Raw genomic sequence first — 222,046 nt, forward strand, 5'->3', positions numbered from 1 at the left:
AAAAGAAACACTCTGAAATAACAAACACATGTAATAGTTTTATTTAGGGATGCACTGATACCGATACTGGTATCGGGTATCGGGGCCGATACTGTAAAATGTGTGTGTACTCATACTCATAAAAGTTAACCGATACCATGAACCGATACTAACTTATTTCATTAATCAGAGGGTGGCTTGTCATTTCTGTTGTAGTTTTTTAGATTGGCCACTAGGGGGACATCCCGCTCTAAACAGGCACAGGGTTAGGCGAGTGAGACTGGCGGCTCCAGATAAAAAAGAGAAACTGGAGGCTGCTGTAGCTAGGCTAAACAAAATGTCAGCAGTGTGGACCGGAACAGCCAACTTTAACTCAGGTTTTGGAAAAGCGATGAAAAATGTCAAGAGAAAATCCACGGGCAGTTAAAATAACAGAGGCTCTGACTCATTTTATCACTCTGGATGACCAGCCAATGCCGGTCTTGGAAAACATAGGATTGCACCGTCTTCTCAGCATACTCGAGCCGCGATATGAAATTCCCAACCGCCCATACATCAGGGAGATAATGGTGCCAAAACTTTCTGAAGAGGTAAAGACAAGCACTGTGTGCGCGATGTCAGTCCTTGGTTTAAAGGCACAGTGGACTGATGACCCACGGGCAGATGAGGAGTTTGTTCGTCAATGCCAAATACTTTCGTTATTTTGTTTGTTTGTTTACAATATAGACACTCTGCAATAATTTAAAAGTTTATTTTATTCTCAAACCTAATTTGTATTTATTTTATTCCAAACAGAAGTGTTTATTTATTATTCTGAAAGCTCGAGACAGTGATATTTTGTTAAATTACAATGTGGAGACTCCGCAATAATTTAACAGAAGTGCTTATTTTTCACTTGAAATTTTTTTTGTGGTCATTTTTATTAAGATTTTATTTTTTATCGGCAGAGAATAAAATAAAACCTGTCTTCCAATTCGTTGCGTGTGTGTGTGTGTGTGTGTGTGTGTGTGTTAGAAGTATTGGTTTTTGTACTCTGTATCGGCAAGTACTCAGATCCAAGTATCGGTATTGTATCGGTTTGAAAAAATTGGTATCGTTGCATCCCTAGTTTTATTTAAACCGAACCTCTGCGCAGAGGGAGATCATGCTCTGCTTACATTTATACTTGGTGACCACGCCCCTAATGGTCATCTACAGTATTCAACACTACTTTCCTAAATGACCATATATGGATATACGTAGCAGTGTGAGTGCGTCTGTGTGTGACACCAATGCTCAGGCCCCTATAAAACAGGATGTGTGGGGGTATGCCCTACCCTCTGCACCTCAGGGGGAAGGGTAACAAACTTCTTCCCTCTTTCCTATCTGCCTATACATTTCTTTTATGACAGGCAGACCCCCACTGTTAATAAATTCCTCTCTCTCTAGACAATTACACACACACTCAGGCCTATAACTAAACCAACCTAAAACACAGACACATATTCACAAATCATTTCCTATTCCTCTGATCTACAGCTGATCTACACTATCATCTAAACAAACACATTTTATTCTAATCATTGTTTTCTTGTACTGACAAGCATCTTCACAATTGTAGAACCACATGGCTGCTAGCATATCATTGTTGATGGCTTAACTTCGTATAACTTCGTATTCTTGTTCACAACAAGTTAACTCACCTATAAGAATGGAGCAATAACAGAACTCTTCTCCAATTAAGAACAACTGCCAGACAGTTTGTCTCCTCCGTACAATTCGACTAAAGAAAAGTAATCACATTTCCCACTTGGAAGACCAGACTTTTTCCTCTCCCTTTTTTCCTGAGCTCTGCAGCTGCTGCACAGTGAACACAAAGAGGTTGTGCTTCCCCCGTCTATACTTCAAAGGCCATCCGGACATCATAAATACCTGCTATTCAATTACCTGTCAACAAAATAATTTTACTCAATAAAATTTAACAGTGAAAGCAACATATTAACATCACTCATAACACACTGAAGCCCTTAATATTTTAAATTCTTTAAAGAACTGATAACCGCTGTGATAAGATATTCAATCAGTGTGAGTCAAGATGGCGCCAGTATGTTCGGCTCGCCGTCACTCCACCTGTTTTTTGGTTTTCTCTTTGCTGTTCATTGCCTTAACTGTGGAAATTAATTCACTCCGGACCTATGACCGAAAAACTCTTCTTACTATCCGAGACTCAGCAGTGACAGCACCTTTGTCCTTTGTTTTTGATGGGCAAACAAGCAGTGCCCCTCCACCGCTCGATGGCATTCCGCCTTATCTACGTCGCACCTGGTTCCTCCTTCCCAAGCTATACCGGAGAAAACGCTGGAGAAGACGAGGGAAGCGAAGTGGTCTCTTGGCTCGTACAAAGGCATTCCTGTCACTTTCTTGCCTGGCTGATCCTCTCCTTGTACAAATGGGTTTTTGCTACTCTGCTACCGTGAGAGGCTCACTCCAACCCAGAGGACCCTGGGTCCGCACTGTCTCGCCAACTCCGCCTGGTGTTCCTCCTGTTTCACCGGTGGGCCCGCTTTTCGGCCCGCGCTTCCTTCAGTCGTCTGGTTCGCTCCTCGCCATTCCAGCGGTGGCGTTCTGCCCAGGTGAGCGACTCTCTTCCACCTCTGGCCCGCGCCTGATGCCTGCTCCTCTCCTGCGTGATTCTCCTAGTATGTCGCTGGTTGCTCCTGCTCCGGGTGTTGGGTCATCGGCTCCTCTTCAGCCACGGATCCGCAGATTTGGTACCATTATTTCAAACCTCCGCCCACTCAGCCGCACATCAATCCCGATGACAGCTACTGATCTCATTTGATCTATGGCTTTGATCAACACTCGTTCCCTCTCCAATAAGACGTTTCTGCTTAAGGATTTTTTCTCTTCTCATGAACTGGATTTTATGTTCCTGACTGAGACCTGGCTTCATGCTGGTAGACTGTGGCTTTTTCTGAGCTTCTTCCGCCAGGCTGTTGTTTTTTCAACTCTCCCAGGTCTTCTGGTAAAGGTGGAGGCCTTGCCTGTGTTTTTAAATCAGTTTATGACTGTCATCAGATTTCATCTTTCTCCTTTTCCAGCTTTGAACTACAGCTTTTTAAACTGAAATCATCTATTCCTTTACTGTGTGCAGTGGTGTATCGTCCTCCCAAATTCAATAAGGACTTTATTAGTGAGTTTGGGGAATTCTTATCAGGACTTTCAGTAGATTTTGATCATTTTCTTATTGTTGGCGATCTGAATATCCATGTGTGTTGTCCATCTAAACCTCTGGTTAGAGACTTTGTATCATTGCTGGACTCCTTTAACCTGACTCAGTGTGTGTCTGGCTCCACACACGAGAAAGGTCACACACTGGACCTTGTCATGTCCCATGGCCTGAGTATCCACGTCTCTGAAATCTGTGAGAGTGCGTGTATCTCTGATCACCATCCTGTTCTGTTTTCTGCCACTGTACATTGTTCTGTTGCTGCAGTTAAAGCTCCTTCACGTCGCCACCGGATCATCAATACCCATGTACCATCCCAGTTTTCTGCTGCTTTTAACAACTCTGAGCTCTCCACGGTGAACTGGATTGACTCCCTGTGTGCAGAAGATTTAACTGTTCTTTTTAATTCAACATGCACTTCTATTCTGGACTCCATCGCTCCCCTAAAATCACTCCGTCCTAAAGCTCACGCTGAACCCTGGATTACAGACTCTGTTCGCGCTCTCAGGCGCTCCTGCAGGTGTGCTGAGAGAAAGCTGCAAGTCTCTTTCAATATTCTGAGAGACTCTCTTTTAACTTATCAGAAAGCTGCTAAAGAGGCTAAGTCCTCCTACATATCTAACCTGGTTAGCAGTAATGTTCATAAACCTCAGACTTTGTTTCGTGTTCTAAATTCCATTGTTGATCCTCATACGTCCACTCGCCTCACACCTTCTGCTACCCTTTGTAATGACTTTTTATGTTTCTTTGTTAATAAGATTTCCTCCCTGCAGTCTGCCATTCCACCTTCTCTTTTCAATCCCTGTGTTTCTCTCCCGTGCCAATCTGCCTTTAATCAGTTTGAGCTAATTTCTCTTTCTCAGCTGCATGAAATAGTCTGCAAGGTCAAGTCTACCAACTGTTCCACTGACGCTATCCTCTCTCGTCTTCTGAAGCAGGTCCTGGATTCAGTTGGACCTGTCCTTCTGGTTCTGATCAATGCCTGTCTCAGCTCTGGTTGTTTCCCAACACTTTTTAAGTATGCTGTTGTTCAACCTCTTCTCAAAAAGCCTAACCTGGATCCATCTATACTCTCTAATTATAGGCCCATTTCCAATCTGCCCTTTCTGTCCAAAGTATTGGAACGAGTTGTCTTCAGGCAGCTCCAGTCATTTTTAGACAACAACAGTCTCTATGAGAAGTTTCAGTCCGGTTTTAGAGCTCGTCACAGCACTGAAACCGCTTTACTGAGAGTTTTCAATGATTTGCTTTTAACTGTTGACTCTGGCCGTGCTGCTGTCCTAGTAACCTTAGATCTGACAGCAGCTTTCGACACTGTCGATCACAACATACTGTTATCCCGCTTAGAACACTGTGTCGGTTTGAAAGATACTGTTTTAAAGTTTTTCCAGTCTTACCTGGATAACAGGAGTTTCTCTGTTCACCTCGGTGAACTGTCATCTCCCAGAGCTCCTTTAACTTGTGGTGTACCTCAGGGGTCCATTCTAGGCCCCCTGCTGTTTATTCTGTATTTGCTCCCTCTGGGCGATGTGCTGCGTAAACATAATGTGTCCTTCCACTCTTTTGCTGATGACATTCAGATCTACCTCCCTCTGAGGTTAGACTGTAAGGACTCTCTGCAGCCGTTATTCTCCTGTTTGTCTGACGTTAAGACTTGGATGGCTCTTAACTTTCTACATCTAAATGAAAGTAAAACTGAAGTCATTGTGTTTGGGCTTCCTGAAGACTCCAACCCTTCCTTTGATTTTATGGGACCCCTAACTTCTGAATGTACGTCCTCCATTAAGAGCCTCGGTGTTACTTTTGACAGTGCTTTTAAATTTGATAAACAAATCAGCTCCGTAGTCAAGGGATCTTTTTATCACCTACGGATTTTAGCTAAAGTCAAGTCCTACCTGTGCAGGAATGATCTAGAAAGGGTGGTCCATGCTTTTATTACTTCACGGCTGGACTACTGTAACTCCCTTTATGTCGGTTTAGATCGTTCCTGTCTGCATCGCCTCCAACTGGTGCAGAACGCTGCTGCTCGCATGCTGACCGGTTCCAAAAAGAGAGACCACATCACTCCGGTCCTCTTCTCTCTTCACTGGCTCCCAGTTGCTTTTAGGATTGATTTTAAAATTTTACTGCTGGTTTTTAAGGTTCTTAATGGTACTGCACCTCCTTACTTGGCAGAGCTTCTTAGCATTTACTGCCCCAGGAGATCCTAAAAGGTCAGCAGACTTGATGCTTTTAGATGTTCCCAGGTATAGATTAAAGACTAGGGGAGAGAGGGCTTTTGCTGTGGCTGCACCCAGACTGTGGAGCAGTTTACCCCCTCATATCAGATTCTCCACAAGCCTAGGAACTTTTAAAACTGCTCTTAAAACTCACCTCTTTTCATTGGCTTTTAGCAAGGTTTAACCTATCGTTTTAGTTTATTGTTTTATCAGTGAGGTATTTTATGTTCCTGTGTTTTATACTATTTTATATTTGTATTTTATTGTACAGCACCTTGGTCAGCCTTGGTTGTTTTTAAATGTGCTTTATAAATAGACTTGACTTGACTTAGTAACTCTCCAGGGGTTACATATTGCCCTTGCAATATTTGTTTGTTTTTTTATTTAAAAGAAGTTGCACTATTTGAAATGTTTCAATGTGTAAAACAAACTGACACAGTTCACACTCTGTTAAAAATCCTTACATCATGTTTCGTTCTTTTATTTCAGTGTCGTTTCTGACTTCTCAGAATCTTCAGAAGAAATCAGGTTCATTGGCAATCTGATCTATGCAGCTGCAGAGAGAAAACAGTGGACAGGAGAGAAGATACTGGAACTGTTATCAACAGTGTGCACATACAAAGGATTTCCTCTTAGAGAAATACTGTGTGATTTCCTACTTGACCTTTACTCCAGTGAATCTGAAATGGCCCTGAGGGTTCTTTTTTCATTACAGTCAGTATTTTCAGCTCCTGCAGTCTGGTCCATAAACCTCTCAGAGAGAAAGATCTCCATCCTCCTGGAAGTGCTGAAACTCCAACCAGAGAAGAAACAAGTGGAACTGACAGGCTGCTCACATGAAGAGAGTGAAGTACTGATTTTACTTCAGTGTCTGCCTTATATCTCACAGCTCAGGTAAATGAATGCTATTTTTGTCATTTATGTCAGAAGTGTCAAATTAATTTTACAATGCGGGCCACATACTGGCCACTTTGGTCTTAAGTGGGCTGGACCAATGAAACTCCCCTTTGTGTAAGTATAAAGAAGTTACTCATTCAATACAACTTTAGATATACAATAGAAATCAAAACAACAGTTGTATCAAGGCCCTTTATATTTTAAGGTAGACCCTACAATAATACATACAGAGAAAAACCCAACAATCACATTCAACCCTATGAGCAAGCACTTTGGGGAAAGTGGGAAGGAAAAACTCCCTTTTAACTAGAAGAAATCTCCAGCACAACCAGGCTAAGGAAGGGGTGGCCATCTGCTATGACCAGTTGGGGTGAGAGAAGGAAGACATGCTGTGGAAGAGAGTCAGAGATTAATAACATGTAATGATTCAATGTGTTAATAGACACTATGTGTCATCATGGGAATTCCCCAGCAGCCTATACCTATTGCAGCATAACTAAGGGGGCATTCAGGGTCACCTGATGCAGCCCTAACTATACGCTTTAGCAAAAAGGAAAGTTTTAGTTTAAGCCTAATCTTAAAAGTAGAGATAGTGTCATGTCTGCTGTGGCAGATCATGTGGAGTGGAGAGAGATTGGACACAAATCCACACACTTGCAAAGGACTTAAACTGAAATGGAGCCTTTATTAGTGGCGGAACAGAACACAAACAAAACATTAAAAGAGACAACGACTAAACTACAAAACCTAAACTGGGAAGAAACTAAAACATAGCTCATAGAAGAAAACCCACCTGGAACATGGGAAACTTGAGACGTGGACGTGCAAGGGGAGATACACAGACGATACTGCAACAAGCAGAGGAACACAAAGGGCTTAAATACACAGAGAGGTAGTGAGAGGATAGGAAACAGGAGGGAAACAGAGCTAGAGACAATCAGACAAACGAGACAGAAAGGAAGCAAAATTGAATGCATTAATGTGATGGACCGAGTTGAAAAACAGGAGGAGTCCCAGGAATTATTAGAAAAATATAGTTTCCATTTATTTAACCCCAAAGATTATATTTACAAAAGTAATAAATGTTGAGCTCATAAAAGAGGTCAAAGAAACAAAACTAAACTCAGGCAAAGACTGCAAACTTAACAAACCAAATGACTGCTCAAACAAACATAATTGACCTAACATGAAATGACATACAAGGGTATATATATATATAATGGCTGATCAGACCATTGTGACACATAAGGGGTGACAAACAAACACAATCATAAATCACAAAACAATGCAGTACAATCTAGTTTGTTAATAAACTAAACACCAAAGAAGAAACCCAAAAACCCCATTAAACCCTAAACTCAAATATTTAATTAAATACAAATACTTTGTTTTTTAAATAAAAAAAAAAACAAAAAACAAACAAACAAAAAAAAAAACACATTCTCCCCTTTAGCAGGAAGTGGTGGTGTGGTCCAATTAGCCCTCTTTGTATTTAATGGTTTCAAACCCTGGCTACCGTCTTTTGTCCAGCAACTCCCAGGGATGATGGCAGGTAAGAAATAAAAAGACAAAGGTTAGTCAAAAAATCAAAGTAATGAAGTGGTATGAATACATAAGTAAACTAAATGTGCGCGCTTACAAATAGAACAAATGTATCCAAACCAATCAATAAAGTTATTGGAAACTAAAGAGTGTTACTATGTTCAAATGAAGAAATGAAAATACAAAAGTTACCGACTTTAGAGTGTGGCCCCGGGTTTGGCCATCACACACACCCCCACTTCTGGATCTTCCATCAGGCAGCGAGAGAGGTATCAGCAGTGGTGTTGTCTTTACCAGGGATGTAGTGAACCTTAAACCGGTATGGCTGCATAGCCAGATACCACCTGGTGATTCTCCCATTAGTGTCTTTCATTCGTTCCAGCCACTGCAGGGCTTTGTGGTCAGTTTGAAGGATGAATTCTCTTCCCAACAAATAATATTTGAAAGAGTCAAGTGCCCATTTAATGGCCAAGGCTTCCTTCTCAACCGTAGCGGCTCTCCCTTGGTAGCAGCTTACGGCTGATGTAGGCGACAGGATGTCGATCCTCTGGTGGTCCCTGCAGAAGCACTGCTCCCAGACCCCTTTCAGAAGCATCAGTCTGCAACGTAAAGTCTTTTGTAAAATCTGGTGAGTGCAGAACGGGGTCCTTACTCAGGGACTGGCGAATGTCTTTGAAAGCTGCAACGGCTTCAGCTGTCCACCGAATCTTATTGGGACATCTTGAGCTAGTCCTGTCCGTCAGTGGGGCTGCCCTCGCAGAGAAGTTGGGAATGAATCTGTTGTAGAACGCAGCCATGCCGAGGAAGGATCGCAGCTGTTTCCTGGTTTGTGGAAGAGGACATGATGCAATTGCATTAATTTTGTCAACCTGTGGTTTAATTGTCCCACCTCCAACAGTAAACCCGAGGTACTGGACTTCAGTCCTAGCAAGAGCACACTTTGCTGGATTAATGGTAAGGCCTGCGGAACGCAGCCGATCCAGCACGACCCTTAGGTGATCCACATGCTCTTCCCAAGTTCCACTGAAAACAACATCATCAAGGTACGCACAGGTGAATGCTGAGAGCCCACAGAGTACTTTATGGAAATACCTAAACATGCAACAGGCCTACAACGAGCTATCAGGACCTGCAGTAAATACAAATTATGGCTTAAAAACCAGACCATGGAATGTCACTGGGTGATCTAAACGTTGGACCAAGATTGTTGGCGATATGGCAGCCTCGCTTCTGTCAGTCTGCCCCAGGGCAGCTGTGGCTACAACCGTAGCTTGCCTCCACCAGTGTGTGAATGTGAGCGTGAATGAATAATGTCATTGTAAAGCGCTTTGGGTGCCTTGAAAAGCGCTATATAAATCCAATGCATTATTATTATTATTATCCATTAGTCTTTGAAATGTTGCTGGGGCCCCATGCAGACCAAATGGCAGGACTGTGAACTCGAACAATCCCCACGGAGTACGGAATGCTGTCAACTCTTGAGACTGTTTAGTGAGAGGTACTTGCCAGTATCCCTTGGAGAGATCAATGGTTGTTAGATATTTTGCCTTCCCCAAACGCTCAATGAGATCAATGCGTGGCATTGGGTAAGAGTCAAATTTTGATATGGAATTGAGGTACCTGAAGTCGATGCAAAAACGTATTGTGCTATCCTTTTTCGGAGCCAACACAACAGGGTTGCACCACTCACTTGTTGAAGGTTGGATGATTCCAAGAGACAGCATGAGGTCCACCTCCTCCTTTAGCTCCACCAGGAAACGTTCTGGTATCCTGTAACTCATACGCTTCACAGCTGCATCAGGTTTTAAAACAATGTCATGCTCCACCAGACTGGTGCGACCTGGGTACTTTTGAAATATGTCTGAATTAATCAGAGGTGTTACCTGAGATTGTTGCTCACTGGTGAGATGGCTCAGGTCCAGGACAGAGGCTGTTACTGAAGGCAAGTAGTCATTAACTTCTTCCTCATCCACGCTGTGAATAAGCAACCCCTCTGTTTTATTCTCAGTGCGTGGAATCCATTCCTTAAGAAGGTTAACATGGAGCACTCTACTCCCTCGCTGGAGACCTGGTGTGGAAACTTTGTAGGTAGTAGGTCCAAGTTTCGTCTGTACTTCAAAGGGTCCCTGCCACTTTGCGAGCAACTTGCTGTCAGAAGTTGGCAACATTACCAAAACCTTCTGGCCAGGGACAAAACTCCTGTGGCGAGCTTTCCTATCAAACAAAGTCTTTTGTTGCTTCTGAGTAGCTGCCATATGGCTCTGTGCCAGTTCACTCATCTGCTGAAGCTTTTCCCTCATATGAATGACATATGAAATAACACTGACCGATTCCTCTTTACCTTGCTCTCCCTCCCATGAGTCCTTCAGCAGGGTTAATGGGCCTCTCACCTCATGGTGATAAAGAAGCTCAAATGGGGAGAAGCCAGTGGAGGCTTGAGGAACTTCCCTGTAGGCAAAAAGGAGGTATGGCAGCCACTGGTCCCAATCAGACCCTGTATCATTGACAAACTTTCGGAGCATTTGTTTGAGAGTTTGGTTGAAGCGCTCCGTCAGTCCATCTGTCTGTGGGTGATAAGGGGTTGTCCGCACACTCCTGATGCCTAACAGCTTATAGACCTGTTTCAATAGTGTGGACATAAAATTAGTGCCTTGGTCAGTCAAAATCTCCTGTGGGAATCCAACCCTTGAGAACAGTTGAATCAATGAGAAAGCTACAGTTTTGGCTTTAACAGTTTTTAATGGAAAGACTTCAGGATACCTCATAGCATAGTCTGTAATGACTAACAAAGCGATTTCCAGTTTTACTCTTTTCCACAGGACCAACTACGTCCATGCCAAGACGCTGAAATGGTATACCAATGATTGGGAGAGGTTGGAGTGGTGCTTTGGTGGGGACCCTAATTGAAGTCTTCTGACATTGAGGACAACTCCTGCAAAACATGGCAACATCTGAGCGCAAGCCAGGCCAGAAAAAGTATCGCTTAATGCGAGCGGTGGTTTTATGCTTCCCCAGGTGGCCAGCCCAGGGAATGGAGTGCCCCAAAGTAAGCACTGTTTCACGAGCCGCTTTAGGGACCACTAACTGCTTAACCTGGCCATGCTGGTGGTATAAAATGCCATCTTGCAGAATGAACTGCTCTTTATTTGTGTCAGATTCAACAGAGTCCTTTTCCTTAGCCCTCAGCAACATGGCAGACAAAGTTAGATCAGCCTGCTGCATTTGTCTGATGTTTGTAGGTACTGAAAAACCTAAAGGCATATCTGGAGCAGTCTGAACTGATGTCTTTCCAACAGTGTGTTGAAATTTTTCACGTCTTCTTTGACTGCGTGGCTTCCGAGACTTCCCGGGTTCTGTCTCTAGTTCAGCCTCAAAGAAGGGTAAAGTACTGAGGGTTGCATAATGCTCATCCTGATTTTTAGTTTGAGCCCTTGTTATAGCCACATTACACTCCTGCACTTCTCTCAACAAATCATAGATGACTGGCAGATCCTCCCCAAGAACTACAGGATAGGGCAGACTATCAGCTACACCAACCTTTAACAGATAGGATGTCCCCTGCACTTCAATAAACAGATCAGTAGTAGGGTATGGTCTTTCATCACCATGTATACAGCAAACTGATATGGTTTCAGAAGGGCATGTGTAGTCATTTGACACATATTTCCTGTGTACCAGAGTCTGTGTGCTGCCAGTATCTATTAAAGCATTCATTTCTTGTCCATTAATCTTAACTGTGGTGATTTTATTTGACTGCTTTCTCTCAGATTTAATATCCACATTCTGATGAGGCACAAAACACATCTGAGATAATTTGCTTTGATTATTAGGACACATGGGCTTAGTGTAACCTTCCTGTCCACAAAGGTAGCACACTGGTGGCCTTTTACCTGGCTTCAAGGTATTTGGAAGCTGGTTTTCCCTTGTAAATGGCTTACCCACACCCGTCGCTGACCTCTGAGGATGCTGAGGGGGTTGCGACCGACACGAATCTCGGGCAGCCTTCCATGCACTGTTGCTCCATGGCTGACTCTTACTTCGAGCAGTTACAAACACATCAGCCAGGGTGGCGGCCTCTGCAGCAGACTTTGGATTATGCTCCTTAATCCAGACCTGAAGCTCAGGACACAGCATTCTCAAAAACTGCTCCAAGATAATAATTTCACCAACTTCTTTTATAGTTCTGTTTTTAGGCTGAATCCATTTCTCATAAAGTTCTTTCAGTCTTGCATACAGTTCCTTGGGACTCTCATCAAAAACTTGAAGACAGCGAAATCTTTGCCTGTATGTTTCTGGGTTTATGTCATATTTTTGCAAAATGGCAGCTTTTACCTTCTCATATTGCAGTGAATCGTCCACATCCATATTAACATAGGCACTTCGAGCCTTACCAGTCAGAAGAGGAATGAGGTGGAAAATCCAGTCTGACTCTGGCCAGCGACAAGCAGCTGCAGTTCTCTCAAAAGTGGTCAGAAAATGTTCAACATCATCTTCAACAGCTAGTTTCTCCAGTTTAGGATGATGAATATGCACAGACTGACCTGTTAATATGGAGGCTGAGCCAGAACCCTCATGCTGAGATGTTGCTTGTGTCTGATAATCAGCTGGAGTTTCAACAGGCTCTGGATCAGTTGATGTGGGCTCTGGAAGTGGGGTGGTTCTGGCCTGCACTTCCATTTGCAAAAGCCAAAACTGGTGTTGCAAACTCTTAAAACGCTGTTCTTGCAGTATAGCATCCTCTCTCTGCTTTTTATCTCGAACTTCCTATTGTCCCATGAAAGCCTGAAGAATCCCAGCAATATCAAGCAGAGTTGGCTCCCTGGTATCCTCTCCTTCAGCGTCTCCAGCCACAACTGAAATTCCTTCTTCCATCTCCTTCTCCCTCCCTGGCTGCTGCAAGTCCTCTTTGGCCTCCATTTTATTTCCTCTCTTTGGGCGCACAGCATTCTGCATGGCTCAAAAAGTTTGTCAGGGGAGAAAAAAGGTCAGAAAAATGCAAAAAAAATCCTGTCTCCTCAACTGAAGGATCCCACTCCTGACACCACATGTGATGGACAGAGTTGAAAAACAGGAGGAGTCCCAGGAATTATTAGAAAAATATAGTTTCCATTTATTTAACCCCCAAAGATTATATTTACAAAAGTAATAAATGTTGAGCTCATAAAAGAGGTCAAAGAAACAAAACTAAACTCAGGCAAAGACTGCAAACTTAACAAACCAAATGACTGCTCAAACATAATTGACCTAACATGAAATGACATACAAGGGTATATATAATGGCTGATCAGACCATTGTGACACATGAGGGGTAACAAACAAACACAATCATAAATCACAAAACAATGCAGTACAATCTAGTTTGTTAATAAACTAAACACCAAAGAAGAAACCCAAAAACCCCATTAAACCCTAAACTCAAATATTTAATTAAATACAAATACTTTGTTTTTTAAATAAAAAAAAAAACACATATTCTCCCCTTTAGCAGGAAGTGGTGGTGTGGTCCAATTAGCCCTCTTTGTATTTAATGGTTTCAAACCCTGGCTACCATCTTTTGTCCAGCAACTCCCAGGGATGATGGCAGGTAAGAAATAAAAAGACAAAGGTTAGTCAAAAATCAAAGTAATGAAGTGGTATGAATACATAAGTAAACTAAATGTGCGCGCTTACAAATAGAACAAATGTATCCAAACCAATCAATAAAGTTATTGGAAACTAAAGAGTGTTACTATGTTCAAATGAAGAAATGAAAATACAAAAGTTACCGACTTTAGAGTGTGGCCCCGGGTTTGGACATCACAATTAACATGCATTCAAACTCCAGTCTTCAAGGGCCAGTATTCTGAAACTTAAATGTATTCCTGCTGCAACACACCTGAATAAAATTAGTACCATATTTTACGCACTATAAGGCACACTTAAAATCCTTTAATTTTCTCAAAAATCGACAGTGGGCCTTATAATCTGGTGTGCCTTATGTATGAACTCTGGTTGTGCTCACTGACCTCGAACCGATTTTATGTCGTACACGGCGCTCAAAAATCTGTCAAAAAATGCTTTAGTACGACTTTGGCAAGCTACAAAGCCACACTGCTTGATGGATTGTCGGAGCATAATCTGGGTCCAGCACTCCGGTCGTGTCCAAATTCATGGGCTGCATCCTCCTAAGGACACATTTGTAGACCGATTACGTCACAGCGACGCGCCGAAGGCTATCCAAATTCGTAGACTCCTCCGAATGCAGCCGACAAATGCGTGCTCCTTTTCCCCGAATTTGAAGGATGGGTCGGGTGTGTCCTTCGTGGCCCACCATATCCCAGAATTCATAGCGCGGCCCAGCCAAACTCCGGTTTCCGGCAATGGCGGCCGCTACTAAGTTTTAAAATTACTGTTATTAATCTTTCTGGGTCACAAAATAAACTTTTAACATATTTTCAGGCGAGAATGTAGCTGTGTAAACTTCAAATATCTGCTCGGTTTATCAAGATATCGCATATTTGCAAAAGTGCTTCGACGTTTTCGGAGACGTCTGTTACCCACCAGCTCGATAGCTAACCGAGAGCTCGAGGGTCACTGAAGCCGCCGAGAACGGCACAACTCCCGGCACATCATTTTCAGATCACCGCGGACTTTTGCTACTCAGGTTAAACGTAATATATAAGTCACTTAGACAACCTAAAAATGATATTGTTTGGCTTTTTTCAGTGTTTTATTTGTTCATGAGTAAATCAGTTTGGCTGAGATTAAAGTTATTAGATTAGATTAGATAAAATAAAACTTTATTAATCCCCCGGGTGGGTTCCTCCTTGGTTTTCACACAGCTGAATAAACGTGAAACAGAAAACCGATTAAACAGAAGTGTGAGATGGTCGAGAATTTACGCCAGTGTCCTGTGATATTTTAGATAGCAAGGAGCAGACGGCCGAGTTTATTAAATTCCACCGAGACAGCGGTGACGCTAATCAGAAGGCTAGACCGTCCAATTCCACGGCTGTTTACTTCCGGCCTACCCGACCTTCTGAGGACCCAGCCCACATAGACCGCGAAGGCTGGGTCCTCAGGAGGATGCAGCCCATGAATTTGGACACGACCTCCGTCCAATTCAGGTCCCAAAGTCAAACGATCACTGCAGCATCACTGAGAGTTAAAAACTATCTGAATTCTTTCATCTTTAGTAAGTAAGTAAGTAAACTTTATTTATTAAGCGCTTTTCACAGATAGACAATCACAAAGCGCTGTACATAAATATTAAAATAAACAATAAAATCGATAGACAATGTACACAATATAAAAGATCAAATGTAAATAATGTAAAAAATATAAAATATGAAGAGATCAACAAAAGGCTTGTTTAAACAGAAAAGTTTTTAACTGTTTTTTAAAACAATCCACAGAGTCAAGCAAACGTAACTGTAGTGGTAAACTGTTCCACAGCCTTGGTGCAACAGACTGAAAGGCTCTGTCCCCTTTTGTCTTCAGTCGTGTACGGGGAACAACTAAGAGACTTTGAGTCTGTGAGCGGAGATGACGAGCAGCAGTGTATTTTATAAGAAGCTTGGATAAATAATCTGGGGCCTGGCCATTTAGTGCTCTATATGTTAAAACAAGAATTTTAAAGCGAATTCTAAACTCTATTGGGAGCCACTGTAAAGAATATAAGATGGGAGTGATGTGAACACGTTTGGTAGAACGAGTTAATAGTCTGGCTGCTGCATTTTGTATTGCCTGAAGGCGAGAGAGAGATGATTTATCCAAGCTAGTAAACAGGGAATTACAATAATCTAGGCGTGATGACACAAATGCATGAATTAGTTTTTGCAGATCAGCTGAGGAAACCATATGTCGCAGTTTAGATATGTTTCTTAAATGATAGAAACAGGAACGAGACAAAGATTTTACATGAGAGTCGAGGCCCAGAGAAGAGTCAAATATTACTCCGAGATTTCGAATATTTGACTTGACAGATGGACAGAAGGAGGCAAGAACCTGACTGATTTTAGAATGTAGCTCAGGAGGAGCTATGATCATGGTCTCGGTTTTGTTAGTATTTAGAACAAGGTAGTTGCTTGAAAGCCAATCAGAAACCTGGGTTAAGCACTGGACTAGGGTGGACAGCCTATCCAGCTGATGAGGCTTAAAGGACATATGGAGCTGAATGTCATCAGCATAAAAATGATAAGACAGGTCGCTAAAAGATTGAATGATACCAGCTAAAGGAAGCATATAAAAAGAAAATAGTAATGGACCTAAAACTGAACCCTGTGGGACACCACAGGTCAGGGCAGCAATGTCAGAGGTGAACCTATCAGTCCTAACAGAAAAGGTCCTGTCTGATAAGTAGGAAGAAAACCAGTCTAGGGCAGAGCCAGATATACCAGCCAAAACCTTGAGCCTGTTAAGTAGGATTTTGTGATCGATGGTGTCAAAGGCTGCACTAAGATCAAGCAAGATGATCACAGAACAATTCCCTGCATCAGATGCCATTAATAGGTCATTATAGACTCTTAGGAGAGCGGTCTCTGTAGAGTGCTGCTTTTGAAAGCCAGACTGAAAAGGGTCAAGGATGTGTAATTTACATAATAGAGACCTGAACTGATTTTCAACAACTTTTTCAAGTAATTTACTTAAAAATGGCAATTTTGAAATAGGTCTGTAATTACTAGCAGAGCTAGGATCAAGGTTCTGTTTTTTTAACAGAGGAGTTACCACAGCATGTTTAAAATAAGATGGAACACAGCCTTGCCTCAGTGAACTGTTGATGATGGATAGTAAAGTGGGACCAATGCTGGTTATAGACCCAGACAGGACAGAGTGAGGTAATATATCCACAGAGCATGAAGAGGATTTCATTTTACCTAAAACTATAATTAAGTCAGTTAGTGTGATTGGAGAAAAGGAGGTAAATGATCCAAGACAGCAAGGGATGTCTTCATAAGGGGAGGCACTTGAGGAAATTTTGGATTTCAAGTCCATCACCTTATTTACAAAGTAATTAAGGAAAGTATTACAATCTTCATCAGAAAGCAGCAGAGCATGCTGGGTTGGAGGAGAAACAATACTGTTGATGGTATCAAATAGAATTCTTGAATTATTTTTATGACGATTTATAAGATTATTGAAGTAAGAGGATCTGGCCTCTTTGACTGACTCATTATATAGGTAAAGTAGTTCTTTAAAGTGCTCACGATGGACAGTCAGACCAGTGGACTTCCACAGACGCTCTGCTTTTCGATAGGAGCGTCGAAGACCACGAGTCTGATTATTTAACCACGGTGTGCGGGAATTAAGACAGCAATAACTGCTTTTGAAAGGAGCAACCTGATTTAAAATGGCAAGACAGTGTCCATTAAAAGAATTAGTTAAAAGCTCAACCTCATTAGAAGAACCTTTAAAGTAATAAAGAGAGGAAAACTCAGAAATTGTAGAGTCGTCAATAAAGCGCCTGCGCCTAATAGAACCTTGAGGATGGGACTCTGAATTAACAGATACAGTAAAAGAGACTGACTTATGGTCGCTAAAAACAACTTCATTTAAGTTCATGTGGTCAAGGGAAACACCACAGGTGAAGACCAAGTCCAAAGTGTGCCCAGCCCTATGAGTAGGCCCTGCTACATGCTGAACAAAGTTGAAAGAGTCCATAATGCTCAGGAACTCCTTAGTGGTACTGTTTGTTGAGTCATCCACATGAATGTTGAAATCGCCAACAATGATAACCTTGCCCATTTTAATGGTGGAAGTTAAAAGGTCTTGTAGGTCTGACAAAAAAGACGCAGCAGACCCAGGTGGACGATAAATTAAAATGCCGTATATGGGCTGTTCTCTTCCAATTTTTATCATAAGCATCTCAAAAGAGTTGTAGCAGCTTGAAGAAATCATCTGGCATAAAAAAGTCTTTTTAAAAATTACAGCTGTTCTACCTCCTCGTCCAGATATCCGAGGTGCACAGAGAAATGAGCAGTCAGCGGGACAAAGCTCTAAAAGATGTGAGACTTCTTTCTCACGTTGCCACATCTCAGAGATAAACATGAAGTCAAGCTTCTCAGAGCAGAACAAGTCATTTAAAATATAAGACTTATTGGCGATTGAGCGGGCATTAATTAACATCCATTTAAGGCTGCGACTCACCAGGACAGGGGTAGAGTTTCCAAGGAAAGAGTCCGCGCTATGCGCTAAACCGCGCAGCAAAACAAGGTTCCTGCCGCGATGAGGCTTGGGTTTCCATGCTTTCAGATGACAGCCTGGGTGGTACACATAGTGGGTTGTGGGGATTGATCCGGTTCCGACAAGTTTCAGCCGAATCTCACCGGTAGCAACCCAGGAATAGAGCCCCCGAAGGTCCATCTCTTTCCGGAGACGACGGAGCAGGACGTGAAGGCCGGCTCGCTTCCCCCGCTTTCTCCGACGAGGCCTCTGAAGCAAAAATGAGCTAACCGGCAAGAGTGGAGGTAGACCGGGTGCTGCGTCGTGTTCTAACGGCGGTAGGAAAACAGCCTCGTTTCGTTGACTCTGAAAGTTATTCATTGCAGATTTGATCGCTAGTAACGCATGACGATCATAAATCCGAAGGGAGGTGACACCAGAAAGAACTGTAACAAAAACACTTGCATAGCATATAAAATAAACAAACACTCGGACGAAGGCAGCGGCACAGCCAAACACAGGCGCCATCTTGACCTGTCTTTAATAAAATTATCAGCATTGCTGCTTTAACAGGTGTAACAATTAAGTTTAACATCCAGGCATCCATGTAAACAGAATGTATTAAATTTAATAGAGTGAGAAGTTAGCAGGAAGTTAGCTCGCTAGTTTCCACCTAAACGTGATATAGCATGTTCTGACTGAGCGATTTATGAAAAAATATAAATGGTAAATGGCCTGTATTTGTATAGCGCTTTACTAGTCCCAAAGGACCCCAAAGCGCTTTACACATCCAGTCATCCACCCATTCACACACTGTTGATGGCAAGCTACATTGTAGCCACAGCCACCCTGGGGCGCACTGACAGAGGTGAGGCTGCTGGACACTGGCGCCACCGGGCCCTCTGACCCTAGGCTAGTCCTCTGAAGTTGGACTAGCTGGTATATAATGATGTGCTATGTGATCGCTATCGACACAGCCTAAGAAGGCTGAGCTACTTGACATGAACCAACGAAAGATGTCCGGTGAGTATTGCCAAAGGTGATGAGAAGAATTTGGCCGAGCAGCTATTGTTACGACCCCCTCTGCTAGGCAACAGGAGGGGGTTAACATACACAAGCCCCCACACGAAAACTGAGTAAAATAAAAGGTTTTATTGCAAACTTTAAACACAAAACCGACAAGGCTGTTCAACAAACCACTCAGCAACCAATTAATACATAAAGAAAAAAAAAGTCAGGAGTAAAAGCTAAGGGTTAACTAAGGCAAGCTAGCATCACAAAACTCTAATAATACTAAGTTCAGCTGTATACCAGGTTTAACAAACAAAGTGCAACACTGTGAACAGGTTTAGCAAACAAAGTTCAAAAGAGAGGCAGACGACAGGAACACTGCATGTTCACTTCTGAGCAGTAGTCCCCGTAATGTGAAGGCTCTTCAGCCTTTTATACCCGCAGGTGCACACAATCAGCCAGTCATTTCCTCTTGGAGTGTCATGGGATCCCCAGGCAGCCAATCGTCTGCGTGGACTGGCACACTTCAATCTGCATAAAAGAGGGCTGGCACAGGTCTCCCAGTAACCATCCACGAGTGCTAGCACACTTGGATTTGCATAAATATAAAAAGGCATTCTCAATCCCAAGACGGGAGTGTGGCATAAGAGGGTTTTTGCAGTTTCAAAGGCGTCTTGACACTCATCAGACCATAGGAACTCAAGCTTAGGGCTCAACAGGTTGGTCAATGGCTAGACTACGGAGGAGAAGTTTTTGCAGAAGTTCCTGTGATAACCCACCATTCCCAGTAATTTGTGCAACTCCCGCTGGGTGGTAGGCATGGGATACTCCATAATCACTGCAACCTTGGCGTTTAGAGGTCGCACCTGCCCGCGTCCCACCTCTCTGCCCAAGTACGTCACTGTGGCCTTAGCAAATTCACATTTAGCTAGATTAAGGGTTAAAGAGGCCTGAGCTAAACGGTGGAATACTTGGCGCAGAGTGTACAAATGGTCCAACCATGTTTTAGTGTAGATTACCATATAATCTAGGTAAGCACTATAGTTGGAGAGGCCATAGAGGACCTTATTCACCAATCTCTGGAACGTCACAGGTGCATTACACATCCCAAATGCCATGACAGTGTACTGCACAAAGTTGTCGGGCGTTACAAAAGCTGAAATGGTAGGTTTGGTTAAGGGGACTTGCCAGTTACCTTTGAGGAGATGTAATTTAGTCACATACATATTGAGCTGTACCAATACTGTCCACATAATCCTCAATTCTAGGGAGTGGGTATGAGTCAGCAACAGTAACGGAGTTTACTTTATGGACGTCCGTGATAAAACGAGGTGAACCATCTGACTTCGCTTCTCGCAAGCATGGCGAGCTCCAGGGGTTCTGACTGGGCTCTGCCAAACCGTGTTGTAGGAGGTACTCAGTTTCCTGTTTCATCAACAAGCGTTTGGTGGGATTTACGCGATAAGGGTGTTGCTTGATGGGCTTTGCGTTTTGGGCATCTATGTCATGTTTAAGCACTGTAGTGCGTGTCAGCACATCACCAAATAAACAGGGGTACTCGTGAACCAAACTAGCTACGTCGTCTTGTTGCTCGGGAGACAGGTGATCAAGCTGACTCCGGAATGATTTTAACACTTCAGAGTTAGGTAAGTGGGGCCTAGAACAACTGGAGTAGTTCAGTTTTAAACCATCAGCCTTGTCTGTGCTTTCTACCTCTGAGTGACTGAAGACAGCTACAGGAGCACAGCTCCCAGTGGGTTCGGATTGGCGTCGGGAGTGGTATAACTTAAATATGTTTATATGGCAAACACGGGTTTTACGTCTTCGATTCGAGCATGGCTTTTAAGGTTTGATGCCACCGTTCTAAAGCTCCTTGGGATTCTGGGTGACAGGCAGAGGACACAACCTGCTTGATATTTAGGCTTTTAGCCACTTGCTTGAATAATTTCGACTGGAAGTCAGAACCTTGATCTTGTTAGGGTGCCTGGGTCGTCGACCCAGTGTTTTGTGTTTTTGGTTCTTTGATTTTGTTATTTCATTATATTCTAGTTTTGCTTTATGGGTTATAGGATTATTCTTAGTTTAGGTTCTCTGGGTGGGTTTTGTTAGAGTTTTAGTGTTCTGGTTTTCTGTCTGTGATCCATAGTTGCTGTCTCCCCTGTCTGCTGTATCCCCGTGTCCAGTCAGTGTCTGTGTCTGCCCTGGTCCCACGTCTCTGTTCCCTTTGTTGTAGTGCCTGCCTGTGAGTGTGTCCGTAAGTTCAGTCTGTGTTATGTTTCCTGTTTTACTTTGAAAGTCTGTGTCTCATGTAAATGCATCTGGTTTTGCTTCCTTTTTCTCGTTAGGCCTGATTTGCCCCAGCTGTGTTTCCCTCCTGTTACCTATTCCCTGATTGCTCCCTCTGTGTATTTAAGCCCTGTGTTCCTCTGTGTCCGTGGTGCGATCTACCCTAATTTTGCTGTGTGTTCTGTCTGCGTAACCTTATTTTGTATTCCTAGTTTTGTTACCCTTCTGAGTAGTAATGGCCAAATGAAGCTTGTATTGAAAAACGGTTCATTACTTGAAGCTTTTCAACACAGTCCTCTCTGGTGACATCTGGTGGCGAAAATTATGAAGCATGAAGCATGATTTTAGCAGGGTGGAAGCAAAACAGAAAAGATGAGAGGGAATTCATGACAATGTTTATATGAAGCGAAATGTGAAGTGTGGTTTGGATCTTCTTTTGCTGGAGGTTCGGTCAATTTTGTTTGGAGAGTGATGAAACCTGCAGCTGCAGAATCTAGCGAAAAAAAAGAGTTAAACACAGAGCGCGGACCCGCCGATGCATCAAAATCTGATTCTGATGCGTCGGGTCCGCGCTCTGTGTGTACGTTTTTATGCAGAATCCGTAAACCTGCTCTCATTTGCTGTTTTAGCTGTTTTGTGTTTGACAAAATTTTGTGAGGTTTAACCTGAGATTCTGCGTTTCAGGCAAAATAAATTTATATTTCAAAATCAATTCAGGATTTTAATGAATCAATATGACTTTATTCAATTTAGAATCGATTGTAATCAGAAAATCGATAATCAAAACCCACCCCTACTCATGAACTTGCAAAGTAAAAACATGATCCATTTAAGGTAGCCCTTTTTTCATTTTATATTATTTAATAAGAGAATTTGTTTTACTGTGCGATGGCTGAGTCTGTTTCTTTTCTTGGAGATAATTTCTCCTGCCTGAGAAGCAGTTACGTGCGAAATGAAGCTTCGGACGTCACTGGTCACGTGACTTTAGCCAAACGAATCAAGCTTCGACACAGTGCTTCTGAACCAGTGTGTTGTTTTTTTCGACACACGCTCCGGAGCGTCAGCTTCAAGCGGGCCATCACTACTTTGGAGTTTAGCATTAAATCTGAGTTTGAGTTCACGTTTTGCCTCCGAGTGTCTGCACTTTGGGTCCTCCTACTACCACTCCTGCCTGCACACAGCCTTCACATGACAGATCTGTTTAAATGACTTTGGGCAGGCCGAATACAGGAAAAAACTTAGTTAGAGCTCTCACAACCGACTTTGCTGTAATTTTGTGTGGTGGAATAGCCTCAGGGAAACGTGTAGCTGCACACATAATAGTGAGTAAATATTGGTTTCCTGACTTTGTTCTCATTAGTGGTCCTACGCAGTGTACTATGACGTGATCGATTGGTTGATCCACTACTGGGATGGGACATAATGGTGTAGGGCAGGGGTCTCAAACTCAAATGAGCCGCGGGCCACTTCTGGCACCATCATCTCCTTGGAGGGCCACTTTAGTGTCCAAGTAGTACAAAAAACCAAACACAAAAACACCCACTAATATTTCCTAAAATGTGGTGTTTTTTTTTTTTTTATTTAATTCCAAATATTGTGTAACAAGACAAAATCGCAAACATGAACTCAATTTTTTTTTCACTGTTAACTATCTGAAGCCTTTCAGTTTCATTTGTCATACGCAAGTTAGCACTGGGTCAACATTGCAATGAAATGTATTTGACGAGCAGCAGACAGTCACTCTGCAGTATAGTACAGTATAGTGCAGTAGTTTCATTGAACTACCAAATAAACAGCTCTTTCTGGCCAGACACGTGGCAGCACTTTTGCTACAATTTTGTTTGTATTTAACAAAATAAAAATGCAGGCATAAGCGTACACATTAGTTTTCGACTGCAAATGAAAATTGTTTTCTTTCCAAATAAATCTCTCACTGAACTAACACAGCCCTCAACATGTTTGAATTCTCTTGTTACCTCGGCCAGGTCCACGGCTCCGAACCGTGGTAAGGAGACCTCTGGCTAATACTTTGGGTTCCGTATCGGGCTCGTAGCCGGGAACTAGCTTTACTGTCTGGGTCAACTTTGCTAGCGAGACACAGAAAGAATGAAAGGCTGCTCCAGCAGAACTTATTGTTTTGGAGGAAAACACGAACACAGTGTAAAGTCAAGTCTTAATAGCTTACTGGGCTCGTCAGGCACTCTTTTTGGCTGCAGTGGTTATTTTTATATTTACATGGTAAATGGCCTGTATTTATATAGCGCTTTACTAGTCCCTAAGGATCCCAAAGCGCTTTACACACCCAGTCATCCACCCATTCACACACTGGTGATGGCAAGCTACATTGTAGCCACAGCCGCCCTGGGGCGCACTGACAGAGGCGAGGCTGCCGAACACTGGCGCCACCGGGCCCTCTGACCACCACCAGTAGGCAACAGGTGAAGTGTCTTGCCCAAGAACACAACGACCGAGACTGTCCAAGCCGGGGCTTGAACCGGCAACCTTCCGTTCCGATGCTTCCATCTCCCTTTTCTGCTCGGTAGCACCTCGTACTTTTCACTTTCCTTTTTCTCCCTCCCTCACGCTCACACACACACAGCGGGAGGGGCGGTCCCACACGTTATCCCTGCAGCATGGACTATGAGGCTACAGTCTTAAAGGACCATGCGTGTAACATTATGCCGTCGTATTAAATAATTTTTCGTATAATAATTTTTAAAAAATATTTCTTCACATCAATATGCGGGCCGCAAGTAGAGGTGACGTGGGCCGCAAATGGCCCGCGGGCCGCAAGTAGAGGTGACGTGGGCCGCAAATGGCCCGCGGGCTGCGAGTTTGAGACCCCTGGTGTAGGGGGTATAACCTGATTTGGTTTACCCGCAAGTTGACACACATGGCAACTACAGCAGAAGGCTGCCACATCACGTTTCATACCAGGCCAAAAGAAGTGTTTTAATAGTAGCTGATATGTTTTTGTGATGCCCAAATGTCCCGACCACTGGCTTTCATGAGCAAGCGCCAGGATCTTGGGTCGATACATAGTGGGTATGACAATCCGCTTGACCATACTCCAGTCCACACTCCCTGCAGCCAATGGAGACCACTGACGTATTAGCAAATTTTGTTCTATGAAATAGGCTTGTTGCTCATGGTTGGCTTGCTCAGCACTTACCACACGCTTAAAACATTGCTGCAATGATTCATCAGCCAACTGGGCCGCCGACAGATTTTCTCTGGTTAAAGGCAGTGGAATGTCTTTTACAGATGGACCAGGCTCCTCAGGGTTCACCAAGTCTGGGGGAGACAAAATATTGTTTTCTTTAGGTAACACAGCACCATCTTCAGAAAATGAGGTCATCGGGACAAAATCAGAGAGTGTAATGTCGCCATCATTACGGGCTTGTGCACGAGTAAACACACAGGCTGGGTACAGCTTTGGGGTCACAGAAACATCTGGGGCATCACAACTGAGGGGCTTATCTAGAACCTCCAGACTAGGACGCACTAATCCGCCCACAATATCATTTCCCAACAACATGCACGCATAGAAACAGCTGCGTTTTAAAAAATACCAGTGTAGGTGTGGACATAGCGTACAGCGTTAGTAGTGTATTTTATTACTACCTGTAATTTATTGCAGTTTACTTGCTTAATTGTTTACTAAATGTTTGAGGTGTGAAATAAACCGCAATGGCGAAAATTTTTCTTATAAATCAAAGGGGGGAACCACTGCTTTAAAGCGCGGCCACCACCTCCTGGGCTTTGCCAGTCAGTTTACACTGCAATAAAAGAGGCCAGATCTCACTAGGCTACTGCAAAGCACCAGCAATGCGCTCAAATACTGCAAAATAAGAATCCACCTCAGCCTCTTTAAAAGCGGTCACTAAAGAAATGCAGTTACTAATGTCATAAGGAGTAGCAGACATGGGGGCAGAACCTGGACGATCCGCGGAGACAGATGAGGCTTGTGGCTGAGACTCCAGCTCTAGCTCACGCACCCTCACTGCTTCTGCCTCTATCTCTAGCGTAGAGCAGGGTGATATGACCAAAATTATTTATCATGATATACATTTGAAAATTTGCGATAATGATATAACTGACGATATAACTGACACTAGAAAAAACACTTTACAACTCCACAACTTTATCTGTGCAAAAAAAACCCAAAAACATCAATGTATTTTCACTTAAACAAGCAGCTGTGTTTTATTTGCATTATTCAATTCAATTCAATTTTATTTATATAGCGCCAAATCACAACAAAAGTCGCCTCAAGGCGCTTCATAGGTATAGAGAAAAACCCAAAAATCATATGACCCCCTATGAGCAAGCACTTTGCTGACAGTGGGAAGGAAAAACTCCCTTTTAACAGGAAGAAACCTCCGGCAGAACCAGGCTCAGGCAGGGGCGGCCATCTGCTGCGACCGGTTGGGGTGAGAGAAGGAAGACAGGATGAAAGACATGCTGTGGAAGAGAGACAGAGATTAATAACAGATATGATTCGATGCAGAGAGGTCTATTAACACATAGTGAGTGAGAAAGGTGACCGGAAAGGAAAAACTCAATGCATCATGGGAATCCCCGGCAGCCTACGTCTATTGCAGCATAACTAAGGGAGGATTCAGGGTCACCTGGTCCAGACCTAACTATATGCTTTAGCAAAAACGAATGTTTTAAGCCTAATCTTGAAAGTAGAGTGTCTGTCTCCCGAATCCAAACTGGAAGCTGGTTCCACAGAAGAGGGGCCTGAAAACTGAAGGCTCTGCCTCCCATTCTACTTTTAAATACTCTAGGAACAACAAGTAGGCGTGCAGTGCGAGAGCGAAGTGCTCTAATAGGGTGATATGGTACTACAAGGTCATTAAGATAAGATGGGGCCTGATTATTTAAGACCTTGTATGTGAGGAGCAGGATTTTGAATTCAATTCTGGATTTAACAGGAAGCCAATGAAGGGAAGCCAAAACAGGAGAAATATGCTCTCTCTTTCTAGTCCATGTCAGTACTCTTGCTGCAGCATTTTGGATTAGCTGAAGGCTTTTCAGCGAGTTTTTAGGACATCCTGATAATAATGAATTACAGTAGTCCAGCCTGGAAGTAATAAATGCATGAACTAGTTTTTCAGCGTCACTAAGAGACAGGATATTTCTAATTTTAGAGATGTTGCGCAAATGGAAGAAAGCGGTCTTACATATTTGTTTAATATGTGCGCTGAAGGACATGTCCTGGTCAAAAATGACTCCAAGGTTCCTCACAGCGTTACTGGAGGCCAAGGTAATGCCATCCAGAGTAAGAATCTGGTTAGATACCATATTTCTAAGATTTTCAGGGCCGAGTACAATAACCTCAGTTTTATCTGAATTAAGAAGCAGAAAGTTAGCGGCCATCCAGGTCTTTGTCTTTAAGACATTCCTGCAGTTTAACTAATTGGTGTGTGTTACCTGGCTTCATGGATAGATAGAGCTGGGTGGCATCTGCATAGCAGTGAAAATGTATGCTATGTCTTCTAATGATGCTGCCTAGGGGAAGCATGTATAATGTAAACAGAATTGGTCCTGGCACCGAACCCTGTGGAACACCATAATTGACCTTAGTGTGTGAAGAGGACTCTCCATTTACATGAACAAATTGGAGTCTATTCAATTCAATTCAATTCAATTCAATTTTATTTATATAGCGCCAAATCACAACAAAAGTGGCCTCAAGGCGCTTTATATTGTACAGTAGATAGCACAATAATAAATACAGAGAAAAACCCAACAATCATATGACCCCCTATGAGCAAGCACTTTGGCGACAGTGGGAAGGAAAAACTCCCTTTTAATAGGAAGAAACCTCCGGCAGAACCAGGCTCAGGGAGGGGCGGGGCCATCTGCTGCGACCGGTTGGGGTGAAAGAAGGAAAACAGGATAAAGACATGCTGTGGAAGAGAGACAGAGATTAATAACAGATATGATTTGATGCAGAGAGGTCTATTAACACATAGTGAGTGAGAAAGGTGACTGGAAAGGAAAAACTCAATGCATCATGGGAATCCCCGGCAGCCTACGTCTATTGCAGCATAACTAAGGGAGGATTCAGGGTCACCTGGTCCAGCCCTAACTATATGCTTTAGCAAAAAGGAAAGTTTTAAGCCTAATCTTGAAAGTAGAGATAGTGTCTGTCTCCCGAATCCAAACTGGAAGCTGGTTCCACAGAAGAGGGGCCTGAAAACTGAAGGCTCTCCCTCCCATTCTACTTTTAAATACTCTAGGAACAACAAGTAGGCCTGCAGAGCGAGAGCGAAGTGCTCTAATAGGGTGATATGGCACTACAAGGTCATTAAGATAAGATGGGGCCTGATTATTTAAGACCTTGTATGTGAGGAGCAGGATTTTGAATTCAATTCTGGATTTAACAGGAAGCCAATGAAGGGAAGCCAAAACAGGAGAAATATGCTCTCTCTTTCTAGTCCATGTCAGTACTCTTGCTGCAGCATTTTGGATTAGCTGAAGACTTTTCAGCGAGTTTTTAGGACATCCTGATAATAAAGAATTACAGTAGTCCAGCCTGGAAGTAATAAATGCATGAACTAGTTTTTCAGCGTCACTCTGAGACAGGATATTTCTAATTTTAGAGATGTTGTGCAAATGGAAGAAAGCAGTCTTACATATTTGTTTAATATGTGCGTTGAAGGACATGTCCTGGTCAAAAATTACTCCAAGGTTCCTCACAGCATTACTGGAGGCCAAGGTAATGCCATCCAGAGTAAGAATCTGGTTAGATACCATATTTCTAAGATTTTCAGGGCCGAGTACAATAACCTCAGTTTTATCTGAATTAAGAAGCAGAAAGTTAGCGGCCATCCAGGTCTTTATGTCTTTAAGACATTCCTGCAGTTTAACTAATTGGTGTGTGTTACCTGGCTTCATGGATAGATAGAGCTGGGTGGCATCTGCATAGCAGTGAAAATGTATGCTATGTCTTCTAATGATGCTGCCTAGGGGAAGCATGTATAATGTAAATAGAATTGGTCCTAGCACTGAACCCTGTGGAACACCATAATTGACCTTAGTGTGTGAAGAGGACTCTCCATTTACTTGAACAAATTGGAGTCTATTAGATAGATATGATACAAACCACTGCAGCACAGTACCTGTAATACCTACAGCATGTTCTAATCGCTCTAATAGGATATTATGATCAACAGTATCAAACGCAGCACTAAGGTCTAGCAGGACAAGCACAGAGATGAGTCCACTGTCAGAGGCCATAAGAAGATCATTTGTAACCTTCACTAAAGCTGTTTCTGTGCTGTGATGAGCTCTGAAACTTGACTGAAACTCTTCAAATAAGCCATTCCTCTGCAGATGATCTGTTAGCTGTTTGACAACTACTCTTTCAAGGATTTTTGATATGAAAGGAAGGTTGGAGATTGGCCTATAATTAGCTAAGACAGCTGGGTCTAGAGATGGCTTTTTAAGGTTTAACTACAGCCACCTTGAAGGCCTGTGGTACATAGCCGATTATTAGAGATAGGTTGATCATATTTAAGATTGAAGAATTAATTAATGGCAGGACTTCTTTGAGCAGTTTTGTAGGAATGGGGTCTAAAAGACACGTTGATGGTTTCGAGGAAGTAATTATTGAAGTTAACTCAGAAAGATCAATTGGAGAAAAAGAGTCTAACTTAACATTGATGGTACTAAAAGTGGCTGTAGATAATATTACATCTGTGGGATGATTATTGGTAATTTTTTCTCTAATGATAAAAATTTTATTTGTGAAGAAGTTCATGAAATCATTACTAGTTAACGTTAAAGGGATGGTTGGCTCAGTAGAGCTCTGACTTTTTGTCAGCCTGGCTACAGTGCTGAAGAGAAACCTGGGGTTGTTCTTATTTTCTTCAATCAGTGACGAATAGTAAGATGTTCTGGCTTTGCGGAGGGCTTTCTTATAAAGCAGCAAACTATTTCTCCAGGCTAAATGATGATCCTCTAAATTTGTGACACGCCATTTCCTCTCCAGCTTACGAGTCATCTGCTTTAGGCTACGTGTTTGAGAATTATACCACGGAGTCAGGTACTTCTGATTTGAGACCTTAGTTTTCAGAGGAGCTACAGTATCCAGAGTCGTACGTAGTGAGGAGGTAAAATTATTAACAAGATAATCGACCTCTGTTGGAGTAGCGTTCAGATAGCTGCTCTGCTCTGTGTTGGTACAGGGCATTGAAGATGATAACAGTGGGTGGATTATATTCTTAAACTTAGTTACAGCACTTTCAGAAAGACATCTACTTTGATAAAGTCTACTCTCCACTGCTGTGTAATCAATTATTGTAAATGTAAATGTTATCAGGAAATGATCAGACAGCAGAGGGTTTTCAGGAAACACTGTTAAATGTTCAGTTTCTATGCCATATGTTAAAACAAGATCTAGAGTGTGATTAAAGTGGTGGGTGGGTTCTTTTACATTTTGAGAGAAGCCAATTGAGTCTAATAACAGATTAAATGCGATGTTGAGGCTGTCATTTTTAGCATCTACATGGATGTTAAAATCACCCACAATAATTATTTTATCTGAGCTGAGCACTAAATCAGATAAAAAGTCTGAGAAATCAGAGAGAAACTCTGTGTAAGGCCCAGGTGGACGATAGATAATAACAAGTAAGACTGGTTTCTGAGTTTTACAGCTGGGGTGGACGAGGCTAAGCATCAGGCTTTCAAATGAATTAAAAGTCTGTTTTGGTCTTTGGTTGATTAATAGGCTGGTGTGAAAAATTGCTGCCACACCGCCCCCTCGGCCTGTGCTTCGAGATTTCTGGTAGTTAGAATGACTCGGGGGTGTTGATTCGTTTAAACTAACATAATCATCCTGCTGCAACCAGGTTTCTGTAAGTCGATTTGTTGATCAATTATTAAGTCATGTACTAACAGAGACTTGGAGGAGAGAGACCTAATATTTAATAATCCACATTTCACTGTTTTACTCTTTGGTTCAGATGTGGATACTGTATTGTTCTTTCTTTGTGATTTTTCATGTTTAAGTTGTTTATTGCTGGTTTTTAGTTTGTTTTTTGTCTGTTTGGGAGCTGACACAGTCTCAATGGAAATTGGGGGGGTGTAACAAGAGGAGAGAAGCTGCAGAGAGGCGTGCAAGACTGAAACTCTGCTTCCTGGTCCCAACTCTGGATAGTCATATTTTGGGGGGTTTAATGAATTTGGCCAGGTTTCTAGAAATGAGAGCTGCTCCATCCAAAGTGGGATGGATACCGTTTCTCCTAACAAGACCAGGTTTCCTCCAGAAGGTTTGCCAATTATCTATGAAGCCCACATCGTTTCTGGGACACCACTCAGACAGCCAGCAATTTAAGGAGAACATGCGGCTAAACATGTCACTCCTGGTCTGATTGGGGAGGGGAGCAGAGAAAACTACAGAGTCCGACATTGTTTTGGCAAAGTTACACACCGATTCAATATTGATTTTAGTGACCTCCGATTGGCGTACCCAGGTGTCATTACTGCCGACGTGAATTATGATCTTACTGAATTTACGTTTACCCTTAGCCAGCAGTTTTAAATTTCCTTCAATGTCGCCTGCTCTGGCCCCTGGAAGACAATTGACTATGGTTGCCAGTGTCTCTAGCTTCACATGTCTGAGAACAGAATCACCAATTACCAGAGTTTGACCCCCGGCGGGTGTGTCGCCGAGTGGGGAAAAACGGTTAGACACATGAACAGGTTGGTGGTGTACCTGGGGCTTCTGTTTAAGACTATGCTTCCTCCTCACCGTCACCCAGCCGCCCTCTTTCCCCAGCTGCTTGGGGTCTGAGTCTATTAGATAGATATGATACAAAATATGATACATTAAAGTTATAGAAAAAAACGTAACAGTGCAAATGCAAATTCCTTGCTCACAGTTTAACCAAAAGGCATTTCCAGTGGAAATTGACCGACATATCCTCAGCATAACCATGTATGATATCCACAAAACTTAAAAAGAGGTTATACACCGACAATACGGTAATATTATGTTGAAGAACAGTACATATCACTCCGCGAGGCTCCTGCCTACGATAGCCGTAATGATCCGACAATCCATCAAGCGGTGCGGGTCCGTAGCTTGGCAAAGTTGTACTAAAACATTTGACAGATTTTCGAGCGCCATGTGCCACATAAAATCATTTCGAGGTCAGTAAACACAACCAGAATTCATACATAAGGCACACAGGATTATAAGGGGCACTGTCGATTTTCAGAAAAATCAAAGGATTGATTTTAAGTGTGCCGTATTTTCCAAAAAATACGTTAATAACGACGCCCGCTAGCATGCTCTACCAAAAAATAAATAAATAAATAAATAAAATAAAATTTTTATTTATATAGCACCTTTCAAGACAGAATCACAAAGTGCTGCACATAAGATTGCAAGTCATAAAAATATTTAAAAAAGACAAAATAAAACGGGCAACAAATTAACCAAAGCAGTTTTAAAAAGGTGAGTTTTGAGTTGTTTTTTAAAAACAGCTACTGAGTCCACAGTTCTTAATGTTTTGGGGGAGAGAGATCCACAGTCTAGGGGCCACAGTGGCAAAAGCTCTATCACCCTTAGTTCTCCTCTTAGTATTTTTTTTATAGCAAGTAAGCCCTGATCAGATGACCTCAGGGACCTGCTAGGGACATAGGGCTGTAGCAGATCAAAGATGTAGGCTGGTGCCAGTCCGTGCACAGCTCTGTAAGTCAAGACCAGGATCTTAAAATGGACTCTAAATTCAACAGGGACTGAGATAACAATGGTGTCACATGGGAGTACTTGCAGGATTTTGTCAAAAGCCTAGCTGCAGCATTTCTCACAACCTGCAGACAATCCAGAGAACCTTAGCCGAGTCACATAAACAGCGAGTTACAATAATCCAAGCGTGAGGAAATAAATGCATGTATAGCAATCTCCAGTTCAGATCGAGATAAAAATCGGGCTTAGCTTAGCCACATTTCTTAAATGATAAAAACAAGACCGAACCAGAGATTTCACATGCCCATCCAATGTGAGAGTCGAGTCAAAAGTGACTTAATTTATTTAGTGACCTAAATTCCTGATAGAGGATTTAACATAGAGTGAGAGAGGACCAAGGGCTTTCACTATCTGCGATAAAAATCTATCAGGGGCGCATACGAGGACTTCAGTTTTCCCCTCGTTGAGTTGGAGAAAATTTGCAGCCATCCAACATTTGAAACGTACAACTGAATATCATCAGCATAACAGTGATAAGAAATGTCCTCAAAAGAGCCCATTATATGCTGGAGAGGGAGAAGATATATTAAAAACAATAAAGGCCCCAAAACTGAACCTTGAGGGACACCATAAGTAAGGGAGGTAGAGGATGACCTAAAATCAGAGACTGCCACAGAAAAGGATCGGTGATGGAGATATGAGGAGAACCACTCTAAGGCAGTACCAGATACACCAACCCAATTTTTTAGCGTTTCAAAGAGGGTGTGGTGGTCAACTGTGTCAAAAGCTGATGCGAGGTCCAACATAAGTAGAACAGAGCATTTTCCTGCATCATTATTCATCAAAATATCACTAGAGACCCTAAGAAGGGCTGTCTCCATGGAGTAAAATCTACGAAAACCGAACTGAAACTTATCGCAAATGCCAAAACTTATTGCAAATGCCAGTGCTTTCTTGTGTATCTGACAGACGAAAGCTAAACCAGTTCCACACCACTGAAGTTGCAGCATTTTTACAAACCAATTCTGGTTCATCCATTTCATTCAACGATCCGCTTTCACCCTTCTCATTCTCCATCGCCGCCATGCTTTTTCTGCCATGTGCGTATGAAAATACAGGCACTGCTCACGCGCGTTTTACCCACATTCTATTGCGATATTTGATTTTCTTATCGTTGCCCAACATTATACCGGTATTACCGTAAACGGTATGATATGCCCCAGCCCTACTCCAGCCTTCCTATCTCTAGCTCTAATTGAGCTCGCCTGACCTGAGCCTTCTCCTCCGCCTCCAAATGGAGCCGTACCAGACGCACATTTAGCCAGGCCCCGTCCCGTGCTTCTGAACTTCCAGAGGAGAAGGGATCATAGCGAGGGAGCGTGCTCTAATAATACTAAGTTCAGCTGTATACCAGGTTTAACAAACAAAGTGCAACACTGTGAACAGGTTAAGCAAACAAAGTTCAAAAGAGAGGCAGACGAGGGGGACACTGCATGTTCACTTCTGAGCAGTAGCCCCCATAGTGTGAAGGCTCATCAGCCTTTTATATCCACAGTGCACACAATCAGCCAGTCATTTCCTGTTGGAGTGTCATGGGATCCCCAGGCAGCCAATCGTCTGCGTGGACTGGCACACTTCAATCTGCATAAAAGAGGGCTGGCACAGGTCTCCCAGTAACCAATCATCCACGAGTCCTAGCACACTTGGATTTGCATAAATATAAAAAGGCATTCTCATTCCCAAGGCTCAGGGCCGTAACACTCCTCCCCTTAAAATACAAAACTTGGTTTTGTATACACAGACTTCACAGTTCATAACAGGAAATAAAACAAGTCATACTCACAACTGGGAGAGGCCATCAGCCAGTACATCTTCTGATCCCTTTATGTGCCGAATCTCTAAGTTGTACTCTTACAGCAGCAGGGCCCATCGCATGAGGCGTTCGTTGTGGTTAAACATTCGGGAAAGGAATACAAGCAGATTATGATCTGTGTACACTACAATGGGTAATGTGCCAGACCCCAAGTACACATGGAAGTCCTGAAGAGCTAGCAACAGAGCCAATGTCTCCTTCTCAATGGTGGAGTAATTTACCTGATGCTTGTTAAACTTGTGGGAGAAGTAACAAATGGGGTGGTCCAATCCCTGCAAGTCTTCTTGCAACAGTACTGCCCCAGCCCCAACAGCACTGGCATCAACCTCTAACTTGAACGGGCGCGTCAAGTTGGGTGCAGCTAACACAGGAGTGTGGCATAAGAGGGTTTTTACACTTTCAAAGGCGCCTTGACACTCATCAGACCATGGGAACTCAACCTTAGGGCTCAGCCGTAACAGCTATAAAGAAAAACACACAGTGAAGATTATTGGCAAGATTATCCTTTAACGATAACTACAAGAACCAACACTGACTGCAGTTAGCAGAACTCTTGGAGAGTAGTAAGTGAGTGGTGGTGTATAAATGCTGACCTCTCAATTGGCCGCAGGTGAGGAGACACGCCAGTGTACGGTGACTCCGGCCCAAGGTGGAGACAGGGGCTCAGAGGCAAAACACCTGTACTGACCCAGACAGGATACTCACATTTTGGGGGGTTTAATAAATTTGGTCAGATTTCTGGAAATAAGAGCAGCTCCATCCAAAGTGGGATCGATGCCGTCTCTGCTAACAAGACCGGGTCTCCTCCAGAAAGTTTCCCAATTATCCATAAAGCCCACATTCAAGTGTTTCTCTACATGATAAAGAAAAAGCTGTTGTGACAAAGAAGGAATCCGTTCGCATGACTGTTTGGAGTTAAATTATAACAGATAAGACAAAGTTCTGATAGCTCATTGTCCAGCCTGTTCGTTTTTTGTTATTCAGTTGTTTATTGCATTGCTCATTAGTTAAAAACTATGTCCCATTTTCTTGCTCACGATTTCAGTGTCATACCTCAGTTGACCGAGCCTTCAGAAGAAACCAGGTTCTTTGGGAATCTGTTCTGTGCAGCAGCAGAGAGAGAACAGCAGACAGGAGAGAAGATACTGGAGCTGTTATCATCAGTATGCAGATATAAAAGATTCCCTTTAAAAGAGACGTGGTGTGATTTCCTCATGGACCTGTACTATTATACATCGAAAACAGGCTTGAGTGTCCTTCCATCATTACAGTCAGTTTTCCAGTCAGCTCCTGCAGTCTGGTCCATAAACCTCTCAAAGAGAAAGACCTCCATCCTCCTGGAAGTGCTGAAACTCCAACCAGAGAAGAAACAAGTGGAGCTGACAGGCTGCTCACATGAAGAGAGTGAAGTACTGAGTTTACTTCAGTGTCTGCCTTATATCTCACAGCTCAGGTAAATGAAATGTTCTTCACATGATTAAATCTGTATGAAGAAATGTGCAATTTTACATGACTGACTTTACATATGGATTGTTGTGGGGACAACCTGTTCACAGAGATGAGGGTTGCTCCAAAGTAATCAATATTCCAGGGATGAGTCAGGGAAGCCTTATCAAAAACATTCCGAAACTGAGACAAAAAATTGTCATAGGTTATTTCAGGATTAGCGCACAGCACCACCTGTGCCCATGCCAGAGCGCAATCCCGTAGAAGCTGGCCAAAATACGAGATCTTAAGCCCATTATTAGAGAAAGCATGCGGCTGCTAAGCGTGTCTTTCCCAGGATTAAAGGTGTTAACTACCTTGTCTGTAGATTTGTTAATTAAATTTCCATAACAGCAGGTAACAGTGTAATCGTTCCTTGGAATTAGTGAAATGGCCAAAGCAAAAAAAAAAAACAACCCAAAAACCTAATTAATTCATTGGCCCTAGCTGAGGTTAGAAACTTCCGATTTGAAAAATTACATTAGCTTAAAATACACTATACTGAATCGGTATTACTCTTTTATGACACGCTGTTCTTAGAAGAAAATCCCAAATGTTTATAGTTTTAAAATTTTTTAATAAACTATAATACAAAGAACTGAGATTTCTTTTCTATATAAATCTGTTTCAGCTGCTTTCGTTTGATAAGGTAAAATATGTTAGTATATTTTTTCAGTTAAATATTTTTGTACCTCTTTCCAGTTACTGAATGCTTTTTTTCAATTTTCCTTCCAGTTTCTCTCCTTTATTTTTACTCTCAAGCCAAACTAAGTTAATGTGGGAAGAAGCAGATGGAGAACAGCAACCAGGAGAGAAGATACTGGAGCTGTTATCATCAGTGTGCAAACGTGGAACTTTCCCTTTTACTTACAGACAGATAGCTGTTGAATATCAGTGTGACTTCCTGCTGGATCTGTACTCCTACGTAAAGGACTGTGAGACTAAAGCAGGCTTGAGTGTCCTTCCATCATTACAGTCAGTTTTCCAGTCAGCTCCTGCAGTCTGGTCCATAAACCTCTCAGAGAGAAAGACCTCCATCCTCCTGGAAGTGCTGAAACTCCAACCAGAGAAGAAACACGTGGAGCTGACAGGCTGCTCACATGAAGAGAGTGAAGTGAGGAGTTTCCTGCAGTGTCTGCCTTATATCTCACAGCTCAGGTAAATGAAATTTTCTTCACACGAGTCAAATATCTGTAAGAAAAGATGTGCTGTGACAAGAAGTGATGGAAATATTTGAAGCTCCATAAATTGTAAAGTGGTGATTTTGTCTTGTGCTATTTGTTTGTCATCAGCATCATATTTGTGACTTTATCTACATGGATCATATTGTAAATGTATTCAGACTCTGTCATATTTCAAAGGGAAACGTGCTCAGTACACCACTGTGTTTCACTGACTTGTTCAGCAGTTTGTTGCTATGAAGTTTCATATTTTCTATAAATCTCAGATGAAACAGGATCTAAAATAAAGAAGTTCTCATCAGAAAGGTTGAATTTGATTTAGATGTGATAGATGTAGAAATGAATTGATTTCATGTTAAATCCAATAAGTTGATGTAAGTTGTGTGAAAGAAGGTGAGCATGTGACTGAGCTCATGCAGCAGAGAGGAGAGTGTTGGAGTGCACACATGTGTTTGATGGAAACTTGCATGTTTGACCTGCAGCAGAATCATGAAATGATGTGAATAAGAAGAAGAATGTAGCTCAGTGCTGACAAGTCAGTCCTGTTTAAAGCTGCTCTTAAAACAACAACAACGTGACATCAAATGTTTAAAGTCAAAGTTCAAACTGTTTGTGGCTTTTTGAAAATGAGAGCAGCTTCAAAATCAAAGCAGCTGTGAACCATCTCTATGCTGCAGTGATATAGCCAGAAACATCCTTTACACCTGAATCCATCATCGTCATGGAAACAACATAAAGCCAAACTCAATGAGTCCTTCAGTGAGTAACTCAGTAAATGAATGAGTTACATGAAGCTGCGCTTTATCTCCTGACTTTGTTGAACTTTACTGAGCATGATGATGATGATGATGATGGTAGCAGCTCTATAGTGAGCAGCAGATGAAGATTTCAGACAGCAGAGAGTCTTCATCACTTTGTGTGTCCACCTGCAGATGTAGCAGATGTGTTAGAGCAGGATGAGTGTTTGTGTTGTAAGAGTGTGAAACAGTGTTCAGCTGCTCTGATGGAAGATGTGTTTAACATGGAGCTTCATTATGTACAGGAAGGACAAGATGGAGTCCATCAGTAGTGTGTGGTTGTTTTTATGCAGCTCACATCTAATCATCACTAAATGTTTCCTTCTTATTGTTCCAGTGTTGAGTTTTGGGATCGAGGTGAAGCAGTCAGGTTCTTTGTGAATCTGTTCTGTGCAGCAGCAGAGAGAGAACAGCAGACAGGAGAGAAGATACTGGAGCTGTTATCATCAGTGTGCAGATTTGATACATTCCCTTTTGATGGCTATGATGATGATGATCATGATTTGGAGAAATATCGGTGCCATCTCCTCCTAAATTTGTGCTCTGACGTGAAGGACTGTGAGACTAAAACAGGCTTGAGTGTCCTTCCATCATTACAGTCAGTTTTCCAGTCAGCTCCTGCAGTCTGGTCCATAAACCTCTCAAAGAGAAAGACCTCCATCCTCCTGGAAGTGCTGAAACTCCAACCAGAGAAGAAACAAGTGGAGCTGACAGGCTGCTCACATGAAGAGAGTGAAATGAGGAGTTTCCTGCAGTGTCTGCCTTATATCTCACAGCTCAGGTAAATGAAATGTTCTTCACATGATTAACTCTACATAAAATGAAGTGCTCCCTGAAACAACACTGGAAATATTTTACGTTCTATCAATTATAACTTAATTGTAACTTGTGCCTTGTATGCATTTGTAATTGCTCTGTTATCAGTTTTATTTTTATTAGTTTTTATCTATGTAGGCTACTAAAGGATAGGGTAGGGGAAGTTAAAGTAAAAGGAAAAATGTGCCACTAGCTAGAGTCATAGGAGGACTAAGGTGCAGAAGAATGACTGGAGTCACAGGTAAAACTGTTTTGACTCGTATTAAACGTCAGTTTCATAAACAGGAATGACAATATGAAAATAGAATACAATAATAGCAATAACAGTAATACCCCAGAATCCTATCTGAGCTCAGATATGTCTGTCATGCCGGCTTAATAGTCAGTGTTTAGTTAAGTGAAATCCTGAAGGTCAGATGTCTGTGATTGGTGCGATTTCGTCCGACCGCACTGTTGCAATTGTTCTTGAGGGAAGAGCAACCTGCCCTTCTGGGCCAACCTGGAATGACTATGGTTCTTTCAAAGGGAAAAGCTAACTGTCTCCCTTGTCAAGGAAGAAATCCAGGTCTCACGATCTCACAAAAAACCAAGCATGTAAACAACAGTGCTATCACTGATTAAAATCACATTCCATGGTTATGTATATGGCCATATGTAAATAATGCAAGTGCTTTAACCAGAACAAGTACAAACCATTAATTCTAATTTCTAATAATATTCTTTACAGTGCTGCTTAATCATGGAATGTAATTTATTGAATCACAATCAGCTTATTGGTTCATAAAAGCTGATTACACAGCAGTGGAGAGTAGACTTTATCACAGTAGATGTCTTTCTGAAAGTGCTGTAACTAAGTTTAAGAATATAATCCACCCACTGTTATCATCTTCAATGGCCTGTACCAACATAGAGCAGAGCAGCTATCTGAACGCTACCCCAACAGAGGTCGATTATCTTGTTAATAATTTTACCTCCTCACTACGTATGACTCTGGATACTGTAGCTCCTGTGAAAACTAAGGTCTCAAATCAGAAGTACCTGACTCCGTGGTATAATTCTCAAACACGTAGCCTAAAGCAGACAACTCGTAAGCTGGAGAGGAAATGGCGTGTCACAAATTTAGAAGATCATCATTTAGCCTGGAGAAATAGTTTGCTGCTTTATAAGAAAGCCCTCCGCAAAGCCAGAACATCTTACTATTCGTCACTGATTGAAGAAAATAAGAACAACCCCAGGTTTCTCTTCAGCACTGTAGCCAGGCTGACAAAATGTCAGAGCTCTATTGAGCCAACAATCCCTTTAACGTTAACTAGTAATGACTTCATGAACTTCTTCACAAATAAAATTTTTATCATTAGAGAAAAAATTACCAATAATCATCCCACAGATGTAATATTATCTACAGCCACTTTTAGTACCATCAATGTTAAGTTAGACTCTTTTTCTCCAATTGATCTTTCTGAGTTAACTTCAATAATTAATTTCTCCAAACCATCAACGTGTCTTTTACACCCCATTCCTACAAAACTGCTCAAAGAAGTCCTGCCATTAATTAATTCTTCGATCTTAAATATGATCAACCTATCTCTAATAATCGGCTATGTACCACAGGCCTTCAAGGTGGCTGTAGTTAAACCTTTACTTAAAAAGCCATCTCTAGACCCAACTGTCTTAGCTAATTATAGGCCAATCTCCAACCTTCCTTTCATATCAAAAATCCTTGAAAGAGTAGTTGTCAAACAGCTAACAGATCATCTGCAGAGGAATGGCTTATTTGAAGAGTTTCAGTCAGGTTTCAGAGCTCATCACAGCACAGAAACAGCTTTAGTGAAGGTTACAAATGATCTTCTTATGGCCTCTGACAGTGGACTCATCTCTGTGCTTGTCCTGCTAGACCTCAGTGCAGCGTTCGACACTATCGATCATAATATCCTATTAGAGCGATTAGAACATGCTGTAGGTATTACAGGTACTGCACTGCAGTGGTTTGTATCATATCTATCTAATAGACTCCAATTTGTGCATGTAAATGGAGAGTCCTCTTCACCCACTGAGGTCAATTATGGTGTTCCACAGGGTTCAGTGCTAGGACCAATTCTATTTACACTATACATGCTACCCCTAGGCAGCATCATTAGAAGACATAGCATACATTTTCACTGCTATGCAGATGCCACCCAGCTCTATCTATCCATGAAGCCAGGTATCACACACCAATTAGTTAAACTGCAGGAATGTCTTAAAGACATAAAGACCTGGATGGCCGCTAACTTTCTGCTTCTTAATTCAGATAAAACTGAGGTTATTGTACTCGGCCCTGAAAATCTTAGAAATATGGTATCTAACCAGAGTCTTACTCTGGATGGCATTACCTTGGCCTCCAGTAATGCTGTGAGGAACCTTGGAGACATTTTTGACCAGGACATGTCCTTCAACGCACATATTAAATAAATATGTAAGACTGCTTTCTTCCATTTGCGCAACATCTCTAAAATTAGAAATATCCTGTCTCAGAGTGACGCTGAAAAACTAGTTCATGCATTCATCACTTCCAGGCTGGACTACTGTAATTCATTATTATCAGGATGTCCTAAAAACTCCCTGAAAAGTCTTCAGCTAATCCAAAATGCTGCAGCAAGAGTACTGACAGGGACTAGAAAGAGAGAGCATATTTCTCCTGTTTTGGCTTCCCTTCATTGGCTTCCTGTTAAATCCAGAATTGAATTCAAAATCCTGCTCCTCACATACAAGGTCTTAAATAATCAGGCCCCATCTTATCTTTTTTTTCTTTTGCCTGTCCCATTTGGTTCTTTAGCCGTCAGAATTGTTGTCTGAAGACCAACAAGGATACCCAATGGATTTACTTTACCATCACGGCCTTGCCGTATTGGTCCATTTGATCAACCTTTGTTGTTATTATTTATTTTATTTTATTTTCAGTTGTTACAGACGGGACAGACATGACTGAGGGATAGGAAAGGGAGAAAGAAAGATGAAAAAGATGAAGGAAAAGAAAAACAGAAGGGAAGAGGGGCAGTGAGAAAGGGCACTTAAAAAGAGAAAAAACATCTCCTGGATCACCTGTTGAGAGAAAAAGAAGAGAAAACAAGCAAAAAAAAAAAACCCAAAACAGAGCAACATACTAAACACAACACCATCACGTTAATCTAGCTAAGTGTAAACAGCAGTAAATATTAAATATTGAATGTTGTTGTGTAGCAAGCAGGACCGACAGCGCACATTGTGCTTGGAAATAGCAGCCAATAAAGGTGTAGTTTATGTCTATGAACAGTGAACACCCGTGTGCACACCTGTGTGGATCAGCGCGCTTGTATTCAAAGGTTTCCCCATGTAACGATCTGCTAGAGGATGTAGAGAGCCATAGCCCTGTCCCCAGGGCATGAAGCAGGCATGGAGGAGATCCAGGCTCCAGACATCCAGATGCCCCAGAGTGCGAGAGCCCAAGGAGGACCACCGGAGGGGCATCCGTGTCACCCTCCTGGGAAGAGCTGAGGAGAGCTCCAGATGATGGGTCACCCAGTAGCCACGGAGCAGAAGCCAGAGGGGGCTGCACTGGCGTGCCCGCTGGCTCTGCCGGCAGCCAGCTGCGCCAGAGTGAACCGAGCCACAGGCCCAGAGACCGGAGGCCCGAGGGCCCCCTTTGACCCGGAAGAGGCCTGACCGAGCAACAGGCACCAGGCCCCGCCAAGTAGTCACCGGGTGTGAGCTGGTACATACCTGAGCGCCCAGCCCCGGACACCAAGAACCACCAACGCACCGACCTCTGAGGGCATCAGTTACCGGCAGGGAGTGTGGTGAGGGGAGATAGGCCTTTGGAGGGCCTGGGAGTTCCCAGAGAGGTGGAGTCTAAGACCCGACCTGACATATAGACACAGACAAACAGGCACACACAGACACAAACATGCATTCCCACCCTCATTCACACATATACAAATACTCAGCACTCACCCAACGTAGGGATAGACATACATGGACACTGTACACACAATCACAGTCCCCAAACAAACTCTATACCCCAGGTCCAGGTACCCTCGCCCCTGGAGGGGGAAACGGCACCTAGACCCAGGAGATGTTACCCTTTCCCCCGGGGTGGAGGCAAGCAGACCACCCCAGGCTCCGCAGCAGCAGGGAGGCCCCGCATCCCAGATCCCAATCGGACGGCCAACACTTCCTCCCAGCCCCCCCGCCCCGATGGCCAGCAGAGAACAGGGGTGTGTGAAGACCCCAAATCTCCCTCCTCTCGCTCATGTGTAGTGTTGCTGTGTGTTGTTCTAAGGTGCATTTAAAACACGGGAGAGCATGGTGCTGCTGCCGGAGAGCAGCAGGTGTTAGCACGGCCCCTCCCGAGAATCCTCAATGCCTACATGGGTTTAAAATTGAGAGGTGGGCACCGGCGCCAGAGGTGGGGTTGAATACACAGACCGTCCACTGGATGCCGTTAACGTGCCCACCCTCAAGGCCCTATATGTATGTGTTATGAGACTGTGAGTAATGTGGATGTCTAAGTTGTGGAATAAAATTGAGGCACAGGTGGCCAGAAGGGGACGGGGGGGGAATGCCTCCCCTGCACCCTGGTGACACACCCGCACCCCAAGGCCCCACTTGTGTGGGTGGGTGTGTTGGAGCATCAAGATGGACGCAGCCGGGGATGGGGAGGAAAACAAGGGAGGAGCAAGATGCCCCTCCCTGGGGCCAGCTCCCCCGCTGACCCCAGTAGGCACCCCTGTCCTTCGGCACCCACCAAGCCAAGGGAGCCCAGGCCCATCCAGATCGGGCCCACGGCAGCAGGACCACCCAGCCCCACAGGACCCGGGGCAGTCCACCCGACCCCACCGCAGAGGAAACTGTACCCACCCTAACATTCAATCATCTCCCAGACTGCAAAAGACAGTAGACACCCAGGTTAAGTTTATTCTCCACCTCTCTTATGACTCTCCCCCACCTGCAGAGTGGACTCCTGCAGGTATGGAACAAACTCCCTGTCAGTTGAAGAGCCCCCTAGTTAGGCCGATGCGCCAGAGGCCCCCTGCGCCAGGGCTGAGCCCCCGTGCACCCACCCGCCCACAACCTCGGCGACACACCAACAAGGACCTTAGCCCCCAAGGCCCAGCCAGAGCCCTAGCACGGAGGTGAAGCACCCCCGAACCCCAAGCCCCCACGCCTGCCCTGGATCCACTCAGGGGCAGCCAGGCTACCAGGCCAGTAACCTACGTCCGCCAGCACAGACCCTCCCCCAGCCCTGCTGCACGTAGCCACAAGGAGAGCACCCTCTAAGAGCAACCAGAGCCACTAACCAGGTTATGACCACACCCCCTGGGTTAAGCCCTCCAGGGATAACGTCCCTAGGGATTCTCCAGACAGCCTAAGCCTGTCCCTACCTCCACATCAACCACAATGGCAAAGGTGGGACCAAACCACGACCCCCCACGCCCGCTAGGTGATGGAGCCGATCAAAGGAGCCCAGAGGGACTGATCTAATGTGGTGGCAGAGGCTGTCTCGAGACTAATGTGATCTATTAGATGGTTTCTAAATTGGCTAGAATTAAGATTATTTTTATTTTTCCAGTTCATGAGGACCGTTTTCTTGGCGATGCATAGGGCAGTAAAAACCATCTGGACTGTATTAGTTTCTGTAGTGACATCATCCAATTTGCCCAACAAGCACACTAAAGGGGAGGTTGGAATTTTACATTTCAGACACTTTGATAAGTCTTCACATATCCTGCGGCAAAACTTCTGCACTGGTGGACAGAACCAAAGAGTGTGGATGTAATTGTCTGGTGTATTGCCTTGACAGTGTGAGCAGTTGTTAGAAGATGTAAAGCCCATCTGGAACATCCGATGACCTGTATAGTGCACTCTATGTAGTATTTTGTATTGTATTAATTGCAGACTGGGATTTCTAATCAATTTAAAGGTTTTTAAGCATGTCTGAGACCAGAGGTTTTGGTCTAAGCCGACTGACAAATCTGCTTCCCACTTTGCAATAGGAAGGGATATTGATTCATCTATTTCAGAAAGTGTTCTATATATTTTAGACAATAATTTGGGGGATTTAAGAGTAAGAAAATGTACCACGCTTGGTGGTGTTTGCAATTCAACTTGACTGAGGTTAAATTTCTTTTTTACTATGGATTTAATTTGTTGATATTCTAAAAATCTTTTCTCTTCTGTGGAACCAGCTTCCAGTTTGGATTCGGGAGACAGACACTATCTCTACTTTCAAGATTAGGCTTAAAACTTTCCTTTTTGCTAAAGCATATAGTTAGGGCTGGACCAGGTGACCCTGAATCCTCCCTTAGTTATGCTGCAATAGACGTAGGCTGCCGGGGATTCCCATGATGCATTGAGTTTTTCCTTTCCAGTCACCTTTCTCACTCACTATGTGTTAATAGACCTCTCTGCATCAAATCATATCTGTTATTAATCTCTGGCTCTCTTCCACAGCATGTTTTTATCCTGTTTTTCTTCTCTCAATCCAACCGTTCGCAGCAGATGGCCCCGCCCCTCCCTGAGCCTGGTTCTGCCGGAGGTTTCTTCCTGTTAAAAGGGAGTTTTTCCTTCCCACTGTCGCCAAAGTGCTTGCTCATAGGGGGTCATATGATTGTTGGGTTTTTCTCTGTATCTATTATTGTGCGATCTACTGTATAAAGCGCCTTGAGGCGACTTTTGTTGTGATCTGGCGCTATATAAATAAAATTGAATTGAATTGAATTGAATTGAATTGAATTAAAAGGTTCACAATTTTTTATCAGATATCATGAATAAACCATAAACTATGGTAGATTATTTTCATACAGTATTGCACCTTCAGATGAATTGCAGGACTATTGCTTTGCATGGTAAACCAATGAAGCAATATGTTAATTACAGTGTTCCCTCATTTATTGCGGGAGTTACGTTCTAAAACTCGTCACTACACACTTTATACACTTTTCTCAGACAGGCATGAACATTTTCACACTGTTCTCTTTTGTTTAAATGCTCTTAAAGACTTATCTGACTGTTTTGTTTCACTTAATGCGCCTTATAATCCAGTGTGCCTTACGGTCCGAAAAATATGGAAACTTCTACCTTCCTTTTGCATGTCCAGAAATCCAACTTTTTGTGCGATGGTTAGCGTCGTCCTCTGCCTTTTGGGTGTTACCGCAGGTGCCTTTGACGGTGCAAAACGTTTTGTCGACATTGTCTGCCTTATATCTCACAGCTCAGGTAAATAAAATGTTCTTCACATGATTAAATCGACACAAGATGAGATGCTTACTGAAATCAACATTGAAAATATTTTCCGTTCTATGATTTTTAATGTAATATTTCTCTGCTATCAGTTTTATAGTGCCACATTAGTTTTATCCACATTGATCCTTCATTTCTCACAAATGTTGTAAATTCACTAAAGATCAGGGTTCAATGTTTTCTTCTTCTTACTGACTTCTTGTTAACACTTACTTGAGTTTTTAGTCCCGTGAACATTAAAATGAAAGAGCTGAGCTGTTGTTGAAGCTTCACTGTCTGACTTACTAAATCAATCAGTTTCTACTTTGAAACATGTAACAGTTTCTGTCTGTATGACAATAATGAAATGATGTTTAATAAGAATCAAACAGTAACAATAACACAGCCATGTTAAAGAATAAAAACATGTCACATCAACTTTAAGATAAAACAGGATCAAGTGTCTGTTGCTGCACAGAGGGCTGAACAATGAAGCAGGTTCATCATGAGCAGACTTTCTTTGTGTTTGCTGGCTTGATGAAACCTAAAGCTGCAGTCAGAGATAACAGCTGTAACAATGTGGAGTCAAAACTTTGTGTTCACTCAGCTTCAGTCTCTGTCCACGCTCACATAGTAGGAGGAGTTTGAGTTGTCTCTTCTTCCACACCAAATGGACCAATCGAATGCAGCCTTCATCAGTCAGAAACATGATCACATGAATGGATGATAAACATCTATGAAGAAGTGAATGAATGAATGGATATATGTGTTTGAGCGCTCTGTGCTGCAGTTTATTTGTAAGCTGACAGCTGCACATTAGAGCTGTGAGACTTTAACCTTGATCCATTTAAACATTAAAGGTTACTCGCTGCATTCAGGTCTGACACACAATCTGATGAAGGAGACGAGGAAACCTCTTTAGTTTGTCACCACATCAAAGTGAAGTTCATGTTATAGGTGGGATCTTCTCTGTGATAAATGGACTAAACAGCAGATTAGGCTCCACATGTGTTTCACACTGCATCAGCAGCTGAATACATGTAAACTTGTGTGACCATGTGACACACAGACTGTGCTGCTTTAACTTACAGCTGGGCTTCATTCAGTGCTGTTAGTCAGACTGATACAGATCAACAGGTTGTATATATAACATGCACTGATTCAGCAGAGACTCTACATCACACTCAGAGCAGACTGGAAATAACAGAATCAGAGAAAATGTGGCACTTACAGCTGATTTTAATCTGAAACTCTGAACATAACCTGATCTAAACCAGGCTGTGTGTTCAGCATCTGTTACCATGGTGATATAGCCAGGTAAAAAGAGAGCTAGTTTGGTGAAACTAAAAACTCTGACAGGAGGCTCAACATGATCCACTCTGTGTTTAAGACTCTTCTTCGGCAGCAGAAAATATTAATGTAATATAATTTTGCAAACTTTCAAAAGTGAATGAATCAAAATTTAAATTCATTAATGTCTCAGCAAATGTTAGTAAATATGTGATTTCCACATGTATGATGTGAGCAGCAGGTGAAGCTGCTGTTGTACAAGATATGAAGTGTAGATGATTTTTTTCCACTCTGTGTTTCTATATTGTTGATATTTAATGTTTTGCTGTCTAAAGTCAGACAGCAAATTAAATGTCAGTCACATTTCAGAATCCAGTGATTTCACACACAGGATTAATGTTTGTGTTGTGAGTCAGAAAGATGAAGTCCATCAGTCGTGTTTGGTTGTGCAGCTCACATCAAATCATGACTAAATATTTCCTTCTTGTTGTTCCAGTGTTGATCCTGAATGGTTAAATCCAGATGAAGCAGTCAGGTTCTTTGTGAATCTGTTCTGTGCAGCAGCAGAGAGAGAACAGCAGACAGGAGAGAAGATACTGGAGCTGTTATCATCAGTGTGCACATATCAAACATTCCCGTATAGTGACAGAGACCTGGATTATGAATATCCGTGTGATTTCCTGCTGGATCTGTACTCCCATCTGAAGGAATATGAGACTAAAGCAGGCTTGAGTGTCCTTCCATCATTACAGTCAGTTTTCCAGTCAGCTCCTGCAGTCTGGTCCATAAACCTCTCAGAGAGAAAGACCTCCATCCTCCTGGAAGTGCTGAAACTCCAACCAGAGAAGAAACATGTGGAGCTGACAGGCTGCTCACATGAAGAGAGTGAAGTACTGATTTTACTTCAGTGTCTGCCTTATATCTCACAGCTCAGGTAAATGAAATCTTCTTCACATGATTAAATCTGTATGAAGAAATATGTAATTTTACATGATTGACTTTACATATGGATTGTTGTGATGTAAACCAGGTTAAATTAATCATAGCATAGTATATTACAGAATTATACTGGGGGGGGGGGACCTATTCACAGAGATGAGGGTTGCTCCAAAGCAATCAGTATTCCAGCGATGAGTCAGGGAAGCCTTATCAAAAACATTCTGAAACTGACACAAAAACTTGTCATAGGTTATTTCAGGATTAGCGCACAGCACCACCTGTGCCCATGCCAGAGCGCGATCCCGTAGTAGCTGGCCAAAATACGAGATCTTAAGCCCATTATTAGAGAAAGCATGCAGCTGCTGAGCGTGTCTTTCCCAGGATTAAAGGTGTTAACTACCTTGTCTGTAGATTTGTTAATTAAATTTCCAATTTCCGTAACAGCGGGAAACGGTGTAATCGTTCCTTGGAATTAGTGAAATGGCCAAAGCAAAAAAAACAAAAAAACAACCCAAAAACCTAATTAATTCATTGGCCCTAGCTGAGGTTAGAAACTTCCGATTTGAAAAATTACATTAGCTTAAAATACACTATACTGAGTAGCTATTACTCTTTTATGACACGCTGTTGGCAAGCCAATCTGAGCCAAGAGCTTCCCAAATACAAGCAGTATATTAAATGCCCGACCAGAGAGGAGAGGACATTGGACCACTGCTACAGCACGATCAGCGGGGCCTATCGCGCGGTGCCCCGCGCTTCACTCGGACTTTCTGACCACGTCATGATCCACCTGATCCCCACGTACAGACAGAGGCTGAAGCTCTCCAAACCTGTTGTGAGGACTAAAAAACTGTGGAGCAACGAGGCTGTGGAGGAGCTTTGCACGTGTTTGGAGTCTACAGACTGGGACACAATGAAGGCTGCTTCTAACAGCTTGGACGAGTTTACGGACACTGTCACCTCCTATATCCACTTCTGTGAGGACAGCATTGTGCCATCACGCACCAGGGTGAGTTATAACAATGACAAACCCTGGTTTACTCCTAAACTCAAAAAACTGTGGCTGGAAAAGAGAAAGGCGTTCAGAAGCGGAGACAGGGACTGCTACAGAGAGGTCAAGTACAGGTTCACTAAAGAAGTGGACATTGCTAAACATCAGCACTCTGAGAAGATGCAGCAGCAGATCTCAGAAAATGACTCGGCCTCTGTGTGGAAAAGTTTTAGGAATATCACCAACTACAAGCCTAAAACCCCCCACTCCACTGATGACTTGCTCTTGGCCAACACCCTCAACGACTTTTACTGCCGTTTTGACGAGCCATCAAGCAGCCTTCACACCTCCAACGGCCCCAACAATAGAGACACTTTGGACACTCATTCCCCCACCTCTCCCCCCTCCATAGAGCCATCACCACCATCAAACATTTCACCTACAACACCTCCCTCCACACCCCTCACCAAGGAGGATTTCACACCACCTTCTCCCACCACTACTCTTCATATTCATGAAGCAGATGTGAGGAAGCAGTTTAAGACTCTGAATGCTCGAAAAGCTCCTGGCCCAGACGGTGTGTCTCCTGCCACCCTCAGACACTGTGCAAACGAGCTGGCCCCAGCGTTTTCTGGCATTTTCAACTCCTCACTGCAGGCATGTCATGTGCCTGCCTGCTTCAAGTCCTCTACCATAATCCCTGTCCCCAAGAAACCTAGGATCACTGGACTAAATGACTACAGACCTGTGGCTCTGAGATCTGTGGTCATGAAGTCATTTGAGCGCCTGGTTCTCTCCTACCTCAAGACCCTCACGGCCCCCCTCCTGGACCCCCTGCAGTTTGCATACAGAGCCAACAGGTCTGTAGACGATGCTATCAACATGGCTCTACACTTCATCCTGCAGCATCTGGACTCCCCAGGAACCTACGCCAGGATCCTGTTTGTGGACTTCAGCTCTGCCTTTAACACCATCCTTCCAGACCATCTCCAAGGCAAGCTTTCCCAGATGAATGTGCCTGATCCCATCTGCCGGTGGATCACTGACTTCCTGACGGACAGGAAGCAGCATGTGAGGCTGGGAAAGAATGTCTCGGACTCCCGGACCATCAGCACCGGCTCCCCTCAGGGCTGTGTTCTTTCTCCTCTGCTCTTCTCCCTGTACACTAACTGCTGCACCTCCACCCACCAGTCTGTCAAGCTAATCAAGTTTGCAGATGACACCACCGTTATTGGACTCATCTCGGATGGGGATGAGTCTGCCTACAGGAAGGAGGTTGAACGTCTGGTATCCTGGTGCAGCCACAACAACCTGGTGCTGAATGCCCAGAAGACAGTGGAGATTATTGTGGACTTCAGGAAGCACACAGCCCCACTCCCCCCATCATCCTGACTGACACCCTCATCACCTCTGTGGACTCATTCCGCTTCCTGGGTACCACCATCACCCAGGACCTGAAGTGGGAGCCCACCATCACCTCCGTCATAAAGAAAGCCCAGCAGAGGATGTACTTCCTGAGGCAGCTGAAGAAATTCAACCTGCCAACATGGACGATGATGCAATTCTACACTGCAATCATCGAGTCCATCCTCACCTCCTCCATCACCGTGTGGTACGCTGGAGCCACTATCAGGGACAAGCAGAGACTGCAGCGTGTTGTGCGCTCTGCTGAGAAGGTGATTGGCTGCAGACTCCCATCTCTGCAGGACCTGTACACCTCCAGGACACTGGGGCGTGCAGCTCGGATCAAAGCTGACCCTTCTCACCCTGGACACAGACTGTTTGACCTGCTCCCCTCAGGCAGGAGGCTCCGGTCCATTCGCACCAGAACCTCTCGCCATAAGAACAGTTTCTTCCCCTCTGCTGTTGGACTCATGAACAATAACCATATGACTGTTCCCACCACTAACACATGACCCTACACTGTGTTCACTGCGTCATTCCATGTTTGGACCTGATGATCACCTGCACCCATGTATATATCTATCTACTTAGCACTTTTAATTCTTTAATTGTTATTTTTATGTCTATTTAAGTGTTATATGACAGTATGTTTGCACTAAGTACCGTAGCAATTTCCTAATGTTGTAAACCTGCTCAACATTTGGCAATAGAACCCTTTCTGATTCTGATTCTTAGAAGAAAATCCCAAATGTTTATATTTTTTAAATTTTTTTAATAAACTATAATACAAAGAACTGAGATTTCTTTTCTATATAAATCTGTTTCAGCTGCTTTCGTTTGATAAGGTAAAATATGTTAGTATATTTTTTCAGTTAAATATTTTTGTACCTCTTTCCAGTTACTGAATGCTTTTTTTCAATTTTCCTTCCAGTTTCTCTCCTTCATTTTTACTCTCAAGCCAAACTAAGTTAATGTGGGAAGAAGCAGACGGAGAACAGCAACCAGGAGAGAAGATACTGGAGCTGTTATCATCAGTGTGCAAACGTGGAACTTTCCCTTTTACTTACAGACAGAAAGCTGTTGAATATCAGTCTGACTTCCTGCTGGATGTGTACTCCCACGTAAAGGACTGTGAGACTAAAACAGGCTTGAGTGTCCTTCCATCATTACAGTCAGTTTTCCAGTCAGCTCCTGCAGTCTGGTCCATAAACCTCTCAGAGAGAAAGACCTCCATCCTCCTTGAAGTGCTGAAACTCCAACCAGAGAAGAAACATGTGGAGCTGACACAGTACACTCATAAAAAGAGTAAAATTAGGAGTTTCCTGCAGTGTCTGCCTTATATCTCACAGCTCAGGTAAATGAAATCTTCTTCACACGAGTCAAATGTCTGTAAGAAAAGATGTGCTGTGAAAAGAAGTGATGGAAATATTTGAAACTCCATAAATTGTAAAGTGATGATTTTGTCTTGTGCTGTTTGTTTGTCATCAGCATCATATTTGTGACTTTATCTACATGGATCATATTGTAAATGTATTCAGACTCTGTCATATTTCAGAGGGAAACGTGCTCAGTACACCACTGTGTTTCACTGACTTGTTCAGCTGTTTGTTGCTATGAAGTTTCATATTTTCTATGAATCTCAGATGAAACAGGATCTAAAATAAAGAAGTTTCTCATCAGAAAGGTTAGATTTGATTTAGATTTGATAGATGTAGAAATTAATTGATTTCATGTTAAATCCAATAAGTTGATGTAAGTTGTGTGAATGAAGGTGAGCATGTGACTGAGCTCATGCAGCAGAGAGGAGAGTGTTGGAGTGCACACATGTGTTTGATGGAAACTTGCATGTTTGACCTGCAGCAGAATCATGAAATGATGTGAAGAAGAAGAAGACCTCACTTTCAGTTTATTTTATCAGAACTTCCAGAAGTACAATACAGGGAAATCAAGTGAATAATCTCCTTGCTGAGCATGATGATGATGATGATGATGGTAGCAGCTCTATAGTGAGCAGCAGATGAAGATTTCATACAGCAGAGAGTCTTCATCACTTTGTGTGTCCACCTGCAGATGTAGCAGATGTGTTAGAGCAGGATGAGTGTTTGTGTTGTAAGAGTGTAAAACAGTGTTCAGCTGCTCTGATGGAAGATGTGTTTAACATGGAGCTTCATTATGTAGAGGAAGGACAAGATGGAGTCCATCAGTAGTGTGTGGTTGTTTTTATGCAGCTGAGATCAAATCATCACTAAATGTTTCCTTCTTATTTTTACAGTGTTTATTTTGAGGATTCAGATGAAGAAATCAGGTTCTTTGTGAATCTGTTCTGTGCAGCAGCAGAGAGAGAACAGCAGACAGGAGAGAAGATACTGGAGCTGTTATCATCAGTGTGCAGCTTTGATACATTCCCTTTTGATGACAGATACATGGATGACGATGATAGGAAATATCGGTGTGATCACCTCCTGGATATGTGCTCTGATGTGAAGGACTGTGAGACTAAAACAGGCTTGAGTGTCCTTCCATCATTACAGTCAGTTTTCCAGTCAGCTCCTGCAGTCTGGTCCATAAACCTCTCAGAGAGAAAGACCTCCATCCTCCTGGAAGTGCTGAAACTCCAACCAGAGAAGAAACATGTGGAGCTGACACAGTACACTCATAAAAAGAGTAAAATTAGGAGTTTCCTGCAGTGTCTGCCTTATATCTCACAGCTCAGGTAAATGAAATCTTCTTCACATGAGTCAAATGTCTGTAAGAAAAGATGTTCTGTGAAAAGAAGTGATGGAAATATTTGAAGGTCCATAAATTGTAAAGTGATGATTTTGTCTTGTGCTATTTGTTTGTCACCAGCATCATATTTGTGACTTTATCTACATGGATCATATTGTAAATGTATTCAGACTCTGTCATATTTCAGAGGGAAACGTGCTCAGTACACCACTGTGTTTCACTGACTTGTTCAGCTGTTTGTTGCTGTGAAGTTTCATGTTTTCTATAAATCTCAGATGAAACAGGATCTAAAATAAAGAAGTTCTCATCAGAAAGGTTAGATTTGATTTAGATGTGATAGATGTAGAAATGAATTGATTTCATGTTAAATTCAATAAGCTGATGTAAGTTGTGTGAATGAAGGTGAGCATGTGACTGAGCTCATGCAGCAGAGAGGAGAGTGTTGGAGTGCACACACGTGTTTGATGGAAACTTGCATGTTTGACCTGCAGCAGAATCATGAAATGATGTGAAGAAGAAGAAGAACGTAGCTCAGTGCTGACAAGTCAGTCCTGTTTAAAGCTGCTCTTAAAACAACAACAACGTGACATCAAATGTTTAAAGTCAAAGTTCAAACTGTTTGTGGCTGTTAAATATCACAATGCCTTTATAATATGATTATTTAACTTGTAAACCATCTGCTGTACTAATACAAAAGAGACCTATTTTATCAGAACTTCCAGAAGTACAATACAGAGAAATCAAGTGAATAATCTCTTTACTGTGCATGATGATGATGATGGTAGCAGCTCTATAGTGAGCAGCAGATGAAGATTTCATACAGCAGAGAGTCTTCATCACTTTGTGTGTCCACCTGCAGATGTAGCAGATGTGTTAGAGCAGGATGAGTGTTTGTGTTGTAAGAGTGTAAAACAGTGTTCAGCTGCTCTGATGGAAGATGTGTTTAACATGGAGCTTCATTATGTACAGGAAGGACAAGATGGAGTCCATCAGTAGTGTGTGGTTGTTTTTATGCAGCTGAGATCAAATCATCACTAAATGTTTCCTTTTTATTGTTCCAGTGTTGATTTTGAGGATCCAGATAAAGAAATCAGGTTCTTTGTGAATCTGTTCTGTGCAGCAGCAGAGAGAGAACAGCAGACAGGAGAGAAGATACTGGAGCTGTTATCATCAGTGTGCACATATCAAAATTTCCCCTTTGTGCACATACACTTGAATGATTATGGAAAGAAATGTCAGTCTGCCTTCCTGCTTGATCTGTGTTCTCATGTGAAGGACTATGAGACTAAAACAGGCTTGAGTGTCCTTCCATCATTACAGTCAGTTTTCCAGTCAGCTCCTGCAGTCTGGTCCATAAACCTCTCAGAGAGAAAGACCTCCATCCTCCTGGAAGTGCTGAAACTCCAACCAGAGAAGAAACAAGTGGAGCTGACAGGCTGCTCACATGAAGAGAGTGAAGTGAGGAGTTTCCTGCAGTGTCTGCCTTATATCTCACAGCTCAGGTAAATGAAATCTTCTTCACTTGATCAAATCTGTATAAGGAAATATATAATGTTAAACAAAGAAAATATTTTAGTTTTTTTCATATTTGCAATATTCTGATAATATTTCTTTTTCATTTGTTTCATATTTAAACTGTGGGGATTCAATATGATGGAATCATGCTTCAGTTTTATTGTTGCTGCTGTTATATTTGATCGACTCTTTCAGTTTCTTGTTGTCAGTTGTCAGCGACCGAGCAGTAAGACATAGAGGACACAGGGGTTTTAATTCAAAAATGGGGTTTAATTGTCCCTGTTGCGAAATCAGTTTCCCCCGGTTCGTAGATTCCTCGGGCATCCAGAGACGGCACCGGAAGTCAGTAGTCATTTCACAAAACCTTTATTCATCTTTATTCATGTTCATTTAAGCATGCATCTTCTAGAAGGGGGGACGTGCAAGGCCGGTGTCCCTCTGCAAAATCTTCACTCCTTTGTCTGTGTACCACAGTTTTGTAGAAGTGACCCTATCATAAAACCCCCATGGTGTGCTGCAAACTCTGTGTCTGTGTGTATGCACGAGCACGGGAGTGCCTGTGTGTGCGCATACACTGGAAAAAAATAATCAGTGGGATAAACATAAAAAAATTATTATAATCGGTTGCACGAAATTAAGTTATGTTTGGTTAACCTTAGTTTTTTATGTTATACCTGAACACATTTTTCTGGTAACATGAACATGACTTTTTTATGTTGTTGTTATGTTTTTCATTCCGGTCAAATATTTATAGAAACCACTTGTTTATCAGACATGAACTTTTTGTGTTAATTGTATTGGACTACTATGTGTTATATTGACAAGATTATTTTATGGTAAGCTTATTTTATTTTATAACAAATTTCTAATATATAATTGAGTGTTCAATAAATAAAAGTAAATTAAGGCTGATCTTACTGTATGTACTGTACACTTTCTCTTCAATCAAAGAAATAAGCAAAACATTTTTGAACAATGACCTGTATTTTTGAAAATACTACACAGTTGTAACAATGGACTTTCAATTCAGGCTTCCAAAATATACATGAGTCATATTTGTACAATGCATCTCTTGAAAAACATTCCACAACATTCCTCAAAGTTATCTGCTGTAACCTGAATTCAACATTGTGGGGCCTTATGACATCACGCTTATATAAAAAATTGTTTTTTAAATGTAAGAGCCACAAGGTAATATGGCAACAGGGGTGTAATTATTAAAATGACACAAAGAAGAGACTTAAAATAACATTATAACCCACAGGCACAAAACCAAGAGACCTAAACTGATTAGTATTGGCTTGCTTCTATCACTAAACATCACAATCACTAATACTAGACCATGCAATCTGTTTGTAGTGGTGCACCTTGGGAAAGAAATTGCAAACTGGTGAAATTGGTGCAAGGCACCATTTCCATTGAGAAAAATGGACATTCAAAGTTTGAATTTTTTTTCAAAAGAGCCATGGCTTGAAAAGTGAACACTGAACACTGCAGTAATAAAGGCCCCAAGTTGAAAAGTGCCAGAAAAATAAGTTTCACTATGTACTGCAACTTTACCAGTGCTGGCTTAAAAGAAAGGATGGTACATATTCGAAGAGGTAAACATGATGTTCCCACATCATAACTGGAAAACTGTTCAATCGTACAGTCTGGTCCTGAAAACCTGGGCCTTCTTTGAAAGGCTGTTCCTTTTGAGCTCCATAACCAGTTTCTATAATACCTCGAAGGTATACTTTTCCAGTGGGTAGGTGAGGTTCAAAGTGTACATTAGTCCAAACAGCATTGCAGCTGCTAGTTATCCAAATCCTGCCAGACTCTCTGGCCTTCAAGGACTATCCCGATGTCCTCAGGGCTGCCATTGGCATCTCTTGACTTTATGATGTAAATTCTGTAGAAATGTTTAGCTTATTTTAGAGTTTAGACATGTAGGAATGTTTAGTTTGTTTTAGAGTTTAGAAATGTGTTAAGACAGAATGTAGAATTATGGTAGAGACACTGACACTGCCCTGGATATAAACAAAGGCCTGATTGTGTCATGAGCTTAGAAGTAGATTTGTAACTGGATAACTGTGGTCTGGAGGGGAGATGGTATTTATGGCCCCTAGGAAGAGACACACACCCACAGTGTTTTAACTGATATACTCCCACATCTATATGCACACTCACTCACGTGCACGCACATACCAGGTATGCACACACAGTCACTCACGAGCACTCACACATACACACGGGAACGCGCACAGACACAGAGTTTCCAGCACACCATGGGGATTTATGATGGGGTCGCTCCTATAAAGCTGCCTGGAGCTAACAAAGGGGTGAAGATTGTTTCAGAGGGACACCGGCCTCGTCTTCCCTTCTAGAAGTGCATGCTTAAATGAAGATGAATAAAGATGAATAAAGATTTTGTAAAAATAACTACCGAGTTCCGATGCCATTTCTGGATCCCTCGACGAATAAAAGAACCGGGGTAAAACTGATTTCGCAACAATTCCCATGGTTGTTTCCTTATTAGATCGTTGGATAATGGCTTCATCTGTGGCCTAGAAAATGCAGAATTCCAAAATTTAATTAACAGAACACTGGTCAAATACCATTATACCAAATCTTATTTTAATCTGTGTCACTATTCCAAAAAATGTTAACATTAACACATTAGGTGAACAAAAATGGATTCATTACAGCATGTGATTTGAGTCCTCACAATGCTTAAAAAGGTAATCCATTTCTGAAGTGAAATCTCCATGCAAAGAAGCAGAATACTGTCAGAGCATAGAGAGGTGTTCAACTATGAACTCCACACATAGTTCTAATGCAGGTAAAAGAAAAAAAAAAAACACACCCATGGTAAATTGTGAAAATCCCAGGTGATTTTCAACATACTCCTGGCATAGAGTGACAAGCAGCATTTTGTTAAAATTATTATTTTCCCTAAAGCACAAATTATTTTTTTTCTTACCTGGGCTGTGGGCTCCAGAATGTTCTGAAGTCTTCTTCCTATTTGTCCTCCTCGCCTTTTGAAGACCTTTATTAGTTTGTCAGATAGCACATCTATCTGTGAGAGTAATCTGGACTGCAGTGGCATGGTGGTAATGCGCTTAAACTCTGCATTTATCTAAAAAGAGAAGTTGTCACATAAAAATGCTGTCAAAATCCCAATTTAAAAACTGGTATAAAGTCCACACTTTTTCCATCAATTGTTCCGTCTGTCCTGCTCACATCTCCAATGGTTGTACACGTTGTCATTAACGTGGCTTCACTCCACATCAGCCACGCCGCTTTGCTAGCTAAAACACCGGTGTCGGCACATAAGGACGCTGTCATAGCCTGTCAATGACGTTGATTAGCTGCGTATATACAAATGTGAATCACATCATTGGCTGGACTATGGGATAAGGTGGCATCGTTCTAATCCCATACTGGAGCAGCCAGTCACTTACTGACTAACACTGCAAAACAGAATTTTTAAAGTTTTAATTTTAATTTCAATTCAGGTTAGATTTTTTTGTGTGTGTGCAACACAGATTTTGTGTGCTCAGAGACCGTGCCAGCAGTCCGCAATTGCGCACGCGCGCAGTTTAGAGGGAACATTGGCTGGGAGGTCAGTTCCTTCATCATAATTATGCAAATTCTTATGACCATTGATCAACAACCACTGATCAATGGCCGTGAGTACCACTCACAGAGAGTTGGGGAATGCCTGCAATCACAGCATTGTAAGATGGCGAAAGATGTACCCTTAGGCCCCCTCCTCGATTCAGAGATGGTCTTTATTAAATAATTTTTTTTCCATCACACTTTCCATTGTTTATATGGAGTGCAAACATGCAAGGTCAAAGTTCTGTTTTATGTTATATTAATACATCTTTCTTTGTTTGAGTTGCCTGATGTTTTGGCTTCTCCTTTCTGGTTGGCAAAGTGCTGTGGGATCAGAAGTACTGATGGAAGCCTAATTGGACTAAACCACATGTTTCATTGTGTGGGGGGTGTTTCAAGTTTATTTAATTGTTTTGTGTTACTTGGTTATGTTATAGTATAACAGAATAGCTTTAGTGTTTTGTTTTTTTAAACTTGAGAATGAACATATATAAAATGCAGCAAGATATTTAAAAAAAAACGTTATATTGATTGTAAAATACGCTATATCGGATTTATATCAGTATCGGCAGATATCCAAATTTATGATATCGGTATCAGACATAAAAAAGTGGTATTGTGCCGTCTCCAATTAATACAACACTATATCACAGCTGTTCTCACACAGAGTATTCTACCTTTTTACAGTGCAGGAAATAATTATTTGATCCTCTGCTCAATTTATAAATTTGCTGACTTACAAAGAAATAAACAGTCTCTGATTTTTATCAGAGTTTCATTTTACTGAAGAGAGAAAATCAACAACGATTAAATACACAAACATTACAAAGTGATTTTTGTGTCACTGAGTGAAATAAGTGTTTGATCCATCAGTAGTGTGTGGTTGTTTTTATGCAGCTCACATCAAATCATCACTAAATGTTTCCTTCTTATTGTTCCAGTGTTGATGATGAGACATCAGACAAAGACAGAACGAAGTTCTTTGTGAATCTGTTCTGTGCAGCAGCAGAGAGAGAACAGCAGACAGGAGAGAAGATTCTGGAGCTGTTATCATCAGTGTGCAGATACAAAAACAGACCTCTGAAACATAAATGCTGTGACTTCCTCATGGACCTGTACTCTTATGAGACTAAAACAGGCTTGAGTGTCCTTCCATCATTACAGTCAGTTTTCCAGTCAGCTCCTGCAGACTGGTCCATAAACCTCTCAGAGAGAAAGACCTCCATCCTCCTGGAAGTGCTGAAACTCCAACCAGAGAAGAAACAAGTGGCGCTGACAGGCTGCTCACATGAAGAAAGTGAAGTGAGGAGTTTCCTACAGTGTCTGCCTTATATCTCACAGCTCAGGTAAATGAAATCTTCTTCACATGAGTCAAATATCTGTAAGAAAAGATGTGCTGTGAAATGAAGTGATGGAAATATTTGAAGGTCCATAAATGGTAAAGTGATGATTTTGTCTTGTGCTATTTGTTTGTCACCAGCATCATATTTGTGACTTTATCTACATGGATCATATTGTAAATGTATTCAGACTCTGTCATATTTCAGAGGGAAATGTGCTCAGTACACCACTGTGTTTCACTGACTTGTTCAGCTGTTTGTTGCTGTGAAGTTTCATGTTTTCTATAAATCTCAGATGAAACAGGACAACAGGATCTAAAATAAGAAGTTCTCATCAGAAAGGTTGAATTTGATTTAGATTTGATAGATGTAGAAATGAATTGATTTCATGTTAAATCCAATAAGTTGATGTAAGTTGTGTGAATGAAGGTGAGCATGTGACTGAGCTCATGCAGCAGAGAGGAGAGTGTTGGAGTGCACACATGTGTTTGATGGAAACTTGCATGTTTGACCTGCAGCAGAATCATGAAATGATGTGAAGAAGAAGAAGAACGTAGCTCAGTGCTGACAAGTCAGTCCTGTTTAAAGCTGCTCTTAAAACAACAACAACGTGACATCAAATGTTTAAAGTCAAAGTTCAAACTGTTTGTGGCTTTTTGAAAATGAGAGCAGCTTCAAAATCAAAGCAGCTGTGAACCATCTCTATGCTGCAGTGATACAGCCAGAAACATCCTTTACACCTGAATCCATCATCGCCATGGAAACAACATGAAAGCAAACTCAATGAGTCCTTCAGTGAGTAACTCAGTAAATGAATGAGTTACATGAAGCTGCACTTTATCTCCTGACTTTGTTGAACTTTACTGAGCATGATGATGATGATTTTGGTAGCAGCTCTATAATGATAATAATAATAATAATACATTTTATTTGAGGGCGCCTTTCAGAAACCCAAGGTCACCTTACAAAAAACACAATTAATAAAAGGAACAGTAGTCATAAAATAAGTTATAATTACAAAACAGAGCTTGACAACAGATAAAATCAGCATTAAAGCGAATAAGCCAGTTTAAACAGATGTGTTTTGAGCTGTGTCTTAAATACGGAAAGGGAGTCAGTATTTCTTAGTGCAGGAGGAAGAGAGTTCCAGAGCCGAACAGCCAGCTCTGTTCCCCATAGTAATAAGGTGTGAGGACGGAACAGTAAGATGAATAGCAGATGATGATCTGAGAGGGCGGGAAACAGTGGTGATATGGAGCAGGTCACACAAATATGAAGGAGCAGATTTATGGATACAATTGTATGTAAGAAGTAAGATTTTAAAATTTATCCTGGCTTCTATGGGCAACCAGTGAAGCTGCTGAAGAACTGGGGTAATATGAGCTCTTAACCGAGTATGGGTTATGATCCGAGCTGCAGAATTTTGAAGAAGTTGGAGTTTATGAAGGGACCTTTTAGGGAGACCAAATAGGAGGGAATTACAGTAATCAATACGGGACGTAATAAGACTATGGACAAGGATGGAAGCAGCATGGGGGGTAAGGAAGGGACGGAGTCGGTTAATATTATGTAAATGGAAGTATGCAGACCGGGTTATGTAATTAATGTGAGACTGGAATGAAAGAGTATTATCAAGTATGACACCCAAACTCTTAACCTGACGGGAACGACGGGTAGGAGAATTTTCAATGTTAATGGAAAAGCTGTGGGATTTGGTTAAGATAGATGGTGTACCAACAAATAAAACTTCAGTTTTATTACTGTTAAGTTTGAGAAAATTGGAGGAGAACCAGGATCTAATCTCAATAAGACAGTTTGAGAGGGAGGTAGGTGGGAGGGATGAATTGGGTTTAGAAGAAAGGTAGAGCTGGGTGTCATCGGCATAACAGTGAAAATTTATATTATATTTTCGGAATATAGAACCAAGAGGAAGCATATAAATAATGAATAAAAGAGGCCCCAATACTGAACCCTGGGGCACACCAGCAGAAACAGGAAAGAGAGTAGAAGAATGGGATTTAAATTGGATAAACTGAGTGCGGTCTGAGAGATAGGAGGTAAACCAGGCAAGGGGGGTATGACTAATGCCAATGGAAGCTAACCGGTTCAGGAGAATATTGTGAGAAATGGTATCAAACGCCGCACTAAGATCAAGAAGGATGAGAATGGATAGGAGACCAGAATCAGCTGCCATCAGAAGGTCATTGGTAATTCTTAACAAAACAGTTTCTGTGCTATGATTGGGGCGGAAACCAGATTGAAATTGTTCATAGAGATTATGGTCATTGAGATGTAAATGAAGCTGGGCAGCGGCAACTTTTTCAAGAATTTTTGAAATAAAGGGGAGATTTGATATAGGGCAAGGTTATCAAAGTTATTGGGGTCTGCACCAGGCTTTTTGAGAATTGGGATAACAGAAACCTTTTTCAGTGCTTCAGGAACAATTCCAGTGTTCAGGGAGGAATGAATAATATTGGTTATGAGAGGTGCTAACGAGGGAAGACAGGCTTTAACTAACACTAGGGAGAGGGTCAAGTTGACAGGTGGATGACTTAGATTTTTTAATGAGATTAGATACGTCAGTTATGGAGGGAAGAGTAAAGCTTGAAAATAACTGACAGGAAGACAGTGGGAGAACCAGGAAGTCTACTTCAGAGTCAGGAGCTCCTAAAGAGTTAAGTTGACGGTGAATGTCTGAGATTTTACAAGTGAAAAAAGAGATAAGAGAGTTGCAAAAATCAACAGAATACATGTGGGAGGGGAATGTGTCTGGAGGTTTTGTAATTTTACTGAACAATGAATAGAGGGACCTGGAGTTACCTTCATTAGAACTAATTAAACCAGAGTAGTAAGCAGATTTGGCTGAGGCAATGCAGTCCTTATAGAACAAAACATGATCATTGTGCATTTCTTTATGTACAGTAAGTCCGGTTTTCTTGAATAGACGTTCGAGTTGGCGTCCTTTAGCTTTAAGGTGACGCAGGTCGGAGGTAAACCATGGAGCTGAATGGGAAAATGAGACAGTTCGATATTTAAGGGGAGCAAATATGTTAAGAAGGTTATGAAGGTTGACATTATAATGACAAATGAGTTCATGAGGGGTTGAGGAGCTGTGGATAGATGGAAGGTCATGGACGGCAGATGAAAAAACAGCTGGGTTGATATTACTAATTTTCCTAAAAGTGATATTACGAGAGATACAGGTTTTGGAAGCGGTTATGTTTGCATCAAAAGAAATAAACATATGATCAGACTGGGGAAACAATGTGGCTTTACAATGGGTGGGGGTAATGCCAGAACAACAGACCAAATCCAGGATATGACCTTTAGAATGGGTAGGAAATTTTATGTACTGTAGAAGCCCAAAACTTTCCAGGCAGGAGGTAAAATCTCTGGAAAGAGGGATTTTATCATTGTCCATATGAATATTGAAGTCACCAGCAATGATCAGATTTGGAGAAAGTACAGAGAAATGAGTGAGAAGAGCAGAAAATTCATTTAAAAACTCCTTGTTTGGCTTAGGTGGCCGATAAACAGTACATATGATGGTGGGGGTAGATCCAGGGAGCTGTAGTGCAGTATATTCAAATGAATGGGAGGGAGGGGCAGAGACAGGGAGAACTTTCCAGTGCTTCCGGTGAATTATCGCGAGACCTCCGCCCCTCCCCGAGATGCGAGGTTGACAGGTGTAAACAAACTCAGTCATTAGGCTCTTGCCATGTTTCAGTCAAGCAAAGAAAGTCCAACTTACGATCACAGATGAGATCATGTACGAGATGTCCCTTACCAGTGAGAGAGCAGATGTCTAATAGACCAAACTTGATGCTGGAGTTACCATGCCTGACAGTAGGCTTAGTTGATCTAGCCAGGTGGGCCAGCACACTGTGGTCAACAGCCCGGTCAGTCTTGCAGGGAGGACGACGAGTTTTTGACCAGATGGAAAATATTGAGTTAGTGTCACTGATGTTGAACTTCCGCCGAAGCCCTCAGTGGATATACCTGCGGCGGGGCTGGAAGGCGATGTCCGGGTAGAAGTATAGAGCCACAGGTGGAGAGACAGCCAGGCAAAAATGGAGCCGCAAAAGATCCGTAGCAGAGTACTGGAGAAGAGCTGTCGTCGGGTGATGAATGATGGATAAAAAAAAACCCCAGGTGAGCACGAGCCACACCAACACCCTGTGGATCTGCATCTTAATCAGGGCCAAGCACTGAACACAAACGGACGGACCGAACAACCAGCTGAGAGCTGCAGGGCAAGCAATAGAAGCCCGCAAATATTGCGAAAACAAGTCAAAACAGGGTTGCGCCTTAGATACTTGATTCAAATTGTCGTCAGCAACTGAAAAAAAAAAAAAATAAAAATAGTAATAGTAATAATAATAACCGGTGAGCAGCGGCAGCCAAGCGCGCCAGCGTTCACTCGACCGGAATCCAACCTTCTTGAGCGTTCACTCTATAGTGAGCAGCAGATGAAGATTTCAGACAGCAGAGAGTCTTCATCACTTTGTGTGTCCACCTGCAGATGTAGCAGATGTGTTAGAGCAGGATGAGTGTTTGTGTTGTAAGAGTGTGAAACAGTGTTCAGCTGCTCTGATGGAAGATGTGTTTAACATGGAGCTTCATTATGTACAGGAAGGACAAGATGGAGTCCACCAGTAGTGTGTGGTTGTTTTTATGCAGCTGAGATCAAATCATCACTAAATGTTTCCTTCTGATTGTTCCAGTGTTTATTTTGAGGATCCAGATGAAGAAATCAGGTTCTTTGTGAATCTGTTCTGTGCAGCAGCAGAGAGAGAACAGCAGACAGGAGAGAAGATACTGGAGCTGTTATCATCAGTGTGCAGATACAAAAACAGTCCTCTCAAAGAGAAATCGTGTGACTTCCTCATGGACCTGTACTCTTATGAGACTAAAACAGGCTTGAGTGTCCTTCCATCATTACAGTCAGTTTTCCAGTCAGCTCCTGCAGTCTGGTTCATAAACCTCTCAGAGAGAAAGACCTCCATCCTCCTGGAAGTGCTGAAACTCCAACCAGAGAAGAAACAAGTGAAGCTGACAGGCTGCTCACATGAAGAGAGTGAAGTGAGGAGTTTCCTGCAGTGTCTGCCTTATATCTCACAGCTCAGGTAAATAAAATGTTCTTCACATTATTAAATTGGCATACGATGAGATGCTTACTGAAATCAACAGTGAAAATATTTTCTGTTCTATGATTTTTAATGTAATATTTCTGTGTGATCAGTTTTATAGTGCCACATTAGTTTTATCCACATTGATCCTTCATTAGTGTGAATGCTTGTAAAAGCATTCACAGTATTGTTCTTCTAATCTTTATTAGTGTGAATGCTTGTAAAAGCATTCACAGTATTGTTCTTCTAATCTTTATTATTAGTGTGAATGCTTGTAAAAGCATTCACAGTATTGTTGTTGTAATCTTTATTATTCTATTTTATTATAGATTCCGTACGTTTTTTGTACTCTATCTCCTTCAAAACCGTTCAACTTAGAAAAACCATTCAAACACCATTAGATTCCTCTTCTTTAGGACATGACTGCTTCTATTTTTCTCATTTATAACATTTATATTTTTAATTTTATTCAACTTTTTTCAACAAAAATTTCCCATGTATTTCAATGGAGAGACCCTTCAAATTCTCATTCAACTCACTCCTCTTTAAACTGTATCTACTTCAACATACGTTGACATAGAGCTACCATTCAAACTTTAAAACGAAGACAAGACATTCAACTATTCAACTTGTATTTATCTTTGCAATATCTGTTATACTTTTTCTTCAGTTCCAGTTTAAGTTTCATGATGTTTTTTCAGCCGTTTCAGAGTTTATAATGGGTGTGTATGGGACGGAATGTTGGGGCTAGAGTGAGACAGCTGAACTGCTAGAGTGAGAGGAGCGAAAAAATTAATCTTAAAATCTTTTTTAAAACTGCTGCTGTGTCCACAGCGTTTGATCTACAGGTATGATTTTACCCTCAAAACGTAGCCATCGCTGTCCTCTTTCATCCAATGTGTTTACTATTGTACTAGGTGTTATGGTTCTTTCATAAATGTCACCAAAGCACAGCCTCCTCCCTCCAACTCCTCCATAGACTCCAATGTTAAAGTGGCTGAGAAAGTTCCTTTGAAAATCAGAAGAGCAGGCTGTCTTTCCACTGTCACCACGTCCATATAATAAACTCCACAGGCATGAAAACTGAGAATTAGGTAGACTAGACATTGCTGCCGCTCACGGTGAAAGAATTTTGTCAATACGACATGTACTTTTCATTTGGGAAGGATTTGTTTGGGGCTGACTTTTCTGTTCATTTTAAGCAGCAAAAGTGAGGTGCATGTCTGTGTGCGTGTGTATGGAGCCCCTGGCTCAGTCACTATAGCAACCAGGCTCACACCTGCCTGCCTAACGAGCTCTCTCTCACTCTGCCAAGATTCATCTTGAACACTTCTCTTTCAACAGCTGCTGTGTCCACAGTGTTTGCTCTACAGCCATCATTTTACCCTCAAAATGAAGCCACCGTTCTTCTCTTTCCAACAGCGTGTCTTTCAAAGCTCAGAGATGTAAACCTTTAAAACTGTGTGGATCCAAGTGAAGGGACCGTATTTTAGTCATTCAGTGATTCAAAGAATATGAACTTTTAATATTCATTCAGATGTTTTCTGACTCTAAATAGTCTTTTCTCATTTTTTAGGTTTTTCTAATTTACATTTAAAACATTTTCAGCTGTTTTCTAACTTCTTCTCTGTGGATGGCAGCTTTTAGCAGTTCAGCTTTTTTGTTTTCAGGTGAAAATTTCTGTATTTTTCATCTCATTCAACATTTTTAACTTAAAATTCAGCAATTAATTCATTTCAGCGCATATATTCAGATTCAAGCATTCACACTGCAGTTTCTTCAGAAAATGCACTTTCTAGTTATTATTATTATTATATTTTATTATATATTCCGTACGTTTTTTGTAGTCTATCTCCTTCAAAACCGTTCAACTTAGAAAAACCATTCAAACACCGTTAGATTCCACTTCTTTAGGACATGACTGCTTCTATTTTTCTCATTTATAACATTTATATTTTTAATTTTATTCAACTTTTTTCAACAAAAATTTCCCATGTATTTCAATGGGGAGACCCTTCAAATCCTCATTCAACTCACTCCTCTTTAAACTGTATCTACTTCAACATACGTTGACATAGAGCCACCATTCAAACTTTAAAACGAAGACAAGACATTCAACTATTCAACTTGTATTTATCTTTTCAATATCTGTTATACTTTTTCTTCAGTTCCAGTTTAAGTTTCATGATGTTTTTTCAGCCGTTTCAGAGTTTATAATGGGTGTGTATGGGACGGAATGTTGGGGCTAGAGTGAGAAAGCTGAACTGCTAGAGTGAGAGGAGCGAAAAAATTAATCTTAAAATCTTTTTTAAAACTGCTGCTGTGTCCACAGCGTTTGATCTACAGGTATGATTTTACCCTCAAAACGTAGCCATCGCTGTCCTCTTTCATCCAATGTGTTTACTATTGTACTAGGTGTTATGGTTCTTTCATAAATGTCACCAAAGCACAGCCTCCTCCCTCCAACTCCTCCATAGACTCCAATGTTAAAGTGGCTCAGAAAGTTCCTTTGAAAATCAGAAGAGCAGGCTGTCTTTACACTGTCACCACATCCATATAATAAACTCCACAGGCATGAAAACTGAGAATTAGGTAGACTAGACATTGCTGCCGCTCACGGTGAAAGAATTTTGTCAATACGACATGTACTTTTCATTTGGGAAGGATTTGTTTCGGCCTGACTTTTCTGTTCATTTTAAGCAGCAAAAGTGAGGTGCATGTCTGTGTGCGTGTGTATGGAGCCCCTGGCTCAGTCACTATAGCAACCAGGCTCACACCTGCCTGCCTAACGAGCTCTTTCTCACTCTGCCAAGATTCATCTTGAACACTTCTCTTTCAACAGCTGCTGTGTCCACAGTGTTTGCTCTACAGCCATCATTTTACCCTCAAAACGAAGCCATCGTTCTTCTCTTTCCAACAGCGTGTCTTTCAAAGCTCAGATATGTAAAGTTTTTAAACTGTGTGGATCCAAGTGGAGGGATCACATTTTAGTCATTCAGTGATTCAAAGAATATGAACTTTTAATATTCATTCAGATGTTTTCTGACTCTAAATAGTCTTTTGTCATTTCTTATGTTTTTCTAATTTACATTTAAAACATTTTCAGCTCTTTTCCAACTTCTTCTCTGTGGTTGTCAGCTTTTAGCAGTTTAGCTTTTTTGTTTTCAGGTACAAATTTCTGTATTTTTCATCTCATTCAACATTTTTAACTTAAAATTCAGCAATTAATTCATTTCAGTGCATACATTCAGATTCAAGCATTCACACTGCAGTTTCTTCAGAAAATGCATTTTCTAGTTATTAGTGTGAATGCTTGTAAAAGCATTCACAGTATTGTTCTTCTAATCTTTATTATTAGTGTGAATGCTTGTAAAAGCATTCACAGTATTGTTCTTCTAATCTTTATTATTCTATTTTATTATTATCTATTCCGTACGTTTTTTGTACTCCTAATCCTTCAAAACCGTTCAACTTAGAAAAACCATTCAAACACCGTTAGATTCCTCTTCTTTTGGACATGACTGCTTGTATTTTTCTCATTTTTAAAATTTATATTTTTAAAATTATTCAACTTTTTTCAACAAAAATTTCCCATGTATTTCAATGGGGAGACCCTTCAAATCCTCATTCAACTTACTCATTTTTAAACTCCTACTACTTCAACATACGTTGACATAGAGCCACCATTCAAACTTTAAAACGAAGACAAGACATTCAACTATTCAACTTGTATTTATCTTTGCAATATCTGTTATACTTTTCTTCAGTTCCAGTTTAAGTTTCATGATGTTTTTTCAGCCGTTTCAGAGTTTATAATGGGTGTGTATGGGACGGAATGTTGGCGCTAGAGTGAGACAGCTGAACTGCTAGAGTGAGAGGAGCGAAAAAATTAATCTTAAAATCTTTTTTAAAACTGCTGCTGTGTCCGCAGCGTTTGCTCTACAGGTATGATTTTACCCTCAAAACGTAGCCATCGCTGTCCTCTTTCATCCAATGTGTTTACTATTGTACTAGGTGTTATGGTTCTTTCATAAATGTCACCAAAGCACAGACTCCTCCCTCCAACTCCTCCATAGACTCTAATGTTAAAATGGCTCAGAAAGTTCCTTTGAAAATCAGAAGAGCAGGCTGTCTTTACACTGTCACCACGTCCATATAATAAACTCCACAGGCATGAAAACTGAGAATTAGGTAGACTAGACATTGCTGCCGCTCACGGTGAAAGAATTTTGTCAATACGACATGTACTTTTCATTTGGGAAGGATTTGTTTGGGGCTGACTTTTCTGTTCATTTTAAGCAGCAAAAGTGAGGTGCATGTCTGTGTGCGTGTGTATGGAGCCCCTGGCTCAGTCACTATAGCAACCAGGCTCACACCTGCCTGCCTAACGAGCTCTCTCTCACTCTGCCAAGATTCATCTTGAACACTTCTCTTTCAACAGCTGCTGTGTCCACAGTGTTTGCTCTACAGCCATCATTTTACCCTCAAAATGAAGCCATCGTTCTTCTCTTTCCAACAGCGTGTCTTTCAAAGCTCAGAGATGTAAACCTTTAAAACTGTGTGGATCCAAGTGGAGGGATCATATTTTAGTCATTCAGTGATTCAAAGAATATGAACTTTTAATATTCATTCAGATGTTTTCTGACTCTAAATAGTCTTTTCTCATTTTTTAGGTTTTTCTAATTTACAATTAAAACATTTTCAGCTGTTTTCTAACTTCTTCTCTGTGGATGTCAGCTTTTAGCAGTTCAGCTTTTTTGTTTTCAGGTGCAAATTTCTGTATTTTTCATCTCATTCAACATTTTTAACTTAAAATTCAGCAATTAATTCATTTCAGCGCATATATTCAGAGTCAAGCATTCACACTGCAGTTTCTTCAGAAAATGCACTTTCTAGTTATTATATTTTATTATATATTCCGTACGTTTTTTGTACTGTATCTCCTTCAAAACCGTTCAACTTAGAAAAACCATTCAAACACCGTTAGATTCCTCTTCTTTTGGACATGACTGCTTCTATTTTTCTCATTTTTAACATTTATATTTTTAATTTTATTCAACTTTTTTCAACAAAAATTTCCCATGTATTTCAATGGGGAGACCCTTCAAATCCTCATTCAACTTACTCATTTTCAAACTGTATCTACTTCAACATAGGTTGACATAGAGCCACCATTCAAACTTTAAAACGAAGCCAAGACATTCAACTATTCAACTTGTATTTATCTTTTCAATATCTGTTATACTTTTTCTTCAGTTCCAGTTTAAGTTTCATGATGTTTTTTCAGCCGTTTCAGAGTTTATAATGGGTGTGTATGGGACGGAATGTTGGGGCTAGAGTGAGAAGGCTCAACTGCTAGAGTGAGAGGAGCAAAAAAATTAATCTGAAAATATTTTTTAAAACTGCTGCTGTGTCCACGGTGTTTGGTCTACAGGTATGATTTTACCCTCAAAACGTAGCCATCGCTGTCCTCTTTCATCCAATGTGTTTACTATTGTACTAGGTGTTATGGTTCTTTCATAAATGTCACCAAAGCACAGCCTCCTCCCTCCAACTCCTCCATAGACTCTAATGTTAAAATGGCTCAGAAGGTTCGTTTGAAAATCAGAAGAGCATGGTGTTTTTACACTGTCACCACGTCCATATAATAAACTCCACAGGCATGAAAACTGAGAATTAGGTAGACTGGACATTGCTGCCGCTCACGGTGAAGGAATTTCGTCAATAGGACCTGTACTTTTCATTTGGGAGCGATTTGTTTCGGCCTGACTTTTCTGTTCATTTTAAGCAGCAAAAGTGAGGTGCATGTCTGTGTGCGTGTGTATGGAGCCCCTGGCTCAGTCACTATAGCAACCAGGCTCACACCTGCCTGCCTAACGAGCTCTCTCTCACTCTGCCAAGATTCATCTTGAACACTTCTCTTTCAACAGCTGCTGTGTCCACAGTATTTGCCCTACAGCCATCATTTTACCCTCAAAATGAAGCCATCGTTCTTCTCTTTCCAACAGCGTGTCTTTCAAAGCTCAGAGATGTAAACCTTTAAAACTGTGTGGATCCAAGTGGAGTGATCATATTTTAGTCATTCAGTGATTCAAAGAATATGAACTTTTAATATTCATTCAGATGTTTTCTGACTCTAAATAGTCTTTTCTCATTACTTAGGTTTTTCTAATTTACATTTAAAACATTTTCAGCTCTTTTCCAACTTCTTCTGTGTGGATTTCAGCTTTTAGCAGTTCAGCACTTTTGTTTTCAGGTGAAAATTTCTGTATTTTTCATCTCATTCAACATTTTTAACTTAAAATTCAGCAATTAATTCTTTTCAGTGCATATATTCAGATTCAAGCATTCACACTGCAGTTTCTTCAGAAAATGCACTTTCTAGTTATTATTATTATTATATTTTATTATATATTCCGTACGTTTTTTGTACTGTATCTCCTTCAAAACCGTTCAACTTAGAAAAACCATTCAAACACCGTTAGATTCCTCTTCTTTTGGACATGACTGCTTCTATTTTTCTCATTTTTAACATTTATATTTTTAATTTTATTCAACTTTTTTCAACAAAAATTTCCCATGTATTTCAATGGGGAGACCCTTCAAATCCTCATTCAACTTACTCATTTTCAAACTGTATCTACTTCAACATAGGTTGACATAGAGCCACCATTCAAACTTTAAAACGAAGCCAAGACATTCAACTATTCAACTTGTATTTATCTTTTCAATATCTGTTATACTTTTTCTTCAGTTCCAGTTTAAGTTTCATGATGTTTTTTCAGCCGTTTCAGAGTTTATAATGGGTGTGTATGGGACGGAATGTTGGGGCTAGAGTGAGAAGGCTCAACTGCTAGAGTGAGAGGAGCAAAAAAATTAATCTGAAAATATTTTTTAAAACTGCTGCTGTGTCCACGGTGTTTGGTCTACAGGTATGATTTTACCCTCAAAACGTAGCCATCGCTGTCCTCTTTCATCCAATGTGTTTACTATTGTACTAGGTGTTATGGTTCTTTCATAAATGTCACCAAAGCACAGCCTCCTCCCTCCAACTCCTCCATAGACTCTAATGTTAAAATGGCTCAGAAGGTTCGTTTGAAAATCAGAAGAGCATGGTGTTTTTACACTGTCACCACGTCCATATAATAAACTCCACAGGCATGAAAACTGAGAATTAGGTAGACTGGACATTGCTGCCGCTCACGGTGAAGGAATTTCGTCAATAGGACCTGTACTTTTCATTTGGGAGCGATTTGTTTCGGCCTGACTTTTCTGTTCATTTTAAGCAGCAAAAGTGAGGTGCATGTCTGTGTGCGTGTGTATGGAGCCCCTGGCTCAGTCACTATAGCAACCAGGCTCACACCTGCCTGCCTAACGAGCTCTCTCTCACTCTGCCAAGATTCATCTTGAACACTTCTCTTTCAACAGCTGCTGTGTCCACAGTATTTGCCCTACAGCCATCATTTTACCCTCAAAATGAAGCCATCGTTCTTCTCTTTCCAACAGCGTGTCTTTCAAAGCTCAGAGATGTAAACCTTTAAAACTGTGTGGATCCAAGTGGAGTGATCATATTTTAGTCATTCAGTGATTCAAAGAATATGAACTTTTAATATTCATTCAGATGTTTTCTGACTCTAAATAGTCTTTTCTCATTACTTAGGTTTTTCTAATTTACATTTAAAACATTTTCAGCTCTTTTCCAACTTCTTCTGTGTGGATTTCAGCTTTTAGCAGTTCAGCACTTTTGTTTTCAGGTGAAAATTTCTGTATTTTTCATCTCATTCAACATTTTTAACTTAAAATTCAGCAATTAATTCTTTTCAGTGCATATATTCAGATTCAAGCATTCACACTGCAGTTTCTTCAGAAAATGCACTTTCTAGTTATTAGTGTGAATGCTTGTAAAAGCATTCACAGTATTGTTCTTCTAATCTTTATTATTCTATTTTATTATTATCTATTCCGTACGTTTTTTGTACTCCTACTCCTTCAAAACCGTTCAACTTAGAAAAACCATTCAAACACCGTTAGATTCCTCTTCTTTTGGACATGACTGCTTCTATTTTTCTCATTTATAACATTTATATTTTTAAAATTATTCAACTTTTTCCAACAAAAATTTCCCATGTATTTCAATGGGGAGACCCTTCAAATCCTCATTCAACTTACTCATTTTTAAACTCCTACTACTTCGACATACATTGACATAGAGCCACCATTCAAACTTTAAATCGAAGACAAGACATTCAACTATTCAACTTGTATTTATCTTTTCAATATCTCTTATACTTTTTCTTCAGTTCCAGTTTAAGTTTCATGATGTTTTTTCACCCGTTTCAGAGTTTATAATGGGTGTGTATGGGACGGAATGTTGGAGCTAGAGTGAGACAGCTCAACTGCTAGAGTGAGAGGAGCGAAAAAATTAATCTTAAAATATTTTTTAAAACTGCTGCTGTGTCCGCAGTGTTTGGTCTACAGGTATGATTTTACCCTCAAAACGTAGCCATCGCTGTCCTCTTTCATCCAATGTGTTTACTATTGTACTAGGTGTTATGGTTCTTTCATAAATGTCACCAAAGCACAGCCTCCTCCCTCCAACTCCTCCATAGACTCTAATGTTAAAATGGCTCAGAAGGTTCGTTTGAAAATCAGAAGAGCATGGTGTCTTTCCACTGTCACCACGTCCATATAATAAACTCCACAGGCATGAAAACTGAGAATTAGGTAGACTGGACATTGCTGCCACTCACGGTGAAAGAATTTCGTCAATAGGACCTGTACTTTTCATTTGGGAGCGATTTGTTTCGGCCTGACTTTTCTGTTCATTTTAAGCAGCAAAAGTGAGGTGCATGTCTGTGTGCGTGTGTACTGAGCCATTGGGTGCAGTCACTATAGCAACCAGGCTCACACCTGCCTGCCTAACGAGCTCTCTCTCACTCTGCCAAGATTCATTTTAAACACTTCTCTTTCAACTGCTGCTGTGTCCACAGTGTTTGCTCTACAGCCATCATTTTACCCTCAAAACGAAGCCATCGTTGTTCTCTTTCCAACAGCATGTCTTTCAAAGCTCAGAGATGTAAACCTTTAAAAGTGTGTGGATCCAAGTGGAGGGATTACACTTTAGTCATTCAGTGATTAAAAGAATATGAACTTTTAATATTCATTCAGATATTTTCTGACTCTAAATTTTCTTTTCTCATTACTTAGGTTTTTCTAATTTACATTTAAAACATTTTCAGCTCTTTTCCAACTTCTTCTTTGTGCTTGTCAGCTTTTAGCAGTTCAGCACTTGTTTTCAGGTCCAAATTTCTGTATTTTTTATCTCATTCAACATTTTTAACTTAAAATTCAGCAATTAATTCATTTCAGTGCATACATTCAGATTCAAGCATTCACACTGCAGTTTCTTCAGAAAATGCACTTTCTAGTTATTCTATTTTATTATTATCTATTCCGTACGTTTTTTGTACTCCTAATCCTTCAAAACCGTTCAACTTAGAAAAACCATTCAAACACCGTTAGATTCCTCTTCTTTTGGACATGACTGCTTGTATTTTTCTCATTTTTAAAATTTATATTTTTAAAATTATTCAACTTTTTTCAACAAAAATTTCCCATGTATTTCAATGGGGAGACCCTTCAAATCCTCATTCAACTTACTCATTTTTAAACTCCTACTACTTCAACATACGTTGACATAGAGCCACCATTCAAACTTTAAAACGAAGACAAGACATTCAACTATTCAACTTGTATTTATCTTTTCAATATCTGTTATACTTTTTCTTCAGTTCCAGTTTAAGTTTCATGATGTTTTTTCAGCCGTTTCAGAGTTTATAATGGGTGTGTATGGGACGGAATGTTGGGGCTAGAGTGAGACAGCTGAACTGCTAGAGTGAGAGGAGCGAAAAAATTAATCTTAAAATATTTTTTAAAACTGCTGCTGTGTCCGCAGCGTTTGCTCTACAGGTATGATTTTACCCTCAAAACGTAGCCATCGCTGTCCTCTTTCATCCAATGTGTTTACTATTGTCCTAGGTGTTATGGTTCTTTCATAAATGTCACCAAAGCACAGACTCCTCCCTCCAACTCCTCCATAGACTCCAATGTTAAAATGGCTCAGAAAGTTCCTTTGAAAATCAGAAGAGCATGGTGTCTTTACACTGTCACCACGTCCATATAATAAACTCCACAGGCATGAAAACTGAGAATTAGGTAGACTGGACATTGCTGCCGCTCACGGTGAAAGAATTTTGTCAATACGACTTGTACTTTTCATTTGGGAAGGATTTGTTTGGGGCTGACTTTTCTGTTCATTTTAAGCAGCAAAAGTGAGGTGCATGTCTGTGTGCGTGTGTATGGAGCCCCTGGCTCAGTCACTATAGCAACCAGGCTCACACCTGCCTGCCTAATGAGCTCTCTCTCACTCTGCCAAGATTCATCTTGAACACTTCTCTTTCAACAGCTGCTGTGTCAACAGTGTTTGCTCTACAGCCATCATTTTACCCTCAAAACGAAGCCATCGTTCTTCTCTTTCCAACAGCGTGTCTTTCAAAGCTCAGAGATGTAAACCTTTAAAACTGTGTGGATCCAAGTGGAGGGATCATATTTTAGTCATTCAGTGATTCAAAGAATATGAACTTTTAATATTCATTCAGATGTTTTCTGCCTCTAAATAGTCTTTTCTCATTACTCAGGTTTTTCTAATTTACATTTAAAACATTTTCAGCTATTTTCCAACTTCTTCTCTGTGCTTGTCAGCTTTTAGCAGTTCAGCACTTTTGTTTTCAGGTGCAAATTTCTGTATTTTTCATCTCATTCAAAATTTTTAACTAAAAATTCAGCAATTAATACATTTCAGTGCATACATTGAGATTCAAGCATTCACACTGCAGTTTCTTCAGAAAATGCACTTTCTAGTTATTATTGTGTGGATGCCCTAAAAGGGCTTCCACACTATTGAGTTCCTGTTTCTCTTTATTCTTTATTTTTCTTTTTCAAGTTGCTTCCGTACGTTTTTTGGACTTTATCTACTCCCTCAGTTTTCAGCCGATTTTCTCCGTTCAAACTCTATACTGTTCTGCTCTTTCTGGAGATGGGTGCTATGACTTTTGGTGTTTATTACTGTTATACTTTTTAAAATATTACACTTTTTTCCTTTAATTTGTCCCATTGAAATGAATGGAAAACTTCCACAATTCTGCTAAAACTTGCTTGTTTTTGAAACTTAACTACTTTGTCATACTTTCACCTAGAAACTCCATTCAAACTTTAAAATGTTCTCAGATTATTGGGCTATTCCTGTGTGATTCAGCTGTTTCAGATCTTCTACCGTTTTAATTTTATGCAACTTTAAGTTTTCAGTTGCAAAATTGTGATTTTTCAGAAAATACATGCGTTGCTATGGTTGCTATGCAATTAACTCAGAGTGAGGGCTGGTCTGTTCGGAATTTTCTCTTCATGTCTGAACAACTTCTTGCTACTCGCTCAATTTCCACTCAACCCCCACAAATTATACATCAAAACGTAGGTATTTTTGCTGGCTTTCAGAAAACGTCACTATCATTCTTGTGGGATTTACAGATTTTTTGCAAATCTCCTCAGAGCAACACAAGGTCTGAAAACTCTCCATAGAAAGTCAATGGAGAGCTTGTTCAAAATCACCGCTGAATTTTTCTAATGAGAGGCATTTTCAAATCGTCATATCTCCTTAACGAAACAAAGCTGAGACATGACGCTTGTGCCAATATATCTTCAGACTCTCCTGATGCTCACAATTCAAGAGTATTTTCCTCACCTATTACCGTTTGGCCATGAATTACATTTGTTTGAGGATAGGAAATTTGTCTCTCGCTCAGATCTCTTCAGATTTCAAACTGTGGAAATGAGGCACTTTTTTCTCTCGTCATATCTTTTTCATTGATTTCAACAGAGCCCTGAAAATTTCCATGACTGTTCACCAAAGCCTGCTGTTTCTTACGGTGAAAGAATGATTTTGAGGCTCCATAGAGATCTAGAGTTACACAACGTTGTTTGAGGGCAAGTCAAGGCAGTTTTGCTTCGCTTCTTCTCAGTTGCAGTGTGTTACAAGTCATATAGCTTTAATAATTTATATTTTATCTCTGAATTATGCAGACCTGGAGATTTCCCCATCTCTTCTGAACAAAACGGTGTCAGAATGAGCGTTCTAGCCCCTACGGTTAGGAAATTATGGCCATTTGTTCGAGGGGAATCCTGAATGTGAGAAATACACTGCAGAAAACTCATACCTCTCTCTGTGTCTGTGTGTGTAAGTGCTGATTACAGCAGGTGCAGCTAATTTAGCTGACCTAGATATACCAAGCCCAGACTCTAAACAGCCACTGCTCGCTTTAGGCTCTGTGTATGTGTATGTTTGTGTGTCTGTATCAATATTTCTCCCATGTTACATATTACTCCTCCATAATAGTATTTGTGCTAAATCAAAGTACTTCTACTACATCTTAGTACTTCTGCTCAATCATAGTATTTCTGCTAAATCATAGTATTTTTGAAAAATCATGGTATTTGTGCCAAATCATGGTTTTAGGGCAGAACCATAATATTTATTTTATGTTATGAGATTACTACTAAGTGGAGGAATGTCTGTTATGTTATAGTTTATGTGCTGAATATAGTATATCTGCCAAATCATAGTATTTATCCCAAATCATAGTATTTATGCCAAATTACAGTATTTCTGCTAAAAAGCAGAAATAGTACCTTTTAGCAGAAATTTCTGTGAAAAGATATTATTTATGTTAAAACATAGTATTTCTGCTAAATCATAGTATTTCTGCCAAATCATAGTATTTGTACTTATTCATAGTACTTGTGCCAAATCATAGTATTTGTACCCAATCATAGTATTTCTGCAATATGATCGTATTTGTGGCAAATCATGGTATCTTTTTGCCAAATCATGGTATTTGTGCCCAGTTAAAATTTCTGTTATATTATAGTGTTACTACTAAGTCGTAGAATTTCTGTTATGTTATAGTATATCTGCTGATTATAGTATATGTGCCAAATAATAGTATTTATAGCAAATAATAGTATTACTGCCCAAACATAGTATTTCTTGTAGTATTTGTAGTAGTAGTTGTTGTAGTATTTGTGCAAAAACATAGAATTTCTGCAAAATCATAGTATACCAAATCATAGTATTCCAAATCATAGTATTACTGCAATTCCATAGTATTTGAGCGAAATCATAGTATTTGTGCAAAAACATACTATGTCTGCAAAATCACATTATATCTGCTATGTTATAGTATTACTACTAAGGCATAGTATTTCTACCAAATCATAGTATTCCTTCAAAATCATAGTATCACTGCAATTTCATAGTATTTGAGCGAAATTGTAGTATTTGTACTAAATCATGGTACTTGTACCAAATCATAGTATTTTTTGCAAATCATATTATTTGAACCAAAACATTGTATTTGTACAAAGTCATAGTATTTCTTCTAAATCATAGTATTTCACCCAAATCTCAGTAGTTGTGCTAAAACCCAGTATTATTGCCAAATCGTAGTATTTGTATTGAAACATAGTATTTGTGCCAATAAGAGTATTTGTACTAAATCATAGTACTTGTGCCAAATCATAGTATTTCTGCCATATTGTGCTAGTTGTGCAAAAACATAGACTGTCTGCAAAATCATAGTATATCTGTTATGTTATAGTATTACTACTGAGTCACAGTATTTCTGCCAATTCGTAGTATTTGTACTAAATCATACTACTCGTGCCAAATCATAGTTTTTACAGTATTTTACAGTATTTCTGCTAAAAAGCAGAACTAGTACCTTTTAGCAGAAATTTCTGTCAAAAGATATTAGTTATGTTAAAACATAGTATTTCTGCTAAATCATAGTATTTGTGCCTATTCATAGTATTTGTACCCAATCATAGTATTTCTGCCATATCATTGTATTTGTGCCAAATCATGGTATATTTTTGCCAAATCATGGTATTTGTGCCAAATTAGAGTATTTGTGTCCAATTAAAATTTCTGTTATGTTATAGTATTACTACTACGCCATAGCATTTCTACCAAATCATAGCATTTCTTCAAAATCATAGTATTACTGCAATTTCATAGTATTTGAGCGAAATCGTAGTATTTGTGAAAAAATATACTATGTCTGCAAAATCACAGTATATCTGTTATGTTATAGTATTACTACTAAGGCATAGTATTTCTGCCAATAAGAGTATTTGTATTAAATCATAGTAGTTGTGCCAAATCACAGTATTTCAGCCACATTGTGCTAGTTGTGCAAAAACATAGACTGTCTGCAAAATCATAGTATATCTATTATGTCATAGTATTACTACTAAGTCGTAGACTTTCTGTTTTGTTATAGTATCTCTGCTGAATATAGTATATGTGCCAAATCATAGTATTTATAGCAAATCATATTATTTGTGCTAACACATAGTATACTGCCACATTATAGTATTTGTGTAAAACCAGAATGTCTGCAAAATCATCATATATCTGTTATGTTATAGTATTACTACTAATGCATAGTATTTCTAACAAATCATAGAATTCCTTCAAAATCATAGTATTACTGCAATTTCATAGTATTTGAGCGAAATCGTAGAATTTTTTGCAAATCATATTATTTCAACCAAAACATTGTATTTGTACGAAGTCATAGTATTTCTTCTAAATCATTGTATTTCACCCAAATCTCAGTAGTTGTGCTAAAACCCAGTATTATTGCCAAATCATCGTATTTGTACTAAATCATAGTACTTGTGCCAAATCATAGTATTTCTGCCATATTGTGCTAGTTGTGCAAAAAAATAGACTGTCTGCAAAATCATAGTATATCTATTATGTTATAGCATTACTACTAAGTCATAGACTTTCTGTTATGTTATAGTATATCTGCTGAATATAGTACATGTGCCAAATCATAGTATTTATAGCAAATCATAGTATTTGTGCTAAAACATAGTATACTGCCACATTATAGTATTTGTGTAAAACCAGAATGTCTGCAAAATCATCATATATCTGTGATGTTATAGTATTACTACTAATGCATAGTATTTCTGCAAAATCATAGTATTTTTGCAGAAACCTTGTACTTCTGGTAAATAATAGTATTTGTGCCAAATCATAGTATTTGTGCCAAAACATTGTATTTGTACAAAGTCATAATATTTCTTCTAAATCATAGTATTTCAATCAAATCTCAGGAGTTGTGCTAAAACGCAGTATTATTGCCAAATCATAGTATTTGTACTCAAACATATCAGTTCAACTTATTTAACTCTTCTCAACAGCCCAACACCTCTTCTTCACCCCGTTTCAGCAGAATTGTGAGTGTTTTCACCCCTTTTCAGCACAAATCCCAGCTTTTTCAGGTGTTTTCAACAGAAATCTCTTTTTTAGCAGACATTCTGCTGATTCACCTGTTTTCAGTGCAACGTTCTACTTCTTTACCTCTTTTCAGTAGAAATTCTGCTGATTCACCTATTTTAAGCAGAATTATCAGCCTTTCACCTCTTATCAATACAAATCTCAGTATCTTCTGCTCATTTCAGAGGAAACCATTTCACCTCTTTTCAGTAGAAATTTGAACTTCTGTACCTCTTTGAAGAAGAATCTTTGCCTTTTCACCTCTTTTCAGCAAAAGTTTCTGTTTTTTCACTTGTTTTCAGCATAATTTTTCAGTTTCTTTACCGCCATACAATTTTTGCAGCTTTTCATCTTTTTCAGTCATTTTCAGCAGGCAACTTCAGCGTTAAGGCATCCACACAGCATTTTCGCAGGAAATGCAAATTTTTCTAGTTAGTGTGAATGCTTGTAAAAGCATTCACAGTATTGTTCTTCTAATCTTTATTATTATTATTATTATTATATTTTATTATATATTCCGTACGTTTTTTGTACTGTATCTCCTTCAAAACCGTTCAACTTAGAAAAACCATTCAAACACCGTTAGATTCCTCTTCTTTTGGACATGACTGCTTCTACTTTTCTCATTTATAACATTTATATTTTTAAAATTATTCAACTTTTTTCAACAAAAATTTCCCATGTATTTCAATGGAGAGACCCTTCAAATCCTCATTGAACTTACTCATTTTCAAACTGTATCTACTTCAACATACGTTGACATAGAGCCACCATTCAAACTTTAAAACGAAGACAAGACATTCAACTATTCAACTTGTATTTATCTTTTCAATATCTATTATACTTTTTCTTCAGTTCCAGTTTAAGTTTCATGATGTTTTTTCAGCCGTTTCAGAGTTTATAATGGGTGTGTATGGGACGGAATGTTGGGGCTAGAGTGAGACAGCTCAACTGCTAGAGTGAGAGGAGCGAAAAAATTAATCTTAAAATCTTTTTTAAAACTGCTGCTGTGTCCGCAGCGTTTGCTCTACAGGTATGATTTTACCCTCAAAACGTAGCCATCGCTGTCCTCTTTGATCCAATGTGTTTACTATTGTCCTAGGTGTTATGGTTCTTTCATAAATGTCACCAAAGCACAGACTCCTCCCTCCAACTCCTCCATAGACTCCAATGTTAAAATGGCTCAGAAAGTTCCTTTGAAAATCAGAAGAGCAGGCTGTCTTTACACTGTCACCACGTCCATATAATAAACTCCACAGGCATGAAAACTGAGAATTAGGTAGACTAGACATTGCTGCCGCTCACGGTGAAAGAATTTTGTCAATACGACATGTACTTTTCATTTGGGAAGGATTTGTTTTGGGCTGACTTTTCTGTTCATTTTAAGCAGCAAAAGTGAGGTGCATGTCTGTGTGCGTGTGTATGGAGCCCCTGGCTCAGTCACTATAGCAACCAGGCTCACACCTGCCTGCCTAATGAGCTCTCTCTCACTCTGCCAAGATTCATCTTGAACACTTCTCTTTCAACAGCTGCTGTGTCCACAGTGTTTGCTCTACAGCCATCATTTTACCCTCAAAACGAAGCCATCGTTCTTCTCTTTCCAACAGCGTGTCTTTCCAAGCTCAGAGATGTAAACCTTTAAAACTGTGTGGATGCAAGTGGAGGGATCATATTTTAGTCATTCAGTGATTCAAAGAATATGAACTTTTAATATTTATTCAGATGTTTTCTGACTCTAAATGTTTTTTTCTCATTTCTTATGTCTTTCTAATTTACATTTAAAACATTTTCAGCTCTTTTCCAACTTCTTCTCTGTGGATGTCAGCTTTTAGCAGTTCAGCACTTTTGTTTTTAGGTGCAAATTTTTGTATTTTCCATCTCATTCAACATTTTTAACTTAAAATTCAGCAATTAATTCATTTCAGTGCATACATTCAGATTCAAGCATTCACACTGCAGTTTCTTCAGAAAATGCACTTTCTAGTTATATTTTATTATATATTCCGTACGTTTTTTGTACTGTATCTCCTTCAAAACCGTTCAACTTAGAAAAACCATTCAAACACCGTTAGATTCCTCTTCTTTTGGACATGACTGCTTCTATTTTTCTCATTTTTAACATTTATATTTTTAATTTTATTCAACTTTTTTCAACAAAAATTTCCCATGTATTTCAATGGGGAGACCCTTCAAATCCTCATTCAACTTACTCATTTTCAAACTGTATCTACTTCAACATAGGTTGACATAGAGCCACCATTCAAACTTTAAAACGAAGCCAAGACATTCAACTATTCAACTTGTATTTATCTTTTCAATATCTGTTATACTTTTTCTTCAGTTCCAGTTTAAGTTTCATGATGTTTTTTCAGCCGTTTCAGAGTTTATAATGGGTGTGTATGGGACGGAATGTTGGGGCTAGAGTGAGAAGGCTCAACTGCTAGAGTGAGAGGAGCAAAAAAATTAATCTGAAAATATTTTTTAAAACTGCTGCTGTGTCCACGGTGTTTGGTCTACAGGTATGATTTTACCCTCAAAACGTAGCCATCGCTGTCCTCTTTCATCCAATGTGTTTACTATTGTACTAGGTGTTATGGTTCTTTCATAAATGTCACCAAAGCACAGCCTCCTCCCTCCAACTCCTCCATAGACTCTAATGTTAAAATGGCTCAGAAGGTTCGTTTGAAAATCAGAAGAGCATGGTGTTTTTACACTGTCACCACGTCCATATAATAAACTCCACAGGCATGAAAACTGAGAATTAGGTAGACTGGACATTGCTGCCGCTCACGGTGAAGGAATTTCGTCAATAGGACCTGTACTTTTCATTTGGGAGCGATTTGTTTCGGCCTGACTTTTCTGTTCATTTTAAGCAGCAAAAGTGAGGTGCATGTCTGTGTGCGTGTGTATGGAGCCCCTGGCTCAGTCACTATAGCAACCAGGCTCACACCTGCCTGCCTAACGAGCTCTCTCTCACTCTGCCAAGATTCATCTTGAACACTTCTCTTTCAACAGCTGCTGTGTCCACAGTATTTGCCCTACAGCCATCATTTTACCCTCAAAATGAAGCCATCGTTCTTCTCTTTCCAACAGCGTGTCTTTCAAAGCTCAGAGATGTAAACCTTTAAAACTGTGTGGATCCAAGTGGAGTGATCATATTTTAGTCATTCAGTGATTCAAAGAATATGAACTTTTAATATTCATTCAGATGTTTTCTGACTCTAAATAGTCTTTTCTCATTACTTAGGTTTTTCTAATTTACATTTAAAACATTTTCAGCTCTTTTCCAACTTCTTCTGTGTGGATTTCAGCTTTTAGCAGTTCAGCACTTTTGTTTTCAGGTGAAAATTTCTGTATTTTTCATCTCATTCAACATTTTTAACTTAAAATTCAGCAATTAATTCTTTTCAGTGCATATATTCAGATTCAAGCATTCACACTGCAGTTTCTTCAGAAAATGCACTTTCTAGTTATTATTATATATTCCGTACGTTTTTTGGCATCTAACTCCTTCAAAACCGTTCAACTTAGAAAAACCATTCAAACACCGTTAGATTCCTCTTCTTTTGGACATGACTGCTTCTATTTTTTTCATTTATAACATTTATCTTTTTAAAATTATTCAACTTTTTTCAACAAAAATTTCCCATGCATTTCAATGGGGAGACCCTTCAAATTCTCATTCAACTTACTCCTCTTCAAACTGTATCTACTTCCACATACATTGACGTAGAGCCATCATTCAAACTTTAAAACGAAGACAAGACATTCAACTATTCAACTTGTATTTATCTTTTCAATATCTATTATACTTTTTCTTCAGTTCCAGTTTAAGTTTCATGCTGTTTTTTCAGTCGTTTCAGAGTTTATAATGGGTGTGTATGGGACGGAATGTTGGGGCTAGAGTGAGACAGCTCAACTGCCAGAGTGAGAGGAGCAAAAAAATTAATCTTAAAATATTTTTTAAAACTGCTGCTGTGTGAGCAGCTTTTGCTCTACAGGTATGATTTTACCCTCAAAACGTAGCCATCGCTGTCCTCTTTCATCCAATGTGTTTACTATTGTACTAGGTGTTATGGTTCTTTCATAAATGTCACCAAAGCACAGCCTCCTCCCTCCAACTCCTCCATAGACTCTAATGTTAAAATGGCTCAGAAGGTTCCTTTGAAAATCAGAAGAGCATGGTGTTTTTACACTCTCACCACGTCCATATAATAAACTCCACAGGCATGAAAACTGAGAATTAGGTAGACTGGACATTGCTGCCGCTCACGGTGAAAGAATTTCGTCAATAGAACCTGTATTTTTCATTTGGGAGCGATTTGTTTCGGCCTGACTTTTCTGTTCATTTTAAGCAGCAAAAGTGAGGTGCATGTCTGTGAGCGTGTGTATGGAGCCATTGGGTGCAGTCACTATAGCAACCAGGCTCACACCTGCCTAACGAGCTCTGTCTCTCACTGTGCCAAGATTCATCTTAAACACTTCTCTTTCAACTGCTGCTGTGTCCACAGTGTTTGGTCTATAGCCATCATTTTACCCTCAAAACGTCGCCATCGTTGTTCTCTTTTCAACAGTGTGTCTTTCAGAGCTCAGAGATGTAAAGTTTTTAAACTGTGTGGATCCAAGTGGAAGGATGAGATTTTAGTCATTCAGTGATTCAAAGAATATGAACTTTTAATATTCATTCAGATGTTTTCTGACTCTAAATAGTCTTTTCTCATTTTTTAGGTTTTTCTAATTTACATTTAAAACATTTTCAGCTCTTTTCTAACTTCTTCTCTGTGGATGTCAGCTTTTAGCAGTTCAGCTTTAGGTGCAAATTTCTGTATTTTTCATCCCATTCAACATTTTTAACTTAAAATTCAGCAATTAATTCATTTCAGCGCATATATTCAGATTCAAGCATTCACACTGCAGTTTCTTCAGAAAATGCACTTTCTAGTTTCACATAAATGTTGTACATTCACTAATGATGAAGGTTCAGTGTTTCCTTCTTATTATTCAGTTGTTGTCAACACTCACTTGAGTTTTTAGTCCCGTGAACATTCAAATGAAAGAGCTGAGCTGTTTGTGAAGCTTCACTGTCTGACTTACTAAATCAATCAGTTTCCACTTTGAAACATGTGACAGTCTTCTGTCTGTATGACAATAATGAAATGATGTTTAATAAGAATCAAACAGTAACAATAACACAGCCATGTTAAAAGAATAAAAACATGTCACATCAACTTTAAGATAAAACAGGATCAATTGATCCATTTAAACATTAAAGGTTACTCGCTGCATTCAGGTCTGACACACAATCTGATGAAGGAGACGAGGAAACCTCTCTAGTTTGTCACCACATCAAAGTGAAGTTCATGTTATAGGTGGGATCTTCTCTGTGATAAATGGACTAAACAGCAGATTAGGCTCCACATCTGTTTCACACTGCATCAGCAGCTGAATACATGTAAACTTGTGTGACCATGTGACACACAGACTGTGCTGCTTTAACTTACAGCTGGGCTTCATTCAGTGCTGTTAGTCAGACTGATACAGATCAACAGGTTGTATATATAACACGTACTGATTCAGCAGAGACTCTACATCACACTCAGAGCAGACTGGAAATAACAGAATCAGAGAAAATGTGGCACTTACAGCTGATTTTACTCTGAAACTCTGAACATAACCTGATCTAAACCAGGCTGTGTGTTCAGCATCTGTTACCATGGTGATATAGCCAGGTACAAAGAGAGCTGGGGTCCGTTCTTCGTACCTCGCTTACTACATCCAAGATCAAATGACACATCCAAGATCAAATCATCGCGCTAACCTTGAGCTCGCTAATCCAGTTCTCCGAACACACCTGTTGTTGACGATTAGTACAGCTGGATGAAGTAATGCGAGATCACTGGGTGGCTTAAAAGGGGCTACGCATCGATAGTAGAAACATTGATCGGCAACCCTTTGATTGGTCGGCGAAGATGTCGAAGGCGCGCGCTCAGTATTTTACGGCAGCAGAGCAAGAACTCTTGATTGAGGGATATCAGGAGTTTCAGAGTTTAATTAAAACGCAAGGGAACACTGCAAAGGCTGCAAAAGCAAGGAGAGAGGGCTGGCAGAAAGTTGCTGACAAATTAAACTCGTAAGTAATTTATTATATTATATTACATTATATCCTCTTTCACATTAGAGCCACAACAGGACCCACTAGAACATGGGAACAAGTAAAAGTGAAATATAAGAATATTCCACAGAATGGTAATATTTATCACTGATATTGCTTTTTAGTCTCTTGAAAAGAGACCCTGAAATAATCAGTTTGTTTGTTTATAACAGCAACCAAGAAAAGGGCAGAGCAAATAAAGACAGGTGGTGGTCCTGCACCCCCTCGTGTGTGTGTGTGTGTATGTATATATATATATATATATATATATATATATATATATATATATATACATACATATATATATACATATATATACATATATATATATATATATAAGGAGGAGGAAGGACAGGAAGGATCCTGTCTATCCCATCTATCCCGCAATATACGCTGAATTCTGTAAACTCTCCTTATCAATCTTGCACCTTCCTTGCTCGCGTACAAACGGACAGGACATGGCTGCGACAGACTTCCCAAATCCACCTTCGCTTTTATAGTCGTGGTCTCTCATCTTGATTACACGAAGTAATTTACTATTACTACTCTAAAATATGAATTACATCTGAAATAATCAAATACATGTAATAGAATGATTACTAGTACATTTCCCTTTTTTTAGGAAATGACCTGTATGTATCTGTATGAAATCAATAAAAGAATCAAATACTGCATTATCTTTAGTTACATTGATAATATTTATTTATGGAGAAACAGTGGCGAAATATCGCTGTTGCTTTCGTATAAATGAAGCGGACATACCTGAGTGGCCGCGATCTAATCCTGTTTACATAAAGTAAACCTGCTCCCGAGCAGGTTTACGCTTACGGATCTGTTGCTATGACAGCAAGTCCCGGATGAGCTTCGGAGAACCGAATGATCCAAAATCACGCGAAATCGTCAACATTCAAATCCGGCTAACTTACTTAGCGAGGTACGAAGAACGGACCCCTGGTTTGGTGAAACTAAACACTCTGACAGGAGGCTCAACATGGTGCACTTTGTGTTTAAGACTCTTCTTCGGCAGCAGAAAATATTAATGTAATATAATTTTGCAAACTTCCAAAAGTGAATGAATCAAAATTTAAATTAATTAATTTCTTAGCACATGTTAGTAAATATGTGATTTCCACATGTGTGATGTGAGCAGCAGGTGAAACTGATGTTGAACAAGATATGAAGTGTAGATGTTGTTGTTCCACTCTGTGTGTTTTTATATTGTTGATATTTAATGTTTTACTGTCAGACAGAAAATAAAATGACAGTTACAGTTCAGTATGCAGTGATTTCACAGACAGGATTAATGTTTTTGTTGTGAGTCAGTAAGATGGAGTCCATCAGTAGTGTGTGGTTCTATTTATGCAGCTCAGATCAAATCATCACTAAATGTTTCCTTGTTGTTCCAGTGTTGATTTATGGGATCAAGATGAAGAAATCAGGTTCTTTGTGAATCTGTTCTGTGCAGCAGCAGAGAGAGAACAGCGGACAGGAGAGAAGATACTGGAGCTGTTATCATCAGTGTGCCGACATCAAAATTTCCCCTATGATAACACGAACTTGACTGATTATGGAAAGAAATGTCAGTGTGATCTCCTGCTGGATCTGTACTCCCATGTGAAGGGCTATGAGTCTAAAACAGGCTTGAGTGTCCTTCCATCATTACAGTCAGTTTTTTCAGCTCCTGTAGTCTGGTCCATAAACCTCTCAGAGAGAAAGACCTCCATCCTCCTGGAAGTGCTGAAACTCCAACCAGAGAAGAAACAAGTGAAGCTGACAGGCTGCTCACATGAAGAAAGTGAAGTGAGGAGTTTCCTGCAGTGTCTGCCTTATATCTCACAGCTCAGGTAAATTAAATGTTCTTCACATGATTAAATCTATATAAAGAAATAATTAATTTTCAAAAGGAAAATTTTTTAGACTATTTAATCCTCAGGGTTTTTTTTCATATTTGCAATATTCTGGTAATATTCCTTTTTCATTTGTTTCATATTTAAACTTTGGGGATTCAACATGATGGAATCATGTTTCAGTTTTATTGTTGCTGCTGTTATATTTGATCGACTCTTTCAGTTTCTTGTCAGTTGTCAGGGACCAAGCAGTAAGGCATAGAGGACACAGGGGCTTTAATTCAAAAATGGGGTTTAATTGACCACAAAATATGAAAAATAATTGACATCAGAATCAGAATACTTTATTGATCCCTAGGGGAAATTATTTTTCGTTACAGTGCTCCATTATAAACAAACATTAACAGAGACAGACAATACACTAACTAAGAATAGCACAATATATACAGGCATATATATACATAAAAGTCACTATATATACATAAAAGTCACTTATTAATAAATAGCTGAAAAGAACATGTGCAAGAAGGGTGTAGCTGTTGCAGTAAACAGTGTGTTAAGTGGATGAGTTGTACAGGGAGATGGCCACAGGCAGGAATGATTTCCTGTGTCGTTCAGTGGTGCTTTTCGGTAATCTCAGTCTCTCACTGAACGCGCTCCTGTGACTGACCAGCATGTCATGGAGTGGGTGGGAAGTGTTATCCAACATTGTCTTTATCTTGGACAACATCCGCCTCTCCGACACCACCTTGAGGGAGTCCAGCTTCATCCCCACAACATTACTGGCCTTACGGATCAGTTTATCGAGTCTGTTGGCATCTGCGACCCTCAGCCTGCTCCCCCAGCATGCAACAGCATAGAGGATCGCACTGGCCACAACAGACTCATAGAAAATCCTGAGCATTTTCTGGCAGATGTTGAAGGACCTCAGTCGCCTCAAAAAATAGAGACGACTCTGGCCCTTCCTGTAAAGTGCTGTGGTGTTTTTAGCCCAGTTCAGTTTATTGTCAATGTGTACTCCAAGGTATTTATAGTCCTCCACAATGTCAACATTGACCCCCTGAATTGAAACAGGGGTCAAGTGTTTCCTGGTCTTCCTGAAGTCCACTATCAATTCCTTGGTCTTTGCCACGTTGAGCTGCAGATGATTCTGCTCACACCACGTGACAAAGGAGTCGACCACAGCCCGGTACTCTGTCTCATCATCCCTGCTGATACATCCAACCACCGCGGAGTCATCAGAAAACTTCTGAAGATGGCAGGTCTCTGTGCAGTGGCTGAAGTCTGTGGTGTAGAGGGTGAAGAGGAAGGGGGAGAGGACAGCTCTCCTACTGTTGGTTGGCCTGAATCCAGTGATGGTCTTCATGCCCCTCCACACCTCTCTCATGCTGTTCTGCTGGAGTTTCCACTCCAGCTTCCTCCTGTAATTGTCCTTAGCCTCTCTGATCTTGTCCTTTAGTAACACCTGGACCTTCCTCACCTCCTCTTTATTGCCCCCTCTGAAAGCCCTCTTCTTGTCATTGAGGAGGGCTTTGATGTCCTTAGTCACCCACGGCTTGTTATTTGGGTAACAATGAACAGTCTGAGTTGGAACAATGGAGTCGGTGCAGAAAGTTATGTAGTCTGTGATACACTCAGTAAGCCCGTTGATGTCCTCGGCGTGAGGCTCACAGAGTGTTTCCTAGTCGGTCACCTCGAAACAGTCCTGTAGTTCCGTTAAGGCCTCCTCTGACCACCTCCTAACGCTCCTCGTGGTCACAGGTTCCCTCCTCACAATTGGCACATAGCGTGGGGTGAGGTGAATCAGGTTATGATCTGACCTACCAAGTGGGGGGAGGGAGGAGGAGCTGTATGCATCCTTGACATTAGCATACAGTAGGTCGAAAATTTTCTCTCCCCTGGTGGGACAGTCCACATATTGTCTGAACGTTGGTAGTGTATTGTCCACTGATACATGGTTGAAGTCACCCGAGATCACAATAAAGGCACTCGGGTGCTGAGTCTGTAACCGGGCTATGGCAGAGTGGATAGTGTCACATGCAGCTGTGGGGTTAGCAGAGGGAGGAACATAAACAGCCACCAAGATGACATAAGAGACATACCAACACTTAAACAGTCAGATCAACAAAAGAGGGCAACTCAATAAACTGAACTCAAAATAACATCTAACAAAATGCAAACAAACACAAGACAAACTGACTTCCTGAAATGACACATGTGGGAACTTAAATACTAGTTTCGCTAAACCAAATGACAGACAAGGGGGGAAACAAAATGCCTGCAATATAACCAAGTAACACAAAACTATTAAATAAACTTGAAACACCCACCACACAATGTAGCATGTGGTTTAGTCCAGTTAGGCCGTCAGTAGTACTTCAGATCCCACAGCACTTTGCCAACCAGAAAGGAGAAGCCAAAACATCAGGTAACTCAAACAAAGAAAGATGTATTAATATAACATAAAACAGAACTTTAACCTTGCATGTTTGCACTCCATGTAAACAATGGAAAGTGTGATTGGAAAAAAATTTATTTAATAACGAAGCAATATATTGGGCAATAATTAATATATATTTAAAGTAGTGACTGCAAATGAAACTAAAGTGGAGCAACTAGTGGTGAGGTGTGGAGCTTACCATGTATGGCCATCACATCAGTAAACTGAAAAGCATTTCTAAATGAAAGGAAACTGATTTTCACAGTTAGCTGTGTTTGACTGCAGTGAACTTCACTGAGCATGATGATCATGTTAGCAGCTCTACAGTGAGCAACAAGTGAAGACTTCAGACAGCAGAGAGTCTTCATCACTTTGTGTCTCCACCTGCAGATGTAGAATAAGTGTGATTTCCACGTGTATGATGTGAGCAGCAGGTGAAGCTGCTGTTGTACAAGATATGAAGTGTAGATGTTGTTCCACTCTGTGTCTTTCTATATTGTTGATATTTACTGTTTTACTGCTAACACTTTATAATAGCTACACACTCTTAAGCATTAGTTCATACTTATTTCATCATTTATAAAACATTACTCCTCCTTAGTATCTCATTCATAAACATGGATATGAATGTTAAGTGTTGCTTAATAAGCTCATATAAAACATGTTTAATGACAGCAGTTTGATACTTTTTCAATGATGGATTAACAATTTAAAGTTTTACATGTATCACAGATCTTCCTGGTTAATTCAGGCAGTTACTGGTTGTTAGTGAAGTATCTTGTGTGAGCTGGTCTAAAGTGAGGCCCATCCATGCCTCACAAAGCATTTATCAAATAAAGTGAAAGGTCAGCAGGACCTGGAGACTCCAACCAGTCTCAGCTGTCTTCATGACAGAAAAAGGAAAAAGCACAAAGTGACTTTGTGAATATTTCACAGAGCATCACAGACAAGTGTAAACAGCACAAACACAATGTTGATGTTGAAGTGATCAAAGCTACTTTAGGCTGCTCCCTCATCACAAGGAGTCACCTGATAATGCAGGAAAGTGTCTCTGGGATGTTGAAGAGTTTGGAAGTTCTTTAGTTGGTTCCTCAGGTTCAACTTTCCTCTGGTTTGTAGTCAGTTAGTTTTAGTAAACAGGTCAGCGTCCAGTCAGGTTCACTTCCGAAGAGCTCCTGAATGAAACGCATCAGTTCAGCTGTTTGGTGCTGTGCTTTCACACAGGTGAACTCAGGTGGATGATGAAAGAAAAGGGCGTGGCCTCCTCGTGTGTCACAGTGAAAACGTAGAGCAGCTGCTCAGGCTAAGGAGGTGATCAGGTTCAGAGGTGGCTCGCCATCTCCTTCATCATGGAGAATCCAAAGCAAACAGCATTTCCTGTAACATCAAACATTAGCCTGTATAACACAAAGTTGATTCTGTTCATCTGGACGTAGTTTTTTCGGTTGGAAGAAACATGTCGTCACTCATCCAAGTGACTTCTTCAGTCTCAGCTGACTGCAGGTTTCCCCAATCTTATAAACAGCACATTTGCATAATGACTGAAACCAGCCCACTGAAGGAACAATGGGCTGGGAGGTCAGTTCCTTCATCATAATTATGCAAATTCTCATGACCACTGATCAATGGCCATGAGTACCATTCACAGAGAGTTGGGGAATGGCTACAATCGCAGCATTGTAAGATGGTGAAAGATGTACCCTTAGGCCCCCTCCTCGATTCAGAGATGGTCTTTCCCTTTTGACGTAAATGGCCTCCTTGACTCCGCACTCAAACCAGCGTTCCTCCCTTTCCAGAATGTGTACATCCTCATCATTTAAAGAGTGTCCACTGGCCTGTAGGTGTAAATAGACTGCTTGTTCCTTCAGTGGTGCTGGTTTCAGTCATTATGCAAATGTACTGTTTATAAAATTGGGGAAACCTGCAGTCAGCTGAGACTGAAGAAGTCACTTGGATGAGTGACGAAAAGTTTCTCCCACTGAAAACGTTATGTCCAGATGAACAGAATCAACTTTTGGAGATTTACTTACCTGGATGATTGAGAATGCATCAAGACTGCAATAAATCAATAAATACTAGTTTTCAGTGACCATAACCAATATAGAATAGAACAGAATAGAATAGAATAATCCTTAAATGTTCCCACAAGGAGAAATTTGGATGTAACAGCAGCAAGAAAGACACATATACAGACAAACAGTACACAGGATACAGAAAAGACACATACACAATTTCTACATATTTACATCAAGGACAATGGTTACCAAAAACAGAGTACTGTACCGTTATTAAATTAAATAAAGATAAGAGGCAAATCCAGGTTGAAGTGTGAATCGGTTGATAAGATAGTGCAAGTTACAGCGCTCATATAAACATCTCTGTTTGTTGGGAGCAGTTTTGATTGTACAGTCTAACAGCTGCAGGGAGGAAGGACCTGCAGAAACGTTCCTTCATGCATCTAGGATGCAGCAGTCTGTCACTGAAGGAGCTCTGCAGTTCAGCAACATTTACATGCATGGGGTGGGAGACTCTGTCCATCAGAGATGTTATTTTGGCCAGAGTCCTTCTGTCTCCCACCACCTGCACTGGGTCCATGGTGCATCCCAGAACAGAGCTGGCCTTCCTGATGAGTTTATCCAACCTCTTCCTCTCAGCTGCCGATAAACTGCTGCTCCAACATACCACACTGTAAAAAATGACAGATGCCACCACAGAGTCATAGAAGGTCTTTAAAAGCGCTCCCTGCCGCCTCAGCAGGTAGAGTCTGCTCTGACCCTTCCTGTAAAGAGCATCAGTGTTGTGGCTCCAGTCCAGTTTATTATTCAGGTGAACACCCAGGTACCTATAAGAGTCCACTATCTCAATGTCCACTCCCTGGATGTTCACTGGTGTCAGTGTGGTGGGTCTGCGTCTCCGGAAGTCCACCACCAACTCCTTGGTTTTCCCGGCATTGATCAGCAGGTGGTTCTGCTGACACCAGTCCACAAAGTCCAGAGTCCACTGTCTGTACTCTGAGTCGTCCTCACCTGTGATGAGGCCGACTATGGCAGAGTCGTCAGAGAACTTCTGTAGGTGGCAGCGTGGGGAGTTGATGGAGAAGTCAGCAGTGAAGAGGAACGGTGCCAGCACAGTTCCCTGTAGGGCCGCCGTACTGCAGACCAGCGTATCAGAGACACAGCCCTGTGTCCTCACATACTGTGGGCGTCCTGTGAGGTAGTCCAGTATCCACTGGGACATGTGGTGGTCCACTCCTGATAGCTCCTGCTTGTCCCTCAGAAGTCGTGGCTGGATGGTGTTGAAAGCACTGGAGAAATCAAAGAACATGATCCTCATGGTGCTTCCAGGCTTCTCCAGGTGAGTCAGAGCTCGGTGCAGGAGGTAGATGATGGCATCCTCCACCCCAATGCCAGGCTGGTAAGCAAACTGCAGCGGATCCAATGAAGACCTCACCAGGGGGCGCTGATGGTTTAAAACCAATCTCTCGAGTGTCTTCATCAGATGTGATGTCAGGGCTACCGGCCTGTAGCTGCTGAAGTCCTTGGGATGGGAGGTCTTTGGTACCGGTACCACACAGGAGGTCTTCCACAGCTGTGGGACTTTCCCCAGCGACAGGCTCAGCTTGAACAGATAACCTAGGATGCCACACAGTTCATCTGCGCAGCACCTCAGGAGCCTGGAGCTGCTGCCATGTGGACCTGCAGCCTTCTGCACCTTGATCTTCCGAAGCTCGTTCCTCACAGGAAGTGCTGAGATAGAGAACAATGTTCCCTCTAACCTGCGCGTGTGTGCATTTGCGCACTGCTGGCACGGTCTCTGTGCATAGAAAATCTGTGTTGCGCACAAAAAAAATCTAACCTGAATTGAAATTGGAGTGAAGCCACGTTAATGACAACATGTACAACCATTGGAGATGTGAGCAGGTCAGATGGAACAATTGACAGAAAAAGTGTGGACTTTATACCAGTTTTTAAATTGTGTTGATAGGCCACGTAAAACCAGAGTTATGATAAAAATATATGCAATGTTTGGTTTTCTTCCTCAATACTATCGTTATTTATATTTACTGCGGGAAGAAACGGTACCAACGGCGTTTTATAAGGAAAACGCTTGAAAGCGCTCGCTGCCTGTCAGCAAAAACAAATCCAAAAAACCCCACCCTTTCCTATTGGTGCAAAAATGTACCATGTCGACCAATCAAAAAATGATATGGCAACATGGCATTTAGTTGTTTAAGAAGGGGGGAAGGTTTAGGAGTGACGGCGGTGTTTTGAGATGTGAGAGATTTGCGACGTTAGTGCAAATCTTGTGTAGTTAGTGTGTAGTTAGTGTGTAGTGTAGTCAATAGTTTTGTTGTGTGTGTCAGAACAATGAGGCGACTGCTGAGTGTTACAGGTGTTACAGGAGTGATACATCTCCTGTTGTCAGGCCTGCAGGTATCAGGCTGTTGTTCTCCTTTATCTCATAGTGGACAGAAATTATTTTTTGGAGTGGCACAAATAATTTGTGTGGCATCAGATTTGATGCAGAACAGCTGATTGTTCTGTAAATATTTTGAAATGTTTATTTTAAAAAACGCCTTGGCTGCATTTTTAGGTAAACAGCTGCAAAAACTTTGTTTGCATAATAGTTACTTTTTTTGAAGAAGTAACTATATAATTAATTGCCCAACATTGGTCATTATATACTGTATTTTGCAGACAGAGAGTTACAGGACTCTCTCCCAGACCACAGACTCATACTCATAATACAAGTCAGAATTTATAAATTAAAAAAAAAAAAGAAGAAGAAAGTTTTGTTTTCAAAATTGGAGTTCAAGTTATTTTTACTTCCAATAGTGTTAACATACTACACAGGTCATGAACAAGATTTTTTTTTTAAATTTTCATTGTAAGTGGGCTAAAGCAGTTAATTAAAAGTAGTCTAACATAAATGTAAATGCTGTAATTTGATTATTTTAATAAACCATGTAACTTGGATGGATTTGATGCTGGCGTGACCACAGTGCACACGTCTAATGTCGCTCACAGTGGTCCAAGGGACCGCTCAGGGAGTTTGTGTGTTCACTCAGACACATGGAAAATTAGAGGGAACATTGATAGAGAGAGGGGATTTCGGGGGAGGGGGGTTTATGTTGGAGTCCACAGAAGCCGGGGGTGGGTGTGATGGCTGGGAGCTGAGAGGTGTGAAGTCCTGAGGTGAAAGACAGGCAGTCTCTTAAAATGAGGGAGATTGCAGCAGGGGGGATGATGCCGGGGGAGGGGTGGGTGTTTAGGTCATTCACCCACCCCAAGTCTCCTGCAGCCTGGGGGGTTGGTTTTTGTCCTGGGATTGTCTACAGGCTGTTCCAAACCCCTCTGTTGTCCTGTTGCTGCTGCTCTTTCATCTTCCTCCTGTAGTTTTCCTTCCCTTGCCTTATCCATATAATATCTAAAGTCTCAAAATACTCTGAAATACATGAATTAATACAACACTATATCACAGCTGTTCTCACACTATTCTACCTTTTTACAGCGCAGGAAATAATTATTTGATCCTCTGCTCAATTTATAAGTTTGCTGACTTGTAAGTCAGCAAACTTATAAATAAACAGTCTCTGATTATTTTTTTTTTTATCATAGTTTCATTTTCCTGAAGAGAGAAAATAAACCAAAGATCCAGATTAAACACACAAACATTACAAAGTGATTTGTGTGTCACTAAGTGAAATTAGTATTTGATCCATCAGTAGTGTGTGGTTGTTTTTATGCAGCTGAGATCAAATCATCACTAAATGTTTCCTTCTTATTGTTCCAGTGTTGATCCTCAGAAGTCATATCTTCATGAAGCAGTCAGGTTCTTTGTGAATCTGTTCTGTGCAGCAGCAGAGAGAGAACAGCAGACAGGAGAGAAGATACTGGAGCTGTTATCATCAGTGTGCAGATACAAAAACAGTCCTCTCAAAGAGAAATGGTGTGATTTCCTGATGGACCTGTACGCTTATGAGACTAAAACAGGCTTGAGTGTCCTTCCATCATTACAGTCAGTTTTCCAGTCAGCTCCTGTAGTCTGGTCCATAAACCTCTCAGAGAGAAAGACCTCCATCCTCCTGGAAGTGCTGAAACTCCAACCAGAGAAGATACAAGTGAAGCTGACAGGCTGCTCACATGAAGAGAGTGAAGTGAGGAGTTTCCTGCAGTGTCTGCCTTATATCTCACAGCTCAGGTAAATGAACTTAACTTTGCTTGATATTACGTTCCCAGAAATAAGGTCTAGGGGTAGGTGTGGGGAAGCAGTATCAAATAGGATGGAGAGGTAGAAAAGGAAGCCAAACACAGCAGTATGGTAAATAATAAGTGTTTATTATAAACGGTTTTAACACAGAAAGACGTCAACGCCGGTTTATCAATGAGCACTAAAAAAAGAAACAAGGCCTTGCTTGCCTAAGGAGGCAGAAGGAAGAACAAACAACATATTTTCTACAAATCTCAGATGACTTTTCATGCTGAAACAGGACAACAGGATCTAAAATAAAGAAGTTCTCATCAGAAAGGTTAGATTTTATTCAGATTTGATAGGTGTAGAAACAATTTGATTTAATGTTAAATTAAATAAGCTTCCGGCAATGGAGTAACACGTGTCCCTGAAGGCTCCCACTAATTGAGTTTCAAAAATAGTTTTTTCTCAACCTAAAAAGTCTTCTTTTGTGCTACAGCGGAAGTTAACAGTCTTATAAATTATATTATAACTTTATTTGAGATGAAATGGCATCCAACCTACGAAAATACAAGCACACAGGAGGAGCGGCGACTAGGCCCGGTGTGACCTCGGGCGAGAGTATCGATGATGGCCCAAGGGCAGCCTCCAGCTCTACGGCCGCTGAAGAGCAGACTCAACAGAGCGAGCGGCCATGTGATGTGGATATTGCTGCTCTAAAATTGGAGCTTTTTCAATCCATTAAAAAGGATATTAGTACGGTGTTAAAAGAAGAACTCAGGAATGCATTGAAAGATTTTGACAATATTGACAATAGGTCTGACTAGAGTTGGATGACCGGTCTCGAGACCACTTTTACGTGGTCTTGGTCTCGACGGACTTTTGTCTTGGTCTCGACTGACTTTGCTCTCCATCTTGGTCTCGCTGTTTCGGTCTTGCGTTCTCAAATCGACATAGTGTTCGGGAGATTTTGGAGATTCTCCCCCCTTGCATGTGAGTGAGGGGGGAGAAGCTGCTGCCTGCGAGTTTGCTGCAGACAGAGGAGAGCTTAAGTTTGACCAAGTACCGAAGCAAATCATTCGTACTGAACTAATAATGTAAATATGATGGTGTATCACAAAAGATTGATATCAAACTGATCACTTGGTTGCGTTACTTGCTCTTCGAGTGAATCAACAAATGGATAAATAAAAAGCCAAACAACAATGCTGATTTTTTAGAGAGTCTTAGCTTACATTTCATATTTTCAGTTGTTACCCTCCACGGCTAAACAAACTCTCTAAATCGGTTTCAATCGTGTACTGATGAACACAACAATGGACATAAGGAGCTTCTTTCAAAGAAAAAACTCAGGTAGATGTTATTTTATATATTATGCTTTGTATGTTGTTCAGTATATATATGCAAAACAAGAGGAATTTCAATACACAGCAGTGTATTCACAGATGAAACCAGATATTTACATACACTTTAGGAAGAAAACATAAAAACTTTTTTTTTACTGTTAAACATCAATTTAGAGTAAACTTTTGTTTTAGATAAATAAATGTTGAAATATCTTTTGAATTAGTTAAATGTCAAAATAAGATGAGGGAGCTGTCTATTTTAATAACTTTCATCAAATTTAGGAGTACATATACACTAAGTTTATTGTTAATTAATAAGAAAACTCCAGACGATTCTGTCACGACTGCGCAGCAGTCGTGTGGTGAATTGAGAAAAGGATCCAAAATGCAGGCACTGGCTGGGGTGCGAGTGAATGTTTATTTACAGAGGTGATAAGGTGACAAAAACAGGAGGAGCAGAGCGGGGAGTAAACAAACCTAAACTGGGGAAAACTAAAGAACTCAACTTAAACCAAACACGCACGGGAGGAGGAACAAAAAGCACAAAGAAAGATGGCGGACAGACGCAGACCGACTACCGGGTTACACAGAATTCCGCAGACGGACATGGAGTAAAACAGACGACGCGACAGAGAGCACAGGAAAACACAGGGCTTAAATACACGGGGAGTAATCAGGGAATGGGCCACAGGAGGGAGATACAGCTGGGAGAAATTAGGCTAACGAGACAGGGGAGAGGTAAAACTGAACACACTGACATGAGACATGAACTTTCAGAATAAAACAGGAAACTAACAGACACAGAGAACCAGACAGGACACTGAACTTGACAGGCAGACTCACGAGCAGACACAGTGACACCATAGACAGACGGAGGGAACACAGAGAAGTGGGAGCAGGCAGGCAAAGAAATGGCAAAATCACAACAGAATACATACTCGGAATGAACAAAAGCATAAGGAAACACAAAACACTGAGTCCTCAGACTCAGGACCATGACGGATTCCATTCTGAGCTGAAGAAGCTTCTGATAGGTTAGTAGAGTCCATGTGAGTAAATTGGTGGCACACCTGTGGATGCATATAAGGCAAAACACAGAGCCTGTTTCTTTGAAATGGGAAAATCAAGAGATATCAACCAAAACACCAGGAAAACAATTGTGGAGCTCCATAAGTGTGGCTCAATTTTGAATACAATTTGGTGCCATTTGCAATTAAGAAATACAGATAGTTTCTCTCTTTACTCTTAAAGTTAACAAATATGTTTTTTATATTTATCAATCTAAAAAAAATAAACATTTAGTCTGATTTGATGTTACAATTAAAAAGTGTTTGTGTTTTTATCTGAAGAGTATGTAAATATCTGGTTTCAACTGTATATTTGATGATGTTAGTGTTTGGTTTGATTGTCAGCACAGAGAGGGAGAGAGAGGAACAGAGAGGGAGAGAGAGGAGAATGAGGACAGAACAGAGATGGAACAAGAGCAGGTGAGACACACATGTTAGTCAAATGGTTGTTTGCCAAAACTCATCAGAACATGTATCTAGTGCCTAGTGTAACTTTTTAGATCCCATTTGTTACTTTTCAAATTCTGTATTTATTAAGTTTTGCAGGCTTGTTTGCACAACAAGGCTAAATAATTATATAAACTTTTCTGAATCTAAATAGTGCACTTTGGTAGAATTAAAAAATAAGTGTAGTGCAGGTCTATGATGATTTTCAGTGCTACTATCATCTAGTTTTGATTCTGGTTCTGTCTTGGTTAAGTCCTAAGTAGTCCTGATTTTGAACTGTTGTAGTCCTGTTTTAATTCTGGATCAGTTCTGGGTCTGGTTGAATTGGGGTTTAGTCCTTGTGTCTTGATCCAGCCCTGATTTTGTTCTGCCTTGCTGCTTAATCAAAAAACTAGTTTAAGGTGTGTCCTGCATATGTAATTTTTTTCCCCTATATGAAGTCATTCTTTTTTGAACAAAACTCAAAACAGAGCCTAATAATCTTTCAGTCATTTCAACCCTCACTTAATTTCCTTTCGCTGCTCAGCTCTCACACAGTGGCTCAGCTGGGATCCCAAATCCCTCCATATTGTGGCCAATCACATGCGAGGATATAGGATAATATCATTATGTGAAAAACAGAGAGGGTGAGAGACGCGACAGTCAAGTGGAGCATCCGTCTGTCCTCTCAGTAAGTGAATGAGACAGTAGACAGCGGTGAGGAGGGCTGTGTGAAAGCAAAAACACATAAATATGCCTGACACCCATAAACGAAGCAGCATCTGGCTGCAGTTTAAAGACTTTTTTTGTCTCGGTCTTGGTCTTGGTCTCGATACCCTCTGGTCTTGGTCTTGTCTTGGTCTCGATACCCTCTGGTCTTGGTCTTGTCTTGGTCTCGGATTAGGCGGTCTTGACTACAAGTCTAGGTCTGACGTGCAAAGAATGAGAAATGAGATTGCTAACAGCATGGCAGCGACACGCGTTGAATTTGATGGCATAAAGGTCACGGTGAAAGAAACTGAGGATGGGCTGTCAATGTGGACCAGTGAGGTGACCACCCTGCAATCTACAGTAGAGAGTATATAGAAGGAGCTGTCTGACTTGAAGGATAGATGTGATGACATGGAAGGCAGGATGCGGAGAGCTAACATCCGCATCATAGGGATCCCAGAGGGCCCAGACACAAGCTCCATCAATATTGCATATTGTACCCCCCTCCACCATTAACAAATGGTTCAGCCCATAGTGTGAAAGGTTTTTTTTTCTTGTTTTCAGTAGCAAGCCATGCCATGATTCAGCCAGAGCACATATCGAACAACACCATGAGACTTTCAGATTTCAGGTTTTTTGTGTGATTTCAGATCAGTTGTGTTAATACAGTATGTCAATGAAAAAAACAACTAAATTCAGACGTGTGAGGTTGAGCTGAAAAGAATGATACCAAACAAGGCAGGAAAAAAAAATAAATTGAAAAAATGTAAAGGTGAAATACAAATGTAAAATCAAAAGGAGTCAAAAATGGCCAGTTATATTTTGGGCCTCAGAGGGTCTAGGGAGCTTGGAAAGAAAAGCATCTGGACTTCTTTAAGATGCTTGAACACGTTTCCTGTGGAGACAAGACTCAGCAGTCCATCTGCATCTAAAGGATAAAGGTCACTCTTTCGAGGATGCCAATGTTCACATTTTGGACAGAAAAGACAGATGGTTTGAAAGAGGAGTAAAAGAGGCCATCTATGTCCACTGTGAGCGGCCATCTTTGAACAGAGGTGGTGGTTTACGATACCAACTTTCTGCCATCTATAATCCAGTTTTGAGATCCCTTCCCAGACGCCTAAAACGCCCACTCACATCCTGGGCCATCTGACCTCAGGAAATCACATGATAGGGGAGCTCACCCGAAACCTTGGCCGTTTTCACACCTTGGCTCATGTGATTAGGTAGAGGATCATTTTGTCCTGGGACTCTCCACCATTTGACCCTAGAACTGAAGAAGCTTCTCGGATGAGAGGTGAAATGAGAGGTGCAACTTAAAGAAGTCCAGACGCTTTTCTTTCCAAGCTCCTTAGACTACGATGACCTGGATGACTGATAATCTTCACAGACATATGGACCTCAGAGGGTTAACTCAGCAAATCGTGAAAAATTTTGTTTAAATATTTGTTCATGAAAGTGCAGATTTCTGACATTTTGTATAAATTAAGCATATAGCAGTGTGATTTTTTTTTTTTCTAACAAAAAACAGTGAAACTTCAGTTAGACTCAGAGTGGTCAAGCTCAAAAAGTGATATTTATTTTATATTTCCGGAAATGGAGACCCGCCACATGAGCACACAAGCTCAGGTCTGAAAGCCTTAGAAGCCAGCATAGTTATACATAGTTCTGCTATACGTCACACACACAGTTTACTTAGTTCCACTTTTTCTGTCTGGTTTCCTGTGTTTTATTAATATGCCTCTGCAGCTCTGCACTATACTTCCTGTTTTCTGCACAAGACGTGCAGTCTACTCTGACTTTTGGCATACATTCTAACTCACAAGGGCGTTTTCCTACACTGGGCTCTATAAAACAATATAAACAGAAAATAAGCAATAAGAATATATATTTATTTCGTAACAGTAGCTTTCTGGATTTTATACGTATTGGGTACATATTTATTTGTTATACAGGCTACCCAGATAGCAAGGAAACATTGAAACAATGTTTAGTCAATATCAGGCGACGTCATTGAATCAATGTTGAGGTGTGACGTTGACCTAACGTCACTCTTGCACCCTTTGTTATTGAAACAATGTCAGGTTTTGATATTGAATCAATGTTGAAAGCTGACATTGATTGGACGCTATATTTTCTAATACTGTTGACATTGAAACAATGTCAGATTCTGATATTGAAACACTGTTGAACTGTGATGTTGATTTTCCACCTCTTTCGCACAGTTGCTTTTTATTGAAACAAAAGTTAAAGTAAGTTAGTTTTAACCAATGCTAAACTACTGCATGTTTCCATCAATACTTAAACCACCTAAACACATAATTGTACTTATTCCTCAAATTGGACACCCTTTATATGTTAAAAAATGTCTCACAATGTATCATGTCAATAGTAACATTCTAAAAACAGAAAGCATCACACATGTAACAGAGAAAAAAAACTAAACAAAAAAAAGGTCAATAGACATGTATCGTTTACAAAATACTTTATTAAAAGACAAAGTTTCCTATTAAGATTTCTATGTTTCACGTCACTTTTAAATTTTTACTCCGGGATGGGGATGGATGATGTGCGTCCTGCGCCACCCATACGATCCAGAGCGTATCTGAGCCATTTCTGGACTGCTTGAGCAAAGACAAACTCAGACATAGAGTTCGCCCCTACCTGCTGCGTCAGGCCATCTAGGACAAAAATAGACACACACACACACAAAAAGACAAAAAGTGAATCAGAGCACATGAATAAGCTCTTGTTAATTGTCTCCAGCAGGGAGAAGGTATGTAAACTCCTAGGCTGATAAACATGAAAGTCACCAGGGGGAAATCGGCAAACTGCCACATTTGATTCCCAAAGAGCTATGAGCTGAAAATGTGATATGTCTTAGCATGGTGTATCCTTTAAAAAAAACAGACAACATGGGGTCCTTGTGTACAGCCCGAGGACAAAACAAGCCAAAGACCAAAGACTCCATCTCCAGATTAACCGGACATGAAAATCTTGTTATTAAGAAAGACAAAGTAATATAGCAAAAACTGGACATAGGAAATGTGAAACGCACCCAGCACATCAATTGATCCCTTTGTTTGTGCTGGAGTGGCGAAACGTGCCGCAAGCTGGGTGGGGCATTATGATGGTTGTAGAGCTGGGCGATAAAACGATAACGATATGTATTGCGAAATAACTTTTTCTCGATAGAAAAATTAAACTATTGCGATAGGCCTCATCTCTCTTGTCCTCTTAAAAAAAAAAAAAAAAGAACAGCCAATCCAAATTAAGTAGCGCAGAGCCGAACCAATCACAGCCGCAGCGTCACGTCACGTGACTTGTTATGTACAGCACAAGCGCCAAGGTGCACATGTGTATTTGTTTTTGCAGCCGTGCAGCCCGGGTAATGAAGGAAAGGAGTTTGCCGACTAGAGAAAAATCAACCGAGAGCGTGAGCGAAGGTTACCGAAGAAAAAACAGATGATGGTTCCAATGCTGGAGAGCTTGTCGAACGGAAGGGCCACAGAAGTTCCGTAGTGTGAAGGTATTTCGGCTATTTCAAGTCTGACAAAAAACAGAGTAGCGCGCACTGTAAATTGTGCCGAAAGCAAGTCTGGAAATACAATAAAGCGGTGCATGCTCAATCTCTGACTGAAAGCGCTAATTCGTCATTCGGCTTTTGTCAGACTAAAGTAACTGTTAAAACTGTTTGAAAAGCTAAGCTATACAACAAGGAGAGATTGAGAATTTCCTTTTAGTTCTCAGTTTATTTGATATTGACAAAAGTTAGTCAATTTTGTCTGTTCTTCTGTAAAACAAACTAAGATTTATTTTTAGAAGTAATATTTTGTTTCTAAGTGGAATTGACAATTTAGTTTTGTTTGTTTTGTTTGTTCTATTTTGAAACTTAAACGCTTTAGCGGCTACCTTTTGTGTAGTTTGCAATATTTGCCTTTATTTATCTGAAACTGAAGTCTCATGTTCCTTAAGTACATCTGCCCTGTTGAACTTATTATGGGAAATAAATATTTTAATTAAAACAAGCTGCTAATTATTTCACATTTTACTTGTGAGCAACGGCACATTTAAATCTTACAAATATAGTTATTTGGCTTATATCGTGATATATATCGTTATCGCCTGAAATGAAAAAAACATATCGTGATATGAAAAAATCTTATATCGCCCAGCTCTAGATGATTGTCATCAGTGGGCTGGGGGGCAGACTGCGGAGTGGTGAGGGCTGTTTAGAAAAAGATAATTTTTTAAGTATTTAAGAATACAGACAACTTGTCAAAAAAGTTTCCTTGTGTCAGACACAGATATGTACACAGACACTAGACAGTATTTTATTACCTGGTATTTTCACTCATGGGGCCTGGGGAAACCGTTTTTTTGTAGGCTGCTCATCCTCTGAGTCAGTATATGTGTACAGGGGATTTGGTCTGAAGAAAAGAAGTTAAAAACGGTCATAAGTAATTAGAGCTGGGCGATATATCGAGTTTTTTAAAAATATCGATATATTTTTATACGAAATATAAGATGTGACAATATCCTTTATATCGATATAGTCTATGTTACGTTATAATTATAGTTGCGGAGCCGCAAGTTTGCCTCTCGTTCGTCCACTTTTGTCTTTACGCAACGTTACTCGACCTCGCCTCTCCTTCACTGAACACAACTCCCCCTCCTCCCCCATCGCTTCACCTGCAGGCAGCGACAAGATGGACACGGCAAATCTCCGTTAATGAGTTACTGCGCATCGCCCCGTGCGTGGGGCTGGACGGCGTCAACGTGTTAACGAGCTAGCCATGCTAACGCCATGCACGGCCTGAAATCCTTTCATTTTCTCAAAAGTTGACTGCGCGCCTTTTGTATGAATTCTGGTTGTGCTTGATGACCGCGAACCGATTTTATGTGATACACAGCGCTCAGCAATCTGTCAAAAAATGTTTTAATACGACTTTGGTAAGCTACGGAGCTGCACCGCTTGATGGATTGTCGGAGCATTACGGCTACCGAGGTATGTGCCTGAGCCTCGCGGAGTAATACGTACTGTGCTTCAACGTAATATTACCGTATTGTGTGTGTATAAGGACCATAAATGGCACCTGTTCAGAGACATGGTTACGAAGCGGATTTTAAACTCCAGGCTGTCAGTCACGCAGTAGAAGCTGGGAACAGAGCAGCTGTGAAATCTGTCTTTGTTATTATGCTCAGCGTCTGTTAGTTTACATTTTGACTGCACAATTGTGAGCTCTTTGTTATGCACAAAACAACATAGTTTTCTTTTATTTATAGAGCATCATTATTTAATAAATGCTCATAATTTATTTTTGAGTAGTTTTTTTCATGTACATCTATGCTGTATGTTAATAAAAGTGCCTGTGTGACATCTGGGACACAGCTTTGACTAAGAACTCTCTTTTTGTTCTTACTTTATGGCTTTAAAAAAATATCGAGATATATATCTTATATCGCCATCCAGCTAAAAAATATCGAGATATGAATTATGGGTCATATCGCCCAGCTCTATAAGTAATTGTAAATGTGCTTTTGGCATTTTTATTCCTAAAGTTAGTTTGATTTGTAACAACACACACAGGAAACAGAGACGTGCAAGAAGGTACAGTATACAAGGAATTTTTGAAGTGCACAAGTGTACACGGCTTTGCATTTTTAAAAAGTTTACAAACTTCCACTTTTTGGACTATATTATGTGGTGATATTGCAGTATGCAATGGTAAATGGCCTGTATTTATATAGTGCTTTTGTAGTCCCTAAGGACCCCAAAGCGCTTTACATATCCAGTCATTCACCCATTCACACACACATTCACACACTGGTGATGGCAAGCTACGTTGTAGCCACAGCCACCCTGGGGCGCACTGACAGAGGCGAGGCTGCCGGACACTGGCGCCACCGGGCCTTCTGACCACCACCAGTAGGCAACGGGTGAAGTGTCTTGCCCAAGGACACAACGACCGAGACTGTCCGAGCCGGGGCTCGAACCTGCAACCTTCCGATTACAAGGCGAACTCCCAACTCTTAAGCCACGATCGCCCCCTATGCAAGCACCACAGATATGTATAAAAGACAAGATCATAGATTCTTAACAATCAAAGATATGTTTGTGAATAAAAAAGTTTTACTTGTGCTTTCTTTTAAGACTGGTCTGGGTGTCTGCTTCGGACTGAAGCAGACACCCAGTGTTCACGTAGAGATCTCTGAAGACTGCGTTCTGCTTCGTGAAATGTGGAAATACAAACACAATGTAAGGCCAGACATACATTGCGTGTGGACAAAAGGTGCAAATGCATAGAAAAATCAGCGTTTTCAAAAATACGCTGGTACGTGTGGACGTAGCCTTATTCATTATTCAAGGCACAAACGGAAAGTCATGTACGCGTGCAACGTAAAGTTAGGTTAGGTGAGCGTGCAACATACAGTCACGTGGGCATGCCGCGTGAGCATTTGAACTGAGTCTAAAGTTTTCGTTTGCGAATTGATGCGGGTGCTCTCCAATCATCAAAAGTAACAAAGTCATTGAACATGTTTATACAGTTAACTTTACGTTTACCAATCATATATAACAGATGTACAATTTTTTGTAGTACTATGCTAAAAAGCAACTACAGAGCGAAAGTCTGGGTCAATGGTCGCCGATGCGACGGCAAGGCTAACAAAGGAACCCTCGAAGTTTTAGGCTAGCTTTGTAAGGGAATATAACGGAAAAGTATGAAACGAAAATGTTTTCTTTGTTGATAGACTTTGTTGATAGACAATTTATTTATTGCCGGACTGTAAGATGAAAGTAGACACAATTTCGGGCTCCCACATTTTGTCCGAAACTGTACGTCTGTGAAGGTTCTCAGTCATCCAGGTCATCGTAGTCAAAGGAGTTTGCAAAGAAAAGCGTCTGGACTTCTTTAAGTTGCTTGAAGACATTTCACCTCTCATCCGAGAAGCTTCTTCAGTTCTAAGGTCAAATGGCAGAGAGTCCCAGATTTAAACCCAGTGGGAGTATCCCCCCAAAGAGGGACAAAGGACCCCCTGATGATCCTCTAATCACCTGAGCCAAGGTGTGAAAGCGGGTGTGGGTTGTGCCCACTGGGTTGTGCCCCCCCTCCCACCCCCCGCACAAACGCATCCTCCAAACACACACACCCATATTTTGTTTACAAACTCCATTGCGGTTTATTTCACACCTCAAACATTTAGTAAACAATTAAGCCAATACAAGTAAACGGCAATAAATTACAGGTAGTAATAAAACACACTACTAACTCTTTTACGCTACGTCCACACCTACACGGGTATTTTTGAAAACGCAGCTGTTTCTATGCGTTTGGGCCTTTCGTCCACACGTAAACGGTGTTGCGATTCACCGAAAACGGAGATTAAACTCCATTTTTAAGTTTGTGTGGATGAGGCATACAGAGTTCGTCACGCAACGACAAAGGTATGTGCCTCTTTTCACGTCACGCTGTGCGCCACGTTATTGTTTACATGAGATGAATTGCAGAATGGCAGATTGAGACAAAATACTGATACTGTTAATCTATCTGCAGTTTTTACACGCTTACATACACACGCAGTTACTGTCCCTCCGTTTAGAAAGGCAGAGGCGTCATGGTGTAATTATTTTACGTGTAGTTGTTTTTTTTCCTGTGTAATAATATTCAACATTGCTATCAATACATTTTTCAAAAAATGCCTCTCTGTGCAAAATGGGTTCAAAAACAAAAACAGCTGTGGGATACTGTTTGTCCGTGATTTGAACCGGGGGGAACAAATTACGGAAGGATCAGCCTGATATTATTTGTATCCCACTGTAACTTTACTGCATAATGAGTTAACATGTCCAGAATTTCAGGAGTAGTTATTACTAGGGCTGTGATATAACGATATATATCGGATGACAATATAAAAAAGTCTATCGTTTCATTTTACACTATCGTTTGTTTCGTGGTGTCGCAAAATAAACTGTTTACGGCAATATTTTTTCATTATTTTGATGGTCACTGTAGTGGCTATATTAATTTCCTAAAGTTCTCTCTTTCTCTTATATTTAATATAACCACACTACAGACGGACAAGCGCTTGTTTTTATGCGTTGTCGTTAGCAACAACGACGGTAAAACCACCCCGTGTCCGCTTGTTTATTTTCCACATAAACCTTTCACAATAAAGCTCAAGATCCTGTTGAGACCTTTCAAAATAAACTGAATAACGTGAAAGATGCAGAGTATTTACGGATGAGAAGCAAAAAAGAGCCGTCAGGTGCTAAAAAATAAACCTTAGACTCAAACGTTAAAACAGGGTTTTCCCCGCAGCACGCTGTGTAATAAATACTCACAAAGAAAACGGCGGCCGTTACAACCTATGTCTAAAAATGTATCGTTTCATGCATTAGTTAAAACACTCGACTCCAGGTACCCGACGCCCAGCTGGAAACACTTCACGCAAGTCGAGCTGCCCGACATTCACAGAATTTACAGAAAATGTTACATTTTTGTGATTTATATCGTTATTGGGACGATAGATGTCTTAATATCGGGATATGAGATTTTGGTCATATCGCACAGCCCTAGTTATTACAAGAAGTGTTTGTCAACTAAAAATCAACATTGTTGGATACTGTTTGGCCGTGATTTGGAGAGCCCAGCGCGTGCTCCCGACGCAGGGAAAACTATTTGCAGGGGAGACCTACCTTGGCACTTGTGCAGGTGAAGCCAAAGGGAAGACATGCTTCACCATATCTTTGGCTTGGAAGGAAGTTGGTTTGGAAACATATTTGGCGATGCTTCATCTCCTGCTTTGCGTTTGTGTGGGAGCCCCGTCAAAAACTTGTCCTTTATGCTAGCAGTGTCCAAGCGTTCTTTTTTTTTTTTTTTTTCATACCGCGCCCCCCTGCAATGGCTCTGCGCCCCCCCTAGGGGGCGGGCCCCACACTTTGGGAACCTCTGCCTTATACTAACCATGGTGCAGGCCAGAGCAGTGACTTCTCTACTCAATTCTGCTGAGAGTAAACGGAATGTCCCGCTCTACTGTACAAGACAATGGTTACCTGGAGGGATGTACCACTGTGAGAAGGGTGCTGCGGAATAGTCCAAGTGATCGGTGCTTTAATTTCCCGGTCAACTATATAAATCTGCACGTCGACACGATTTTTTAAAGCTGGTGAACTAGACCAGAAATTATTGATAACAAAAGAACCATAAATCTACTTTCTCCGGTACTTTATACCCGCTCAGTTGCAATGCAATTTAACGCTCAACTACAAATCAATGGCTTTTTGATGGTGACTGGCGCGGATGGTCAACTATAAATAGACGTTTTCTTGACGTTGTTGTTGTCACCTGGTCGACTACAAATAGATCAAATATAAATGACAAAAAACAACCGTAAATCAACATTATTACAACGTCCCTATAGTAAGACCGTCGGTTTACCACAGTACAGGGAGTGCAGAATTATTAGGCAAATGAGTATTTTGTCCACATCATCCTCTTCATGCATGTTGTCTTACTCCAAGCTGTATAGGCTCGAAAGCCTACTACCAATTAAGCATATTAGGTGATGTGCATCTCTGTAATGAGAAGGGGTGTGGTCTAATGACATCAACACCCTATATCAGGTGTGCATAATTATTAGGCAACTTCCTTTCCTTTGGCAAAATGGGTCAAAAGAAGGACTTGACAGGCTCAGAAAAGTCAAAAATAGTGAGACATCTTGCAGAGGGATGCAGCAGTCTTAAAATTGCAAAGCTTCTGAAGCGTGATCATCGAACAATCAAGCGTTTCATTCAAAATAGTCAACAGGGTCGCAAGAAGCGTGTGGAAAAACCAAGGCGCAAAATAACTGCCCATGAACTGAGAAAAGTCAAGCGTGCAGCTGCCAAGATGCCACTTGCCACCAGTTTGGCCATATTTCAGAGCTGCAACATCACTGGAGTGCCCAAAAGCACAAGGTGTGCAGTACTCAGAGACATGGCCAAGGTAAGAAAGGCTGAAAGACGACCACCACTGAACAAGACACACAAGCTGAAACGTCAAGACTGGGCCAAGAAATATCCCAAGACTGATTTTTCTAAGGTTTTATGGACTGATGAAATGAGAGTGAGTCTTGATGGGCCAGATGGATGGGCCCGTGGCTGGATTGGTAAAGGGCAAAGAGCTCCAGTCCGACTCAGACGCCAGCAAGGTGGAGGTGGAGTACTGGTTTGGGCTGGTATCATCAAAGATGAGCTTGTGGGGCCTTTTCGGGTTGAGGATGGAGTCAAGCTCAACTCCCAGTCCTACTGCCAGTTTCTGGAAGACACCTTCTTCAAGCAGTGGTACAGGAAGAAGTCTGCATCCTTCAAGAAAAACATGATTTTCATGCAGGACAATGCTCCATCACACGCGTCCAAGTACTCCACAGCGTGGCTGGCAAGAAAGGGTATAAAAGAAGAAAAACTAATGACATGGCCTCCTTGTTCACCTGATCTGAACCCCATTGAGAACCTGTGGTCCATCATCAAATGTGAGATTTACAAGGAGGGAAAACAGTACACCTCTCTGAACAGTGTCTGGGAGGCTGTGGTTACTGCTGCACGCAATGTTGATGGTGAACAGATCAAAACACTGACAGAATCCATGGATGGCAGGCTTTTGAGTGTCCTTGCAAAGAAAGGTGGCTATATTGGTCGCTGATTTGTTTTTGTTTTGTTTCTGAATGTCAGAAATGTATATTTGTGAATGTGGAGATGTTATATTGGTTTCACTGGTAAAAATAAATAATTGAAATGGGTATATATTTGTTTTTTGTTAAGTTGCCTAATAATTATGCACAGTAATAGTCACCTGCACACACAGATATCCCCCTAAAATAGCTAAAACTAAAAGCAAACTAAAAACTACTTCCAAAAACATTCAGCTTTGATATTAATGAGTTTTTTGGGTTCATTGAGAACATGGTTGTTGTTCAATAATAAAATTATTCCTCAAAAATACAACTTGCCTAATAATTCTGCACTCCCTGTATTTCAATGTTGTTACAACATTGGCATTTCAACCGTGAGACAGATCGGATGAAAAATCAAGATCAATTCAATGTAGTCTTGCTATCTGGGTATACATCTCCAAAAGTTGATTCTGTTAATCTGGACGTAGCGTTTTGTGGGAGAAATGTTTCGTCACTCATCCAAGTGACTTCTTCGGTCTCAGCTGACTGCAGGTTTCCCCAATCTTATAAACAGTACATTTGCATAATGACTGAAACCAGCACACTGAAGGAACAATGGGCTGGGAGGTCAGTTCCTTAATCTTAATTCTGCAAATTCTCATGACCATTGATCAACAACCACTGACCAAAACCCACTGATCAATGGCCATGAGTACCATTCACAGAGAGTTGGGGAATGGCTGCAATCACAGCATTGTAAGATGGCGAAAGATGTACCCTTAGGCCCCCTCCTCGATTCAGAGATGGTCTTTCCCTCCTGCTCTGGCTCGCCACGCTCCGGCTCACAGAGCTCCTCCGGCGGCGGCACGGGCTTCCCCTGCTCGCTGAGCTCCTCCCCTGGCGGTGATGACGGCGACACGGCAGCAGCAGGCGGTGGATGTGGTGGCAGAGTAGTGGACGTGGAAGGTGGAACAGATGACAGCTGAAGTACTAGCTGGGCAGCGGACTGAGTGACTAGCTGGGCAGCAGACTGAGTTGAGGGTGATATGGCTATCATGAAGGGTGGAGAGGATGAAAATGTTACAGCTGGCTCAACAAATTCCAGGGGTCCAGAGCCAACTGAGACCTCCAGTTCGGCCTCTGGGGAAGTCCTGGGGAGAACCTCCGTCTCCATGTGGCCAGAAAAGTCATCTGGGTCTGCATGCTCTGAGCTCCCTAGCTCCTAGCTCACAGTCTCAAAGAGAACATTTTCTGAGCTTTTGGAGGTAAAGCAAACAGTGTCTGACCCCACTGACTCTGAGCTAACTACTTCAGGCCTGACTATGTAAAATTCTGCCCCAGAATTAGCACTCAGACCACAGTCGTCTGTCGGTGGTCCAATAATCTCCACTGGGGGTTCAGTTACCCCTTTTACAGTTTCTCCATTGTTAATTGCCGTAGCGGCTATAGTCTCTATTTCCATGTTCACAGGGAGGGAATTTACAACCCCGGCAGAGTCTATTTTACTCACGGTGGCGTCCAGAGCCGCTGGTCCTGAGTCTTCAACAAGCACAGGAGTGAGTGTAGATGTGGCTGAACGCTGCTTGCAAGGACGCCTTCTCCATGAAGGCGAGGCCGTGTGTATGGAAACCGTCCTCTGCTGTTCATCTGTGTTTTGACTTTCAATGACAGGATTTATTGAAACAAAGGAGTCTGATTTACTCACTGCGGTAATGAGTGAGTAAATCTGGGTAGCTTTTGGAAGAGTATATTTGACACTATGTCTAAAATATGCGGCATTCCAATTACACCCTGTCCATTTATGGCTGTTTTCGGGGTGACGCTTTGTGTTGCCAGTCTTTCTAAATCCACCTTTCATGGGCAATGGGTTAAGGATGTTATGTATTATGTTCAGCTGGAAAAGATCCGCTACACTTCAAAAAGCTCAACTCAGGAATTCTATGACGTGTAGCGATCGTTTTTTTACTTAATTTGAAAGTATAAACGCGGATGTTATTGCTTAGTGGGGTTTTGTGTGTGTGTGTGTGTGTGTGTGTGTGTGTGTTTAATTTTTGTTCAATAAAAATAAAACCTTGATTAAAAAAAAGAAGAAATAAACGGATGTAAGTTATGTAAATAAAGGTGAGCATGTGACTGAGCTCGTGCAGCAGAGAGGAGAGTGTTGGAGTGCACACATGTGTTTGATGGAAACTTGCATGTTTGACCTGCAGCAGAATCATGAAATGATGTGAAGAAGAAGAAGAACGTAGCTCAGTGCTGACAAGTCAGTCCTGTTTAAAGCTGCTCTTAAAACAACAACAACGTGACATCAAATGTTTAAAGTCAAAGTTCAAACTGTTTGTGGCTTTTTGAAAATGAGAGCAGCTTCAAAATCAAAGCAGCTGTGAACCATCTCTATGCTGCAGTGATACAGCCAGAAACATCCTTTACACCTGAATCCATCATCGCCATGGAAACAACATAAAGCCAAACTCAATGAGTCCTTCAGTGAGTAACTCAGTAAATGAATGAGTTACATGAAGCTGCACTTTATCTCCTGACTTTGTTGAACTTTACTGAGCATGATGATGATGATGATGGTAGCAGCTCTATAGTGAGCAGCAGATGAAGAGTTCAGGCAGCAGAGTCTTCATCACTTTGCGTGTCCACCTGCAGATGTAGCAGATGTGTTAGAGCAGGATGAGTGTTTGTGTTGTAAGAGTGTAAAACAGTGTTCAGCTGCTCTGATGGAAGATGTGTTTAACATGGAGCTTCATTATGTACAGGAAGGACAAGATGGAGTCCATCAGTAGTGTGTGTTTGTTTTTATGCAGCTCACATCAAATCATCACTAAATGTTTCCTTCTTATTTTTACAGTGTTTATCCTCAGTGGTCATGTCTTCATGAAGCAATCAGGTTCTTTGTGAATCTGTTCTGTGCAGCAGCAGAGAGAGAACAGCAGACAGGAGAGAAGATACTGGAGCTGTTATTATCAGTGTGCAGATACAAAAACAGTTCTTTTGAAGAGAAATGGTGTGACTTCCTCATGGACCTGTACTGTTATGAGACTAAAACAGGCTTGAGTGTCCTTCCATCACTACACTCAGTTTTCCAGTCAGCTCCTGCAGTCTGGTCCATAAACCTCTCAGAGAGAAAGACCTCCATCCTCCTGGAAGTGCTGAAACTCCAACCAGAAAAAAAGGAAGTGATGCTGACAGGCTGCTCACATGAAGAGAGTGAAGTGAGGAGTTTCCTGCAGTGTCTGCCTTATATCTCACAGCTCAGGTAAATGAAATCTTCTTCACATGAGTCAAATATCTGTAAGAAAAGATGTGCTGTGAAAAGAAGTGATGGAAATATTTGAAACTCCATAAACTATAAAGTGATGATTTTGTCTTGTGCTGTTTGTTTGTCATCAGCATCATATTTGTGACTTTATCTACATGGATCATATTGTAAATGTATTCAGACTCTGTCATATTTCAGAGGGAAACGTGCTCAGTACACCACTGTGTTTCACTGACTTGTTCAGCTGTTTGTTGCTATGAAGTTTCATATTTTTTATAAATCTCAGATGAAACAGGATCTAAAATAAGAAGTTCTCATCAGAAAGGTTAGATTTTATTTAGATTTGATGAATTGAATTGATTGCATGTTAAATTCAATAAGCTGATGTAAGTTGTGTGAATGAAGGTGAGCATGTGACTGAGCTCATGCAGCAGAGAGGAGAGTGTTGGAGTGCACACATGTGTTTGATGGAAACTTGCATGTTTGACCTGCAGCAGAATCATGAAATGATGTGAAGAAGAAGAAGAACGTAGCTCAGTGCTGACAAGTCAGTCCTGTTTAAAGCGGCTCTTAAAACAACAACAACGTGACATCAAATGTTTAAAATCAAAGTTCAAACTGTTTGTGGCTTTTTGAAAATGAGAGCAGCTTCAAAATCAGAGCAGCTGTGAACCATCTCTATGCTGCAGTGATACAGCCAGAAACATCCTTTACACCTGAATCCATCATCGCCATGGAAACAACATGAAAGCAAACTCAATGAGTCCTTCAGTGAGTAACTCAGTAAATGAATGAGTTACATGAAGCTGCACTTTATCTCCTGACTTTGTTGAACTTTACTGAGCATGATGATGATGATGGTAGCAGCTCTATAGTGAGCAGCAGATTAGTACTAAGATAGGTCTGGAGGAGCTGCGCAGCCTGATAAGTAGACAGATGAACGCTAATCCTGGGGTGGTTGTGATTGTGGCTCGAGAATTTAGTCATGCAGAGACTGTGTTACCCAAATTCCATAAATTCATATAAAGTCCAACAAGGGACAAAAAAATTCTGGATCAGGTCTACTGCAAAGGGTCATATAAGGCTGCTGCAGCCATCCCCTCTTAATTTCACTGTGGTTAATATTTTCAATGGAAACTACACATGACATACAAAAATTACACATGATGTAGTAGAGTTCTTTAGAATTTTTTTTTTTTTTTTTTTAAAGTATGTTAAGCACTTTGGCAAAATTCGCTTTTACGTATCATCTGTCTCATAATGTCTAATAAGCTTCATACAGTTAAGCACAATCAGTACATGACAGAAACACAAACTTTATATCTCTTAACAAAAATATAGTGGTGGGCGGATCGATCCAAATATCGATAGTATCGATCCCAAGTCGGGATCGGTATCGGATCGATACTGGCCTGGTTAGATCGATTCTTTACTTTGAGTTCTGCTTGCTTGCTACGCTGTGCTTTCGGCAAAAACGAAACAGCCAGGTCGCTGGACTCGCCGCTCCTGTGACAGCGGAGAGCAGGCACACTTTGCTCCCCCCCCCCCCCCCCCCCTTCTTATGTTTCGGTGTTGCGCTGACACGTCACGTGACTTAGACACTTTGGGGTTGTTAAGTTGTTTACATATTAATAATATATATTGTTTTTGTTGTTGAGAATTTTAATTGTCATTTTTGTATTATAGTTTATCAACAGTATTTGTTTTAATTTGTTTACTGGTTTGCGTGCACTTAAGATTTACAAAAAGAAAAAAAAGATCGCCACCACAGCAGACCCGATGGCATTTTCATGCTTCGCGCATCATTTATTCTTACAATAATCCCACGGTTGCTGTAATAGTACATTCAACGGCTGCAGCTCTCCCACTGGCAGCCGTACACATCACCACCACCAAACCTGCAGCGGCATCGCAGAACACGCCCTGCCACATACCCCCTTGCCAGCTTCACCCCACCCCACGAGCAGGCGAGGGAATCGGCCCGGACCGTCGGCGCCCCATTCCCCGGCCCAGCGACGGGGAAGTGTCCACTCTGGCGGTCGCCCGCGCCTCCAGTGGAAGCCCGGGAGCTGGCCTGATGGCCACCCATATGGCAAGCAGAGGCGGCGGAGCAGGAGTGGAAGTGAGCCGGGGCTCAGAGGCAGCTGGGCAGACGGCCGAAGCGGACAGCATGCCGCCCTCAGGCAGGACCCCCGCGCACCTCGACCTCCATCTCCAGCTTGGCAGGTCCCGCTGGCGCGCCAGCCTCCGGCTCACCCCGAGCCGCGCGCTGTCCACCCTTACAGTGATCACACGGTTGCTGTAACAGTAGCCTACATTAAACGGCTGCAGCCTTCCTGCTGCCAGCTATACACATCAACACCAAAAACAACAACAGCACAAGCAGCGCACAGGTTTTAAGCCGGTGAGGCATGATTGTAGATGCAATGAAGGTGAGTCCATCTCACCTGCAGCAGCATCGCAGACGGCTGCCACAATAATAAAGCATTTTTTATTTAATTATAAATTAATTATTTCTCCTAATTATGTCCCGGATTTTAAGTAATTAATAATACAAAAGGAAAAATCACAAAAAACACTTAAGGTCATGAAAATTAATTGCGATTTAGCAATTCAATGAGGCATCCACCTTGTTTATTGAAAAGTATTGGTATCGGTATTGGTATCGGCGATACTGGCCCGTATTTACTTGGTATTGGATCGATACCAAAATATGCAGTATCGCACACCACTACAAAAATAGTTCACATGTATGCCTGAATAAAAACAATCAATCAGAATCAGAATACTTTATTGATCCCTAGGGGAAATTATTTTTCATTACAGTGCTCCATTATAAACAAACATTAACAAAGACGGACAATACACTAACTAAGAATAGCACAATATATACATGCATATATTTATACATAAAAGTCACTTATTAATAAATAGCTGAAAAAGGAAGAACGTGTTGCAGTAAACAGTGTGTTAAGTGGATGAGTTGTACAGGGAGATGGCCACAGGCAGGAATGATTTCCTGTGTCGTTCAGTGGTGCTTTTCGGTAATCTCAGTCTTTCACTGAACGCGCTCCTGTGACTGACCAGCATTTCATGGAGTGGGTGGGAGGTGTTATCCAACATTGTCTTTATCTTTGACAACATCCGCCTCTCCGACACCACCTTGAGGGAGTCCAGCTCCATCCCCACAACACTACTGGCCTTACGGATCAGTTTATCGAGTCTGTTGGCATCAGCGACCCTCAGCCTGCTCCCCCAGCATGCAACAGCATAGAGGATCGCACTGGCCACAACAGACTCATAGAAAATCCTGAGCATTTTCTGGCAGATGTTGAAAGACCTCAGTCGCCTCAAAAAATAGAGACGACTCTGGCCCTTCCTGTAAAGTGCTGTGGTGTTTTTAGCCAAGTCCAGTTTATTGTCAATGTAGACTCCAAGGTATTTATAGTCCTCCACAATGTCAACACTGACCCCCTGAATTGAAACAGGGGTCAAGTGTTTCCTGGTCTTCCTGAAGTCCACTATCAATTCCTTGGTCTTTGCCACGTTGAGCTGCAGATGATTCTGCTCACACCACGTGACAAAGGAGTCGACTACAGCCCGGTACTCTGTCTCATCATCCCTGCTGATACATCCAACCACCGCGGAGTCATCAGAAAACTTCTGAAGATGGCAGGTCTCTGTGCAGTGGCTGAAGTCTGTGGTGTAGAGGGTGAAGAGGAAAGGGGAGAGGACAGTCCCCTGTGGTGCCCCTGTGTTGCTGATTATACTGATTATCACACTTTGGGAGACGTACATATTGTGGTCTTCCTGTCAGGTAATCAACAATCCAGGACACCAGAGAAGCATTCACCTGCATCGCTGTTAATTTACCACCCAGGAGGGTCGGCCTGATGGTGTTGAAAGCACTGGAAAAGTCAAAAAAACATGACCCTCACAGTGCTCGCCGGCTGGTCCAGATGGGTGTAGACACGATTGAGCAGATAGATGATGGCATCCTCTGTTCCAAGACGAGGCTGATAAGCAAATTGAAGGGGATCCAGATGTGGTCTGACAATGGGTCGCAGCTGGTCCAGGATGAGCCTTTCCAGGGTCTTCATGATGTGGGAGGTCAGTGCCATGGGCCTGTAATCCTGGAGGCCACTGGGACGTGACGTCTTTGGTATGGGGACGAGGCGTGATGTCTTCCACAGCACTGGGACCCTCTGCAGACTCAAACTCAGCATAAACAGTTTACGAAAGACTCCACACAGCTGGGGGGCACAGGCCTTGAGGACGCGGAGACTCCGTCTGGTCCAGCAGACTTGCCTGAGTGGAGTCTCCTCATTTGCATCTCAACCTGGTATTGAGTGAAGGTGATGGGTGGGGGAGGGGTGACAAGACTATCACAGGAGGCAACAGTGCTATGTGAAGAGAGAGGTTGGCACAGTGGTGTGGCTCTGGATTCCAGGCTGACCACAGGTGAGGTTGTGGGGGTTTGAGCAGACACTGTAGTGTCGAATCTATTGAAAAACAAATTCAACTCGTTAGCTCTATTCTCACCTCCCTCAGCTCCCCTACTGTTGGTTGGCCTGAATCCAGTGATGGTCTTCATGCCCCTCCACACCTCTCTCATGCTGTTCTGCTGGAGTTTCCACTCCAGCTTCCTCCTGTAATTGTCCTTAGCCTCTCTGATCTTGTCCTTTAGTAACACCTGGACCTTCCTCACCTCCTCTTTATTGCCCCCTCTGAAAGCCCTCTTCTTGTTGTTGAGGAGGGCTTTGATGTCCTTAGTCACCCACGGCTTGTTATTTGGGTAACAATGTACAGTCTGAGCTGGAACAATGGAGTCGGTGCAGAAAGTTATGTAGTCTGTGATACACTCAGTAAGCCCGTTGATTTCCAGCCCTGTAGTTCCACCATGGCCTCCTCTGACCACCTCCTAATGCTCCTCGTGGTCACAGGTTCCCTCCTCACTAGGGCTGGGTATCGTCACTGATTTCTAGAATCGATTCGTTTCCGATTCACAAGGTCCCGAATCGATTCGATCCACGATTCGATTCGATTCAATTCGATTTGAATCTGGGAAATTTTGACAGTCAGAAATATTATAATTCAGATCAGTACATTTACATATTTTTGTATCTATAAAAAGGAAGCTGACACAAGCAAAACTTTATTAAAGGTGTGAGCATCACAGCAGATGCCTTTGTGTCAAAGTAGCTGAAGATAAAACACAGAAAAACATGAAGGTGGTTTTCCTGGCCTGGGATTTTATAAAAATATTCTGCAGTACATCAAAAATGAAAGACACCATTAATCAACATGTGAACGTTACCTCTGACGTTACAGCGGTTTTATTAGAGACACGGCTGAGCATTTTGCATAATTTTAAAAAGTTTAAATTTGTTCAGTATTGAACGGCAGAAATTAGGTTTTCTTTTCGGAAGTATGTAAAACGTAAAAAAAAAAACAGCGGCCGACAGCGCTGTAAACAACGGTAGACTTGTGCGTAACAAGCAAGCGAATAATGCAGAAAACAGATATTTAGATGGGAAACTGTTCTTGAAGTACAGAGGGAGAGAGAGAGAGAGAGAGCTGTGCATGAAGTGTGATTTTATCGTGGTGGAAGCAAAACAGCAAAAGTCAGAGGGAATTCATGACGATGTTTATGTGAAGCGTAGTTTAGATCTTCTTTTGCTGCTAGTTCGGTCAATATTGTTTGGAGAGAGATCAAACTAACAGCTTTAGAATCAGCACAAAAAGGGCGTGAACACAAAGTGCGGACCCGCCGACAGATCAGAATCAGCGAGCTGTCGGGTTTCAGCCCTGTCCGTGCGGTCAGGTGAGAAAGGCGACATCTCACTGATTCTGATCCGCAGGTCCGCGCTTTGTGTTTACATCCTTGTGCAGAATCCGTGTTCCTGCTCTCATTTACTGTCTTAGCTGTTTGGTGGTTGTTGAAATTTTGTGAGGTTTCACCTGAGATTCTGGCGTTTCGGGCAAAATAAATTTATATTAAAAAAATCGATTCAGGATTTTAATGAATCAATTTCACGTTATCCAAGCCAGAATCGATTTTAATCGATGAATCGATTATTAAAACCCACCCCTACTCCTCACAATTGGCACAGCGGGGGTTGAGGTGAATCAGGTTATGATCTGATCTTCCAAGTGGGGGGAGGGAGGAGGAGCTGTATGCATCCTTGACATTAGCATACAGTAGGTCGAAAATTTTCTCTCCCCTGGTGGGACAGTCCACATATTGTCTGAATGTTGGTAGTGTATTGTCCAGTGATTTTTTTTTTTTTTCAAACAAGTGACATGTTACAACGCTTTTAGTTTTATTTTAGTAAAAACTCAAAACTTACAATTGACAGCTACTGGGGTTTGGAAGAGAACTGAACAAATATTTAAAATATAATCTGATCATTTTTGTAGCAGCCTTCAGGATCTCCACGTATTAACATGCTGTTTTTAGACTTGATGGATAGCATTAACAACCTGTTAGCTGCAAATAACCATTTGCAGTTCCACATGATTATTAACAGAAAAAAAGAAAACATATTACGTAGCCTTCAGCAATAGTAATAAATCACATGGCAATAGTACATTCATGTAGTTGTAAAAAACATGACAGTATGTTAAGCAGTGTTGGGTAAGTTACTTTAAATTAGTAACTTAGTTACATTACTAGTTACTTCTCTAAAAAAGTAACTGAGTTACTTCAAGTTACTCGTTACTTTCAAAGTAACTAGTTACTAGGGAAAGTAACTTTGGTTTTACTCAGAATTCTCTTGTTAATGTGTTGCTTCCGTAACTGGATACCCAGCCACACTGCCAGTCTTCTAGCTTGCTTACTTGCCACAAGTGCACTGTGCCACCTACCAATAGAAAGGAAAAAATAATGTGCACATTTCCACAAGAGAAATCCCACGCCTGGACCGTCGTTGACCGCCGCCATGATTCTAGCCTGCTTTTTACATCCAACACAAAAACTGCAGTCGTGGTGCTTTTGATTGTACTCAGAACTTGGAAATTCTGCCTTCTGAATAGGAAGATGTAGGTAACACCAGACTGCAGATGAGCTGCATACAGGGCTGGACTGGGACAAAAAAATCGTCCCGGGCATTTTGACTAGAGACCGGCCCACCATTATAGGAAAAATCATAAAGCCTTTGAATGAAAATAAACACTGTTGTGACAGTGATGTACACTGTTCTGATGGTATATATGTATCAATCTATCAATTGTTTGTTGTAAGACTCAGATAATTATTTTTTTTTAAAGCGAGACATTTTAAATGAGAATAATAAAGAAAAGTATTTCTTTGTGCCCCCCTTTCCCTGTTAATGCCCTACCTGGCCCCCTGGCAACACTTTGCTAGATCCACCCCTGCACAGTTACCAGTTGTCAGCTACATAGAAAAGGATCCTGGTGTTATTTGTCTCTCAGAAACAGCTCATAACTTCCCTTCAACTCATTCATGTCATCTAAAAGGTAAACCTGTTTCTCCATCACCTGTTCAGCTCTGATGATTCAGTAAGGACATCTCCTGGTTTCATCTTCATGTTTCACTCTCACCAGATAACCAAACCGATATCATGACCAGCAGCTTTACAGCTGTGGCTCCAGCAAACATCAGCTGATACTAGCAATTAATATTAAATAAATTCTAACAACAGCTGATCAAGCTTAAACGTGCTGCTGTTGTTTAACGCGACATCCGCTGGTTTCCTCTTTCTGGCGCAAAGTGGGCGATAAATAAACAAGAGAGAAAAGCCGATCAGCTGATCATTGATCAGTTTCGTGATTGAAGTAGAAATGGGAGAGAATGACAGAAGAAGAGGCAGCTGTGCAGCTTCAGCTTTGTGTCTTTTTCATTGTAGCTGAAGTCCGGGACAAACTGTGTTCCTTTTCACCTCAGTACGAAACGCGTAATATTTTCTCTGAATACCAGACGATTCTGTTTTTTACGGGACGGTTGGCAACTCTAATAATTAACCGTATGAACAAAATCAGTAACATAGCACCCACACAGCTGTATAGAAACTCCGTCATGCTAGCTAGCACACAGTACGAAAATGTCAGCATACCGAAAATAAACTCCACCTAAACTTGGTTTATATCTGACTCCGATAGACTGCAGGTCATAACTTCTTACCTGAAGTTCAGTTCACCTGACACGCGGACCGGCGGCCGCTTCGGGTCTCTCCTCTTGCCTCCCACCTGCTGGCTTCCACCACTTGCTAATGTTATTGAATCTGTGGAAGCTCCGCGATATCCACCACACGAAGTAACGAGTAACGAGCCTATCTAAATCCCACTAACGAGTAACGCGTTCCTGGTTTTGTCATAATAACTAGTTACCGTGCTCGTTACCACAATAATAACGTAGTTACTGTAACGCGTTACTTAATAACGCGTTAGTCCCAACACTGATATTAAGTAATCCAAAGTATTCAGAATACGTTACTCTCATTGAGTAACGTAACGGAATATGTTACAAAATACATTTAGGGGCATGTATTCTGTAATCTCTAGTGGAATACATTATAAAAGTAACTTTGCTAACTCTGACGGTCTGATGGTTTCATAAGAAAACATATATTTCTGTTTAACCCAGGCAAACAATCTCTTTGGCCATTTTTACATTTCACTTTTCTAATAAGTTGATGTATAGTTCTCTGAAGTACAATCATGAAAGCACCACAGTTATTACCCAAACTTTTCTGTAAAAAGAGCTCAGTTTATTTCAATTATTCAATTTTCTAGATTACTTAAGTCACTTATTCAAATCCTATACTGTTCCAATTTATATAGTTTTTAACATAGAAAAGCACACCCCCACCTTGACCATAAGTTATGTCTTTTTGGAACAAATTATACCCAACATTTAATATGTCAGCTAGAGAATTGTTCACAATTGCAGGATTATGCTTGTTGTTGTTACATGGTGTTGGATCTTTCCTTGGTGTGGAGTTTGGAGGTGACACATTATTGCTTTTCCATTGTTAACCCTATGGAGTCCAGTGTATAATTGGCCGTTTTGACTACTTTTGATTTTACCTCTATAATTCACCTTTAAAAACTGTTTACTCACATTGAGTAACTTAACAGAATACGTTACAAAATCTCTTTCGGCTCTTTCGGCTCCGAACCGGCTCTTCAGGTTGTTTTGTTGCTTTAATTAATTTGTTATTAACAACAATATAAAATTATGCAAAAAAAGGAATTAATAATGTAAAAAACCCCGTGGTTTTATATATATATGTTTATATATAAATATATACGGTGGCCTCTAGAGACAAAGCACGTACAAACTCCAAAACGCATTTCTAGCGTTAACTGAACTTCCAAAACAGAGCTACCTAGATCACTTAAATTACAGTATTGAAAGCATATGTGTATTGTTTGTGTATTTATACACAGGCACTCATATATATTCAAATAATTTAAAAAAAATGTTCATTTACCTGTTACTACCACACCAAATCCAGTCGTTGGTACTTACTTCCTGGCTTGTGTAGTCACTGGTAACAAAAGCTCAACACTGCGCCTAGCATCCTGGAGCACTTCTGTCGTCTTTTGTACGTGTTTTGGAGTTTGTACGTGCTTCGGAGTTTGTACGTGCTTCGGGGTTTGTACGTGTTTTGGAGTTTGTACGTGCTTCGGGGTTTGTACGTGTTTTGGAGTTTGTACGCGCTTCGGGGTTTGTACGTGTTTCGGAGTTTGTACGTGCTTCGGAGTTTTTACGTGTTTTGGAGTTTGTACGTGCTTCGGAGTTTTTACGTGTTTTGGAGTTTGTACGTGTTTTGTCTCTAGGGGCCACCGTAAATATACTTTTATTTATTCACTCCACATAAAATGTAATAAATAAATCATATAATACAAAAACCAACTATTTACATTTCACCTTTAAACTATTTAATTTTTCAGCTTTTTCCTTTTAAACAAATTTAAAGTGAAACAACACAAAACACTGCAAACCACAACACAGTTAAATTTAAATAAAAATATGAAAACAAAAAGAAGATGCACATTCTCTGTCATATGGATCTGCATGAATAAACTTTCTGAATCCTTTATCATCCGCAACTGAAAATAGTTGTGGATGATTACTATACCTTTCTAATGTGACGTTGTTGGCCCCGGCTCTCTTTCTCTCTCTCTCCCTCCCGCTCTGTTCCTGTGCTACTGCGAGTGTAACTACCGCCCCTCCCCCCTTTTCCCAGCAAAGCACAAGGCTCTCGTGCGGAGTGAAGCGGGAAAAAAGTGCGAGAGAGAGGGTGAGAGAAAGGAAAAAAAAAAAAACGTCTCGCGTCGTTCACTTCAAAGAGGCGGCTCTAAGAGCCGTTTCGTTCGCGACGGACACATCACTAGAGGGAAAGCTTTTTGCAAGAGCTGTCAAAGCCATCCGCCCACGTGCCCTCCCTCCCCTGCAGACACAGTCGGTACTGTAAAGAGTTCTGCATTTATCTTTAAAAAAAAGATGTTTGAAGATGTTAGAAGAGGATGAGTGTGTTGTAAAAATGTAAAACAGTGTTCAGCTGCTCTGATGGAAGATGTGTTTAACATGGAGCTTGATTATGTACAGGAAGGACAAGATGGAGTCCATCAGTAGTGTGTGGTTGTATTTATGCAGCTGAGACCAAATCATCACTAAATGTTTTCTTATTGTTCCAGTGTTGATTTATGGGATCAAGATGAAGAAACCAGTTTCTTTGTGAATCTGTTCTGTGCAGCAGCAGAGAGAGAACAGCAGACAGGAGAGAAGATACTGGAGCTGTTATCATCAGTGTGCACATATCAAACATTCCATTTAATTGACACTGATATGGATGATGATTATTTGCAGAAATATCAGTCTGGCTTTCTGTTGGATCTGTGCTCCTATTTGAAGGACTATGAGACTAAAACAGGCTTGAGTGTCCTTCCATCATTACAGTCAGTTTTCCAGTCAGCTCCTGCAGTCTGGTCCATAAACCTCTCAGAGAGAAAGACCTCCATCCTCCTGGAAGTGCTGAAACTCCAACCAGAGAAGAAACAAGTGAAGCTGACAGGCTGCTCACATGAAGAGAGTGAAGTGAGGAGTTTCCTGCAGTGTCTGCCTTATATCTCACAGCTCAGGTAAATAAGACATATTTTGAATTAATATTTTCATTTGCAGAATTTTTCCAGCATGTTTTCTGATTTCATCCTTACTGTGTTTCAGCTGTGATCCAGACTTCTTCCAGAGAGTGTGTACATCGTGTACATCGATGTCTGTAAGATCCAGAGAGGAGGCCCAGCAGCTGGAGTCTCTGCTGCAGCTCCTGGGGTTCCAGCTGCTGTTAACAGGAGAGTTACACAGGAAAAGCTGCTGGTCTGTGGGGAGAGTTCTCAAACTGTGTGGCTCTAAAGTGGATCTCATCCTCACACCCAGCAAGATGTCTGCCAGAGGAGCCGCTCTCCTCTTTAGACACACAACACAACTACACAGTCTGAGGCAGGAAGTGAAATCATGACTCCCTCTTGTTCTTCTAACACCATTTATCTGCTGTCCACTTTGAATCTTTAGTTCTTGGTGTTCATCATTTCTGCTCTTTTGTCTCTGTGATCTTCAGGCTTTCCATCGACATGTCCTTGCTCCTGTTTCAGTGGGTAAGAAGAGGCAGAGTGGTCTGTCCACTGGCTGTTGAAGAGCTTTCTCTTGTGCCTAAGAAAGCCCGACCATCACAGAGAGTAATGTTGAGGGCTGTCAGTAGTTTGGCTTCCCTGCTGAGATACTGGACAGTCGGACGGTTAGACCTGACTGAGACCTGCATCCCTGCTCAGGGTCTCATTACACTGCTGCTCCATGATGCTCCTCTAACAGTCAAGTAAATGTCTTTCCTGAACATCACAGGCCAAATAACATGTAGATTTTTACTTCAAAGCTTATTTTATATTTATGATCTCTGCAGACTGAGTGAAGAGAGCTTCCAGCAGCTTCTGTGTCTCCTCCATGAAATCCAGGACAAGGACTTGACGTTGTCCTTCTTGAGTAAGGTTGGTGGAGACCTGACCTCCTGCTGTCTGAACTGGGAGCTTCTTCACTATCTGCTGCAGCAGTCGTCAGCTCAGACCATCACTGTGGACCTGAGGAAGAACCTCTTCTTACAGGAGGAAACCACACGTCTGCTTCCCTTTCTGGACAGGATTGTGTTTAAAAGGTGCTGAATGTAGTTTGATCTTTTACCAAACACAGTTTCTGCTGTTTAATCAGGAGGATTTGAAATGCTGTCTCATCTTTAATCAGCAGTTTATGGATCCTTTAAACAAAGTTGGAAATAAACTGTTTGTTTTCAGGCCCAGTCCCAGCTTTGTGATGAGCTCCATCAGAGAGCTCTACAGAGCTCATGACAGTCACGCTGTACCCAGTTTACTGAGGTCATTTGGTCATGTGATCAACCTGAGCTGCAGAGAGCTGGACTCAGTGGACTGTGCTGCTCTGATCTTCATCCTCAAACACGGAGACGGAGTCAAACTGAACCTCCTGTGGACCTCCATACCAGCAGAGGGAGTAGAGTCCATCCTCTTCATGCTGGACAAAGTTTCTCATCTCAGGTCAGATATTAGAGCTCGTTCCTCTGTGCTGCACCTGTGTGAGTGCTGAACAACACACTGGACTTTATTCAGTCACTGTCATGGAGGACTGCATTTCTTTACCAATTTTTTAAAATAAATTGTATCATTATAACATACTTACAGTGCACTGTTTTATAAACTAACATTTTACTTTTACTGCGTGGAAAAGATTTTCTGAACAGCTGAACAAGAAACTAGAAGGAAACTTTTAAAGTCTTTAAAATAAAATAAAAAAACATGTCATGTTAACTACAGATAATAAAAGTTACACAGTAAAACTTTACTGTATCCACAAGTGGCAAATTGATCATTAATTAACTTTGCCTTCAAATAATAATGAATGATATTTACTAATCATTAGTAATTTTATAATTAAAACTATTACATAAATGTGTTGTTGGCCACTTTTGACAGTTGCTCAAACAACAAGCTGAAAGCTGGAATTCATAAACCTCCAGACACATTTTAATTGGACCCATTAAAATAATCTGCAACACGCTCTGTTTCTGTGGTTTCCTGGACACAAAGGAGATTTTTACTCTTCATCACTGCTGACAAATGATGCCTTTAATCTGATTATATTGCAGTAAATTATTTAAACACAGTTATCGGATAAACTGAGTCCTTTTTCATTTAAAGCTGTTATCTGTTAACATCCACATGCACAATCAGCTCAAACAGTAAAACTGGGCTCAGTGTGACTTTGTCACTAGTTTAGTAACATGAGAGTGCATAAATCCAGCATCTAATTACAATATTGTATTTGCTGCTAGTTCATAGATGCTGTTCTCAAAATCCTTTAGTTTCAAAGATCAACACATTTTATTCAAACTAGCAGTTTGTTCACAGCATCTATAATTATAGTTTTTCTGTCTCCGTGTGTTTTCCTTGCAGTGTTGACAGGAATCAGCTGCTGAGGTTCATCCACTGCTGTGCTGCCTGTGACGTCCAGCAGGAGGCAGCGTCAGGCCTGCTGAGGACTCTGCAGCACAGCTTGGATCTGTCCTGCTCCTCCTGTGTGGAGCTACCAGAGGAGGATCAGCCTGAGCCTCTGAGTCTGACTGCTGATGACTGCAGGGCCGTCTCCACCATCCTGACACACAGCAGCCGGGACACACAGCTCGACCTGCGAGACTGTGAGGTGGAGGACAGCGTGCTGGACCTGCTGTTTCCTGTCCTCCACAGGGTCCGCCTCAGGTGGGAAAGACCACAGAAGAGTCTAAACCAGAGAGAAGCTCGTTCACACTGTTGTTGATGCATCCTGACAGTTTCTCTTTGCTCTGTTTGTCCTGTTTAGAGTCAGTAAAACTGTCCTCCTCCAGCTGCTGTCTCTGGTTCCTGTGAACAGTGAGAGGGACACAGTGAGGCGGGCGGTGTCCCTGTGTAGAGCCCTGGGTGGAGAGCTGGATCTCAGTCACAGCACACTGGATCAGAGGGCCTGTGGGGCTTTGGTCCAGATGCTGGACTCGTGTGAAGGGCTGACAGAGCTGGACCTCAGTCACTGTCAGCTCACTGACCAGCTGCTGCTCCCTCTCATCACACATCTGCACAAAGTCCAAGTCCTGGAGTGAGTGTCACACACTGATCCTTCTCTGGGAGGCACCAATAACCATCAGCCTGTTCACACACACTACAATAATATAATGTGCAGCGATCACTTAGAGCCACTTGTTGTGTTTGTGTTACAGTCTGAGTCACAATCAGATCACTGATGCTTCGACTGATGTGTTACTGCAGCTGCTCTCCATCAACCCCTCCATCGACTGTGTGCGGTGAGCCAACATGAATCAGTCTCCATCAGTGAAGGAGTTTCTCCTCAGACTCTCAGAGGAATCATTCACAGTCTGAGCTCACATGGATTCATGTTGTTCTGAGTGAATGAGTGACGTCTGCTCTCTCTGCTTTGGTCTCTTTCTAGACTCTACAGCAACAACATCGTGCACAGAGCAGCCTTCAAGGAACACAAGCAGTTTGAGATCTGGTGAAGCACTCAACAGCTGGGATAGGCTCCTGCCCCCTCGCGACCCTGAAAAAGAATACGCAGAAGCGAGTGGATGGATAGTGAAAAAACAAAGCAAGACTGTAATCGTTACTTTAAAGTTGTGAGTCAACTTTGTTTACATGTGGTACTTTTGCAATAACTGTACTGATTTTGGACTTCATGTGTCAGTCTAAACATAAAGATTTTGTAATGATTTTCACAGTAGTCATGTAATAACATTACAGTCAGGTGGCATGACAATAAAGATACCAGTGAGTGTCATTTCTTTATTTTAAATGAACTAATGCAAGAAATAAAGGTGTGGTGTAAAACATGGTGCATATTTGGATTTTATGAAATACATGTGAAAATCAAATCAGTTTACAGACATCATTTTTAATCATGTAAATGTACAAAATGTGATTTTGACTGAAAACAGTTTACAAACATGTAAAACTTGAAGTCTGTGTTTCAAAATAAAACTGCACTAAATTTCACATTTCTTCTGATATGGGAATTATAGTTGTATAACAACACTGCGAGTGGTTTTATTATCATATACATATTAAGAGAGAGTATGTCATCACACAACACTGAGTGGGTTTAGTGAGATTAGTATTGTTTAGCACTCGAGATACAGAGTGGGTTGTCTGTTAATATTTAGATTTGAGCATGCCTCAAATCATCTTTAGTTCAGTCTATGCACACACATCTGGACACCGGCTCAGTTTTTGTAGTTTTGACTCTTTCAGTTTTAATTCAGCCAATTAATATGTTATATATTAAAGTGTAGTCTTTTAGCTTGAATTCCAGGGGAAATGTTGTACTAATTATTCAGGATTTAAAGCCATTTTTATGCATAGTGCCCCATTTTCAGAGGCTCAAAAGTCACTGGACAAAATGATTGAGAGCTGATGTGTTTTCAGTTTTTCATTATTTCCTGAACAGTGTATAAAGGGAGTTTTTAATACCAGATTTCTCCCTTGAGATGCTTACATGCTCTCTTGGGTGAGATCAGGTGACTGATTTGCTCACTGAAGAATATATCTCATTTCTTGTCTTGAGAAAGTCTTGGGTTACATGTGAGCAGGGGTCGGCAACCTTTCTGATGATGAGTGCCATCTAGAATTTCCTCAGAAGTCAATGTGCCATATGACTGCATTAGCAATAAATTTAATAATGCTCTATATCAAAAGTTACACAATATATACAACAACTTTATACAATTATATTTGTTTGCAGATGTTGGCAGCTATCAGCGAATAGTTATCAGCTATTTTGAAACAAAAAAGATGCTTTTTATCCATAACAACAAATGAACTGTACAATTCTGTGAATTCTGTCTCGAGTCTACGGATGTATCCGTGTATTTCCGTGGTGCTGATGCTGCGCTGAGTGGACAGCTCCTGAAGCTCTTGAAGTGTCGAAATGCAGAAATTTCAATATCACTTGAAAAAACTGCCAGCTAGCAACGTCCCTCTCACCAGTAGGCTAAGTTATTTTTAACCAATTACAAGTTGAATCTGGTAGTTGGGTTGTTAGCTAAGATGGATGATCTGATATCGTGCTAGCTAAGATACCGTCATTAAGAAGCGGCATAACGAATGTGTCTGTGTGAGCTAATTTGCGATGTGCATCGCTGGCCCAGCCATTTATTTTTTTATGCACCTTCTCAGATTAATTCACTGCGTCTTGTGCCATCAGTTAACCGTTCGCGTGCCAGCTGTGGCACGAGTGCCCCTGCTTTAGAGGTATGCTTTCAGACATTATCTATTTGCACTGTGGAGCACTGTACGACCAGTTTTGCAGCATTTGTCTGTATCTGAGCAGAGAGTATAACCCTGTATGCTTCAGAATTATTCCTGTTTCTATCAACAGTCACATCATCAATAAATATTAGTGACCTGGTTCTACTGGCAGCCATACATGGCTATGCCATAACATAGCCTCCAGCATTCTTGGCAGATGATATGATATACTTCAGATCATGATCTGTTTCTCTCCTTTATCATTTTCAGTTTAATCTTGGCTTCTGAAGCTTTTGCTTTCTCGCTAAAAGAATTTTTAGAGCTAACTATAGTAATAAGTATGGCTTATTCACATCCTCATTAAATTGCTTTTCAGTCAATTGTTCAAATAATTTTGAGCCTTTTAAAACAGGGGACTATGCATAAAAATGGCCATGTGTTGTGTGACTGTTCACTTTAATGACAGCTAAAGAAGGATTTCAGGAAGTAGTCAGATCCCATCACTTTCTGCTTAATTTTTAGTTTTTATATTTTGATGATGCCACTGTGACCGCCATCATTTGTCAACATGTTTCTTATTTAATACAAGTTTTTTTAAAATTATTATTTATTAAATTATTTTATCTGGCAATATAAAGAAAGCATGATGTCTCCCGTGTACAACTAATGCATCAGGCATTACATATATCTTGTTCCATGGATTTAGCTCAGGAGGTAGCGCATGCATCTACTAATCTGAAAGTTGGTGACTGCTCCAGTCTGCATGCCAATTATTTTGGGGGCAACCTCTGATGCATCTATTGGAGTTTGAATATGTGTGAATGTTAGATAGAAAGCACTTAAGCATAGAAAGAAAAGTGATTATCTGAACAATTTATTGAGGCATGTTGTATAAAGCGTTTTGAGTACTGGACTTGTAGTCAAGACTGCCTAAACCAAGACCAAGACAATACCAAGACCAGAGGGTATCGAAACCAAGACAAGACCAAGACAGACCGAGTCAAGACCAAGACAAAGTCGGGATGAGACTAAGACAGAGACCGAGACAAAACAGTCTTTAAACTGCAGCCATATGCTGCTTCGTTTACAGGTGTCAGGCATTTTTATGTGTTTTTGCGATGCACTCGCATCTATATATATATATACATATATACATTATAACAATGTAACAATCAATATATATAACAAATATAATGTGGGTGGCAGGGAGTGACACATCAGTGTCCAATGTAGTGGTTTATGTGCAAGTATACCATCAACACTGACACAAATACAAGAAAACAGTCTTTGAATAGCTGTCCACTGCATGGCCACTATGCATGAAAGGGTTAAACAAATACAATTTTACACAATCTTATAGTATAACCCCATTTCCACAAAACTTTGGACGCTGTGGAAAATGTAAATAAAAACAGAATCCAATCATTTGCAAATCTGCTAAATCCATATTTTATTCACAACAGAACGTCACATGTTTCTACTGAGATATTTTACTATTTCATGAAAAATATGAACCTAATACAACCAAATGAAGCTCAGCTGTAAAGTTGGAGCAGCACAAACTGTGTTTGGTATTGTCATAAGAATTTGCATGTGTTCGGTTGATGGTGTTAGATTATAGAAATATCTGTGAATAAATAACATTAAACTTACACTGAAGTGATTTTCACACTCTTTTATTAAGCTATGTGAGAATGCCAGAGCTGAACACACTGAGTAACCTTTAATGTTTAGGTGTGTGCAATTGAAAGTTTCAGATCTTTAATGTGCAGCTGCCATGTCAGAAATAAACAGCAGTATTGACATCGCACTGAGCAACAATATAGTGTTAAGCTGAGCTGATAGATTTCTTGTCCTGCTCTTATTCATATGTGATGATTCTCTCACTCTCCTTCTCACTCTTGCCTACTCTCTCTCTGTCTCTCTATCTGTAGACGTGTGTCTTCCTCCAGTCTCAGCCTATCTGCACCTGAGAGATTTGGTCATCAGCCAGTTCCCATTTAAGCCGAGGAAGATATTTATTCAATGCTGGATTGTTGACTAGTTAGTAAAGTTGGTTTGCCAACACATGATCAGTTTTCTCCATTGCCTGTGTGCTCCCTGATACTTACTTTCTGCTTGTGTCTGTGCAGGAATCCCAGGCTGAGTAAATGTTCTCACTGGGTTGTGGACTTGTTTCTGGTGTTTCTTTTGACCAGGCCCGTGGCGAGGATTGGAGCCTTCAGGACACCCAGCTGTCTCAGAACCCAGTCGCAAAGATTGTTGCTTTTCTGTGTGATCATGTGTCACTGTAAATAAACACACTGTACTGAAGATTTAAGATTCTGCTTTTTGAGTCCTTCCCTGATCACTAACCATGACAAAAATCATCTGGATTTAACAGAAGAACGAAAGAAAAAACGTAATGAAGTCATTCACATGGATCTCACCTGTCTGTCCAGCAGCTCACGTGTATTTCATGTAACTTTATATATTCTATTTCTATATCCCTCCCAATAAAACAAACAACCTCTTCATTAGTTAATCCCTCTCCTGTCACAGTCCTATTTGTTTAAACACTGTGCACACTTCTCTCTAATTTGAAACGATACCACAAAACAAAAGTCAGAGGTCAAAGTTCAGTCACTGCTAATGCATTTTATTTACCTCTATGGATCCTCCTTATACTCTCAGGGGCTGCCCCACCTTCAGTGATCCCCTAATCACCTTCTCACTATTTCTTCCCCCTGTTCCCCGCTGTCCAAATTATGGACAAACATGGTTTAGTTTGTTAAAGTCTCTATGACTCGAGTTCACACAGACGTGATTATCCTCTTATTCAGCAAAACGTCCTCTGTCGAAATAGTCTGACTCCACTTGAGAACAGTAAATGTATCACTTTCTGTTGTAACCCACAACCTGAAGGGTGATGAAAGACTCATGTTTCACTGTTTTACTAAAGTAAAACGTCCAGTTGGTTGGATTGTAAAGATTGTAAAGAGTCAACTGGATCCGTTCACGTTGCCCTGTGAGCACGGGCAGTTGCATCGTGGTGGGGGGCGGCATCACAGGCATCGGCAAAAAAAAAAAATGCCCATTTGCCCATTTGATGGGAGTAAGGGCGCACTCCGTTTGCGAGGTGCGCCTGCTGCTTGCGGCACAGAGAGGAGCGGGCGGGGCGACGGGGGATTCTCTGGCTGGCTGGAGCAGCATCTAATAACCAACTCGCAAAATAAAACAAAATAAAAACAAAACAACAAACACGAAAACACCGGACATCATGATACAGACTTATAATTTGCCCCTATGTTTTTTCGAAATTCTATACGCGAAAAGTGAGCGCGAGAGCCCTCGGTGCGCCTGCTCGCTGCTGAAGTCAAAGTAAACTTTATTGTCATCTCCGCTACATACAGTCCAGTATATAGAGAGACGAGACCACGAGGCTCCAGTTACAGCAGTGCAAGTAAACAAACAATAAATATAAGAAGAATAAGAAAATAAATACACACTTTAGGATTAGGGATAAAGGGATCAATAACAATTTAAAATTTATAATTTACAGTTTGATGATTTAAAGTCTCACACACAACCTGTCGAAAGGGGAGGGGGGCCGGCTGCTTCCAAACAGAGCACATTTCAATCATGTTGTAAATCCAAGCCCATTATGTATTCATGATTTTAATCCCGGGTTGTGCGAAATCCCAGAAATAAACTTTAGACAAAGTGAATCTGTGAACTAAGGTGTAGGTCTGTTAGGTTATGTTGTGGCGATCGTCGATATGGGGGATTTGTGTTCATAGTGGAGTGCAAAATTAAAACCAATGGAAGTTGGACAAGAAAAGTTCAAAGCCATCAGGTGCTCAGTTTAGAAAAAGATAGAAAAGAAGAGGAGGAGAAACAAGCAAAAGATACAGGTAAGCAGATGTGTCATTGGATAATGGTGAGTTATCCTGAAACAATCAGAATACTTTATTAACCCCTAAGGAAATAATGTGGATTACAGTTGCTCCAAAAAGAAATGGTAAAAATAATAACAGTAACAGACTAAACTCCAAACAATACATTATGTTACAGATTTTAATATCAGTTAGTTCCGACAACAGTTTTATGTTAATGTACAATCCTTAATATGTTTTATTTGCGAATGTGTGTGTGTGTGTGTGTGTGTGGGGGGGGTACGCTAGAGGGAATGTTCGCCCGGGGCACCAAACAGGCTAGGACCGCCACTGCACATCAGAATCAGAACCTTTAAACTGCATATATTTAAACATGAAAGGTTACTGTCCCACAGTGTGATAAAGAATCTCTTTAGCATGTGAAAGTGAAATTAATTTGATTGATTGAAGAACTATTCCTGCAGCTAAAAGACTTTACTGAGTTTTACAGCGTCCTGATTATTAAACAGCGACTTTTACATCATTTCTTAGCCAGACGGGTTGGAAAAGTGGCGTTTTATGACCTAGTTTGCCTGCAGCGGTGGCATCTGGTGAATCATATAAGTACTTCCTAATTCCTGATCAAGAAAAGTGAAAGGAAAACGTCCAGCCGGCGTTTGTTTTTTTGTTTTTTTTGTTTTTTTGTTCTTTTTACTATCCTATGGATTAACACAGAGAGAAACGATCCCAAAAGAAGCGGACACAATGAACTAGTACCATACAGGTAAGATTCATGACGAAGAGGCGGACTGGTTTTAAGCTGTAGAAACTTTACTTTTCGACTGTTTCTGTGATCCACGAGGAAGGACAGCACAGGCCGCTTTGGTTCGCATCAAACCCGCCGTCTGTGGAGGGTACAGTGGATATCTGAAGGAAGGGACGTTTTTACACTTAGTTTTGAGTTGAGTCCATTTTATGTCTCTGAGTGTATTTGTATTTTCTGGTTTATGTTCTCTTTTTTATTAGGTTCCCTTTGCGCTTGTGTGTGTGTGTGTGTGTGTGGTTGGGGGGGGGGGGGGGGGGTCTATTACTATGTCCTTGGACGATATAAGAGGTGAAGGCGGCTTTTCTCTCTCTTTTGAAGACCAAAAGAAAGAAAAAGGGGGAAAATGACTTTTATGTAGCTCACGCATTCCTAAACAACTGTCCTAATATACATAAAAATGTAAAGGTGTTGTTTTTAACTTGGTGGTGTGTTGTAGTTAATAGCACATGAAGCGAATGTCCTGCAAGACAGAAAAGTTTGACTTTTGTTATCGTTCGGCTCGGATCGCTTCTTGTCTCCATTCTGATAGTTCGAAAGTTACTCATCACTTATGAGGCGCTGATCCCGGAAGTTGGAATATCTTTGTACCTTTATCATGCTCTGTGCAGATTGCTCCTTTAATCCAAACTTGACTTCTTATTTTCGGCATCTTTTCAAGAGAGAACTTAAAGATTTTACGGACAGTTTGAATTGTTTTAAACAGAAGAAGTAGGCTGCCTATTTTTGTAGTTTTTCTTGTGATAACTGTTTGTGTGTGTGACTAAATGTACATGTTCACAGCCTTTTTTTCTTTCTTTTTAGCTCTTTAAATTCGGATTAAACTGCAGTAGAGCAAAGACACATTGATAATAAACAAATGGGACAAGTTTGACCCATAATGAGGTTTTAATTACTGATAAGATTAACCCAGAACATGATTTTAATTGCATAGATTTATGATTTATGTAGATGTGTACTGAGTTTTCTTGTCTGGCATTTTTATCTTCATTGGAATAACTGGGTTTTATATTTTTAAACAATAAACAAGGTGCCCCCCCCCCTTGAAGCTGCTCACACTCAGCATGATGTGATGTGGTGGAGAGAGGAACAGGTGAGATTCTGTGTGAGGATTAAAGCCACTGTAATAATAGACAATAACAGTCTTTGCGCTCACAGTAACACCACAGTCTTACAGTTTGTGATTTTTGTTTCTTGTGTTAAGGAAAATAACAGCACAAAGATGCTGAACAGCTGATGGAGTTTCTCATCAGTGGAGACTTTGAGGCTGATGTGTAAGTGTGTCTCTGATACTCTGAAGTCTACAGGTATCTGATAACTGATGTTTCTCTTCAATGCTCTATTACATATGTTTATTAATGAAATATAAATGTAGTTTATTCTGCCCTTTAAATCTTTTAGCTAAACAAACACTGAACACTTTCCTTTAAAAACTCTGTTGTGAACCTAACAGTATGTACAAATAAAGGAAACACTCAGGACAAGTTAAGATTCTAAAAGCACATTTTTTAATGTTATAAAAAGTTAAAGTATTTACAGCCACCACCTCCACCCAGGATTAACTGAAGAATTAAGTCTTCAGTTAAAGTTCTGCCTGAGTGTAGAAGGCAGCATATTAGGAAACAAACAAACAAAGAAAAAAACAGACACTGAAGAGCATTAATCTGACACTCAGCAGCTCTGTGTGATGACAGCAACTAGGGGGAACCAAGGGACCACAGATGTTTCCTCCTCCAACAAATCAAATTTAATCAGGTGGAATTCAAAGTTTTTTATATAACTACAAAACACTGTTAGTTGGCTAAATGTAAACATATAAACAGTATGAACATCTTTCAAAATCCATATACATGACTTCCAATGATCTGGTACTGGTTAGCGTAACACTTTGACTATCTGGTCTACAATATTAAAATGTGCATAAAGTATTGTTCAAAAAGTCTTGAACTGACTCTTTTCTTTATATTTTTCTAAGTAAATCAGAAATAGGAGCAGCAATTTACCGAAATGTAAAAATGTACTTGGAAACACTGTATATAGGACAACAAGAGTTTGTACAATTCTAACGAGCTTGAAAGTGAATATTAGGTGTGACCACGGGTGTAGGTCACAATCAGCACAGTCTGAACTCTCTTAGGCAGCTTTCTTGTCATGTCAAGTAGTTTTCAGGAATAGATCTCCAGGCTTCTTGAAGGACATTCAAAGCTGTTCTTTGGATGTTTCTGCCTTTTGTTCTGTTCTCTGTCAACATGAACCCACACTGCTTCAATAATGTTGAGGTCTGGGCTCTGGGGAGGCCAATCCATGACTGTGTGGTTTTCTATCCAAGTATGATTTTACTGCATTGGCATTGTGTTTGGGATCACAGTTGTGCTGAAAATTTTAATCACTGGCAATCAGACTCTTTTGGATGGTGGATCAAAGTCTGATGATACTTTTCTATGCTGACACTTGCAAGACTTTATCAAAGGTGTGAGCGTCACAGCAGATGCTTTTGTGTCAAAGTAGCTGAAGCTGTTTACGTCTTTGTGCAGAATCCGTGTACCTGCTCTCGTTTACTGTTTTAGCTGTTTGGTGGTTGTTGAAATTTTGTGAGGTTTAACCTGAGATTCTGGCGTTTCGGGCAAAAATAAATTAATATTAAAAAATCGATTCAGGATTTTAATGAATCGATATCACGTTATCCAAGCTAGAATCGATTTTAATCGATAAATCGATTATCAAAACCCACCCCTAGTTTGGACTTCTTTAAGTTGCTTGAAATCGTTTCACCTCTTTACTTAAAGCCATCTCTAGACCCAGTTGTCTTAGCCAATTATAGGCCAATCTCCAACCTTCCTTTCATTTAAAAATGCTGAAAAACTAGTTCATGCATTTATTACTTCCAGGCCGGACTAATGTCATTCATTATTATCAGGATGTCCTAAAAACTCCCTAAAAAGCCTTCAGCTAATCCAAAATGCTGCAGCAAGAGTACTGACAGGGACTAGAAAGAGAGACAGTGTGGGAGTTCAGATAAATGAGAGGAGACTGAAGGAGAATAATATGCTGATATAAGCCTTATCCATCCAACTGTTAATCAAGATACTCTTGCTGTTTTTGCACCAGAGCTGCTGTTTCACATCTCTCAGTTAGAATAATAATAAGAAAAGTTAGATGCACAGTTTGTTCGCTTTGCAATTGACAGTGCAGCTTAACTTAAGTGGGACTCAATGCTGGACACTCAGAGTGGGGACCAGAGATGGGCAGTAACGCAGTAATCCGATTACTTTTTTCAAGTAACGAGTAAAGGAAAGAATTACTATTGCGAGTGCGACGCTCGTGGTAATAGACGTGTGCAGATCAACAATGGATAATATATAGAATACGGGAGAGAGTATGACTGTGCAGCGTTTAAAGCGTGGAAGTACTGACCTTATTTTGAGTTTCATTCCATAAAAAGTCACAAAAACATTAGTGTCCGCTGTACACTGCTTGGGAAGAAAACTTCTTTCTAAAGCAAAAAACCGTCCATAAACCTCTGAGCAAGTACCTAGCACACTGCCACAGGAATGTGAAATCCACAGAGAAATCCCTGGATCCTGGACACTGACATGAATGCTGCGGCTCCAGGCAAACCTCCGCCTGCTCCACTCCTGCTAAGCAGGTGAAAATAGATTTAAGCGCGACAGGACTTAGTGCCGCTGAGTCTTCGATTTTATTTATTTTCTGCTGGGTTTTACTTGCATCTATTGTAAGAGTGAGTATAAACACAAAATATTATTTTATTTTATATGCTGGAATATGCAGAAAATAGGTTTAAATGTTAAACAAATTTCTTCAAGTCAAACACTGTTGCATCTAATTAATTTTTTCTTGATGCAATGTGTATAAAGTTAAAAGATTAAAATAAGTTTTAAATAGAGACTTTTTCATTTGATTAAATTTTATATGATGGATTATGCAGAAAAAATAGAATTGGGCTGAAAAGTCTGTTGCTTTATTAAGTATTCAGGTTGTGTATCATGTTTTTAAAAAGTAACCAAGTAACTAATTACTTTAAAAAAGTAATCAGTAAAGTAACAGAATTATGTTTTGGAGATGTAATCAGTAATTAGTTGCTAATTACTTTTTTCAAGTAACTTGACCAACACGGTGGGGACTGAGTAAAGAATAACAGCTTTGCCACAGACTTCACAGCCTTGAGCCAGCCAGCTCTCCCAATTATGCATTTGTTCTGATTGAGTGCAGAATAAGACATGCTCTTCAATGTGAAATGTAACACTTTTTACACTAAGAAACCTGAGTAACTCACTGTGTGTGATTTATTACATTTCATCTATTAATCTGGATTTCACCCAGGACTGTATAGCATTGGTTGGATAGCAGTGGTGTTCACCTTGGGGTGTCTGTCAGAACACACAGGATGCTCAAGTAACGTTATTCCTTCTTTAACCCAACAGGACATTAATGCAACCACAGGCTTACAGGTGTGGTGTACAAAAACCTGTAGGTGTGGGTGTGATCTGTAAACAAAACATTAACAGGGATGTCCTTTCTGTTCACAAAGGAAGATGCTGGAGACGGTGGAGCACTTAGTGGTCTGTTGTCCACAGCTAGTGGGTTTATTTTCTTTGTTGCAGGAGTGGGTGGAATCTCCGGGGGAGAAGTTATCTGTACCCTTGTTTGTTTTTGGTCCTAAGTATCAAGTGAAGAGGGGACGGACTCTGGTTCTGATTAATTTTTTGGTTGGTACAGCCAAGCTGGCAATATGGAAGACTGGGAAGAACCAGATGTTAGGCCAGAGTTGGACTGATGCTGTGCAGAGTTTAAAGGGACTGTTGGCATCCCGTCTGAGAGTAGAGCATGCTTTTTACTCTCGACTAAAAATCTGGACTCCTTTACAACTATGTGGGGGATTGTACAGGTTTTGTGTTCCATAGGAGCAGATGGGACACTTGTCCTTAATTTTAAGTGTGTGTGTGTGTGTGTGTGTTGGTTGGAGTTAGTAAATGGTTAGTTCATATTGATGTTGCTGATGATGTAGCAGCAACTTTGTGTTAGGTTTGTTTTTTTGTGTGTGTTTTTTCTTCTTAATGTGGTGTAAATAAAGTTGTGTAAAAAGCCGTCATGCTGTCAAACTCAAAGTTAATGATTTTGTGGATGGTCTCTTTGGGGTGCAAACTGTGCTCCTTAAACATGTTGTGTGTCACAGAAGGCAGGTTTTTATGATCCTCAAAGACAGCGCTAATGAGCCAAACCGGTCTTTCAGTTTTAAAATAGAGGGTTTCAACACCAGAATCTGTACTCTCCTGCTGACATCAGGAGGTTCTTACAGAAAACCAAAGGCCTCAGGATGGTGAAAGTGGAGGACTACCTTCCAGACCTGAAGCTTTTTGTTGAATCGGCTCGGGTCTTGACAAAAAAATCTGGAAATTTTGTTGATGATGTGTTGACAGATCAAGAGATTTATCATTTAAAGAAACTGATTTTTAAAGTGAGAGCTCAAGCACTTACTGCTGATGACAATGATGATGTTTAGGAAAATACTCTATATGTCCCTTCTCCTTTTTTATGTGCAAATTCAAAATGGGCACATTAAATTTGAATGGTGCTAGAGATGAGGTGAAAAGTGCTGCTTTTTTCAAGCTTACGGATTTAAAGAACTTAGATATGATGCTGGTTTAAGAAACTCACAGCACTGTTGACAATGAGAGTGACTGGAGGAAGGTCTCTGTGTGTGTGTGTGGTGTGGGGGGTATTTTTTAGTCATAAGTCCAGCTGCGGTGGAGGTGTGGAGATTGTGTTCTCTAAGAATTTTTTGTTTTATTGAATTTTTTTTTTTTAATTGTTTCTTGCTAAGCAGAGGAAATAATCAAGGGCTGTTTACTGAAAGTTAAAGTCAAATATGAAAATGTGAATTTTGTTTTTCTCAATGTATATGCTCCAATTAAAGGAGTGGACAGAATGGGTTTTTTAAATGTCCTGTGTGATACTGTTAAGGATTCTAGTGATGATGAGTATTTGTTTTTTATGGGGATTTCAATTGTACTGAAAACCCACTATTGGATAGGAAACACAGAACCTCATCCTGTGTCCTCTCACAGGCTCAGGCAGCTGGCTGCAGCTGTGGACCTGTCAGATGTGTGGAGGGTTTTCAATGGACATCAGAGACAGTACACATGGAGTCACTCTAAGGACAATCGTTTGTCTTTGGCAAGACTGGATCGTATATACTCATTTAAACACTATTTGAGTATTTGAGACTGTCAGATAACCCCTGTTGGTTTCTCTGATCAATCTGATTTATTGTTCTGTTTTCATTAAAAATGTTTATGTACGGAGTGCCTACTGGCATTTCAGTACAGCCCCGTTGAATGAGAAAGCTTTTAGAACAACCTTTGAGTATTTTTGCTTCAGTAACCAAAAATCAATATCAAATTTTGTATGTCGTGGGATTTTGCGAAGTGTCAGGTAAAACAAACAAACAATTGTGTCAACATTTTACTCGTAATGCTATGTAATGTTACGAGAGACTAGAGATGGGTATTGATAAGATTTTCACGATTCCGATTCCATTTTCGATTCTGTTTAACGATTCGATTCTTTATCGATTCTTTTTAAAAAAGGAGAACACTAGAACTTTGTTTTATATCTTCTCTTTGAACAAGATAGAAATTTAGGAGTAACATGGCCTTACAAACCCAACAGTGAGATCTTATAAGATCCACAGCCTACAGCTTTTAATGGGGTGTCACAGGGTCCCCAGGAAAAAAAACTGTAAATGTAAAATAATAAAATAAATATTCTTCTGTAGCAATAACAAAGTATAACATAAATTATTCTGTAGCAATTACACAAGTATATTAAGTAATGCCCCTGCCTACAATTAAACACATTCACTTATTGAAAATCGGGAGCATCTGCTGTGGCAAATGGGTGCAAGCCTTTGACCACAAACTTAGTCACTGCTCGGTGACATTCGTCTATCCTGGTCTGAAAGGAGATGCTACCGGTAGACTGCAGCGAGAACTGCCAGCATCTGAGCCAGCCAGACTCTGTCTGTCTCTCTCATCATGGTCACCTAAATGCACAGTAATGGCAGGTTTTGTAATAAGGCAGATCGCGCTAACATAATATGCACTGTTAGTTGATTATTTACCTGCCGCATTAACGGGAGAGGATGTGCAAACGTTACCGCTGCTGCTGCTGCTGGGTTGAGATTCACGAATCCGGAGCGGCATTAAAAACACGACGTTCATTTAAGGTTATCGCGTGTTTTGTGAGCAAATGCTTTTGCATATTCGTAGTGTTTCCTCTCTTAAATGAAATAGCTACTTTGCAAGTATTGCAAGTTGCCTTGTTGTCATCCGTTCTCGTAAAGTATAATCAAACTTTTGAGCGTTTGAGCCACCATGTTTCCTGCCAGGTAAATGATGCTCCGCAACGTGGTGACGTCATTCGGGGCGACTGGAATCGATAACGGAATCGTTCGCAAAAATGGCAAACAATTCCAAGGAATTGAAACAGTGGGAACCGGTTCTCAACAAGAACCGGGTTTCGATACCTATCCCTACGAGAGACATGACCAGATCTATGAGAGACCTATTGCGACTCAGATGGTAGAACTGCAGGGTTTAGCAGCGTCTACAGGAAACCGGGAACTTTTAGATTCCCTCAAATCTAAAAAGCCTTTTTTAGCCGACCTGTTGGGCACGACAGCCAAAGGGGCTTTGGTCAGGTCACATTTCCTCAGATGTCACGTTTCCTCACTTCTTCTTTGGACTGGAAAAGAAGATTGGGCAAAGAAAGACTGTTCACTCTCTAATGTCTGACAGTGGCTCAAAAATCTCAGATCCTTCTGAGATCAGGAGGTTTGCTGTCAACTATTATAAGGACCTTTGTAAGAGTGATTTCTCAGAAAATCCCAGTTTGTGCAATAGTTTCTTCAAGGGACTCCCTCAGGTGGCGGCTGAAGCCAATTGAAAATTGGAGGCTCAGCCAACTTTGCATGAACTTTATACTGCTCTGAAGAGTTTTCAGACTGTAGAATTCCTGGCATGGATGGAGTAACTGTGAGAGGTCCTGTTGAATTTTACAAAGCCTTTTGGTCTTTGATGGGTGAGGATTTTCTGGAGGTTGTCACGGATAGTCTGCAGAGAGGCTTGCTACCTCTGAGCTGTAGAAGGGAGGTTATCGCTCTGCTATGCAATTTGAAGAACTGGAGATCAGTCTCATTGCTCTGTATAGACTATAAGATGTTTTCCAAGTCCTGGCCACCAGACTTCGAGATGTGATGGCTTCTGTCATTCATGGAGACCAAACATAGTGCGGGCCCGGCAGGCTGATAAGTGATAACATCACTTTGATTAGAGATATTTTGGACCTCTCTAGCTCTTTGGGCATAGATATTGGTCTCATTTCTATAAACCAAGAAAAAGCTTCTGACCAGGTTGAACACCAATATTTGTGCCAAACTTTAACTGCTTTTGGCTTCAGCCAAGGCTTTGTAGCAACGATTCAGGTTCTGTACTGTGACATTACAAGTGTGCTGAAAATAAATCAGAATCAGAAGACTTTATTTATCCCCAAGCGGCAATTAACAAACAACAGAGCAGCATAACATTGAAGATAAGGACAATAAGAACAGGCAATGAGAGTAAAATAATAAATACACTGAATATACAGTATATACAGTTTTAAAATTACACAGTTTTAAAATTAAAGTGACTGAAAGGTGAATAAATAACTGTAAGTGACTAAAAGTGAATAAAGTGGGTGAGGCAGGGCTGTTCTTTGTGAGGGATGCTGTATTCCCTGGCAATTGAGCCTTTGCTTCACAAATTAAGACGGGACTTGTGTGGTGTTTATATCCCTGGGTGCAATGTATCTTTAAAGTTGTCAGCTTATGCCGATGATTTAATTGTTCTGGTCAACACGCAGAAAGATATTGAGATTTTAGGAACACATTTTCTCTTTTTGGTTGTATTTCTTCTGCCAAAATAAACTGGGGAAAGAGTGAGGCTATAACGGTGAGAGGTCAGCTGGGAGATCAGCTCAGCCTGCCTGGAGGCTCTGTGGCACCGGTGGACTTGTGTTGATCCCCCAGTTATATTCAAAGGATCCTGGTGGACTTTTTTTGGGATAAGCTGCACTGGATTCCTCAAAGTGTCCTTTTTCTCCCTAGGGAGTGTAGAATTATAGGAATTATTTTAGGGTTACTGTTCATAACCATCATCTTTATCATTGCATTAATTATCATTTCATCCTAGCATTTATTGAAGTTGTTGGCATTATGTTATAATTTGTATTACAGGGGTTATCATAATCTAATATTAACATGTTTATTACAGGTGCAGTTACAACCACTTAAATCGTTGAGTTAAATCTATAATCTTAAAAGCTTATAGGCTGAGTATATTGTTACAGTAAAATAGTAGCTGAGTAAAGGCCTGAATGTATTCAGCTTCTTGTTGCATTTGAGTTTGCTTAGTTACAGGTGACGGAAGGATGTCCAGTCCATGGTGACCTCAAAGGCCTTAGGTCATCACCATATTTGGAAGAGTATGCCACAAGGAGGAACCTCTATGTTGCATTTAATTCTTAAAATACATGAATGTTCTGTACATGCAAATTATGTGCTTGTAAACGCAAGAAGGGGCGTTACAATACCCTGATGTTATAAAAGCAATCTAGAGTGTATTTTGGGTAGAGATGTACAACTGTTTTGCAGTTTGCACCTCTCCACGCTGCGTGTATTCATTAAAATCAATTGTTTGATTGACCTCTTCTGGACCATCATTGTTTTACTCTCGTCCTCAATTTCGAACCCATAACATTTGGTGCATTGGCCGAGGGTTGAGTAGAGAGAGTTGGAGGTTGAGACCGAGAGGGTCCGAGGCGCTCGAACGAACAGACACGAGTCAGTGGTCGAAGTGAGTGGACATAAGCCGGCTTATTCAAAGGTAAGGCACTACCTGTTGAATTATTTCCAAACAGTGCTGAATTGGTTCTGACAAAATTGAAAGTCTACTCACTGAAAATTACTGGTAAAGGTCTGTTTTGATTTTGGTGAAAATCTCATGAGAATTGAAGTTGAAGTAATGATAATGTAAGGTTAAGTGACAGTACTGATTAAAGGAAAAGCAGTTGGACTGCTATGAGGATTTAAATGCAGTTGGACTGCTAAGGAAAGAGAATTTAAAGTAGTTGGACTACTGAATTTAGGATTATAGGTAATTTGGAAACTGTGTATGGTAATACAGTCATAATTGAATATAAAGCTGGGCTTGGACATCAATAAAGTCGGTTTGGTGGTTTCATAGGATGTCTTTAAAATACAAGTAAATTTCTGTAGAACGGAACTGTGGGATGTTCTAGGAAGTGCATTGTCGGAAGGTGACGCTTCCAATTTGTCGGTGACGATCGACATCTTCCTCTGGGAGGGATAGTTCACTTGGCAAGTGTGGAGAACAACGACGCTCCTAAATAGCTACTGATTGGATCAGTTTACCGTTTGGAACGGTTTATGCACTTTTTTGGGTAGTAAAGGTTGGACCTTGGGCGTTGGATGCTTTTAAATTGACTTAGGAACTTTAGCAATTAGACCAGACACAGGTTGGACCTGATACTGGGTCATTGATTATCAAAAACTTGGAGTTTGTCCCTTGGAGGGTTAATTCAAATTTTGTCTAAATTATGTAGGTTGTGCAATTTAAGGCCTTGTAAATATTATTTAATTTATCAGACGTCTCTGTGTTATAATTTTTAGGTTTGTATATAGGCTCTGTCTGCCACGGGCACTGCAGCAGGCTGGTTATTTTGAGAGTGTGTCTGTGTCTATGTAAATGAGATGCCTGTGACTTATTTAGAGTGACATTTCCTGTTTACTAATGAGTGGCTAATGACTGACTGCAGAGCCTGGGTTAAGGACGACTTCAATCTGTGTTTTAAGGGAAGAAATGCAGTTTATGTTTATTATATTTGTGTGACTGTTGTTGATTATGATAAGTATTTCATGATAACTGTAGAATATGAGTATGGGGTTTGCTTGACACGTGTCTGTACTAGGTAAAACTGTGTAAGACTGATAGGAAGTTTATAGAGACTGCTACACATGGCTGATGCATGTATTTAAGACGCTGGTTTTGTTTATTACAAGACTGTAAGTAAAGTTTTATTTCTTGCCATGACTGTATGAATTTTTGCTGGGTTTTGAGATAGGATACATAAACTGTTGATACTTAAGACCGTTATCTGGGTTCTAAGAACTGAAATTGAATTTGAGATAATTTAATTAAAAAGATGTCTGTAAGCGAGGTGTGTTTTGGGGTGTCGAAGTAAGATGTTTTAGGATTTTTAGATGGGTTCTGTTTCAGTTTGAGATAATATATACAGTTACATTTTCTGTGTGTGTGTTGTTGAGTGACAACATGCGCAGTTTAAATTGGGCGCTGTTCCTTCCTCTTTTTAGTTTCAAAACACAAAGGCTGTTAGATTAAAAATTACTGTGAGTAACGGTTTGACTTTTGACTAGGGAAATAATATGCTTACTTTTGGGTCTATGAAGATATTTGACCTTGAGTGATGGTATGAGAGGTTGAGTTTATTTTATGTTTGAAAGAGCTCTATTTAAAAGTGTGTATGAAAGGAAGGTGTATTGTTTTTAGACCAAGACTTAGTAAAACTAAAGAGGGTTTGTAGACTGTAAATATGAAAAAACAAGTGTTTGATTAATCTGTAGAAACAGGAAAGAGAAATAGGAAATACTGTGCTGCTGTGTGTGTGACAGGAAGGTGTGTGTGTGACTGATGATGTCAGGGGAGCACCCAGAGAAATGGACAGAGTTAAATTCTAAGAAGATGAAGCAAATCGAGGTTTTAAGATAAAAAATGAATATAATACTAATTGTATGCTTTAGTGTGCCAATACAGGTGGAATTCTCTCAACATTGAACCTTGAGTAACCGGCAGAAAGTATAGAGGAATAATTGGGAAAAACAGGCCACTTTTTGGCTGAAATTCTACAGCTTCACCTGTCACTTTGTCCCTAAACTGAGAAGAAGTTCAAAGGACAGTCAATCGCCTGATGAAGACCGACAGAACATCGCGGACTCGAATACAGCAGGCAAACGACAGTGCCACTGATCCATTAACACTGATGACGACTGACGACCAGCAGCAGCATGTAAGAGTAATGCAACATGTACTGTGAAAATACAGGCTGGGCAGTTGAACAGTGGGATAAAGAATTGTGGAAGAGCACTGGACATTGAGTGTCATATTTGTCATGTTTGAAGTAATCTTGGAAGAGAAGACTGAAAAGCCGGACGGGAACTTAACGTCGAAGAAGAATACGGAAAGACCAAAACAGAGAAGAAACAGACTGTGTTTGCTGGAGCTTTGAAGCCCGAACAGGGCACTGTGAGAAAGGGATAGGGTCCAGTCTCAGGTGAAGCTGGACGAGTTTGACTGCGAGAATATAGGATATAATTGGAATAAAAATTGAAGCGGGAACTCATGATTGTTTAGTGATGTCCACCAAATCATGTTTAAAAGAGGTAAACACGAATTGAAAACACACATACACAAATTGTTCCATGTGAGATTATTTTTGAAATGAATTAGAAGTGAGATAGTTTGAATCTAAAGCTCAGTGGTGAAATGCATAAATTAAATATGAATATATAGGATGCAATGAAGAAGCAGTTTACACTCAATTAACATAAAATGCAAGGAAGAACACGCTTACATGCATGGCATAATTGGTGTTTCTGATCAGAGATAGAGAAATGGGTTATTTAGGCACTTGTGATAATAATGAAAATGTCTTAGTTTTGTTATTTTCAGGAGTAAAGCAGAACCGGACAAATTCTCCACAGCAGCAGTCGGAAGAAAATTATAGGTTAACATCAATGGATATGTTAAGGCAAGTTTCTGGTTGAATTGTTCACAGAATGATGTGTCCAGGAACCTGAAAAGTAAGCCCTAACTCCTGGCTGAAGACCAGGAGTGCTTTTATTTAAGGTGGGAAATTAAAGTTTGGGCTAGTAATTCGGGGAAAGAAAAAACTGACTGCTTAACTGGAGAATTGGGAAGGAGTCTGGGAGACTGCGAAGCCATAGATGCAAAATACCACACACAAACAGAAAATGCATTAACCTTACAAAGACAAGCTCATGAAGCTTGTCTAATCAAAGCTTGATGCATAGAGACATTGATTGAAAACCCGGCTAAGAACACAAGCGTATGCAATGAAGATCAGCTTGCTGGTTGTATGAGTGAGAGAATGGTGTGAATGTTTAATAAATAAATGGAAATTAACAGAAGAAAAGTGATTAAAGCAGTTTTATAAGAGTGAGTTAGGAGTGCTTTTGCACTGATTGATAAGAGTAAGTGATTAGTATAGAAAGAAAATGAAAATAATTCAATAAGGTGTTAAGGTTTCAACATGCATTTCTGTTGAAGGTGCAGATTTGGACAAGAAATTTATAATTTAGTGTTGACACATTGTTATAACGTGTTTATATTTTAGGCTGAATCTAAGTATGGTGAAGTGTCTAAGGGGACATGGTTGTGTGTAAAACGGTGCAGTTTGGACAAGGTTTTCAGTGCGTTGAATGGGTGAAATTTAAGATGGTTTAAGATTTTTTGGGGCTGTTGTTTTTCATTTTAATAGAGGGAGTTTTGATAAACATGGACATGTCTAAAAGGGCCCATAGTTTTTATAACAGTGCACTTAGAAAAACCTGTCAGGTGATTTTGTTTTGTACTTTGATGAGCTAACAATCAGCTCTCTTTTTTCTCATTTTTGCTCTAAGCAGGCCTGGAAGAGAGTGAACTGACGGCGCGGACAAATTACCAAGTAAGGATTGCAGCGAGTCAATCCAGTCAAAAGTATAGAGAACTATTTTCCTAAAAAGGAAAACGAAATAAAACAAATGATTGAGCTCATTTTGCTGATGTGGAGCATCTGATGACGTGCGCAGAAGGCTGCAGTATCAGCAAAAAATATCATGTGTGAATGCATGTGAGTGAATGCGAGTGATTGGACCAAGAGGGGAAATAAATAAAAGGTTGACAAACAGGAGGAGTGGAAGACTTAATTCTGGGGATGTTGATGTTTGTTTTGAGAAAATTATTTACTGGGGTTGGATTATGTTATTACATTATAGGATGCCAAATGCTAAAAGGGAAACATTGTTTGAGGTAACTCAAGTTACCATTAACTGAGGTAACACATGATTAATAACTGTTCTGTTTAAGTTTATTTTGTGTTATAACACAGGTTGGATCATAAGTGGGGAAATTGAGTATGAAATGTGAAGTTCTGGTTAACACACAGGTTTTTGTTTCTAGGACGTTCCAAGGATGCAGGCTGTGGATGGAGCCAAGAAAAGATTGACATGATGATTAATTTGATTTCATTCCTTAAAAACAGGTTTGAAGGTCCGGAGCATGTAGACTTTATATGATATGACTAACCTTTTCTTTTAATGCCCTAACCTGAGTGAAGGATTTTGAGTTTGTAACACATGAGATGTGTCACAAAAAGGGGGGAGTTACAGGATTTAAGGTTTAATTTGAAAGGGGTTTTAGGATTACTTGATGATGTTTAGGTTTTTGATAATTTGGGTATGGTAAAACTGAGGCAGAAAGTGTTATTTTCAGGTTATTTTTGATTTCTAGAATAAGAGGTTATAATTTAGGCGTGCACATACAGATATGTCAAAGGAAAATTGTATATATGTTATTAGCTACATGAAATGTGTCTACGTGACTTTTACCTAATAACTTATGTGATGATAAAGTTGTTTACCGACTAGCAGCTTGCTCTCTTCTTGAACATACAGACTTAGAAAAGGGGAACTTCAGCTCTGAGTTCTGAGAATAACTCTGGTATTTTTGTAAGTAGACAGGAAACACGTCGAGACCGCCGTATAGGGCAAATGTGTTAGAGCTTGTAATTAAATGTGGGCTTGAAAAGAGGAAGCAAATTTGGTACAGGACGTGCTTGAGATGATCAGATGAGAGAAGGGGAAGGTCAGGAATAGTTTAAACTAAGATTGAGAAATTAAATTGGGTGAAAGGGGGTGTAGCAAGTAGATTCAGGGCAGCTCACAGCCTGGCGTAAACGCAAGGTGCCGTCACACAGCTTAAGTTATTTGTTTGATTTATTTTATGACAAAATAATAAGGAAACATTGAAAACATACAACCCGTTGAGGAGACAGATAGGGTTGGGGAATTGAAAGGGTTGGTTTGCTTAGCATAATGCACTACAAAGTATACAAAGTTTATATAACATGATGCAAACACACGAATCAGAGACACGTAATGAGAAAACTGATTAGAATGTTCCTTACAACTACATGTTTATTGTATGCAATGATATTAACTATGGCTGTGTTGTTTATTGTCTATATTTTGCAGGGCACTCCGAACCACTTGTCTGAACACGGAGGCCAGTCCAGCCCAGCACTTCCTGAGACTGTAGTTGCTAAAACAGGATCGGTAAAAAAGACAAAAGCGCGAGGGGTCAGGTAAAGGTGATGAGTGTCTCAGCAGGAATAAGGGCATAGGGTTGAATTATGGTAAAGGGTCTACCAGCTCATTCACATTTGATTTGTGTGACGTCATTAAGTGTACAGGAGCTAGTAGTAGCTGGAGAGCGTATGATGTATGGGTCTGCAATCACCCCATGATATGCTTAGGGTAAATTTAGTTGATGCAAAGTCTAAGCCGCTCGCAGAAAGCTTAATCACCATTCTGACTGATCAGATGGTAACTTCGGGAACAGTAGCTCAAAAGGAACAGGAACCAAAAGGGAGAGTACTTCTGACAACAGATTACTTTAGACTGAAGCTTAAAGAGTTGATAAAGCGCGCCACGGGTTTCAAGGACAGTAACCTCTGGCTTGATTGGGTGGCTCAAGATGCTAGAGAACAACATGTATCTGACTGTGTTGCCTGTGCTTCAGCTAGGTCACGGTTGTTTACAGAGCCCGAACCATTGCATTAGAGGATGAGTGGGGCTATGATTGTATGTTACAGTTAACTAGAAGTGCAGTGACTACTGGCAACTGTACTTTGTTGTCCAGACTTTTCCCTGCCATTTCAAAGCAGACAGCAGTGGGACCATTTATGCTAAAATAAGATAATTACATGTTTCAAGTTTTCTACAGATAATGAAAAGTACAAGGTGGGAGAGATCGACCCAACTAGGTGTGCTGTCACACTCACAGGACGAACCACCAACAATGTAAGCGACCCTACCACGGTAATTGGAACATGGGCAAGAAGTGGGCTCTACTAATACTGTGGGGAAGATATTCGTGTTCCTATGGGAAGCGTAGGGACATGTGCGATGGTGCGATTGGGAGCTCCGATCATGCTTATTGGAAACCAGGTAAAGGCTATTCCACAACATAACACGTGAACTTTAGCTGCCATACGTAAGAGATACATTTTGGCCAAAAGAGGGACCCAGACTACCCATGCATATGATCCTCGTTTGAACTCGCCGACCTGGATAGACTCCATAGGAGTGCCCAGGGGAGTTCCTAATGAGTGCAAGCTGGTAAGTCAGGTAGTTGCAGGATTGGAGAGTATATTTCTTTGGGTAACGCCTAAGAAAAATGTTGGCCGCATTATGTTCATTACAACCTGCTGAGACTCTCTAACCAAACCAGGGACGCCATGATGGGGTTCGCAGAACAATTAGGTCCGGGTTCACTGACGGGAGAGCAAAATCGAATTATCTAAAACCATGCATGAGCACTCAGGTATCGAAAATCTGCTGGCGTCCTGGATGACATCTGTGTTTGGACAATGGAAAGGTGTGGCTAAGTAAACTTGGCAAGTGTCAGTGATGTTTTCTTTGACTGTACTTTTGGGAATATTGGTCATCGCTAGTTGTGGTATCATTCCTTGTGTCAGAGGATGGTTGGTAAAGATAATGGCGAGGGTTGCGAACCCTGCCTGGGTTGAGGGAAATTCTTTATTCCTATTATATAATCTGCATTATTATGATTGCATTAAGAACATGTTTTACAGCATTGTTTACCAGTAATATTGTTTACAGGGTTCATATTGCATTGAATAGGTTTGTCATCACATTCATTCTATTCACAGGTTTAGTTCATTTTATACACATTGCATAACTGTGCTAGTTTAGAGTTGATGTTCTATCCAAGAGGGTTTTAAGCTTCACTGGTGAGAGTGTCCAGGTGATACATGTTGAGGGAAGATGAGAACATAGCAGGTTAATTGCATGCATGCTTACAATACACATAAATCTAGTAGCAGGCCTGAGCGAAGGCCCAAGTGTCTTCTACTTCTTATTTGAGACCTGCGCCAATTCAGTTTACTTAGTGATTGGTGACGAGGGTCCATTCCACTAGATTTCCACTAGAGAGGGACCCAGGAAAGGAGCAGAGACCACTTAAGCATGAAGTGTTTTCAAGTGGGAGCTGGCGTTTTATTACTGGACCACCTAGATGACGTGAGGTTATTGTCTGGTTTGCTGAGTCAGGGGACGGCTAGAGAGGGTCAGAGCGAAGGCAGTAGACCTGGGAATGGTGGTTTCGGGGCCCATGATGCCATTAATGGATCTAGAGGTGACAGAGTGGGTCAAGGAGTGACGTCTCTGGAAGAGACGTCAAGAGAGGGAATTGTAGAATTATAGGAATTATTTTAGGGTTACTGTTCATAACCATCATCTTTATCATTGCATTAATTATCATTTCATCCTAGCATTTATTGAAGTTGTTGGCATTATGTTATAATTTGTATTACAGGGGTTATCATAATCTAATATTAACATGTTTATTACAGGTGCAGTTACAACCACTTAAATCGTTGAGTTAAATCTATAATCTTAAAAGCTTATATGCTGAGTATATTGTTACAGTAAAATAGTAGCTGAGTAAAGGCCTGAATGTATTCAGCTTCTTGTTGCATTTGAGTTTGCTTAGTTACAGGTGACGGAAGGATGTCCAGTCCATGGTGACCTCAAAGGCCTTAGGTCATCACCATATTCGGAAGAGTATGCCACAAGGAGGAACCTCTATGTTGCATTTAATTCTTAAAATACATGAATGTTCTGTACATGCAAATTATGTGCTTGTAAACGCAAGAAGGGGCGTTACAATACCCTGATGTTATAAAAGCAATCTAGAGTGTATTTTGGGTAGAGATGTACAACTGTTTTGCAGTTTGCACCTCTCCACGCTGCGTGTATTCATTAAAATCAATTGTTTGATTGACCTCTTCTGGACCATCATTGTTTTACTCTCGTCCTCAATTTCGAACCCATAACAGGAGGAAGGTGGACAAGGTCTGGTCCATTTGGGCAGTAGAGGTGCTGATTTTTGCTTTCAGTTTATTCAGAGGCTACTTACAGGACCCCCAGATCTAGTGTGGAGGAGGGTATCGTGCAGTATTCTTCAGCAGCTTGGTGGCATGGGTTTGGATTTATCTCTGTTTCTGATGGACTCGAGCAAGCTGTGTGGGCTCTGCTGAGAAAAAGGAGGCAACAGCAGGCTGATTCTCTGTACTGGTTGCTGGAAGAACCTGTACAGTTTAGCAGCTTGCTGGATTGCCCTGTCTGGGGGAAGACTACTTTATCCAGACAGCTCCACACTGCATGGGTTTTTTCTCTGAAGTGGGTGTTAGAGCTGGCTGGACCTCGGCTGGATAATCCCGATGGACTCGCTGCCCAGGTTGGAATAAGTTCTACTCGAGTTGTTGTTCAGCTTTTGGATCATTGGAAACACAAGTTAGGTGGAGCTGAATGTTCACTTTTGGCAGGTTATTGTGAAGGCACTCTGTTTCCAAATCATTTAGACCCTTATCCTTCCATCAGACTGTTCCTGGGTTTAAGAACTGCTCTGGTCCTTTACTGGAAGTGGCCTCTGCAAAAACTTTGTATAGGCAGCTTGTAAAAACTCTCAAAGGAAGTTGAATGAACGCAATGACACAGTTTGGAGGACCCATCTCTCCTTAGCACCTGACACGAAACCAGCATGGAGTTCCCTTTATAAGCCTCCCCTCATGAAAAAACATGCAGACTTACAGTGGAGAATTCTCCATGACATTGTTGCCGTAAATTCTTTTGTTTCTGTTATTAACCCTGCTGTGGAAGACAAATGTCCAATCTGTCAGCAGAGAGAGAAGTTGTTTCATTGTTTTCTGAATGTGTTCCCCTCTCAGCTCTGTTTGTACTTCTGAGCACTATCTTCAGTAGATGTAGGGGAAGGTTTTACACTGAATGTCTTTATTTGTGGTTTCAAATTTACTCATCATAGGAAGAGCAAATGCCAGCTGCTTAATATTTTGTTAGAACAGGCAAAAAATTATATGAGTAGGAAGAGGAAGGTGACACAAGGGCTGAATTGTTGGGGTAGTCCCTGTGTTTGTGAAGTCTAGGCTGTTGCTAGAATTTAATTTCTATAAGGCAGCCTCAGACCTACATACTTTTCCTCAGGTCTGGGGTTGCAGAGAAGCAATCTGTAGTGTGGTTGAGGGGCACCTAGTTTTTGGGCAGGTGTTGATGTAACGTTTTGATATTGTAACAAGGCAGCCCTTAGCGGCTGGAAACACAGTGAGATGGACTAAGGCAAGTGCAGTGGAACAAAAGTATTTATTTGCCATACAGCTCTCCTTACAACAATTAACTCATCGAGCTTCTTCACAGCACAGAATCCCTCTCTAATGACAACCGGCAGCCTTAAATATGTTCAGCTGTCACCGACTTAACCATTATTCCACTCTCAGATAAATTCTTAAATCCCAACATTCCACCACAGTATACAATATATCAACTATAATAAATAAATACATAAATACATTTCACATTTTCATATTAATAAATATTTCACACTTTAATGTTACACCAAACCCAATATTATAAAAACCCAGAAACCCAAGCACAAAAAGATTCACCACACTCTCTTTACCAATGGTCTCTCCCGGAACCTTTAAATGGTGTCTGGACCCCCGGGGAAACATTTGCCCAAACATGCTGAAGAGGACACAGGCAAGAAAGGTGAGTAATCATTATCTTACAAACACTTATTTGCACCACTTTTATTCCTAGATTTCACACACACATTTGCATTAGTTTTCCTTACCGGTAAACCTTAATCACAATCTCAATCACCATTCTTCTTTCCTGACAGACAACCACCACACTCCTTGATGAGGAGCAGCTGTGCAGGATCTGAAACAAGGCTACCAACTGATTTTAAAATTCCCAATAAATATTCAATAAATATTTAAACTTCTTGTGTGCAAATGTTTTACTGCGCAAATCCATGCTTAAAGTGCAATGCTAAATAAAGTGCTTGATAAGGTGCTTTTAATAAAGTGAAAGGTGTGCTCTAAAGTGCTATACAAATAATATAATATAAATAAATGTAGTAAGGGAGTCCTCTTCCTTACAGATATATTGTGGGATTTTTTGTTTGTTTTTTTTGATTGATTTTGTGTTACACTTTCAATATAACGGGTGTTGTAATATGTCGATTATTTCATGAGTAATAAACATATATTTCAAAAATCTAATCTCTCTCACTCTGTCTTAGGTTCTGTTTCTTTTCTGAATGCGTTTTGTTACAGACACAGCAGTGGGTGACCTGTTGCGCTTTACTAGTGCTTTGTCCTTTTTTGCCTGTTCTCCATTTCTTCCCCTTTTTTGTCTTTAATTTGTTTTTATGTTGAGCATGTTAACTCACACTACACATATAAAATAAAATAAAAAGGACAGGGAGTTTACAACATGATTCTTCTTGCTAAAGCTGCCAGACAGGACAGGTTGATTTAAAAAAGCAAAAACAAAAACTGTTTCCCCATTATTTCCCCATTTATTTATTGTTTATATTGCTTTATTTAGATCTTATGCATGTGTTTATTAATTTATTTTACATTCCCATATACAGTATTTAGTTCAGTTTTATTCTGTCTTGGTTATCTCAAATACATCAGAGGCATGTTAATTATTTCCAACATTTCTAACCTGGTATCTTGTTCTCTAGATGAGTGAAGCTGGTTCAGTCTGCAGGACACACACAAGCCGTGAAACATGGCCTCTGCATCACAGTCTGCTGAAGGTTATATCGGAAGTGCAAGACGCCACCTTGTGGGCGAATTAAAGAATCTATCTGTGATTTTAGAGAACTTATATCAGCGAGGAGTTCTCTGTGATGAAGAGGTCAGTAAAATACAGGCAGAGAAGGACGACTACGACAAAACCAGAAAAATACTGGACTCAGTCACAAAAAAAGGGGAAAAAGCCTGCTATGAGTTCCTCAAAATTATTGACATGACAAGGAAGAGGACTTTGGAGAGACCACCTCTTCATCCTGGCACCAAGACGTTTGACCTGCATCACTGGATCAGCTGCTTTTCCTTCAAGGAAGACACACAAATGAATGCAAACTATTTACAAGGTATTCTGAAGCAAAATCCAGATTAAATATTTGTTACATTTCATTTTCTTTGTTATCTTTTATGTACTGTTTCTATAAAATGTGCTTAAATGTGCTGGTATAAATATGTATCCATTATTTTGTAAGAAAACTACATTTGATTAAAAGTCACTTTGTTTTCTCACTGTTTTCAGGACCACGGCCGTGCCACAGATATCAGGAAAAGTTAAAGTCAAATGCAAAAGAGATGTCAAAAAAGTTTTGGGGAGAAAGTAAAAAGCTGTTTGGAGGAAAGAAGAAGCCTGATCTGTCGTACGCAACACTTGTATTAGACACAGACGAAAGTGTTTCTCCGTCTAAAATAAAGAAAGTGAAGAAAAAGAAAAGCAAGCTGAGTCGCCCTAAAAAGATGAGAAAATACATCCCTGAGGAGAAACCAGACATTTCCCCCAGTGAGCTGCTGGAAACCGATAAAAACATTCTCTTGGTTGGAAAACCTGGAATTGGAAAGACAGCACTGACTCATGAAATGTTGAGACTCTGGGCAGAAAGAGAAAGCAAAGAGCTCGATTACATGTTTTACTTTTGCATGAGGGAAACATCTGACATCATAAGGGCCAAAAACTTAGAGGAACTTCTTTTTGGTGTGTTCTGTGAACCTGATGAAGGCAAAGATGAGGTCTTACAGGATATAAAGAGACACTCTGACAATGTCATAATAATTTTTGATGGGATCACAGATCTCTCCTCACAGGTGGTCAAGAAAGTTTTAACAAAGAAACTACTTCCTCTTGCAAAGATCATCATAACATGCAGACCAGATGATGAGGATGAAGACTTCCTTTCTGGGGACTTTGACAGAATGGAAGTGAAAGGCTTTAGTGAGCAGACTATAAAAACATACTTATCTGCAACACTCGGTGAAGATCAGAAGAAAGTTTTGAGTAACTTGGAGTTGGTAACACTTTGTCATGTCCCCATGTATGCACTGATGATAGCTGCTTGCTTTAAATCAGATGACTCTCCACAGCCGTGTACAGTAACTGAGATCTACATCAATATTGTTCGATTCTGCCTTCAGATAAACAGCAAAACAAAGAACAAAGATCTAAATTCGTTCATCAGCACCAAGAAAGAAGAAATTCTGTCTCTGGCTGAAGTTGCTTTTCTTGCAACTCAACAAAAATCTGTGAACCTGACAAACCTGCCCTGTAAAGACAGCTGTGTCCTGTCCTTCCTGAAACCACTTCTCATTAAGGAGGCCGTGACTGAAACAATAACCACACATGCATTTCTCCATTACACAGTGCAGGAGTTTTTTGCAGCACTGTGGATCCTGAAGAATCCTGATAAAATCAGAGATGTTTTTCAGCAGTGCCTCACAGAGGAGAAGAAACACATGAAACATCTGATCCCCTTCATGTGTCGACTGTTGAATGAGAAGAGCCCAAGTTTGATGAAGCATCTGATTCCAGATCAGGACCTGAAGAATACATCTAACTGGTTCTTCAAGGAGCTGATAAACACATTTCTTCCTCATCTGTGTGAGCAAGAAGAGGCTGATACTGAGGACAGTGGGCTCCATGTTGACATACTGTTCTTATGCCAGTGCTTGTATGAGTCCCAGAGTCCTGAAGCATGCGTCTACTTTCTAAACAAGCTAAAATACCGCCTTGACCTCAGTGGAGAGAGTCTGGATACTTACCCTTGCTGTGCTGTGGCCTATGTGGTCACTCAGTCAGAGAAAAAGAAAATATGTCTGAACCTCGAGGATGTTGTGATATCAGAACAAGGAATGAGACAGCTGTTTGAATGCTTTAAAAATGTTCAGTGGTAAGAATGAACCTGCGCTTTTTGGCTTATATTACTGCTTAGGTTACATCCTTTAATGAGACGCGTATTCTTGGTTAGTTTTACTCTGAGGTAATGATCTCTTTTTAATTGTAGGTCTGACCCTCTGCCTCAACAGCTTTGGGAGATTTTTCTTATCAATGAAGAGCAGATGAACTTTGTAAGCTTACTCAGCCTAGATGGAAACCTTCACCTTCTAGTTGATGGTGAAAAGAAGCTTTTTGAAAGAGCTGTGGAAATCATGCAGAGGATGCCTACAAAGGTTAATGTGTGCCTCCACTGGGACAAGGAAACTCCTGCCTGTCACAGTCAGTGTGAGTCTCTGTTAAAGGCTTTGCCGTTCATCAGCTCACTCAGGTATGTAGCTTTTGCTTGCAAATAATTATGACTGTTAAAATGGAAAAAATAGGTTTTGACTTGTTTTCAACTATTTTAATACTTTTTACAGAACTAAATAATTTATATCAATATCTAATGTACTGACAATGTAACTTCCATTTTTTAATTACTGTTTTACTTCTTTAAGAAATAATGGTGTAACCCTAAAGACCAGGAGGTAATAATGACGGGAGTCTACCGCCCACTGAATTGCCAGGCAGTCCTTTTCCATGGTGCTGTATCTGGCCTCCCACTCTCAAAGTTTCCGGCTGATGTACATGATGGGGTGGTTGACTCTTCTTACTTCCTGGGTTAAAACACTCCCAAGCCCTCTGTTCAAGGTGCTGGTTTGCAGAATAAAAAGAAGGGAGAAGTTAGGTGTGTGGAGCAGGGCTTTCCCACAGAAAGCTTCTTTCACCCACACAAATGCCGCCCGGCACTGCTTCCTCCACTGGACCAGGTCCGAAGCACCCTTTCGGGTGAGATCGGTCAAGGTGTCAATTGCCATTGTTTTATCCATCTGAGGATGCACCTGCCCAACTCCCACGTGGTACCCCAAATACTGTACCTCCCTCTGTCCAACAGTGCACTTCTTCTGGTTCCCCGTGAACTCCGCCTGCCTCTGGGACTCCAGCACCATGGCCACCCGCTGCACGTGCTCTGCCCAATTGTTGCTATGGATGATGACATCATCCATGTAAGCGGCAGCATATGCAGCTTTTAAACACAGTACCCGGTCCATAAGGTGCTGGAAAGTGGTCAGGGCTTCAAATAAGCAGAATGGAAGTGTGATTAATGGGTGCAAACTGTAAAGAGTGGATAAGGCCGTTTTTTCCCCCCTTAGACTCTGCAGATAAGGTAATGTGCAAGTAGCCCTTGGTTAAATCCAGTTAAGTAAAAAAGCGAAAAAAGCGAGCACTGCCTAACCGGTCCAGGAGCTCATCGACCCGGGGCATGGGATAAGCATCAATCTCTGACACCTGATTCACCTTGAAATAGTCCACACAGAACTGTATAGACCTACCTTTCTTCTGTTGATGCCATCTTTAGCATTTCTGCCAATTCCTTTTGAACAGTCTGTCTTTTGTGCTCAGATAACCTGTAGGACTGTGAATGCACCGTGACGCCAGGCTGCATTTCTAAGTGATGCTCCATGAGATTCATATGGCCAGGCAGAGGAGAGAACACATCCACAAACCGCTGTTGAAATGGGTGTTAACTGCTGCTCTCTGGGCCTGTGTGAGATGGTTACAACAATGGAGGGAGGCGGGAATGGTAGAATTTGGCACCTCCCAATTCATCTCTTTCCTTAACCAGGCTCACAAGAGCAGCGGTTTCAGCCCCTATCTATGCTTTAAGGAGATTGAGGTGATAGATCTGTGTGGTTCCGCCCCTGTCTGACCATGTCACCTTGTAGTCCACGTCCCACACTTGCGATGTGACCACGAAGGGCCCTTGCCACTTGGCAAGTAGCTTTGAGCTAGATGACGGGAGTAATACAGCACTTTATCTCCCAGTAGAAATTGCCTGGGTTTAGCCCCGCTGTTGTACAGGTGCTGGTGTTGTTCCTTGGCCTGAACTAAATCCTCCCGTGATAACCTATCCAACGCTTGAAGCTTTGCTCTCAGGTCCAGGGCGTATTGAATCTCGTTTTTAGGCGGGCTTGGAACCCCAGTTGAGCGCCAACCACAGTTTCCTGCCGAACAATAACTGAAAGGGAGAAAATCCCAGCACCGCTTCAGGGCTGACCATCGTGAATACACTGACCATCGTTTCTTATAACTTGGTCGAAGGCTGAGCGTAGGTTGTCATCTCGAGACTGCTCCAATAGAAAAGTCATCCGTAGAGCACGCTGCCGTATGCTCCTCCCTGGAGCCGGTGTTGGATGACCCCGCATTACCGCTCAGCATATTTACTAACTATGCTATGCGTCCTCTTATGTCCGGAGGTAACAGCATTTTAATACCTGAAACTACCATAATCCGACAAGAATGTTTGAATGACAGATTAGGGTTTAAAGATTTAGGGTTTAAAGCAGGGGTGGGCAACTCCAGGGTCAACAATTACAACCATAAACACACAAAAAAAAACCTTAGGGGTGGCTATTTTCCGCTGTTTATTTTCAATACCATGTTTTGACAGGTAGCTAATTTTAACTTTTAACTTTAACATTTGTATTTATATGTAACACAGTATCGTAGCTGTCTCAGAATTGGGTTTGTACAAGCATGGGCATTCTACATTTATAATAAGTTTTTCCCCTTTTGTATTACAGCATGACACAGACCCTGTGTCTACTCCCTGCTATACATTGGGTGCTTAAAGTTTGATCAAATCAAGTTTAACAGAAATCTGAAATTTTGTTTTTCAGCTTCAGAGGTCCAGTTTCATGGAGGCAGGAGAAATACCATGGGACACTGGAGAGGGAGCAGAAGAGGCTATTCATGGATTTATGCCTGAAAGCAGCACTTCAATATAAAGAAAAAAACAAACATATACTGAAGAGGCTCCTCCTATTGTTTCCAGTTAAAACAGACATAGACAACATCTTTCTTGATTTGTTTGAACATGTGAAAGAGTTTTCAAGTAACTTTAAAATGGCTTTGAAGCCATTTTTCCAGTCAGCTCCTGCAGTCTGGTCCATAAACCTCTCAGAGAGAAAGACCTCCATCCTCCTGGAAGTGCTGAAACTCCAACCAGAGAAGAAACAAGTGGAGCTGACAGGCTGCTCACATGAAGAGAGTGAAGTGAGGAGTTTCCTGCAGTGTCTGCCTTATATCTCACAGCTCAGGTACATGTATTAGATATCTATTTTTATTAGCAACTGTTCAATCTAATTATTGTGTGCCTTCATAAATATTGTGTATATTTATATTCCATATGATTTCAGTGTCATTCCTCAGTTATCAGAACATTCAGAGGAAATCAGGTTCTTTGTGAATCTGTTCTGTGCAGCAGCAGAGAGAGAACAGCAGACAGGAGAGAAGATACTGGAGCTGTTATCATCAGTGTACAAATACAAAGGATTCCTTCTTAAAGAGCTATGGTGTGATTTCCTGCTGGATGTGTACTCTTATCAAACTAAAACAGGCTTGAGTGTCCTTCCATCATTACAGTCAGTTTTCCAGTCAGCTCCTGCAGTCTGGTCCATAAACCTCTCAGAGAGAAAGACCTCCATCCTCCTGGAAGTGCTGAAACTCCAACCAGAGAAGAAACATGTGGAGCTGACAGGCTGCTCATATGAAGAGAGTGAAGTGAGGAGCTTCCTGCAGTGTCTGCCTTATATCACAGAACTCAGGTAAATGGTCAGCACTTTTGTGATTTTGGTTGTCTTTGGGTTTTTATTACGCATGCAAATTAAAATATTCTAAGACCCATGACATAATTTAGAGAAGTAATCAAGTTCATTCTTATATTTAAGAAAATATTATCTTGATTTTAGTTTCAAGCCTCAGGCATCAGAACCCTCAGAAGAAACCAGGTTCTTTGTGAATCTGTTCTGTGCAGCAGCAGAGAGAGAACAGCAGACAGGAGAGAAGATACTGGAGCTGTTATCATCAGTGTGCAGCTATCAAACATTCACTCTTAAACAGAAGTGGTGCGATTTTCTACTTGACTTGTACCCCAGTGTGTTTGAAATGGGTTTGAGTGCCCCATCATCATTACAGTCAGTTTTCCAGTCAGCTCCTGCAGTCTGGTTCATAAACCTCTCAGAGAGAAAGACCTCCATCCTCCTGAAAGTGCTGAAACTCCAACCAGAGAAGAAACAGCTAAATATCACAGGCTGGTCACATGAGGAAAATGAAGAGAGGCATTTCCTTCAGTGTCTGCCTTATATCTCACAGCTCAGGTGAATTTTTTTTCACATTTCTGTTTTCATAACAGGTTCTTTGATCTAATTTAGTGTTTCTGTTTGCAATTATCATATTAGAAGCACTAAAACATTTTAATCAATGTCCATACTAGAGTTTTCATAAAATGTCCTGATGAAAAACGTTTTTAAATCTTCTTGATTTCAGTTTTGTTACTACATCATCAGAATCATCAGAAGCAGTCAGGTTCTTTGGGAATCTGTTCTGTGCAGCAGCAGAGAGAAAACAGCAGACAGGAGAGAAGATACTGGAGCTGTTATCATCAGTGTGCAGCTATAAAGGATTCCCTCTGAAGGAGATATGGTGCGATTTTCTCATGGACCTGTACTATTATACAACAAAAACAGGCTTGAGTGTCCTTCCATCATTACAGTCAGTTTTCCAGTCAGCTCCTGCAGTCTGGTTCATAAACCTCTCAGAGAGAAAGACCTCCATCCTCCTGGAAGTGCTGAAACTCCAACCAGAGAAGAAACAAGTGGCGCTGACAGGCTGCTCACATGAAGAGAGTGAAGTGAGGAGTTTCCTGCAGTGTCTGCCTTATATCTCACAGCTCAGGTAAACTATTTCTAACACCCCTTTCAATAATTGGGATACAAATTTTAATGTTTACCTGTGTGCTAAGATAATAGCTAAGGTTCGACTACTAGAGCAAAGTGGATGACTAATGAAATGCTCAGAGAATTTGGTCTGATGAACTTGTATTCTCAAATGAATAATCTCACATACATACAATGAAAACAACAGCATTACATGAAAGGAAAAATTGGGGCGACGTCATGAAAAATAATAAATCTCTCTCATGTCAGCCGACACCCTTAAGTGTGAGTCCATCAATGAGGCTTCTCCTTGCAGGAGGTGCAAAGGAGAAATGAGGTGCAATTCTGTCCTACCACTTAAGTACAATTTGTACAGTTCAAGGCTTATCCAAAGAATTTAGTTTTCTTCTCAGATCAATCATCTAAGAAATCCTGAAAGGGTGGCTCACTATCTTTGGACTGGATCATCACTGAACCGTACACCCCAAAAACCTGACCTGTATATCACAGTCAGAGTAACATTCAAAAATCTACATTTAGTCATTCATACATATATTCTTTCCTATATTTTCTTCATACATACTAGCAAATTTGCATTTTCTGTCTCTCCAGTACACAGAAAGAATGACAAAATATTCCAAAACACTGACAATGATCATTTCTTACCAAAGTCAACAACAAAATGGGCTCTCTTGGTCCTGATCTTCAAAATGGCAATGGTCCAGCGTTGTAGCAAAAGAAACAAAGAAACATAACCCCACTTTCTTTAAACTGCATTCACTTCACAATGAACACAATTAAAGGGTTGATACAATGACTGTAGAAAACATGGACGACGCAACAGCTCCCCTACAGCTGGCTGCAGTATAGGTCATAAACCCCGCCTCCTCCATGTTAGTGGATGGGACTGCGGTCAGACTAAAATAAATTAATTCTCCTCAGATAAATTTTTTCCAAGCATTCTTTCTTTTGTTATCAATAGTTCTCATCACGCTGATTTATGTCCAAGGGGTCTCCTTTCCCATAAGTTTGATTCTAATTCCTACCGATGTTAAATTGGGGTGAAACGTCATCATAACAGCTTTGACTGGCAGCTGCAGTCATGGAGAAACTTGCGTATCTCTGTTCGGGAATAGCAGATAGAGCGTAGGCTCTGAGAGGAGGGCCAGCGTTTACGTTACGAAAACACGCCTGACTGTTTTAACTTGACAGCCTGAGGTGTTCTTCAGTAAACTGGACTACCCGACAGAAGGACCCGAGGCCCCGCTGCACTTTTTCGGTAAGTTAAATATGTTTGTAAGCTACTCCGTAACCACCGTCCTTACACAAACTAGAGATGGACCGATTCGATATTACGTATCGGTATCGGTCCGATACTGACCTAAATTACTGGATCGTACGGTGGCCCCTAGAGACAAAGCATGTACAAACTCCAAAACACTTACAAAGTTACAAACTTACTCATTTTGAGTACACTGTACAGCCTTGTTAGTTCCTAGAACTCCCCAAAAAAAATATGGAAACTCGTTGCCTCAAAAAAACTAAGTAAAGCTTACTTAAGATGACTGTTAGGACAACTTATACATTGCAAGTCTGCAGTATTAAGAATAACTTGATATTTCTGACTATACAATGTTAATTTACCTACTGACAAACATTTCAAGTTCAACTAAATGAAAAAACAATTTGTGGTTACCTGAATATGATTAAAAATAATTAACAACACTTTTTGTAATGATGTTAAAATCAGCCAAACTTTTATTTTCAAACACAAAGTATAACAGCCAACATACTGGTGTCATGAACCGAAGTTCAGTGCACAAGCTGGACCCAGAAGCAGAGCCAACACGCACAGGAGTACGAGAAAATAAACTTTATTTCAACTAAAGGTGTCCCGGAAGGGTTAAAGGAAAACACGCGTGAAACTAGAGAAACCAAGGGACCGGGAGATGAGTCGCGCAGGAATGCTGAAATCGGGACTGTGGGAGGCTGCAACAGAAAAAGGAAAAGAATTACTGGGGAGCGGGGAAATAGCAGCATACGTGGGGGAGAGTATGAGTCTTACGGTCAAGGCGGGGCCGTGGGAGCTGGAGGGAGGGGTGAGGGTCCGCGGGGGAGCTCCAGGAAAGTAGAGATGACGGGTACCGAAGGCGATCCAAACTCCAGACGGGCAGGTGGACAGGCAGGTGGCTCAAAAAACACGGCGAGCTGTTATCGCTGTGAGGCGACTAACGGACTGGCGTGGAGCAGCAGGCTGGGCTGGATCAAATAGTCCACCTGATGATCCCCTGGGATGGGATGCAGGTGTGGAGTTAACAGCCACGCCCGTGGGCGTGGGCATCCCATCAGCTCCTCGGACACCGGACCGCGGACCATGACAACTGGACACTGTTCTCTTGAACAACAAACAATTATATTTCCATCACTGTTATATTCTTACAATGAAACAAAGTCTCAGATGTAATTATTCTGAAAATAAGTTTAGGCCTACCACAAGTTTGTTTTGTACTTACATTACTTTTATAATCAAAATAAAATATTTGTTGTTCTGTCACTACTACTACTACTACTACTGTCACTGTCTCTAATTTAAACAACGCATTTGTTTTTCATTCCAACACATGAGCTGGAATGTTGTATTATTTTAAGGATGGCTTGTTTCCAGTCCAGGCATTACTGCCTTAATGACTGTCATGGATCGAGGTGATCCAAATGTAGGTGCAGAAGAAAGTCTTGAACTTCCCTTAAGTACAGTGGCAGTGGATGTGGGTTGGAGATGCAATGAGCTTGAACCTGCAGGCGATCTTCACTGACCACACCATCTGTGACGGAGCACTCATCTCTCCTGCTGTCCTGCAAGCAAACAATCATAATTTTTGGAACATGAACTTAATTGCTTTCTTAAAACATTTTTTCTGCATTTGGTATAAAACAGACTCCAATTTAGACGATCTCAGGCTCACACCCCACCGGAGAGGTGACATTCAATGTCCCAATTGTCAGTCTGCATAGCCCTGACCACCACCCAACATGCAATAATGTCATGAAAGCATCATTTTAAAAAGGGCTATGCAAACATGGCCAATAAATTTCATTCTAATGATGTGCAAAATGATTTGGGCACAAAACAGATTTTGCTGTTAAAAAACTTGCAGACTTCACTAAATACAGTGTAGACCCTCTAAACTAAGTTTGGGGGATGTGACCTTTAAATAAATGCAGACCAAACTGTTGTTGTTTGTTTACTTACACAGCATGTCTTGTAGAATTAACTGGAGTCACAGCAACAGAATCGTGCAGTCATATCTCAAGTCTAATAACAGAAGACAGGAAAAGATCAGTAAAGAAACAACTTCCCCAAACCAAAGCACAAATAAAACAATAAGTAAAACAGGCTGATCTAAAGTATGATTAAAGTTCAGCCTGATTAATATAAATGTCACTGACAGTTGCTAATATATTGGAAAACCAAAATACTTACTGATGTCTTTCTGTCCAACAACAGGAGTGCTGGTCCCGAGCCTCAAAGACAGTAAGAAGCAAGCAGAGGGAGAAAAAACAGAACATTGACTTGATCCTTAATGGCTGTGCAATCATTGTAACATAGAGTTTGCTTATGTTGTTAAATAAAGGGTAGATTTGACATTAATAGATGCCACAGATGTTCAAAAGCTGCCACAAAGCATGAAAAAAAAATAGACGTCTCCCAAAACGTGGAAGCACTTTTGCAAATATGTGATGTCTTGATAAATCGAGCAGATATTTGAACTTTACACAGCTACATTCTCGCCTGAAAATATCTTAAAAGTTTATTTTGTGACCCAGAAAAAGTAATGTTTTTTAGTGGCACTCCTCCGCCATTAGCGCGCTTTCAAGTACGCACAGGCCCGACAAATGCGATCCTCATTTTCCCCAGACTACCCTTTCTGGGTCACAAAATAACCTTTTAAGATATTTTCAGGCGAGAATGTAGCTGTGTAATGCTCAAATATCTACTTAATTTATCAAAATATCACAAATTTGCAAAAGTACTTCCACGTTTTGGGAGAGCTCTGTTATCCACCAGCGCAATAGCTGACCGGGAGGTCAAGACTTGATAGAGTCTGCGAGCACAGCTAACTCCTGGCGTATTGTTTTCAACCCCCTGCAGTCTTTTGCTACTCAGGTTAAACATGATATTTATAGTTAGTTAGTGAGTTAGTTAGTTAGTTATGGCTATGGATTGAAAATACCTCCCACACCCCACCCCTAACGGCTGCACCTCCCGAAGATTTTGTCTGGGCTCTTATCTCACTTTTTTATTTCAAACAATCAACAGAAAATTTCACAGACATAGTTTTATGTAAGGTTTTTAAGGCTGTGGTGTTAATTTTTGAGTAACATGAGCCCCAGCGGCAGCAGCAACGCTAGGCTAACACTAACTAGCTAGCAAGATTATAAACCTGGTGCTAAACTAAGAGAAGCCACAAAATCAGTTTGAATAAGAGTAAACATTTACTCACCAAGTCAGTGTATCAGGTAAAGATCCACAGCAATGACAACAATAATATCTTGAGCTGACGCTTCTCCAGCTTTGCTCAACATATTCTATAACAAATGCTGGTACCATGAACATGCGGACTGATCCGCGAGGGAGGAGGACGGTAGTGACGTGGCATTTTCAAAACACATCTTTCATCCTTCCGCACTGAGAAGCAAAACTTCCAGCTTACTTAGTTTTTCTAAGTTAAGACAACTCAAATAAATTGAGTTTATCAGCGTTTTTGCATAAAAAGTACTGGTGACTTATTTAAATCGAGTTCTAATAACAAATTGATAAAAATTGAGTTCAGCCTATTTAATATTTTTAATTAAACACAATATTACATTTTACAGTGTATGACGAATTATGATGGTTGTTTCGTAGCCGTTTGCATATTATGCATACTCTCTCTCTCTTCATATGTGTGTGTGTGTGTGTACAACAGTTTTATGTTAATGTACAATCCTTAATATGTTTTGTGTGTGTGTGTGTGTGTGTGTGGGGGGGGCAGAGGGACTGTTCGCCCAGGGCGCCAAACAGGCTAGGACCGCCACTGGGTGAACATGAACTCCGTGTCAAATACTGAGGCTGTGTCCCAATTCAGGGTATGCACGCTTGAAGTACGCACACTACGCGTACTACGTACGGTGCAAGTACGGGAAGTGCGGAAGTGCGAGGCTTGTGAAATGGGATGGTCTAGCCTTCGTGGCGCTGTTCAGGTTGCCTAGCAACCATGATACTAACCGCGAGAAATGTTTCATACAGCTTTGTTTGACAGAAATGAAGGAGAAAGAATGTTTTGTTGTTCATTCATTTTTGTCATGACATCACTTTGATCAGTTGAGACCACAGGACTGTAAAACATGATAGTTGGGCTTCATTCCTGTACTGAACAGTCATTTCAAGATTAGTTAGTAAATAATAATTAGCTAATGTTATTCATGAGACTAAAGTCATCTCACTGTGGTAATGTTAATATAATATGGACAATATTATATGTATTGTCAGAATATATATATATGAGCTTGAACTCTGGGTCAAAGATGCAAGTAGCAGTTAATTATATTTTCTATCACCTTAAATCTTCACTCAAAGACAAGTATCTCTGACAGTGTATATACAGATGTATTATATATAAGAGACAAACATTGTTTTTTCAATATGTTGGCATTACTAAATTTGGCTCAATGCTTATATATATGTATAAAAAGAAAATGTACGAGCTGTGATAACTGTTTCTGATAGAATGAAGAGTAGACTGATATATGAAATATTCCTTTATTGGGTGAGAAAATCAGACCATGTCATAACTGCTTTAAGTCATACAGAACAGATATCAGAGCCTTAAACAGGCCGACTTCTGCTAAATGGGTCAAACTGGGCAGAAAGTATACAATATTCTATATATAAGGATGTTATGTGTTTGTATTACAAACACATAACATCCTTATAGAATATGATGTAACACTATAGATCAACTTAGCTCAGAATATATAAAGCATATAAACAATTACAGCAATATGATGCAACAAACACAGCAGTACTACTAATCCAAAATACTCAAAGCTTCATAGAACTGAAACAAACATTTATTTTTAGCTCCATTCTGCTGCTGATACATACTTTAGGTTTCTGAATATTAAACTTGTTGCTGCCTTTCATAGTGTTTAACTTGAAGGCCCTGAGTACTTTCTCCCACACTGAAAACACTGGAATGATAAAATTATTTGAACATTACCTAATAAGACTGATTCAGGACAGACAGTTATTTTAAACTTTCCAAGCAGTCCTTCACAAACAGGGAACAGTCTGTCTATTCTCTCCATCTGTCAGCTGCTGCTGGCTCTTCCTCCTCCTCTTCCTCACACACTGCTGAGTTTGTCCTGGTGGATCATCAGGGGTGCAAAGCCTCACAGATGATGTGCAGCGGTGGGTCCCTCAGTCTGTCCTCACTCTGGACACTTGCAGTTGTCACACATGGAAATCAAATGTGTGATAAGCTGCAGGATTCAAACACAAGTGTAACTTATAAACACATGTTCATACTTTTATTCCACAATCAGAGAGAAAGAAACAGAGAGAGGGAGTGCAGGACACTCAGACAGGTGACAGTCTCAGGTGTACACACTGCTACAAAACAGCACAAGAGAAGGAGGATTTAGTGTTTGTGTTATTACGAGTGCTAAACAAGAAGAGTTCCCAGATGGTACAGTGGACACATGTGTGACTCCTGTGATTAAAGCATCTTTCTTTCAGCTTAACGAGTGAACCGTCAGCTCGTTCAAACACACGTTAAAGTCCGTTTGGCTCGACACCACCGAACAGAGGCAGCAATATAACATAGCTAACATTAACAGTGCAGTGAATCCTGCTTGTGCCGTCATATTCAGGACTGCAAACCGAGCAGCATCACTGACTTTCAGCTTGTTGTGTTTGTGGATATATGACTGACTTTAATTATCCATAAAATCATCACATTCTCTGTAAGATTAATGTCAACTATTGAACGGCGTATATTTTGAAGTAAAGGCTTTAAAACATGTGGCCAACAGTAATGTTTTAATGTTCTTCATTATTAAACATTTGCGCATAAATAAGTGACATAATATTCAGTACTTACTTTTGAAAGTTTACTCTTCGGCCGCTCCGCTTCCACCGTTTTTTTTCAAAATTATCCACACCACTGCTGCGCTATGAAGTCTGGGATATGTTGGGCCATGAAGGCTACACCGACCCATCCTTAAAATTGAGGGAAATGAAGGCTGCATTTGAGGCCGCATTTCGAGCAGCCTTTGAACGACGCGCCGAAGGCTGTCCAAATTCGTAGACTCCTCCGAATGCAGCCGACAAATGCGTCCTCCTTTTCCCCGAATTTGAAGGATGGGTCGGGTGTGTCCTTCGTGGCCCACCGGGTCCTCAGGAGGATGCAGCCCATGGATTTGGACACGACCCCTGAATTGGGATACAGCCCAAATCCGGTCATTGGTACTTCCTGGCTTGTGTAGTTACTAGGTAACAAAAGCTCAACACTGCCCCTAGCGTCCTGGAGCACTTCCGTTGTGTTTTGTATTTTGCATGTGTTTTGTATTTTGTAAGTGTTTTGGAGTTTGTAAGTGTTTTGGAGTTTGTAAGTGTTTTGGCGTTTGTAAGTGTTTTGGATTTTGCATGTGTTCAGGAGTTTGCATGTGTTTTGGATTTTGTACGTGTTTTGCAGTTTGTGCGTGCTATTTGGAATTTGTAAGTGTTTTGGAGTTTGTACATGCTTTGTCTCTAGGGGCCACCGTAGGGATCGGATATCGGAGAGAAATAAAAAATTTAATCCGATCCATTAAATTTCAAAAAAGCACCTCACAAAACTTGCGACACGGCGTAACTCGGCTCATAACCGTAGCACGTCGGAGCAGTATGCGTCACGTGATAGAGCTGTGTGTATTTGTAGCCTTGCTACCAATCCGGCATTTCATCTCTGAGGATGTTATCCCAGAGAGAAGTAAAGCAAGTGTGTAAGTTTATCTCTGAATGTTTGTAAAGCATTCCCACGTTAAGCTTAACAACCGATATATGGAGCGACTGCCTCTTCTCTCTCTCTCTCTCTCTCTCGCTCCCTCTCCTGCCGCTACTTCAATCATGAAACTGATTAATGATCAGCTGATCGGCTTTTCTTACGCGAGTCCGTCTCTCGTCTTTGTTTTTGGCCCACTTTGCACCAGAAAGAGGAAACCAGCGGCTGAACAACAGCAGCACGTTTAACCTTGATAAGCTGTTGTTAGAATTTATTTCATATTACTTTCTACACCAGGATCCTTTTCTACGTAGCTGACGGCTGGTAACTGTGCAGGGGCGGATCTAGCAAAGTTTAGCCAGGGGGTTCTTTAGGTTCTTTAGCCGTCAGAATTGTTGTCTGAAGACCAACAAGGATACCAAATGGATTTATTCTGCCAAATGGATCATCATGGCATTGCCGTATTGGTCCATTTGATCAAACTTTGTTGTTATTATTTATTTTATTTTCAGTTGTTACAGATGGGACAGACATGACTGGGGGATAGGAAAGGGAGAAAGAAAGAGAGGAAGGAAAAGAAAAACAGAAGGGAAAAGGGACAGTGAGAAAGGGCACTTACAAAGACAAAGAGAAAGAAAAAAAAAATCTCCTGGATCACCTGTTGAGAGAAAAAGAAGAGAAGACAAGCAAAAAAAAAACAAACAAAAACAAAGCAACATACTAAACACAACACCATCACGTTAATCTAGCTAAGTGTGAACAGCAGTAAATACTAAATATTGAAAGTTGTTGTGCAGCACGCAGGACAGACAGCGCACAATGTGCTTTGAAGTAGCAGCTAAGAAAGGTGTAGTTTATGTCTACGAACAGTGAACACCCGTGTGCACACATGTAATAGTTTTATTTAAACCGAACCTCTGCGCAGAGGGAGATCATGCAACCTACATGCAGATCTGAGGGGCCGTCCAGCAGATCGTTACATTTATACTTGGTGGCCACGCCCCTAATGGTCATCTACAGCATTCAACACTACTTTCCTAAATGACCATATATGGATATACGTATCAGTGTGAGTGTGTCTGTGTGTGACACCAATGCTCAGCCCCTATAAAACAGGATGTGTGGGGGTATGCCTACCCTCTGCACCTCAGCGGGAAGGGTAACAAACTTCTTTCCTCTTTCCTATCTGTTCCATACATTTCTTTTTTGACAGGCAGAACCAATGTTCCCTCTAATTTTTCATGTGTCTGAGCGAACACACAAACTCCCTGAGCAATCCCTTGGACCACTGTGAGCGACATCAGACATGTGCACTGTGGTCACACCAGCATCTAATCCATCCAAGTTACATGGTTTATTAAAGTAATCAAATTACAGCATTTACATTTATGTTAGACTACTTTTAAACTGCTTTAGTCCATTTACAATGAAAATGTAAAAAAAATCTAGCCATTGACCTGTGTAGTATGTAAACACTATTCGAAGTAAAAAATAACTTGAACTCCAATTTCGAAAACACAACTTTCTTTCTTTTTTTTTTTAAAAATAAAGCTCTGACTTGTATTATGAGTCTGTGGTCTGGGAGAGAGTCCTGTAACTCTGTCTGCCAAATACAGTATATAATGACCAATGCTGGGCAATTAATTATATAGTTACTCCTCAAAAAAGTAACTGAGTTTGGCAAACAACAAAGTTTTTTGCAGCTATTTTTTAAATGCACATTTTAAAATAAACATTTCAAACTATTTACAGAACAATCAGGTGTTCTGCATCAAATCTGATGCCACACAAATTATTTGTGCCACTCCAAAAAATAATTTCTGTCCACTATGAGATAAAAGAGAACAACAGCCTGATACCTGCAGGCCTGACAACAGGAGATGTATCACTCCTGTAACACCTGTAACATTCAGCAGGCGCCTCATTGTTCTGACACACACAACAAAACTATTGACTACACTACACACTAACTACACACTAACTACACACTAACTACACAAGATTTGCGCAAAACGTCGCTCCTAAAACTTCCCCCCGTTTCTTACCAACTAGATGCCACGTTGTCATACCATTTTTTGATTCGTCGACATGGTACTTTTTTGGACGAATAGGAAAGAGACAGGGAGGTGGGGTTTGTTTTTGCTCACAGGCGGAGAGTGCTTTCGAGCCTTTTTTCTTATAAAACGCCGTTTTTACCGTTTCTTCCCGCAGTAAATATAAACAACGATAGTATTCAGGAACAAAATCAAACATTGCATATATTTTTATCATAACTCTGGTTTTACGTGGCCTATCAACACAATTTAAAAACTGGTATAAAGTCCACACTTTTTCCGTCAATTGTTCCGTCTGTCCTGAACCAACCTAAAACAGAGACACACATTCACAAATCATTTGCTTTTTCTCTGATCTACAGCTGCACACTATCATCTAAACAAACTTGAGCACATTTTATTCTAATCATTGTTTTCTTGTAATGACAAGCACCTTCACAATTGTAGAACCACATGGCTGCTAGCATATCATTGTTGATGGTTTAACTTTGTATAACTTCGTATTCTTGTTCACAACAAGTTAACTCACCTATAAGAATGGAGCAATAACAGAACTCTTCTCCAATTAAGAACAACTGCCAGACAGTTTGTCTCCTCCGTACAATTCGACTAAAGAAAGGCAATCACATTTCCCACTTGGAAGACCAGACTTTTTCCTCTCCCTTTTTCCTGAGCTCTGTAGCTGCTGCACAGTGAACACAAAGAGGTGGTGCTTCCCCCGTCTATACTTCAAAGGCCATCCGGACATCATAAATACCTGCTATTCAATTACCTGTCAACAAAATAATTTTATTCAATAAAATTTAACAGTGAAAGCAACATATTAACATCACTCATAACACACTGAAGCCCTTAGTAACTCTCCAGGGGTTACATATTGTCTTTGCAATATTTGTTTGTTTTTTTATTTAAAAGAGGTTGCACTATTTGAAATGTTTTAATGTGTAAAACAAACTGACACAGTTCACACTCTGTTAAAAATCCTTACATCATGTTTCGTTCTTTTATTTCAGTGTCGTTTCTGACTTCTCAGAATCTTCAGAAGAAATCAGGTTCATTGGCAATCTGATCTATGCAGCTGCAGAGAGAAAACAGTGGACAGGAGAGAAGATACTGGAACTGTTATCAACAGTGTGCACATACAAAGGATTTCCTCTTAGAGAAATACTGTGTGATTTCCTACTTGACCTTTACTCCAGTGAATCTGAAATGGCCCTGAGGGTTCTTCCATCATTACAGTCAGTATTTTCAGCTCCTGCAGTCTGGTCCATAAACCTCTCAGAGAGAAAGACCTCCATCCTCCTGGAAGTGCTGAAACTCCAACCAGAGAAGAAACAAGTGGAGCTGACAGGCTGCTCACATGAAGAGAGTGAAGTACTGATTTTACTTCAGTGTCTGCCTTATATCTCACAGCTCAGGTAAATGAATGCTATTTTTGTCATTTATGTCAGAAGTGTCAAATTAATTTTACAATGCGGGCCACATACTGGCCACTTTGGTCTTAAGTGGGCTGGACCAATGAAACTCCCCTTTGTGTAAGAATAAAGACGTTACTCATTCAGTACAACTTTAGATATACAATAGAAATCAAAACAACAGTTGCATCAAGGCCCTTTATATTTTAAGGTAGACCCTACAATAATACATACAGAGTACAACCCAATAATCACATTCAACCCTATGAGCAATACTTTGGGGAAAGTGGGAAGTAAAAGCTCCCTTTTAACTAGAAGAAATCTCCAGCACAACCAGGCTAAGGAAGGGGTGGCCATCTGCTATGACCAGTTGGGGTGAGAAAAGGAAGACATGCTGTGGAAGAGAGTCAGAGATTAATAACATGTAATGATTCAATGTGTTAATAGACACTATGTGTCATCATGGGAATTCCCCAGTAGCCTATACTTATTGCAGCATAACTAAGGGGGGATTCAGGGTCACCTGATGCAGCCCTAACTATACGCTTTAGCAAAAAGGAATGTTTTAGTTTTTAAGCCTAATCTTAAAAGTAGAGATAGTGTCATGTCTGCTGTGGCAGATCATGTGGAGTGGAGAGAGATTGGACACAAATCCACACACTTGCAAAGGACTTAAACTGAAATGGAGCCTTTATTAGTGGCGGAACAGAACACAAACGAAACATTAAAAGAGACAATGACTAAACTACAAAACCTAAACTGGGAAGAAACTAAAACATAGCTCATAGAAAAAAAAACAAACACCTGGAACATGGGAAACTTGAGACGTGGGCGTGCAAGGGGAGATACACAGACGATGCTGCAACAAACAGAGGAACACAAAGGGCTTAAATACACAGATCGGTAGCGAGAGGATGGGAAACAGGAGGGAAACAGAGCTAGAGACAATCAGACAAACGAGACAGAAAGGAAGCAAAACTGAATACATTAATATGGAACGCAAGATTGTCAAAGTAAAACAGGAAATTTGAGACACAAACTTAAATAGATTTGACACTTTTACTGGGGAAAGAAGCAGATATGAGAACATAGGCAACTGGGGGAGACAGAGAGGAAACACAGAAGCAAAATAAAAGGAAAACAGTAACATAAAGACAAGAAGACAAGAGAGACTAGAGATGAAGGGAGGAACACAGGGAAGCCACATAGTAAACACAGAGACAGAGACTACAGGGCTCGCAAAATTTCAAAATCCCTGGTAGCCCTTCGGGCAGGGACTCTTCAGTTTTTGGTAGCCCAAAATAAATTTAAGTAGCCCGAATAAAAAAGGGAGCAATTTTTTTTTATGTTTCGTTTCCTGTTTTGTTTCTGTTACAATATTATACTTTAATGTATAATATTGTAACAGAAACAAAACATTAATCAAAAAATTGTTGAAACACAAATTACAATATTGTATAAAAATTACAATCATCAACTCAAATACTTGGTTGTAATTGAACAGAAATTTCTATGAACTTGTAAGAACTGTACAACAGGAATCAGTCTGTGTCAGATCCTGAATTTGAAATTTTCACTGAAATCACAGGTAAGAGGCAAGTGGAACCAAGATCTAGGCCATTTGCTTTTTGAAGTTTGCAAAGACTGCTAAATTTTACCAGTGGTAGTTCACTCTTTGCAACATAGTAGGCTGTTCTAAACAGATTTTTCAGGTTTATTTTTAGTATGTTATTTGCAGACTGAGCAATAATCAATTTCTTGCATTTCTCATGGGTCCTAATGGGGGCCTTTCTTAAAATTACTGGTCCCAGTAACAAAGGCACTTGTCGACTCAGAAATCGAGGGAAACCAACAACACACCTGGCAGAACATTGTTATTTACATAGGTGCACATAAGTGGTCCGCATGTGCGCATTCGCTGTCACAATAAAAGACGCGCACCAGATAAGAAATTGCAATGCACGTTTGTGTCCATATAAAAGGCACTGTTTTTGTCCGCTAGAGTGGGATTTTCATGGCACATTCTGCACCAAATCTCTGTGCGTTCATCATTTGTTTAAAGCCAGCTCACCTCCTGCAACCACTTTTCCTAGAATACGCGCTTCTTTTGTGGTTCGGACTCCATCTGACATTGGAGGTAAAGTAATTGCTTAAAGGAGCTTCTTCGACATCTTTAAGAGTTCTAAACAAATGTCTGTCCTCCTCCAGAAAATCTTATGGACGCAAACGCGCGTTGCAACTTCTTATCTTGTGCGCGTATTTTATTTTGACAGCGAATGCGCACCTGCGGACCACTTATGTGCAGCCCTGGTTATTTAGCTTGTCATATTCCAGCCACAGAAATTCTTTTGTCCATGAAACCATAAAGCTGCACTTTCTTTTTGCCTTATAGTCTGATTTGTCATAACTTTTCCGTTTTGTGGTAAGCTTTTCTTTGGCTGTCACTTCTTCACCCTGACCGGTCTTATTTGGCTCAGCAGAAGTAAAATATATATCCTGCTGCCTTTACACACGCACTCACATAACGCTCAGCGATTCTCTGCGCGATCAACCTCTCACATGTTTAAACTTCCTGCGGGAGATTTCACTTGTCATGTTTGCATAGTAAACTAACGATTGATGAGACGATGTCAGAGGAATTGGTGCGCAAATTATCGTCACTCACCAATCAGTACTGTCGCTCTCTATACACAGTTCGCGCGATTGCAAAGTGAAAGCAAAAAAACAAGCGCAAATTCAAATGCGATTTCAATATGTCACATATAGGGCTGCTCGATTATGGCAAAAATCATAATCACGATTATTTTCACTGAAATTGAGATCTCGATTATTTGACGATATTTATTTAACAATAACAATGTATTGAATAATGGCTTTAAAGATTGTCAAAAATAGTATAAAATAGTGTGCAAATACTGATAACAGTGCAAATGTTTGCAATATAAAAAATAAAATGTAAACATCTATGTTTAGTGAACTTTGCCATGTCGCTCTGTGGTGCAGCTACAACACCAAAGTTTCCACACTATGTGTTAGGTGTAGGCTGTGTGCAGGCAGGAATGGTGGACCCATAGTGCAGACGCTCGGAGGCAAAAAGGTGAACTCAAAACAGTTTTAATGCTGAACTCAAAAAAGGTAACAAAACCGAGACTCCAAATAAACCCAGGCAAGCAGACAGAACACACAGCATAGTAAACGGTAGATCGCGACAATGACAAACTGAAACACAGGGCTTAAATACATAGAGGGAGCAATCAGGGAATGGGCAACAGGAGGGAAACACAGCTGGGGCAAATCAGGACTAACGAGACAAGGAAAGCAAAACCAGATACACTAACATGAAACACGGACTTTCAAAGTAAAACAGGAAACATAACACAGAGACGCGAACTTAACAAGGGGATACAGCCGACAGGGGAGACAGAGCAACTATAGAACACAGAGACAAACCATAAGACATGACTCTAACAAAAACCCAAAGACTAGAAATTATAAATAATATAATAAACCCAAAAACCCTGGGTCAACGACCCAGGCATCCTAACACTATGTCTACTTGATCCACGTCTGACTCCGCGAACCCATAATGTTTCCACACCACTGAAGGGTTTTTTTTTTACCTCTCTTTTCAACCAACGGCAGTCACTCTCCTCTCCAAATAACTTCTGCTTAGCTTTCCGAGCTTCCCTCTGTTAGCTCCTCTTAATTGTTGTGACGCGTGTTCGAAACGCAGAGAGGTGCGCTCGATTTGCCACACGGAGCAGCGCGAGAGGAAAAAACGAGGGAGGTGCTAATAATCGGCTCAGTCATTTTTAATGATCATTGAAAGCCCAGATCGTAATCTAGATTAAAATTCGATTAATTGAGCAGCCCTAGTCACATATTGACAGTGGCTCACCGATGCCAATGACATATTTACCCAGCTACATTTCCGAAAGAATGCAAAAGCATTGATATATATTTTTCCTTCCTATGATATCCCGACGGGCAGGGCAGGGATAGATTCTGGTAGCCCGACTGGAAAAATCGCTAGCCCCGGGACGTCGGGCTAGCAATTTTGCGAGCCCTGGACTATACACAGGCTAAGTATAACATTGAGGGAGGGAGAACTAAGATCACTAATAACGTAAGAAATCAAGATAACCAAAACTATAAATAACTGTACTAAAAACACAAGTAGCCAGAGAATTCAAAAAACAAAACAGTTCTGGGGGGTGGCCGCAAGGAAAGCAGCAACAATGAATCAGTTCTAGGGACCAACTGTTTGAGAAATGTCTGTGATTAATCCGTACTGGGGGCTGACCACGTGGGAATCAGCGGCAACAAATCAGTTCAGGAGGCCCCCCATGACGATGACCCTCGAGGACCCTGACAAAGGAGAAAAAAGAAGCAGGGAACTTCAGGTGGAATGAAAGGTGGCTGGTGATGGGATGGGTGTTGGCATGCTCTGGCATGTGCAGGCTGAGGAGGCCATGCAGGATGTGGCCATGCAGGACATAGCCAAACAGGATGTGACCTGGCAGGCACGCAGAATCTGGTGGAGACAGAGCTGGACCAGACACCACAACAACCTCTGGCAAAGACGGAGCTGGAAGAGACGGCACAACAACTGCAGTGCACACAATTAGCCAGTCATTTCCTCTTGGAGTGTCATGGGATCCCCAGGCAGCCAATCGTCTGCGTGGACTGGCACACTTCAATCTGCATAAAAGAGGGCTGGCACAGGTCTCCCAGTAACCAATCATCCATGAGTCCTAGCACACTTGGATTTGCATAAATATAAAAAGGCATTCTCACTCCCAAGGCTCAGCACCGTAACACTCCTCCCCTAAAAATACAAAACTAGTTTTTGTATACACAGACTTCACAGTTCATAACAGGAAATAAAACAAGTCATACTCACAACTGGGAGAGTCCATCAGCCAGTACATCTTCTGATCCCTTTATATGCCGAATCTCTAAGTTGTACTCTTGCAGCAGCAGGGCCCATCGCATGAGGCATTCATTGTGGTTAAACATTTGGGCAAGGAATACAAGCGGATTATGATCTGTGTACACTACAATGGGTAATGTGCCAGACCCCAAGTGCACATGGAAGTCCTGAAGAGCTAGCAACAGAGCCAATGTCTCCTTCTCAATGGTGGAGTAATTTACCTGATGCTTGTTAAACTAGCGGGAGAAGTAACAAATGGGGTGGTCCAATCCCTGCAAGTCTTCTTGCAACAGTACTGCCCCAGCCCCAACAGCACTGGCATCAACCTCTAACTTGAATGGGCGCGTCAAGTTGGGTGCAGCTAACACAGGAGTGTGGCATAAGAGGGTTTTTGCACTTTCAAAGGCGTCTTGACACTCATCAGACCATGGGAACTCAACCTTAGGGCTCAGCCGTAACAGCTATAAAGAAAAACACACAGTGAAGATTATTGGCAAGATTATCCTTTAACGATAACTACAAGAAACAACACTGACTGCAGTTAGCAGAACTCTTGGAGAGTAGTAAGTGAGTGGTGGTGTATAAATGCTGACCTCTCAATTGGCCACAGGTGAGGAGACACGCCAGTGTACGGTGACTTCGCCCCAAGGTGGAGACAGGGGCTAAGAGGCAAAACACCTGTACTCACCAGACAGGACAGTCACATTTTGGGGGGGTTAATAAATTTGGTCAGATTTCTGGAAATGAGAGCTGCTCCATCCAAAGTGGGATCGATGCCGTCTCTGCTAACAAGACCGGGTTTCCTCCAGAAAGTTTCCCAATTATCCATAAAGCCCACATTCAAGTGTTTCTCTACATGATAAAGAAAAAGCTGTTGTGACAAAGAAGGAATCCGTTCGCATGACTGTTTGGAGTTAAATTATAACAGATAAGACAAAGTTCTGATAGCTCATTGTCCAACCTGTTCATTTTTTGTTATTCAGTTGTTTATTGCATTGCTCATTAGTTAAAAACTATGTCCCATTTTCTTGCTCATGATTTCAGTGTCATACCTCAGTTGACCGAGCCTTCAGAAGAAACCAGGTTCTTTGGGAATCTGTTCTGTGTGGCAGCAGAGAGAGAACAACAGACAGGAGAGAAGATACTGGAGCTGTTATCATCAGTATGCAGATATAAAAGATTCCCTTTAAAAGAGACGTGGTGTGATTTCCTCATGGACCTGTACTATTATACATCGAAAACAGGCTTGACTGTCCTTCGATCATTAAAATCAGTTTTCCAGTCAGCTCCTGCAGTCTGGTCCATAAAGCTCTCAGAGAGAAAGACCTCCATCCTCCTGGAAGTGCTGAAACTCCAACCAGAGAAGAAACAAGTGGAGCTGACAGGCTGCTCACATGAAGAGAGTGAAGTACTGATTTTACTTCAGTGTCTGCCTTATATCTCACAGCTCAGGTAAATGAAATGTTCTTCACATGATTAAATCTGTATGAAGAAATATGTAATTTTACATGATTGACTTTACATATGGATTGTTGTGATGTAAACCAGGTTAAATTAATCATAGCAACCACATTCCAAGGGTCCACAAATTTGGGAAACACAAACCATTGCACTCGCTCTGCTCCTCGTTCACACAATCTCCACACTAGCAGCTCCACTCACACTCACGCTGTCCAGGGGTCACAATGCGGGCAGACCTGGAAAACCTATTCACAGAGATGAGGGTTACTCCAAAGTAATCAATATTCCAGGGATGAGTCAGGGAAGCCTTATCAAAATCATTCCAAAACTGAGACAAAAAATTGTCATAGGTTATTTCAGGATTAGCGCACAGCACCACCTGTACCCATGCCAGAGTGTGATCCCGTAGTAGCTGGACAAAATACGAGATCTTAACCCCATCATTAGAGAAAGCATGCGGCTGCTAAGCGTGTCTTTCCCAGGATTAAAGGTGTTAACTACCTTGTCTGTAGATTTGTTAATTAAATTTCCATAACAGCAGGTAACAGTGTAATCGTTCCTTGGAATTAGTGAAATGGCCAAAGCAAAAAAAACCAAAAAACCCCAAAACCTAATTAATTCATTGGCCCTAGCTGAGGTTAGAAACTTCCGATTTGAAAAATTACATTAGCTTAAAATACACTATACTGAGTAGGTATTACTCTTTCATGACACGCTGATCTTAGAAGAAAATCCCAAATGTTTATATTTTTAAAAATTTTCAATAAACTATAATACAAAGAACTTAGATTTCTTTTCTATATAAATCTGTTTCAGCTGCTTTCATTTGATAAGGTAAAATATGTTAGTACATTTTTTCAGTTAAATATTTTTGTACCTCTTTCCAGTTACTGAATGTTTTTTTTTTCAATTTTCCTTCCAGTTTCTCTCCTTTATTTTTACTCTCAAGCCAAACTAAGTTAATGTGGGAAGAAGCAGACGGAGAACAGCAACCAGGAGAGAAGATACTGGAGCTGTTATCATCAGTGTGCAAACGTGGAACTTTCCCTTTTACTTACAGACAGAAAGCTGTTGAATATCAGTGTGACTTCCTGCTCGATCTGTGTTCCCATGTGAAGGACTGTGAGACTAAAACAGGCTTGAGTGTCCTTCCATCATTACAGTCAGTTTTCCAGTCAGCTCCTGCAGTCTGGTCCATAAACCTCTCAGAGAGAAAGACCTCCATCCTCCTGGAAGTGCTGAAACTCCAACCAGAGAAGAAACAAGTGGAGCTGACAGGCTGCTCACATGAAGAGAGTGAAGTGAGGAGTTTCCTCCAGTGTCTGCCTTATATCTCACAGCTCAGGTAAATGAAATGTTCTTCAAGTGAGTCAAATATCTGAGAGAAAAGATGTGCTGTGAAAAGAAGTGATGGAAATATTTGAAACTCCATAAATTGTAAAGTGATGATTTTGTCTTGTGCTATTTGTTTGTCACCAGCATCATATTTGTGACTTTATCTACATGGATCATATTGTAAATGTATTCAGACTCTGTCATATTTCAGAGGGAAACGTGCTCAGTACACCACTGTGTTTCACTGACTTGTTCAGCTGTTTGTTGCTATGAAGTTTCATGTTTTCTATAAATCTCAGATGAAACAGGATAACAGGATCTAAAATAAAAAAGTTCTCATCAGAAAGATTGAATTTGATTTAGATTTGATAGATGTAGAAATAAATTGATTTCATGTTAAATCCAATAAGCTGATGTAAGTTGTGTGAATGAAGGTGAGCATGTGACTGAGCTCATGCAGCAGAGAGGAGAGTGTTGGAGTGCACACATGTGTTTGATGGAAACTTGTTTGACCTGCAGCAGAATCATGAAATGATGTGAAGAAGAAGAAGAACGTAGCTCAGTGCTGACAAGTCAGTCCTGTTTAAAGCTGCTCTTAAAACAACAACAACGTGACATCAAATGTTTCAAGTCAAAGTTCAAACTGTTTGTGGCTTTTTGAAAATGAGAGCAGCTTCAAAATCAAAGCAGCTGTGAACCATCTCTATGCTGCAGTGATACAGCCAGAAACATCCTTTACACCTGAATCCATCATCGCCATGGAAACAACATAAAGCCAAACTCAATGAGTCCTTCAGTGAGTAACTCAGTAAATGAATGAGTTACATGAAGCTGCACTTTATCTCCTGACTTTGTTGAACTTTACTGAGCATGATGATGATGATGATGATGATGGTAGCAGCTCTATAGTGAGCAGCAGATGAAGATTTCAGACAGCAGGGAGTCTTCATCACTTTGTGTGTCCACCTGCAGATGTAGCAGATGTGTTAGAGCAGGATGAGTGTTTGTGTTGTAAGAGTGTAAAACAGTGTTCAGCTGCTCTGATGGAAGATGTGTTTAACATGGAGCTTCATTATGTACAGGAAGGACAAGATGGAGTCCATCAGTAGTGTGTGGTTGTTTTTCTGCAGCTCACATCTAATCATCACTAAATGTTTCCTTCTTATTGTTCCAGTGTTGAGTTGTGGGATCTTCATGAAGCAGTCTGGTTTGTGAATCTGTTCTGTGCAGCAGCAGAGAGAGAACAGCAGACAGGAGAGAAGATACTGGAGCTGTTATCATCAGTGTGCAGATTTGATACATTCCCTTTTGATGGCTATGATGATGATGATGATGATTTGGAGAAATATCGGTGCCATCTCCTCCTAAATTTGTGCTCTGACGTGAAGGACTGTGAGACTAAAACAGGCTTGAGTGTCCTTCCATCATTACAGTCAGTTTTCCAGTCAGCTCCTGCAGTCTGGTCCATAAACCTCTCAGAGAGAAAGACCTCCATCCTCCTGGAAGTGCTGAAACTCCAACCAGAGAAGAAACAAGTGGAGCTGACAGACTGCTCTCATGAAGAGAGTGAAGTGAGGAGTTTCCTGCAGTGTCTGCCTTATATCTCACAGCTCAGGTAAATGAAATGTTCTTCACATGATTAACTCTACATAAAATGAAGTGCTCCCTGAAACAACACTGGAAATATTTTACGTTCTATCAATTATAACTTAATTGTAACTTGTGCCTTGTATGCATTTGTAATTGCTCTGTTATCAGTTTTATTTTTATTAGTTTTTATCTATGTAGGCTACTAAAGGATAGGGTAGGGGAAGTTAAAGTAAAAGGAAAAATGTGCCACTAGCTAGAGTAATAGGAGGACTAAGGTGCAGAAGAATGACTGGAGTCACAGGTAAAACTGTTTTGACTTGTATTAAACGTCAATTTCATAAACAGGAATGACAATATGAAAATAGAATACAATAATAGCAATAACAGTAATACCCCAGAATCATATCTGAGCTCAGATATGTCTGTCATGCCGGCTTAATAGTCAGTGTTTAGTTAAGTGAAATCCAGAAGGTCAGATGTCTGTGATTGGTGCGATTTCGTCCGACCGCACTGTTGCAATTGTTCTTGAGGGAAGAGCAACCTGCCCTTCTGGGCCAACCTGGAATGGCTATGGTTCTTTCAAAGGGAAAAGCTCACCGTCTCCCTTGGCAAGGAAGAAATCCAGGTCCCACGATCTCACAAAAAACCAAGCAAGTAAACAACAGTGCTATCACTGATTAAAATCACATTCCATGGTTATGTATATGGCCATATGTAAATAATGCAAGTGCTTTAACCAGAACAAGTACAAACCATTAATTCTAATTTCTAATAATATTCTTTACAGTGCTGCTTAATCATGGAATGTAATTTATTGAATCACAATCAGCTTATTGGTTCATAAAAGCTGATTACACAGCAGTGGAGAGTAGACTTTATCACAGTAGATGTCTTTCTGAAAGTGCTGTAACTAAGTTTAAGAATATAATCCACCCACTGTTATCATCTTCAATGGCCTGTACCAACATAGAGCAGAGCAGCTATCTGAACGCTACCCCAACAGAGGTCGATTATCTTGTTAATAATTTTACCTCCTCACTACGTATGACTCTGGATACTGTAGCTCTTGTGAAAACTAAGATCTCAAATCCGAAGTACCTGACTCTGTGGTATAATTCTCAAACACGTAGCCTAAAGCAGACAACTCGTAAGCTGGAGAGGAAATGGCGTGTCACAAATTTAGAGGATCATCATTTAGCCTGGAGAAATAGTTTGCTGATTTATAAGAAAGCCCTCCGCAAAGCCAGAACATCTTACTATTCGTCACTGATTGAAGAAAATAAGAACAACCCCAGGTTTCTCTTCAGCACTGTAGCCAGCCTGACAAAATGTCAGAGCTCTATTGAGCCAACAATCCCTTTAACGTTAACTAGTAATGACTTCATGAACTTCTTCACAAATAAAATTTTTATCATTAGAGAAAAAATTACCAATAATCATCTCACAGATGTAATATTATCTACAGCTACTTTTAGTACCATTGATGTTAAGTTAGACTCTTTTTCTCCAATTGATCTTTCTGAGTTAACTTCAATAATTAATTCCTCCAAACCATCAACGTGTCTTTTAGACCCCATTCCTACAAAACTGCTCAAAGAAGTCCTGCCATTAATTAATTCTTCGATCTTAAATATGATCAACCTATCTCTAATAATCGGCTATGTACCACAGGCCCTCAAGCTGGCTGTAGTTAAACCTTTACTTAAAAAGCCATCTCTAGACCCAGCTGTCTTAGCTAATTATAGGCCAATCTCCAACCTTCCTTTCATATCAAAAATCCTTGAAAGAGTAGTTGTCAAACAGCTAACAGATCATCTGCAGAGGAATGGCTTATTTGAAGAGTTTCAGTCAGGTTTCAGAGCTCATCACAGCACAGAAACAGCTTTAGTGAAGGTTACAAATGATCTTCTTATGGCCTCTGACAGTGGACTCATCTCTGTGCTTGTCCTGCTAGACCTCAGTGCTGCGTTTGATACTGTTGACCATAATATCCTATTAGAGCGATTAGAACATGCTGTAGGTATTACAGGTACTGCACTGCAGTGGTTTGTATCATATCTATCTAATAGACTCCAATTTGTGCATGTAAATGGAGAGTCCTCTTCACCCACTGAGGTCAATTATGGTGTTCCACAGGGTTCAGTGCTAGGACCAATTCTATTTACACTATACATGCTACCCCTAGGCAGCATCATTAGAAGACATAGCATACATTTTCACTGCTATGCAGATGACATGCAGCTCTATCTATCCATGAGCCAGGTAACACACAACAATTAGTTAAACTGCAGGAATGTCTTAAAGACATAAAGACCTGGATGGCCGCTAACTTTCTGCTTCTTAATTCAGATAAAACTGAGGTTATTGTACTCGGCCCTGAAAATCTTAGACATATGGTATCTAACCAGATTCTTACTCTGGATGGCATTACCTTGGCCTCCAGTAATGCTGTGAGGAACCTTGGAGTCATTTTTGACCAGGATATATCCTTCAACGCACATATTAAATAAATATGTAATACTGCTTTCTTCCATTTGCGCAACATCTCTAAAATTAGAAATATCCTGTCTCTTAGTGACGCTGAAAAACTAGTTCTTGCATTCATCACTTCCAGGCTGGACTACTGTAATTCTTTATTATCAGGATGTCCTAAAAACTCGCTGAAAAGTCTTCAGCTAATCCAAAATGCTGCAGCAAGAGTACTGACAGGGACTAGAAAGAGAGAGCATATTTCTCCTGTTTTGGCTTCCCTTCATTGGCTTCCTGTTAAATCCAGAATTGAATTCAAAATCCTGCTCCTCACATACAAGGTCTTAAATAATCAGGCCCCATCTTATCTTTTTTTTTTTTTTTTTCTTTTGCCTGTCCCATTTGGTTCTTTAGCCGTCAGAATTGTTGTCTGAAGACCAACAAGGATACCCAATGGATTTACTTTACCATCACGGCCTTGCCGTATTGGTCCATTTGATCAACCTTTGTTGTTATTATTTATTTTATTTTATTTTCAGTTGTTACAGACGGGACAGACATGACTGAGGGATAGGAAAGGGAGAAAGAAAGATGAAAAAGATGAAGGAAAAGAAAAACAGAAGGGAAGAGGGGCAGTGAGAAAGGGCACTTAAAAAGAGAAAAAAAAATCTCCTGGATCACCTGTTGAGAGAAAAAGAAGAGAAAACAAGCAAAAAAAAACCCCAAAACAGAGCAACATACTAAACACAACACCATCACGTTAATCTAGCTAAGTGTAAACAGCAATAAATATTAAATATTGAATGTTGTTGTGTAGCAAGCAGGACCGACAGCGCACATTGTGCTTGGAAATAGCAGCCAATAAAGGTGTAGTTTATGTCTATGAACAGTGAACACCCGTGTGCACACCTGTGTGGATCAGCGCGCTTGTATTCAAAGGTTTCCTCATGTAACGATCTGCTAGAGGATGTAGAGAGCCATAGCCCTGTCCCCCAGGGCATGAAGCAGGCATGGAGGAGATCCAGGCTCCAGACATCCAGATGCCCCAGAGTGCGAGAGCCCAAGGAGGACCACCGGAGGGGCATCCGTGCCACCCTCCTGGGAAGAGCTGAGGAGAGCTCCAGATGATGGGTCACCCAGTAGCCACGGAGCAGAAGCCAGAGGGGGCTGCACTGGCGTGCCCGCCGGCTCTGCCGGCAGCCAGCTGCGCCAGAGTGAACCGAGCCACAGGCCAGAGACCGGAGGCCCGAGGGCCCCCTTTGACCCGGAAGAGGCCTGACCGAGCAACAGGCACCAGGCCCCGCCAAGTAGTCACCGGGTGTGAGCTGGTACATACCTGAGCGCCCAGCCCCGGACACCAAGAACCACCAACGCATCGACCTCTGAGGGCATCAGTTACCGGCAGGGAGTGTGGTGAGGGGAGATAGGCCTTTGGAGGGCCTGGGAGTTCCCAGAGAGGTGGAGTGTAAGACCCGACCTGACATATAAACACAGACAAACAGGCACACACAGACACAAACATGCATTCCCACCCTCGTTCACACATATACAAATACTCAGCACTCACCCAACGTAGGGATAGACATACATGGACACTGTACACACAATCACACTCCCGAAACAAACTCTATACTCCAGGTCCAGGTACCCTCGACCCTGGAGGGGGAAACGGCACCTAGACCCAGGAGATGTTACCCTTTCCCCCGGGGTGGAGGCAAGCAGACCGCCCCAGGCTCCGCAGCAGCAGGGAGGCCCCGCATCCCAGATCCCAATTGGACGGCCAACACTTCCTCCCAGCCCCCCCGCCCCGATGGCCAGCAGAGAACAGGGGTGTGTGAAGACCCCAAATCTCCCTCCTCTCGCTCATGTGTAGTGTTGCTGTGTGTTGTTCTAAGGTGCATTTAAAACACGGGAGAGCATGGTGCTGCTGCCGGAGAGCAGCAGGTGTTAGCACGGCCCCTCCCGAGAATCCTCAATGTCTACATGGGTTTAAAATTGAGAGGTGGGCACCGGCGCCAGAGGTGGGGTTGAATACACAGACCGTCCACTGGATGCCGTTAACATGCCCACCCTCAAGGCCCTATATGTATGTGTTATGAGACTGTGAGTAATGTGGATGTCTAAGTTGTGGAATAAAATTGAGGCACAGGTGGCCAGAAGGGGACGGGGGGGGAATGCCTCCCCTGCACCCTGGTGACACACCCGCACCCCAAGGCCCCACTTGTGTGGGTGGGTGTGTTGGAGCATCAAGATGGAGGCAGCCGGGGATGGGGAGGAAAACAAGGGAGGAGCAAGATGCCCCTCCCTGGGGCCAGCTCCCCCGCTGACCCCAGTAGGCACCCCCGTCCTTCGGCACCCACCAAGGCAAGGGAGCCCAGGCCCATCCAGATCGGGGCCCACGGCAGCAGGACCGCCCAGCCCCACAGGACCCGGGGCAGTCCACCCGACCCCACCGCAGAGGAAACTGTACCCACCCTAACATTCAATCATCTCCCAGACTGCAAAAGACAGTAGACACCCAGGTTAAGTTTATTCTCCACCTCTCTTATGACTCTCCCCCACCTGCAGAGTGGACTCCTGCAAGGATGGAACAAACTCCCTGTCAGTTGAAGAGCCCCCTAGTTAGGCCGATGCGCCAGAGGCCCCCTGCGCCAGGGCTGAGCCCCCGTGCACCCACCCGCCCACAACCTCGGCGACACACCAACAAGGACCTTAGCCCCCAAGGCCCAGCCAGAGCCCTAGCACGGAGGTGAAGCACCCCCGAACCCCAAGCCCCCACGCCTGCCCTGGATTCACTCAGGGGCAGCCAGGCTACCAGGCCAGTAACCTATGTCCGCCAGCACAGACCCTCCCCCAGCCCTGCTGCACGTAGCCACAAGGAGAGCACCCTCTAAGAGCAACCAGAGCCACTAACCAGGTTATGACCACACCCCCTGGGTTAAGCCCTCCAGGGATAACGTCCCTAGGGATTCTCCAGACGGCCTAAGCCTGTCCCTACCTCCACATCAACCACAATGGCGAAGGTGGGACCAAACCACGGCCGATCAAAGGAGCCCAGAGGGACTGATCTAATGTGTTGGCAGAGGCTGTCTCGAGACTAATGTGATCTATTAGATGGTTTCTAAATTGGCTAGAATTAAGATTATTTTTATTTTTCCAGTTAATGAGGACCGTTTTCTTGGCGATGCATAGGGCAGTAAAAACCATCTGGACTGTATTAGTTTCTGTAGTGACATCATCCAATTTGCCCAACAAGCACACTAAAGGGGAGGTTGGAATTTTACATTTCAGACATTTTGATAAGTCTTCACATATCCTGCGGCAAAACTTCTGCACTGGTGGACAGAACCAAAGAGTGTGGATGTAATTGTCTGGTGTATTGCCTTGACAGTGTGAGCAGTTGTTAGAAGATGTAAAGCCCATCTGGAACATCCGATGACCTGTATAGTGCACTCTATGTAGTATTTTGTATTGTATTAATTGCAGACTGGGATTTCTAATCAATTTAAAGGTTTTTAAGCATATCTGAGACCAGAGGTTTTGGTCTAAGCCGACTGACAAATCTGCTTCCCACTTTGCAATAGGAAGGGATATTGATTCATCTATTTCAGAAAGTGTTCTGTATATTTTAGACAATAATTTGGGGGATTTCAAATTCAAATTCAAATTTTATTTGTCACACACACACAACCATACACAGTATGACATAGGGGTGAAATGCTTGTAGCTGTACAATGCCCGACCATTAAATGACAGAAAAAAGTTTTACAGTATTTACAATTTACAGGTTACTACAAAATTTACAAATTAACTTAGAAATTTACAGTAAAAAATGTGCAAATAGCAGAAAGAGATTATAAAGATTATAAATTATAGGAAATGTGTGGTGGTGCGTGTGTTAATGTGATGTGTGTGAGAGTCCAGTCTTATAGTGATGTGATGTGTGTGGGAGAGTCCAGTCCTACACCTGGTTCAGGGCCCGGATAGCCTGGTGGAAGAAGCTCCTCCTCATTCTCTCTGTTTTGGCCTTAAGGGAGCGGAAGTGCTTCCCAGACCTCAACAGTGAGAAAAGTCCATTGTTGGGATGGGAGAGGTCCATCATAATCTTCCTAGCTTTGGACTTGCACCGCTTGGTGTAGATGGACAGCAGGTCAGGGAGCTCTGATTGAATGATGCGTTCGGCCGAGCGCACCACTCTTTGCAGATCTCGTCTGTCCTGCTTGGTGCTGTTCCCAAACCAGGTGCAGATGTTTCCCGTCAGGATGCTCTCGATGGTGCAGGAGTAAAAGTTCTTGAGCACCTTCAGTGGCAGATGGAAGTCTCTAAGTCTTCTGAGGAAGAAGAGACGCTGACGGGCTTTCTTAACCAGGGTGTTGATGTGACAGGACCATGACAGGTCCTGAGTGATGTGGACACCCAGGTATCGGAAACTGTCCACTCTCTCCACTGGCGTGCCACTGATGATGAGGGGTTTGTAATTCCTCGCCTGCTTTGTAGTGAAGTCCACGATCAGCTCCTTAGTCTTGCTGATGTTTAGGAGGAGGTTATTCTCCTGGCACCAGGTCTCCAGGTTCCTAATCTCCTCCAGGTAGGCCGTCTCGATGTTGTCGGAGATCAGGCCTACAACAACAGTGTCGTCAGCAAACTTGACAATGGAGGTGGTGTCTGATGTGGCTACACAGGCATAAGTGTACAGTGAGTACAGCAGGGGGCTTAAAACACAGCCCTGAGGCACTCCAGTGCTGAGTGAGATGGAGGGGGAGACTTGTTTTCCCACCCTCACTGATTGGGGTCTGTCTGTGACGAAGTTGAGGATCCACTGACACAGTGATGAGCTGAGTCCTAGATCCGTCAACTTGGTGAAAAGCTTAGAGGGAATTATTGTGTTGAATGCTGAACTGTAGTCCACGAACAGTATCCTAACATAATTCCCTCTGCCAGTGTCCAGGTGACTCAGGGATGTGTGGAGCAGATGAGATATGGCATCGTCTGTGGAACGATTAGTCCGGTAAGCAAACTGAAGTGAGTCGATGGTGGCAGGAAGTGAAGAAGTGATGTGATCTCTCATCAGTCTTTCAAAACACTTCATCACAATTGAAGTCAGTGCTACTGGACGGTAGTCATTGTGGCAAGCGGACTGTTGTTTCTTTGGAACAGGAACAATAATGGACTGTTTGAAGCACGTGGGAACCACTGCTTGGGTCAGGGAGAGGTTGAAGATCTCCGTGAACACCGGTGCTAGCTGGTCAGCACAGGCTCTCAGGACCCGGCCTGGGATTGCATCTGGTCCTGCTGCCTTCCTGGTGTTCACCCTCCTGAAGGTGTTCCTCACGGCATGCTCTGTGATGATGAATACATTGTCTTCACTGGTGCACTCCGAGCGCGCGCAGCCGTTTGTTGTTTTAATTGCTGCGGCGTCGAAGCGAGCATAAAACGTGTTCAGCTCATCAGCCAGTGAAGCATCGGCATTCATCATTGAAGAAGCTGGTCGTTTATAGTCCGTTATAGTCCGCAGTCCTTTCCACAGGTTCCTAGAGTCGCACTGTCGTAGCTGTGACTCTAGTTTTTCCCCGTAGCTCCGCTTTGCCTTTCTGACCGTGCACGTTGTAGGACGCAGCCTTGTATAGGTCCATATTACCGGAGACGAGCCCTTCATTGTAGGCAGCGGTGCGTGATCTCAGAGCGTCGCGGATGTTTTTATCCACCCACGGCTTCTGGTTGGGAAACGTTCGGATGATAGTTCTTTCTGCTGTGTCGTCCACTAGTTTCCCAATAAATCCCACAACCGCTTCCGTAAACATGTTGATGTCATCAGAGCTGCGCCGAAACATGTCCCAGTCTGCGTCATCCAGTGCGTCATCCAGTGCGTCCTGCAGCGCGGCCACTGATTGGTCTGTCCAGCGAGCGACCTCCCTCCTGATTGGTGGTTGCTGCTTTAGCCTTTGTTTGTAGGCAGGCATGAGGAAGATGGCGGCATGATCCGATTTTCCAAATGCCGGCAGGGGCTGAGCCTTGTAACAGTTCTTGAACGGGGTGTAGCAGTGGTCTAATGTCCTAGTGCCCCGGGTGGGGCAGTTGATGTGCTGGTGAAGGTTGTGGAATGTCCGTTTGAGATTCACTCTGTTAAAATCTCCCATAACAATGAGTGCGGCATCTTGGTGAAGTGTTTGTTGATGTGTGAGAGCCTCATGCAGCTCACATAAGGCAGTGTCCGAGTCCGCGTGAGGCGGAATGTAAACAGTGCAGGCAATGACCGCAGTGAATTCCCGAGGGAGATAGAAAGGGCGACATTTAACGATCAAAAGTTCCAGATTGGGCGAGCAAGAGCGTGTGAGTGGGGAGATGTTTGTGCTGTCGCACCATCTGTTGTTCACCATCAAACACACTCCACCACCTCTTTTCTTCCCCAACTCCATTGTCCTGTCCATGCGGTAAACCGAAAAGAACCCCGCCGGCTGCACGGCGTGGTCTGGTATCACTGGGTTCAGCCAAGTCTCGGTGAAGCAGAGGAGGTTGCAGTCCCGAATGTCTCTCTGGAACTTGATTCTGGCTCTGAGGTCATCAAGCTTGTTCTCGAAGGATTGAACATTGGCTAGCAGGATACTGGGCATGGGTGCGCGGTGTGCGCGAGCCCGTAGCCTGTTCCTGATGCCGGCTCGTTTCCCTCGAGGCCGTCGCTTAGGGTCGCGTCCTTTGTTCTCTCTCAGGATCTCCTTTGGCCAGGTTGGGTCCGGAGTTAAACATGGTGAAATGTTCGTGTATTGTAGACCAATAGAAACCAGAGTGTCTCTACTGTAGCGAATTTGTGTGTTTTGCATGATTCCCATGCAAGATTATGGCAGATATAGCAAAAAGTGGTGAAAAAACGCAAAAAGTGGAGAAGTTGGGGCAGAGCATCCAGCACGGCAGCCGACCTCACCGGCGCCATATTTCAACTTCTAAGATTTAAGAGTAAGAAAATGTACCACGCTTGGTGGTGTTTGCAATTCAACTTGACTGAGGTTAAATTTCTTTTTTACTATGGATTTAATTTGTTGATATTCTAAAAATCTTTTCTCTTCTGTGGAACCAGCTTCCAGTTTGGATTCGGGAGACAGACACTATCTCTACTTTCAAGATTAGGCTTAAAACTTTCCTTTTTGCTAAAGCATGTAGTTAGGGCTGGACCAGATGACCCTGAATCCTCCCTTAGTTATGCTGCAATAGACGTAGGCTTCCAGGGATTCCCATGATGCATTGAGTTTTTCCTTTCCAGTCACCTTTCTCACTCACTATGTGTTAATAGACCTCTCTGCATTGAATCATATCTGTTATTAATCTCTGGCTCTCTTCCACAGCATGTTTTTATCCTGTTTTTCTTCTCTCAATCCAACTGTTCGCAGCAGATGGCCCCGCCCCTCCCTGAGCCTGGTTCTGCCGGAGGTTTCTTCCTGTTAAAAGGGAGTTTTTCCTTCCCACTGTCGCCAAAGTGCTTGCTCATAGGGGGTCATATGATTGTTGGGTTTTTCTCTGTATCTATTATTGTGCGATCTACTGTACAATATAAAGCGCCTTGAGGCGACTTTTGTTGTGATCTGGCGCTATATAAATAAAATTGAATTGAACTGAATTGAATTAAAAGGTTCACAATTTTTATCAGATATCATGAATAAACCATAAACTATGGTAGATTATTTTCATACAGTATTGCACCTTCAGATGAATTGCAGGACTATTGCTTTGCATGGTAAACCAATGAAGCAATATGTTAATTACAGTGTTCTAAAACTCGTCACTACACACTTTATACAGTTTTCTCAGACAGGCATGAACATTTTCACACTGTTCTCTTTTGTTTAAATGCTCTTAAAGACTTATCTGACTGTTTTGTTTCACTTAATGCGCCTTATAATCCAGTGTGCCTTACGGTCCGAAAAATAATAATAAATATAATAATAAATAAAATGTTCTTCACAAGATTAAATCGACACAAGATGAGATGCTTACTGAAATCAACATTGAAAATATTTTCCGTTCTATGATTTGTAATGTAATATTTCTCTGCTATCAGTTTTATAGTGCCACATTAGTTTTATCCACATTGATCCTTCATTTCACACAAATGTTGTAAATTCACTAAAGATCAGGATTCAATGTTTTCTTCTTCTTACTGACTTCTTGTTAACACTCACTTGAGTTTTTAGTCCCGTGAACATTCAAATGAAAGAGCTGAGCTGTTTTTGAAGCTTCACTGTCTGACTTACTAAATCAATCAGTTTCCACTTTGAAACATGTGACAGTCTTCTGTCTGTGTGACAATAATGAAATGATGTTTAATAAGAATCAAACAGTAACAATAACACAGCCATGTTAAAAGAATAAAAACATGTCACATCAACTTTAAGATAAAACAGGATCAAGCGTCTGTTGCTGCACAGAGGGCTGAACAATGAAGCAGGTTCATCATAACCAGGCTTTCTTTGTGTTCGCTGGCTTGATGAAACCTAAAGCTGCAGTCAGAGATAACAGCTGTCACAATGTGGAGTCAAAACTTTGTGTTCACTCAGCTTCAGCCTCTGTCCACACTCACATAGAAGGAGGAGTTTGATTTGTTATTTGTCTCTTCTTCCACACCAAATGGACCAATCGAATGCCACCTTCATCAGTCAGAAACATGATCACATGAATGGATGATAAAGATCTATGAAGAAGTGAATGAATGCATATATGTGTTTGAGCGCTCTGTGCTGCAGTTTATTTGTAAGCTGACAGCTGCACATTAGAGCTGTGAGACTTTAACCTTCATCCATTTAAACATTAAAGGTTACTCGCTGCATTCAGGTCTGACACACAATCTGATGAAGGAGACGAGGAAACCTCTTTAGTTTGTCACCACATCAAAGTGAAGTTCATGTTATTGGTGGGATCTTCTCTGTGATAAATGGACTAAACAGCAGATTAGGCTCCACATCTGTTTCACACTGCATCAGCAGCTGAATACATGTAAACTTGTGTGACCATGTGACACACAGACTGTGCTGCTTTAACTTACAGCTGGGCTTCATTCAGTGCTGTTAGTCAGACTGATACAGATCAACAGGTTGTATATATAACACGTACTGATTCAGCAGAGACTCTACATCACACTCAGAGCAGACTGGAAATAACAGAATCAGAGAAAATGTGGCACTTACAGCTGATTTTAATCTGAAACTCTGAACATAACCTGATCTAAACCAGGCTGTGTGTTCAGCATCTGTTACCATGGTGATATAGCCAGGTACAAAGAGAGCTAGTTTGGTGAAACTAAACACTCTGACAGGAGGCTCAACATGATCCACTTTGTGTTTAAGACTCTTCTTCGGCTGCAGAAAATATTAATGTAATATAATTTTGCAAACTTTCAAAAGTGAATGAATCAAAATTTAAATTCATTAATGTCTCAGCAAATGTTAGTAAATATGTGATTTCCACGTGTATGATGTGAGCAGCAGGTGAAGCTGCTGTTGTACAAGATATGAAGTGTAGATGTTGTTGTTCCACTCTGTGTTTTTATATTGTTGATATTTAATGTTTTGCTGTCTAAAGTCAGACAGCAAATTAAATGACAGTCACATTTCAGAATCCAGTGATTTCACACACAGGATTAATGTTTGTGTTGTGAGTCAGAAAGATGAAGTCCATCAGTCGTGTTTGATTGTGCAGCTCACATCAAATCATCACTAAATATTTCCTTCTTGTTGTTCCAGTGTTGATCCTGAATGGTTAAATCCGGATGAAGCAGTCAGGTTCTTTGTGAATCTGTTCTGTGCAGCAGCAGAGAGAGAACAGCAGACAGGAGAGAAGATACTGGAGCTGTTATCATCAGTGTGCACATATCAAACATTCCCGTATAGTGACAGAGACCTGGATTATGAATATCAGTGTGATTTCCTGCTGGATCTGTACTCCCATCTGAAGGAATATGAGACTAAAACAGGCTTGAGTGTCCTTCCATCATTACAGTCAGTTTTCCAGTCAGCTCCTGCAGTCTGGTCCATAAACCTCTCAGAGAGAAAGACCTCCATCCTCCTGGAAGTGCTGAAACTCCAACCAGAGAAGAAACAAGTGGAGCTGACAGGCTGCTCACATGAAGAGAGTGAAGTACTGCTTTTACTTCAGTGTCTGCCTTATATCTCACAGCTCAGGTAAATGAAATCTTCTTCACATGATTAAATCTGTATGAAGAAATATGTAATTTTACATGATTGACTTTACATATGGATTGTTGTGATGTAAACCAGGTTAAATTAATCATAGCATAGTATATTACAGAAATATGCTGGGGGGGGAGGGGGCAACCTGTTCACAGAGATGAGGGTTGCTCCAAAGCAATCGGTATTCGAGGGATGAGTCAGGGACGCCTTATCAAAAACATTCCGAAACTGAGACAAAAAATTGTCATAGGTTATTTCAGGATTAGCACACAGCACCACCTGTGCCCATGCCAGAGCGCAATCCCGTAGAAGCTGGCCAAAATACAAGATCTTAAGCCCATCATTAGAGAAAGCATGCGGCTGCTAAGCGTGTCTTTCCCAGGATTAAAGGTGTTAACTACCTTGTCTGTAGATTTGTTAATTAAATTTCCATAACAGCAGGAAACGGTGTAATCGTTCCTTGGAATTAGTGAAATGGCCAAAGCAAAAAAAAAAAACAACAACCCAAAAACCTAATTAATTCATTGGCCCTAGCTGAGGTTAGAAACTTCCGATTTGAAAAATTACATTAACTTAAAATACACTATACTGCGTTTGAGACCCCTGCCACTTCTGGCAACATCATCTCCTTGGAGGGCCACTTTAGTGTCCAAGTAGTACAAAAAACCAAACACAAAAACACCCACTAATATTTCCTAAAATGTGGTGTTTTGGGTTTTTTTTATTTAATTCCAAAAGACAAAATTGCAAACATGAACACAATTTTTTTTTCACTGTTAACTATCTGAAGCCTTTCAGTTTCATTTGTCATACGCAAGTTAGCACAGGGTCAACATTGCAATGAAATGTATTTGACGAGCAGCAGACAGTCACTCTGCAGTATAGTACAGTATAGTGCAGTAGTTTCATTGAACTACCAAATAAACAGCTCTTTCTGGCCAGACACGTGGCAGCACTTTTGCTACAATTTTGTTTGTATTTAACAAAATAAAAATGCAGGCATAAGCGTACACATTAGTTTTCGACTGCAAGTGAAAATTGTTTTCTTTCCAAATAAATCTCTCACTGAACTAACACAGCCCTCAACATGTTTGAATTCTCTTGTTACCTCGGCCAGGTCCACGGCTCCGAACCGTGGTAAGGAGACCTCTGGCTAATACTTTGGGTTCCGTATCGGACTCGTAGCCGGGAACTAGCTTTACTGTCTGGGTCAACTTTGCTAGTGAGAGACAGAAAGAGTGAAAGGCTGCTCCAGCAGAACTTATTGTTTTGGAGGAAAACACGAACACAGTGTAAAGTCAAGTCTTAATAGCTTACTGGGCTCGTCAGGCACTCTTTTTGGCTGCAGTGGTTATTTTTATATTTACATGGTCAATGGCCTGTATTTGTATAGCGCTTTACTAGTCCCTAAGGACCCCAAAGCGCTTTACACACCCAGTCATCCACCCATTCACACACACATTCACACACTGGTGATGGCAAGCTACATTGTAGCCACAGCCGCCCTGGGGCACACTGACAGAGGCGAGGCTGCCGAACACTGGCGCCACCGGGCCCTCTGACCACCACCAGTAGGCAACGGGTGAAGTGTCTTGCCCAAGAACACAACGACCGAGACTGTCCAAGCCGGGGCTTGAACCGGCAACCTTCCGTTCCGATGCTTCCATCTCCCGTTTCTGCTCGGTAGCACCTCGTACTTTTCACTTTCCTTTTTCTCCCTCCCTCACGCTCACACACACACAGCGGGAGGGGCGGTCCCACACGTTCTCCCTGCAGCATGGACTACACCGCCCATGAGGCTACAGTCTTAAAGGGCCATGCCTGTAACATTCTGCCGTCGTATTAAATCATTTTTCGTATAATAATTTTTAAAAAATATTTCTTCACATCAATATGCGGGCCGCAAGTAGAGGTGACGTGGGCCGCAAATGGCCTGCGGGCCGCGAGTTTGAGACCCCTGCTATACTGAATCGGTATCACTCTTTTATGACACGCTGTTCTTAGAAGAAAATCCCAAATGTTTATATTTTTAAAAATTTTTTAATAAACTATAATACAAAGAACTGAGATTTCTTTTCTATATGAATCTGTTTCAGCTGCTTTCGTTTGATAAGGTAAAATATGTTAGTATATTTTTTCAGTTAAATATTTTTGTACCTCTTTCCAGTTACTGAATGCTTTTTTTCAATTTTCCTTCCAGTTTCTTTCCTTTATTTTTACTCTCAAGCCAAACTAAGTTAATGTGGGAAGAAGCAGATGGAGAACAGCAACCAGGAGAGAAGATACTGGAGCTGTTATCATCAGTGTGCAAACGTGGAACTTTCCCTTTTACTTACAGACAGATAGCTGTTGAATATCAGTGTGACTTCCTGCTGGACCTGTACTCCCACGTAAAGGACTGTGAGATTAAAACAGGCTTGAGTGTCCTTCCATCATTACAGTCAGTTTTCCAGTCAGCTCCTGCAGTCTGGTCCATAAACCTCTCAGAGAGAAAGACCTCCATCCTCCTGGAAGTGCTGAAACTCCAACCAGAGAAGAAACAAGTGGAGCTGACAGGCTGCTCACATGAAGAGAGTGAAGTGAGGAGTTTCCTGCAGTGTCTGCCTTATATCTCACAGCTCAGGTAAATGAAATGTTCTTCACATGTGTCAAATATCTGTAAGAAAACATGTGCTGTGAAATGAAGTGATGGAAATATTTGAAGCTCCATAAATTGTAAAGTGATGATTTTGTCTTGTGCTATTTGTTTGTCATCAGCATCATATTTGTGACTTTATCTACATGGATCATATTGTAAATGTATTCAGACTCTGTCATATTTCAGAGGGAAACGTGCTCAGTACACCACTGTGTTTCACTGACTTGTTCAGCTGTTTGTTGCTATGAAGTTTCATGTTTTCTATAAATCTCAGATGAAACAGGATCTAAAATAAGAAGTTCTCATCAGAAAGGTTGAATTTGATTTAGATGTGATAGATGTAGAAATGAATTGATTTCATGTTAAATCCAATAAGTTGATGTAAGTTGTGTGAAAGAAGGTGAGCATGTGACTGAGCTCATGCAGCAGAGAGGAGAGTGTTGGAGTGCACACATGTGTTTGATGGAAACTTGCATGTTTGACCTGCAGCAGAATCATGAAATGATGTGAAGAAGAAGAAGACCTCACTTTCAGTTTATTTTATCAGAACTTCCAGAAGTACAATACAGGGAAATCAAGTGAATAATCTCTTTGCTGAGCATGATGATGATGATGATGATGGTAGCAGCTCTATAGTGAGCAGCAGATGAAGATTTCAGACAGCAGAGAGTCTTCATCACTTTGTGTGTCCACCTGCAGATGTAGCAGATGTGTTAGAGCAGGATGAGTGTTTGTGTTGTAAGAGTGTAAAACAGTGTTCAGCTGCTCTGATGGAAGATGTGTTTAACATGGAGCTTCATTATGTACAGGAAGGACACGATGGAGTCCATCAGTAGTGTGTGGTTGTTTTTATGCAGCTGACATCAAATCATCACTAAATGTTTCCTTCTTATTGTTCCAGTGTTGATTTTGAGGATTCAGATGAAGAAATCAGGTTCTTTGTGAATCTGTTCTGTGCAGCAGCAGAGAGAGAACAGCAGACAGGAGAGACGATACTGGAGCTGTTATCATCAGTGTGCAGCTTTGATAAATTCCCTTTTGTTGCCATTGATGATGATGATGATTTGGAGAAATATCAGTGCTATCTCCTCCTGGATATGTGCTCTGACGTGAAGGACTATGAGACTAAAACAGGCTTGAGTGTCCTTCCATCATTGCAGTCAGTTTTCCAGTCAGCTCCTGCAGTCTGGTCCATAAACCTCTCAGAGAGAAAGACCTCCGTCCTCCTGGAAGTGCTGAAACTCCAACCAGAGAAGAAACAAGTGGAGCTGACAGGCTGCTCACATGAAGAGAGTGAAGTGAGGAGTTTCCTGCAGTGTCTGCCTTATATCTCACAGCTCAGGTAAATGAAATGTACTTTACATGATTAACTCTACATTAAATGAAGTGCTCCCTGAAACAACACTGGAAATATTTTACGTTCTATCAATTATAACTTAATTGTAACTTGTACCTTGTATGCATTTGTAATTGCTCTGTTATCAGTTTTATTTTTATTAGTTTTTATCTATGTAGGCTACTAAAGGATAGGGTAGGGGAAGTTAAGTAAAAGGAAAAATGTGCCACTAGCTAGAGTCATAGGAGGACTAAGGTGCAGAAGAATGACTGGAGTCACAGGTAAAACTGTTTTGACTTGTATTAAACGTCAATTTCATAAACAGGAATGACAATATGAAAATAGAATACAATAACAGCAATAACAGTAATACCCCAGAATCATATCTGAGCTCAGATATGTCTGTCATGCCGGCTTAATAGTCAGTGTTTAGTTAAGTGAAATCCAGAAGGTCAGATGTCTGTGATTGGTGCGATTTCGTCCGACCGCACTGTTGCAATTGTTCTTGAGGGAAGAGCAACCTGCCCTTCTGGGCCAACCTGGAATGGCTATGGTTCTTTCAAAGGGAAAAGCTCACCGTCTCCCTTGGCAAGGAAGAAATCCAGGTCTCACGATCTGAGAAAAACCAAGCCTGTAAACAACAGTGCTATCACTGATTAAAATCACATTCCATGTAAATAATGCAAGTGCTTTAACCAGAACAAGCACAAACCATTAATTCTAATTTCTAAAAATATTCTTTACAGTGCTGCTTAATCATGGAATGTAATTTATTGAATCCCAATCAGCTTATTGGTTCATCAAAGGTTCACAATTTTTATCAGATATCATGAATAAACCATAAACGATGGTAGATTATTTTCATACAGTATTGCACCTTCAGATGAATTGCAGGACTATTGCTTTGCATGGTAAACCAATGAAGCAATATGTTAATTACAGTGTTCCCTCATTTATCGCGGGAGTTACGTTCTAAAAATAACCCGCGATGGGTGAAATCCACGAAGTAGCCAACTTCATTTTTTACAATTATTATAGATGTTGTAAGGCTTTAAAACCCCTCACTACACACTTTATACAGTTTTCTCAGACAGGCATGAACATTTTCACACTTTTCTCTCTTCTTTAAAGACTCTTAAAGACTTATCTGACTGTTTTGTTTCACTTAACGCACCTGATAATCCGGTGTGCCTTACGGTCCGAAAAATACGGAAACTTCTACCTTCCTTTAGCATGTCCAGAAATCTTTTTGTGCGATGGTTAGCGTTGTCGTCTGCCTTTTGGGTGTTACCGTAGGTGCCTTTGACAGTGCAAAACGTTTTGTCAACATTATCTGCCTTCTATCTCACAGCTCAGGTTCTTCACATGATTAAATCGACACAAGATGAGATGCTTACTTACATCAACAGTGAAAATATTTTCCGTTCTATGATTTGTAATGTAATATTTCTCTGCTATCAGTTTTATAGTGCCACATTAGTTTTATCCACATTGATCCTTCATTTCACACAAATGTTGTAAATTCACTAAAGATCAGGGTTCAATGTTTTCTTCTTCTTACTGACTTCTTGTTAACACTCACTTGAGTTTTTAGTCCCGTGAACATTCAAATGAAAGAGCTGAGCTGTTTTTGAAGCTTCACTGTCTGACTTACTAAATCAATCAGTTTCCACTTTGAAACATGTGACAGTCTTCTGTCTGTGTGACAATAATGAAATGATGTTTAATAAGAATCAAACAGTAACAATAACACAGCCATGTTAAAAGAATAAAAACATGTCACATCAACTTTAAGATAAAACAGGATCAAGCGTCTGTTGCTGCACAGAGGGCTGAACAATGAAGCAGGTTCATCATAACCAGGCTTTCTTTGTGTTCGCTGGCTTGATGAAACCTAAAGCTGCAGTCAGAGATAACAGCTGTCACAATGTGGAGTCAAAACTTTGTGTTCACTCAGCTTCAGCCTCTGTCCACACTCACATAGAAGGAGGAGTTTGATTTGTTATTTGTCTCTTCTTCCACACCAAATGGACCAATCGAATGCCACCTTCATCAGTCAGAAACATGATCACATGAATGGATGATAAAGATCTATGAAGAAGTGAATGAATGAATGAATGCATATATGTGTTTGAGCGCTCTGTGCTGCAGTTTATTTGTAAGCTGACAGCTGCACATTAGAGCTGTGAGACTTTAACCTTCATCCATTTAAACATTAAAGGTTACTCGCTGCATTCAGGTCTGACACACAATCTGATGAAGGAGACGAGGAAACCTCTTTAGTTTGTCACCACATCAAAGTGAAGTTCATGTTATTGGTGGGATCTTCTCTGTGATAAATGGACTAAACAGCAGATTAGGCTCCACATCTGTTTCACACTGCATCAGCAGCTGAATACATGTAAACTTGTGTGACCATGTGACACACAGACTGTGCTGCTTTAACTTACAGCTGGGCTTCATTCAGTGCTGTTAGTCAGACTGATACAGATCAACAGGTTGTATATATAACACGTACTGATTCAGCAGAGACTCTACATCACACTCAGAGCAGACTGGAAATAACAGAATCAGAGAAAATGTGGCACTTACAGCTGATTTTAATCTGAAACTCTGAACATAACCTGATCTAAACCAGGCTGTGTGTTCAGCATCTGTTACCATGGTGATATAGCCAGGTACAAAGAGAGCTAGTTTGGTGAAACTAAACACTCTGACAGGAGGCTCAACATGATCCACTTTGTGTTTAAGACTCTTCTTCAGCAGCAGAAAATATTAATGTAATATAATTTTGCAAACTTTCAAAAGTAAATGAATCAAAATTTAAATGAATTAATGTCTCAGCAAATGTTAGTAAATATGTGATTTCCACAGGACACACATGGACAACTCTCAAAATACTCTGAAATATATGAATTAATACAACACTATATCACAGCTGTTCTCACACAGAGTATTCTACCTTTTTACAGCGCAGGAAATAATTATTTGATCCTCTGCCCAATTTATTACTTTGCTTTATATATGTCTTAATGCAGCTGACATCAAATCATCACTAAATGTTTCCTTCTTATTGTTCCAGTGTTGATAGAAAGACATCAGATGAAGACAGAACAAAGTTCTTTGTGAATCTGTTCTGTGCAGCAGCAGAGAGAGAACAGCAGACAGGAGAGAAGATACTGGAGCTGTTATCATCAGTGTGCACATACAAAAACAGACCTCTGAAAGAGAAACAGTTTGACTTCCTCATGGACCTGTACTCTTATGAGACTAAAACAGGCTTGAGTCTCCTTCCATCATTACAGTCACTTTTCCAGTCAGCTCCTGCAGTCTGGTCCATAAACCTCTCAAAGAGAAAGACCTCCATCCTCCTGGAAGTGCTGAAACTCCAACCAGAGAAGAAACAAGTGGAGCTGAGAGAATGGCCAGAAGAAGAAGAAGAAAGTGTACTGAGGAGTTTCCTGCAGTGTCTGCCTTATATCTCACAGCTCAGGTAAATAAGACAGATTTTAATTAATATTTTCATTTGCAGAATGTTTCCAGCATGTTCTCTGATTTCATCTTCACTGTGTTTCAGCTGTGATCCAGACTTCTTCCAGAGTGTGTGTACATCCATGTCTGTAAGATCCAGAGAGGAGGCCCAGCAGCTGGAGTCTCTGCTGCAGCTCCTGGGGTTCCAGCTGCTGTTAACAGGAGAGTTACACAGGAAAAGCTGCTGGTCTGTGGGGAGAGTTCTCAAACTGTGTGGCTCTAAAGTGGATCTCATCCTCACACCCAGCAAGATGTCTGCCAGAGGAGCCGCTCTCCTCTTTAGACACGCAACACAACTACACAGTCTGAGGCAGGAAGTGAAATCATGACTCTCTTGTTCTTCTAACACCATTTATCTGCTGTCCGCTTTGAATCTTTAGTTCTTGGTGTTCATCATTTCTGCTCTTTTGTCTCTCTGATCTTCAGGCTTTCCATCGACATGTCCTTGCTCCTGTTTCAGTGGGTAAGAAGAGGCAGAGTGGTCTGTCCGCTGGCTGTTGAAGAGCTTTCTCTTCTGCCTAAGAAAGCCCGACCATCACAGAGAGTAATGTTGAGGGCTGTCAGTAGTTTGGCTTCCCTGCTGAGATACTGGACAGTCGGACGGTTAGACCTGACTGAGACCTGCATCCCTGCTCAGGGTCTCATTACACTGCTGCTCCATGATGGTCCTCTAACAGTCAAGTAAATGTCTTTCCTGAACATCACAGGCCAAATAAAATGTAGATTTTTACTTTAAAGCTTATTTTATATTTATGATCTCTGCAGACTGAGTGAAGAGAGCTTCCAGCAGGTTCTGTGTCTCCTCCATGAAATCCAGGACAAGGACTTGACGTTGTCCTTCTTGAGTAAGGTTGGTGGAGACCTGACCTCCTGCTGTCTGAACTGGGAGCTTCTTCACTATCTGCTGCAGCAGTCGTCAGCTCAGACCATCACTGTGAACCTGAGGAAGAACCTCTTCTTACAGGAGGAAACCACACGTCTGCTTCCCTTTCTGGACAGGATTGTGTTTAAAAGGTGCTGAATGTAGTTTGATCTTTTACCAAACACAGTTTCTGCTGTTTAATCAGGAGGATCTGAAATGCTGTCTCATCTTTAATCAGCAGTTTATGGATCCTTTAAACAAAGTTGGAAATAAACTGTTTGTTTTCAGGCCCAGTCCCAGCTTTGTGCTGAGCTCCATCAGAGAGCTCTACAGAGCTCATGACAGTCACGCTGTACCCAGTTTACTGAGGTCATTTGGTCATGTGATCAACCTGAGCTGCAGAGAGCTGGACTCAGTGGACTGTGCTGCTCTGATCTTCATCCTCAAACACGGAGACGGAGTCAAACTGAACCTCCTGTGGACCTCCATACCAGCAGAGGGAGTAGAGTCCATCCTCTTCATGCTGGACAAAGTTTCTCATCTCAGGTCAGATATTAGAGCTCGTTTCTCTGTGCTGCACCTGTGTGAGTGCTGAACAACACACTGGACTTTATTCAGTCGCTGTCATGGAGGACTGATTTCTTTACCTAATTTATTTTTTACTTTCTTAAAATAAATTGTATCATTATAACATACTTACAGTGCACTGTTTTATAAACTAACATTTGACTTTTACTGCGTGGAAAAGATTTTCTGAACAGCTGAACAAGAAACTAGAAGGAAACTTTTAAAGTCTTTAAAATAAATAAAACATGTTAACTACAGATAATAAAAGTTACACAGTAAAACTTTACTGTATCCACAAATTGATCGTTAATTAATTTTGCCTTCAAATAATAATGAATGATATTTACTAATCATTAGTCATTTTATAATTAGAAATATTACATGAATCTGTTGTTGGCTACTTTTATCAGTTGCTCAAACTATAAGCTGAAGGCTTATTGGCAAAACTGGGCTCAGTGTGACTTTGTCACTAGTTTAATAACATGAGAGTGCATAAATCCAACATCTAATTACAATAATGTATTTACTGCTAGTTCATAGATGCTGTTCTCAAAATCCTTTAGTTTCAAAGATTTTAACACATTTTATTGAAGCTAGCAGTTTGTTCACAGCATCTATAATTTTAGTTTTTCTGTCTCCATGTGTTTTCCTTGCAGTGTTGACAGGAATCAGCTGCTGAGGTTCATCCACTGCTGTGCTGCCTGTGACGTCCAGCAGGAGGCAGCGTCAGGCCTGCTGAGGACTCTGCAGCACAGCTTGGATCTGTCCTGCTCCTCCTGTGTGGAGCTACCAGAGGAGGATCAGCCTGAGCCTCTGAGTCTGACTGCTGATGACTGCAGGGCCGTCTCCACCATCATGACACACAGCAGCCGGGACACACAGCTCGACCTGCGAGACTGTGAGGTGGAGGACAGCGTGCTGGACCTGCTGTTTCCTGTCCTCCACAGGGTCCGCCTGAGGTGGGAAAGACCACAGAAGAGTCTAAACCAGAGAGAAGCTCGTTCACACTGTTGTTGATGCATCCTGACAGTTTCTCTTTGCTCTGTTTGTCCTGTTTAGAGTCAGTAAAACTGTCCTCCTCCAGCTGCTGTCTCTGGTTCCTGTGAACAGTGAGAGGGACACAGTGAGGCGGGCGGTGTCCCTGTGTAGAGCCCTGGGTGGAGAGCTGGATCTCAGTCACAGCACGCTGGATCAGAGGGCCTGTGGGGCTTTGGTCCAGATGCTGGACTCGTGTGAAGGGCTGACAGAGCTGGACCTCAGTCACTGTCAGCTCACTGACCAGCTGCTGCTCCCTCTCATCACACGTCTGCACAAAGTCCAAGTCCTGGAGTGAGTGTCACACACTGATCCTTCTCTGGGAGGCACCAATAACCATCAGCTGGTTCACACATACTACAATAATATAATGTGCAGCGATCACTTAGAGCCACTTGTTGTGTTTGTGTTACAGTCTGAGTCACAATCAGATCACTGATGCTTCGACTGATGTGTTACTGCAGCTGCTCTCCATCAACCCCTCCATCGACTGTGTGCGGTGAGCCAACATGAATCAGTCTCCATCAGTGAAGGAGTTTCTCCTCAGACTCTCAGAGGAATCATTCACAGTCTGAGCTCACATGGATTCATGTTGTTCTGAGTGAATGAGTGACGTCTGCTCTCTCTGCTTTGGTCTCTTTCTAGACTCTACAGCAACAACATCGTGCACAGAGCAGCCTTCAAGGAACACAAGCAGTTTGAGATCTGGTGAAGCACTCGTCACCATCATCATCATCATCATCGTCATCATCATCAGGGACCTGTGGTTTTATGGTCTAGAATGTTTTATTTTGCTTTATTGTATTTCTTTATTATGTCATTATTAAAAATAGTATTTCTATAGAGACGAGCGCATCTCAGACTGTTTCTGAAAGTTCTGCAGATTTTTGTTTTATGGAGCTCTGATTGAAGCTATGCAACAGTCATCCTAATGTTTACACATCAGATTTATTTATCGTGATTAAATTATTTTCAAATAGTGAAAAAATAAAGTGATGCTGTAATAGTTACTTTAAAGTTGTGAGTCAACTTTGTTAATTTTTGGTATTTTTGCAATAACTGCACTGATTTTGTACTTCATGTGTGAGTCTAAACATAAAGATGTTGTAATGATTTTCACAGTAGTCATGCAATAACATTGCAGTCAGGTGGCATGACAATAAAGATACCAGTGAGGGTCATTTCTTTATTTTAAATGAACTAATGCCAGAAATAAAGGTGTGATGTAAAACATGGTGCATATTTGGATTGTATGAAATACATGTGAAAATCAAATCAGTTTACAGACATCATTTTTAATCATGTAAATGTACAAAATCTGATCTTGTCTGAAAAGACTTTATAAAAATGTAAAACTTTCTTTAAAAATGGTGCACTAAAATTTCACATGACTCTTACATTTTTTGATATAGGAATCATAATTATATAACAACAATGAGAGTGGTTTTATTATCACATACATATTAAGAGACAGTATGTCATCACACAACACTGAGCAGGTTTAGTGAGATTAATATTGTTTAGCACTCAGGATACAGAGTGTCTGTTAACATTAAGATTTTAACACGCCTCAAATCATCATCTGTAGTTCAGTCTATGCACACACATTTGTTGTTTGCAAAACTTGTGTATATGATTTTAAAATTGACAATTTATATTTGCATTCAAAGTTATGAAATATGATTCAATAAACATGTTTGTGGTTGTTACAGTAAAAAATATAACTATTTCTACTCGGATTTTATGTTTTTTGTTTGATTTTAGATCTCTGATGAGATTCGTCAGTAACACATCCACAGAGGTGGACTCTGTAGGGTCAGTGAGGTTTTTAGTTTTGTGAAAGTCCAGAGAAGGTCGACACTCATCCAGACCATCAAAGATGAACATAACCTGGAAGTCTTCAAACCTGCAGATTCCTGCTTCTTTAGTTTCAGTAAAGAAGTGATGAACGAGTTCCACCAAGCTCATCTTTTCCTCTTTCAACATATTCAGCTCCCTGAAACTGAATGGAAAAATGAACTTGATGTCCTGGTTGGTTTTGTCTTCAGCCCAGTCCAGAGTGAACTTCTGTGTTAACACTGTTTTCCCAATGCCAGCCACTCCCTTTGTCAACATTGTTCTTATTGGTTCATCTCTTCCAGATGAGGCATTAAAGATGTCTTCTTGTCTGATTGTTGTTTCTGGTCTGTCTGGTTTCCTGGATGCTGTTTCAATCTGTCTGACTTCATGCTCATCATTGACCTCTGCAGTCCCTCCCTCTGTGATGTGGAGCTCTGTGTAGATCTGATTTAGAAGGGTTGGGTTTCCTGCTTTAGCGATCCCCTCAAATACACACTGGAACTTCTTCTTCAGTTGAGATTTAAGATTATGTTGACAAACTGGAGCAAACATGTCTGAAAAGACACAGTAAATAAGTTACATAAATCAATATTATTTAATTTGAAATGTTAGATAAAACATCTTATAACTTTTTATGTTTTAGGAGGCAGAGCCTTGGGCTTTCAGACCCCTCTTCTGTGGAATAAACTCCCAGTTTGGATTTGGGAGACAGAGACTACTGAACTCTTTACTTTTAAGATTAGGTTTATAAAGCATATAGTTAGGGCTGGATCAGGTGACCCTGAATCCTCCCTTAGTTATGCTGCGATAAACCCCCTGGTGTTTTTTCTTCACTCACCTTTTGCTATGTTGTTATACCTCCCTTTGCATTTAATCATTAGTTATTATTAATGCCTGGCCCCGTTGCACAGCTTGTCTTTTGTGCCGTCTTCTTCCCCTCACCCCTAAGCAGTCGTGGAAAATGGCTTTCCCTCTCTGAGTCTAGTTCTACCAAAGGTTTCTTCCTGTTAGAACTGATCTTTTCCTTCCCTTATTACCAAGTGCTTGCTCTATATAAAGTGCCTTCAGGTGACTTTAGTTGTGATTTGGTGCTGTGAAAAAAAACTGGACTGAATTTAATTCAATCAAAATCACATTTTATCTCTCAAAATGGTGAAATTTGGGATATTTGTTGGTCAGTTTCGTTCATTTCATTCCCCTTAAAAAAATACAGGTTTGAGTACACACTGTCCCATACACTGAGATAATAAATAATTTAATTATCCTGCAGTTTAGAGATATCGTCTTACTGCTTTGAAGATGCTCAACCAGCTCATCCTGCTTCATTCTCTACAAGAAGTGCAGCGTGATCTTTACAAATGCCTCTGTGACGTTTCTCTTCTGCTCTTCATCATCACCCTCCAACATGTCCACAATGTCCCTCTGACCCTCTAAACATTCAAGGTCATGTGCACCAAGAACCATTAGGATCTTGTTCAGCTCATTCTTCACAAATGTCAAAATGCTGTCTTCTAGCAACTGTAACAAAAGCAGAGGTGGGAAGTATGTGTTTTGTTACTATACTTAAGTTACTATACTTAATATATATATATATATATATCTATATATATATATATAGATATATATATATCAACAAAACACCCAGCTTGCCCCTGCGGGCCGTTAATCCTTCAAGCTCGGGTCCTCTACCAGAGGCCTGGGAGCTTGAGGGTCCTGCGCAGTATCTTAGCTGTTCCCAGGACTGCGCTCTTCTGGACAGAGATCTCCAATGTTGTTCCCGGGATCTGCTGGAGCCACTCGCCTAGCTTGGGAGTCACCGCACCTAGTGCTCTGATTACCACGGGGACCACCGTTACCTTCACCCTCCACATCCTCTCGAGCTCTTCTCTGAGCCCTTGGTATTTCTCTAGCTTCTCGTGTTCCTTCTTTCTGATGTTGCTGTCATTCGGAACCGCTACATCGATCACTACGGCCGTCTTCTTCGTCTACCACCACTATGTCCGGTTGGTTAGCCACCACCATTTTGTCCGTCTGTATCTGGAAGTCCCACAGGATCTTAGCTCGGTCATTCTCCTCCACCCTTGGGGACATCTCCCATTTTAACCTCAGAACTTCCAGGCCGTATTCGACACAGATGTTTCTGTATACTATACCGGCCGCTTGGTTATGGCGTTCCATGTATGCCCTGCCTGCTAGCATCTTGCACCCTGCTGTTATGTGCTGGATTGTTTCAGGGGCATCTTTACACAGCCTGCACCTGGGGTCTTGCCTGGTGTGATAGACCCCAGCCTCTATGGATCTTGTGCTCAGAGCTTGTTCCTGTGCTGCCATGATTAGTGCCTCTGTGCTGTCTTTCAGTCCAGCTTTGTCCAGCCACTGGTAGGATTTCTGGATATCAGCCACCTCCTCTATCTGTCGGTGGTACATACCGTGCAGGGGCCTGTCCTTCCATGATGGTTCCTCGCCTTCCTCCTCTTTCTTGGGTTTCTGCTGCCTGAGGTATTCACTGAGCACGCTGTCAGTTGGGGCCATCTTCGTGATGTATTCCTGGATGTTCCTTGTCTCATCCTAGACTGTGGTGCTGACACTCACCAGTCCCCAGCCTCCTTCCTTCCGCTTAGCGTACAGCCTCAGGATGCTGGACTCGGGGTGAAACCCTCCATGTATGGTCAGGAGCTTTCTAGTCTTGATGTCAGTGGCTTCTATCTCCTCCTTCAGCTTATTATCCCAGCAGAGTACCTGAGCACGGGCAGGACGCAGGTGTTGATGGCCCGGATCTTGTTCTTACCGTTCAGCTGACTCCTCAGGACTTGCCTGACCCTCTGCAGGTACTTGGTGGTTACAGCTTTCCTAGCGGCCTCTTCATGTTTTTCATTTGCCTGTGGGATCCACAGCTACTTGTAGCTGCCCTCAATGTCTGCAGTGTTGCCTCTGGTAGTTCAAACTGTCAGAAGCAGCAGCATAGCAGTGCAACACATTTTAATTAGATGAAGTCAAATGCTGATGCTTAATTATTACATGTGACTAATGCTTTAGTTTAACTCTTTTGATGGAGCTCATATATGTTTGATGTCCAAATATCATCCAGCAATGAGGCAAGTGTACCAGAGGGAATAAAAGACAGAAAGAAATGTTGTTTATTACGGTTATATCAGAGACTGGCTGTGGCTGCAAAGGGCTTCTCTATACCTATTCTGGCCCTCTGTTGTTGCTTTATTGGGTTTCTTTGGCTGGGGCATTTCTCAGTTTTCCCACCAGTGGGCAGTACTACCCCTTGAGTTTTGTGGCTTCTTCATTAGTTATTTTGTGTGCACTACACTGCCCCCTTTTGGTGATGTGTTATAAGCAGCAGGCAAAGTTCACACAGGCAGTGGGAGAAAACGCATGGAGCAGAAAACAACCTGCACAACTTTAAGCCCAGTTTACATCGTTGGGGAGTTTGTTGAACCATAATCTGTAAGTAAGCACTGTCTAGCTTTATTTTCTGTAAGATTTGTTACTTTCATGTTACTTAAAAGCTTATTTGAATGTATAAGGAAAGATGTTTATGCTGAATGTAAAGTATAAGAAAAGCTATGTTGGTAACTTGTTTTTGGTTACAAAATATGTAAATACTGATGCTTACATATTATTTTACTGTATGTTCACAGTCTTACAAATTAAAAGAGGAAAAAACGGTCTTCAGTTAAAGACACAAAGACAAAGTGATGTGTCCTGTCGTTCCTGGAACCATCTCCTCTTATGTTAAGCTCGCTGCATAGGGTGAATAGCCATACATTCACCTGAGGGCAGCAGAATACCTATGAGTATTGAGTCCCCAGTATGGATCCTTCAGTATAGCGGACAGCTGCTTTACTTGTTCCCGTCCTGGATGATTGTAGCTCAGGTCCAGCTCCCTCAGATAAGAAGGGTTGGAGCTCAGAGCTGAGACGAGAGAACCACAAGCTTCGTCTGTGATCAAACAGTCTGACAACCTGCAGACACAAAGCATGACAGCTAATCTTACAGAATAGCAGTGCAGTTAAAAAGAAAATGACTCAAAAAGATTAAATAAATAAATGTCCTAAACAAGGAATTAGCTGAAAACATTAACATCTAAATGTTCAATGATATGATAAATGATGAAATATTATAGTTTGAATAAAAGTAGAAAAGGAACAGGCATTAAGAAGTTGAGCACAAATATTTCATATATGTGTGTTCAGATTACTGTTTTGTAGGCATGCATAGCTAATGTGTATTTGATGCTAGAATTATGTTTTCAATTAAATTCAGTCTTATTTATATCACACCAGATCACAACAACAGTTATCTCAAGGCGTTTTATATTGTAAGTTAACGTTGGGAGAAGTTTGCTGTCAGAGCTCTTCACCAATTCATGGTTAGTTCATGGTACATTGTAAAGGCTCCATTTCAGTAGAAAATGTAAACTTTTGCTTTAACTGACCAAGCACAGCAACATTAATGGGATGTTGAAGGAACCACAGCAGCACAGTGATGTCAGATACACCTGCTGTAAGGTGTGCTTTTCATACTCAGGTCTGGAGGAAAATGTCAGGAGCTACTCTGGCATACACAGGTGAGTAAACCTTTTTCTACCTGCAGATCATTCGTGACTCTGGTCAGTCTCTGGTATTCTTGTTCAAAGGTCTGCAGCTCCTCCTGGTGCTGTTTCAGCTCCTTCTCCCTCACTGTCACCTGAAACACACAGACACAGCTCACTGGGTTGGAGTTGTTTTACAGTTAAATAAGTAGGTCTTGAGGTCTGACTCCAGTGCAAACTGCAGTGATAAAAATGTCCAAGGTGTGATCAAGAACTTCCAGTTATGGTCCTCGAAACCTCAGAAACCTAACTGTGGTGGATCTCCTCCATTGTTTCAGCTTATTTTCCCTTTCAGGAGGTGGAGAAAGTCACAGCGAAGAAAAACCAAGAAGTAGATCAGGTGGGGATCAAAGATTTAGCTGGTGTGTGCAAAACAGGCTGTGTATTACAAAGATACACAACAGCATGGCCTTAAACAGGAGACTGACCAAATTTAAACTTTATTATTACCTGGAGAGGAGTCTGAGAGCAATGTTAAACTTGTATAAAAATGATATGATCCTCAGGATCTTCTATACAGGCGCTGTGGAGAGTATCCTCACACAGAACATGACAGCGTGGTTCGGGAACAGCTGTGTGAAGGACCAAAAAGCTCTCCAGAGAGTGATCCGTACAGCAGAACGCTGCTGCAGGATTGCTCTCCCCCCACTTCAGGACACCTACACCAGGAGATGCCGGACTAGAGCAACGCAGATACTGAAGGACCCGTCCCATCCTGGCAACAAACTGTTCCAACTTCTACAATCTGGTAGAAGGTTCCGCATCATCCGGGCAAGGACAGAGAGACTCAAGAAGAGCTTTTATCCTCAAGCCATCCGGGCCCTAAACCAACACCCCCCCCCCCCCCCCCCCCCCCACACACACACACACGCCATCTCACATCATCTATAATTGACTGAGACTCTCCTCCAGACACTCAATTCCTTTAACTTCCTTTAACTTTAAATATGTTTATATTGTCCATTCTGTAAAATAGTCAGATGTCTATTCATATTAATGTACAGAATTCACCTGCTGCTGCTTCTACTGCACATTCACCCAATGTATATACTATGTATATATTTATAATGTTATCCCCCCCCCCCCATGTTTTTGCACATGTCGAGGAGCGTGTCAGGATACATTTCACTGTGTGTTATACTTGTATAACTATGCATGTGACAAATAAAGAACCTTGAACCTTGAACCTTGATAAGATTTTTAACCACAGAGGGGGGAGTTTCACTGACAATAGATGAAAAATAAAAACTACGGTGAGGGTGAGTTAGAAAGAGGAAAATCAACTAAAAGCTGAGGGATTTGATTAGCACTGACACTTCAATCTTTTCATGCATTTCATGAATTATGACAACCTCTATCCAGATTTTTTTCTTAAGTAATTTTATTTGTTTTTAGGCATGAAAAAAAGATTTTTGAACTTTTCAAAGCGTTTTTTATATGTCCACTTAGGTGGACAACACTGGCTGACCAGTGGGTGGAAGAGTATGGAGTGACACATCAGTGTCCAATGTAGTGGTTTATGTGCAAGTATACAATCAACACTGACACAAATACAAGAAAACAGCCTTTGAATAGCTGTCCACTGTAGTGACCACTATGCATGAAAGGGTTAAATATACCAGTATATAAAAATATATTTGGAGAAAAGGTTTCACATGACTGCTCCTGCTGTATGTTGCCTCTGATGAGCAGCTTTTATTGCAGTTAACAGCATCAGAGGGTCTGATGAATGCAGCATTTACTTTTCTCAGTCTTTATAGCAATTTATGTTACTAAATCTCTTAGTGTACAATAACATGTATGAAATAGGTGTGTGCTAAAAAGTGAACAAAACTTTAAGCTGTAGTGGCATCAAAAGACATTTAAAGTAAGACAAAACTTGTTTTTGGGAACGCCCACCAAGTGACATTGAAAACAATCAGTTTATATGAAGAGCTTCTTCTCTTTTGTTGTTTAACCCTGCCTTGGACTTCTCATGTAATCACATAAAAATTCCAACATACAAAACACATATGAGACATGACACCGCAGATAGAAATAGATATTGTTTTATGTGGCTGAAAGTTGGAATAGTTGGGTAACAAATTCAAAGAAAAAACAAAGAGTGGTAATGCAGACTATGCTGAAGCATGGTAATGCTTATTTACATTCAGCAGCATTGTGATTAAAATTTGCATTCAAATTTATCAGACCACCACTGAGTGTACAGTTTATGCCATAGATGCTCTAAATTAAAGCCCTGGTAATTTTCTGTAATGGTTAATCCACCAGTATGCACAAACTCTTAATCTAAATATTATTTTCAATGCTAACATATAATTATTGTTATGTATGAATTTTCAAATTGTTTTAACAAATATATGAAAGCATTAGTAAAATACTTTATTATTATTATTATTTAGATTAAGATGTCAGATCACAGATATGTACTTAGATTCCTGAACAGAAACAAAGATTGTTTTAATGGCTAAATTATATATTTGATTCATTTCTGACTTTACCTGCTCATCAAACCTTTAATGTGCCACACACTGTCACATTTGTGAAGAACATATAGACTAACTTTTTTCCTCACATCTGTAGATCAGAGCTTATGTGTTTGTTTGTTTGCACCACTGACCTCAACCATTCGTCCATTCATGAAGTAACAGCAAAGATGATTTAGCATCAAAGGGAAGTTAAAGTATAGAAAGTAAAAGTACAGGTGAAACAGGGACCAGTTTTAAATGTGCAAGTGAATAGTTATTATTCTTTCATTCATGTATATTTTAATGTCCTTCTTAATGGTCTTAATCAGATGGTGAGAGCAGTAAAAGTTAAGAAAAACACAACAGAATAGAATAAGAAAAATAGAATAGAATAGCATACTATACACCAAGAATAAAATACTACATACAATAGAATAAATTGCTATACAAAATAAAATACTGTACAAAATAGAATCTCCGCCATGGCCGGTCCCAAGCCCGGATGAGAAAGGAGGAGGGTTGGGCGTCGGGCTAGCAACCTGTCCCTGTAAAAAACCCTACCGCTACAGAAACGACAAACAAAAGCAGAAGTTTTGGACAACGTGGCTGGAATTCTACTTCAAACGGGATGACGGTGCTGGAAGAAACCAAAAATGGCATCCAGCGCCCGATGGAAGCATCATTCTCCGCCAAAACCATCACAAGAATTGGGATATGGAACGTTCGCACATTATATCAGAGCGGACAGCTGGCTCAACTTTTGAAGGAGTTTGACGATTATCGGCTAGACATCCTTGGAATCAGTGAAATGAGGTGGATAGAGAGTGGCCGAATTATCAGTGATGGCAAGACGATCTTGTACCCGTGTCATGAAGATCGACATGAACATGGAGTGGGGCTCGTATTGAGCAAAAAAGCCGTGAGAGCACTCGTTGGTTGGAAACCTGTTAACGACCGCATCATCACAGCTCGTTTCGGATTTGGACACGCCAAGACGACCATTGTGCAAGTCTATGCGCCAACGGACAATACAGAAGACGCTTTCAAGGACAACTTCTACGATCAGCTGCAAGACGTCTTTAATGACATCCCGAATCACGATTTTAAGATCCTCATCGGAGACTTTAATGCGCAGCTGGGCGGCGACCGATTGGGATTGGAGACAGTGGTTGGACCGCATGCATCTTCAACGCATCTCAGCGATAACGGCGAACGATTAGTATCCTTCTGTGAGCACAATGGGTCACACCGACTTCTTCGAAATCCTCATCGGCGTCAGTCAGGGCTGCATCTTGTCACCTCTACTTTTTCTCATTGCCCTCGACTACATCATGCGGCGAGCCGGTGCCCGTACAGGAGCTGGCATCCATTGGTCTGATCAAGACCGTCTTGGCGACCTCGATTTCGCTGACGATATCGCCTTACTTGAGGAAGACGAGCTGAAGCTACAGCAAGGAACGACCGATCTAAGAAGAGAAGCTGGCAAGATTGGCCTGAGGATCAGCTCTGAAAAGTCAAAGATCATGCATGTCAGCTCCAAGGACCCACGACGAGGGATCTACATCGGGACACAGCAGCTAGAAGAAGTGGAGAAATTCACCTACCTCGGTAGCGTGATTTCCCACGACGGCGATGCGGAGGTGGATGTTAAATGCCGCATTGGAAAGGCAGCTGCAGTATTTCGGAGGATGAACAAGATCTGGTCCTCCCCGACCATCTCCCTCAAGATCAAACTCCGCTTGTTTAATTCAATCGTGATCCCAACCGCCATTTATGCCAGCGAGACTTGGAAGGTGTCGGCCTGCATCAACACCAAGCTCGACGTCTTTCAGCAGCGATGTCTTCGACGGATTCTGAGGATCCGCTACACCGACCACATCACCAACGAGGAGATCCTGCGAAGGAGTGGCACAGTCAAACTTCACAACATCGTTGCACGCAAAAGGCTCCGACTGGCCGGCCACATCCTCCTCATGTATGATACACAGATTCCAAAAACAGCAATGTGCTGGCAACCCCTGGGCGTTAAAAGACCACAAGGACATTCCCGCAACACCTGGCGAAGGTCATTCCATCAAGACCTAAAGACATTGACTATATCGTTGGAAGAAGCTGAAACCCGGGTACAAGATCGAGCCTGGTGGCGTTCGTTTGCCGCCCGATATGCCACATAAAGCATGGGAGGATTTAAGTCTAAGTAAGTACAAAATAGAATAAAATGCTCTGTCTGTAGGAAAAAATTGCACTTGGCAATATTGCACATCAGGGAGACAATTACAATTGTGTATGGGATGTGTGTGTGTGTCTGTCTGGACGTGTGTGGTCATCTTAAGGGACCATGTTGTAGAGTCTGACAGCAATAATTAAGAAAAATAAGACAACTGACCCCAAACCTCAGTAACATAAAAATGAAACAGGATCTTATCGATTTACTGCAAAAGGACTCAAGAAGTGAACGTTATCAGGCCTTGTTCCAGCTTTTTAAAGAGGGTAAATTGTTTGGGAGGATTTGAGTTTATGCATTTATTTATTATGGGCAACGTTCCGGTCCACACCCCATACCAGTTGTTGGCGGTAATGCACCACTCGGTTGTTTGTCAACTGCCAATAAAACTTAGAAGCAGAAGACGACGAAGTAAACGCAGTTGATCGTCTCCGTGTGAAGTAAGGGACGCAGTCTGTAATGTTTTTTAAGTTAACATCAGCTGTGTGGAGCTTAGTTCAAGTACAAATCTGCCGCTACATAGTTCATGTTAACTGAAGGCAGCTTTTCCTGCCTCCATCAGTCTGTGAAGGAGGCGGAGACGAGCCGCTAGATTATGTCACTATTTTCTGGAGAGAGACTGATAGATTCACGCCACAGATCTGGGTGGAGTAAATACTGTTAGAGCGGGGCTTTAATGTTCGAACGATCAGCTGGAGGTGACTTTGCTGTTAGATGTGATTAAATGAGCCAGATTTCGTGAAGTGGCTAAAAGGCCTGCTTGAATTTTTTTGCTCCTCTATTCTGGGTATTACCGTACCTCAGTAAACAAACAGACATGGGAGGAAGTTTGTAGTTTTTTGAGTTCCCCTTCATATATTATGTGGAAACTGGTGTCTACACGACAGAGCTAGAGTGAAATTAATTGAAATATATACACAGAAATAACTTAAACACTGCAGCACATTAAAAAGAGGAGAATTTGATTCAACAGAGTAGATCAGGGGTGTCAAACTCCAGGCCTCAAGGGCTGTTGTGATGCAGGTTTTAGATGTGTGCTTGAGCCAACACAGCTTATTTAAACGACTAAATGACCTCCTCAACATGTCTTAAATTTCTCCAGAGGCCTGGTAATAAACTCACCCAGGGTGATATGTCTTTGTTTAATGTTGTCGGGACTTTAACTTACAAATCTAAAGTCACTTGGGATGACTTTTTTTAGTGCTATAAAAATAAAATTGCATGAAATTAAATACAAAAACCACCACTCTGGACATTTGCACTCTCAGAGTGCTTCTTGTTACTTAAGGCAGCTGGATTAACTAAGGTATTTTTGCTGGTTCAATAAGAGTAAGCTTTAAAGTTTGTGGGATACAGCCTGCTAATACAACTAAATGAATCACATTTGAAATTGGGAGACTGTTTAACACCAAGACTCCTCTGAACCGTATTGTAGGCGTGGGGTTTGATGGGTAGACTGATGGTTTGGATGAAGTAATTATTGTTAGTGCAGACTGATCATTAGGAAGAAACAGTCTAAATAAATATCACTCTAACCCCATGCCATGATGTTCCCAGTGCCAAACTTCACTGTTGGTGTGGTGCTTTGGGGGTGATATTCAGTGCCTTTTGACCTCCAAACTTCATCTGTATTATGGTACCCAAAGAGTTCATCATAGTCTTATCCTAACAGAATATTGTGGCGGGGTGTGGTTGGTGGCTCGGTTGCAGGGGAGGAGTGGAGCAGCGGGTTCAGGGTGTGGTGTCTGGGAGCCTGGTTTGTCAACAAGCCTTCTAATCATGCCTTCCCTGTTTCTGTAGCAGCCGGGCCGGAGAGAGGAGAGCTGCTGGAGCAGAGCACCAGAGCCAGAGCAGCGTGCACTGGAAAGTGCAACGAATGAAAAGAAGTGATTGTGTCAGAATAATAAGAAAGCAAAAACACACCCATGGAATCGTGTTGGGTCCTTTTGGAGTTACAGTTTATCACAGGCTTGTCTAAATGTTGTTCAGAAATTTTTTTAACCCTTTGACTGCCTCACCAAGAAAAATACAATGAAAAACTTATTTGTCCATATTTTCTATTCCTTTAGGTCAATAATGATCACAATCAAAAAAAAAAAAAATTTATACACACCTTATAGTTTTTTAAATATTACCCTCTACCAAACGGTTGAGATGTCTCTCTATGGTACAACTACATAAAGTTCTACAGACATAATTAGTAGAAAAAAGTACAGGTTATACTCATTTTGCAAAACAATAACTACCCAATTTTGTGTTTGCCCACTTTATTGTGGTAGTAAAACATCAAACATTGTTGGATTCCATTTCAACAGTGGGCGTTATAATAACAAACCACAAAATGTATAAAACACAAAAATATTGTAAATTTGATCAAAAACTTGATCTGCAATTACCGAAAATTCATAAACATACAAATTCACTTTTGACCTGTTGTTAACATAAACTTTTCACTGTAGTGTTGGAACAGCACAAACATTTTTTATTTTATTTTCCAGAAAATTCTGGTGGTATATTATATACCATTGCCATTTTGCACTGAAAAATTTGAGAACACACTGAAACAGTTCTGGCTCTTTTCTTTTGCCGTTCATGCAACTTCACCAATACCCCTCGATGATTAGATCTTCTGGTGGTACACTGCAAAGCATTCCTGACTGGCATTCAAGCACAAGAAAACATTGCATTTTTGGCATTTCCATCTTGAGACGCCCTTTGGACAGTAATTGCATCGGCCTCACTTGTCACAGTGAAGTGGCCAATGCCCAAAGCAGTCATATCGCACATCTGGCTGTGGTTGTGAGGGTCTTGGGGTGTATCGTTTCTTTGGTGGTGGTGGAGAGCTGGATGATGGTCAGCCAACTTTGGATGCTGGCTTGTTGACTTGTTTCAAGCTATGCGCAACTGCCAGGCGGAATCTTTTGAGTGTGATTGGTTTCTGGTTTAGTTGTCCACATTCCCTCTTGTAGACCAGCCAGGAATTTGCAATGGACAGATCAAGCATGCAACCAAAGAGTGGCAGGTACCATCTTGTAGACTTGGCTGGGGTCTTGTACAGGTGTACCAGCATGTCAGAGAGATCTATCCCTCCCATATGCTCATTGTATGCAGGGATGAGTGATGGGCATGGGATCATAACTTTCGCCTTGGACTCTTTGCTCCAGCGTTTGACAGTTGAAAGTGGCATGATCCCAGAAGCGTTACTTAGCAGGTTCACACATTTGTTGTCAAACCATTTAACTACGATCACACCTTCAGCAGACCTGTAGTCAAAAGCTCCACGCCCTCTCTTTATCAGCTCTTTGTCTGTCATCAAAGTGGCTCCACCGGTGCGATTTGGTCGAACAGTGCCAACAGTACCCTCTATTGGGTCATCATCACTCAGTTCACCATCGGAGTCCTGAGAATTTTCAGGTACAAGGGCCAGTTAGGTGCATTGTCTTGCTCCATAAAAGGATTTGCAATCCATCTAATAAACATTAAAAAAAATAAAATTGTAGAAATATAGTTGGTTTGATTTCCATGTGTCATTTAAATCTGTACTTTAAAAAATAATCACAGAAAGTGAGTAAATCTTTAAACATTAGAACATTTTGTAACATACAGTATTTGTCATGGAAAAATTTAAACATGTCATATTTACATGTATAGATCATTAAATTATTTATATTCAATAGTAAATAGTCAATTTCATATGTTAAAACAACAGTTCTAAACATTAGCTAAGTTTTGCTACTCTTACCATCAATTGACAAATCAACCGTTTGGTTGAGCATGTTTTTAAAAAAATATTATAGATTTATTACAGCTATTTTCTGGTATCAAATGACATAATCATGTTCAGTAAAGACTCTGACATGTTTATACTGCAGAAAAATGTACTTACCTTTAAAATTTTTAGCCAAAACAGTCCATGGGCGTTTATCAATATGCGTACTTGTGCGTACTTGCGTTCTCGTGTACTCGTGATACGTCATCAGTCGGAGACCAAGTACTGTTCCAATTCAAAGTACGCATCAAGCCGAGAACGCGAAAAAGTCCTGGATGTGTTCTCGCTCCGCCCGTTTTATTGAGTATGCATCGGTGTGGACTTGGTACAGCTAAATATCCCAGAATGCATTTCGTCCAAAACTCAACAGCGGACTCCCGGCACATCCTTTTCACTTTTCACTACTCAGGTTAAAGAAACCCCAGCAGCTCTCTATAGTATTGAGTGTCCACTAAAATAGAAATAAAAGCGTTCTAACATCTCACCTGCTTGTTTTTATTAAGGTATGTACACGTATGTACATGTACACTATTTTTATTAATAGAGGTTTCACTACTGAGGTTAAAAATGATATATAAGTCACTTAGATCACTTCTAAATGTTAATGTTTGGTTTATTTCAGTGTTTTATTTGTTCCTGAGTAAACCGGTTTGGCTGTGATTAAAGTTAAGCTTCATAACATGTTACTCACAGTTAAATTAAGAGGGGACGGCAGTAAAAACTCCGGACCTGTGACATCATCACGTACGCAGGTGTTCCAATTGTACATATCGCGAGTCCGTGCTCGCGTTCTCAGCGGGTACGTACTCCCGTGCGTTCTCGGCGAGTACGTACTCACCGAGAACGCGAGTACGTACTCGCGTACT

The 222,046-nt window shown here is 41.1% G+C and overlaps 3 protein-coding genes and 4 long non-coding RNA genes across 7 annotated transcripts; 4 read left to right on the forward strand and 3 right to left on the reverse strand.

Moving 5' to 3' along the window:
* Nucleotides 1-9,196: 9,196 nt before the first annotated feature.
* On the reverse strand, nucleotides 9,197-12,597 carry LOC112843918 (uncharacterized). The gene is made up of 4 exons (XM_025903267.1): nucleotides 12,178-12,597; nucleotides 11,801-11,958; nucleotides 9,536-10,530; nucleotides 9,197-9,359 (listed from the first exon to the last, which is right to left on the reverse strand). The coding sequence occupies exons 1-4, from the start codon at nucleotides 12,520-12,522 to the stop codon at nucleotides 9,334-9,336; spliced, it is 1,524 nt and encodes a 507-aa protein (XP_025759052.1). The 5' UTR covers nucleotides 12,523-12,597; the 3' UTR covers nucleotides 9,197-9,333.
* Nucleotides 12,598-21,412: 8,815 nt separating this feature from the next.
* Nucleotides 21,413-38,031, reverse strand: LOC112843942 (uncharacterized). The gene is made up of 3 exons (XR_003216493.1): nucleotides 37,875-38,031; nucleotides 37,625-37,626; nucleotides 21,413-21,422 (listed from the first exon to the last, which is right to left on the reverse strand). It is a non-coding gene; the product is annotated as an uncharacterized LOC112843942 (long non-coding RNA).
* Nucleotides 38,032-47,545: 9,514 nt separating this feature from the next.
* On the forward strand, nucleotides 47,546-208,010 carry LOC102077781 (uncharacterized). The gene is made up of 11 exons (XM_025903349.1): nucleotides 47,546-47,602; nucleotides 50,934-51,356; nucleotides 52,275-52,715; nucleotides 203,860-204,123; nucleotides 204,240-204,494; nucleotides 204,579-204,827; nucleotides 204,964-205,221; nucleotides 205,899-206,201; nucleotides 206,302-206,571; nucleotides 206,693-206,776; nucleotides 206,923-208,010. The coding sequence occupies exons 2-11, from the start codon at nucleotides 50,974-50,976 to the stop codon at nucleotides 206,987-206,989; spliced, it is 2,574 nt and encodes an 857-aa protein (XP_025759134.1). The 5' UTR covers nucleotides 47,546-47,602; nucleotides 50,934-50,973; the 3' UTR covers nucleotides 206,990-208,010.
* On the reverse strand, nucleotides 113,410-124,850 carry LOC109204444 (uncharacterized). The gene is made up of 3 exons (XR_002063920.2): nucleotides 124,703-124,850; nucleotides 118,424-118,427; nucleotides 113,410-113,586 (listed from the first exon to the last, which is right to left on the reverse strand). It is a non-coding gene; the product is annotated as an uncharacterized LOC109204444 (long non-coding RNA).
* LOC109204420 (nucleotide-binding oligomerization domain-containing protein 1) lies at nucleotides 134,348-174,583 on the forward strand. The gene is made up of 8 exons (XM_025903348.1): nucleotides 134,348-134,772; nucleotides 135,842-135,904; nucleotides 136,016-136,085; nucleotides 155,823-156,236; nucleotides 156,410-158,048; nucleotides 158,163-158,423; nucleotides 160,816-161,235; nucleotides 173,944-174,583. Exons 4-8 carry the CDS (start codon nucleotides 155,870-155,872, stop codon nucleotides 174,350-174,352), a joined length of 3,096 nt encoding a protein of 1,031 aa, XP_025759133.1. The 5' UTR covers nucleotides 134,348-134,772; nucleotides 135,842-135,904; nucleotides 136,016-136,085; nucleotides 155,823-155,869; the 3' UTR covers nucleotides 174,353-174,583.
* LOC112843941 (uncharacterized) lies at nucleotides 161,685-162,788 on the forward strand. Its single transcript, XR_003216492.1, has 3 exons — nucleotides 161,685-161,742; nucleotides 161,887-162,294; nucleotides 162,464-162,788. It is a non-coding gene; the product is annotated as an uncharacterized LOC112843941 (long non-coding RNA).
* LOC112843938 (uncharacterized) lies at nucleotides 196,263-203,694 on the forward strand. The gene is made up of 2 exons (XR_003216488.1): nucleotides 196,263-196,299; nucleotides 203,365-203,694. It is a non-coding gene; the product is annotated as an uncharacterized LOC112843938 (long non-coding RNA).
* Nucleotides 208,011-222,046: the final 14,036 nt, after the last annotated feature.

This window comes from Oreochromis niloticus, linkage group LG23 (genome assembly GCF_001858045.2).
Source record: "Oreochromis niloticus isolate F11D_XX linkage group LG23, O_niloticus_UMD_NMBU, whole genome shotgun sequence".
NCBI classification, from domain to species: domain Eukaryota; kingdom Metazoa; phylum Chordata; class Actinopteri; order Cichliformes; family Cichlidae; genus Oreochromis; species Oreochromis niloticus.

Coding starts and splice junctions, on each gene's coding strand:
- LOC112843918 (XM_025903267.1), bottom strand. CDS start 12,522: ATGGAAGTGCAGGCCAGAACCACCCCACTTCCAGAGCCCACATCAACT. Junction 10,531..11,800: donor CCCCCTCAGCATCCTCAGAG/GTCAGCGACGGG, acceptor ACTGTTCTCAAG/GGTTGGATTCCCACAGGAGA. Junction 9,360..9,535: donor AATCATCCAACCTTCAACAA/GTGAGTGGTGCA, acceptor GATCTCTCCAAG/GGATACTGGCAAGTACCTCT.
- LOC102077781 (XM_025903349.1), top strand. CDS start 50,974: ATGTGGGAAGAAGCAGACGGAGAACAGCAACCAGGAGAGAAGATACTG. Junction 205,222..205,898: donor GACAAAGTTTCTCATCTCAG/GTCAGATATTAG, acceptor TTTTCCTTGCAG/TGTTGACAGGAATCAGCTGC. Junction 206,572..206,692: donor CACAAAGTCCAAGTCCTGGA/GTGAGTGTCACA, acceptor TTTGTGTTACAG/TCTGAGTCACAATCAGATCA.
- LOC109204420 (XM_025903348.1), top strand. CDS start 155,870: ATGGCCTCTGCATCACAGTCTGCTGAAGGTTATATCGGAAGTGCAAGA. Junction 156,237..156,409: donor GAATGCAAACTATTTACAAG/GTATTCTGAAGC, acceptor CACTGTTTTCAG/GACCACGGCCGTGCCACAGA. Junction 158,049..158,162: donor TGCTTTAAAAATGTTCAGTG/GTAAGAATGAAC, acceptor TTTTAATTGTAG/GTCTGACCCTCTGCCTCAAC.